Here is a 288358-nt window from a genome sequence, read left to right as displayed (position 1 = left end):
ACACGAATTCCCGTGTTTCTGGGTAGGTGCCTTTAGGCCTGTGCAAAAAACTTGAATGTAATGAACTATGATGTCTTCATTTATACATATGAGTGTTTGGGGACCACTGTTCTTTCATTTTTTTCTTATACCCAGGTTCCCAGTTGAAATAACTGTGAGCCAAGTTGTATTCCTCTTTTTCAAAATTCAAATTATTCCTAAATCTTGGATAAGTCCGTCTTCCCTTTCTATTCCCTTTAAATGCAGTTATCCGAGGCCTCTGAAGTAGTTGTCAAAGGCCAAACTGGTTTGAACTGGTCAAGCTGATTTTGTACATTTCAAGCCAGCCCTAGCCAAACACAGGTCCCAGTTACTAGGTGACCAACAGCCTCAGGTATGCAGGGTTAGTTTATCTGAAGCATGGATAGACTTACTCTACAGAAAAGAATGGCTTCCTTCTCAAAAGGTTGAACTTGTTATTGGTCTCAGTGCAGAAGCAGGTCATTTGTCAGGCCATGCATTAAACAAAGGCAAAATTTCCCTAAAGACGTCCATTTTCTCTAGCCCTGCACATGGACTCCTAATGGGTATCGCCAGTGACCCGGGCATGAAATACACATGCAACCTTGATACATACATAGATCTTCTCTGTGTTATCTGAACTTTCTTACAAAGACCACACATCAGAAGAGTTATACCTTAATGGCCATTTCTTCTTAAAAGACGGTTAATGGCTTCGTGGGTCCTGGACTAGATTGGGATTAAATGGTTTGATTCCGCTGCTACTGGTGTTTTCTCTAAGCAAAGCTGTGTTCAGATATCCATGTGTCAACTTGCTCCATTCCTCTAGTTGGATAAATGTAATATTGTCAGTATTTTTTTCAAACTTTCAGGGGGAAGAATAATGGAATCCAAAAAGAAGTTTTTTGAGTGGTGGGTAATTAGTATATACTTGGAGAAGGAAGATTGGGTAGGGTGCTTAACTGATGGCATCAAATCTCATTTAATGTAGTAATATGTAACCAAGCAGATAGTCAGATAGGATATGCGTGATATCCAATGGATGGGCTGCTGACTGACTGACGAGTCTCCCAACTGTTTTCCATTTTAAGAGTTTGAAATGGATAGAAACGGTTGACATGACTTTAATTTAGGTTTAACAATCATAGCAGATTTCACCAATTACCAGCGTGTTTGTCAAGACATCTGAAGTGAACTTGTAGCACACTGACTCTTCTTTTGTCCTTTTCTGAGATGTTCTATGCCAGCAAATGCTTTTTAATGTTGTACGTGTACGGTGCAGTGGACCTAGGTTTGTGACCGGTTTCTCACATTCCAAGACCATCACATCCTGGCATGTGTTCTAGCATCTCTTGCAACAACTTTACCTTTACATCTCCTCATGTCTGCTGAGGTAATAGCCTTTGCTTACTAATCTCCGGAAGATCCCTACTTTCCTGCTGTGGACCGCGAGCAATGGCCTGGCAGTCCTTCCTTGCTTCCATCTTACTTGGTTGCCTACCTATACAGCTGCTGTTTCCACACCTTGTCAATCCCCTTGCATCCAAAGTGGGAACTGTAATCTTCCTGCCCACCAAATTACCAGTTGCAATACCTTTCATGTGAGGCATAGATCAAAGGATAAAGGGCTTTCAAACATTTATTGGCGCATTTTTCTTCCTTTTCTCCTCTTTTTGTTCTTGTCTTTTGACTTGTGGTGTGTTCATTTGATTTTTTGTTTCCAAGTAGGTCCTACTCGTGGGACTTAATTTTTAATTTTCTTTTCCATCTATTTTCATTGTTAGCCTTCCAAATGTATTGTTGTAGTGGTTCTTTAATTGTGGATTTAAATGTACACATTTGATCATGTTGTACCCTATGTATTTGTTTCCTTGTCTTCACTAAAATCAAGACAACACAATTGAAAGTGAGACCGTTGTGCTAATGCCAGATATTGCTGCGACCATTGCTGCTTAGCTTTACGTCTGACGGCGTCATATTATAAGAGTGCTGATGTTTCTTCTTTTTGCAGGTCCCAATGCCAGATGCCTCTAGAGTGCAGGCCACAGAGCTATCACTTCACCTCCTCTCACTGATAGTGCTTCAACTGCAAGCCCTTCCACTACAGTAGGTACCACTTTTTCAGTGAGAGTAATTACTGCAGAATGTGGGATTGTATGTCTGCCTTCAAAACCTTGGGCGTATCTGTGCGTTAGTGAGTCAATGTACATGTGGCTATGTGTATGGGCAAGGTAGCTGTTGAGCCCATTGGTTTCCAAGGCTGAGGTCCTGTGAATGAATTCTAAGCACTACGTGTTCTAAAGGCCTTGAGAACAGAATTGTGGGGTCCATGCGTCTAGCTGTATGGTGGGTGCTGGGCATGGTTCATGCCCTGGTAATCGGTGATTGAGATGATTGATGCTTGGAAGCTGATTTTAAAAAGGCAATCTTAGAAGATTCAGAGAAGCCAGCTATCAAAACATTCTTTCCTAACAGAATAAACTCGATTAAGTTTTCCGTGAAGGATATTCCAGGTGTATATTCTTGTTTTGAATCAGATGATTGCCCCGCTTCTTCGGTATTTATTTTTTGGTTGGGGATTACTTGCGGGGTTTCTACTACACTTTGATGTTGGGTTGGAACTCTTGAGACCTGAGTTAGTTTTTCCAGAAATGTTCTAGCCTTGATTTTTAAGCTCAAAGAATTCCCCACCACAGGGCCAGACTCCGGAACCGAATAAAATGTTTGACCCCAGGCTAAAAGGACAGAGCAAGAAGCAAATCCCTTGTGTCAGTTTTCCCCACTCTGCCAGAGCAGAATTGTTTCAAACAATTGTTCAACCTTAAATCTTTTCATATGCAAGAGTTGTTTCAATCAGTATCATGCTTTGAAAGAGGATAGGGGTTTCTTCCAAAAATATCTTTCTTTTGTAAGCGTGTATGCAAATGGATGGGGTGTCTGTGCTGCCTGCCACTGGATTATGATACTGTGCCTGCTGACATTGTAAGGAGTTTAAAGCCAAAGCTGTACAGGATCCCTAGTCGAAGATGTTGCCAGCTTACATGAGGTATGCAGAACTACAATCTTGTCATGATAGGCCATGTAGTGCTTGATGCTTGGCCCAGTATACTTTTTCACCCCAGAAATGGTTTTTGGAGTTAACCCTGTCCTAGTCCTCAGACAATCCAGTTGTAACTGTAACACAACTCTAAGGCAGGTCTATAACCCATACTCACTTTCTCTCTCTTTCGTCACAGCTCGCCATGAAAGGTGTGGACATAGATAGTTCTTGGTGACTGAAAGCTCTGCTCTTACAGGATGCTTGCATCCCAGAAGTTTATTATCCCACAGACACTACAGTTGGGGTTTCTGCCTTTGTCAGCACAGAGGGCTATTCAATGTAGCTCACAACAAAGAAAGGGGTGCACTTTGAGTGCACACATCTCCCCCATCTCCTCCACTCCCCCAACCAGTGAAGCCTAGGCTTTACAGGTAAATGTCAGAACAAAATCATGGATGCTAGTCATGGAGCACCTTGAGTGGACTGACAGATTAGAAAGTCCTCTGAAGGACAAATATAAACATAAGACAGGACTATACTCTGGAGTAGAACGAGGTAATACAGCTTTTCCAAGCCATGCAAGAACTTCGGTCTCTACATTGAGCCATCTGAATGTGTCCACTGTCAAAGCATGTTACATAATTTACAGGACTGGGGCAACATCAAAAAGGTTGTAGAATATCTTGCATTAGAAGCACGTACAGAATTTCTCTCCTGTATTTAAGAAACCAAACAAGCAGTTCTAGAGCAGCTGACCTTTCTGAGAAACTTGGCCCTTAAACACATATGGATTGCCTCAAGGTAGGCTATTTATTATGCTTTTTTGCAAGCAGGGCTATCCTGATGCATCTTTTAATAAAGATACGTGTCTTAGCCAATATTTTTTGTACTTCTAGTTCCCTCTCCCCTCTGCATTTTTTTGGTTCTGTACTCAGACTCCAAATCAGTTTGAAAAGAGGCAGATCAGAATGAGATTATGGAATGTACAGTAAGCATATCTTGTATTTTATATGTTGGTAACACACGTATGCACCTAGCATTGAAAAATCCAGTGGGTCTGGCCTTGGCAAACCTGACCTTTTCAAACATGTTCACACAAGCATGCATTACTCCAAAAACAAAACATTTTTAAATGACTAAAATCTACAAATATTAGCATGGCATACCAGCCCAGACTTATTACCACTGGCACTGAAGTGCGCTCCGTTGCAGGCAGCTGTGAACTTATGAACAGGAAAATGCCATAAATCAGTGCAGGACTGTCTATTTATGAAAAGTGAGTTGACCCACTTCACCGTGCTGTTGTGGGTGGAATCAAAATGTGAATGAATGACAGTTAAACAGACAATGGATGAAGAAGGCTCCCTCAAAGATATATATATATATATATATATATATATATATATATATATATATATATATATATATATATATATATATATATATATATATATATATATATATATATATATATATATATATATATATATATATATATATATATATATATATATATATATATATATATATACCTGTATGCGGGACCTCGTGGACTGCAACTTCCATCATGCAGTGTTCCTGGGAGTCGCAGCGCAATGAACACACGTGCCTGTGGGAGGGGGAGTCGAGAGACTGCTATTAAGAGAGTCGTCTCTGGAGCCCACGAAATTTCACTAGCCTGTGGGACCGGCACTGATGACGGCCATTCCGGCCAGAAACGCGTCTGCCACAGCATTTCACGGACTAGAGGATTGCATTTGTAATTAGCCAAATAAATCCTTCGTTTGTGCCCGGAGCATGTGTCCCGCTGATTTCTTATTGAGGTCAGCATTGGTGGGAGATATTTATATATATTTATATATATTTTCCAACAAAACCCCTCCGGTAAAGAAGTTAAGAGGCCACATCAGGGGAAGTTCAGAAGACCTTTATTAGGCAGAATCGGGCATGATGCATTTCGGCTGAGTTGCCTTCTTCAGATGCCGCTGCTAACAGGGTCGTGTCTCCACCTCCACCTTTTAAATTGACTCCAACACTCCTATTGGCAGGAGTCCGTTTCACCAAACTTCACATAGCCATGTGACCGCTGCATCTAGGTGGAAACTACAGCTCCCAGAAGCACTTATTCCCTGGTAAGTATTCAGTTTGGGAAAGCGTAGAGTCTAAATGCACGATAGTAAAATTGTAGCATTTAAAGGCACGAAGTGTCCAAAGTGGATTGTCCTGTTTGTTTCTGTGCCTGATGGCTTCCTTCAGTCCCCTTTGACGTTCGAGCCTCGATTACAGGGGTCCGCCGAGCTGTGAGGCAATGTTGCAGTGAACCTGCCTCCTCGTGAAGTCACGAACTGCGTGGCAGCAGCTCATGGCGTTGCCTGGCTTCGAGGCGGGCTGGAGGCATTCCAATCACTTGGACAAAAGAAAGCTTGAAAAGCAGATACCAGCGTTGCTCCAGTCACTTGCAGAACGGGGCCTCTTATCACGCAACTGGCATGCGTGAATAAAATTTTCCAACAAAACCCCTCCGGTAAAGAAGTTAAGAGGCCACATCAGGGGAAGTTCAGAAGACCTTTATTAGGCAGAATCGGGCATGATGCATTTCGGCTGAGTTGCCTTCTTCAGATGCCGCTGCTAACAGGGTCGTGTCTCCACCTCCACCTTTTAAATTGACTCCAACACTCCTATTGGCAGGAGTCCGTTTCACCAAACTTCACATAGCCATGTGACCGCTGCATCTAGGTGGAAACTACAGCTCCCAGAAGCACTTATTCCCTGGTAAGTATTCAGTTTGGGAAAGCGTAGAGTCTAAATGCACGATAGTAAAATTGTAGCATTTAAAGGCACGAAGTGTCCAAAGTGGATTGTCCTGTTTGTTTCTGTGCCTGATGGCTTCCTTCAGTCCCCTTTGACGTTCGAGCCTCGATTACAGGGGTCCGCCGAGCTGTGAGGCAATGTTGCAGTGAACCTGCCTCCTCGTGAAGTCACGAACTGCGTGGCAGCAGCTCATGGCGTTGCCTGGCTTCGAGGCGGGCTGGAGGCATTCCAATCACTTGGACAAAAGAAAGCTTGAAAAGCAGATACCAGCGTTGCTCCAGTCACTTGCAGACGGGGCCTCTTATCACGCCACTGGCATGCGTGAATAACATTTTCCAACAAAACCCCTCCGGTAAAGAAGTTAAGAGGCCACATCAGGGGAAGTTCAGAAGACCTTTATTAGGCAGAATCGGGCATGATGCATTTCGGCTGAGTTGCCTTCTTCAGATGCCGCTGCTAACAGGGTCGTGTCTCCACCTCCACCTTTTAAATTGACTCCAACACTCCTATTGGCAGGAGTCCGTTTCACCAAACTTCACATAGCCATGTGACCGCTGCATCTAGGTGGAAACTACAGCTCCCAGAAGCACTTATTCCCTGGTAAGTATTCAGTTTGGGAAAGCGTAGAGTCTAAATGCACGATAGTAAAATTGTAGCATTTAAAGGCACGAAGTGTCCAAAGTGGATTGTCCTGTTTGTTTCTGTGCCTGATGGCTTCCTTCAGTCCCCTTTGACGTTCGAGCCTCGATTACAGGGGTCCGCCGAGCTGTGAGGCAATGTTGCAGTGAACCTGCCTCCTCGTGAAGTCACGAACTGCGTGGCAGCAGCTCATGGCGTTGCCTGGCTTCGAGGCGGGCTGGAGGCATTCCAATCACTTGGACAAAAGAAAGCTTGAAAAGCAGATACCAGCGTTGCTCCAGTCACTTGCAGAACGGGGCCTCTTATCACGCCACTGGCATGCGTGAATAAAATTTTCCAACAAAACCCCTCCGGTAAAGAAGTTAAGAGGCCACATCAGGGGAAGTTCAGAAGACCTTTATTAGGCAGAATCGGGCATGATGCATTTCGGCTGAGTTGCCTTCTTCAGATGCCGCTGCTAACAGGGTCGTGTCTCCACCTCCACCTTTTAAATTGACTCCAACACTCCTATTGGCAGGAGTCCGTTTCACCAAACTTCACATAGCCATGTGACCGCTGCATCTAGGTGGAAACTACAGCTCCCAGAAGCACTTATTCCCTGGTAAGTATTCAGTTTGGGAAAGCGTAGAGTCTAAATGCACGATAGTAAAATTGTAGCATTTAAAGGCACGAAGTGTCCAAAGTGGATTGTCCTGTTTGTTTCTGTGCCTGATGGCTTCCTTCAGTCCCCTTTGACGTTCGAGCCTCGATTACAGGGGTCCGCCGAGCTGTGAGGCAATGTTGCAGTGAACCTGCCTCCTCGTGAAGTCACATAATTTACAGGACTGGGGCAACATCAAAAAGGTTGTAGAATATCTTGCATTAGAAGCACGTACAGAATTTCTCTCCTGTATTTAAGAAACCAAACAAGCAGTTCTAGAGCAGCTGACCTTTCTGAGAAACTTGGCCCTTAAACACATATGGATTGCCTCAAGGTAGGCTATTTATTATGCTTTTTTGCAAGCAGGGCTATCCTGATGCATCTTTTAATAAAGATACGTGTCTTAGCCAATATTTTTTGTACTTCTAGTTCCCTCTCCTCTCTGCATTTTTTTGGTTCTGTACTCAGACTCCAAATCAGTTTGAAAAGAGGCAGATCAGAATGAGATTATGGAATGTACAGTAAGCATATCTTGTATTTTATATGTTGGTAACACACGTATGCACCTAGCATTGAAAAATCCAGTGGGTCTGGCCTTGGCAAACCTGACCTTTTCAAACATGTTCACACAAGCATGCATTACTCCAAAAACAAAACATTTTTAAATGACTAAAATCTACAAATATTAGCATGGCATACCAGCCCAGACTTATTACCACTGGCACTGAAGTGCGCTCCGTTGCAGGCAGCTGTGAACTTATGAACAGGAAAATGCCATAAATCAGTGCAGGACTGTCTATTTATGAAAAGTGAGTTGACCCACTTCACCGTGCTGTTGTGGGTGGAATCAAAATGTGAATGAATGACAGTTAAACAGACAATGGATGAAGAAGGCTCCCTCAAAGATATATATATATATATATATATATATATATATATATATATATATATATATATATACCTGTATGCGGGACCTCGTGGACTGCAACTTCCATCATGCAGTGTTCCTGGGAGTCGCAGCGCAATGAACACACGTGCCTGTGGGAGGGGGAGTCGAGAGACTGCTATTAAGAGAGTCGTCTCTGGAGCCCACGAAATTTCACTAGCCTGTGGGACCGGCACTGATGACGGCCATTCCGGCCAGAAACGCGTCTGCCACAGCATTTCACGGACTAGAGGATTGCATTTGTAATTAGCCAAATAAATCCTTCGTTTGTGCCCGGAGCATGTGTCCCGCTGATTTCTTATTGAGGTCAGCATTGGTGGGAGATATTTATATATATTTATATATATATATATATATATATATATATCAGAGGCTGCAAGGACAGCCAACTCGTTATTTATTCAGCAAGCACTGCAAATGAATAAGGATTTTCCATATATATCTCGAGTGCAGGCTTCTTCTTGATTTAGAAGAGGAGTGTTTTGTGTGTGTGTGTATATATATATATATATATATGTGTGTGTGTGTATATATAAATATATCTATAATGTTTTTTTTTTTGTTTTTTTTTAAATAATGAGGGTGGTGAGACAATTCTCTGAGAGACCATAAGGTGTCTCTCAGCCGGACCTAAAAGGGCTGATGAGGTTGATGATGTACCAGAAGAGGGTGTTATCAAAATGGACTGATGACACTGTGAATCTATATCACAGTTTCTATGTGAGGGCCTACTTTTGAAGAGGTTTTTGCAGTTGCAGGCATTTATCAGTCAATTGGTATGGAACAGCGAGAACTACGAGTTCTGTAATTACTGGGAATGCAATGTTTCTTTTTTACTATCAAGAAGAAATGAAGAACTAGCTCTGAATTCCTGATTTAATTAAAATAAAAAATATAACAATACTTGCTCTTCATTTGAAGGGGAAGAAGACATGGTAGTGGCAATAACAAAACACTATACTTATATCTTACTCCTTGGTCTATAAGGCCTTGCTCAGTGACCGATTTTCTGTTCTAACTTTTAAACATATATACCAATTAGTGGAAGAGATTTTCCTGTGGCTGATGGAATACATTACCAGCAAAGATAAGAAGTACTACTGAAATTATTAGTCTCAGGAAAGCTCAGAAAACCTGGCTATTACCTAGATACATTTAAAGACTACTTCTGGTTTCCATTTCTCATCCTTAGCTATTCTTGATCTCAAAGTTCAGCTCCCAGATACCTGTTGGTGATATGCACGCTACAGAAATTCATATCAATAAATACAATTAATAAATATATTTTATTTACCAGAAAGCCATTTCTCAAAATACAATTTGATCACATTCCTGACTAAATTTGTAAATTATATGTAGTCCGCTACGGGCCAAAGATGGGGGAGGGAAAAGTGTGTGTGTCTGTCTGTCACAGAAGCTTGTTGGGGAATTGTAGGACCCTTTCTGTGGGATCTCCGTGGACAGTTTGCGGGACATGTGGTTTTTACATGTCCAGGACTGCAGAACCCTGTGTGGTGTGAGGATGGATGTTGCAGGCCTGTATGTGGTTGATATTTGGCCCACTTGTGTAAGGTTACAGTGCCTCGTGTAGGTCCATCTGAGGGTCTTGAATGTGGTGGAAACTGAAGGCCCTCTGTGCATGGTCTGTAGGCCACTTTAGTCATCATGCCCAGGGCCTTATGAGCATGACATCAGTGCCCCTTCTGCGGGTGTCCAGGGATTGAAAGGCCTAGTTGGAAGAGAAGTGCAAGGGGGAGTGCCATGTGGACAGTTGCTAGATCCTTCTGTGTTTTTTTATGACCACTTTATGTCCAAGTGTAAATGATTGGCTGGTCCACATGATATGTGTAGCATGGAAGGGTAAAGATCCATGCACCAGATGAAAAGAAAACACCATGGCCTGTGTCACCACATTTCTGGTAATCCTACCTAACTCACAAGATCTGGTATTTCCTTTAGGCTGGAACAAGTGACCCCGGTGGTGACCTGTCTATTCATCGAGTCCTCCGTTGTCTCTCTTGTGGTGAGTTTTATCTGCCCATCTCCAAACTATCTCTTCAACCTTCAGCTGTTTCGAACACCTCAGGACCACTTGCTGTCTGCTGGTTGGTCCTCCGTGATCTCACCACTTCTGTCGCTGCTATTCTTTCCTTTGACAACCTGTACTGTTTATGATGTTTGAGCTCCCTTGAGCACCTTCTGCTTCAATCCGTGCTCTGGGCTGTTGCAGTTGTTGCCATCTTTCCTGAGGCTTTTGCCATGTCTTGAGTCTCCTTTGATAACCAAGCTCCTCTTCCCTGATGCTCATGACTATAGCCCTTCAATGATAATGTATTCACTCACGTAGTACCCTGTCTTCTAAGCCCCTCATCATCTCTTAGATTTTTGATATCTGAAGTAATATACCTATTACTTTCTCCCATGTGCTACTGTAGTTGAATCCCGCTTCACTGAGCCACTCACTGTCTGCCATGGTTCTGAGGACTCCTGCAGTTCATACATTCTAGTTCATGAAACTAAATTCTCTTCGCCTTTCTCCATTCCCATAGTGTGCTGCAGGCCTTCTTCTGGTTCAGCTTCTACAAAATGGAGCCGAACTGCTGCTCAAAATCCCTGATGTACTAGAAGCTGTCAAGAATGTATTTAACTCACCAGCTGAGGTAAGGCCGACAGAGGTAAGCACATGACAGATTTGTTGACATTCTTGTTTACCTCTTGTCCATAATCCTAGTCTGTCCTTTCTGTAAACCTGGATGGAACAGGGATTGCAAAACGGTAGGTTTTGCCAATATAATACACACTCCTTTCCTCAGCTGTGGATAATTCAGGTTTTATTGATCCTTTCTAAATCACTCTTAATACCAGACATACTGAAGATTTAGTTATTAAAGCAGTTTTATCTACAAAACGCCATAATAACACAACACAATTGTTTTAAAAAAATTAGTAGAAAAATTAAGAAAGAGATAAAATGCTTCAGGTCAAGTGCATGCTGAGCCAGCTTCTATTCCAGGGTGCCGCACAAGTGAAAAGTTCACGAGATGGGGCAGGAGTTTGGTGCTTCAGCAGCAATCTTACACCACCTTTAGGAGATGAGACCGCTCCTTTTTCAATAAGGTGGTCTTCATCTTTACCAATAGTAGCATGTGTGCTTGCTGTTTCATTAGTCCAACGCCGGGTTGCGGCTCACTCACCGACTGTCACTACTGCCCAGCCAGCACCCCTCGCCCTTGCCTCCGCTTGCCACCGGCTCCAGTGCAGCAGGCGGACCCCGCACAACTTCCAACACCCAAACCGGCCTGCCAGAGTCGGCCTACGGTGGCCCGGATGGACCGGGCCCTGCCCACTCGGCGATCTGCTAAAAATAGGGTGACGCCATCTTACTGAAGGCGACAGTTACAAGTGGCAAGCCTGGAGATTAGAATGAGCAGCTATAGCAACGGATGCAAACTCTTTTCAAATGAGAAAGAACACGGGTTGTATGCGTCGCAAACGCAGCTTTTAAGCCTTGAAGTAAACAGCTGTCGGTTACAAAGGGCCATCAACATAAACAAGGGACTGAAACTGTTGGTACCCTTCTTTAGCGTGTAAATGTAGTGGCCATGGTAGAACAAATGTATTTTCCGATGTGTGCCGCAGTGATATTATTTCAAACAAGAGCTCGCGTAGATTTTTGTTTCTGCCGTTCCACTTGGACGGACTTCGCCTGACTTACGTGTGTGGTAAAAGGTTTATTATTTTCTTTATGGGGCCATCTGTTTCGCCCCATAAAGAAGATAAGCAACCTTTTACCACACACGTAAGTCAAGTAACCCAGTCCAAGTGGGACAGCTCTAAAAGAGAAAAGAGTACGTCACTGTAACCACTTTTCCAATGGCTGGCCACCGTTTAGCATGAACAGTGACGCCAGCCAATGGAAAAGAGGGGCAGGGCTTAACCCCGCTAGTTAAACGTACTCTAAAAACATAAAATCTCGCCAGCAAGACTGCACATGTGCGCTGCCTACGCTAGCAGAGACCTAAAAATCAAAGACAATAGAAATAGGTGCTCGGGTTACCTCCAGAATCCAAAGTGCCTTGCACCAGCCCAATAAGTTCTTTTTTACACTTTTGCAGGGGAGATCCTGATACAGTGAAATTCATTTGCCTCAAAACCGGGGGCTGTCTAATACCTGAACTCATTTTATGCTGAAAACATAGAGCTCACTCTACTATGGGGAAAAACGCAACAGCTGTTGGTTTGTGATATGTTCCTTTTTCAAAACTTTGTCCCACTGATACATGGATATAGAGTTTGTAACTTTAACCAAAAACGACTTCTTAGTCTGTGATGACAAAATCAAATCTTACGTAGAGTAGGCTGACTTTAAGAATTTATTCAATTAAGCTATGTATTTTTCATCTGCCCATCCTTGGATAGTAACTGATGGCACATACAATTTCGCCTTACAAGTATGCTTCAGAATTCAACGGGTACCAAGGGAATTCTTCCGCCTCTGAAGAGAACATTCTGTAGGTTTGAACTGAAAAACCTGTACACCTTACCTGGGGGTCCAGCTTGCAACAGGTACTTGGAAACATAAAAGCATTTCTTCCCCTGCTTTTGTGCAGTCTACCCTTTTCATGCATAAGGGCAGCTTTGGTTGTAGATGCAGGTTTTCAGCTGTGCTGGAAAATTCACCTACTTCCATCTAAAGCATGGGTACTCAAAACTTTTCCTCGGAGGCCAAAAATAAAGTCTGGTTTGTGACCCAGGGCTGCATCGATGGGCCAGAAGGTGGGGGCGGGGTTAGGTGAGGCTGGGTCAGTGGGTGCGGGACTACTAAAGTAAAAAAAAAAAATCCCCACTGTTTCAAAACATTACTTGACAGTGCTGTATTTCAAAAGCAGATGTAACTATAAAGCTACAAGGAGGAGGGAATAGGGTTGGTCAAGTCTGTACTGTAGCATCATTTTGCACTGGTATTTGAGGCGGTTCAGGTTTTTTTACACTTAATTCCCACTGCCAGGGGCTGCATCTTCCCTTTTATGCATTTTAAGATATATACATATTATAATAGAATGGGCAGCAGGCACGCAATGCCCATAGGCATAGGGCGAAAAGGGCTTTAGGATCTCCCCTCCCCCCCTCCCCCCGTCTTGTGTCTCAGCCCGGGCTGGGCAGTGTCTGCAGTCTTATCTCCGGGAAGCCCGAGTCGTTCACAGGTCTTCAAAGACCATTTACTTACCTTTGTGAACTGGTTATAGAGGCTTAGTTTTTTTTCTGGTTCCAGTACTCCCTGACCCCTCACTCTGCCTTACATTTGTATTTTACATTTACTGCTGTAGTGTGCAAATGCATCGCATGAAAAGGAAAAAACAAGGAGGGTTGCGAAAACGAAAAATGCCGCGATATGTCTACAAAGACCTTGTCTTGACATAAATAGGGTTATAAATAAAAAAGTATGTATTCATTTGTAATGTGACTTTTCTGTCTTTATTCCCTTTAATTATCAGTCATGGATCATTCGGGCAGCCCTAGAACACAATTAAAAGTGCTTTCTATTTATATTTGCTGTTAAAAGTATGCACAGATAAGTGCTGAAAATACAGCTTAAGGTGACTGCTTATTTTTGGTCCGTCTGGGACATCAAAATAATGAGCTGGAAACCCAAATCATAAGACTGGAATTTTGTTGCAGGATCAGCACATTATTTATGTCCTCCACCCTCGATCCCTGATTAATGCCATAATAGCAACCGTTTTACTTATATCTTAAACCCTACATTGCCATCAATAGCATGCTGAGTTACTCTAAGTGTCTGGGAATCAATCAATCAATCAATCAATCATACCATTTGTATAGCACACTACTCACCCGGGAGGGTCTCAAGGCGCTTGGGGGGAGGGGTATGCTACTGCTCGAACAGCCAGGTCTTGAGTTGTTTCCTGAAGGCGAGATGGTCCTGGGTCAGCCGAAGGTGGATGGGGAGGGAGTTCCATGTCTTGGCAGCCAGGTAAGAGAAGGGTCTTCCTCCGGCGGTGGCTCTTCGGATGCGGGGTACGGCTGCGAGGGCGAGGCTGGTGGACCGTAGCTGGCGGGTGGGCGTGTGGAAGGTCAGGCGGTCGTTGAGGTACTTGGGGCCCAGGTCGTGGAGAGACTTGTGTGCGTGGGTGAGGAGCCGGAACGTGATCCTCTTGTCGACGGGGAGCCAGTGCAGGTTCCTCAGGTGGCTGGAGATGTGGCTGCGTCGGGGGACATCCAGGATGAGTCGGGCGGAGGCGTTCTGGATGCGCTGGAGTCTTTTCTGTAGCTTGGCTGTGGTTCCGGCGTAGAGGGCATTTCCGTAGTCCAGTCGGCTGGTGACGAGTGCCTGGGTGACAGTCTTCCTGGTCTCGGTCGGGATCCAGCGGAAGATCTTGCGAAGCATACGCAGGGTGTTGAAGCACGATGAGGAGACGGCGTTGACTTGTCTGGTCATCGAGAGGGAGGAGTCCAGGATGAAGCCCAGGTTGCGTGCGTGGTCGGTTGGCTTGGGTGCGGTGCCCAGGGCTGGGGGCCACCAGGAGTCGTCCCAGGCGGAGGGCGAAGATCCCAGGATGAGGACTTCCGTCTTGTCCGAGTTCAGTTTCAGGCGGCTGTCCTTCATCCACTCGGCGACGTCTTTCATCCCTTCGTGTAGGCAGGTTCTGGCGGTGTCGGGGTCTCTGGTGAGGGAGAGGATCAGCTGGGTGTCGTCGGCGTAAGAGATGATGTTGAGGTTGTGCTGGCGTGCGATGGCTGCGAGAGGTTTCATGTAGACGTTGAAGAGGGTGGGGCTGAGTGAAGATCCTTGCGGGACGCCGCAGATGACTTCGGTGGCCTCGGAGCGAAACGGGCGGAGGCGGACTCTTTGTGTTCTTCCGGTGAGGAACGAGATGATCCACTCCAGTGCCTTCTCTTGGATACCGATGTTGCTGAGGCGCTGGACTAGGGTGCGGTGGCAGACCGTGTCGAACGCGGCGGAGAGGTCCAGGAGGATGAGGGCCACTGTTTCCCCTTTGTCGAGCAGGGTCCGGATGTCGTCGGTTGCTGCGATGAGGGCGGTCTCGGTGCTGTGGTTGGCTCTGAAGCCGGACTGCGAGGGGTCGAGGGATCCGTTCGTCTCGAGGAAGGCGGTCAGCTGTCTGTTGACGATCTTCTCGGTGACTTTAGCAGGAAAGGGGAGGAGCGAGATGGGGCGGAAGTTTTTGAGGTCGGTGGGGTCCGCTGTAGGTTTCTTCAGCAGGGCGCTGAGCTCGGCGTGCTTCCAGCTCTCCGGGAAGGTGGCGGTGTTGAAGGAGGCATTGATGATGTTCCGGAGTTGGGGTGCGATGGTGGAGTCGGCTTTGTTGAAGACGTGGTGTGGGCAGGGGTCGGTCGGTGATCCGGAGTGGATGGTGTTCATCGTGCGGGCTGTGTCTTCGGTGGTCACCGTGGTCCAGGTGCAAAGGGTGGCGGTGGGGGGCGTTGGTTCGACGGTTGGGTGCGTGGGTGGTGTGCCGAAGCTGTTGTGGATGTCGGCGATCTTGCGGTGGAAGAACGAGGCGAGGGAGTCGCAGAGGTCTTGTGACGGAGTGATGTCGTTGGTGCCGGTGCTGGGGTTGGAGAACTCCTTGACGATGGTGAAGAGCTCTTTGCTGTCGTGGGCGTTATTGTCCAGTCGTTCCTTCAGGGATTTCTTCTTCGTGGTGCGGATGAGCTGGTGGTGCTTGCGGGTAGCGTGTTTGAGGGCGGTCATGTTGTCGGTGGTCCGGTCGAGGAGCCAGGCTTTCTCAAGGGTGCGGCAGGTCTTCTTTGAGTCCTTGAGTTCGTTGGTGAACCACGATGCCTTCTTGCTTCTGGGTCTGCTGGGAGGGTTCTTTAGTGGCGCGAGGTCGTCGGCGCAGGCGGTCAGCCACTGTGTGAAGTTGCGGGCTGCTTCGTTGGGGTCCGTTGTGTTAGCCGGTGGGCTCTGGCTGAGGGAGGTGGTGAGCTGGTCCGCGGTGATCTTGCTCCAATTCCTGTGAGGTACCTGTTGCGGGTGGTGGTGGGTCGTGGATCTTTTGAAGCTGAAGTGGACGCAGCTGTGGTCGGTCCAGTGGAGTCCGGTGGCGTGGCTGAAGGTGATGTACTTGCTGGAGGAGAAGACGGGATCAAGCGTGTGGCCGGCGTAGTGGGTGGGGGTGTTGGCCAGTTGCTTGAGTCCGAGGTTGGCGAGGTTTTCCAGCAGGGCGGCGGTGTTGCGGTCCTTGTTGTTCTCCAGGTGGAAGTTGAGGTCCCCTAGGACCTAGAATGCACCCTGCATTCAGACATAGGTCCGCGGGCTGCCTAGGAAGGTCTGATGGGCCGCTGGCCATACTATGAGTACCACGGATCTAGAGTAAAGCTGTGGAATACTTACATTATTGTTCACAAAATAATGTAAGGTACAATTGAGAAATAAAAGAATTATTTGAGATTGCATGAATCCTACGTATTAATCATATTGTCATCAGCCCCACTCCCTCCGTCTTCCCTTGTATGGATTTATTATCTCTTCTCTTGCCATTCATTCACCTTTCCTCACTAACCCCTCTCTATCCCCTTCTCATTACCATTTTTCTTGATATTCTTTTCTCTTTCTACATCGCTCCCTCTCGCCCTTTTTTTCTATATACCTCTCACTTTCATCTCATGCCTTTATTGTACTCCTCTCTTTTTTTACCCTCTCCTGCTCTAAATCTTTTTCCTTCTCTTGCTTGTTCACGTTCTTACTTTCCTGATCTTAGATACCCTTTTCTCTTTTAACTTCACCCCATTACTTGTTTTCAGGTGCAGTCCTCACCACCAATGGGCACTGGACTTTTTGATGGCATTGTTCTGCTCTTGCTGCAGCTACTTGGCGAGGTATGGTTAGCAGAAAACATATACATGTTTATAGGGCGTCTCAACATTTTCTTTGTGTGTTTCTCTCTGTTCTCTGTCTTTCTGTTGTATCTTTTATTCCCTAATGTATCAATTGAGTCTTTTTATGTTGGATCTCTTTATTGTGACTCTTCTCTCTTGCTTTGCAGTGACTGTCATTCATGTTGCTTTTAGTTGGATCTACTTCTCTCAAGGTGTTTGTTTTGTGTCTCATCTCCTGAATATCTCTTGGGCAGGTGACTTTCGCTCTGTCTCCAAGTTGGCTCTCTTACCTCTGTCTTTTGTATTGGCATCTTTCTCCATTTATTTTCAATGTATTTGTGTGTGTGTTGGGAGGGCCAGGAATGTTGGCTAGGAATATCCTTCAAAGAGTCCTTTACCGCTTTATAACATCTGTATTTTTTTGTAGACAGTCGGACTTGGTTTTCTTTTATCAAGTCTTCTCTCCATCTATTTGCGAAATATTTTGTCTGCTTGAGGTGGAAATATGGTTTGTCTTTTTGAACTCCCTGTCAGGATGTCACTGTGGAACCACGGTTGTAGACCATGCGAAAGGTCTGATCTTCACCTTTTTGCCATCTGTCTTCAACCTTCCACAAAGTATCTGCAACTGGTAGTGATTCCTCATGGAGCACACTGCATTCTTTCATCAATTTCTACTTCTGTGACTTTTTATGTCCAGTTATATAGCTGTTCTTAGGTGTTACCATGATAAAACCTACATCAGAAATGATTTAGCCACACTTCCAAAAAGCATACACTTGAGTGTATGAGTTTTTCTGTCTGGGGCCGCTGATACTACTCTTGCTCTACCAGATTTTCCCTTTGACTTCCACTCTGCTCAATGCTTAGCGTCAGGGGCCAGTGGTAGGATATTTTCATATGGCATCCCCCACCACATGTGGTTATGTCCCGTTCTTTGTGACCATCATTCCACCCCCTTCATGTTCTATTTGTGCTGCCTTTATTACTATGATATGGAGATCTCCATTTTTGTTCTAAGATGGTGTTTTTACCCAATTATGTGAGCGTTCATTTTCTCTTCTGTGATTGCACTACAACAACATTTCTGGAGTATAACCACATTACAAGTCCAGAGCATGCACTGTCTTGCTGTTTTGGTACACTCATGTGTACAACTGTTCCTGTTTCAGCAGATCGTAATCTTAGAAGGACCTATCCTTTGCCCACGGTGACACCTGTGTTCTTAAGACCACTTGTTCCTTCTTGCACTCCGGCTGTCTGCAGCTACCATGTTATTTGGGAGTTCCCCTCTCTTGTCCCCCTTTACTCAGACTACTTATCTGCCAAAGTCTTGACAGACCAAACCAAGATGTTGCTATGCGCATCTTGTAGCCAACTTTGGAAATATCATCCAAAGTTGGCCCCATCCATAAGCAAAGGCGAAGTTACCTGTCATCGCCCTTGCACAATCATTGTTTGTAGTTGGATGCTGGCGTTCCCAGACTTATCAACAGGTTTCTTTAGCTTCCTTTATAGATAGTTCCTATGTGTGACATGCACTCTGTTCAAATTGTGAACATTGACATAGGCTCTAACAGCTTGCTTCCTGGCCTGACTGATACCTGACCCAGGTCTTCTCATTTTCTGGAGCATTTCTTCATGTGTCATCTAAATCCATTTTCATTTGCCTTTAAATTAGGCTACACAAAGGTGCCACCTGTGGCCCCAGCTCCCTTCCCTGTCTTTGATTGACCACAGAATTATGCTTATCCTCTCAAATTTGCCTAGAAACTTAGGAACCCATGTAAGCTACTGCTGATTTAGCACAGATTGCAGAGTCCAATGTATACACTTAATACTCTTTGTTGCTGTTCATTCTTGGAACTCGTGGGCATGTTTTTGTCTTCTCCTTGTGATCAACCATATTTATAGTGAACCACAAAAGCATGATAGAAATTCTTCAGTTGGTTAATTTAAACCTTTCAGAAATCTGTGCCTGTTTATGTAACACAAACGTAGTTGAATTACAACCTTATTGAATTTCTTCTGCGAATGCTTCTATTAGAACAATCCGCTCGCACATATTGAATTTTAGTATCTAAGTGGTAGATTTTGTAAAAGTTCAGCAAAAAGAAAGTTTATTGAGATCATTGTTTGATGAACAGAACCAACACAGACCTTATCATACATTAGATGTTTGATAGAGTTGCATGTTTTTTGAAAAACTGGTGGTAAAATTGCGGTTGTAGCATGGCTCACATCTATCATTGTGTACCACAAATGGTTCCTCTGGAGTAATAGCCTTAAGGAGAATGTGATGGAAAAAATGCTTTTCTGGTCCACCAATGTCCTCCTTTCCTGTTGGGCTGTAATCTGTGGGGGGCTTGGTAGTGCAGGCAGCTGAATCTACTAAAACTGGCTACTCCACAATGTTTAGGTGAGACTACCTTCCTCATTGAGGAGAGGTCTTTCTCAGGGACCATGACGGTGTGGACAGATTTGCCAAACCTATTCACAAATGGCTCCCTGAACAGTAACTCCCCTCTAATGAGGCCAGCAGAGATATGCAAGTCCCCTGTTAGGCATAATTAGAAACAAGCTTCTCATTTCTAGTACCTTTTAATATAGGGGTGTGTTTCTAAAGATCTATTCTCATATAAATCTTGGTACATAAGTATAGTCACTTTTTTGTTTCAAAATAAGCGAGGATATAGATATATTTGTGTGTGCTTGTGTGGCTTATGATGTAAGCATGTGAATCGATCATGAACCCACAACCTTCATAACGTAAAGAGTATTCCTGAAACCTGAGTTTTGTTACTTTACCAAGATGACAAGTCTAAATGTTAAAGCCTGCAAAAATGAGGGGCCTGTCAGGTCTAGCACTTTATCTTGACAGAATTTTTATTTCCTGTTGATAACCTTTTTCAGGGCCTCATACAGATTTCCTCTTTGGTTTCTGCTTCTTGGGGTTGTACATCTAAAATACCTTCTTCCTATCCAGGGGGACCCAACTTTTATCAGAGAATTCACTGCTTCGGAGCTCTGGAAGATTCTGTGGCATCGTTTGGCTTCTGTACTCCATCTGTCCGGGGATCGACCAATCATGGAAGGGGAGACGCCGCGCCCAGGCCAGCCCACACCAGAACCTGATTGGAGTCTCATCTCATCTCAAGGTATGCTGTACTTAGTCATACACTTTCTGTAACTATCACAGATTATTAAAAGTCCCGCAGCCTTACAATATCTCCCAGAATATCCCTGATTATGGAGCCAATGTATTTTAGATACTAAAATAAAGTTCCCCTGAAACAAGGATTTATGCCTTTGTTGTATCTACTGCAGAACAACATCTGCTTTCATATTGCCGCAGCACCTCGGTGTCAATATTTCTGCTTCAACACTCAAACTTCTGCAATCACCATCAGATACAGTTCCATCCAACCCTGCTAGCTCCATAACAGCTGGACTCAAGCTGCCACCATATACAGAGCTACAGCTTTCGCAGTTACTGTCACAAGAGGACTTCAGCTCTCATCACCTCACACAATTCCTTTCAAACAAGGACTCCCATACTTTTTCTGACACAGACGTGCAGTGCTTGCATTACCATGACCACAAACTTCTTCTTTCTTGTTTTGAAACATATTTATAACTAGCACATATTCTTTCAAATATGCATGCCTCCTGCTCATCTGGAAGGGAAATGCAGCTTCCACAGTCCCCTACACCACAGGGCTTCTGCTCTTCTTATCAGTCACAGAACCTCAGCTCCTACAATTCCTATTGGGCACTATCCCTGCTGTTGTCCTCTGATACAGTCATACTACTACTGCTGTCCCTGCCTTGTACAACTAGAGATAACTTGCACAGCTCTATCACCACAGGGTTCTCTTCTCATTATCTAGAGCAGAACGTAAACATTCACGATATATTTGCCCAAAGAATCCTGTTATTGAGCTATGAATGTTTGAGATTCCAATCTAGAGCTGTAGGAAAGTGGCTCTATATATACTGGACCAAAGTAAGGTACAGTGTGTATAGAGTCCCCAATACCCAAAGGTATAACAGAGGTTAAAGTCAGATATGACCTTACTCTCTAAAGTGGTAGCTTGGTCGAGCAGTAAGGCAGTATCAGAGGACAGTGTAAAGCATTTGTTGTACACACTCAGTCAGCAAAAGGTTTCACACACGCAAGAACTGAACTCTAGGCCAATTGTTTTTATATCATAAGATATAGTTGTTTTATTTTAGAACCAACAGGTATCAAAATATACTTTTCTCAATATGAGTGACTTCAGGTAGTTACTTTGCAGAAAGGCAATAGAATTTGTAAGTACAATAGCTACAGTGGTTGCAATGGGTAACACAATCCTAAACACAATTTAACATTGAGCTCAATGGGTTTTTCTACATAAATGCAGTTGAGTACTTTAAGGATTACTTTTCTAATCACAGGACTGTATCCTGGATTCAGTCCCGTGACCTAAGCTGTAAACAGTTAAGTAAAAGCGTTTTGGTTACAGTTGTGATTTTTAAAGAATATAAATGTATTTTCAAAGTTGACACTTAGAAACTTTTCAGTGAAAAACTAGCAATGTTATCCTATGGGAGGAAATTCAAGTCACAGGTAAAGTAGGTTCTCGTTACTTTTGTAATCCAGTACTGGACTCCTAGGTTCAGCACTGGGACCTCTACCTAAGACAGATAAGTAATTACATTTTAGTATTTGGTACGATTTTTAAAGAATATTTGCAGTTTGCAAAAATCGACACAGAAGAAATTTCACAGAAAAACAGTCAATGGTTTCCTAAGGAAGAAAATGCAAGTTACTGGTAAGTACAGTTAGGATTACTTTTGTGGTTCAGTACTGGGCTAAAAGGTACAGTACTGGCTTCTCTCCTGATCACAGGTGAGTATTTCGGAATTCGTTATTCGGCTGATTTTAGATAAATATTGTAAAGTTTCAAAACTCGACACCTAGAAGATATTTCAGTGAAAACCAGTCAATGTTAGCCTATGGAAGGAAAGTGAGTTATCGGCTTTTAGGTAAGTACTCGACTGGTGGAGTTAAGGTTCTGGGCATAGACTCAGGGGTCTGCCAGGGTCGGAAAGGTACAGTAGTTACACCCTCAGCGGCACAGGGGCAGCTGGGTGCAGAGAGAGTAGGCCCAATGCAATCCAATGGAGGGTAGGGGGCCTTCGATTTGGTGGCTGCAAGCAAGCAGGCCACGCGGCTGTGGGAGCTGGGCTCCAGGTCACTTACTCAGGGCAAGTGGGGAAGTAGAGTAGGGACGGCTGGGTGCAGGGTGCTTTTGAGCCATCGGGCGCTCAATGTTGTCCAATGGGAAAGTTAAAAAGTGAACAAAGGCTGCAGGCTCGGGGACGGAGACTCTTCAGGTGCGAGCACCACTTCGAGAGGTAAGTTGGAATCTTGGAGAAGAGGTAGGTACCCCAAAGGAGGGCACAGGGGGCCGCAGGGCACCGGGTACAGGGGTGTCTTTTGGTGTCGGGAAGTCTTACCCTCTGCTGGTTGGGGTTGGCCGGGTCCCTTGTTCTGAGGCTGCAGGCGGCGTCTAGTTCGTCAAGGAGGGTCTTTGGGCACTGGACTTCGGGTCCCAGTCGCTGGAGGGACGTCCTCATGGTCTTGGGTCACTCAGGCACAGGCCAGGCTTGGCGGATGCAGAGTGGGCTGGATTTGCGGTTCCTGGCTGGCACCAGGGGTATTGCTGTTGGAGCAGAACCACTGCTCATGGGAGTCCCAGCCTTTTGGAAGGTTCAAGGCAGTCAGGTCCTCCGGGGTTGTCGAGGTTACTGTCCGCAGGAGACGCTGGAGTTTCACAGGAGCAGGTTTAAGGGTCAAAAGGCATGTAGGGTTCTGGGGCCAAGTCAGTGGGCGTCGTCCTTTTGTTAGCAGCTGCGCGGCAGGTCTTCTTGTTTCTTGGTCTTCTTGTTATTGCAATCGGGATCTGAGGAAGGAAGGTTCAGGGTGCCCCTAAATACTAAATTTAGGGGTGTTACAGGTAGGGAAAGGGCAGGGACCATTCGGTCCCTGTACTGGGGTGGGTACACCCCTAGTCTGCTCCTCTCCTGTGGGAGGGGGGCAGGAGCCTAGCTGTGATTGGAGAGGGCTCCCCATCTTCAAGATGGCCGGAGCCCCGAGTCGTGCTTCACCTCGCCTCTCCCACCTGAGGGGTGGAGTTGGCACAGGCTGGCACACCCCCCTCCCTGACTTAGGGTTTCCTGCCAGTCTTTCCGCCAGAGTGGGGGTTAGTACTAGTAGGGGCCAGTTGCTGAGTACAGCAAATGGTCGAGAGTAGCTCACAAAGGCGGAATGCCTTTGGAGCTTCCCCTGCCCATCCTGGGGGAGGAGACTTGGCACCTCGTCCCAGGATGTGCATTGTTGCAGGCCCAGGAGAACGGAGGCTCTCCACCCAGAGGTCCAGCAACATGTCTGCTGTGTGCTAGCCTAGGCAGCTTCTCAGACAAGACGTGGGTTGTAGGTTAGGTTTCAGGGGGCATCTCTAAGATGCCCTCTGTAGTGCATTTTACATTAAATCCCACACTGGCATCAGTGTGGGTTTAATGTGCTGAGAGGTTTGATATCAAACTTGTCCTTCTTCAATGTAACCATTATGGTGCTGTGGAGTTCGTAATGACAACCTCCCAGCACCATATACTATTAATGGCATCACTGCACTTACAGTTCCCAGGAATGGCCCTGGGTACTGTAGGGGAGGAGGGCTCATGCCCCTGTGCCCACACCACTGACATAGGGCACCCAGCTAGAGGAGTGGCTGATGTATGCCAGGGCAGTGGGTTGGTGGGCATGGCACACAGGGATGTGTGCCATGTCGAATCTCTGTTTGGTTCCGTACCTAGACACTCAGACTGCCAAGGGAGTGTGTGGGTGCCAAGGTACAGGGCCCTGGGGTACCATTTACATGGGGCTGACGGGTGGCCAGAGGTGCCAATTGGGTTTTAGTTTCAACACAGTTTTAGGGAAGAAACACAGGCCCTGGGCACCTGGTTGGCAGGCGCCCAGGGCACACTCAGGCAAAGCACATCAGCAATTCACCAAGAAGTGGGGGCATACCAATGCAAGAAAGATGTTTTTTTCTCACAAGAGCTGAGATATTGACTGAAGTAATTAAGAAGAGTGGTGGGGTCTTCAGGATCAGTAGATCGGTTCTGAGACTTTCTCAATATCGAGCTTGCGTCACTTTCTCTTATAGGTCAATGGGAAAAAGGTTTAACAAGAGTCGAATAAGTAAGTAATCCAACCAAATAATGTGATTGACTACTAGATGAAGCCAAAAACGAGGTCCAGTATGTGACCTGCTGTGTGTGTTGTCGAAGTAATAACCTGAGAAAACGATAATCATGCAACGTTAGCAGTAAGCACTACATAATGAGAATCAGTGCTATCATCTGCATGGAAGTTGAAGTCTTCTAGTACAGTGCCGGGTGCTTAATAGATAACCTCATAGGGTCCCTCATTAAGCTAGTGGGAGTGGTATATACTCTACTTAATAGATAATCTCATATAGTTCCTCAATATGATATTGGGCGAGGTATACACCCTGCTTAATAGATAACCTCATAGAGTTCCTCAATATGCTAGTGGGAGAGGTATACACCCTGCTAAGACACTATAAATGCCCCTAAATGCACTAACTCAAATCATTGTTGGATCTGGTGCCAGTTGTAGTGTACCATGAGTTGAGTAGGCATGGCTTTCTGCCTTTTTCCTCATGTCATCTCCTAATGCATCCTGTATTTCCTTTTTTTGTACTATAATCGCTAAGCTTATATCCAGTATCATGTCTTATGGATATTATTCCAGTTAATCAATTTAACTGCCTTTGGTTTGATCCATTCTTGTTCCTTGCTTTCTAATGTTGTGCTTCTGATCTGTTTAGGAATGGTGGTGTTTCTCAGCTTGGCTCTCTTCATATTCACCAGAGAGCCACACCAGTGCCTGCCTCTCCTGGCTCACCCCAAAAGTGTCATCATGGCTACATTGAACAAGCTCCTGACTCCTGACTTCCTGGATCATTTGACTGATAAGTAAGAGTCAGCCTTTCATCTTGTGCATAGGAAATGCACTGTCCCCATTCGCTAAATACACTACGGGCTTCAACCATCAGAGTTTTTAACACTGAAATCTTTGTACTGTAGGTAGGGGTGATTAAGGTATATAGTAGGCTGTACGTGGTTTTTGGGTTTAGTATGCATGTGAATAGATGTTTGGTGCAGTAGAAATCATTTGTTTGTTGTGTACAGCATAGTTGTGGATCAATGGTGAGTATACTGGAGTTACAGGTGCATAGATGATGGGCACTGCATATATCTGTGTCCAAGCCTTTTTCCTTTTTTTGCAGCACAAAACACAACAGTAAGGGTATTAAAATGCTCCAGACTGTGACACCCTGCAGCAAGAGAGTGGTACAGGTTTACTTTTTATGTAACTTATTGTAGGAAGCTGGCTCTTTATATAGTATGCCAAAAAGAGGTATGCTGTGTATAGAGTCTAGGTATCCCCTATGAGTGGACAAGGGCTTGCTCTAGCAATCCTAAGGTGCTCTATCTAGGGTAGTGTGGTCAAGCAGCCTTAGGCTTATCAGAGAGGAGTGTTAGACATCTGATGTCCACACTCAAAAAGGACATCCACACCAATTTAGAAAAATAACACTTCTTTTTCAAAATAGTTAACACCAACAACTTCGTAATTGGGTAAGTACTTTGTTTTGCGATATCACTGTTGGAAGTATAAAGGAATGCACTTGCTTTTGGTGAGTTATCATGTTTTTTCATTATACCGAAATACATTGGTATTTGTATCGGTAAAGCAGTAATGTTATCCTATGGGAACTAAACAGTTACTGCATGCCAGTACTTAGCAGCGACTTACAGGCCTGTCCTTCTGGATTTAAGGTTAGCATGGGGCAAGGTCCAAGGCAGTACCAACAGATCACCTCAGGCGGCTCTTGGACGTCTGGGTGGAGAGATGCTTTTAGCATAGAGTGCTCCTTTTAAATCAATGGTGAATGGTCCGGTCAGTAATAGGCTGAAGTATGGACTGGGGGGCTAGTCCCGCCGGACCCACAGGGGGGCTCAGTCGTTTAGGGTACTGGGCACACGGAGACACTGTTGGCCCACTCGAACTCGGGCTGGGGGGCTTGTGTGCAAAGATGCTTTCTCCAGCCGGTTAGAGTTTTTGGTGGCCTGCAAAACCAGGCTGCAGGCAGGGACTGGGGGACCAGTCTGGCCAAACCCATAGGAGGTTCAGCTGTGGAGGGTTTCGGGACCCCGTGGGCCCCGTTGGTCCACTTCTCTCCAGGCTGTGGGCCTCGGGTGCAGTGGTGCTTTCAGGTGTCTGGTCACAACAGTCCAAAGGCTTTCACGGTTCCTGCTTTCCTGCAGAAAGAGGCTCTAGGAGGAGACTAGGGGGTCCAGTCCAGCAAAACCTAAGTGGGTCTCCGCTCTTGAGGGTCTCTGTGCCTCAGGGACACAGTCGGTTCCCTGAAACTTGGGCTGGGGGGCACGCATGCAGTGCAGCTTTGTCCGCCGGGGTCGCGCCGCAGATGCTCTCTGCTCTGTCCTTTTGGTGCCTGCAAACGTACAGGAAAGCAGTTTCTCTGCTTCAAGAGAGATGTTGATGGCCAGTTGAAGTTGTGGGTCACTCTTCCACAGCTTTGGGAGGTGACACCGCTTTCTGCACAAGCTGGTTCCGGCAACTGTCAGGGACAGCAGTCAAGCCAGCAGGGTTGGAGCCATGTCAGTTGCTGCTCCTTAGTTCTCATGTTGTGGGCTCTTCTTTGTCCTTCTTTGTTCTTCAGGCAGATAAATCTTGTTTTCTGGTGTTAGGGAGACACTTAACTACTCAATTTAGGGACATTAAGGTAAGTGAAGGGCAGTAGCCAATGAACCATTAACCAATGAGCTCTTGAATCAGTCGACACTGGATGTCTCTAGGAAACTTCCTATCTTTGAAAGAAAAGATTCCGGGGTAAAAAGTGAATGCAATAGAGTGGCTAAGCTGCTTATGTTAGATTTCAAGTCCCATTTTCTAATCACAGGTGCAACAAGGTGGCAACAAGGTGGCATCCTGGGCAAATATCTTAACTTTCCTGTGCCTCAGAATGCTCAGATGAGAAGGAATCCCAGTATAAAGATCTGCAAATACGTTAATTGTTTTTAGCTTGGATAAATCAGTTTCAACAGGGAGGTGATGCTTTCCAGAAATGGACCCAGCTCTGTTGTCTGGCGCAGCAGGACCAGCACAACCTGAGAATTACATTCAGCTACATTACTCCAACTGCTAACAAATGACACAACCACCGTATGAGTTTTGATTCATAAGCCAAGGGTCTCCATAAAGTAGCAAGTTGACTTAAAGACTTATGAACAAGAAAAACCTTAGAGGACAACTATAAGCCAGTAAAATCAGACTATTCGCCAACCAACCTTCTAATAGGTAGATTTAGCAGTCAATTTAGATAAAGGCTTAGAAAACCCTCTGGCAGTTTATAGTCTTGAACATGGAAAATGTGGAATGCTCCAAAACAAATCCACCCTGTTTCCTGATCCTAATACGGGGTCACTACAGATTATTTTGCAACAGTTGTTCAAATATAATTTCAATAAATTCAACCAAATCCCAGACCCCAAAATTCCAGTCGTCCTCTTGAGGCAGAAATGTCACCAAGTCACAAGGGAACTTGACACCCAGAAATAAAGAAGCTAATGTAATGTATAAAAGCAAGCTTTGATAATGAAGGTAGTGTTGGCTTGGGTGAGGTGAAATTATTTTAGTGTTTTGGATCTTTTGCAGATTTCCAGGTTATATTCTCTGAAGTGAAGCAGGGATTCCTCAGTACAGTAACAGCAAATTTGTATTAAGTACAAAAGTGTAATGTTGGAAACTGTAATCTATCCATATCATTTGGGATCTTCTTTGTTCTTTTAGCCAAGGAGTGGGTGGACTTTATTCACTTTGCCATGGAGACCTTTCATTATTTTTCACCATACGCTAAATGATGAAGTCCTCTTTTAAGCTATTCATCAAAGCTCACATTTTGGACGCAGAAAGTATATTTTTTTAAAGCATTACATTTTTCAGTCAAGGACCTTTGGAGAACCTTCTGTTTATTTGAACTGAATATAACTAAATGAATGAAGATTGTGTACCATCTTCATAAGCACTACCAAAGGGACCAGCTCAGAAATGTTTATGTTGAAGATCACCACGCTGAAAAATCTACTGTCTTTTCCCGAAAGTTGATGTTGATACCTATGTGTTGGTTAAAACATTCTTCTCTCATACCCTAAAAGCTTGCAGAAGAAAGATCATATTTGTGGCGTTGTGACGTAGTAACCTGTCCGACAAGATCTAAATCAGGTCCTTAGTCTCTGAAATGGAAGTCAGAAATCGTCAGCTAGGCAATGCATCATATGAAGCAATTGTTTTTTCAAGGGAAAGCTCCAAACAGGAGAAATTTCGAATTTGTGTCCAAGGAATGTCCCTCGTCAATAGGACACTTATGGCGCCTTCACCAAGTGAAGATTTCTACATTCGTACTTATTCTCTTTTTTGGAGCTCAGATTCATCCAGTGGGGCAAAGCGAACAGCTGTGGCTGAACAGGGTGCCTAGAGACCGTATACCTTCGCTCCAATATTCTGCAGAAAGAGGTTTGTTGCTTTAGAAAAGCTCAGAAAGGGATTTACTGGAATCTTTGGCCCAACAGCATTTGGAGTCAAAAGGTTTTTAAGTCCCAAGGTTTTTCAGGATGTTAGGACGAGTACTCTGCGATCCAGCCAAAGGTCCCAGAATCCTAGGAACAGCACTTGTGGCTCAAGACTCAATCCAGCGGAAGCCACTTGCTAGATCCAGAGCAAGTCAGTTGGAACTGGTCAGCTGGGCTCTTCAGGAAAAATATTTCTCGCAGCTTGTTGTGTCACTGTAATTACCAGGTGATGAGCGAATTTACCCTTGCAGTATACTTCTTTGTCTGAGGTACAAGTAAGAGCAGGTTACGTCTTCCAGGTCTTCTCAAAGGTCTCAACAGTAGGTGCAATCATTCTTCTCTCTCCCACAAGTCCAGTAATATTATAAAGAAGGTTCCCAGTGGTGCCACATTTATGTCTGACTATCTTGTGGTTGTGGTTGACTTCTGGCCCAATCCTAACCAAAAGGGAAAAAACTTCCAGGCGTAACCTTATCCACTTTTGAAGCAGTTCCTGTGTACCCTACTGCAAACAATCCCACAGTGCCCCTCTGTTCCTAAAAACAATATGGCTTAACCTTTCTTCCTCTGTGTAGAGCTCCTGTGCCAACACTAGTGTGTGGCCAAGGAAATGAGCAATTCCTCCTCTGTGGTCACTCAAAACCGGTTATGGGGCCAACTCTTCTTCCCACTGGGTTTGGTGCGTGACTGACTAGAGGGACAAACAAGGGGGCAGGCCCATGTGTTAGCTACATCTACCTGTGACCGGGTAGGCCTCTTTGAATTTAATTAAGTTCTATGACATGCTAGATGGCCAGCCTGTCAGACAAACAGAACACCTCCCCACAACGAAGGCCTTTGTGTCAGCTCTGGGAGCAAGTTGACACCACATCATGTGGCCAATTCAGCTCCTGGGTAACAATGGGGCAGTTCATGTAGATGGGCTTCTAGAGGATTTAGGCAGGGAACGGGTGATTTTCTAAAAATACCTATTGCTAAATATTTATTGCAAATATAATTTTACCAGTGAATAGGCCTCGTAATAAATAGTTTTAAAACTCCAAGAATGCATTGCACGGCAGTGCAGGAGTACTGGGTGAGAATACATGATACGCTGCGGGAAGTCCTGGGGGTGGAATTGCGGCAGGAAGCCCGCAGATGTCTTTTAAACGTCTGGGAGCCTACAGATTTGAATGCACACAGGAGACAATGGGTTACGTTGGCGTGTATGTTAGCCAAGCGTAATATTTCTCAACTGTGGGGTGCCGGCCTGCCGCCCCGGGTCCGGAAATGGGAGGAAGACTTGGACTGGTGTATGTTCAGGGAGAAGTTGGTGTACGTGACACGGGTTGTCCTGAGAAATGGGGTAAGGTCTGGGGAGATTGGAATCACTACCGTGGAGACATATGTACACCCCCGATGCGTGTGGCGGAAGTGGAAGTGCATGAATCCCCTTGATCCATTATCTATATATGTGCTTGTTATTTTTGAATGATTTGGAATTGTAATCATGATAATTAAGAAAGTGGTTAAGTGTCACCTGATGTCTTGTATTGTTGGTTGTTAATAAAAAGATTTCTAAAAAAAAACAAACTCCAAGAATGAACTTTCTAGCTGTTTCCTAGGCAGAGATAATCTTATTAAATTTTATATTGCATTCTAATGCTTTCCTATGGAACCGCTAACCCTGATAAACTGGAAATAGCTTTTGGGACCGTGTCCCTGTAAGGACATGTTTAACATTAAACTTTTATATGTTCTGCTGTGCAATACCACACATCCTGCCTTATGGGCATTGAGGCCTACTTAGAGGTGACTATTTATTGTTTAAAAGGAGGGTTTAGGCCTGTCAAAAGGAGTTACTTTGACAGGTTGAATTTGCAGTTTTAATACTGCACAGACAGACTTTAGAGACAGGCCGGTCCCAGGATGCTTGTTTCCAGTTCAGGGAAGACCTGGCTCTGCAGTTCGGGCTGAACTGTTCCCATAAGGCACAGGGTCAAGACTGATTTGCATATAGCTAGGTCTGAACTGAGGTGGCGAAGTGAGGTAAAGAATGATGATGGATTCAACCTAGATCTGTGACTGGGGGTGTGTGTCTGAAAGGTTTCAGCGCTTCCTCTACTTGTGTTTGGTTTATAGAGATAGACCTGCAGTCATGTTTGCACTGTCACTAGTAGGTGCACAATCGGTGCTGCATGTCTAATTAGTGACATTTTACTTACATGCCCTGGGTAAACTTTGTACCATATGCTAGGGATATATAGGTAAGTTAAATATGCCAATTGAGAGTATAACCAGCTTCAAAATGTTTTAGGGGTTAGCGCATGCGCCATGAGGCCTAGTTAGCAGAGTCCCAGTGGACAAAGTAAAATAAAAAGCATAAAATCCACCAAAAAGTGGGGGTGACCATGCAAAAATGAGCTTTTTCCTACAAACAGTATCTAAATAAATTACTTTCTGCTCTTTAATTTAATGCATGCAAGTTAATGAAGCCATTAACCAGTAATTTGCACTAGAGGATGGTTCCCAGCAATATGCACCTAAGTGCAATGTGGAAAAGGTGGTTTCTGGATCTTATATCTTTGCTGTGAGCGTGACTGTCCAGTTCTGTCTTCCTTCAGTGGCTTTTCTCTTGAATAGTCGTATTCTAGCCACCCTTCTCCTGGCCGTTCATGCCTTTGTCTTCCTGCCCTTGAAATTGTCTCTTTTGCCTTTTGCTGACGGTGCTCGAGGGTCCACCGACATTGAGACTCTATAAGTGAAAGAGTTTTCCCCATGTCAATTCACTTTTAACACTAAGACTTTCACTCACAACCATGTGTACGTCAAACCACAAAAACACAACCTACAATACTAGTGGGCTGATGTATGGTATTAGGTGTCCTTGCAAACCCATCTCAGACCACTAAAATAAAATGAACCTGCAACAACGCTAACAGCCCAGTGGTGACTTTGGATATCTGCAACCTGTAGTTTGAGTTAATTTTTGGGGAAATGAATCATTCGGATACGATTTACAATAACAAGTGATTGAAGTGCTTACTACCCGACCAAGAGTAAAAGCACTGTCTCTGATTCTTAATACCCATGCATGGAAATCGATTAACCACCTTGACTCTATCTATAACTGCTTAAATAGTACGGAAGAGTGGAATTCTGTGATCACACCCACGAAAACATATAATGTGTGTATAAATAATTGCAAAATGTCGTGTACCTGCGTTTATCATGTCATATTTTTGACATGTATGTTTTTTTTAAATTTTGTTTATCCAAGAAATTTACTGATATTTTACAACACTCAAAATTTGCAGACCATTACCCAAAGCCTCATGTTTATGCAGCTAACCTGTTAGGACCAAGGGATTCTGCATGGCATATACATTTCTCCTTCCATGCTATGGTAGTTGTGTAAGGTGGTTTCTGACTAGCCCTGTACATTTCTGCCACTGAACTCAACAATCATACAGGACCACCGGAGTTGCTTATGTTTTTTCCTTACTGTGCATTGTCAGAACTGTGCGTTATTTTCTGGGATATCTCAGTTCTGAGTTAGAATGGTTGATGCCCTTCAATCTGTACTATGTGGGGACTTGTGCTTATGGTCGTAGAATAGTAGTCCAGCAAGCATAGACCTTTGTACCGGTATTCCTGTGTCAAGAATGCCTACTGACTTTGTATAGTTAAGTCTGTCTGTGTTCCATTGTCGCGAGTGGTCATGTGGTTTCATTGTGTGTTGAAGTTGTATGTGTCTGTCAGATTATTAGGCAAGGGGTACATTTATTTTTAACTTTACTGCTGTGGGGCTGTTACTGACTTGCCCCATGTAAGTTTGCCCAGTCCCTAAAAGTGGGGTTCCTTGCCATCTTAATGTGTGGGCCATGTTTGGAAGCTATATGTGAGTTGTATGTGTGGTTTACAGTGACAAATACTGAATGGTATGATCCAGTTGGACCATCTGTGTGTGCCTCATAAGATGGTGGCTCTCCTTTATACAAGTTGGTTTTGTCCAGTTTGAACATGCCAGTGCATGTGTACTCTCAGGACCCCATACCTATAATACTTTCTACCTGGTGGGTGGAGAGTGACTGCCAGTCTATTCCCTTTGTTTAGAGTAGGTTCTTCCCGCTTCAGTAACACCCATGCAGCCTCCTGTGGGTTATTGGTGGTTTCTGAGATAATGAAGGTCTGTGTTTTGTTTTTGTGACCAGGAATCTACAAAATCATCTAGAACTGTCCAACCTTCTTACACCTTCCAAACTGGGGGAAAGTATTGATAGAGCGCGCGGGTCACCCGACCAATAATTTCGCCACTTCTGGCTTCGGGCCCATATATTTCAAATCACCGTATACATTGATCAGATGACCTCATGCTCTGCTATCAGATATTTGTGAGTTCCTTTCGTTATTCTTCAGTGTACCCGACTTACCATCCACCGACACGGGTACCTATGACCACAATGGATCAGGGAGCTAGCTGTAAAAGGAAAGGCAGCAAAATACAAACCCAACAACTAACATTCAATACCTTTTGTAAAATGACCACGGACAACTGGAAGTTTTAAAGTCTTTATCTAATTTAGTAAAATTCAGATAGCATCAAATTCACAATAATTAAGCAATCGATAATCAGAATAACAGAAAGTACATAGCTGAATAGGAAATAAGTCAGTGCAACCATTTATAATCTAATGGAACCAGGACACATTCAAAAATGAAGGATCAGGAATTAGAACGTTTAAGATGAATCACTAAAGAGGGGATAGGCTTTGATTAGAACTAGTATTCTAGAATTATTTCAAGGGAATGAGACAGGAGTTCGGGACATTTATATAACTATAGGAGAGTCTAGAGAGAGGGAGACGCTATGCTTTAAGGCAAAAGTGCTTTAGACAATTTAAGTAGGGAGGTTCTAGACCATATCAGGAAATGACAAACTGCAATGCAAAATATAATTTCTAACAGATAGGGTGACATAGGAACACGTTATAAATGCAAATGACTTTATAATTCAATGGTTGCGGAAAAGCATGGAAAATTAACATATGCAAAAGTATGTCTTTATTAAAGCAAAAGACAGAAATATAGAAAGGTGCAGTTTCAGGAGATTCTGAGTAATATTTACCTAGACTGGTGTGAAAACCAAACCCTGGCCACGGGTCAGTTAAGGACAGGAAACCCTCAAGGAAGGATACCCCTCAGTAGACAGCAGGTGCAGAAAGGACACCCAGGACAGGACAGGAAACCCTCAGATTAGGAATCAGGACAGGACCTCTCGGACAGGACCCTCAGGACAGGACCAGCACCCGCAGTTTGGAAGCAACGCCTGCGCTCCACCCTCTCTGCAGCTATCGATCAAGACCCCGATTGGGTCAGCGAACTCCCAGCAAAGTGCTCCGCCAGCACTTTAAGGTTTAGTAAAACCTTAGTCTATGGTCAATTTCGGACAGAGTGCTCCGCAGTACTCTGTATCTTCAGTCACCTATTGAGTGCGTTGGGTCAGTGACAGGTCAGCTAAACCAGACAAGTCGGACGACTTCCCTAGGTGAACCCAGGGTAGTTATACTGTTTGGGGACGGTGTACCAACCCCCAATGTTGCAAAGTGTCAGAATCCCTCAATTTGGATTGGTCCTAAGGTAGGCTTTGGGTAACACACCAATCAGAATAGACTATTTGGAGGCCTAATTTACATCTCTGGGTACCGCCTAGCAAGATTGGGGTTCCCATGAGAAACTGCACGGCAAACAGTAGCTCAACACACAATGTATCATATAAGGAGCAACTTTCTCCATTCTCGTAGGGCAGAGGTGGCTTTCCAATGAGCATCTTGACGGTGGCTGCCAGCTGGCTGAGTTCCACTGTCCAATGTTGCCACCTTTCAGTGCACCACGAGTCTGCGCAGAAGAGACCCTCAATATGGCTCCCAACCGGTTCGGACCCCCATTTCCCGCAGTACATGAAAAGTAAGCGAGAACAAATTAATACATGGAAATAAATGTATGTAAACACATCATTGGTCTTGTACTTCAAACTTATCATTATAAAAATATACTATGCAGTTTAAATGTTAGCAACATATACACACTCACAAGAGCATTACCACGTTATCCACGAAAGCTGTGTATTACGCATGCGCACCCTTTCCCTCCAAAACTATAACTACGTCAGGTCACGTGAGTGTGACTGACGCATGCGCAGAAGCACTTTTCAAGCGGCGGCCATGTTTTAGAGACAGTTTTTAGTTGTATTAGAAATACACGTACGCAAGCTTCCTCTACCTTGTTCGAATATGAAAATAAAAGATTAGTAAGACGTACAATTTTTTTTTAATTTATTACACACGGGCGAGGTTCTTGACTCGAGCAAGTCGCGATGCGAAGCTTGCTCTATCAATCCCCTCTTTGATGATATTTACTATCATCACAAAAATAATGGAACCAGATGCCAACTTCTTCACACTTTATACAACTCTATCTCTTCCAACAATCGATCCAGCTTCTCTTTTTCATTTTTGGTAGGGTGAGAATTTTTCACCTTTTTGTATATCTGATTATTCATTTCTTCTAATTCAAGCTCATCCACACTTCGTTTCACTCCTCTGGCATTCACTTGATGCTTTCCGGTGTGTTTACGACACTTGCAACAGACAAATATGAAAAATAGGATAAGACCTATAATTCCAATTGGCATCAGTACCTTAAACAATAAGCTTTTACCTAAGCTAGCAAACCAATGACCTACATTTGAGAGACCATCTACCAGTCTCTTCCAGGCACTGTCAACCTCGAGTGGTTTGAGTTCCCTTTCCAAATTAGTAATGTTTTTCACATATCTTTTGAGCTGCACACTTTTGTCCGGAATATAAGTGCAACAATGTTGCGCCTTCAACATCCGGCAGACTCCGCCCTCTTTTGCTAATAAGGTGTCAAGAGCAAGTCTGTTCTGCAAAACCATTGATCTGATCGCAACCATTTCGGTATTGACCAGCAGAAATCCATGAGCTGTGTCAGTAGACAACACATCCACTATAGTGGACAATTTGCAAATTCTGTGAGTGTTCAGAACCACTCCCACTCCAGGTATCAGTGCACTGAAAATACTACCCATTATTTCACCTACGCTTTCTCTTTTACTACGCACTAAGCCATTAGTATTTTCACTGCTTCCAGCAACTTTGTTCACATGGTATATTTTCGGGAAGACAATGCCAAAATAGCAGCTTCCATACCAGTGATCCGGCAATTTGAAATAAGCCTTGTCCCCACATATATAATAAATTCCAGGAAACACAGGCTCTGACCCATTTTTGAAACCCCATCCTCCAATTACTTTGTAATTATGTTCACATTCACTGGAACCAATGAAAATGTTATTATAGTAGCTAGTCTTCTCGCGGTGAAGACATAGTTTTCCTTTCTTTTCAAAATCCAGCAACAGAGCAGGACCCGCCCCACCATTTGAGGTGCCTTCCATGTTCTCAGACCATTTTGGCGTTTTCTGTTTCTCGTCATCTGCCTTTCTTTTTATTTTTATTCTCCTCTTCTCTGCCATGTTCAGGAACATCTTTTCCTGCTCACGCAAAGAACAGGTCAAGTTATCTCTGTGTGCGTCACCTATGTCTATATTACCTATAGTCAGGAAGTATTCGCCCATATAGCGAGTAACGTCACTTTTGGTATGTACAGGATTCAAGTTCCCACGTATAGGGAGTTCAGAAAAGATCACGTCATTGTTAGAGTAATAGTACTGTAACGGTCCTCTTTTGTAAAATAAGCTTGCTAAAATGCTACAGGAGATTCCATAGGTCAAGGGCAGGTGATGGTATGTCACGCCTTCAGCCACAGAGGTAGGTAGCTTCATGCAGACATAGCAATCTTCAATTTCCATAGTTTCTACATAGTGTATTAACAAGTTTGCGAAAACATTTAAATGCGTTTTATTCTTTACTCCATGATAATGTAGTCCTCCCTCATCTGATGCTTCTAGGTCTTGTTTTGTTTGTCTGAGTGCTCGCTCATGTTTTGCTACACTTTGTGTTGTTAGTTCTTCAGTCTCAGTATTTACAATCTCAGTAGGGTCAATATTAGTATGTTTGCTCACCGCAAAAGGAATGAAAACTGTTAGTCCTATTCAAATTAATATCAGTATAACTATACTACATACACATACCTTGCAGCATGTTTTGCAACGACTGCAACTAGGTCTACCATTCACGTTTGAATCAGGCATTTTGGCTCAGAAGAAGTTTCTCGACCCCTCTTTGTGTCTTTACACCAGTAGCTTACTTTGTGCAAATTCACGGTGGCTCGTCTTCTTCTTCGGCAGAGTACTCAGCGACTGGTTCTCCGTCGCTCTCGTCAGTTATATCAAGGTCTTCAAATTCCTCCAAAACGAGCGTCCATTCAGGAGACTTGTACTTTTTGTTTTGTCTTTTTATTCGATCGCTCCTTCTTTTGGAAGTGTCTTCTGGTTGTTCTGCTATGCGAGCACTTCTCCTTTCTTCTGCACGTTTTTCTTCTACCGTTTTTATTCTTAGTCTCAATTTCCTTATGTATCCAGGCTCAATGTGCTTTCTTTTCTTAAGTCTTTTAGTTGGTACTGAGACCTCGTTCTCTTCTCTTGCCCTTTTATTTTCATTAGTTTGTGGCAATTCTGCTTCTTCTATTTCCCTTCCTATCTCACTAGTTCCAGGACTTGCATCTATTTCTTCTGCCTGGTTACTAATCTGGCCTTGTTCAGGAGAATTTTGTTTTTGCTTTTCAAATGTCTCTGTTTCCTGAACACTTTCTCCTAATCCTGTCTGATCCTGTTCGAGCACTTCGTTCTCTTGATTTTCTTCCGCTCGAATCTCTTTACTAGGTCTAATCTGTCCCTTTTCGATATCAGGAGTCAGTGGAGGAGTATCGATCACTTGTTCTGTCCCTGTCTGACCTTCTCCTTCCTCAGTTTTGATGTGAATCTCAATACCCTGAGGTTCTTCGCCTGTGCCTTGCTTTTCCTCTCTATTCCACTCTCTACCTTTCAAAATTCGTTCGCTTGTTCTGATGGGGTCTTCGGTAAGGTCAATCAATGGTATCCACTCATCTGGCCATATGCTTGACAGGTCCTCATCAGCTACTTCTGGACCAACCTTTGGGAACCCTTCAGCAGTCTGGACTCTTGGTAGCTCGTCATCAACTACTCCTGGACCAACGTCTGCGGACCCCTCAGCTTGACTGGTACTGGGTTGTACGTCGCCAGTTACTTCTGGTCTTGTTTCTGCAGGCCCCTCTGCTGGACCGTCTTCTTCTCCAGGCTCTTTGTCGGGTTGTACCTTCTGGGTGTGGCTGGCGTGGATCCAATGGGGAACACCTGCACACTTCACTGCTGTGGTCGTTACCAGGATCACTTGACGCTTCTCTCCCCACCTCGGCTCCAGGCAGCTCGACCGAGTATGCTTCTTTATTTTTACCCAGTCTCCGGGAACCAGTTTGTGGAGAGGAGTCGTTGGATTGGCGACGGCGTCTACTCCGATCTGGCGAGAGATATAACGCACTTGGTCACCTAATCTCTTGCAGTATTCAAGCACCAAATCATCAGTAATACTCAACAGTTTGCTTCCTGGTACCCATGCTTGTCTCATTACTCTTCCCATCAAGATTTCATGAGGGCTCAGGCCTGTCTTTCGGTCTGGAATACTTCGGAGTCCCATCAGAACCAGAGGCAGGGCCTTCACCCAGGTCATGCCAGATGCATCACACAATTTCGCTAATCTTGTTTTGATAGTCCCGTTTATTTGTTCCACTACTCCAGATGCCTCTGGTCGATATGCACAGTGGAGTTTTTGCGAGATCCCAAATGCCTTACAGAGTTGGTCGATTACCTCATTCTGAAAATGTCGGCCTTTATCTGATTCAATAGTGACTGGAACCCCGAATCTAGGTATCAGTTCTTTCAGTAAACACTTTGCTACTGTCAGTGCGTCACTTTGGGGAGTAGGGTAAGCTTCCACCCATTTTGAGAATAGGCAGACAATGACAAGGACATAACGCTTCCCTTCACAACGTGGCATGGTGATGAAATCAACTTGTACTCTTACAAAGGGACCCGCCGACCTCCCAATTTTCCCTAGTTCCACTATTGTTCTCTTGCCTGGGTTCATCTTTTGACACGACAGGCACCTCTGGCAGAGGGACTCTGCTACTTTCCTGAACTTTTTACTATACCAAGTCTGTTGGAATACCAGAATCATGGCGTCCCTACCAATGTGTGATCCCTCATGTATCAATCTCGCCATTGTGCCAAGCAAGTGTCTGGGTAACACAGGCATACCATTTGGGCCCAAGATGACACCATCCTCACGTCTTGGTCTACACCCGTCTTCCTTCCACTTCTCTCTCACTTGCCAGGGTGCCGCCTGCTGCCATTCTCTCACTTCATCCCATGTAGGCACTTCTTCAAACACTCGAAGTTGGCAGCTGGTTCCAGGCCCCCCCCCCCCCCGTTTTGGATTTATGATATATCGATCCCTGGCGCATAATTTTGCCACTCGATCAGCAAAATCATTTCCCAAAGATACAGGGTCAAAGTCCTTCTTATGGGCAACACACTTGACCACTGCCAGTTCCTTTGGTAACTGGATTGCCTCTAAAAGGTCTTGAACAACTTTTCCATTTCGAATAGGGGTACCTGATGAAGTCAGGAACTCTCTTTGTAGCCATAATTGGCCAAAGTCATGCACAACCCCAAAACAGTACTGACTGTCAGTATACACTGTTAGGCGTACGCTTTTCCCCAATTTGCAAGCCTTTATCATAGCGATCAATTCGGCTACTTGTGCAGACTTTACTTCAAATAAATAACCTGCTTGTACAATTTTCGTTAAGGAGACTACCGCATAGGCAGCACTCAGGCCTCCTTGTTCATGTCTTAGGCATGAACCATCCACAAACAATTCCATGTCATGTTTAGGCAAAGGTGTTTCTTTAATGTCTGGGCGTGGCTTTGTGCAAAACTCTGTTAAATCAATGCAGTTGTGCTCCTCTTCCTCCCCATTTTCCATATTCATTGAGTCGGGAAGCAGAGTGGCGGGGTTCAGAATGTTGCACCTGACAATTGTTATATTTGCAGCACCCACGAGAATCCTCTCGTATTTAGTCAGCCGACTAGGGGTGAGATACTGAGTTTTCGTTCTTGTTAACAAAATTACCACTCCATGTGGAACATACACAGTTACGGGATGTCCCATGACAATGGATTCACTCTGCTCTAAACTTGTGCAAGTAGCAGCTACTACTTTCAGACATCCTGGTAATCCAGCAGCCACTGGATCCAGGGTGGCAGAGAAATATGCCACTGGCCTTCTGGTTGTGCCATGTTCTTGGGTTAAGACTGACAACGCGCAATTATCGCGAGTGTCACAGAACAGGGCAAATTCCTTGGAATAGTCTGGCATTCCCAACGCAGGGGCTGTACACAGACAATCTCGCAATTTTGTGAAGGCTGTTAAGCTTTCATCATCCCATTCTACGATATCCGGTGTTCCTCTCTTGGTCATTTTTATCAAAGGCCTAGCTAGGACTGCAAATCCCACAATCCATTGCCTGCAGTATCCTATCACTCCAAGGAACATTCCGATTTCTTTCTGAGTACGGGGTAACTGCATCTTTTGAATTATCCTCACTCTTTCTGATGTTACTTTCCTGATGCCTTTCTCTATCTGGTGCCCCAGATATTTCACTGATTTTGTACAGAACTGTAATTTTTCAGGGGCCACTTTATGTCCCTTCTCACTCAGGTGATTCAGTAGGGCAATGGTGTCAATCACACAGTCCCTATGACTTTTGGACGCCACCAAGAGGTCGTCAATGTATTGCACCAAGACAGAATTTCCAGGTAAGACCAAAGTTTCCAAGCATTTTTTCAAGATCTGATTAAAGATAGAGGGGCTCTCTGTGTACCCTTGGGGGACCCTGTTCCAGACATACACGTGACTGTTGAAGGCAAATGAGAAAAGAAATTTGCTGTCTGGATGCAAGGGAATGGAAAAGAATGCATGACACAGGTCTATCACAGTGAACCACTCAGCATCCCAGGGAATCTGGTACAGAATCACTGCTGGGTTCGGGACAATAGGGCAGCAAGGAATCACTATCTTGTTTACCTTTCTCAGGTCCTGCACTACTCTGTACTTGCCACTAGGCTTTTTGATGCCCATAATCGGTGAGTTGCATGGGCTACTCATTACTTCCTGTATGATGTTTCCTTCTAGCAATTTTTGTATTTCCAGTGCCACACCAGCTCTCACTTCGGCATTCATTCTGTAGGGTTTAGTATTAGGATATACTGCATTGTCCTTGATGGCTATCTGTATGGGGTCTACGTTTTTCATTAATCCTACATCTTTTCCGGTAAAGTCCCATACCTCCGGCTTCACTGTTTCTTGGAGTTCTTTGGGCAAATCCTGCATAGTCATTCGTTTAATTTCTGAGTCTGGTCTGATTAACATTAATTTATAAATGCCATCTTCATCTGGGGTCTGAATTTCAACACCCTTTGGTGTGCAAAAGATGGTACAGTTCATTTTGCACAGCAAATCACGTCCCAGTAAGTTCACTGGACTGGTGTCACAAACGACAAATCTATGCATTTCTTTAAAGTTTCCAATTGAGATCTCCATGGGCTCGGTAACAGGAGTACTAATTAATTGATTAGATACACCCACTACTTGGATGGCTTCTCCCGAGAGGGGTAGGTTTGGAACGTCCACTGTTCTCACAGTAGAACGGGTAGCGCCAGTGTCCAACAGAAAAGTGACATCATTTCCGTCAACCTTTCCTTCAATGTATGGTCCGGACTGGTCTACCGGCAAGGAGGCGCCAAGTACGCACTCCTCGTCCTCCCCTCTCAGGCCCCGTCAGTACTGGTCATCACAAAGGAAGGTATCGTTTAGTAAATACTGCGAAGTTGCTGTATTTCTGTTCTCATTGCTTTCCCAGACCTCTACGTCATCACCCTGCGTGGACTTTCCCTTAAATACTTGCTTTGGTGCTCGGGGCAACTGAATCGTTTTTACCTGTGGTTGGGTCTTTCTTGGTCTTTCTTTCTGCGTCTGTGGAGTTAAATCAGGTGTTTGGGAGTTATCATCCTGCAAATAGGGACACTCGACTCGCCAGTGTCCAATTTCTCCGCACTGATGGCAGGGAAATTTCTTCTTAGCCTCCTCCCTGCTCATTTTGGGCCGGGGCTTGCCTCCTCCCCCACCCCCAGGACCTTGGTTCTGAGTAGTTTTGGCCATTTTACTCAATTGTTTTTTCTGCTGTTCTGCGAGCTTCACTTGAGCCCACATAACCTTCTCCTTGATAGCCTTTTTCTTTTCTGCCATCTCGTCCTCGCAGTACTTTGCGTACCGCAGGACCTCATCCATCTTTTTAGTATGCCAACAGATTTTGTTATCTTTTATCCACTGACAAATTTCGGGTCTTAAACCATTTACAAACCTGTAAATAAAATGTGTCATATCCTTCATCTCGATGTTGTCTATACCGCTGTATGTTTTGAACACCTGCAACAGCCTTTCATAAAAGGAGTGCACTGTCTCGTCTCTTTCCTGTGTTGTTCTATCTATCTTGGTCCAATCAGTTTCCTTTGCTGGCACTTTTACTTTCAAATGCTGTATTACTTGTTCATATTTTTTCATCACTTCTTTCGATGGTTCCCCTGTGTTGCCATCTCTCGGGTATTCCTCACTAGGCCAAGCTATGGCTATTTTACACTCGGTCCACAGATCTACCGGGACCACAATGTCGAAAAACCCATCCAGGTCTTTCCACAGGCATTTTTGCACCTTTACGAACCTTTCCACCTGCCTGTACCAGTCTACTGGTTTTTCGCGCAATTTGGGGAAATCGTTGGTAAAGGACACAATATCCTGTCTGGACCATGGAACGTGCACATACTTCCCACCGGGTACTTCGCGCATAGGGCATAACTGCTCTGGTTTTTCAGCTTCTTTTAGCAAAAATTCGGGAGTTGCCTGCCTAGACCTGGCCTCGTCCTTTTTCTTGGCCCATCTGGCTTTCCACCTTTCCACATCTCCCCATTTTTGCAATACAGTCAATAGTTCTTTGACCTGTGCTTTCTTTCCTGAAGCATTCAAGTTTTCTAAATCTTTGTCTGAGAAATCTGCTCTATATGGTTTTTGCAGCGGTTTTGATCTTGAAATATCTATACCCATGCTAGCAGCAGTGTCTGTCAGTTTTTCATGAAGTACTCGGGTATTTCGGGTGAGACTTTTGCAGATAAACAGCATTTCGTCTTCGGAGTAGGTATTTAATCTGTCTAATCCTACGTTTCCTGCCATCAATTCCTCTATTTCTATTCTCAGCTTGTAAAGATCTAAAGGTTTCGTTGGGGACGTTTGCTTTTCCAATTCCTGACTCCATCTTTCGATTTCTTCAGGAGTCACCAATGTGACACTCCTAGTACCCGAGGTCGATTCCATCTGAATTGCCCTCGTACTAAACGTGTGCGGCTTCGGGATCCCTTTCTCAGTCTTTCTAATGGGCAGATCTAGCAGCGAGACCTCCGACTCGCACTCACTGGTCTGATCATCTATAATTAAGGGTTCTGGTCTGGTCGGTGCAATGACAGGGGTAATTACGGGAGTTTTTGGAGTCCCTTGACGGTCCCCGTACAGCGGAACCACCGGTCCGATCGTTACTGGGATCGTCAAGGCTTCAGGACTTGCATTTAGCTGTGACATTTTCCGTATTATTTCAGCTCGCTGATTCCCCAGCGCTTCTCGCTCTTTCTCTTCTAATAACCTGTCCAAGGAGTTTCCATGTAACACCTGCGGGGTCAGAATGGGAGCATAACTCGGGGCAGTAGGATGAGTCTCACTCGGCCCTCCGCCATAATTAGGTTTCTGAAACAGACTTCCTGTGCCTAGAATTCTCTGATCTTCCTCATCCCGGGACTGTAATCGTGGCATTCCTGAACTCAAGGACCTCACCTCACCTCCGTAGGGGGGGTGAGAGCAAAAATCTCCTTCCCGTGAATATCTTGTCTCCTCACCCACGGGTCTCCTGGGGTATATACTTCTGGTTTCTATGGGTCCCAGATTCTCAGTATAAGGAGGAACTATATAATCCCCTCCTACACTTGCGGACCTGGCCTCTTCCCTTTGTAGGGGTCTCCGGGGAATATCTCCTGCACTCGAAGGTCGGTGTCCCTCATTATAAGGAGGCGGACTTCTCATGCACATGTCATCTAACAATTCGTCATCTGACTCTCCCAGGGGCCCCCAATGTTTAGTCTTTTCTGTTCTTTTTCCCCCCCCAGGAGGATCTTCTGCTGGCATCATGGGAAACAGTCCCTCAACAATCATGCTCTGTCTCCATTGTTTCATTTTTTTATCTCGGGATTCTTGTCTCAGCTTTGGGTAATACTTTGTCAGCCCTTTGTCCATTCGGGGCTTCTCTCTTTGGAAAGCCTCAATCTCCCATTCTTCTAATGCCTCATACTGCGTTAGTCTCGGTCTGGGATGTAATTCATTCATTCGGGTTCTTAAGTTGAACAAGATCCTACCATTAAAGGTACCTTCTAACGGAAAGGCCATTATTCCGTCGTCTTCTGTGTACTTCACCCAATTTTCTAACCACACACACGTATTGTACCCTCTGTCAAACATCATGAAAGAGGCGGGAGTATTTGGTGGTGGAATAACAATGCCCTCTCTAGTTTTAATCGGCTTGTCCTTTTTGAAGTAATTCTTTACCTTATTTACAAGGGACATTTTTCGCTTATTTCCGTACATAATATCGTATCTATTAGCTTTCCACTGATCCCTCTCAAACCCTTGGTTTCTTGGATCGGGTCTAGTCTGGAGAATACGAGTGCCACATACGATTTCTACGCTTAACTTTGTTTACAAATTACCTCCAATCAGAATGCGTCTTGGAATTCCGTGCGACCAATTGGTGCACGCGTTAAAATATTTTCGGCCAATGGGTGCGCGGCCTTTTCGCGAGACAGTTCTCACGCTTCGGCGCTCACCCCTCCTTCACAATTCCAGCCCCGCTACCCGCCCGCTGTATCTACCAATCCCAGCGCGGCACGGAGTGACGTCAGAGACGCTTCGCGACTGACTCCCTCCCTTCACAAGGTAACGGAAACTTTCTTTCTTTCTAAAGTGCTTAGTGCTTGGTTATTTTACAACGAATACACATTCGCCACAGTGCTCAAGTGTCTAGACAGGAAAGATTTCTTTTACTGCAAGTAAACTACTTCCATTTACTTTTCACACGCTGCGGGTAGATCTCTTCCGCCTACCCTTCACTCTAGCATCAGTGAACCTGTTACTTCCCTAGACCCATCCACTCTTTTCCGGGATATATCCGAGTCTAAGGTTTCCCAGCGGACCCCTTTGCTTTCACTCAAGCTCCGATGAACCTGCTACTCTTCCGATGTGACCCTTGCTAGGTTACGCCACTATTGGAATTTTGCCAATGAACCTCGTCACTAACATTTATTCGCATATGTATTCAGAAAAACCCTAGTTAGTGCTTCTGGTTTTCTACTTAACCTGCACCTAACTTTCCTTGAGCCTGCGACCTCAAGGCAATGGATTCTATTCACCACTTGCCTATTCAATTCCCCGGGGAGTTCTGACAACACTTAACAATACGTTTTACATACGCTTGGATTAATACATATAACAATATAAGAGCAAGAATAACAATTTTAAAACAATTCATAAATTTTCAAAAGCAGCGCATTCTCAAGAGATTGATCAGGTCCCTCGAAATAGCCGCTCTTATAGCAGCATCAATATACTAGCAGCTACCGACTTGACTTAGCCTAACTAGTCCTACCTAACCTTTAACTATTCCCTAACCATCCTCTGCTTACCAGAAAATACTGATAGAGCGCGCGGGTCACCCGACCAATAATTTCGCCACTTCTGGCTTCGGGCCCATATATTTCAAATCACCGTATACATTGATCAGATGACCTCATGCTCTGCTATCAGATATTTGTGAGTTCCTTTCGTTATTCTTCAGTGTACCCGACTTACCATCCACCGACACGGGTACCTATGACCACAATGGATCAGGGAGCTAGCTGTAAAAGGAAAGGCAGCAAAATACAAACCCAACAACTAACATTCAATACCTTTTGTAAAATGACCACGGACAACTGGAAGTTTTAAAGTCTTTATCTAATTTAGTAAAATTCAGATAGCATCAAATTCACAATAATTAAGCAATCGATAATCAGAATAACAGAAAGTACATAGCTGAATAGGAAATAAGTCAGTGCAACCATTTATAATCTAATGGAACCAGGACACATTCAAAAATGAAGGATCAGGAATTAGAACGTTTAAGATGAATCACTAAAGAGGGGATAGGCTTTGATTAGAACTAGTATTCTAGAATTATTTCAAGGGAATGAGACAGGAGTTCGGGACATTTATATAACTATAGGAGAGTCTAGAGAGAGGGAGACGCTATGCTTTAAGGCAAAAGTGCTTTAGACAATTTAAGTAGGGAGGTTCTAGACCATATCAGGAAATGACAAACTGCAATGCAAAATATAATTTCTAACAGATAGGGTGACATAGGAACACGTTATAAATGCAAATGACTTTATAATTCAATGGTTGCGGAAAAGCATGGAAAATTAACATATGCAAAAGTATGTCTTTATTAAAGCAAAAGACAGAAATATAGAAAGGTGCAGTTTCAGGAGATTCTGAGTAATATTTACCTAGACTGGTGTGAAAACCAAACCCTGGCCACGGGTCAGTTAAGGACAGGAAACCCTCAAGGAAGGATACCCCTCAGTAGACAGCAGGTGCAGAAAGGACACCCAGGACAGGACAGGAAACCCTCAGATTAGGAATCAGGACAGGACCTCTCGGACAGGACCCTCAGGACAGGACCAGCACCCGCAGTTTGGAAGCAACGCCTGCGCTCCACCCTCTCTGCAGCTATCGATCAAGACCCCGATTGGGTCAGCGAACTCCCAGCAAAGTGCTCCGCCAGCACTTTAAGGTTTAGTAAAACCTTAGTCTATGGTCAATTTCGGACAGAGTGCTCCGCAGTACTCTGTATCTTCAGTCACCTATTGAGTGCGTTGGGTCAGTGACAGGTCAGCTAAACCAGACAAGTCGGACGACTTCCCTAGGTGAACCCAGGGTAGTTATACTGTTTGGGGACGGTGTACCAACCCCCAATGTTGCAAAGTGTCAGAATCCCTCAATTTGGATTGGTCCTAAGGTAGGCTTTGGGTAACACACCAATCAGAATAGACTATTTGGAGGCCTAATTTACATCTCTGGGTACCGCCTAGCAAGATTGGGGTTCCCATGAGAAACTGCACGGCAAACAGTAGCTCAACACACAATGTATCATATAAGGAGCAACTTTCTCCATTCTCGTAGGGCAGAGGTGGCTTTCCCATGAGCATCTTGACGGTGGCTGCCAGCTGGCTGAGTTCCACTGTCCAATGTTGCCACCTTTCAGTGCACCACGAGTCTGCGCAGAAGAGACCCTCAATATGGCTCCCAACCGGTTCGGACCCCCATTTCCCGCAGTACATGAAAAGTAAGCGAGAACAAATTAATACATGGAAATAAATGTATGTAAACACATCATTGGTCTTGTACTTCAAACTTATCATTATAAAAATATACTATGCAGTTTAAATGTTAGCAACATATACACACTCACAAGAGCATTACCACGTTATCCACGAAAGCTGTGTATTACGCATGCGCACCCTTTCCCTCCAAAACTTATAACTATGTCAGGTCACGTGAGTGTGACTGACGCATGCGCAGAAGCACTTTTCAAGCGGCGGCCATGTTTTAGAGACAGTTTTTAGTTGTATTAGAAATACACGTACGCAAGCTCCCTCTACCTTGTTCGAATATGAAAATAAAAGATTAGTAAGACGTACAATTTTTTTTTAATTTATTACACACGGGCGAGGTTCTTGACTCGAGCAAGTTGCGATGCGAAGCTTGCTCTATCAGTATGAACATTTCAAAAAGTCAGCATTCCACCGAAGCTACTAAAGTAGTATACTTGTTTGAGCCTGTGCACTGCAAACATGCTGCCATAAGGTGAACGTCTTCCGTATTGCTGCTCTCCCTCTTGATAGAACCTTAGTCTGGACTCCTAGTTGAAGCCTTGCCTGCTTTGACCTAAGGACAAAGAGCTTATCTGCATGTACAAGAAACTGGACGTCGCCTATTCGACCTACCTGCATATAGATGTACCTGACTGGAGAATATGCCTGAAAGACATCTCAAAGGTCCAAAATTGCTAAGGTCCCCTCATCCAAGTTGGGCATGAGAAGAGAGTAACCAAAACTAACATTATCTGGGTTGCAGCGCTGCAACATATGTTCATAGAAGTGCTCAGCCTGCACCTTTCCTGACCCGAACATCCATGTAGGATGCCCATATCACTCCTTACCCAATCTCAGAGGGATCAGAAGATCATCTGACTTCACACCCCTCTTGTGGTCTCAAGACCTGTTGGGTTGGGAGGTCATCCTGATTCTGCAAATATCTGAATATTCTTTCTAGCCTTTACATTACTGAGATCTTGACATTTAAAACCTCTGTTGAGCCCTAATGCCATCTGGGGTTTTCTCAAAGCTATTGGTTTCAGTATGTGTCCAGGTTTATTCTCTGGGTACCACTGGAAAGTCTCAATTGTGACCTGTAGATTTTGAGTAGTACGATGCCTCTGGGGCACGACTACGTGGGTGCTTGAGTACCACTATACATGTTTCCATTAAAACATTGAATCAAAACCAGTTTAAATTGTTTTTACTCCAATGAACAATAGCCAGATCCCAACTCACTGTTGCCTTTGACCACCAAATTTAATTTCTGAAGATTTGAACAGCACCTGTGACTTCTTTTGATGGGACTCTTGTTTGGATGGTGGGTTTTTGGTCCCGGGGATTTAGAACTACTTTTTGTGCTGGAAGCTCCACAGCAGAGCCTATAGCCCACTGAGTTGTCCAGGCCTTGATCAGGAGTGGGACCAGTACAAGGACTTGGTCAAAAAGTAGTGCGTCTGTATGAATGACATAAAACTTAACCCCTTGCAGGTAAGTGTCTTTGCCTAAAGACAGAGACCAGATTGACTTCTGAAATTCCCCGAATCGACCTCTGGGCAGTCCCGCTGCATTAAAGTGCCTAAAATGACATTTGGGGGTGTTTCTTGGCCCTAGAAGATGCTTCCAACTTCTAGTCCTTTGTGTGTATCCTGTATTTAACTGTTCTATTTACCTATTTGAATATAAAGTCATATCCTTCATTATTATTATTTGAAGTTACACTATATCAATGACTCCACATATATGTTATTTAATAGGTCACACTTTATCTAAGTTTCTAATCTCTTGCATACCTATTCAAAGCCTTGATTGCTTCCTGTCAATACTCAAGTCCTTAAAGGGAATACGTTGGTTATTTATTGAAGTGATACCATCCTAGGATACCAAGAGAATGCATCTCATAGCCCTACATACAAATTCTCTTTTGTTCTATAGCTGTACCCAGGCAGGCAGAGTGGACAGACGTGAGACGGTACCTTCAGTCATCTTGCAGACCTGCCAGCTGCTCTGCTTTCCCTTCGCCATCGACTTGGAGCATGAGGTTTTCTCAGACATACTGACTGGAATGCAAGAACTGGAAACCCCAGTACATCTGCTGCAGGTATCGAGCCCAAGCCTTTGTCCTTCGTTTGTTAGAATAGTGCTCTATCTATTTCTCTCTACTAGGCATGCAGCCACCAACTCCCCGCTCACCCTTCCATTGTCTCTCTCCGTTTTCTTCTTACCTCTTTGAATATTTGAAATTGAGTGGTATGCTTTGCAGCTAGCTTAATCTAATTTCCCTATCCTTACCTACTCTGCCCTCGCTTGTTTCTTTCTTCAATACTTTGTATATTTTAATTTAGTGTTACGCATACAGGCCTACCACTATCGCCACAGACTCCGTTCTATCACTGGTTCCTTCACCTCCCTTCTTCCATGTCCTCTCTTGTTTTTTGTTTTTTTTGTGCTTTTTAGCAACTTTCCTATTTTTCTGCGGCAGTTATAGGGTAATGAACATACAATGAATTGTTTTGGTTACACCTTTAGGTATATCTTCTTAATGTTTTTCACATCTTACAGGTCTGCCTGTAGCCTTCTTTAGTTTGTTCCTTGCAAAGTTTGCTTTGAGTCCATCAGGCATTCTGAAATTCATGTTGATGTTAACCATCTTCTTCCTTGCTATCTGAGTAAGTAGTTATTTCACATAATAAAAAGTGGTGCTGTTCATTGGAGATAGTTGTTCCCCCACCCCACACACGCACTCCCCAAAAAAACGCAAATGTAATCATTCTTTTGCGTATAATGGCAGATCATTTCTCCATGACATATATTTCCCTACCATATGTGTATTTGTGAAGTAGCCTGGAGCCTTCCAGATGTGCTTTTGCCAGTCTGACTGCCAACAGCAGATGGAGGATTAGTTTGCCTACTGTCGTAGTCAGTGGGTAGCTGTTATTCTTACATGGGTTGCCGACGCCAAACAATAATGTTAGGGATTAGAGGGGAAGGATGCCCCCCTTTATGGCTCCAATATTAGACAGGGATTCTCTTCATTATGGTTGTTGTAATTGCAAGACCACCGCCTGTAGAACGGTGTGCCCTGCCCCTCTCTCCATAATGTTTCCAACATGCATCTCTACTTCCTAACATTGCTTTCAGCTTTCTTGGGGATGAAGATCATGCTGGTCATGAGTTGATATGAATTTTCATTATTGTTTAGAAAGGGATGAATTAGCCGTATTAGCCCAAATTGTGGACCATGTTTCTTCCAGTGTTGGCCTCTTGATCCCTTTCCCTGTTAGTCATGTAATTTTGATTCTGTACTGGCTGTAGGTGGCATATGTGATGATAGAGCAATGTGATACCTTCACACGTTTGCCTGTTTGAGAACATTATCTCCATTTGGTTTTTTTTCTTTGTCTGACAGATTTCACATCCAGTGGTTGTTTGCTCAGTGTAATTGTTTAATTAGTCGAAATGTATCCTCTTGGGTTAGACTAGGTTGTCATCAATCTCCTTCCTTGCATTAAGTTCCCTTTCCGAAAATAGGTCACCCAGCAGGGGTGGGTTGTATTGCTTTCTTCTCTGAAACTTTATCCAAAATCCTGTGTTTAAAGACAGCGTTGTGCATTATTGCCATCTTTTTTTTTTATTACGATCTGCTGCCAATACTTTGAGATTTGTTTATGATATTGATTTCCCAGCTTGTCTTGGCAGGAGCTACAGTAGTTAGCGTAAGGATATTGAGGAATATATTACACCTGTATCCATGGTTTGTCTCACAGGTTGTGACTTAAGTCAAACACTGGATGTCTTTGTGGTGCTTCAATATGAAGGCTTTTATGTTTGGGAATCCCAATCCTTTCTCCCCTGTGTTGCTGTAGACTGTGTTCTTAGTGACTCTCGGGGTTCTGTCTTTCCATACGAAGGATAGTAGTTCCTTCAGAATGTGATCCAACACAGTCTTGGGGAATTCGTTTGGTAATGACTGGGCTGTAATAGCAGAACAAAGTTCATTGCAGCCTCGCTAGTAGCAGTTCCAGCTGTCTGTCGGGGATAAAGCGTTGCATACCATACTACACAGAGCCAATCCTTGCTCAAGATTGGATTGCTTGTGTGTCATTCACAATCACAGTTGCCTTGCTCATGGTTGATGCTTTCCCCCCTTTCTGTGCTTGACCTGCCCACAAGAGCTTTTGAGTGTTGCTGTCTGTAGATTCATCATTTGCCCTCCCCAAGCGCAGCTTTATAAGCAGAGCTATTTTTAAACACCAGTTTGCTGCCCATCTAGATCTGGTTTCTAAACAGCAGGGTTTTGAGCTGCCTTCTAAATTTTAGATGTTCTGAACATTGTCTGAGAGACAGAGGGAGCTTGTTCCACAGTGATGGTCCGGTTACAGATAGAGCTTTACCTCCGTGTCTGGCCTTTCTTGCACGGGGCACCACCAAGAGAAGGTGGTTGCTGGATCTGAGAGATCGGATAGGGACATATGGAATGAATTTGTTTTCCAGGTAGACGGGCCCTTGTCCGTTTAAGCTTTTATGTATTAAACAGCATATTTTAAACTTTGTTCTCTGCCAGATTGAGAGCCAGTGTAATTGGTCCAGAAGAGGTTTGGACGCAGTTCTCGGAGGGACATTCAGGACCAGGAGGGCCGCCGTGTTCTGAATTACTTGGAGCTTGGCCAGCACTCCCTCGTTTGCAGAGAGTAGCAAGCCGTTACAGTAGTCGATCCGACTTAGAACAAGAGCCTGTACCAGAGTTCTCCTGAAGGAATCTGGGAGCAGGTGAAAAACTTTGCACAACAGGCTGATAGTGTGGAAACATGAGCCTATGACATAGTTGCTGTGCTGTTTCAGCGAAAGTTCTTGATCTAAACGGATCCCCAGATTTTTAACGACCTGCTTTGGTTCAGGAACTGCTCCCAGGTCGTGTGGCCACCAATCAGGAGTCCATAGCATTTTAGCCTCCCCGAACAGCATGACTTCTGTTTTGCTGACATTGCACTGAAGGCAGTTAGAGGACATCCATTGTGCTACAGCCTTCATGCCTAATGAGAAGGAGTTCTTTACTTCAGTAGAGAGAGTTTTGAAAGGAAAGAGGAGCTGCGTGTCATCCGCATATGACACTGGAATGAAGCCATACGTGCGCATCACTCTTGCCAGGGGTGCCACGTAGATGTTAAAGAGGGTTGGGCTCAAACAAGAGCCCTGTGGCACCCCTTTCGAAATCTCTACCTCCACTGAGCGATATGCACCCATGGTGACACTCTGGGTGCGATTGGATAAGAAACCCCTTAGCCAGGCAAGGGCTTTGTCCTTTAGTCCAATGTTCGCCAACCGGTCAGTCAGGATGGTATGTGACACGGTGTCGAACGCTGCCGACAGATCTAATAGTACCAGGATCACAGCGTAGCCCTTATCCTGATACATATGCAAGTCGTCTGTGACTGACAGAAGGGTTGACTCCGTGCTGTGCTTCGGCCTGAACCCTGATTGAGAATAGTCCAACCACCCTGCATGTTCAATGTAGTTTGACAGATGACGATTGACATGTTTTTTGGTCAGTTTCCCTAAGAATGGTAGCAGGGATATGGGCCTAAGATTGGATAATTCGGTCCATGGTATGGCGGTATTTTTCCTGATCGGTCTTACCAAGGCCCGTTTCCATCCCCTGGGGACATCACCTGAGCTTAGTGAGAGATTCACGAGCCTCTGGATCACAGGGCATAATTCTTCAGCAAGCATGGGCATTATTCTAGCTGGAATTGTGTTATCCGGACTTCCACTCTTTATCTGTGAGGTTAAAGATAATACCTCCTCTGCGGTGATAGCGGGGAACATGTCAAGGGTGTGGGTGATGGAATTAGGTTCGTCCTTAATCTGAGGGAGTGATTTGTCTGTACTAAATGCCATATTAGAATTAACAATTTTCTCATAAATTGTGTCTATTTTATTAGTGAAGAACTGGGAAATTTCATCACATAGCTGCTGTGATGCCAACTCAGAACTTTCACACCCTACAGGTTTAACAAAAGATTGTAGGATTTGGTACAAAACCCTAGGAGAATTTCCTGCCGCTGTGATTTGGGACACGATGTGTGTTTTGCGTGCTGTGCGAATGTCTTTGTGATAAATTGATAGGGAGTCCCGGTAGCGGTTCTTGTCATCCGCCAAATGGGACGTTCTCCACCTCTTTTCAAGTTTTCTGGCGGCTTGTTTCAGTGTCCTTAAATGCTCTGAGAACCAGACTTCTTGTTTATGGGCTGGGCGTGGTTTGAACAGTTTCAGAGGGGCTATATCATTTATAGCTGCCTTAGTTGCCCCTTCGAATTTCTTTAGAGCTGTTTCGATATTCTCTAAAGGAGTGATAGCGGGTTCTACAAACCTTTCTTTGAATGAAACTTGATTAATTTTGTGCCACTGTCTTCGTTTGCTGGGCAAAGGGACCGGGCCTGAGGGGGTAGGTTTAATGTGGGGAGTATGAAATTCAATGATAAAGTGGTCAGTCCAATTTACTTGCATTGGGGGAAGGCAAGTGACCAAAGGAGAATTGGATAGGATCAAATCCAGGGTGGGGCCTGCCTGATGTGTGGGCCCGCAATTTCTTTGTATTAAGCCCAGTAGGGATAGGTCCATCAGCAAAGATTGTGCCTCACTGCAATCTCCTAATTCACTGTGCACATTAAAATCCCCTACTAGTAAAAAGTCACTGTCATTATTCATATATGAGGCAAGTATTTCAACCAGTGTGTTAGAGAAGTTTGTGCATGGTCCAGGAGGGCGGTACACCAAAGCTCCCATTCGGCTTCCCTTGGGTGTGAAGCTAATTTTAAAGATCAGCAATTCTAGTTCTGGTGTGCTTAGTTCCTCTAATGTGGAAATATCAATTTCCTGTTTGTGAACAACCGCAATCCCTCCCACTATCTTGGTGGGGCGATCTAATCTAACTATTTTGTACCCAGTCGGGATTCCTAAGGTTATGGCAGGAACCGAGTGGGGTTTTAGCCATGTTTCTGTAAGGAAGCACAAATCAGATTCTTTCGAGGAGATTAGATCCCATACCTTGGCTGTGTGTTTCGATAAGTATCTAACGTTACAGAGCAGATTCTTGATCCCTAAAGAAGCACTATCATTTTCATTACTGATAGCGTTAGGGTGGTACCTATCAATGCGACCAGTAAGGCCACCTTCCTCCTTAAGCGTGTTAAACTGGGTTCGGCAATGGCGGCAGGAAAAAGGCCCTTCTAGAAGAAAGTTTTCTCCGCCTATACATCCCTGTAACGCTTTCCCCCGTAATTTTGTAAGTAGCTGAGGGGAATAGAATATCTGACTGGTAGAGTGAGCTCCCAGATTTACAGATGTAGCCCCCATAGCCCCTGGCCCCGTCCAGTCGCGGACGGGCGCAGACGGGCTGGTCTTTGGCTCGTCTTAGGTCGCAAGCTTAGGTGCCCCACTGCACGCAACCGCTGCGCGCTAGTGCCGACGAGTGGCTAAATAGCCCTTTGAGCTGTAAGACTAGAGCGCTAACCGCTCGACTGTCTGGGAGTGTCTGGGCGTGTCTGGCTCTTACCTGTCCCGCCCTCCGCTCTACGGTATTGGATACCGAGTCGGACCAGGGAGGGCAGGCTGAAACACCGAGCACAGACTTCGGAAATGAGCCCCAATGCCCCTGGCAGCTCCAGGAATGAGCGTGGGTACACGGTGGGTGAGTGGTTTAAAATTATTCATCAATTTTAACACAGCGTGAGTGGATTAAAAATCGTAGTCAATTTTTACACAGCGTGAGTGAATTAAAATTAGTAATCAATTTTAAAAGAGTAACATTTAAGTTTTGCAACAAGATCCACAATACCATACAGAGTGTTCCGCTCTGAAAATATTAACTGGCGCCAAGCGGGGTTTGGCGCTTCTTTAAAGAAGCTTTGGCAATTACAGTCGGTCTCACTTGTATGTTAAGATAAGCAAGATCAATTGGCATTGCCAGTGTTTGTTTATACTTGTGATTCTTCCCATCTAATTTATTTTTAAGCATCCCCCTCGGTAAAAGTGTTTGTAAACCTTTTCGTTAAATGGGGAAATATTGCTTTGGTAGCTTTTGATGCCTCCTGGGTTACATTTATATCTAGGAATTCGATGGGTTCCTCTGACCATCTGAAGCCATTGTTTGAAAGTGGCATTTGACTTTCGATATTAGGGACTTGAATACAGAGACCTTAGCAAAGAGCATTAGTGTCTCCATTGAGGCTGAAAGGGATTCGTCTTGATCTGTGGGTAAAGACGCTATCGTCTGCAAAAAGTGACTGCTTATGTTCTTTTTTGCCTTTGTTCAGACCTTTTATGTTTGTGTTTCTAGGGATTCTTTGGACAAATGACAAATATCAAAGTGTTATTTTTCAGTGTCTTTTTAGTTATGGCTTTCTGCTACCATCCACTCCCTTTCCCTTTTTCTTTCTGTCAATCAATAAGAGTTTTATAAAGCACAACTACCCACCTGTGAGGGTCGCAAGGCGCTGTGTATCATTTCTCTTTTTCCCTTTCTGTTCATCAACTCCTACTTTGTTTCTTGTCCTGAAGTGTTGCCCATCTGCTCACACTATACCTTTTAATTTACTTTCTAGTTTCTCTTCTCCTTCCTTTCCTCCCTTCCATTTAGTGGTCTGTTCCTTCTCTATTCTAGGTATGCTGCCATCATCTCCCTCTAGCTCTGACGGAAGTGCCCATGAGTCTTTTGTGCCGCCTGATTCTCAGCTACGAGACTTTTGTGGATCAGTTTTCAGAGGCTGCCTCCTCTGCAGAGGCAGCTGTGGGCTTCTTGTCCTCTGTCCTGCTGTCGAATCACAGCCTGCTCACGTCTGACCTTCTATCGCTGTTAACGCACGTGGCTCGAGCATCACCTGCCCACCTTCCCCTGTTACAGAGAATCCTCGGAGGACCTGACGCCACATACGAACCACTCCGACATCTTCTGCAGGTCCAGGAGGACCCTGTACGAGCCAAAGCATGTGGCTTGGTCGGGAACATGCTTCGGCATGGCCAGGACTTGAACCAGAAACTGCTAACACAGCCAGGCCTTTTGGAGAAGCTACTAGAGTGCTTGTCAGATGAGGATAGCAGGGTACGCCGCTCAGCCAGCTTTGCTGTGGGGAATGCAGCCTACCAGGGTGGCTTGTTAGCACAGTCTCTAGCTGGAGCTGTGCCAGGTATTGTCCGGCTTTTGGGGGACTCGCAGGCCAAAACCCGTGGAAATGCAGCATCTGCACTGGGAAATTTAGGAATGCACTCTGAGGCATTGGGCGATGTGTTGATCCAGAACCGTGCTCCCCACCTGCTTCTAGAGGCTGCCTGCCATGACCCCGTTCCTGCTGTGCACGAGGCTTCACTGATCGCGTTACGCACACTTGGACAGCGACCAAAGATCCACCAGGTGAGCCTTTCCTGACTCCAGCTATTCCCCCCAGTTCAACTGTGTACTTGCTTCCCTGACTCCTGTGTTTAGAGTTTGACCATTTTGCTTACAACCATGCAGCTAAGACTGACTCAACTCCTACCTTCTCCATTGTGCCCTCCATCAAACTCACCATCCAATGAATTTTGCCAACTATACTCCTTAATTAGCTCTCATTCTGCAGAACTAATGATGCAGTAATAGCACACCTTTGAAAATCTGAAAGCCACGTCATAGATAGTTCCCTATGCAGTATTACCACATACGTTTGTCAGAGCCCTAAGATGAGCACCTTAGTCCATCTGTCCTGCTTCTTAAACAGCTCCACACTGTCTTTTATATCCCTTATTAATGCTCTCTGTTGACCTAACCTATAACCAACTCCAACTTTTCTCACTATCCTCCCTAAACATTGTGCCATCCTTCTGCCCTCTTCAAAGGTTTTTCCATGATTTTGCAATATTACCAACAGAGTCTTGCCTTAGTCATACCACACAACATTCCCCTTGTGTCATTCTGTTGACTATATAGACTGATTGATTTTCTTTTTGTGATTATTCCAGGTTTTGGTGTCCCTCAAAGCCAGCGAAAAACTGTCGGAAATATTTCAGCATACACCAGTAATGCGGTCACATGGAAGTCCAAGGCTGTCCTCTGCTCATCACTGTAAGAAGCTCATCCGCCTTCTGAGACCCTCACAGAGCGCCTGAGAGAGAGTGGGAGGAAGCGAGAGAACCAGAAAAAGAGGGAGAGACTGACATGAATGGGATGGAGAAAGGGCGAGACTTAATACAAGAAGGGAAAATGAAAAGAGAATTTGAGGAGATAGGCTAATGACAGAGGTGTTTGAGACCAGTTGAGGAATGGGAATAGACTGTTCTTGGAGGCTAGGAGACTCAGTGAGAAACTCTAGATTGGGTGTACAGTGAAGGTGGACAAATAGTATGGATTAGGAAGAGAACTTGAGAGGAGGGATAGGAGCTGAAGAGGGAGAACGAGTCGGGAATACTTTAAACGGAAGGTATTACTGACTAGCATTTGGTAGAAAGGCATTGGTGGATGGGATGGGGCAAGAAAGGCTGCTGTATGAGCTATAGAGACTAAGAAGAGCCCAAAAGCCGTTCTGGGGGTGAACAAGCAAGCAGAAGGCTAGAGGGAGAGCATGCAAGGCAAGGGTGACTACTGATGTCTCGAAGAGAAAGACTTCAAATTTCTAATCTCAACATGGAGCGTTTAAAAGAAAGACAAAGAAAACAGAGAACTAGAAAGAGAACCAGGCCTTATAGGATAGTGGGGATGAAACTAGAACAGAGGGATAGAGCAAGATGTGCTGACAGTGTTAGACCTGAAATGAGAGAAAGAAGAAAAAGTTACATAAGAGAGTGAAGAAGGCAAGAACAGATAATAAAAGAAAAACAAAACTAGAGACAGCATGGATGTTAAAGACATTACGGACAACAGTGAGCGCCCCCCTCTTGCCCTGATTACCAAAGGCATGAAGAGGCCGGTGCTTTTTTACCATGTTTGCATCCTCAGGAATTTGTGTGCACTTTTTTTATAGAATTTATTTTGTAAACTGTTTTTAACCACTAACCTATTTATGATGTGAATAAACCACATATTATGGATATTGGCAGTTCTAAACAGATCATTTGTCGAACATACACTGGCTTCTCTAAGGGTCCATCTTAGCTTTCTCTGCACTTTTATTCCATATTCGCAACTGTGGGTCTTCTCTCTTAGCCATCCAGGGCAGAGGAATGCTAGATCCACCTACATTTCTTAAAATAGGAACTTTACGCTTGGATGTGGGATAAGCGGTATACTCGCATTCTGTCTAGGTTATTAATTGAACCAGAGGTTCTCGTGTAATAAGGGCACAATGGTTCAATTTTCAGGAAGACGGTTTGCGTCTTCCTGAGAATTGAATCTGTCAGATAATGATTTTGATAATCTTGTAGTACACATCTCCAATGTCTAGGGACTTGTCAGATTTCATGGAAAGACATAAGTCGCACATTATGCATAACTTCCTTTATTTACTGCTCTTTGAAGAAATCACAAGAACCTTACAACCTCATATGAGCACACTGTAACAGAACACTCCAGTCCCATATAAACAATCTGTCCTCCTTTTTCTTCCTCTGTTGGTTGCTGCTATGTGGCAGAGAAGTATTCTATGCTGTTCTCAATTAGTGGTTTTTCAAGTTAAGTGTGTGTATCAGGTTTGTTTTTCTATAATGGTTTGTTTTCTTTTTTTATTGTTAGCCTTCAGTTTATGGAGGCAAATTTGATTTTATTTATGAACATTCTGGTGATTTATTGTAGTTTAATTACTTTTTGAGGTTGTTTCAGTAGAAGAAATCATTTTATGAAAAAGCATTTGCATAGCCAATAGGTCTCGCTTTTGGGACCCTATAAGTATTTAGGTATGCAGCACAATATCCTTAGTGCAACAACACCAGCAGTTGCATGGCTAAACACTTATAAGGTCCCAAAGACGAGAACTATTGGCTATGCCAATGCTTGAGCTCGTTGATCCTGTATGGCTTAGTGAGCTAAACACTTCCAGCTGGCACCTACTGTGGTCAGAAGTTTGAAAACCAGAACATACAATGCCACTGGGCCAGGAAGTGCTTATATACCGTTTTGCTCCAATTGGGACAGAGAATCAAAAGCCATATTCCTACCTATGTGGTCCAAAACGGATGGAATATAATGCTACCCTTCCAGCAAAACCCTTCTTGTGAAGGGTAAGCATCTCAGCTAGTAAAATCCAACGGCATTAAGCGCATCGATGCGGCTTGAATTTCAATGTGGTGAAGAATTCAAGATTTTTTTTTTACATAAACATTAGAAAGGGTATATAAAAAGGATATATCTGTGGGCTGAGTTTCAATTATGTGTCATCCAGAAGTCGAGTAGTTCCATGGTGAGGAAGGACTACGGGATTTTATGCTAATGAGACCTAGATATAAGTGAATATCGTCATTATACTGGTGGCACTCCACAGAGTGCAGAAGAACACTTGGTCAAAAGAGGGATTTGCCCCCCTTCCCCCAAGATGCCTTGGAGGCGACCCAAAGATATAGCGTGTATGTTTGATCCAACTGCCTTGGAGACCATTGGACACTGTCAAATACGGGTCCTAAATGATTGCAAGTACATTTGTAGGTCAGTGACAATGTAATTTCATTACAAAGCAGAATAGGTTTGTCAATCAATGCACTTGCACATCTGCATAAGCCAGGAGTCCCACACTAACATCTGTCAAGCAGGCAGCTGTCTATTGAGAGACACTTTGTGTGGTGTCAGATTTACTTGTGCTGGGCTGTCCCTGCTAACAGTTGCCATGACTGCTTGTGTCTGAGTTGTGGCAGGGGGCTGGGCTGGAAATTGCTTGTACTGTCTCCACGCAAGGAAGCTAGAGATGTGCAGGGACGACTGTTGTGCCATAAAGGTTCTTGTGTTTGTGTGTGTCACAGAAGGACCCCCCAGCAGATAAATCACGGATGGCAGTGACATAGCGTGTGACAGTAAGTAAACAAAAACGAAAGAGACCATATTGAGTTCCACTAAACTGAAAGATTTGGAAATGCATGCAGTCCCCTAGACAGCGTCTACACAAAGCAATTCCAGTTGTGGAAAGAGGCGCTGTGCTGCCTTGTGTGCAGGGAGTGGGAGAAAAGAACCTTCTATGCAGAGCAATCAAGGAGGGCATGTGAGCTGTGTAGTTTAGCAGGGATTTAGAAATATATTGTATTAACTGCTCCATGTGGTCCACGTGTTTCTTGTCTTCCTCTGTCAACACCTAAGCAAACAAATGTATCACTGATTGAGTAATGTAATGGTGTGATGGAAGTCTCCTAAGAGAACAGTATATACTGTAATGTAAACTGCCCAGGGTTCCCTGTTTTTTGCATAATGTATGCAGCATTCCAGGCTTGCAGGCGTTTGGTTTTCATGCATATTACAAGATCACTTGTTTAATGTGACAGAACTACAGAACCTCTCACCGCAATCTATCAATAAGCAACCTGTTTCCTCCACATAATTTGCTTCAGCAAACTGCAGTTAAAAGGCACTCAAAACAATGGGTATCACTTTTCGCCCCACTGAGTGGTACTCATTGTATCGGCCTTGGGAAGATGAAAAGCTGAGTGTTTGCCGTTGGACTGCATTCCTGTTGGTTCGGGCTGCACAAAGACTCCAGCAGCAGACGGCCAGTAAACTGAACTATACTATCGGCTACTTATAGACACTCAAAAGTAGACAAGTTGAGACAAGCTCGTGACATTGTAGTTGGTGACTCCTCCAAATGGCCCTGTGTCGCCTATTACTCTGTACATCCATGGCGAACTAAAATGAGGAAAAGGATAGCACACCTGCCCTTCGGAGACCCTCACCTCCTTATTAGCCCCTAGCATCCTACCAGTTTCTTATTAACAGTGACAAGTGCTTGTGCAAGGGCGTGGAGCCTCCAGCCATGTGCAGAGGGCAACGGGTCAGTGACACCTTGTTTCCCTGAGCTGAAGAACGCTCTTATCTCACCACTTAAGTGAGTCACCTCTCGCTGCCTCTTAGGCTGGCTGGCTAGACGCCGTTTACTTGCAGGAGGAACCGAGGCGCTACATAGCTTCTTAGCACTCAAATCTGCACACTGCGTAGGCGAGACCTAAACAGTCGGTGGTAGCAGCTAACGCAAAATTGAAGCCTGCCCGACAGACTGGCTCACAATGGAAGCGATGCCAGATGTATTCGTCGGTAATAGAATGAAGCCGTTTGATGTCACGTCCCTTCGCCGCTCATAGTGATTGAAAAGAAAAACATCAAGGAAGCTGAAGAATGCAATGCCACAAATGAATAACATCTGCTATTCATTCAGAGCATGCGAAGGAACGGAGCAGAGAAGGCAAAAACCTGTGCCTTGGGAGTAGCACCAGGACAAAGCAAGGCAGGCCTGATAGGGTGAACTTCACCTGAACAGAAGATGAAATGACATAGGAAACCATGTCACCGTCCTGATGAGAATTACCAAGAGTGCACTGCTGATGGTGGGGCTGTGTCTCTTTCTTTGCTCTGCTGTGGTCCTCAGTTGTTTGTTGCATTCCTGCATTTTAACAAGCATTGTCTGCGCGGCCGGGCCACTAAATGAAATCATAAATAATTTTAAAAAACACAAGTTGTGCGCACGCGCACGACGAAAACAAGTGCTGTGCACGTCGGGCGCGCGCTTGTGTGTGTGAGGGTAAGCTGATAGCCACTTTGTAAGCATTTTCAAAAGCGGCTTACTAAATATCTCGCTAGACCAGCACATGTGCTGGGCTCTAGCGAGACCTTAAAAGGTGAAAAATGGATTTAACAGGTCGGTGATCTTACCCATCTCATCTGCGCAGATCAGCGGTTCCAGTCTTCCACTAGCTCGACGACTGTTGAAGGAGGGCTCACCCAAGACTGTCATCTCCCACCTCCAGACTACAGCCGACCTCCTGCATTCGCTGGGGTTCTCCATCAATGTGCCGAAGTCACACTTGAAGCTCCTCTTTATCTGAGCAGTTCTGGACATGATGCGGTTTCAGGTCTATCCTCCCGAATAGCGAGTCAGGGATATTCTGACTATGATTCCGATCTTTCAGCATCTATACCGGGTTTCTGTCAGGATGACCCTGAGGATGCTGGACCTCATGGCCTCCTGCATCCTGCTGGTCGTTCATTCTAGATGGCATATGGCCGGCTCTGCAGTGAGACCTGAAGTTCCAGTGGGCGAGCATCAGGGGAACCTGTCCGAATGTGTCTAGCTCTCGGAGGGCACTGCATGACAATTGCAGTGGTGGCTCACGAACCAGAATTGGGTCAACGGCAGATCCCTCTCCCTTCCCCAACCAGAGCACTCAGTGGTCACAGACGCATCCCTTCTGGGATGGGGCGGTCACATGGGAGAGGCAGAGATCAGAGGCCTCTGATCTCCGGCGGAGTCCGGGCTCCACATCAACCTTCTGGAGCTACGGGTGATTCATCTTGCTCTGAAGGCATTCCTTCCCTAGGTCCGGGTAAGAGTAGTGCAAGTGTTAATGGACAACACCACCACCATGTGGTACTGCAACAAACGGGCCGGGTCGTGGACCCTATGTCAAGAGGCCCCTGGACATGGCTGGAACATCAGGGCATATCCCTGGTGGTTCAACACCAGGCAGGTTCCCTGAATGCCAGGGCGGACAAACTCAGCCACAGGTGCATGATGGATCATGAATGGCGTCTTCACTGGTGCAAGGTCTCTTTCAGAAGTGGGGAGAGTCTTGGTTAGATCTGTTTGCCACCGAAGAGAATGAGCAATGTCAGCAATTCTACGCGTTGGAGTTTCCAAGACGGCACACGCTAGGCAACGCTTTTCGTCGCGAGTGGAGTTGCGGTCTGTTGTACACCTTTCCGCCTATACCACTTCTGCCCAGAGTGCTGAAGAAGATCAGGCGCGAGCGGGCCCAAGTCATTCTTGTGGCTCCGGATTGCGCACGAAGAGTCTGGTATCCCGAGCTGCTCAACATGGCCATCGATCCTCCAAACCGACTGCCTCTTCGGGAGGATCTTCTGTCACAGCCTCAGGGGGCGGTCCTCCATTCAAACCTGTCCACCCTCCACCTCCTTGAGTGGAGATTGCGCTGAGGCAGTTGATGTCATTTGACTTACCTCCCAAAGTTTGTGATGTAATCTTGGCAGCCAGGCTTCCCTCCACTAAGACGGTGTACGCCTGCTGGTGGAACAAATTTGTGGCATGGTGCACAGCAAAGGCTGTGGATGCCCTCTCTGCCCCTCTTTCTGAGGTTCTCTTGTTCCTCAATTCTTTGGCCCAGCAGGGCTCTGTTCTGGGCACTATCAAGGGCTATCTCTCTGCCATCTCTGACTTCCTTCGGATTCCAGATCAGCTTTCTCTTTTCAAGTCCCTTATTGTAAATCGTTTCTTAAAAGGCATAACTCATCTCTTTCCTCCTATTCCTTTCATTATGCCTCCGTGGGACTTGAATCTAGTCTTGACTTATTAATGTGCGCTCCCTTTGAGCCACTTCACTACTGTCCTTTGAGACTTCTGACGCTTAAAACTGTATTCCTGGTTGCCATTACATCTGCATGGAGAGTGTGAACTTCAGGCTCTTTCATCTCAGCCTCCTTTCCTTTCTGTCCATCCGGACAAGGTAGGTCTCAGGACTCGTCCATCCTTCCTACCCATGGTTGTCACTGCCTTTCACATCGGGCAGACCATCACTTTGCCTGCCTTCTTTCTGCCTCCGCATCCTTCGAAAGAGGAATAGAGGCTCCACTATCTGGACCCAAAACGTGCGCTTTCCTTTTATCTGGATCGCACCAAACAGTTCCGGGTGGATGTCCAGCTCTTTGTTGGGTATGTGAGCGCCAAGAAAGGTCAGGCCATACACAAGCGGTCTATCTCCCGATGGGTTGTTTTGTGTATCAAAGCCTGCTATTCAATGGTGAAGAAGGAGCCTCCAGTGGGGCTGCGCGCACATTCCACCATGGCGGCGACAGCAACTACTGCTCTGGGATGAGGCATTCCTCTGCATGACATCTGTCAGGCAGCTACCATGGCGGCGGCAACAACTACTGCTCTGGAATGAGGCGTTCCTCTGCATGACATCTGTCAGGCAGCTACGTGAGCTTTGTTGCACACTTTTACGAAACACTACTGCCTTGACAGTCAAGTCCAGAGAGACGGCTTCCTTGGCCTTTCTGTTGTCCAGGACTTTCTGGTGTGATCTTGGTTTGCAGAAGCCACCTCCGGGGTTGGTATTGCTGGGGTATCTGTTCTAAGGTAAGGAATCTATAACTAACATGTTTCTTTCAGATAAACAAGTTACTTACCTTCGGTAACGATTTATCTGTAAGAAACATTAGTTAGTTATAGATTCCTTACCGCCCCATCCATCCTCCCCGTTCTGCGAACTGATTTCTAGGGTTAAGGATATCCTATCAGGGCCCTAGTTCTGTGCACCAGTGGTCAGTGTTTGCATGGCTCTGCGTTTCTGGCGCGGAAAGTCGTGTACAGAACTGACATCAGTGTGCGAGGGCAGCATCTAAGTAGCTACGCGACGTCATCCTGGCGACACGATGCCAACAACGAACGCGGAGCTGACCGCCGCCACCTTCCGACGCGCAGAGGTTCTGCTGACGAAAAACTTTCCGGATATATCGTTACCGAAGGTAAGTAACTTGTTCATTAGGCATCCTAGGAGTTCAGAATGGTGGCCTCTTGAACGTGTGGCAGAAGAACTGCATTAGATAGGGATGAGAGACTAGTAATCAGGGCTAAATACTCTTGTCCTGTAGTTGGGGGCAATAAATGCTTGATGCCGAATTTGGATCCCTAATTAATAAAATATTTGTTTAAGCTAGATAGGGACCCCCAGGAAGCATTTAGGGCATTTTCTAAAGTAGTGTCAGGATAAGCTCCTGGATGTATTGGGTCCACTCGCTCACATATTCGATACAGTAGAAGAGGCTTTCCTGAAATGAGAGGAGGTGGATTTAATTCTCTTAAAGGGGTACTGCCAGCTAGTTACTATTAAGATACGCAAAGCAAGTTTAATGAAAATCAGACCAAAATTGGAGTGATTCAATCATTAGGAAACTCTGTGTCAACAGTTATCGCATTGGATAAAGCTCAGTCATTTATGAAGAGAGTTTTTGGATGAGATTTACATGGCTGATCCTGGAGGAGAGGGCAAACTATCAGCTGTGATTTCTTTAGGCCCCAATATGAGTAAGGAAGAAGCTCTTACTCTGGTGTGCAAAACTTCTCAGGATTGCTTTCCTCGGACCCACAGAGGGAATGAATATACACCAAGGGGTAGATGTCAACAAGCACTTACATTCCAGGGTGAGTACTGCAAATGCTTCTAGTTCTTCCCTTGGAAAGATGAGAGGCAGGTCGAAGTTGTTCCTAGAGAACCGGTTGGAGATTGCAAGGAGCACATGAATTCTGGGTTACTGATCAGAGTTTATGGAAAGTCGAAATCAAATAAATGACCCAAGAGAATTAGTGTGTCAGGAAGAGTTAGGGGGTACAAGAGATGTCAAGGTAGAGCTAATGTAAAAAAAGGGGGCAATTATGAAAATATGAGGCCAACAGGCAGGTTATATGAGTACTTTGCTTCTGGTAAATAAAGACATGGGTTGGTGCCCGGTAATAAATTTAAGCCAACAGAAATATTTCATAGTTTACAAACATTCAAAAATAGAAGGAATTCACTTTGAGAGATATACTACAAGGAGGTGATTCATTGGTGAAACTGGATCTAAAAGATGCTTAATTTATTATCCCAGTTCTACAGGATAGCCGGAGATCTCTTAAATTTAGGTGGAAGGGTCAATTGTACCTGTTCAAATGGTTGTGGTTTCGCCTCCCATCAGCGATGTGGTGTTTAATCAAGGCGATGAGGCCAGTAGCTCGTTACCTAAGAAAAAGGGGTGTGCATTTGACATTTGACTGGGGTAACTGGTAGGTACTCACCAGATAAGCCCACTATTCTCATCATTGGCGGTCATTTTGTCCCAAAGAAAAAGTGTCCACACAAACATAAAAATGTGTAAGTGCAGAAGAGTGACAGACAATAGCACTCCACGATTGTGACACGGAGCGTGGCAGGAGGAGACGCCACGCTCCGTGAGGCCCCAGCCGATTGACGTAACGACTGAAGGGCCAATCAGAAAGAGGACTCACAAGAGGAGTTTTGTTCTTCGTTCTTTACCTCACAAGTTGGTATGAGAGACATAAGCTGAGTGAGGTCGACTAGAATGGTGTGTCCAACACTGGTGCTGTGATGAAGTGTCTGGCCCTGAAGAATTTGCCAAACATTTCATGGCAAAGAAACATGTTGGCATGTAGCATTGGTATGCATGGTTAGCAACCAGTTCATTTTTAATTTGACAGTACACACTTATTAACTAATAAAGTAATTGTAATACAAGTGTGGCTGCCAATTTTAATCACTTTTTGTCACAATCGTGGAGTGCTATTGCCTGTCACTTACACATTTTTATGTTTGTTTGGAGACTTTTTCTTTGGGACAAAATGACTGCCAGTGATGAGAATAGTGGGCTTATCTGGTGAGTCCCTACCAGTTACCCCAGTGGTGGTGCACCCGTGAGGGGTCATTTTGTCCTCCACACATTTTTTCCATATGTAGTTGGTGGTTTTTGGTGAACTGAATGTATTGAGAATTACATAAAAGTCATATTTCAGTCACTATTTACCTTCTTGGGGACTGTCTATTGAGAAAGGTCTTTTAAAAGTAGGCAAAAAAGTGTTACAAAACCACCGTATAAGAAAATGAGAATTGTGGGTTTTGTACAGTAAGATTTTGTAAGGATACATACACTACACAGAGTAGAAAAACCATAGCGATATACACACTCCATTTACAAATTAAATTGCCTCAGAGACCGGGTTTTTTGTGTATTCGTGGATAGTAGTTCAACCAAGTGATAATGTCAAAATTCTTGTTAGGTCCAGTAAAGGTTTTAGTAACTTAAATTTAAACTCAACCTCTGGTAGGTTTTGCACATTCAATTTTTCACACATTTTCTTAGAAATGCCAAAACAATTAAAGTTGAAAACACAACTCAATAAACATCCCACTTAAAAAAAAATTAAGACTAATTTAATGAACAAAATTATCTGAAAACAACAAAAATCCAATAAGGCGGACAGGAGATATGAATTTTTAAAGTTTTAAAAATAAAAATAACATTGAAAACAGTTAAGCACCAGCCACTGTCATCAGTTTGCATAGGACTAGGACTAAGGCACTATTTGAAGCCAACTAGGATGGAATGCAGTGTCAGACACAGAAACCAAGTTCGAGCCCAGTTGGAAGTTTTACCTTCTGACTTAGGAAATGGAAGTAAAAAATCCTCAGTGGGGCAGAATAGCGGCCCGTGGCCGAGAAGAGCTTCAGGAGGCCAGAGAGCCATTCAACGTGATCCCGGTAAAGCCGCCTTGGCAGAAAAGCTCAGAGCGGGAGAAATCCAAAATTCACGCCCAAGGACGGTCTTATGCTGCCCAGATACTTTTGTCACCTTTGCCCGATGAAGATTTATACATTCGATCTAAGTCACTTTTTTATAGCTCAGATTCCTCCAGCAGGGCAAGACTGCAAGCTGTAGCTGAACATGTCTCTACAGGGCGGATACCCCCTCCGCGATCTCCCTTAGAAACAGATTTGATGCTGCAGAAGTACACTTTGACACAGCCAAGGGCCCCAGCACCTCAGGAACAGCCCTTGGAACTAGTAGCCAGAATGGCTCTTCAGGAAAGGAGGTTCTAGTAGCTTGGTATGGCACTGTAGCTTAACAGGCAGTTAGTTATCTGACCCTTGGAGTCCACTTCTCTCTTCTGGGCACATGTGGGAGCAGGTCCCGCCTTTCAGGTCTCTTCATAGGTCTCAACAGCAGGTGCAGTCATTCTGTTTTTCACAGGTCCGGTAGTGTACTGAAGAGGGTTCCCAAGGTGACATAATTATGCCTGGCAATAACCGGTGGGTGGGGTTGACTCTTGGCTCCTCCGTAACCAATAGGGGAAAAGTTTCAAAGGCTTTGCAGCATTTTTGCAGCAGTTCCAGTGTGCCCTACTGCAAACAACCCAACAATTCCCCTGACTACCTAAAACCTAGAGTAGCTGAACCTTTGTGCTACTGTTGTCCTCCCCAGAGGTGTGACCAGGGAAATGAGCAACCCCTCTGTGGTCACTTCACGCTAGTTCTGGGGACAGCTCCTCTTCCACCGGGATTGGTACCTGTCTAACTAGATGGATAGAAAAGTACCCTGCTCAGTTGTCAGCTAATATTTGCCATCAGTGGGGCTATTCAACTTCTGAGTAACACTTTAAAGCTCATGCAAATGGGGTTTTCGAGACTTCTGAAGGGAAAAGGGAATTTTCTAGAAGCGCCTTTTCTAAAATATCTATGATGCATCCAACCTTACCAGTGGATTTGACTTGTAATAAATATTTTAAGAAGTGCAAGATTAAACTTTTTAGTTAGTTCCTAGACAGAGATAACCTGATTAAATTTAATATTGTTTCCCAATTTTTTCCTATGGAACAGCTAACCCTGGTACAGTGAAAATAGCTTTTGGGGCTTTGTCACCATAAGTACATGTTTAACATTAAATGTTTACATGTCCTACATTTAAATACCATACATTCTGCCTTGTGGGTATTAAGGGCTACCTAGGTGTGACTTTTTAATATTTAAAAGGACTGTTTAGGCCTGTCAAAGTAGACTAGTTTGACAGGTCGAATTTGCGTTTTTTTAAACTGCCCAGACAGGCTTTAGTGGTAGGCCTGCAGTCATTTTTGCACTTTCACTGTAGTGAGTGGCACAAGGGGTTCTGCAGTCCACTCCTGACATTTAACTTACAGTCCCTGGGCAAACTTTGTATCATATACTAGGGGCTTATAGGCAAGTTAAATACACCAATAAGGAGTATAACTAATTTGGATATGTTTTGTATGGTCAGAGCACATGTGCTGGGCCTGGTTAGCAGAGTCCCAGAGCGCAGAGTCAAAAAAACTTGAACATTGATCCAACAAATGGGGATGATCATGCTAAAATAGGGATTTTTCCACATGGCTCCCTCCGGATTATAGGTGAGGAGCAAGTCTGCCTTTCTTTTGCCAGTTCTCATCATCTAGGTGGAAGAACCTGGAAATGCCATCTGCATTGGCATTGTCAGTTCTAGGTCCTAACTCCATTGTAAAGTCTATACCATGTAGAGAGATGGACCACCTCAGCAGTTTGGGGTTTTTCCCTCTTATCTGCTTGAGCTATCTGAGAGGCCTGTGGTCAGTTTGAACCTAGAAGTGAGCCGTAAATAAGTTACCTCTCCCCTTATTTAGTGACAAAACCACAGCCATCGTTTCCCTCTCTATATGGCACATCAATACTGCTCTCTGGAGAGTAGCGACTTGTGATTAAGCCAACTGGTTGATCCTGGCCCTCATCATTTAGCTGTGAAAACACTGCCCCAATCCCATGTCCGAAGCATTTGTTATGACCACAAACTACTTGCTGAATGAGGTGTCTTGAGTGCAGGTGCTGTACAAAGTACCTCATTCAGGTTGTCAAAGCCCTTCTCATACTCCTCAGTCCATATGACCTTCTTCGGCTGCTTCTTCTGCTTTGTGTGGGGGCTACAATGGTACCATTCCCCTTCACAAACCTTCTGTAATAACTTCACAGCAAAGCTGGAGCACTGTGTACTCACAAGAACACGGGTAATTAAGTACATATTAGAAAATGTTCTGCCTGGAATTACTTAAAACAATATTGCTTTCAATGGGTTTGTCACAACACATAAAGAAAAAAGACAATAATCAACATAAATGATGGTGTTTGATTTGTATTTCAACAATCAAACGCAAGGTTATACACTGATCATCCAATCAAATCAAAATGTAGGTGCTCTAAGTGCCTTTTTTATGTATTGTGACTGAACCATTGTCATAATGTTTTAAGTAATTCCTGTTAGGACATTTTCTTATATCTTCTGTAGTAACTTGTCAGACCCAGGAAAGCTCTATATCAAGTGTGGGTTTTAGAAGGTTCCCAAGCCGTGATTGTCTGGATTTTGAGTTGAAGAGGCTGCACGCGTCCCCCACCAGTTTGATGGCCCAGGTACACTAAAGACCCTTGCCCTATCTCCCACTTGCTAGTCTTGATAGTGAGCCCTGTCTGTTGCAGAAGCACTACCCTGAAGGTGGTCAGGTATTTCTACCAGGTAGAGCTAAAGACAGCGACATCATCTGGCTATGCTTGTCAGATCCACGTTTGCTTCCTGGATTCGGTATGATGCACAAAGGGGTCCACCTCCCGACGTCCCCAACTCTGGATGGAACTCAGAGTAATGAGGCAATCAGGTGAGGGAAAAAAGAAGAGAAGGTATGGGCCGGAACCGCTGGAAAGGGGAAGCCTGTAAGAAAGAACACAGTATAAATACCCAGCATAACAGTCTACTCTCGTAATGTCTCACTAGGGCTGAACTAATACCTGTGGTCTAGCTGCCGAAGCCTTTTGGTCCTCAAGACACCAACTAAAGATCACCAACAGAGATACTTCTCTCCAAGACCACGAAACGACAATTCTACAACAGATAAGACAGGAAACATTATTCTCACTATCATAACGTATGTCAGCCAAAAACACTCGATGTACTCTCATACATACCAATAAGATGACCTTAGATGCTGCAAGAAATGGTCTACTCATAAACAGAAAATAACCCCCACTGTATGTAGGGGCTGCAGCAAGAGGTATCAGGCAGGGGATGCAGCGCATAAGTATCAGTGCAGGAATAGGTCCAGATAGTTTTCCAGCGGTAAAAAACAAAACAATAAACTCAGAGTCATTAGAAACCCCCCAGGAGGAATACTCCCAGCGCCCGTCAACAGCGCGAGTATACCCCGGGTCCTTTACTCCCCACGCCAAACAATAGCGTGTATAAGCAAGTTGATGTATTTCCAGCGCTTCTACACAGCGCAAGTAACCAGAAAGAATAAGGAGATTACCTGAGCTCGACTCCGCTCAGTAATCCACGAACCTCGCCGCTTACGTCAGCGGGAGGAAACAAGGAATCCACAGTCAGTTTAAATGTTAGGACAAAAGGCCCCGAGTTCTGTTCGACTCTCTAACGCCTACGTCAGCGTGTAAGGAACATAAGGGGGTCCGAAAGCAACACTACAAATACGCGGCTCAAACGTGAGTCCTAGCGTTTGTATATGTAAGAACCCAGCGTGACTCTGCTGGGAGCTGCTTCTTCCCGCAGTGCGACTTTCCAACCAGACAATGGATCCGGGCAAGAACAGGAACAAACAACACCGTGAGGCGATAAGGCTTCCTGAAACACCAACAGAAGGGTCCCGAAGACAAACAAGCTTGTTTGTCTCCAAAGTAGAACAGAATTACACGCACTTCCTGTGCGTTCTGGCTGACCTATATCGAGTACGCTCCTCCCTTGACTAAGAGCATGCTGGGAGATGTAGTCCGGGATATTATGTAGGCGCAATTATCGACTCCTGACAGTGCTACACTAAATGGCTCTAGCCCAGGCAGTACCCTGTAAACTAGGATCTGGAAGGTGGAAGGGGCATTCTTCAATCTAAAGGGCATTACCTTAAATTTGAAGTGACCCTTCGGAGTAGGGAATGCTGAGCTATCCTTTGCTCCCTCAGTCAGGGAAATCTGTCAGTACCCACAAATCCAATCAAATATGCCGAGATACTTAGCACATACCAACCGGTCAATAAGCTCATCAGCTCTGTGAATTGTTTGTGCGTCAGTCTTTGTGATGGCATTCAGTCCTCTATAGTCCATGCAGACCCTAAGTACTGTGGTACCCCCTTTCAAGTTTGCCTTAGGCATCTGCACCACAGGGTGGCCCAGGGGCAACTAGAGGGCACAATCACCCCCTGGTATGACATTTTGAAAACTGTTGGCCCTTACTTTTTCCAACCTTCTATATGTTTTATTTTGACAGTTAAGCTGTCATCAGTTTCAATATAATGAACACCACTGGGTCAGTCCAGGTGGCTGTATAGCAAACTGCGCCAAACGTTGCTGCCATTCTTTCTACTCCTGCTCTATCATTGTAAGGAAGAAGCACTACTCCCTCTACTGTACCATCCGTGTCATTGTGGGATAGAAGGTCTCAGAGAGTCTCACTCGCCTCTTGACACCAGATAGGTGACCTCAGCCTTATTCTCCAGTACTGTGTATTGTGAAGGACCCAATCCATTTCTTCTAGAGGGCCCTGTGAGCCTCTGACTTCACAGACTACACTTTTTTACTTAGCTGGTATTCCACCAAGGCTGCTTTTTTGTCATACCTGTGCCTAATAAGCTCCTGGCTGACCTCCCCAAGTTTTTGTTAACCCTTTTCATGTATTCAGCCATGTGGGAACGCAAGCTCAGCATATAGTCCATAATGTCCTGTTTGGGTTCCTGGAGAGGTTTATCCAACCCATCTCGGACAAGTCTAAAGGAACTTCTGCATTGGTGCCCTTATAAAAGTTCAAAGGGGTTGAAGCCCACTCCCTTTTATGGTATCTCCTACAGCGTTTCTCATAATCATACATTTTAGGGTCTTGTTGAAACTCTCCACATGCCCATTTGTTTGAGGTGATAATGTGGGGTGAACACACTCATTCCACATAGTCTTCAAGTAGGCACACTTATTGTTTGGCCCCTTATCTGAGATTACCCTTTTAGGGAACCCTAAAAAATACCAAGCACAGCACTGGCCACCACGGGTGCAGTAACCATCTTCAGAGGTATGTCTTCAATGTACCACCACTACTAAGATGAAGCTGTTTTAGGGTCTAGAGGCCTGACCATGTCCATTCCCACCCTCTCAAAAGGTGTTCCCACCATAAGTAGTGAGATCATGGGAGCTTTGGGTTTCCCTTCTGTCTTTCCACTGGATTGTCAGGTGGTGCAGAAGTGGCAGACCTCCCTCACCTTCTCAGACATACATCTGTGGCCAGTAAAAGTGGATGACTAACCTGTCAGAGGTTTTGATCTGCCCCAAATGTCCACCAAGGGGATAGCATAAGCTACATTCAAGGGGCATGCCCTGTACTGGTGGGGGAGCACTAGTCTGCTGGTTGCTCCAGATTATGGGCAACTAGACTCAGTGTACAAGCCACCATCTTCCCAGTAGACCCAGTGGGTTCCACTGGTATCCCCCTGCTTCTGGACTTCAGCCTGATGCTAAAAGCCATCAGGGGTTGGCAGTCTCTCTGTGCTTTGCAGAATTCCTTCCTGGAGGGTTCTCCTGCCCCAGGCAACTCAGAATTCAGGCATGCCTCTCATGGTAGGCTCATCTTCATCTATAGTTCCCAGATTTCCCTGAGTCAAATTCCTTCTGGGCCATGGGACATTTTGAGGATGGTTTTGCTTGCCCTTCCTCTTAGTTGTGAAAACCTCTGATTTTGCAGCGTGAATCTTTCTGGATTCACTATGCTGTGCATTATTCCGTGGTCTAGTGGTTGGGTCCGGAATCGTAGTCTTTTCTTTCTTTTTTTTTTTCTTTCATCGCCCAGGTGGGCGTCGATGTCACACCTTTTGGTGTACTTCCTGTGACGTCGGCACGCTTCCTGCGGAAGCTCCCACCTTTGGGCACCATCTTCAGATTCTTTTTTCCGCCATTGGGTCTGCATCGTTCCCGAGGGCCTCCAGAGTTTTGGAGGAAAGAAAACGCAGAACAGTCGATTTTTGCATGGGAAAGACTGAGAAGACGACGAGGAACAACACCATCGAGCCGGGACGACGAAGGAGCAGGAGAACTTCGAGAACTTTGATGTCGAACGTAGAATGCGCAAACAAGGGGCCCCCTGAGCTCAAGAAATGGACAAGACACCTTTTAAATTCTGCCGTAACTGCCACCACAAATACGCGCAGCAGGACCAGCACCCGGTTTGTAACCTCTGCCTACCGGTCGACCACGAGAGCAAGGACTGCAACGCCTGCTCCGCCTTCACACCGAAACTCTCCGGGTTAGAAAGTGAGAAAGAAGAGCCAATTACAACATGCAAGGCAAGGGACAACCACCGTCCCTTCGAGACCTGGGGCTCTCGAGCGATGAGGAGGACCATGTCTCCGGAGATGTCGACGACTTTACAGTCGTAGAGAACGTTAAGAAGTCTTCTAAAGAGGTAGGAGAGTCGACGACCCCATAGCCCCCGACAGACCCTCGAAAGTTTGAGTCAGACTCTCGAAAAACAGAGTCTAAGTCCTCGAAGGGAGCACTGGCGCCGAAAATCTTGACGGACGCAGCTGCATCCAGGGACAAACAGCCCAGCGGATCCTTCGAAAAGGACTCCCAGGTGGCGAAGATCGGCGAAAATCCAAGGTCGTCGAAGCACGTCCCCGGAAAGGAACGTTCGACTTCAAAAGAAAAGGACCCGAAGGTCGCTTCGGCATCGATTAAGGACCCGAAGCCCATTTCGACGTCCACGTATACGTCGAAGAGATCAGCCGAACCGCTCGACGCCGAACAGGCCGCCGAAATGGAGAGAAAGAAAAGACGGCTTGAGGCCGAAATGGATAACATCCTACAAAGAAAGAAGGAGTTCGACGAAAAATTGAAGAGGTTCGCGATTCCGTCGAAGCCAAAGACGGTGATCGTCGAAGTAGAAGAGGAGGAGGACTTCGAGGCCGAAGAGCCGCCGAAAAGTCCCGAGACCCAGGACCATCTAGAGGAAGAAGCCATCCACTACGAGGAGGAGGGCGACGACAATCAGGGGACGATCCTCGGCTCAACGTCCTCGGGGACACAGGACCTGGAGTGGCAGGACCTTGACACCAAAAGCCCTGAAGAGGCCATGGACACATACCCTTTGAGGCCTTCGCCGCCAGATGACATTGGGGCCTAGAATATGGTCATCAAGAACGCGGCAACAGCTTTTGGAGTCAAGCTAGATGAGGAAAAACCGAAAGCAGACTTCCTCTTGGAGACCCTGCTCCCCACACAAACTAGGAGCCAGTACCTCCCCATGCTTGAGAGCGTCATGGCCCAGGGGAAAGAGGCATTCAAGGAACCGGCAACATGCCGGTAAGTGACGCCGAGGACGGAAAAGAAGTATAAACACTCCTCTAAGGATCCTCCCTACATCCGAGGATCAGTTACTGCGGACTCCATTATTGCGGCAACCGCCAGGAAAAGGGCAAATGTGCCAACAACATCAGGGCCACCACCAGACAAGGAAAGCAGGAGGATGGACCTAACGGGGAGGAAGATAGAAAGAAATGCAGCCATGCACAGGCGCATGGCAAACTCTAACGCCCTGCTGAACAGGCACCATACTTGGAGGTGAAGACAAGCAGACACCAGAACCCCCATATTAAAAAGAGCCACATCAAAATGAAGATTATTCGCCTGACAAGATCGCCAATATAGAATATTGCTTTACGAGATACATATAAGTCTTTTAGAGTAAGAAAGAAACAGACGGGTCTCCCTGGTGGCGGGAAAAGGGAGGATTAAGAAAGAAAAAAAGATGTTTTAATAAAAGAACAAATCCCCTGCTATTGAATCAAGGCCGATATACAGTGGTTAAACTAGGAAGAATCCTCAGTGAATTTACCTAGATGAACACTTTATTCTCCTTATAACGCGGACATTCACCAGCTACAGGGAACTTTAAAAGAATGCGATCAGTCTAAAAGAGTCGTTGCCATCAGAGAATTTCAGTTTTCTTCGGGGAACACATAAACTAAGCGTACTACCAGACACCTTGGATGTTTCTGTTGCACATCACTATGTTTGTAATTTACGAATGACGGGCACCTGACGAAGGCCTTTTGGCCGAAACGCGCGTAGTTCCATTCCACCGCATTGCCTTCCTCCAATTTTCCATCGACTGATTATATCGTATAGCACTTTAATGTATTGTCATGTTTAATGTTTTTCTCTTTGCACTGTTACTTTGAATATGTGTAATATATGTAATTGAATGTTAACTTATGTGAATAATATATGTCTTTTACCAAAAAAATGCGATAAAAAGGATAAATAATATTTAAAAAAAGCAAAGACAACAATAGAAATAAAATGAAAATTTGATACATCATTTTGTCTCAGCAAATAATCATTTGATGTCGTACAATACTAGAAATATGTGTGTTATAAGGGCGGTATAACTATAACTGGTTTGCTATATATTCACTTTACCTAAACTTGAACAGGCACCAGTGCCAAATTCTGGACGAGATCGGACAGCTGCTCAAGCACCTCCCAGACGAGTACCAACAAAGAGCTTCACACCTTGTGGAAGAAGGGAAAAATGTGGCAAATTCTTGCCTCAAAACAGCCCTGGACGGAGCTGACACATCCAGCAGGCTGATGATGTTGGGAATCACGTAGAGAAGGCAGGCCTGGCTCAGGATCTCAGGCTTCAAACCAGAGGTGCAGCACACGATTCTAAACACCCCGTTCAATGGGGAGATACTTTTTGGGGCGCCGTGGATGAAAAACTCACCCAGCTCAAAAAAGAAAACGAAACTGCAAGGTCCATGGGGGCCTTACAATTCGGGGGGACGAAAAGGGGTACTCCGTCGCAGAGACCGAATGGAAGAGGGGGGAAACCAGCCAGGAACGTCACACCAGACTTTCCAACAGTCCCACCAGGGAGACAGCCAAACACAAGGACATCAAAAACAAACCTGGCACTACTAGCAATGGGGCCAGTCCTTTCGCGGGAGGGCGTACGGACGTGACAAAATAAAAGAGGGGGCCAACAACCCACCTCTAAGTGACTCCGTCACACAATACGTGCCCAGCCACAAAACTCCTCCCAGGGTGGAGCACAACAAGACCAACACAGGGTTACACAGCCAGAACATCAACGACCATGTAACACCAGTAGGAGGCAGGCTAAGTCATTTCTTCCGGGAGTGGAAGAAGATAACCACAGACAAATGGATACTCAACATCATACAGTTCGGATACTGCATAGAACTGGAAAAGACACCGCCAAACAGGAAACCAAAATGAAGGGCGCTGTCAGGAAATGAGCTAGAGCTACTAAAAGGAAGCAAAGGAACTCCTCTAAAAGGAGGCCATCGAACCAGTACCATACAGAGAAAGGAACAAGGGAGTGTACTCAACCTACTTCCTGGTAGCAAAGGTGGACGAAACACTGAGACCCATCCTGGACCTAAGGTTCCTAAACAAGTACATAAGGACACAAAAGTTCAAGATGACGTCCCTACAAGAGTTCATTCCTCAGATAGGAGACGGAGACTTCATGGCCACCATAGAGTTCAAAGATGCCTACCTGCACATCCCAATGAACAGGCAGCACAAAGATCACTACCAGTTCACAGCCCTAGCATTCGGACTAAAATCCGCACCAAGGGTCTTCACAAAGTACCTCGCAGCAGTGGCAGCGCACCTAAGGAGGGAAGGGATACATGTATGCCCTTACCTGGACGACTGGCTAATAAAGGCAAGTTCACACACGACATGCAAAGAACACGCACAACGCGTGACAAGTACACTGGTGGACCTGGGATTCTCCATTTACTGGGGGAAATCCTCAATGGAACCATAGCAAGTAAAAATCTTCCTAGGAGCACAGATCGACACCATCCAGAGCAGTGTGTTCCCCAGCGACAAGAGAACAATGGCCCTGCTGAAGGAGACGCGCCTCTACCATAAGAGGCGAGCTCTGACAGTGAGGATAGCGAGCAAGATCATGGGCATGATGGCCTCCTGCTTACATCTGGTCCCAAATGTACGGCTCCACATGAGACCATTCCAGGAATGGCGGCAAGAAAAATGGTCACAAGCTACAGGAAGTTGGGAAGATCTAGTGGTTGTAACGCACGCAGTGCAGGAGGAGATGTCGTGGTGGAACAAGGAGAACATAACGGAAGAGAAGCCTTTAACACCACCGACCCCAACGGTGACCATCACCACAGACGCATCCCAGAAGGGATGGGGAGCTCACATGAGCAAGCTCAGGGTGAGGGGTTTGTGGACTCCAGTGGATGCGGTCAAACACATCAACTACGTGGAACTAAAGACAGTGTTCCTCGCCCTGAAGGCCTTCCAGACAAAACTGTACAACCAAAGAGTGTTGATCCAGACAGACAACACGACAACGATGTTCTACATCAACAAGCAGGGAGGAACACAATCAGCCCCGCTATTGAACCTAGCACAGGAGATATGGAGATGGGCCATCCCACTAAAAATAGACCTGCTAGCCATACACCTACCAGGGAAGGACAATGTGGAAGCAGACTGGCTCAGCAGACAGACATCGGCCTCCCACGAGCGGGAGCTCAATACACAGGAAACGTAAAGGCTATTCAGAAGGTGGGGAACACCGACAATAGACCTATTTGCAACACGTATCAGAATGCAAAATGCCAAAACTTCGCATCCAGGCAACCAGGGGAAGGGTCCCTGGGGAATGCCCTATGGATAAGCTGGTCGAAAACATTTGCTTATGCTTTTTCCCCGATACCTCTGATACACAGAGTACTCAACAAGTGCAGAACCAGCAACATGACTCTGATCCTGGTGGCACCCCAGTGGGCCAGGCAGACCTGGTACTCACAGATAATTGAAATGGCACAGGGTGCACCCCACAAGTTCAGGAAAAGGAAAGACTTACTCTCCATGCAAAACGGAGAAGTACTACACCCAGAGCCAGAGAGCCTCAGCCAAGCAGCATGGCTCCTGAAGACATAGAGTTTGCACACCTGAAGTTACCTGAAAGCACCTTGCGGGTACTACGAGAGGCAAGGAGACCTAGCACATGAAGGTGCTATGTGGCAAAATGGAAGAGGTTTACACAATGGTGCAGCAAGAAAAATCTACACAAGAAGATGACAAGGGAATCAACGGTGCCAAGATATCTCACACATCTACTGAAGCCAAAACTAAGTTCATCCTCGCTAAGAGTACACCTAGTAGCGATAGTAGCCTACACAAGAGGAGAAACAGGGAGGAGCTTCTTTACTTCACAGATAGTAAAAAGATTCCTGGAAGGGGCAAAGAGGATCGCACCACCAAAGAGGATGCCACCACCGGCACGGAACCTCAATTTAGTCCTAACAGAGCTCATGAAAGCGCTCTTTGAACCCATTCATAAGGCCACCCTACAAATGCTAACATTGAAAACAGCCTTCTTGGTGGCAATCACCTCGCTGCGCAGGGTGAGCGAACTACAGGCGCTAACGCTACAAGAACCCTACATCCAAATACACAACGATAGGGTGGTAATGAGAACTGACCCACACTTTATGCCAAAGGTGGTGTCAAGGTTCCACATCAACCAGACAGTACAAATACCAAGCTTCTTTCAGAAACCGACCACAAGCGCAGAGAGGGCACTGCACACTCTGGACGCTAGAAAGGCAGTAATGCACTACATAGAAAGAACCAAGGAACACAGGAAGACAAAACAGTTCTTTGTGTCCTCGCAAGCAGTTTCATGGGTAGACCAGTACCAAAGGGAACCATCGCACGATGGATCGCACAAACTATACACTTCTGCCACAGACAGGCAGACCAAGAACTAGCAGAGGGGCCACGGGCCCACTCTACCAGGAAAAATGGGGCAACGGTAGCCTTCCAGGGTAAAAACACCCATTCAAGATTATGCCTGGCGGCAACATGGGCTTCATTCCACACGTTCACTAAGCACTACTGTGTGGATATACAAATGAACAAGGAAGCACAAGTAGGACAGAAAGTGTTTCAACATATATTCAACAATCAACGCTCATCTTCCACCCAGCCGCCACAAACATAACAAACCGCTACAAAGTCTATGCACAGCATAGTGAATCCAGAAAGATTCACGCTGCAAAACGAATAGTTTACCTGTCGGTGTAGTTTTGCAGCTTGAAGATCTTTCTGGATTCAGTAGCGAACCCATCCACCTCCGCCAGAAAGATGAGGCTGGAGAAGCAGCTGGTAATACAAGGACAATACAGAAACCGACACCATGAAGGACAAAGTGAATAAATCTCTTACTTGAAAAGAAATACTGAACATTGCCAAAGGATTCGCAAACAACAACACAAAACAAGAAAAAAGAATCCAAAGATGGCGCCCAAAGGTGGGAGCTTCCGCAGGAAGCATGCCAACGTCATAGGAAGTACACCAAAATGTGGGACGTCGACGCGCACCTGGGTGACTAAAAAGAAAGAAAAGACTACGATTCCGGACCCAACCACTAGACCGCGGAATAATGCACAGCATAGTAAATCCAGAAAGATCTTCAAGCTGCAAAACTACACCGACAGGTAAGAAACTATTCGTTCTTCCAGACTCCAGGCTCTCTTGACTTTCCTGATGTGCTGTCTGGGCTCTTGTTACCAAACACACTCACTCATGCAGACCCAACATCTCTGCATTAGTCTTCTTTTTCCATCTCAGCCCAAGGAGAGGGGTCTAGGCCCTCAAATAAACTCGATGTGGTGGGGCCTTAGGATTTGACCTAATCAATCATGGGGGCCTAATGGAAGTCTTTTGAATTATAATGTTCACTTTTGAATATTCCAAAATGTATAGCACAACTGTTTGGATACTTAACATATAGTGTTGGTTTTGAATCCCAACCTAGTAGTTTAGGGTTTATGCTACTGTTGGTCCTGAAACAATTCCTCCGTCCATGGGGTGACTAGGGCATTATCAATCAATCAATCAATCAATCAAGTCATTTGTATAGCGCACTACTCACCCGTAGGGTCTCAAGGCGCTGGGAGGGGGGGGGGGTGCCGTTACTGCTCGAACAGCCAGGTCTTGAGCTTCTTCCTGAATGAGAGGTGGTCTTGGGTCAGGCGCAGGTCGGACGGGAGTGAGTTCCAGGTCTTGGCAGCCAGGTGGGAGAAGGACCTTCCTCCTGTTGTCGCTCTTCGGATGCGGGGGACGGCGGCGAGGGCGTGGCTGGTTGATCTGAGGAGGCGCGTGGGAGTGTAGAAGTTGATCCTGTTGTTGAGGTAGCTCGGGCCTTGGTCGTGTAGGGCTTTGTGCGCGTGGGTGAGGAGGCGGAAGGTGATCCTCTTGTTGACCGGGAGCCAGTGCAGGTCTCTCAGGTGTCCGGAGATGTGGCTGTTTCGTGGGATGTCGAGGATGAGTCTGGCTGAGGCGTTCTGGATCCGCTGGAGTCTCTTCTGGAGCTTGGCGGTGGTTCCGGCGTAGAGGGCGTTGCCGTAGTCCAGTCGGCTAGTGACGAGGGCCTGAGTGACAGTCTTCCTGGTCTCGGTGGGGATCCACCGGAAGATCTTCCGTAGCATGCGCAGGATGTTGAAGCATGACGAGGAGACGGCGTTGACTTGTCTGGTCATGGAGAGGGAGGAGTCCAGGATGAAGCCCAGGTTGCGTGCGTGGTCCGTCGGTATGGGTGCGGTGCCCAGGGCGGGGGGCCACCAGGAGTCGTCCCAGGCGGAGGGCGAGGAGCCCAGGATGAGGACCTCCGTCTTGTCTGCGTTCAGTTTCAGGCGGCTGGTCGTCATCCATTCGGCTACCTCTCTCATCCCTTCGTGCAGGTTGGCTCTGGCGGCGTCGGGGTCGTTGGTCAGGGAGAGGATCAGCTGGGTGTCATCGGCGTAGGAGATGATGTTCAGGTTGTGTTGGCGTGCGATGGTCGCGAGGGGGCTCATGTAGACGTTGAAGAGGGTTGGGCTCAGCGAGGATCCCTGGGGTACGCCGCAGATGACTTCGGTGGCCTCTGACTTGTACGGTGGTAGACGGACTCTCTGTGTTCTTCCGTCGAGGAAGGAGGTGATCCATTCCAGTGCCTTGTCCTAGATTCCGATGTTGCCGAGGCGCTGTACTAGGGTGCGGTGGCAGACAGTGTCGAAAGCCGCGGAGAGGTCCAGGAGGATGAGGGCCGCTGTTTCCCCGTTGTCCATCAGAGTTCGAAGGTCATCGGTGGCGGCGATGAGGGCGGTCTCGGTGCTGTGGTTCGCTCGGAAGCCAGACTGTGAGGGGTCGAGGGATCCATTCGTCTCGAGGAAGGCGGCCAGTTGTTTGTTGACGGTCTTCTCGATGACTTTGGCCGGGAACGGGAGGAGCGAGATGGGACGGTAGTTCTTGAGGTCGGTGGGGTCTGCTGTGGGTTTCTTGAGAAGGGCGCTGAGTTCGGCGTGCTTCCAGCTCTCCGGGAAGGTGGCGGTGCTGAAGGAGGTGTTGATGATGTCCCGCAGGTGGGGTGCGATGACAGCGTCGGCCTTGTTGAAGACGTGGTGAGGGCAGGGGTCGGTCGGAGATCCGGAGTGGATGGAGTTCATTGTGCGGATGGTGTCTTCGGTGCTGATCGGAGTCCAGGTGCGGAGGGTGGTGGTGGGTGGCGTTGTTGCGGTTGTGGCTTCCGTTGGACCTTTGGACCACATGGTGGTGAAACCAAGGGCACATCACTATGCCGACTAGATTCACATTTTGTTTTTAACCTTGGCACTAAGAAATGCCAGAAATAAAACTTAGGAAAGAGGGGTGGCCCGTAGCCAACTTTTTCTGCACCATCACTGAATCTACCACTTCCCCTGCAACCCACATCCAGAGGCAGTTACCTGTGCATCTGCAAATACCAGGCTCGGATTCAATGAAAAAAGATCTCCAACAAAGATACTCAGCTGTTGTGGCTCGCTCGTTATTGCAGTGCCCACCCGGCGAGGAGCTAGCCCAATGAAGTATGCCAGCTAAGTGGGTGAGGGCTATTACATCCCATTCACTGGACTTTCCATGATTAAAGGGGACATTGACTCCATCGGTTTGAGTTGAAATACAGTAGAACAGCACGCTCTACTGACATATGAATTCCTCTCTTGGGAGGCTCTTTTCTGGACCACATTAAATATTTCCTATTCTTCCCCTCTGGTTATTTAGAGGATGCATTAAGACAGGATTGGACAGGTTTGAACAGTTATGCGTTTTCCCATTTGCTAACATACAGAAATCGTTAGTGTTGGTGAGGAGATATGGGTGTCTTATTATAGTTCCAGTAACTCCTTTTTGGAACACTCAGGCTTGGCTTCCAACAGTCTTAGAGTTTGCAATGGAGAAGCTGCTTGTGATTCCAGCATCCAGAAGACAGTGGTAGGAAAAGAAGGGAAAGTACAGTCAGGTGTTCTCGACATCCTTTTTGGAGGATTTCAGGGAAACAGGAGGATACAAGAATCTTTTTGGCGAGGCTGCAGAGCTCCTCAATGATTCTTGGACACCAAGTACATGAAGAAGATATAGGAGAGCATGGAATGTGTGGTCTTCATGGTGCTTTAAGATGGGTTTGCATCCTGTAGAAGTGGATAAGATTATCAACTGAATAGAGTATTCTGAAGTTCTGGTGTAGGACAAAACATTGTTAAACTAAATTTTTTATTCGAGTTTTGATGACCATCTAAAGTTATGAGTTGTGAGGTGTATGAAGGAATATAAACATTGATTAAAGAAGAAAAGAGGTACAGGAGTAGATCTGTTACTGATTTCCTATATAAGGCATTTTAGAGCTGTGATTACTGCTACGATTACTAAATGAATTAAGGCAGTCCTGCAGGAATAAGATGTGATTATGTCTATTTTTAAGGTTTATTCCGTGAGATGATGTTGGAAATTTGCCCTTTCTGCAGGATTGCTGTTAATTCACTTTTAGTTTTGCCTTTTTGCTGAACCCTATTTTTACTGGCTATAGAACTCTGTGCACCTTACCCCTGCTTACCAGTATGATGCAATTGGTATACTCCTAATTGGCAAATTTAACTTACATTTAGGTACCTAGTATATGGTACCAAGGTGTACCTAGGGCCTGTAAGTTAAATTTCACAAGAAAACTGCAGCACCCATTGTGCCATCTACTACAGTGTCAATGTGAGCATGACTGCAAGCCTGGCTGTGCAGGTTCAAAATGCAAATTCGACCTTTTAAAATAACCCTTTTTGACATGCCTAAAACCCTCCTTTTAAATATGAATAACACACCCCTGGGTAAGCAGCATTGCCAGGGGCGGATCCTCCACGTGGGCAGAGGAGCATCACCCCACTGCTTTCTCGCTGTGCGAGAAGCAGAAACATAAAATGGCATAAATACAATTATATAATTCTGCTTCTCGCACTGCGTGGAAGCAGAAGAAGGGTTTTGATGGTTGGTGGCGGGCGGGTCGGTGAGGAGTGGGTAGCCCAAGGTTATGGCCACTGACAGTTTTTTCGGCCCCAGGACCGACCAAACCAGTTATGAACACTCTCCTGTTTTCTCCATGTAGCCTGCATGTAGCCTGCATGGAGAAAACGGCCTCCCCATAGACTCCTGTACGTATGTTGTCCTAGCCAATCACAACTCTGTCATTGCATCATTTTGATTGGCTTAGGGGAGGAAAGGGAGGCTGCCTGCTTCTGCTTCCTGTGAGCAGAGAGAGAGCAGGAGACGCGACGTGGGACCGGAGGCTAAGGTACGGTTTTTTATTTTATTAAATTAAACCACCCTCCCCGTGCAAAGCCCCCTGCACCCCCACACCCCCCGGCACCCCCACACCCCCCTGCACCCTCATACCCCACACATTCCTGCACCCCCACACCCCTGCAGCCCAACATACCCCCTGCAGCCCCACTTCCCCCTGCAGCCCCACACACCATGTGGGGAACTCCGCCCCGGTCCCTGGTCGTATGAAGGTAAGAGCGAGTCGTAGGGTAGGGTTTAAAAGCTTTATTAACTCTTTTCTGGCTTAAATGCTCGGTTTTATCCATGTACTGGGTAGCATCCGAGATACAGACCGGAAGGTATTGAGTCACAGTTTGCCAATAAAATGGGGTGAAAGAATAGTCCAACAAAGGGGAACCGGAGAATCACGCTTCTTAGGGAATACTCCTGGTAGGTGGCGTTTAAATGTAGCTTCGGCTTGCTTCTTCCTGGAATGTTCTAGTCCCACGTTACTTCGCGTCGGAGTAGACTTTAGCTGGCCTCCAGCAGGGGGGCAGAAGGGAAAAGAAAACAGACAAAAACAAGTGTCAGGGCTTCCGTACACAAGTATAGTAGGGAAGGGGAGACGTGTCCATCACACACCGGTCCCTAACAGTGAGGTGCCTAAGTGGGGGGGGGGGGGGCAAAGTGCTATCGGCGCTGTGAAGTGCTCAGGCGGCCTGCCCACCACCTTTTAAATGAAAACCCAGTCTCCCCCGTCACTTGCCTGTTGCCACGGTCCCTGGTGACCGTGGTTTGGTTAGATCCCGCCTCCTCTGGTTCCCTCAGGGGGCCGGTCTCGCTCGCATTGTCGGGTGTCTTTTTGGCGCCTTCCTCTCCCGGGCGATTCGCGGTGCTGGTCGCGTCCTCCTCATTGTGTTCGCTCTCTGCTTCCGGGTCCTCGTAACTGGATTCCGGCTCCGGCATACACCACTCCTTCCCAGCGTAACCGGCCATTTGAATGCAAGGGCCGGATGGAGTCGTGGTCGGTGTTCCCTGGAAACCTGTCACGCTAACCTCACTTCCGGTGTGGTCCCGTACGGCGGCCATCTTAGGTTGGGTCGGGTTGGTGAATCCCTCACACTGCCTTCCCTCCGAGAATGGACGGTCGGGCCATTCGGATGAAGGACATCTCGACAGGTAATCCACAATGGTCTGCATGGTCCCCGGTATGTGGAACGTGCTGTAGGAGAAGGGCTGCAGGGCAAGAAACCACCGAAGAACTTTAGGGTTAGTGTCTTTATGCAGGGCCAGCCAGGTCAAAGGCACATGATCAGTTAATAGAATGAAATGTCGGCCCAAAAGGTAATACTGCAATGCTTCCACCGCCCACTTAATGGCCAAGCATTCCTTTTCTATAGTCGCATAGGCTGTCTCTCTAGGGAAGAGTTTTCAGCTTATATACAGTACCGGGTGGAGCACCCCTTACTCATCGGGTTGTGATAATATGGCTCCTAAGCCCCTGTCCGAGGCATCAGTCTGCAGAACAAAGTTTTTCTGGAAATTGGGGCAGTTTAGGACCGGGTCGGTGCAAAGGGCTGTTTTCAGGGTGTTAAAACTTTGTTCCTGGGAAGAGGTCCATGGCATTGTGTCTCTTTTTAGCGGTTTAGTGAGTAGGTCTGTTAGAGGGCTGGCTAATGAAGAAAAGTGGGGAACAAACCGCCGATAATATCCCACCAAACCTAAAAAGGATCGTACCTCCTTTCTGGTAGTAGGGTGTGGAATGTGGGAGATGGCCTTTATTTTGTTCACCTGGGGACGGATTTGCCCATCCCAGCTATCATACCCCAGGTAGTCTATGTGGTCGGCTCCCAAGGTGGTCTTCCGGGGATTGATGGTTAAGCCTGCGTCCTGTAGGGATCTAAAGATTTGTTGTAAATGCACCAAGTGGGTCTCCCAATCTGGGCTATACACCACTACGTCGTCCAGATATGCCCTTGCGAAATCTCTATGGGGCACCAGGACTACATCCATGAGACGCTGAAACGTCGCTGGGGCTCCGTGGAGACCGAAGGGCATCACCTTGAACTGGAAGAGACCCATATGTGTCGTAAAAGCTGTCTTGTCTCTGCTCTCTGGTTGTAACGGGATCTGCCAGTATCCTTTAGTCAGATCTATACAGGACATGATTTTTGCTTGACCTAGTGTTTCTATTAGTTCGTCTACCCTAGGCATAGGGTAGGCGTCCAAGTGTGACACTGCGTTCAGTTTTCGGAAGTTGATACAGAAGCGAATGCTTCCGTCCGGCTTTGGCACTAACACGATGGGAGAGGACCAGGGACGTTTTGAGGGTTCAATAATCCCTGCCTCCAACATCATTTTAATTTCCCCTTCTATTGCTGTTCGCCTGGCTGCTGGGATACGGTAGGGTGCTTGTTTAATGGGTTGTGAATGAACAGTGGTGATAGCGTGTTCCACTAGGGTTGTTTTTCCAGGTTTTCCTGATACAACTGTGGGGAATGAAGCACAGAGGGTTTCTAATTGTCTCTTTTGTTCCTCAGTGGTCTGGGAGCCCCAGGTTGGATTTTCTGTGTCCTCTTGGGTGTAATGGACTACCTCTAGGGGTTTGGTGGTAACGACCAACATTGTGTTGGGTTTGGAGCAAGAGGGTACTGGTATAGGTTCTTCCCAGGCTTTCAGGAGGTTTATGTGGTATATCTGTGACGCCTTATTGTGGTGGGGGACTGCCACCCGATAAGTGACAGGGGTAACTTTGGCTAATACAGAAAAAGGTCCCTGCCAGGACGCTAAAAGCTTCTTTTCAGAGGAAGGCAAAAGGATAAGGACTGTGTCCCCTACAGCCAACTCTCTTATCTGGGTTTGTCGATCATAGAGACGTTTTTGTTGCGTTTGGGCGTGTTCTAATTGAGTGTGTGCTTCTTCCCAAACCGACGCCAAGGTGTCCCTAAGGTTTTCGCTGTACTGAAGCAGGGGATTTCCTTCTTCTTCAGTTTCCACCCACTGTTCTGCTGCCATATCTAGCAAGGTACGGGGTCTCCGCCCAAACACAAGTTCGAAGGGAGAGAACCCCGTAGACCTCTGTTCATGGGTGCGAATTGCGTAAACGACCTGGGGTAGCTGGCGATCCCAATCCCTTACGGTGTTATCGATGTGTTTTCTCAACAGGGTTTTTATGGTCTTATTGTACCACTCCACCAGACCATCGGTCTGGGGATGGTACACTGATGTCCTTATCTGTTTAATCTGGAGAATGTCACAAACTTGTTTGATAAGTCGCGACATGAAGGGAGTCCCCTGGTTGCTGAGAATTTCCTTGGGGAAACCCATCCTTGAAAATAGGGTTACCATGGCCTGAGCAACTGCTTTGGAGTTCGCTGTGGTTAGGGGAAAAGCCTCGGGATACCGAGTGGCATAATCCACGATAACCAAAATAAAGCGGTGACCCCGGGCAGAGGGGATTAGAGGTCCCACTAGATCCATCCCCACCCGACTAAAGGGGACGTCTATAATGGGCAAGGGTTAAAGGGGAGCTCTAGGTAGGGTGGGGTTATTGATGAGCTGACAACGTACACAAGCAGCACAAAATCTGGCAACCTCGTGATAAACCCCCGGCCAATAGAACCGTTCTAATAAATAATCCAGGGTTTTTTCCTTTCCGCAATGGCCACCTCCGGCTTGGCTATGGGCCAAGAGCAGGACCTGGGGACGAAATGGGCTGGGCACTAGTAGTTGTTCCCTTTTTCCTCTAGCGGTCTGAGTAAGGCGATACAACAAACCCCTTTTTACCACGAAATAGGGACCTACCTTCCCTTCTTGTTCCTCCTCGGCCTGTGTCCATGCGTTCTGTAGGGAGATGTCTTCCCGTTGGTCTGCCCTGAAGCTACGACTGGTACCCGAAGATGGCTCTGGGGAGGAAAGAACAGTCACTGAGGGGGAATACTTCTGTGTGGAGAAGAGAACCCTTTCCTGCCTCTTTTCTTTTCTACTTTTTATTTTGCGCTCTGGTGGTTGATCTATGGGGATTTTCGCAAAGGGGGCGTCAGTCAACCACTCGGATGATGTCGTAGACCCGGTTAACGACTGCAAGTAATCGGGAAAACGTGGGAGAGCAGTCCCGAGGAGGACCCGCTCGGGTAGTCCTGGGATAACCCCTACTTTCCTTAGCTGTATTTCCTTTAATATTTGTAGTGTTACTTCTGCCAGTGGATAAAGTTTGTGTTCTCCATGTACACATGTCACCTGAACCTGGGTGTCTGGAATCAAAAGGGCCTTTGGTACTAAGTCAGCAGCCACCACCGTTTGTTGGCAGCCTGTGTCAAGTACTGCTTCTACCGGTTTCCCGTTTACATGAATTTTCAGGTTGTATGGGCTGGTTGTGTTTCCCGTGCTATAGATTTTTTCCTTGGTATACCCTACATCCATGGGTTTGGGGGCAGGGGATCTGGCTGGAAAATTACGTGCAATATGCCCCCACTCTGCGCAGTGAAAACACTGGGGACCCTGATGTGGTGTTATGGCAGGCTGAAACCTCTGGGGTGTTTTGACTGAGGAAGGGGTACTTCGGGGATCGACTAGAGGGGTTGTTGGCCATAGAGGAAGACGACAGGGGTCGTGTTGGGGCGGTGTGCTATGGGGCGGAAATCCGAGGAGCGATGGAAGGCACAGGCTAAATCAACTGCTAAAGTTGCTGACACATGAGGATGTTGGCGTATCCAGCTCCGGGTGTTTCCTGGCAGTGCTTCTATATATTGTTCGAGGACCACTTTCTCTGTCAAATCGCCTACTGATGTGGTGGTGGGCTGGAGCCAACGACACCCTAGATCACGAACACGATAGTATAGAGTTCTAGGGTTGTCGCCTGTCGAACATCTTTCTTTTCGGAGGCGTGTTCTATAATATTCGGTTTCATATCCTAGTCTCTATAGGATGGTGCTCTTTATATCTGAATAGGGGGTGTTTCCATCATGATTAGCGGCCTGGTAGGCTGCCTGTAACTCTCCCGATAATAAGGGGGCGACATATTGACCCCAACGCTCGGGAGGCCACGCGGCAGTGGTGGCCACTCTCTCAAAGTTTACAAAGAAAAAGTCAGGGTCATCGCCTGTTTGGTACTTTTGTAATACATCACTGGGCACGTTGGGATGAACCCTGGTGTTGGCTACGACGTCAGACAATCGTAATATGGCCGTGTCTTGCACCTGTCGGTTGTTGACCAGGATAGCAGCCTGATCCCTGAGAGCTGTGTGTAGCTCCTCTCTATCCTTCTGGGCTTGTTTTCCTTGTTCCTCTACCATCAGTTGTAAATGGCGTTGCCCCTCCACCAACTGAGTTACGATGTTTTCCATGTTTGTGGGGTCCGACTGCAAGACAGCGGTCGAAATCCCACTTCTGACACCACTGTGGGGAACTCTGCCGCTGTCCCTGGTCGTATGAAGGTAAGAGCGAGTCGTAGGGTAGGGTTTAAAGGCTTTATTAACTCTTTTCGAGGTTAAATGCTCGGTTTTATCCATGTACTGGGTAGCATCCCAGATACAGACCAGAAGGTATTGAGTCACAGGTTGCCAAGAAAATAGGGTGAAAGAATAGTCCAAAAAAGGGGAACCGGAGAATCACGCTTCTTAGGGAATATTCCTGGTAGGTGGCGTTTAAATGTAGCTTCGGCTTGCTTCTTCCTGGAGTGTTCTAGTCTCACGTTACTTCACGTCGAAGTAGACTTTAGCCGGCCTCCAGCAGGGGGCAGAAGGGAAAAGAAAACACACAAAAACAAGTGTCAGGGCTTCCATACACAAGTATAGTAGGGTAGGGGAGACGTGCCCATCCCACACTGGTCCCTAACAGTGAGGTGCCTAAGTGGGGGGGGGGGGGCAAAGTGCTATCGGCGCTGTGAAGTGCTCAGGCGGCCTGCCCACCACCTTTTAAATGAAAACCCAGTCTCCCCGTCACTTGCCTGTTGCCACGGTCCCTGGTGACCGTGGCTTAGTGAGATCCCGCCTCCTCTGGTTCCCTCAGGGGGCCGGTCTCGCTCGCGTTGTCGGGTGTCTTTTTGGCGCCTTCCTCTACCGGGCAATTCGCAGTGCTGGTCGCGTCCTCCTCGTTGTGTTCGCTCTCTGCTTCCGGGTCCTCGTAACTGGATTCCGGCTCCGGCATACACCACTCCTTCCCCGCGTAACCGGCCATTTGAATGCGAGGGCCGGATGGAGTCGTGGTCGGTGTTCCCTGGAAACCTGTCACGCTAACCTCACTTCCGGTGTGGTCCCGTACGGCGGCCATCTTAGGTTGGGTCGGGTTGGTGAATCCCTCACACTGCCTTCCCTCCGAGAATGGACGGTCGGGGCATTCGGATGAAGGACATCTCGACAGGTAATCCACATTGGTCTGCATGGTCCCCGGTAAGTGGAACGTGCTGTAGGAGAAGGGCTGCAGGGCAAGAAACCACCGAAGAACTTTAGGGTTAGTGTCTTTATGCAGGGCCAGCCAGGTCAAAGGCACATGATCAGTTAATAGAATGAAATGTCGGCCCAAAAGGTAATACTGCAATGCTTCCACCGCCCACTTAATGGCCAAGCATTCCTTTTCTATAGTCGCATAGGCTGCTAATTGCCTATTAAATCATAGTGCTTGGTATTTAAAAGTAGGACATGTAATGGATAATGTTAAACATGTGCTTACAGTGATTAGCACCTCGTAGCTATTTTCACTGTAACTGGGTTGGCTGTTCCATAGGCAAGCTTTGGGGAAATATACTAAGTTTAATAAATGTTGTCTCAGCCTAGGAAACAGCTACAAAGTACAGTTTTGAATTTTCTGAAATATTTATCGCAAGCCCAATTCAAAGGTGAAGTCAGATTTGTAATAAATATTTTTCACAATCAAATGTAGCTAACACCCAAGCCCGTGCCCTTCTTTTGTCTTCCCAGTCAGACCGGCTTCCCATTACAGTGAACCTCTAGTTGACCTCAGTTTCAGATCCTGCTGGAGTATCAAGACTCCTGTGACACCGGTTTTGGTTTTTCATATGGCAGTAGGAATGTACTTCAAAGGAGGGAAACACAATGCCAAACAGTTTGTGTGTGTCCACTGTCTGGTTGCTGAAAGCTCAGCTTTGTCCTACCAGACTTCTGTCTCTGAGTTTGTTGGGGGTACCAGAACTGCCTTCAACTGAGTTTTAGTGTTGGATGAGAGGACATTAGAATTACCATAGAAAACTCTCTACAAATAACCCCAGCCTTCAGAACCCAAGTATAGTGTGGCCAAAGACATTAATTGTCTTGAAAATGTTCAAAATAGGTTGGCTAAGCACCAGGAACCTTTAATCCATTGGTCCGGGTGCCCCCAGGGTTTACCCCATTGGTTAGAGTGCCCACAGGGTTCATTCCCACCCACTATCTTGTGCCAGACATAAACGTGGCATATCCAGGCACCCAGTAGGCCACTCTCCCTTTTCCACCCAGAACTGACAGAGGTGATGGATGCATCAATGCTGGGTTTGGGGAAGAGGGGTCATCCGTGGGAAATAAGTCCTCTGGTCACCAATGGAGGGCCTGTACCACATCAATCTTTTAGATCTTCAGGCTATTCGTCTGGACCTGAAGGTCTTCCTGCCGCCCATCATGGGAAGACTGGTGTGGGGTCTCATTGACAACACCACCACAACGCAGTACTGCAAAAAGCAGTCCAGCATTGGGTCCTGTGCCAGGAGGCTTTGCATCTCTGGAGGTGGCTTGAACACCAAGGCATGTTCCTGTTCGCCAACCACCTGGCGGGGGTCCCTCAATATTAAAGCAATCAAGCTGAGCAGATGTTGCTTAGCAGATCACATGTGGTGTCTACCTCCCGATGTTTCTTATGATGTCTTTCGCCAGTTGAGATAGCCATGGCTAGATATTTTTGGCACTGTGGAGAACACTGAGTGTCGCCAAATTTTTGTGTTGTAGTTTCCGCAAGAGTACCAAGTAGTCTTGTTTGGGCTTGAATGGAATAAGGGACTTCTATACGTCTTTTCACCACTCCTGCCCGGAGTTATAAATGAGATAAAGAACAGCTGGGCCAAAGTCATACTAGTGGCCTGGGATTGGGCTAGGACAGCATGGTACCACCTGAGCAAGAGCATCTGTCCTCCGATCAGGCTGTCACTTTGGAAGAAGCAGCAGGCAGGGTCCTCCACCTACATCTATGCAACTTACACCTCATTTGTGGAGATGGAGTGGTGGCATTTGATTGGGTTTGATTTACAATCTGAAGTGGTTGTCATCCTTGTCACCAAACGCCCTTGTACAAAACCCATTTTTGCCAGGTACTGCTACAAATTTATAACTTGGTGTGGTGCCTGGGACACTAACCCCCTTGCAGGCAAAGCTGTCAGACTTCTTTCATCTTTAGCTTAACAAGGCCCAGCAGTGGGCTCTGTAAAAGGTTATTTTAGGCCTTCTCTGCCTTTTTGCATTTGCCAGACCAACTGTCCTTGTTTAAATCACCTGTTGAAAAAAGGTTTATTAAGGGTTTTACACTGATATTTCATTCCCAACCATTTGTGATGCCACAGTAGGTCCTGAACTGGGTCTTGACATTTGTGTCACACCTTTTTGTACACCATTGTAGCCTATGCCTATCTATCTATGTGTGTGTGCGTGTGTGTGTGTACATGGTACTTTCATAGAGCGAGTTTAGCCAAAGACTACGGAGCACTGCAATTGGTCAAAGTCAATCATAAACTCAATGAGTATTAAGAAAGGAAGCCGGGTTATGAATGATTAATGCGTTTTGACGTAGTGCTCTTTAAAGAGCTGAGCCTTAATTCTTTCCTAAATTGGTGCAGCGTTGGGTTGGTCCTGATGGATACTAGTCTGTTATTCCAGACCCTGGGTGCATAAATTGAAAAGGTTTGCTGTATTGTTGTGGCTTTTTATATATATATATATACTTCTTAGTCTGCAGTCAGATGGTGTATTGGCATCAGGTGTGTCAAAAACCACCACAGATGGTGAGCGTGTCTGCATGATAAACTGGGATGCTGGTTGTGATAGCTTTGTAAATGATGATGCTGCTGGTTTTGAAGATGGTGTAGCCAGCCAAGAAAGCCAATTAATTTCCATCAAAATGGGGGTAATCTTATTTCTCCATGCTCTGGATGATATGTGCTGCTGCATGCAGGATGCCCCTAAGCGGTGCCAGTGTGGACTCTGGGAGCCATGCAGGAGGGCATTCCCACCATCCTGATGAGTATGAGGACTTCAACAGCAGTTCTGATGTCATTTCCTGAAGACACTCTTTGAATTTCTTTCAAAGGCCATCTTGGGTTCTATTTTTTGGTAGTGTTTTTCTTCAGGGTGAGGTTGGTGTCCCGGGTGAATCCAAGGGACTTGGCATTCAGTGAAAGTTAGAGTTCGAAGCCATCAAGGTTCATGTCATTGAGACAGATTTGTATCATGTCTTTTTTGTTGCATCTTCTAACCTTGAAGACTGTCTGTCTTCCTGATTGCAATTATGTCAGCTTGTTGCATGATTAAACCAAAGTTACTTTCAGTGCACACACCCTACACTACCTTTTTCCCGGACAAATTGTTGCTAGAATCCAGGAGGCCTTCTTACACAAAGTTGTCACGCCTTTCCTTGTCAGGCAATCAATCACTCAAACAGCTTTCTTTGCTCCCTCTCGTCCCTCGAAAGAGGAGAGGCTCCATCAGTTGGACCACAAAAGAGCTTAGAGGTTTTACTTGATCATAAAGAAAGTCCTTTGAGTAGATGATTAACTTTTTGTCTGCTTTTCTCGAGCAAAGAAAGGCAAAACTATGCAGTAGAGGGCCCTATTGAGGTTGAGAGCCCTCTGCATTAACATCTGCTCCACAGTAGCAAAGAAGCAGCCCCGAAAAGGTCTTTGAGCCCCTTCCAGCAGTGATAGTGCCACTAGTGTTAGTGAGCGGAGTGCCAGGCTGTCACATATGCATTGGTGGATACGTTCATGAAGCACTACTATTTTGACAGCCAGATCCAGCTTTGTCTGCTCATTTCTGAAATACTTTTTGGTCTGAGCTCACGCCACGGCTCCACAAACCCTCCACTTTAGGGAGGTGGTACTTTGGTGTCTGTTTTAAGTTGAGTAATCTGCAGTTAGAAGTGGCAATAAGAAGAACAAGTTACTTACCTTCGGTAACACTCTTTCTGTTTGATACTCTAAATGCAGGTTCCTCACTGCCCTCACGCCTCCGCGTTCTGTGGAGTGGCCTCTTTTTAAAACCTTAAAAGGTCCCAAGTGACCACTCTGCACACTGTCCCAACACGTGCTTTAAATGGGCCGGTACTGTCCAGTACTGAGTCCCAGCACTTTTTCATTTTGAAATGGAAAGTACCTGCACTTTTCAAGATTTACATAATAATTTTAATTGGAGATTACCTGCACTTCTTAGAAACAAGCAGGTACTGTGGTACAAGGTACCTGCACTTCTATTTTTCCAATTCAAGCACTGTTCCCAGCAACTGTTCAAGCGCCGTGTCTGAGAGCTTAGGAGGGTAAAAAAAAAACGAAACTGACCTCATTGCTCCATATTGCCACTTACATACGGCTCCTACATGTTTTTTACAGGATGGTGTGGAGTCAGCATGGCTCTCACACAACTCCACCTACAGCCGTATGGCAGCTCTACCACAAAATCCTCAGGCTCCCCTCTGGCCCCGGGGGAATATTTCAAGGTGGTTAGTGTGCGGTTGAGTAGAGTATCTACCAGGAAGAGCGTTACCGAAGATAAGTAAGTTGTTCGTTTGTGGCAACCCTCCAAACTTCAAGCACCACACCAAAACACTACCCATATAGACTACAGTATCTTCACACAAATGCAGACTCAGAAGCAATTGTAAGCAAATCTTACCCCTCACAATACTCCCTGTGTAAGAGCAGCTCCAGGCTCACTGCAGTATGTTTGAAGCTACCCCTCACGCAGGACACCAAAGGTTTTCTGGCCTAGGCCACCCTATAAACCCACTCTCTTTCCAGCCAAAGACGGAAGCGCCTCTTGCTCGCTTAGCTGAAAGCATGCGGCGCTGCACAAATGATACAAATCTCGGCCTCTCTCCCAGATGCCTATTCCTACCCTCTGTGTGCCGACGAATATATATTCCAAGTGTGTTTATTTGCGGTCATTCAATGGAAGAAAAAAATCGACATTCTCGAGCTCAACAAGTGGTACTTTGCACCATTTGGCCAGTAACCGGCAAACACAGTTTCCAAACGGGGCCCCTAGTGCCATGCTGCTTGCTCGAAGATCACGTGCGCATCCAGCTCTCGCGAGTTCGCCCTCTCACGCTGAAAGTCCATGGTTCAAGCAGGTTTCTGCCAAATCAGGGCCATAGTTGGTAAATCAGTGCTCACATGGATAATTACTGATGTGTAAACAGCTATAATTAGTCTTGAGGTCTTGCAGTCAAACGGAACAGTGTACTTTATGTCTTAAGACGCTGCAGTTTTTGTTTAACACCACCTCATGCTCGGCTGAGTGTGTGATTGCAGCATAGGTTATCTACATAATTGGCATTCTTACAGCGAAACCCACCTTGGACGTTAGCCTGCTGTGCAATCTTCATATTAAGTAACTAGGGATTAAACAAGCACTGCACAACCAATAGTTCTGACTTAATGTGCCAACGCATGTTGCACAGACATTCACAAATGCTCTTTAGATGTGACACATGCAGGAATCCAGTTTATGCCTTTAAAAGCTGCCCTTCTGGCTTTGCCAGTGCTGTGGAAAAAGTATCAAACATTAATTGCATTCTAGATCGAATGCATATAGAAGATTGAAGTTGAATGTGACAGCGTGACAACGGAGTGTGCTTTTGAGGTGTAAAATAGTCCCTCAAGCATTCCAAGAGAATCACTTCCTGAAACGTGGAATGGTGAATCAAATTCCATCAGGTGAAAGGGCAATGCTAATCGGAGTGAAGCCAAAGCACACTTAATGTACATTTTAACAAACTGGTGACTTCAAGTGTCTGAGACAACTGTGTTGTCAAGGCAGACCTAAAAATGTTCGGTTCTACAGTCACTGGAGTAATGTCGACATCAAAAGCCCCTTAAGCGAAAAGGTGAGTCTTTCAGCAAGCTTAGAGAAGCTGTGGCTTACTGTATATCTCGGGTAGTTTGAGGGCGAGTTCCATGATTATAGGAACACCCTGGAGCATGTGTGTTCTTACAGTATTGAGTGTATTATCCTTATCTACTTAAACACGTATCTTCTTAGGATCAGAGCCTCTGGGCACATGCCCCCGCTGCACTAGTCAAGGATGGAAATACTAAGCTGTGCAGCCCATTATCTACTACCTAAGTAATGTAGTAATTCTAGGATTTCTAGTATTGGCAAGTTACTTGAAACAAAAAGAGGATGTGACAGAGAACAAGTTAGTCGAGAGTTGTAAGTGATGCATTTGGGGGGCTTCTGTGCATGGCCGTTGTCTTCTCAATACCTTACTGTAGAAAAGCGGATGGTGGATTTGTGTCTCGCAGACACTCGCCCTGCAGCCTCAGTGGTGCAGTGGCTAGAGTTGAGATGCTATCATTCTCTTACGTCAGACTTGGACCACATGTGGATGATACAGTGCTTACCATGTCTTCAAGGTGTCACCCGCATGATTTTAACAAGGTACCTAGGTCTCAGACTGGACTTTGCTGCTCCCAAATCACATTGAAATCGAAGCCCATTATCGATTGTAAGTAAATAGTTTATTGTGTGGTTAATTAAAACTATTACAATATTCCAAGACATAAAATATATTACCTTCACAAGCTATAAAAAAGATCAATTGTAAACAATTAATATCAAGTTAAAAAAATATTTTGCATTATCGATTGACCTCCCATCAAATCCCACTCCAATGCAACCGTCACCAGGACTGATGATCATTGTACCATAGACCCGTTCAACACTGTTGCAGCTGGGTCGAAACACTGTGACCTAAGAAGCGAGCAGCCACCATGACGGTAGCTCCATTGTCGGATGCCAGGGGATTGTGTCACCTTCAGTAGACCAGGTTCCATACTGGTTTGGGTATAGTTGGAAGGGCTTCTTGCAAACTATCCTGTCACAGCCCGACATAATTCCCAGGAATTCCATCCAGGTCACGACAATGCACATATTGGGAACTGGGCATTATCCACCAGTCCAAAAGCCCTTGAACTGTCCCCATAGTGTTTATACAAAACAGTAAGGATGGGGGAGACTTTGTACAGATTACTTCTGACAGAGTATGGTAACTGCATATGTTGAACAACCACTTCTCTGAAATGAGGAACCTCTGGATCAGCCGTGAACCGCCACCAGCCTCTCTCATTTGGATCTCACCAGAGGATGCTGGCAGCTGCTCCAACTTGCCTAGTTTAGAAATGTATCTGTTATACATTCATACTGGCAAACTTCAAATGTACTTCCCTTTGCATAAAAATAGCCCTGGAACTCGTTTATGCCGTATTAACCAAGTATTTCGTGGAAATGAGTCCTCCTGCTTGTCATACCTGGTTATTTGGCCACATTACGTTTCACCTTGCATTTATGTCATCTGGTGTTAGAGAATTCCCAAGACTGACATTACAAGCAAGTGGAGCGGGTGAAGTAATTAAGACACGTGGGGGCCAAGACAAGCCTATGCAGTCAGACTGAGGTCCTAAATACTTGGCATTTACCCCAACAAATATGAAGCCTCGTGGTACAGAATGTGTGTGCCAAGTTATACGTTAACTGTAGCTTTTAAATCTGGCCCGCTGTAAGGCTTTCCCACTGAGCCCGGTACTTTGCATAGTGTGTGTCGTATTTACACCTTATCCAAACTGACATTGCACAAAGATTGTTGTGATGCATGCAATTGATGTGTGGTATGGTAGATAGCAAGCTTGTGGATTCTCAGGGTTCTGAACACCCATAAGGCCTTCCTCACCTGGATACTACTGAAGTTTGAGAGCTGCTATGCTTGCTTCTGGAGTGGGCGGTTCTGGCTTATATGGGCATTCTGCATACTTTAAGCATATGTGAACATATTTCAGGCCTAGGCCAAATAATGTACTGGGGCGGTTAAGCGCTTCGACATCAATATTCCAGAAACTTTTCACTTGGAGGTGGTCCTTTGTCTATGAAGTCTGGACCACAGTATTTGTGGGTTTTTGCCTGTATGTAGTTATAAAGTAGCTTTGACCAAGTTTTGTGTGATAGCCTTTGCCACTCAATACAGTTTAGAGAAGGGTTTTGTTTAGAATACCAAGAGGAATGAGAACTTTTCTGTTGGGGGAAACATGAAATCTCACCCATTTCTGTACCCACTTCTGTCATTGTACTGAACCTTTGTGAACTATGTTTAACTGTGTTCAATATGATTGGTTTCCATAGCAATAAAAGTTACTGGCATCCTGTTATTCAGATTCCAGTCTGTTCTCCCTGAAACCAGTTGTGCTCCTCTTCATTCCTTTTTGCATCTCTCCCTTTCTGTCAGGCCAGTTCTCAATGGTCTATGGACCTTAAGTGCAACTAGACAAAATATGTGACAAATATTGCTCTCGTCCCTGGAGACACAGATACCAACTACTACTGTAACCTCAATGAATTGCTAATTACTTCCTATTTAGGCCTTTCATGATCAGGCATAGTGAGGTAGAATGGACATAGCTGACTCCTGAAAGTTGATGTGGGTTAGAAAGTTACGTTCGAATATGGCATCTGTCACTCCCAATAAATAAATACCCAGACAGTGTTATCTAAGCAGGCCTAGCCTTGCCCCCGTCTGTGCCCTTACTTGCGCCCAGCCTTCCGACTAGGCCTAGCACTTTTGGGCCCAGCTGCAGTGCTGTTTTGAGGCTCCTGTCTTGACCTCCTGTTGCTTTCTCTGGATCTTCTACTCTTTCTCCTGTATCCCTGGTCATGCTGTCATTTCTCCTCTTTCTCTGCTCATTCTTGTAATACCACTTTCCCTCTTGCTTTCTACCTCTTTTTCTGCCTTCTCATGCTCTCTTGACCCGCTTGTGCCTTTTCACTCTCTTTTTGCCTCTTCTGGCCTGCACACTCGCTCTGTGCTTCTCTAAACTTTCTCTCCTATTCTTTTTCCCTTTTTATTCCCTTCTCTGTGAAATTTCTAATCTGATAAATACTTCTAACCGTAAATTCCTTACCTTAGAATTATCCCCAAGCGGCAGACTGGATCCTGATGTTTTTCATAAGCAGTACCCCTCACGCCGGTAGCTGGCATAGCGGCGTCAACGCCAGAAGTGACGTGTGTGGTCTTATATAGGCATCACGCCAGCACACTGACGTATATTCTTTTCACGCCAGTCAGCACAGATCTGGAGAGAGCTACCCTCCAGTCAATTTTGACTGACTTTTTTCAACTTTTTTTTGTTAGTCTTTTGAGATTTTTCTCCGCATGTGGCAGAATGTCAAATAGGAAGGTGGCTTCAGGCCCTGCAGCACCTGTTATTGGCAGATGTCGGCGATGGACCCACACCTTGTTTTCCTCTGTTGTCTCGAGTGTGACCACGACGTGATAATCTGTGTCGACTGCTGCACCATGCACCCAAAGGCCTTGAGGGAGCGCTGCCTCAAGCTCCTTGTTGCCTGACCTACAATGTCACAATGGTCGGGTTCCCAGTCGAGGGGAAGGTCCCAGGATCAGTCGCGGAGCCCAAGATCCTCATCGCACTCCAAGTCGTCTTCGGAAAAAGTGCTAGAACAGTAAGAAGTCGAAGAGGTCTTCCACTTCCCTCCATTCATCGAAGTTTGACGAGAAAAGGGAGCGTCACCATTCGAGGCCTGGCTCTTCCGTTGAGCCTGCAACTGGATTGGCTCCGTGTCTCCCCAAGTTTCCAGGATTTGGCTGTGTAAATGCTTATTTTGTATGTAATGTATGCTGTTCGATTCTCCTTAGTTGTTTATCCTCAAAGGTTAACAAATTCAATATTTTTTTTAAAACTATAGACCAAGCCAATAGCAGCATCGCTCACTGGTTAAGACTGTTATTCAGCATATTTACCACTGTGATAAATTCATTATAATGCCAGAAGACCATTAATTATCTATCTAACAATGGTCCTCATTTAAGTCACTTCGAATGAACTACCTAGTAAGATGACCCATTGGCAGGGTAGAAGTTAAATGGCAAGCACTCTTCAAATCGGGCCAAAATGTTCAAGGGTGTGATGGTCCGTCTCTGGCCTGTTTTCCCTCAGCTTGTGTCCTTCTGCCTTGGCACTTGGGCCAATCCCCTCTACCCCATTCTTGATGCATTGCTACACCTCTGCCACTGCCTTGAGCCCCTCCTCCATTTGCCCACTGCCCTGAGCCCATTTAACTCTCTCTCCGTGGTCGTCCAGCCCAGGCATCCAGGTAAAGGGCGGGGAGGTTAAATTGTCTCCCTGCGGCATTCCACCTTTTGGGCCTATTAGGGCTTGCAAAGGACCTTGGGCTGCACCTGTGCCTTCCTCCTCTTGCTTCTCTTACTTCTGGTTTCCGCAAATGTGTAGCCGCTCAGTTGCTCATGGGTAACCTCCATTTAACACTCCCTTGTTGGTTGAACTTCGCCTCCAGTGGATGAGCCCTTCAGCGCTCCTGAGCGAACTCCACATAGGGTTCAACCTAGTCAGGGGTATGAAGCACTATAAACATATATCCAATGGCACCATCCAGAAAGCACTATAGGCCTTGCAAGGAGTATGGAAAGTGCTATTTAAATACCAGTTCTGTATAGTAAGCTTGTGGAATCTGAGAGTTTCTAGTCTCCCTGCTTCCCAACTCTATATTGTTGCACTCCTTGCATTTCTAATCCAGCAGTTGCACCCACAGGCACCTTAATAAAAAAAATGTGGCTTTGAAATCAGGCAAAAAATAAGGAACCCTCAAATTAGTAATATGTGTGAGTGGTGATAAAGAGCAGAAATGTCTTGAAGATGGCAGGATGGATACAGGCCACCTCCTGCAGATGAAGGTAAATCCTCCAATCCCTTCCTTTCAAAGTTGTTAGGATGTGTGCCAAGGATTCTGTTTTGAGGTTTATTTTTTCATATATTTGTTTAAAGACAGAAATTGGGCCTCAATTTTCATTTTTGTTTTAGAAAGTTTACCAAGTAACACCCGAATGTCACTCTGTCCTTGTTCCTTTCATGGCGAGCTTTTGTAACTCTAGGTGGGCGGTTAACAGATGTTTTTCTTGGGAGTTCCTGGCCTTGGATTTTTAGGTGGCGGTAAATCTGCGGGTAGTCACTTACAATTGGAACTATACTCATTTTTAGGTCTCGCCTGAGCCAGCCCATGCGCTGCACTGGCAAGACTTTAAGTGTACTTCAGAAAATGCTACCACTGTGCCATGAGCTTGCTGTTACGCGCGCGGGCGTGCGCTTACGAGCAGAAGCGCCATTTGGCTTTCCTCTCTCGTCATGGGTCATCAGCTTTCAAGATAAGAGAGCTTTCTTACACATTCCTGTAGTCGATAGCTTCCTTGTCATTTGCATTACTAAGTGATCCTGGGCAGAGCCAACTGTTAAATTAAATGAATCAGGTTATTATTGTTTACAAGAATCCTCTGAGAAACGCGGCAAAACTTTCAAACAACTCTATGGTTTGAAAGTTTCGCCGTGTTTCTCAGGAGATGCTTGTAATCAGCTTTCAAGATAGGAGACCTTTCTTTCACATTCCTGAAGTCGACAGCTTCTTTTTCATTTGCCTATATATCCCTACCTCTCTTCTACCGCTCTACCTCTACTCTACTACTCTTCTACCCCTCTACCTCTACTCTACCTTTCTTCTATCCCTCTACCTCTCTTCTACCTCTCTTTTACTCTCCTACTCCTCTACCTCTCTTCTACTCTTCTACCCCTCTACCTCTCTTCTACCCCTCTACCTCTCTCCTACCCCTCTACCTCTCTTCTACTCATCTACCCCTCTTCTACCCCTCTACCCCTCTACCCCTCTCTCACATTCCTCAAGTCGACCGCTTCCTTTTCATTTGCCTATATATCCTTACCTCTCTTTTACCCCTCTACCTCTACTCTACCTCTATTCTATCCCTCGGCCTCTCTCCTACCACTCTTCTACCCCTCTACACCTCTCCTTCCCCTCTACCTCTCTCCTACTCCTCTACCCCTCTTCTACCTTTCTTCTACCTCTCTATCAACGCTCTAACCCTCTTCTACTCCTCTACCTCTCTACTACCCCTCTACTCCCCCTCTATCCCTCTTCTACCCCTCTACCCCTCTACTACCCCTCTACCCCTCTTCTACCCCTCTACACCTCTACCACTCTTCTACCCCTCTACTACCCCTCTAACCTACTACCCCTCTACCTCCCCTCTACCTCTCTTCTACCCCTCTACCTCTCGTCTACCCCTCTACCTCTCTTCTACCTCTCTTCTACTCTTCTATCCCTCTACCTCTCTTCTGCTCCTCTACCCCTCTACCTATCTTCTACCCCTCTACCCCCTCTACTATCCCCCCTTCTACTACCCCTCTACTGCCCCTCTACCCCTCTTCTACCACTCTACCCCTCTGCCACCCCTCTACTACCCTTCTACCCCTCTTACCCTCTTCTACCCCCTTCTACCCCTCTCCTACCCCTTTACCCCTCTTATTCCCCTTTACCCCTCTTCTACCCCACTACCCCTCTTCTATCCCTCTTCTACTCCTCTACCCCTCTTCTATCCATCTACCCCTCAACTACCCCTCTACCCCTCTTCTACCCCTTTTCTATCCCTCTACTACCACTCTACCCCTCTACCTCTCTTCTACCTCACTACCTCTATGCTACCTCTCTTCTACCCCTCTACCTCTCTTCTACCCCTCTACCTCTACTCTACCTCACTTCTACCCCTCTACCCCTCTTCTACCTCTCTACCTCTCTTCTACCCCCCTTCCCTTCTTCTACCCCTCTTCTACCCCTCTTCTACCCTTCTACCCCTCGTCTACCACTAAACCCCTCTACCACCCCTCTACTACCCCTTTACCCCTCTACTACCCCTTTACCCCTCTACTACCCCTCTTCTACCGCTCTACCCCTCTTCTATCCATCCCCTACCCCTCTACCCCTTCTAATCCTCTACCCCACTACTACCCCTCTACCCCACTACTACCCCTCTACCCCACTACTACCCCTCTACCCCCTTCTACCCCTCCTTCTTCCCCTTCACCCTACTACCCCTCTTCTACCTCTACCCCTCTTCTACCCCACTACCGCTCTACTACCCCTCAACCCCTCTACTACCCCTCTATCCCTCCTCTACCCCTCTACCACCCCTCTTTTACCCCTCTACTACCCCTCTTCTAACCATCTACACATCGACCCCTCTACTACCTCTCTACTACCCCCTACCCCTCTTCTACCCCTCTTTCACACCTCTACCCCTCTTCTACCCATCTACCCTTCTACTACCCCTCTTCTACCCCTCTCATACACCTTTTCTACCCCTATACTACCCCTCTACCCCTGTACTTCTCGTTTACCCCACTACCTCTACACTACCTCTCTTCTACCCCTCTACCTCTCTTTTACCCCTCTAACTCTCTTCTACCCCTCTACCTCTACTCTACCTCACTCCTACCCCTCTTCTACCCCTCTACCTCTCTAATACCCCTCTTCTACCCCTCTACCTCTCTTATACCCCTCTTCTACCCCTCTACCCCTCGTCTACCCCTCAACCTCTCTACTACATGGATCATCAGCTTTCAAGATACGAGAGCTTTCTTTTATATTCCTGAAGTCGATAGCTTCCTTGTCATTTGCGTTACTAAGCAATCCTGGGCGGAGCCAACTGCTAACTTAAATAAATCAGGTTATTCGTGTTTACAAGTATCTCCTGAGAAACGCGGCAAAACTTTCAAACGACTCCGTGGTTTGAAAGTGGGTCGCGTTTCTCAGGAGATGCTTGTAATCAGCTTTCAAAATAGGAGAGCTTTCTTTCACATTCCTGAAGTCTACAGCTTCCTTTTCATTTGACTTTATATCCCTACCTCTCTTCTACCCCTCTACCTCTACGCTACCTCTACCTCTCTTCTACCCCTCTACCTCTCTTCTACTCTCCTACCCTTCTACACCTCTTCTACCCTTCTACCTCTCTTCAACCCTCTACCCCTCTATCTCCCTTCTACCCCTCTACCTCTCTCCTACCCTCTACCTCTCTTCTACTCCTCTACCCCTCTATTACCCCTCTACACATCTTCTACCCCTCTTCCCCTCTATCCATCTAAATCTCTACCCCTCTACTAACCCTCTACTCCCACTCTACCCCTCTACTCCCCCTCTACCCCTCTTCTACCCCTCTACTACACTTCTACCCCTCTTCTACCCCTCCACTACCCCTGTAACCTACTCCCCCTCTACCCCTCTTCGACCCCTCTACTACACTTCTACCCCTCTTCTACCCCTCCACTACCCCTGTAACCTACTACCCCTCTAATTCCCCTCTACATCCCCTCTACATCTCTTCTACCCCTCTACCTCTACTATACCTCTCCTCTACCCCTCTACCCCTCTACCTCTACTCTACCTTTCTTCTACCCCCTACCTCACTTCTACCCCTCTACCTCTCTTCTACCTCTCTTCTACTCTTCTACCCCTCTTCTACTCTTCTACCCCTCTACCTCTCTTCTACCCCTCTACCCCTCTACTACCCTTTTACCCTTCTACTACCCCTCTACCCTTCAACTACCCTTCAACTACCCTTCAACTACCCCTCTACTACCCCTCTACCCTTCTACCCCTCTTCTACTCTACTACCATCTACCCCTCTTCTATTCCTCTTCTACCCCTCAACCCCACTTCTACCCCTCTTTTATCCCTCTACCCCTCTACTACCCCTCTACCTTTCTTCTACCTCTCTACCACCCCTCTAATACCCTTCTACCCCTCTACCGCTCTTCTACCCCCTTCTACCCCTCTTCTACCCCTCTTCTACCCCTCGACCCCTCTTCTGCCCCTCTACCACTCTTCTACCTCTCTACCACTCTTCTACCTCTCTTCTACCCCTCTACCCCTTTTCTACCCCTTTTCTACCCCTCTTCTACCCCTCTTCTACTCCCTTCTACCCCTCTTCTACACCTCTACCCTCTACCTCTCTACCCCTACACTACCTCTCTTCTACCCCTCTACCCCTACTCTATCTCACTTCTACCCCTCTACCCCTCATCTACCCCTCTAGCTCTCTTCTACCCCTCTTCCCTTCTTCTAACCCTCTTCTACCCCTCCACCCCTCGTCTACCCCTCTACCCCTTGTCTACCCCTCAACCCCTCTACTACATGGGTCATCAGCTTTCAAGATACGAGAGCTTTCTTTCGCATTTCTGAAGTCGATAGTTTCCTTGTCATTTGCGTTACTAAGCAATCCTGGGCGGAGCCAACTAGTACTTTAAATGAATAGGGTTATTCGTGTTTACAAGCATCTCCTGAGAAACGCGGCGAAACTTTCAAACGACTCCGTGGTTTACTTTCAAACGACTCCGTGGTTTGAAAGTTTCGCCGCGTTTCTCAGGAGATGCTTGTAATCAGCTTTCAAGATAGGAGAGCTTTCTTTCACAATCTTGAAGTCGACAGCTTCCTTTTCATTTGCCTATATATCCCCACCTCTATTCTACCCCTCTACCTCTACTCTACTACTCTTCTACCCCTCTACCTCTACTTTACCTCTCTTCTATCCCTCTACATCTCTTCTACCCTCCACCTCTCTTCTACTCTCCTACCCCCTCTACTTCTCTTCTACTCTTCTACCCCTCTACCTCTCTCCTACCCCTCTACCTCTCTTCTACTCCTCTACCCCTCTTCTACCTCTCTACCACCCCTCTACCCTTCTTCTACCCCTCTACACCTCTACACCTCTACTACCCCTCTACCCCCTCAACCCCTTTACCCCTCTCCTACCCCTCTACCCCTCCTCTACACCTCTACCCCTCCTCTACCCATCTTCTACCCCTCTACTACCCCTCTAACATAGTACCCCTCTACTACCCCTCTACCTCCCCTCTACCTCCCTTCTACCACTCTTCTACCCCTCTACCTCTACTCTACCTCTCTTCTAACCCTCTATCTCTCTTCTACCCCTCTACCTCTCTTCTACCTCTCTTCTACTCCTCTACCTCAGGTCTACTCTTCTACCCCTCTACCTCTCTTCTACCCCTCTACTACCCCTCTACCCTTCGTCTACCCCTCTACCCTTCTACTACCCCTCTTCTGCCCCTCTACCCCTCTTCTAGCCCTCTTGTACCCCTCTACCCCTCTTCTACCCCTCTACTATCCCTCTACCCCTTTTCTACCCTCTTCTACCCCCTACCCCCCTCTACCCCTCTACCACCCCTCTACTGCCCTCCTACCCCTCTACCCCTCTTCTACACCTTCTATCACTCTTCTACCGCTCTTCTACCACTCTACCCCTCTTCTACCCCTCAAACCCTCTTCTACCCCTTTACCTCTCTTCTACCCCTCCCCCCTCTACTACCCCTCTACCCCTCTTTTGCCCCTTTTCTATCCCTCTACCCCTACAACCCCTCTACCCCTCTTCTACCCCACTACCTCTACACTACCTCTACACTACCTCTCTTGTACCCTCTACCCCTCTTCTACCCCTCTACCTCTCTTCTACCCCTCTTCCCTTCTTCTACTCCTCTTCTACCCCTCTACCCCTCTTCTACCCATCATCTACCCCTCAACCCCTCTACTACCCCTCTACTACTACTCTACTACCCCTCTACCCCACAACTACCCCTCTACCCCTCTTCTACCCCTCTACACCTCTACCCCTCTACTTCCCCTTTACCCTACTACCCCAATACCCTCTTCTACCCACCCCTCTTTTACCCCTCTACTACCCTCAACCCTCAACTAACCCTCTACTACCCCTCTACTACCCCTCTACCCTCTTCTACCCTCTACCCCTCAACCCCTCTTCTATCCCCACCCCTCTACTACCCCTCTAACCCTCTTCTACCGCTCTACCCCAACCCCTCTTCTACCCCCACCCCTCTACTACCCCTCTGCCCTCTTTTACACCTCTACCCCTCTTTTACCCCTCTACCCCTCTACTGCTCTTCTACCCCTCTATCCCTCTTCTACACCTCTATCCCTCTTCTACCCCTCTACTACTCCTCTACCCTTCTACGCCTCTACCCCTCTTCTACCCTTCTACCACCCTCTACCCCACTTCTACTCTTCTACCCCTCTACTAACCCTCTACCCCTCTACCACCCCTCTACCCCTCTACTACCCCTCTACCCTTCTACAACTCTTCTCCTACCCCTCTAACCCCTCTTCTACCCTTCTACCACCCTTCTACCCCTCTACCCCTCTTCTACCCTTTCCCTCTACTACCCCTCTTCTACCCCTCTACCACCCCTCTACCACCCCTCTACTACCCCTCTACCCTACTACCCCTCTACTACCCCTCTACCACTCTACTACCCCTCTATCCCTCCTTTACTTATCTACCTCTCTACCCCTCTGCTACCCTTCTACCCCTGTTCTACCCTTCTATCCCTCTTCTACCCCTCTATCCCTCTTCAACCCCTCTACTACCCCTCTACCCCTCTTCTACACCTCTACTACCTCTATCCCTTTTCTACCCCTCTACCCCTCCTCTACCGCTCCTCTATCCCTCCTCTACCCATCTTCTACCCCTCTACTGCCCCTCTACTACCCCTATTCTATCCCTCTTCTACACCTCTACCCCTCTTCTACCCCTCCACCCCTCTTCTACCCCTCTACCACCACTCTACCCCTCTTCTACCCCTCTACTGCCCTCTACCCCTCTACTGCCCCTCTTCTACCCCTACCCCCTTCTACTCCTCTTCTACCCCTCTACCTCTCTTCTACCACTCTACCTCTACACTACCTCTCTTCTACCCCTCTACCTCTCTTCTCTCCCTCTAACTCTAACTCTCTTCTACCACTCTACCTCTCTTCTACCCCTCTACCCCTCTTCTACCCCTCTACCACCACTCTACCCCTCTTCTACCCCTCTACTGCCCTCTACCCCTCTACTGCCCCTCTTCTACCCCTACCCCCTTCTACTCCTCTTCTACCACTCTACCTCTCTTCTACCCCTCTACCTCTACTCTACCCCTCTTCTACCCCTATTCTACTCATCTACCCCTCTTATATGTAGAACACTTACCTCTACCTCCCTTCTACCACTCTTCTACCCCTCTACCTCTACTCTACCTCTCTTCTAACCCTCTACCTCTCTTCGACCCCTCTACCTCTCTTCTACCTCTCTTCTACTCCTCTACCTCTGGTCTACTCTTCTACCCCTCTACCTCTCTTCTACCCCTCTACTACCCCTCTACGCTTCGTCTACCCCTCTACCCTTCTACTACCCCTCTTCAGCCCCTCTACCCCTCTTCTAGCCCTCTTGTACCCCTCTACCACCCCTCTACTGCCCTTCTACCCCTCTACCCCTCTTCTATACCTTCTATCACTTGTCTACCGCTCTTCTACCCCTCTACCCCTCTTCTACCCCTCAAACCCTCTTCTACCCCTTTACCCCTCTTCTATCCCTCTTCTACCCCTCTCCCCTCTACTACCCCTCTACTACCCCTCTACCCCTCTTTCTCCCCTTTTATATCCCTCTACCCCCTTACAACCCCTCTACCCCTCTTCTACCCCACTACCTCTACACTACCTCTCTTGTACCCCTCTACCTCTCTTCTACCCCACTCTACCTCTACTCTACCTCACTTCTACCCCTCTTCTACCCCTCTACCTCTCTTCTACCCCTCTTCCCTTCTTCTACTCCTCTTCTACCCCTCTTCTACCCATTGTCTACCCCTCAACCCCTACTACCCTCTACTACTACTCTACTACCCTCTACTACCCTACTACCCCTCTACTACTCCTCTTCTACCCTCTACTACCCCTCTACCACCCTTCTACCTCTCTTCTACCGCTCTACCCCTCAACCCCTCTTCTACCCCTCTACTTCCCCTTTACCCTACTACCCCTCTACCACCTCTTCTACCCCACCCCTCTTTTTACCCCTCTACTACCCTCAACCCCTCAACTACCCCTCTACTACCGCTCTACTACCCCTCTACTACCCATCTAACCCTCTTCTACCCCTCTTCCCCTCAACCCCTCTTCTACCCCATCCCTCTACTACCCCTCTGCCCTCTTTTACACCTCTACCCCTCTTTTACCCCTCTACCCCTCTTTTACCCCCTCTACCGCTCTTCTGCCCCTCTATCCCTCTTCTACACCTCTATCACTCTTCTACCCCTCTACTACTCCTCTACCCTTCTACGCCCCTACCCCTCTTCTACCCCTCTACCACCCTTCTACCCCGCTTCTACTCTTCTACCCCTCTACTAACCCTCTACCCCTCTACCACCCCTCTACCCCTCTACTACCCCTCTACCCTTCTACAACACTTCTCCTACCCCTCTACCCCTCTTCTACCCTTCTACCACCCTTCTACCACTCTACCCCTTTTCTACCCTTTCCCTCTACTACCCCTCTTCTACCCCTCTACCACCCCTCTACCACCCCTCTACCCTACTTCCCCTCTACTACCCCTCTACCACTCTACTACCCCTCTATCCCTCTTCTACTCATCTACCCCTCTGCTACTCTTCTACCCCTGTTCTACCCGTCTATCCCTCTTCTACCCCTCTATCCCTCTTCAACCCCTTTACTACCCCTCTTCCACCCCTCTACCCCTCTTCTACCCCTCTACTACCCTCTATCCCTTTTCTACCCCTCTACCCCTCGTATACCCCTCCTCTACCCATCTTCTACCCCTCTACTACCCCTATTCTACCCCTCGTCTACCCCTCTTCTACCCATCCACCCCTCTTCTACCCCTCTACAACCACTCTACCCCCTTCTACCCCTCTTCTACCCCTCTACTGCCCTCTACCCCTCTACTACCCCTCTTCTACCCCTACCCCCTTCTACTCCTCTTCTACCCCTCTACCACCACTCTACCTCAACACTACCTCTCTTCTCCCCCTCTAACTCTAACTCTCTTCTACCACTCTACCTCTCTTCTACTCCTGTACCTCTACTCTACCCCTCTTCTACCCCTATTCTACTCATCTACCCCTCTTATATGTAGAACATTTACATTACATTATGGACTTGGGTGATGCGTTATATACAGACATGCATTCTATGAATAAAGAACAACTTATGCATTCAGGCGATTTGCCAAATTTTATACAACACAATAATACCATCTATTCTATTATTTTATTTATTTATTTATTTATAAAGTTTTATATAGCGCGGACATGACCCACGGGGGTATCAAAGCGCTTTACAGTACCTGATTATCACAAGTTATACGTACAATCGTGAATCGCATATATTACAATACAAATGAGGTAGACATTGCTATTTGATTAAAAGCAGAGGCAAAGCGCAGACAAAGCCCGTGGGGCTGTCAGGGCGCTTTACAGGACATAATTATCACAAGTTGTACATACAATCGGGAATCGGATATAATACAATATAGGTGAGGTAGACATTGCTGTTTGAATACAAGCATAGGCAAGTAGGCTTCTAGGAGTTAAAGGTTTAGGATGACAATTTGTTCATGAGAAACATTTTCGCTTCCTTTTTTAAAGTGGTAAAAGAAGGGATTTGCGTAAATCTGGGGGAAGGTTGTTCCAGATCTTCGGTGCGATACCTGAGAAAGCTCTGCATCCAGTTCTCTTTTTGTGGAAGGATTGAGGTTTTAGGAGAAGTGAGCTTGCGCTTAGCAATTGTCTGCCACCTCCCGACCGTTCTAGCTTTTGTGCTAAATAGCTGGGAGTGTTGCTGTGTAAGGCTTTATGTGTCATGCAGACGATCTTTAGTTGTATCCTCGACTCGTAAGGTAGCCAGTTCAAATCCTTAAGGGCCGGGGTGATGTGGTTATTTCTTTTTATTCCGGAGACCAGCCTGGCCGCCGCATTAAGTGATGCCCTGAGCGGTGCTAGTTTGTATTTATGAAGACCGCAAAGATTGGTGCTTCCGTGGTCCAGTCTTGGTAGTACTATTGCTTGGACCGCAATTTTTAGATCAGACTGTGGGAGGAAGGGTTTAAGTTTCCTTAAGATACTCAGCTGAAAGTTGGCTCCTTTAGTAGTATTTTAGATTTGTTCCTGCATATTTAAATGTTTGTCGATGGTGACTCCCAGGGATTTTGCGGAGTCAATGATGTGAGGGGCGCAATCAAAGGAAGTAAGATGCTTCAGCCATGAGACTATCTTGGGTGCATGATTGGGAGGGGAGATGAGGAGGAACTCAGTTTTTTTGGTATTAAGCATGAGGGGGTTGCCATTGAGCCAACTTTGGGTATTATGAAGAATGGCGTTGAGGGAGATGAAGTCTTCTGGTGAAGAGATTTTCAAATAGAGTTGAGTGTCGTCCGCGTATAGATGATATATAATGTTTGCAGAGCTAAGTGCACTAGCAAGGGGTTCCATGAGAAGACTAAAGAGGATAGGTGATAAAGCTGATCCCTGTGGGACTCCTAGTGTGACCAAGGAAGGTTGAGAGAATGATTGCTTCAACTTGATTCTTTGGGTTCTGTTGCTTAGGAAGGAGGTAAACCATTGTAACACTGGACCGGTTAGGCCCATCCTTCGTTCCAGTAAAGACAGTAGATTGCCGTGTTTAACCGTGTCGAAGGCAGAGGATAGGTCAAGAAGTATCAATAGGCACGATTCATTGTGATCCAGCATTTTTAAGATGTCATCCATTATGTGGGTGAGGGCTGATTCAGTACTGTGACCTTGACGGAAACCGGATTGGTGATTATCTAGGAGGTTGAAGTTCTCGATGTGGTGGCAGAGTTGAATTTGTACACATTTTTTCCATTAACTTTGCCAGTGTGGGGATGCTGGATATAGGTCGATAGTTGTTGAGGTCTGTGGGGAGGGAGTTGGCTTTCTTTAGTATAGGTGTGACCTGCCCTATTTTCAGACAGTTCGGTAAGGAACCTTGCCTAAGAGAGGCGTTGACAATTTTTTCCCATAGAGGTAGAATGGAGGACTTTATCATTTTGAATACAGATGGGGGTAGGGAATCTGAGAAATGATTGGCAGGGTTGATTGCTAGCAGGGTGCTATAGATTTCTTGTTCAGTGATGGGCGAGAATGAGTGCCAGTTGGCATTGTTCTTTGGTACTCCGGTCGGCAGGTAGAAAAGGTCCTTGATCTGTGAGTAGAAAATTTTTTCTTGGTCAGTAGATAGTTGTGATTCTTTCTTGGATTGAATGTCGTTTTCAATGGTTCTAGTCTTTTCTAGGAAGAATTTGCCCAGCTCGTCGCAGTTGGGGATAGCCAGGTTGCTGAGCTCCACTACATTTGCAGAGTTGTACGATTGTTGTTTTACGATTTCAAATAGCTTTTTAGGACAGTTTATGGCTTGGTTCAGCTGAGTTTTGAAGAAGTCTGCTTTAGCTTTTTTGATTTTTCTGTTGTACGTGTTTCTCAGTGCCCTAAGTTGGTGTAGATGATCAGCGGAAGGTCTTGCTTTCCATGCTTGCTCAGCTAGTCTTAATTTGCGTCGGTCCGAGTTAAGATTCTCATTGAACCATGGTTTGGAGATTTTGGTGGAGACATTTTTCTCTTGAAGGGGCGCTGTGGTATCCAGGATTTCAAGCATAGTGGCGTTGTAGAAATCCGTGAGATCTTGGACGTCTGCCATATATGCTGATGGTGTCAGGGCGGAATTGCAATGGGGCATCAGGGCAGTAGCATCGATATTCCTTATATTCCTTTTCCATTGTTTAGTTTTTGTAGGTTGGATTCGTTTTGGTGTTACCTCACTGTTGATGGAGAAGAGGATACTGTAATGATCAGTCCAGTCACATGGGGAGATAGATTCTAGCGATATGATGTTTCTTTTTGCTATGATGAGGTCTAAAGTCTCCCCCTTGTTATGGGTTGGGCTGTCACAGAATTGCGATCATTCCTGATCTGCCAGAAAGGATTTGAGGCCACTTACATCGTGATCGCCGGTATTGCTCCAATGGAGATTGAAATCTCCCAGAAAGATCTGCGGCACTTGTGAGTTGGCATTGACTGTAATGACTTCCATTAGCTCATAGATGAACTTCGGATTGTCACCAGGGGGGTGGTATATTATGTGAAGTTGGCAGATGATGCCCTTGTCATCCGAGATGTTGGTGCAAAGATATTCCGAAGAGGATAAGGAGATGGTGTCTGCTTTTTTAACTGTGATGGTGTTTCGATGGATGCAGGCAATCCCCCCTCCGGGTTTCTCTGTTCTATCCCTGCGAAATATATCATGACTAGGGGGGACCAGTAGGTCCAGGATGGGAGCAGAGGAACTCTTTATCCATGTCTCTGTAAGGAAGATGATGTCCAGGTCATTCGCAAGAATTAGGTCATAAATGACCGTAGCATGTTTGTTAGCCGATCTGCAGTTGATTAGAGCACACTTTAATTTGCTAATCGGGTGAGTGACGGTTGATTGAGTTAAATTAACCTTTGTGAGGTTTTCCCTAATTATGGATCTGTGGTTGTGAATGGGTTCTCTAAGTGGGTTGGGTCGGATGGCTTGGATGGTGCAGTCTAGGGACTTGCTATTGCCAGTATGACTTGTGTATGAGGCGAGAAGGTCGTGTAAGTCATTGTCAGAAAGACCATCCATAGATCTCATTGGACGATCCGGGTCATAAAGGAAAGGTATTTTACTCTGTGTTATAATGACTGGATGTGGAGTCGTGGATAGGTATCTGCTGGTGTGCTGTCTAGTTTGGTTCACTGTGTCGTTAGTGGCTTTAATAAAGTTTAGGAGTTCATTAGTGATTGAAGATAGATTTGTCATCTCATCCTTGAGCTGGGATAGGCCTAGGGTTAGCTCGTTGAATCGAGCGGTCCACTCATGGTTAGGGCACCCAATTAGGTGTGTGGGCGAGTGCTCCCCCGTATTGGTAGTTCCTCCATTGTAGTCTGATAGCGTGGAGAGCTGAGTATCGGATTGGGTGGGGATATCTTTGTTAGTATTTGATGGGGTTGGATGAGCAGGGAGGGTAGAAGGTGGGTCAGGGTGGGGGATGATCTTAAGAGGAGCTGCCATGGGAGGGGGTGCTGCATGTGGAGGGGGTATAAGCACTGTATGTAGAGTTTGGGAGAGCGGGTAGGGCATCGGGGTGTTAGGAGTTGGCCATGGATCAAAGTAAGTGTCGGGTCAGGGGGGGGGGGGTTAGCAGATGGCTCATCTGCTAGTTGGGTAGTAGGAGTGTCAGGGAACTCAATATGGAGGTCGTTATCATCGCTTATGGCTGTCCGAATTGAGCCCGAGGGCCATGGAGAGGTAGAGTAGGCTGAGAGGGACGTGTGGGGAGCATTGGGGGTGTGGTGCATCTTGTCAATGACTGAGATTGTCCTAATTGTGTCCGGGGGCCCTGGTGTGGTTGAGACAATAGTGGGGGACGTGTAGGTATCAGAGGGTGTGTGGTGCTCATTATCTATGCTTATGGCTGTCCGAGCTATACCTGTGGTCCCTGGTGTGATAGGGTCAGTTGGAGGGGGCGTGTGGGAATCGTTGAGGAGGGTAAGGCGATGGGTAGGGTTCCTTGGAGTAGTTAGTGGATTAGGTTGTGAAGATTGTATGTCTTCTGAGAAAATGGGAGGAGCTGAGTCATGTACTGAATTTCTCTTGCTGTTTGCTGCTCTTTTAAGAATAGGAAAGATCTCGTCTATGAGAGCTAGGTTACTATCGGAGGCTTGTATGAGGATGATGCAATTTTTATATATGGATATGGTAGCATTCGCCTTGCAGACGTCTGAGGCTATAACCGTCAATTTGATGGCATGAGGGGTTTTCCTAGTATTTGAGATTCGAAACAAGGAGTAAAAGGTATTCCTCCACTGTGCACATTTTTGTGTGTGGAAGATGAGGTCATTTGAGAGTCTGCCCTTGATTGGGGAGGAAAAGGGATCTGATATCAGTGTCTCCAGATGCGATTTAAGGATTCTGTGTTTGTAATTCTTGGCAGCGTTTTTAGATAACTTGGGGGGGTATGAGATGATGAAGGCATGGCAGCCTGATGGCTGTAAGCTTAGATCCATTATATTTAATAATTATTCTTTTCCCTCTCTCTTCTTGATCTCACTTATCTTCCTTGACTTCCTTGTTTTCTTTATCCTAACACTTATATTCTTATTTCTTGATTTTACTACGTCTTCATTAAGCTTAAAGAACCTTATTATGGAGACATATTAAAACCTTTTGATCCATTTTTTCCAAATATGCAAACAGCATTAAAAGCTGCCCTAAATTTGCATTCAGGCTTATGCTTTTGCATGAATATTATTATTATTATTATTATTATTATGCGTTCTTATATAGCGCTCGATTACCCGTAGGCATCTCGGCGCTTGCTTTGGGAACCCGTCCTGGCTTCCCCAAGGTGAAAGCCAGGCATCCCGCCGCGGGGGGGCCGTAGTGGAGATTAAGCAGGCTAATGCCCAGAGCTGCAGAGTGTGAACCCGTGATTCGAGTAGGCACCGAAACGAGAATTATCGAGTCCGTGGATATTTGGGCTCAAGACCCTGCCGTGTCGGGAATTGAACCCTGGTCCCGGGTCTGACCTCTGCTTCAGGGTCTGCCTCCTCTAACCAGTGAGCCACACTTCTCCACTGTATATGTATGTTATATCCATTATAAAGCATAACAATTCATACTTTGTATTTGACTCACATAGCCGTGATAATACAGGAATGCCTCACCCAAATGAAACATGTATTACTATACAAATAACCTTTGAAAAACTTATAGAGTGCATTACAAATCTTGCATATAGTCTAAAGCGACCAAATACTAATTGCGTAGCATATGAATTAACCCCTATAGATATAAATACAATTAAAAAACAATCACTGCATAAGGCATTGCTAATTACTGAAAAAAATGCTACTGCTGTACCAAGGAAAACCATTTATGTGCATACTACTGAAGCATGTACGGATTTTTTTACACACAGATTCCAAACTCGTATAGAAACAGCAAAAAATATAATTAGAAAATCAAATACCAGTAGTTTTTTTGATGCAGAACACCCATATACATTGTTATATAATACCCAGAGTACTGAAACATATCCAAATACACTTTTACCTACAACAATAAATACACCTGAAAAACTGTATACAACTAATAGCAATAGCATAAGTACACCACAATATACTAATACTACTGACACATATGTGAGTATAGTTAAGAAAACACTTAAGCGCAACACAGAAACATACAACAAAATACCACAAAATAGTAACAGCGTAAACATAAATGTACAACAACCAACTACATCAACAGGCAATTTACATACAAACACATATACAGATAGTTTCCATCATACATACATACCTATTACTGAAAGGAATACAATGATAGTTCCACAAAGTACCACAAATAGCATATTGCCCAAAAGGCAACATATAACAGAGAATACCAAAATAGACCAACAATTTTTAGCACCAGCACAACAAGAAATAGTTTTTTTAAATCACACACATAAACATCAAGAGGAAACCAATATTGGAGAGACATCAAAATGTGCACAATGTCTACCAAATAGTATATTTGCTACTCTACATAACTACTGTAAACCAGCATATACTTGGGATAGCCAAGATTTACATTATATTATGGATCTAGGAGATGCTTTACATACAGAAATGCACTCCATTAATAAAGAAATAATTATGCAACCACAATATTTGCCAAATTACATAGAGCACCTTAACATCATATATTCTAATAAGCTCCCAAAATCCTTTATAAAAGAGATAATAAAACCAGCGCAACCTTTGAATGCTAACATTATAACAACATTAACTTCTACAATTGATTTACAGACTGGTGTATTAATCTGTATGGATACATATGTAATTTCAGTATTTAAGACTATCCATGCATACTTTATATTTGATTCACATAGCCAAGATGAAGAAGTAATACCTCATCCTAATGGAACGTGTATTGCTATAAAAATCAACTCTTATAATAAAGTTATAGAATACATCATAAAGCTAGCTGATAAAGTAAAGTTAACAAATTCGGATAGTATTACTTTACAATTACCTCCAGTGAAAATAAACACAATTAGCAAAACGTCACTTAAAGTAACACAAATAAATCACAGCCCAAAAAAAGTTAAAACTATAAAGGACATATATGTCCATACTACAAAAATAGCTAAAAATGCATTAACACATATTCCATCAACTACCTTACAAGTAGAAGATACAATTACACAAAACCCAAACAGCAATAGCCAAGCAGATAAAGAACAACCTTATACAACCTAAATTAATTTGCCTTCTACCTTAACTATTAGCAATACCAATGTACTAATAAACACATTTATACCTAATGCTGAATTACAGACTCAAACACTAGCTAGGATACAGGTTCTAGAAAAACACAATAACAGAAAAAGAAAGCGTACACAAGAAGACAGAGAAAATGCAGTTAACAGTAATACAAATATAACCTTACAAACAACCAATTAGATAATTAGTAGCTTTCATGCACAAATAGCATATGGCCCAGAGTACGCTTGCACTATTTGCCATCAATTATGACATAAACAAAGTTTGCAAAAAACACACAATATTAAAAAAATGGGCACAATTTATAGAATGTAACATTAGCAAATACCAAACAGATGATATACGCAAACATGTTACACAAATATTTGTAAGGACAAAATACTACCTTGTTCTTTTTATAATGGTATGACATTCCCCGATATACCAGCAGAATTACACTTGCTTAATTTAGAAGAAAGATTAGTATCACCAAGAATACCCTTTTTACAAATTAGAATACTACCACGTGGGTTCCAAAAATCCCTCTCAGGTACAGTAGTTAATGTGCCTGCAGATGTTATGACAACAGTTACTGTATTACCCAGGCAAATTAATGATAACATGACAATTCCCATAAAATTAAAAAGAAAATTAAGTTAAAAATCCTATACACATTTTGAGAATGTTAGACCAAATAAAGTAAAACGTGCAGCTCTATATTTATCAACTACTAGCAGTATGTTCCAGGAATATGAAGTCACCATTAATCCAGATTGGAAATATACGCCAGCAAATATACCACCTTGTAATGAAACTTCTGATACAAACAATACATCTGATTCCTCAGACAACATTGCAGCAGGGAACTTAGATACTATGTTAACTAATGAAACTATTACTACAGAAAACAATAATATCTCAAGTTTAGCACCTGCAGAATATAACACACCAAGAGGTCTATATGAAGATAAAGATTCTGAATATTTAGCTTTCCCTACAATATTTTGTGGAAAGCGAAGGCCAACCAATAAAGATAGGCATATACCAATACATTACAGCACAATCTGTCAATAAGAAATAAGAAGTTATGATCGAAGAGTAGCAAAGTCTATAACAAATGTATTCTTTAAATTAAAAATATTACACATTAAACAAATACAAAGCAAAATATACATCTCACTTAGAAAATGCTTTACTAATGGCAACATTATAACTGCAAAAGACATCAAACAAAAATTAGACAGCATTTTGCAATTTAATGAGGGGTACAAAATACGTAAAACTATACGTAGTTCGCCACCATATTGGGAGTATTGCAAAAAAAAAACTTTTTGCTAAGATTAGACAATTAGGAATACCAACCTTTTTTTAACATCAGCTGCAGAAACGAAATGGCATCATTTAATTAACATATTATTGCGTAGTGAAAATGCAAAGCATGTACAAAAGAAGAATTTGAAAATATGTCATGGGAAACAAAATGCACATTGATACAACAAAATCTTATTACATGTGCAAGACATTTTGACTTCCAAGTTAGAAAATGATTTAATTGTATTTTATTACATGAAAGTAACCCAATTGGAAAGATTATAGAATACTTTTGTAGAGTTGAATTTCAATGGGGATCACCACATACATGCTTTAATATGGATAGAAAATGCTCCACAATATTAAACATCAGAACTCAATGAAGTTATTACTTTTATAAATAAGTATGTAACGTGCAAAAACACAAGATCCATATATAGAGGCTTTAATACCCCTACAAAGACACGGATATACAAAAAATTGCCGCCTCAAACCAAAAAGAACATGCAAATATCAGTACACAAAATATCCAATGCCTGAAAGTTTTATACTAGAACCATTACCACTAGACAAAACAGATAAGGAGCTTCTACAGCAAATTGAACTAATACATCAAACCGGTGTCTCAGGGAGGCGTGAGCGTCAGCAGCGGGTAGAGTGAACGGGTCCGAGGGCAGGAGGAGGACCAGCGGCCTGCAGAGGAGGAGGACCCGGCAGCAGACCCCTGAGGAAGGGTCCCATATTTAATTTAATTTAATTTTAAGACTTTTATATAGCGCTGCTAGACCCGGAGGTATCAGAGCGCTTTACATGAGGAATTTGGCATTTAGCATATTACAAATGATACAAAATTTACATGAAAGATCGTTGCGAGGAAGAGGAAAAACAAGGTTATACAAATACATCTAATGATTAGATCATTACAAAAACAGAAGATATTAAGGAGCAATGGGAGCGAGGGAAAAGAGGGAGAAGGGAAACGTGGGAGAAGGGAAACGTGGGAATGAGTGGGAGCAGAGAGAAAGGAACTGACAAAGGACGGAACGAGATGGCAGATCAGGATCAGAGGAGAGGGTGAGAAGGAAGATGGGGACAAGAAAAGGGGTTCAGGGAGAGGAGGTCATCGGAGGAAGATATAAAGAGACAGCAGCGAAAGGACGAGGAGTGCAATGCACCAATGTCCGGCTGGGTAGGTGACGGCCGCAGGCGCCAGACTCCTCTATAGCCGAACCAAGCGGCTCCACCGGGCATCGGCCATGTCGTCTCAACGTCTTTACATAAGTTTCCACAAAATTATAGAATTACACCAGTTACAAGTTACATGAGGAATTTAGCATATTACAAACGTTACAAAATTTACATGAAAGATCGTTGCGAGGAAGAGGAAAAACAAGGTTATACAGATACATCATTACAAAAACAAAAGATATTAAGGTGCAATGGGAGCGAGGGAAAATAGGGGTCAGGGAAAAGGGGGAGAAGAGAAGGGAAACGTGGGAATGAGTGGGAGCAGGAAGAAAGGAACGGACAAAGGACGGAACAAGATGGCAGGTCAGGATCAGAGGAGAGGGTGAGAAGGAAGATGGGGACAAGAAAATGGATTCTGAGAGAGGGAGAGGAGGTCCTCGAAGGAAGATATAAAGAGACAGCAGCGAAAGGACGAGGAGTGCCATGCACCAATGTCCATATGATCCGAAATGCATTGGGTCAATTAAGGATTGGACATGTTTATTATTTGAATTACACTGGTGCCAGGAAGAGCATCGAATTATGATTAATAAACCATCATTGAAGTAAAAGATTGTGGAGACTTTAATGAATAATTTGGGATGTGAAATATTAATCAATTTTGGATCAAAAGAAGATTAGAAACTGCTCAGTTTCTAGATAATAGTGCACACACCTCAGGGAAGGGTGTTCCCAACCCACACTGGTTTTTCCCTCGATATATATTACATATTGCATTAAAATTAAGATATGATTTAACTTGCAATATAAATGTTAATGATGGCTTAACAAATGGTGCTACAGGTATAGTTGAATTTGTTGAAATTATCAATAACACCCCTAATGTAATATGGATTAATTTTGATAATGAAAACGTTGGTAAATTAACAAGGCAACAAAATAGACACATATATCACACAAAGATTTTGCCTCATTGGACACCAATTCATGCTATATCACGACATTTTCAATTTACCCAAAAATGTATAACAATTATACGCAAACAATTTCCCCTACGCCAATCATCTGCACGTACTATACATAGGACACAAGGAGAAACTATTGAAACACTTTATATCCACTTTAACAATAGCAAAATACATAATTCGCATTATGTAGCTTTAAGCAGAGCAAAGTCATTAGCCAACATTTATATTAAAAACTTTAATCAAGACAAAATAGTTGTACATCCAAAAGTAGATGAAGAAATGACACAATTAAGGACAAATATGCAATTGCAAATATCAATACCACAAATATGTAACTATAGCCAACATTGTAATATTATTGCACATAACATACGATCACTACAAAAAAATTACAAAGCTATAAAAACAGACAAAAATATCATGAATACAAATATTCTATGCCTCACTGAAATAAATACAACTAGGAAAGCAGATGCCACTAATTTATTTGACCAATACCATCTATTAATATTTGATCACTTCCACAATCAGCAAACAAAGCATGGAATAGCAATTTATTACAAAAATGTTTTTTTTCTTATTGCCAATATATGAAACACACCACAAAATTGACATTTTACTCAGCATCTTAATTTTTGCAACTACTTATTTGTAATACTATACAAGCCACCACATGTACATATACAAACACTATTAAAAGTATTAACAAACATATTTAACTTTTATCCTGATTATAAATATATTATCATGGGCGACTTCAACATAGATTTAACACAAGTGTCGCAAAACACAACACTACTATTACAAAATATGCACAACCAATTTCAACGTAACCAAAAAATACAAGACTACACAACAGACTACAATTCTATACTAGATCATATCTATACTAATGTAGATTTAACGCACTATGGTATATTAGAGTCATATTACAGTGATCACAAAGCCTTATGGATAACAGTTTAATATGCAAAATGTATCATTTAATATGTTTTTTATTTCAGAAATTTCGTATGTTTGCAAATTTTATGTACAGAATGTATACTCACATTTTTTTCTCATTTCAGATGATTTCTATACAAGAAATTAAACAAACTAAACAAGAAGAAAGCAAACCTTATCAAAAGGTAATAAGAGCTAACATAATTACATGTTCTACCAAAACACACTACGGGAATGCTAAGCAAGAAAACAACATTTTATATCATCTTGCTCTAGCAGATGAAAGTGGATTGATAAAAGGAACTTGCTACAATGATGATTTTTACAACCAAACAAAGGAAAGGAATGGAATTATCATTAGAAATTTTCTTATCAAGAACAATGTTGTAATCTTAACTAAGCAGACAAAAATATCAAGAATGCCACCGTTGACAATTCCACAGGCAATTATGCAAGCAGCAGAATACATTCTGCAACCACCTGCTCCACCACTTTCGCCAATAAAAACAATAAGAGAAGCAAACTTAAAATCGCTAATGAGCATATCTGGGACAATATCGGAGGTACATTGCTTGAAAAGTAATTATGCATTTAAAAGTATTCGCTATTGAATTTAAGTAATTCAAATCAGTTTACAAAGGTAAAAACAATCCCTTTAAAAGCATATTTTAATATTTATATGTAGATATGCATGCATATATATGTATGTATATATGCACATATAAACACATATATATACTGCTCTTACCTTCTCATCTTGTTATTGTTTAATATCAGCGAAATTATTACTTCCTTTATTCAGTACTTATACCCCAGCGTCCCAACCAAAAACCCCCCACTCTTTTTAAGTATCTTCCACAAAATAATACAAACAAATCCTGCTCCACTGTAATCGGGTATTGAAGCACACCTAAGTTGCATTCGGCTACTTAGGTGGGACCCCAATGATGAAGCATGTCACCAACTAGGTTAGTGAGTGAGGGGACTTTTAATAAAACTGTATTTCCTTAATTGTACACTTACCATCGCATTCTCAATTACACACAATCTATTACTCTACTACTCACTCTCTTCACGCTCTACTACACACACACTACTGCACACTCTACTACACAGACTCTACCTCACACTCTACTACATACTCTACTACACACTCTACTACACACTCTCTACTACACACACTCTATTGTACAATTTCCATACCACATTCTATACTACACACTTAGTACTCGTTACTACATACTCTCTACTACACACTCTACTACACACTCTACTACACACTCTACTACACACTCTACTACATACTCCATATTACACACTCTCTACTACACACTATTTACACTCTACTACACAGCCTCTATGACACACTCTATACTATTATTCTACAATACTCACTCTATAGTACACAATAACTTCTCTCTACTACTCTCTTTCTACGACTCACTCTCTACTACTTACTGTCTACTACACACTCTCTACTACGCACTATACTGTTCACTCTCTTCACTCTCTTTTCCATACTTTTCTATTACGAGTTGGCAGTTGCTAATGATGAAAACAAAAGTGTGCAGGTGAGAACCAATCTCAATACTCCAATGGTGTACTTCCTTGAAGCACTGTCAACATTTCACACCACTTTTTGCTTCTTATTTCTCTTCAGCCACACCACTACTACACTCTACTACTCTACTACACATACTCTACTACTCTCTACTATACACTCTGCTACACACTCTGAACTACATACTCTCTAATATTCTCTACTACACAACATCAACTACACACTCACTACTCTACTATTCTCTACTACTCCTCTATACTATACAATCACTACTCTCCACTACACACTCTCTACAACACACTCTACTACACACTCTACAACACACTCTACTACAAACTCTACTACATACTCTCTACTACACACTCTCTACTACACACTCTACTCTACTATTCTCTAACACTCAATACTACACAGTCACTACTCTCTACTACACACTTACTATTTACTCTCCACACTCTTTTAATTACTTTTCAACACTTTTCTGTTACAAGTTAGCAGTTGCTGATGATGACAACATAAATGTGCAAGTTAGAACAAATCTTAAAAATCCATGGTGTTACTTCCATGAGATACTGTTACCCTTTTTCACTAATTTTTCGTCTTATTTTTTCAGTCACTACTCTCTACTACACACTTACTATTTACTTTCCATACTCTTTTCATTACTTTTCAACACTTTTCTGTTACAAGTTAGCAGTTGCTGATGATGACAACATAAATGTGCATGTTAGAACAAATCTTAAAAATCCATGGTGTTACTTCCATGAGGCACCGTCCCCCTTTTTCACAAATTTTTTCTTTTTTATCTTCAACTACACCACTACTACACTACTACACACTCTCTAGTATACACTCAGCTACACATTCTCTACTACACACTCTTGACTACAAACTCTATACTACACACTCTCTACTACACACTCTCTACTACACACTCTCTACTACACACTCTCTACTACACACTCACTACTACACACTCTCTATTACACACTCTACTACACACTCAACTCTACTGTTTTTATTAATTACTCTTTACTACACACTCTCTACTACTCACTTTACTATTCACTCTCCTCACTCTCTTTTCCTTACTTTTCTATTATGGATTAGCAGTTGCTGATGATGAGAACATGTGGGCAGGTGAGAACCAATCTTCATACTCCAATGGTGTACTTCCGTGAGCCACTGTCAACTTTTTTCACCACTTTTTTCTTCTTATTTCTCTTCAATCACACCACTACTACACTCTACTACTCTACTACACATACTCTACTACTCTCTACTATACGTTCTGCTACACACTCTGTACTAAACACTCTCTAATACTCTCTACTACACACCCTCTACTACCGCTCTCTACTACACACTCTCTACTACACTCTCTACTACACATTCTACTACACACTCTACTACACACTCTAAAACACACACTGTACTACACAATCTCTACTACACACACTCTACTACACACTCTACTACACACTCTACTACACACTCTACTACACACTCTCTACTACACACTCTCTACCACTCACTCTCTACTACTCACTTTACTACTTACTCTCTACTACAGACTTTCTACTAATATCTAATATTCTCTACTACTCACTCTATACTACACAATCTACTAATCTCTATTCTCTACTACTAACTCTCTACTACACACGCTCGACTATACACTCTCTACAACACATTCTCTACTACTCTCTACTACACACGAACTACTCTACAATACTCAACTAAAATTTTCTTTTTAGGGTTCCTCAACAAACTATTAAAGAATCCTGCTCCACTGTAAACAATGTATAAAAAAGTACTACAAATACATATTTTTATATTTTACAGGAAGAAGCAACTAAAACGATATTTATAGGAGGCCAAGAAACCAAACTCAAATCGATAAGAGTGAATGATACAACTGACTCTGTTAAAATTACACTATGGAGAGAAGCAACAGACGTCCCTATACAACTTGGGACGTACATTAAAATAACTAATTTGACTGTAAATGAGTTTAATGGCCAGAAAATGTTAAATTTGACTCGGAATACACAATTTCAAGTAAGTACAAAGTGCAAAACAATATTTATAGCTACATTACATGCATACTCTCAAAGTTTATCTCAAGGAAAAATGTGCTATGTGCTTAATGAGCTCGACTACAGCAGTGAAAATTAAACAAATATTAAAAGGAAGCAAGAAAAAGGGTACACCCGTAAGAGAAATATCAGTACTAAAAAAATAGCAAAGCTACAAAGGTGCAATAAACTGTGGTCATAAAAAATGCCCCTACTGTAGGCACATACGTCCACTAAGCCACCAAACACACCACATGGATCTCTTTATCCTCCTATCTAACTCAACTCCATCTCTCACTCTCTCTCTTCTCCCCACATTTTCCAATCTTGCTCTCTCTCTCTCCCACACTGCCTGTCTCACTCTGTATAGATCCCTTTACCTGCTACCATATGCATAACTCCCTATACCTGCCTCCCTCTCTCCCTCTGTTTCTCTCTCCCTCACTCAATCTCTCCTTCTCTATCTCTCATTCTTTCCATTTCTTCTATCTCCCTCTCTCTTACCATCTCCCTCACAACATCCATATCCCTATCTCTCCCTAACTATATATCTTCCTATCTCACACCAGTCAACCATTCCCTCTCCATATCATTCCCTCTGTCTACTTAACTCAATCACCCTCCTCTACCTTGCTCACTATGCCTAACTCCCTCCCTCTGCCTCTCTCCCTCTATCTCACTCTGTTTGTCACTCTTCCACTCAGTCTCCCTACCTCTCAGTCTACCTACCTCTAGCCTCACTCCCTACAACTCCCCACATCTCCCTACATCTCCTTCACTCCCCCCAAATAAATTCCCTCTCCATATCTCTCTGTATCTATTCCCCTCTCTGTCTTTATCACTGTCTATCTCTGCCCATATCTCTATCTACCTCTCTCTCCTTCTATCTGCCTCTGCCTTTAAATATCTTGATCTATTTATGTCCCTATCTATGTCTGTCACCTTTCTCTTTATCACATAAAAACTTCCCAAAATGCCCATTACAAGCAAAGTGTAAATGCTTTCTAAATACCTTTATTAACACATTTGTTTTACTTCACAGGTAATAGCTCCCTATACCTGCCTCCCTTGATATCTCTCCCTGTGTTTCACTCTCCCTCACTCTCTCATTCTATCACTCTCTATCTCTTATTCTTTCCATTTCTTCTATCTCCCTCTCTCTTATCATCTCCCTCCCAACAACCATATCCCTATCTCTCCCTAACTATATATCTTTCTATCTCACACCAGTCAACAATTCCCTCTCCATATTATTGCCTGTCTGCTTAACTCAATCACCCTCCTCTACCTTCCTCACTCTAACTCCCTCCCTCTGCCTCTCTCCCTCTATCTCACTCTGTTTGTCTCTCTTCCACTCAGTCTACCTACCTCTATCTCTCTCACCCTCTCTTTAACTACTTATGTCTCTCTCTCTCTTCCTCCCACCCTACAACTCCCTACATCTCCTTCACTCCCCCAAAAAAATTCCCTCTCTATATTTCTCTGTATCTATTCCCCTCTCTGTCTTTATCACTGAATATCTCTGCCCATATCTCTATCTACCTCTCCCTCTCCTTCTATGTGCCTCTGCCTTTAAATATCTCTATCTAGTTCTGTCCCTATCTATGTCACTTTTCTCTTTATCACACAAACAACTTCCCAAAATGCCCATTACAAGCAAAATGTGAATGCACTCTAAATAACTTTAATAACACATTTTTTTTACTTCACAGGTCATAGAACCACTTCAAGAAAAGCTAACAATGACAATCTATGGACTTGAAAATACATCCCAGGAGAAAAAAATACTATAACAGTACAAGTACAAGACACAGAACATTTTAAATCTTCGGACATAAGCAATACCATTCTAATGGACTTTCTAAATATAGGAGCAGACATTGACGACTTTGGAGATGCTCTAATGCCATACTTGCCAAAAACATAAAATGTCATCTTTTCCAATGGCTGCATAATAGAAATAATTGAAGATTCTTAACTTATACGTTAAGCAAGCATCATAAAAGTGCACAAAACAAACAAAATGTACCCAAAAATGTTTTATACTTGTGAACTTAATGAAAAAAACATGTCAAACCCATTTGCTTACTGGTTATTAATATGCAATCAATATTAATTAGCATATACACACACATGCATGCATCACGCTACAAACATATTACTAAGTATGCACATATATATGCATATATATATATTCCTACAAATATGCTGCATATATATGTACATATATATAAATACATATTTATCAATATGTATCACCATACTTGCTCATATGTACTACTCAATATACTCTACTACTCACTCTAGTACTCACTCTACCACTCAAACTCTACTACTCACTCTTTACTACTCACTCTTTAATAATCACTACTACTCACTCTCTAATACTGTCACTACTCACTCTACTACTGTACTACTTACTCTACAACACTCTAATACACACTAGTAAATATCTACGACTCTGATACTCACACTACTACTCTACTCACTCTCTACTACTACTCAATGTAGTACTCTCTACTAACTAGTACTCGCTCTACCGCTCACTCCAATACTCGCTCTACTAACACTCTAATAACATTACTAACACTCTACTACTCCACTACTCACTCTTTACAAATCACTTTGCTGATCACTCTTTACTACTCATGCATCACTACTCACTCTTTACTACTCCCTCTCTAATACGCTACTACTCAGTCTACTACTCTACTAATTAGTCCACAAGTCTATAATAATCCCTTCTCGCTTACTATTCACACTCTACTACTCTCTTTTCACTCACTACTACTATCAATACTCACTACTACTCTTTACAACTCTAATACACTACTACTCTACTTAATAACTATTACTCTCTACTACTAATTCTACTACTCAACTACACACTCTCTACTCCTCTACTACTCACTGTCAACTACTTACTCTCTACAAACTAACTCTTTACTACTACTCTCTGCTACTCACACTCAACTCCTCTCTACTCACTCTCTAGTACTCTCTACTATCTATTCACTCTCTGCTACTCACTCTCTACTACACACTCTAAGTACTCTCTACTAACTTGTGTGTGGCTCTGTGTGTGGCTGTGTGTGTGGGGGGTGAGGGGGGCTCACAGTGTGTGTGGGGGCAAATCCAATAGCTACTACTCTCACTACTTACTCTACTACTCACTGTACAACTCTCTAATACTCCCTACTCAGTCTTATACTTACACTCTACTACTCTACTCACTCTCTACTACTAACTATACTCACTACTACTCACTCTAGTACTCTCAAAAACTCTATTACTCACTACTTACTCACTCTCTATTAATAACTATTACTCTCTAGTACTCACTCTACTACTCTGCTGCACACTCTCTACTCCTCTAATATGCACTCTCTACTACTCACTCACTATTACTCACTCTACTACTCACACTCTACTACTTACTCTACTACTCACTTTCTACTACTCTACTCACACTTTACTAATCACTATCTACTATCTACTACTCACTCTCTACAACTCTACTAACTCTATACTACTCACTATAATACTCTCTAATACTCTACTCACTACTACTCTCTACTACTCTAATCACTACTACACATTCTCTACTACTCACTCTCTACTACTCTCTACTCTCAAATAACTATACTACTCACTCTCTACTACTAACTCTACTACAACTCTATACTACTCACTATATACTACTCACTCATTACTACTCACTCTTATACTCTCTATTACTCACTCTCTACTACACTTTACTAACTACTACTCACCCTCTACTAATACTCTCTGCTACTCACACTCTACTCCTCTCTCCTCTCTACTATTCTCTAGTACTCTCTATTCACTCTCTAGTACTCACTCTCTACTAGAAGAAAGAAAAAAATTACTTTTATTTGATTTGGTTAAATCATAGAAGAGCGGCTTACCGCTAAAACACATAAAATCCATAACCAAGATACAAATTAATTAGTGAGTTCTCGTTAAAATATATGATAACACTTTTTTCTCTAAAAACAGGGTACAACTGGATACTTCGGTCTTGTAATAGTGAGACAGGCAATCAGACTACATTGATCTTATATAAGCTACAGGCTAATTAACTACAATTTGTCACTTTGTGTGCTTAGCCGATTCATATTCTATGTCTCTCTTTTCTAGTTCGTTAGCAGCTAGAGTCAAAAACTGTGTTGCTTTGCATGCCAATTGTACTGTTGAGCCTCCCAAACATTTTATTACGGCAGATCTCCAGGTCCTTATTTGTTGTCTTATCATTATTGGCCGTAAAAAGTTCTTTCCGTGTGGTTAGTAATGCCGGACAAATGCAAAGTAGGTGGAACAATGATTTGTCTCCTTGTCCGCAGAGGCGGCAGTCCATTGATGCCCAAGTGTGTTTCCATTTTGGGGTTAGGTCATTGGTTGAATAAACTCCCAGTCTCAGTAATGTCAGTTGCTGCTTCATGCGAATTGCAAAATGTTCTGACAAATATGGTTGAGGCTTTAACTTTTTGTATGTCGGCAGCACAATCCATGCATTGGTTTTCGTAGACAATATGGCTTTATCTTTTTCTTGAGATATTTGATTGGTCTTTATATTGACCATTCGTTTGAATTCTGGGTAGGATAATGTTGTGTGCCAAGCTTCCTCTAGGTTTAAATCCTCCATAGATTGCTTTAAAAATGTGTAAACTGAGTTGCTCCACCTGGATTGCCTTTCAACCTCTAGCCAACAGCAATGTGCCAGGGACTCTTCCACTGCTGCCCGCATTCTCCAATAATATTTTAACAGCGCTCCTTGTCTTGACGGAATCTGTTTTTTTAACCCAAATTCTAGTCTGATCCGGGCTTGAGAAATTTGGCGCAGAATTTTAAATAGGCTTTTGAAGAGGCTAGTTTGGGCGATGTTCAGACTTGTGGCACCCTTTGTGTTTAAAAGTTCTGAGCCATACGTGATTGAAGGTAGATATTTTGCTGCCACAACCTTTAATAGATGGGTCGTCGAACTGTCACTGAGTTTTTTTTGTAAGATTTTAAATGCAAATAATAACTGTTTTGCTTTTGTTTTCCGCTGTTCTATGTGTTGCTTATAGTTAAGATGATGATCCAAAACTACTCCCAGGTATTTATATGTTCCCACCTGGTCCAAGCGGTTACTATTAATCGTCCAAGTTCATTTTGGTATTTTTTTTGTGGACTAGAAAAACAGATAACCTTTGTTTTTTTTAAATTTATGTCTAGTTGATTTGAGGCTGTATATTCCGCTAATTGGTTTATCAGTCGTTGGAGGCCGCGGGGGGTTTGAGATAGTAGCACAATGTCGTCGGCGTATTGCAGGCTTACTATTCTCACGTTTCCCAGTTTTGGGGGGTCGCCTAGTGTTGAATGTAGGTTGTCGTCTAAGTCAGCTGTATATATATTGAATAGACAGGGGCTAAAACGCACCCCTGTTTTAGTCCATTAGTTGTGGTGATTTCGTTTGTTACGGTTCGACCATCTCCCATTTTTATTTGAACCCATGTTTTTGAGTAGAGGTTAATGATTGCATTTAATAGGTCAGTTGGGACTCCCCAAGATTCCATTTTTGCCCACAGGGCTTGTCTGGGGACCTTGTCGAATGCGGCTTTGAGGTCCACAAAACACGCATACAGAACTTTAGAGTTTGCGATGGCTTGATTAGCCAAAAACGTAACGGCAGAAATGTTTGTTAATGTGCCCATTCCAGCTCGGAAGCCTGTTTGTGTGTTGGGGATCAGTTTAGAACTGTCAACCCAGTGCTCTAGGTCTTTCAGCAAATTTGCGGCATAGATTTGTGCCTCAACGTCGATAAGGGCTATGAGCCTATAGTTTATGGGATTTGAGCGAGCTCCTGATTTAAATATTGGATGCAATATACTTCCTCGCCAGGAATCTGGGATTGTGTGAGATTCCAAAATATGAATAAACAGTAATGATAGATGTTTCGACCAAAATACTGGGTCTTTTTTAAATAGGGCGTTGGGCAAGCCACTCTACTACCCTCTATTACTATCTAGTACTCTTCATTACTCTCTACTACTCACTCTCTACTACTCGCTATCTCCCTACACACTGTCTCCTACTCACTGTCTACTACTCTCTACTAATCTATACTACTCACTCTCTATTACTGCCTACAACTCACAACTACTCTACTCTCTACAACTCTACTCTCTATTACTCTACTACTCACTCTACAAATTACTACTCACTACCACTACTCTCTACTACTCTCTACTGCTCAGCGATTGCCATTGTAAATGACAATGCCATTTATTTATCTATTTTCAAAACCAACACATAAATAAAAAATGCGTCATTTGCAATGCCAATAGCCCTAACTTTTGCAAAGGCGAGACCGTTGCATTGTAAATGCTTGTTTTACATTTGTTCCTTTACTTCTCCTGTAGGATCTGCATTTCGGCCATCTGGCCAGAGCAGATAACATAGGGAGAGGTTTTATGGGATGTTAGGAGGATCCTGGACACTCACGGAATATCCCTGGTAGGCACTGGTTGAAGAGGGGCCCAAGAGTTTTTTTCCCAAGGCAAATGAGGACATAAAATATAAGAATTTTTTTAAAGTGTGGAATTCGGGGTCCGTAAGTCCCCACTCACATCTACATTTTTGTAAATGAACCTTGCTTCTGGGTACGTGTAAGTACTACACTGTAATGAAAGCTCTGGTTTGAGAGGGGTAGAGTTTTACCTCCACTTACAGACAAGGGGCGGTGGGAAGAGAGGTAAAGAAACACTAATCGCCAGTGTGAGACAGAAGGAGCAATGAGGCCCAAACACTCTCCTTCCCTGTGAGACACACGCAGCTGTGGGGTGAAAAGGAAAGATCAAGTCACATCCAGTGTCTGACAGAGGGAGCTCACTGATGAGAAGGAAAGAGACAGCCACATCCAGTGTCAGACGGAGGGAGCTCACTGATGAGAAGGAAAGAGACAGCCACATCCAGTGTCTGACAGAGGGAGCTCACTGATGAGAAGGAGACAGCCACATACAGTGTCTGACAGAGGGAGCTCACTGATGAGAAGGAAAGAGACAGCCACATCCAGTGTCAGACGGAGGGAGCTCACTGATGAGAAGGAAAGAGACAGACACATCCAGTGTCAGACAGAGGGAGCGCTGCTATGGGAAGGAAAGTGACAGCCACATCCAGTGTCTGACAGAGGGAGCTCGCTGATGAGAAGGAAAGAGACAGCCACATCCAGTGTCTGACAGAGGGAGCTCACTGATGAGAAGGAAAGAGACAGCCACATCCAGTGTCTGACAGAGGGAGCTCACTGATGAGAAGGAAAGAGACAGCCACATCCAATGTCTGACAGAGGGAGCTCACTGATGAGAAGGAAAGAGACAGCCACATCCAATGTCTGACAGAGGGAGCTCACTGATGAGAAGGAAAGAGACAGCCACATCCAGTGTCTGACAGAGGGAGCTCACTGATGAGAAGGAAAGAGACAGCCACATCCAATGTCTGACAGAGGGAGCTCACTGATGAGAAGGAAAGAGACAGCCACATCCAGTGTCTGACAGAGGGAGCTCACTGATGAGAAGGAAAGAGACAGCCACATCCAGTGTCTGACAGAGGGAGCTCACTGATGAGAAGGAAAGAGACAGCCACGTCCAGTGTCTGACAGAGGGAGCTCACTGATGAGAAGGAAAGAGACAGCCACATCCAATGTCTGACAGAGGGAGCTCACTGATGAGAAGGAAAGAGACAGCCACGTCCAGTGTCTAACAGAGGGAGCTCACTGATGAAAGGAAAGAGACAGCCACATCCAATGTCTGACAGAGGGAGCTCACTGATGAGAAGGAAAGAGACAGCCACGTCCAGTGTCTAACAGAGGGAGCTCACTGATGAGAAGGAAAGAGACAGCCACATCCAGTGTCTGACAGAGGGAGCTCACTGATGAGAAGGAAAGAGACAGCCACATCCAGTGTCAGGCAGAGGGAACGCTGCTATGGGAAGGAAAGAGACAGCCACGTCCAGTGTCTAACAGCGGGAGCTCACTGATGAGAAGGAAAGAGACAGCCACGTCCAGTGTCTGACAGAGGGAGCTCACTGATGAGAAGGAAAGAGACAGCCACATCCAATGTCTGACAGAGGGAGCTCACTGATGAGAAGGAAAGAGACAGCCACATCCAGTGTCTGACAGAGGGAGCTCATTGATGAGAAGGAAAGAGACAGGCACATCCAGTGTCTGACAGAGGGAGCTCACTGATGAGAAGGAAAGAGACAGCCACATCCAGTGTCTGACAGAGGGAGCTCACTGATGAGAAGGAAAGAGACAGCCACATCCAGTGTCAGGCAGAGGGAACGCTGCTATGGGAAGGAAAGAGACAGCCACGTCCAGTGTCTAACAGAGGGAGCTCACTGATGAGAAGGAAAGAGACAGCCACGTCCAGTGTCTAACAGAGGGAGCTCACTGATGAGAAGGAAAGAGACAGCCATATCCAATGTCTGACAGAGGGAGCTCACTGATGAGAAGGAAAGAGACAGCCACGTCCAGTGTCTAACAGAGGGAGCTCACTGATGAGAAGGAAAGAGACAGCCACATCCAATGTCTGACAGAGGGAGCTCACTGATGAGAAGGAAAGAGACAGCCACGTCCAGTGTCTAACAGAGGGAGCTCACTGATGAGAAGGAAAGAGACAGCCACATCCAATGTCTGACAGAGGGAGCTCACTGATGAGAAGGAAAGAGACAGCCACGTCCAGTGTCTAACAGAGGGAGCTCACTGATGAGAAGGAAAGAGACAGCCACATCCAGTGTCTAACAGAGGGAGCTCACTGATGAGAAGGAAAGAGACAGCCACATCCAGTGTCTGACAGAGGGAGCTCACTGATGAGAAGGAAAGAGACAGCCACATCCAGTGTCAGGCAGAGGGAGCTCACTGATGAGAAGGAAAGAGACAGCCACATCCAGTGTCTGACAGGGGGAGCTCACTGATGAGAAGGAAAGAGACAGCCACATCCAGTGTCTAACAGAGGGAGCTCACTGATGAGAAGGAAAGAGACAGCCACGTCCAGTGTCTGACAGAGGGAGCTCACTGATGAGAAGGAAAGAGACAGCCACGTCCAGTGTCTAACAGAGGGAGCTCACTGATGAGAAGGAAAGAGACAGCCACGTCCAGTGTCTAACAGAGGGAGCTCACTGATGAGAAGGAAAGAGACAGCCACGTCCAGTGTCTAACAGAGGGAGCTCACTGATGAGAAGGAAAGAGACAGCCACACCCAATGTCTGACAGAGGGAGCTCACTGATGAGAAGGAAAGAGACAGCCACGTCCAGTGTCTAACAGAGGGAGCTCACTGATGAGAAGGAAAGAGACAGCCACGTCCAGTGTCTAACAGAGGGAGCTCACTGATGAGAAGGAAAGAGACAGCCACATCCAATGTCTGACAGAGGGAGCTCACTGATGAGAAGGAAAGAGACAGCCACATCCAATGTCTGACAGAGGGAGCTCACTGATGAGAAGGAAAGAGACAGCCACATCCAGTGTCTAACAGGGGGAGCTCACTGATGAGAAGGAAAGAGACAGCCACATCCAGTGTCAGGCAGAGGGAACGCTGCTATGGGAAGGAAAGAGACAGCCACGTCCAGTGTCTAACAGAGGGAGCTCACTGATGAGAAGGAAAGAGACAGCCACATCCAATGTCTGACAGAGGGAGCTCACTGATGAGAAGGAAAGAGACAGCCACGTCCAGTGTCTAACAGAGGGAGCTCACTGATGAAAAGGAAAGAGACAGCCACATCCAATGTCTGACAGAGGGAGCTCATTGATGAGAAGGAAAGAGACAGCCACATCCAGTGTCTGACAGAGGGAGCTCACTGATGAGAAGGAAAGAGACAGCCACATCCAATGTCTGACAGAGGGAGCTCACTGATGAGAAGGAAAGAGACAGCCACGTCCAGTGTCTAACAGAGGGAGCTCACTGATGAGAAGGAAAGAGACAGCCACATCCAGTGTCTGACAGAGGGAGCTCACTGATGAGAAGGAAAGAGACAGCCACATCCAGTGTCAGGCAGAGGGAACGCTGCTATGGGAAGGAAAGAGACAGCCACGTCCAGTGTCTAACAGAGGGAGCTCACTGATGAGAAGGAAAGAGACAGCCACGTCCAGTGTCTGACAGAGGGAGCTCACTGATGAGAAGGAAAGAGACAGCCACATCCAATGTCTGACAGAGGGAGCTCACTGATGAGAAGGAAAGAGACAGCCACATCCAGTGTCTGACAGAGGGAGCTCATTGATGAGAAGGAAAGAGACAGCCACATCCAGTGTCTGACAGAGGGAGCTCACTGATGAGAAGGAAAGAGACAGCCACATCCAGTGTCTGACAGAGGGAGCTCACTGATGAGAAGGAAAGAGACAGCCACATCCAGTGTCAGGCAGAGGGAACGCTGCTATGGGAAGGAAAGAGACAGCCACGTCCAGTGTCTAACAGAGGGAGCTCATTGATGAGAAGGAAAGAGACAGCCACATCCAATGTCTGACAGAGGGAGCTCACTGATGAGAAGGAAAGAGACAGCCACGTCCAGTGTCTAACAGAGGGAGCTCACTGATGAGAAGGAAAGAGACAGCCACATCCAATGTCTGACAGAGGGAGCTCACTGATGAGAAGGAAAGAGACAGCCACGTCCAATGTCTAACAGAGGGAGCTCACTGATGAAAAGGAAAGAGACAGCCACATCCAATGTCTGACAGAGGGAGCTCACTGATGAGAAGGAAAGAGACAGCCACGTCCAGTGTCTAACAGAGGGAGCTCACTGATGAGAAGGAAAGAGACAGCCACATCCAGTGTCTAACAGAGGGAGCTCACTGATGAGAAGGAAAGAGACAGCCACATCCAGTGTCTGACAGAGGGAGCTCACTGATGAGAAGGAAAGAGACAGCCACATCCAGTGTCAGGCAGAGGGAGCTCACTGATGAGAAGGAAAGAGACAGCCACATCCAGTGTCTGACAGGGGGAGCTCACTGATGAGAAGGAAAGAGACAGCCACATCCAGTGTCTAACAGAGGGAGCTCACTGATGAGAAGGAAAGAGACAGCCACGTCCAGAGTCTGACAGAGGGAGCTCACTGATGAGAAGGAAAGAGACAGCCACGTCCAGTGTCTAACAGAGGGAGCTCACTGATGAGAAGGAAAGAGACAGCCACGTCCAGTGTCTAACAGAGGGAGCTCACTGATGAGAAGGAAAGAGACAGCCACGTCCAGTGTCTAACAGAGGGAGCTCACTGATGAGAAGGAAAGAGACAGCCACACCCAATGTCTGACAGAGGGAGCTCACTGATGAGAAGGAAAGAGACAGCCACGTCCAGTGTCTAACAGAGGGAGCTCACTGATGAGAAGGAAAGAGACAGCCACATCCAATGTCTGACAGAGGGAGCTCACTGATGAGAAGGAAAGAGACAGCCACATCCAATGTCTGACAGAGGGAGCTCACTGATGAGAAGGAAAGAGACAGCCACGTCCAGTGTCTAACAGAGGGAGCTCACTGATGAGAAGGAAAGAGACAGCCACGTCCAGTGTCTAACAGAGGGAGCTCACTGATGAGAAGGAAAGAGACAGCCACATCCAATGTCTGACAGAGGGAGCTCACTGATGAGAAGGAAAGAGACAGCCACGTCCAGTGTCTAACAGAGGGAGCTCACTGATGAGAAGGAAAGAGACAGCCACATCCAATGTCTGACAGAGGGAGCTCACTGATGAGAAGGAAAGAGACAGCCACATCCAGTGTCTGACGGAGGGAGCTCACTGATGAGAAGGAAAGAGACAGCCACATCTAGTGTCAAACAAAGGAAGCTCTGAGGTGCGAAGGAGAGAGATCGCCGCATCCAGTGTCAGACATAGGGAACTCTCTGATTAGAAGGAAAGAAACCACTACATCCAATGTCAGACAGAGGGAGCTTTGTGATAAGAAGGAAAGAGACCACCACCTCTGGTGACAGACAGAGGATGCTGTGTGATGAGAAGGAAAGAGACAACCACCTCCAGTATCCAACAGAGGGAGCTCTGTGATAAGACCACCACCTCTAATGTCAGACAGAGAGAGCTCAATGATTAGATGGAAATAGACAGCCAAGTCCATTGTCAGAGAATGAGTGGTCACTGATGAGATGGAAAGAGACATGCACGTTCAGTGTCAGACCGAGAGTGCTCCCTGATGAAATGGTAAGAGACAGCCACGTTCAGTGTCAGACCGAGAGCGCTCACTGATGAGATGGAAAGAGACCGTCACGTCTAGTGTCAGACAGATGCAATTCACCCATGAGAAGAAAGAGAAGGCCTCCTCCAGTTTCAGCCAGAGAGCGCCCTGTGATGAGTGGAATATAGACAGCCACCTCCAATGGAGAAGAGGAAGGTGTGAGTGCGTAGATACTTCTCGCGGTCTATTATGAAATAGAAGAAACTATAGTATTTGGGACTGCCACAACAGGAGGGGACGTTCTTTGTAAGGTGGCTCTCAGGATAGACACCCGATAGAACAGTAACTCTGCTGAGATTTTTCGAAGTTAGTTTTTAAGTTTCACCTGCCCCTCAGCCTCCTCCCATCAACTCAAACCCACTTCAGTCTGGCTGGATACTGGGAAATACTCTGTAGCATCTCCAGGCAAAACTGCTTGTCCCTGACTCAGAACTGCTGACCAGGTCAGTTAATAATACTGGATAGTTAATAATGGAACTGGCTCTGTCCCCCATGGTTTTTTCCATTAATTACAATGGAAAATTAATACTAGATCCAGCCTCTCCTCCCACGGCTTTACCATTAACCTGAATGTCTTCCAGAGGGAGCTGGGATTTGAAGCAGGTGACAGCCACTGGATGCTCAGGAGTGACATCTCATGCAAAGTCCAGACCCCATGAGATGTGAGACTCCTACAGATTTGAGACTGCTGAGAAGATAAGGCCGTAGAAGAATCAAAGCCCTCTGGAAGCCGTGACTGGGTCAAAGCCCACAGAAACCGATTCCTAGACCCTGATATTCAAACCCCTGAGGAAGGACTTGCTACGGTCAGGACAACCATTCCAAGACCACACCCGAAGAGCTGTGCAGGGATCCGCAAGTGAACATGACGAATGGAACTGATCATGTGCCGCAGGCCTCCATCAAAAACGTAGCGGACATCAGCGTCATTGTGGTCTACTTCCTCGTGGTCATTGGGGTTGGAATCTGGGTGAGTCTTCTTTTGCACTGGGGGCAGATGAACTGCCTATGAGGGTGATGTGTCCTTGGTAATGGTTTGAATTGGACCAGGTCTAGTGAAAATATACTCTGATAAGTCAAACCTGGGCAATAATGAATTTCTTTCATAGAATTTAAAGGATGTGTGCATCCAATGGATCAAGGGAACATATGACCTTGGTGTGTAGTCCATATGCATGGCACTAGACGATGGATAACACCCACATATGCACATGCTTTGTAAATGTTCATCTCTTTTAGAAATATTTTGCAATCTATACCCCCTAACTTTCTGACCTATGACCATGCTCTGATTATAGGTTCAGAATATCCCTAACATCCATCTGACAAATCCCACCCCTGCACTTAGTGGCCCTGCAAGGGCATCTCTGATACATAGCGCTGCTTGACCAATGATATGGGGTTACTTTACATAGCACTAAATAAACTCCCAACAATTGGTCACTGATTGTACATTGACAGTTGATCACATAATGTGGCGCTTGGACGCCCCAGGGCAGCAATCGCGCTCTATAAATTGTCTTTTCATTTCATTTCATTCATTTCATTCATTTCATTTCATAATGTTCATAAAAGATGGTCAATAACTCTGCACTGACTTGTAACAGATCATACACTGACTATCAAGCACAATGTTCTGTGGTTTCAGTAAATGTTAAAGTTCTGGCACCCTCCACCATCCTTTACAAGAATAATGACTGGATGGGAGAGCTTGAAGCTGGACGAATAGTCATCGTCATTTAGTAAAGCCTTGGTCTTGTACCACTGAAGTGGATTGGGGACGATGGTCGGGTAGGGTCCCAGTAGGTTACCAGAAACGGGAATCAAGATCCTGATGCCAAGACCTGATAGAGGGTGCCAGTAGACTTAGCGGCCTCGACATGCTTCTCCAGGGAGTCAAAATGCATTAGTAAAGTGATGTGTTAATGAGTTGGACATAGTGGCCCATGAGGTCCCGTCCATTAACACTGTGATGCATGAGAGTGAGGACCAGGAGGTCATTGGTGCTGGGAAATTAGCATTGTGATGCGATAGCGGGTCGGAGAAGGTAATTCAGGAAGTCAGAGTGTAATAACATAGAGATCCATGAGACAATTAGACCGGGTGGGACATGTGATATTAGAACAGTACTATACCAGTGCATACACGGTGGGCCTATAGATGCATGAGCGAGGTGAGCATTGTGGTGCACGAGATCCTAGTACAGCACTGTATCAATGCATAGATGGTGGGCATATACATGCACGAGTGAGGTGAACATTGTGGTACACGTGATTCTAGAACAGTACTGTACCACTGCATTCACGGTGTGCATATAGATGCAAGAGGGAGGTGAGCATTGTGGTGCATGTGATCCTAGTACAGTACTGTTCCAATGCATACACGGTATGCCTATAGATGCAAGAGGGAGGTGAGCATTGTAGCACATGTGATCACACATGATCCTAGTACAGTACTGTACCACTTCTTAAGCGGTGGACCTATAGATGCATGAGCGAGGTGAACATTGTGGTGCATGTGATCCAAGTACAGTACTGTTCCAATGCATACACGGTATGCCTATAGATGCAAGAGGGAGGTGAGCATTGTAGCACATGTGATCACACATGATCCTAGTACAGTACTGTACCACTTCTTAAGCGGTGGACCTATAGATGCATGAGCGAGGTGAACATTGTGGTGCATGTGATCCAAGTACAGTACTGTTCCAATGCATACACGGTATGCCTATAGATGCAAGAGGGAGGTGAGCATTGTAGCACATGTGATCACACATGATCCTAGTACAGTACTGTACCACTTCTTAAGCGGTGGACCTATAGATGCATGAGCGAGGTGAACATTGTGGTGCATGTGATCCAAGTACAGTACTGTTCCAATGCATACACGGTATGCCTATAGATGCAAGAGGGAGGTGAGCATTGTAGCACATGTGATCACACATGATCCTAGTACAGTACTGTACCACTTCTTAAGCGGTGGACCTATAGATGCATGAGCGAGGTGAACATTGTGGTGCATGTGATCCAAGTACAGTACTGTACCAATGCATACACGGTGGACATATTGATGCATGAGTGAGGTGAACATTGTGGTGTATGTGATACTAGTACAGTACTGTTCAAATGCATACACAGTGGGCATATAGATGCATGAGCGAGGTGAGCATTGTGGCGGATGTGATCACACGTGATGCTAGTACAGTACTGTACCACTGCACACGTGGTGTGCATATGGATGCATGAGCGAGATGAGCATTGTGGTGCATGTGATCCTAGTACAGTACTGTACCAAGGCATACACAGTGGACATATAGATGCAAGATCGAGGTGAACATTGTGGTGCACGTGATCCTAGTACAGTACTGTTCCAATACATGTACCGATGCATACACGTGCAGCCTTCTGTCGTCCCAGCGAGTACGCTTTGCTGAGACAACGGAAGGCTGCGCGAGCAAACACTCAGAAGGTTTTAAAACGGATGACAACAAATAATAATGGATAATACTGATACCTTTGGGAGAGAAAAACTAACAAATACAAAGAATTATTTGGGGAAACTGTAACGGAATTACAACCGGTTAAAAGACCCTAACCATACCGACGAACCAGCTCTGAGGAAGACGCGGCCACTTGCCATGGCTTCGAAACACGTGTTGGCTAAAAAGAGGCTAAAAAAAAGAACTAAACAAGAATATATGACAATAAACCTAACAAATACAAAGAAAGACTAGAATTGTTGATATCTGTTATTTATGTAATACATGTTGACATTAGCGTGTGCTAGGTAAACCAATTTTTTTGTACAAACTGGGCGATTTTGGTCATCCACCTGGGGAGTGGGTGATCTCTCCACCTCAAAGCACGGCATATAAATAAGTTCATGACAACTTTCAAGTGTACTTCTGTAGAGTACCACAAACCTCACTCATTCTAGCATATTTTAGTAAGAACTCGGGACAAGACCACCATTTTTAGAGCCCGTGGCTACCCTCGAGCCTCTCGTCCACCCCATTCCCTCCACCGACATTCAGCACTGTGACAGAATTCGGTTCTTAGAAAACATGAGTTTTATTTTCTGAGACTTTTTGTTTCTGTGACTCTTTGGACCATGTACACAGCAGGTTGCCAGAAGAGTGTGAGATGGAGAGAGAGGAAGATGAAGCAGAGAGATGGTGATAGGTAGATTGAGGTGGCAAAGGGGGGGGGGAGTGTGAGGAAGACAGAGAGTAAGAGAGAGAGGACATTGAGGAGGGTGAGTCAGAAACACATACGAAGGTAAGGCGAAGAATGAGGGGAGGACGAGGCAGAGATAAAGGTGAGCCAGAAAGAGAAGAGTGAGTTGGAGACAGAAGGGTGAGGTATAAAGAGGGCATTGATGCAGGAAGAGAGGCAGGTGCGGTGATAGAAAGATGAGGATGAGGTGGAGGGAGATAGAAGTGATCACAGAAGAGGGATGGGTGTGTGAGATAGAGAGAGTGAGAAGAGTGGGGTACAGAAAGAGAAAGGTTAAGTAGAGAGAACAGGGTAAGCAGTAGGAAGCTGCTGGTGTCGGTGAGGTAAGCAGGTGAGCAGGGTTAAGGCAAAGAGAGCTGAAGATGTAAGGCACATAGATGGGGAACATTCTTTTCAACGCAACTTTTACCACCCAGTGCTTTTACAACGCAGGCTTTACCACGAAAACCATTACAACGCATTGCACTGGGGGGCGCTCTAGGATAAGTAATAGTTTAATTTACTATCCAACACCTTCCCTACTATCCACGGGGACTGGAGTTGGAATAGTAAATTAAACTATTCACTATCCAGCACCCCACAAAGCAATGCGTTGTAATGGCTTGCGTGGTAAAACTTGCGTTGTAACAGCATGCTTGGTAAAAGCATGTTTTGTAACAACGTACATCCCACTTAGACACAACAGCCCCCACCCCGAATGAAAGTTAAAATAATAGGCACAGAACCCGGTTGAAGCTAGAGTACGCAGCTTGCCACTCTATAAGACCATCCAGAGCCATGTCTCTGCAGGCAACTCCACTCACCTGCAGGGCCCATCCAGACCCGTCTCTGGGTCCGGGCCTGCTTGTACTTTTTGCTGAGTCTGCCTGCCTCCCGGGTGACCTTACCATGACTTTTATGAATGTTCTGGTTCAGGGTCGCTGCCCTGAGGACATCCTGCTCCCTGTGTTTCACGCGCTCGTTTACGAAATCATCCTCCAGGTTGTAATTTTCACAGATTCCCTGGTTGAGACACTGGCGGGGGCTGTCTGTGAGTCCACTGATCAAACACAAGCCAATAGCGAATGTGGAAGAGTTGTGGCGCTGCGGCTAGGGCGACTGACTCCGGAATCTGGGGATCACGGTTCGATCCTCGGCACCCCAGCACCATGTGACTCGGGGCAATAGCTTGCTTAATCTTCCCGATGCCCTTGCGGGTGATTGTGCGCTTTACAAATGTGGATTTATTATTATTCTTATAGCCAAAATAACAGTTAAAATAATTGTTGGAGGCTCTCAACCGTGTGAGATAGTCACTGAAGGAGAATGGACGCCATAAGACAGTGTCCCCCTAGCCCCTGATGTACGGTTTAAATATTCAGCAGGGGTGGTAACTGTTGGGATGGCATGTCCGGCGGGCACTAGAAACTGGCACAGGGCAGAAGAGGAGGGGACTGGACATGGGAAGTGCGACGGGTGATCAGGCCCATAGAAAACGATCTAAATTACATACATTACAGGAAAATAACGCCTCTGTGGCTGCAAGCAAATGGCATGGTGAAAGGTTCACGAGCAACATAAAAGAGGCCATCCATTGAGTAAAACTGGTGCAGATCTCAGTGGGCCAAAGACATGCCAAATACTTCAGGACTAGCCCAACACCCCACACAGCTCTACGGCTTGATGCCCGGCAGAACCGGTACTGGGGAGAACCAGCAGGACCTGCCTGCCTCAGCTGGAAGCCAAAGCACCACCTAAACACAGTGGCATTGCCACACAAGACCAAGAGGAAGATGAAGCAATATGCCCATACACGTCGTCATGCCACAGCATCTGAACTAAAGCAAGGAGATCTAGTACTCGTGTGCCGACAACAAACAAGGAAGTTAGACAGTCTCTTCTCGAGCCAGCCACTAACGATAACAAACGTGAAAGGGCCCATGATCACAGCAGCGGCAGGGTCCTACTCCATCACTAGAAATAACTCCCACTTCACAGAATTCAGAATATCATATGATGATGAAGGAGAGGCACTGCCAAGCAACAGACAGACAACTTAGAGCGACCACACTAAGGAGTGTGCAGACGGAGACCCTCACAGCAGCGAAGGGCCTCTCCTGGCTGTAGCTGTGGGAGAAGAACATGGCCAGGGAATAGAAAGGTCCTTCCAAAAAGAGTAAGCCGAAAACCGAGTAGGCTCATTGAAGAACAATAATGATGGGTCGAAGAACATTAATGTCGGAGACACAGCCACAAAGTATATATCGCTTTCTTTTTTTTCTATCTTCTTGTTTTCGCTCACATTTTATTATCTTTTGGCTACTCATTTTCTACAAAGGCAGGCGAGGAGAAAGTGTTTATTTGTCAACAAAAGGGGGAGATGTCGGAACATGTGCAGGCGGGCACTATGACCTGGCACAGGGCAGATGGGGAGGGGACTGAACACTGGACACCACTTTTGGTCAGGGAGCGGGGACAGGAATAAAGATACTGATACCCAGGAGGTGGTAAGAAGTGCCTGTGTGCACTGCGCTGCCAAGAAGAATATAGAACCATACATACACTCACCAGTCTCTGCATGTTGTCCTGTGGGGCGGGGGCTCAGGAGACATGGCAGTAACATATGATTGTCACTCGTGAGAACATTAGCCTGCTTCTTAGGGCGGAATGCAGCCCCCCCCCCTTAAAATATACTGCCTAGTCTGTCACTTTTGCTTTTTTTTAGCACCAGCAAGTTTTTAATACCTACCAAAAGATTTCTGTTCGCTTTTTGCAGGCATTATGGGCCCGATTCACAGAACTAACTTAAGACAAAATCCTAAACGTACTACTTTTGGTATTCACAGAAGTTAGGATTTTGTCTTAAATTTATCTTAAGACAGACTTAAGACAAAATCCTAACTTCTGTGAATGCAAAAAAAGTTATACGTTTAGGATTTAGACCCGATCTTTTCCAACCTTACCAATTTGAATGTAAAATCACCCATTCCCATGACTTGGACAGATCACTATTTAGTGACCATGGAACTATCCACTGCAGGCGACTTATACACCAACCCTGCTCAGCAGGTTAGGAAAAGACCATGGAAAAAGCTTTGTCTCGAGGAATTCCACGCCCTTCTCAGAGCAAATCCCCCCATGTTTAATGAGGATCCTAACTTAGGGTATGACAGTCTTTGTGACTGGATTAATAAAGCTTTAGATACGCTGATCCCAGCAAAATGGACCAAGCCACGATCCCATGAATCCAGCCCATGGTTTAACAACGAGCTTGTTCTACAAAGAAAGGAGTTAAAAGTAGCAGAACGAAGATGGAGAAGGGACTACGATCCCACGTCCAAGACCCTGTATGTACAGCTACAAAAAAGCTACCACCGCAATATATGTAGAACTAGAGCTGCATATTATGCTACTGAAATCCATAACAGCCAGAACGCTTCTAAAACTATCTTTAGAATTCTGAAAGAACTCAGTGCTAAAAAGACTATAACTAACCCTAACATCTCTCCTGCACTATGTGATAACCTGGCCACCTTTTTTATGGACAAAATCCGGAAAATCTACAACTCCTTTTCGATCTCATCCCTACCCATTTCCATAGCAGACCCCGACAGACCCAAACTTTCCGTCATCCCGGCAACTAGTCATGAAAACTTTCTGACACTATGTAACAAAATTAAATCTGGCTCCCCTGCAGATCCCCTGAAACCTGAACTTTTCAGAGAAGCCGGCGAAACCATACTAGGCCCACTCAGAGACATTATCAACTCCTCTTTTCTCACAGCCAACATTCCCGCCACCTGGAAGCAAGCATGGGTCTCCCCTATTATAAAGAACCCCTCACTTGACCCTAACTTACCTGAAAACTTCAGGCCAATTTCTCTGCTTCCTTGGCCAGCCAAAGTGGTGGAAGCTCATGTTAACTCCACCTTGACCAACTTTCTGGTGTCTAATTCCATTCTAGACAGGTCTCAACATGGCTTCCGGGCTGGGCACAGCACCGAAACCGCCCTCCTGAGTGTTACTGAACATCTCCGGACTATACTTGACTCAGGAGGAACGGCAGCACTGATTCTTTTAGATCTCAGTGCTGCCTTAGATACGGTTTCCCATAAGGTGCTATTGTCCAGACTAGAGGAAGTAGGGGTTGTTGGTCAGGCACTTAGCTGGTTCAGGGCCTTCCTGTCAGACAGATCTTTTAGAGTCTCTATCCCACCGTATCTCGCCAAGGAATGTCCCGTTGAACAGGGAGTACCCCAGGGGTCCGCCCTCAGCCCCACCCTGTTCAATGTTATGCCCTTCCTCTGGCAGAGGTAGCCAGGAAGCATGGACTCTCACTGGTGTCCTACGCTGATGACACCCAGCTGGTGGTAGCACTAAAAGACGAGAGCGGCCTGAGTGCGCTGAACTTTAAACAGACTCTCGCAGATATCACCAGCTGGATGTCATCAAACTATCTCCAACTTAATGCCGGCAAGACGGAGGTCTTGCTGCTAGGCAAAAATACTATGGCCTGGGGAAATGACTGGTGGCCCGAAACTATGGATCAACCACCTGTGCCCAAGAATGTGGTAACAAACCTAGGAGTATGGGTGGATTCTGCCTTGAACTTTACCCACCATACTAAAAAAGTGGCTGCCACATGTTTTGGAATTTTACGAAACCTACAGCCCGTGTCTAAAATATTTTGACCACCATACCCGCCAATTGGTAGTACAATCAGCAATTCTCTCATGGTTAGACTACGCTAGCTCCTTGCTGTTGGGAACTAACGTTGCAGAGAAAGCCAGATTACAGCGAGTCCAAAATGCTGCCGCAAGAGGGTCTTCCCCGGCACAAATCTGTCACATCTACCATCAAAAGTCTACATTGGCTCCCTGTAGAAAAGAGGATTCATTTTAAAACCTTATGCCTTGCTTTTAAAATTTTGAAATTTGCCCCCCCCCCCCATGCTATGTCCACTCCTCTCATCCTACACTCCTCGACGCACTCTACGGTCGGAGGGAAAGAACCTGGCCACTATTCCCCTCATTAAATTAAGTCGAATGGGCGGCCGCTCATTTAGATACCTGGCGGCCAGGCTCTGGAATGGACTCCCAGCCCAGATTCGTGAGATGGAGGACCTTCTATCCTTCAGAAAAGCCAATAAAACTCACCTCTTCGGTTAGCTATGTTGTGTTCACTTACAGTTTACATCTTCTGCAATCTCCTTTGGACAAAGGCAGCTAGCGCGGGACGCCCCTTGGCTGGGGCAGCCGTGCGCTATACAAACACCTATAACATAACATAACATAACATAACATAACATAACATAACATAACATTTTGTCTTAAATTAGTTCTGTGAATCGGGACCATTTTCTTTACATTTTACATTGGTGGCTACATCCAGCTAACCAATGATAATAAGTTCCCGGGCAAAGTGGGAGCAGGCACATTTTGCAGAATGATAGAGCCCCCGCCCCTCCCTGCAGAAGGTGATGAAGGGTTCCTGACTCTCTCATATTTCACAGATATTTATTTGCAGTGGACTGAATGGGGTCCTCTGAAGAGTTGGGGGTCCTCTGAAGAGTTTGAAGCCCCCTGCACCGGAAGGGCCCTGACTAGTGCTCACACGTATGTATGTTTTGGTATTTCTAAAGCACAAACCAAGCTGGCTCGCACCAGAGTCCTGTGTGTGGGGAACCCCAATGGGGATGGGGAGAGGCAGAGGCAGAAAAGGAAGATAGAGCTAGAAGAAGGCGGGATAGGTCAGCCTGTTTGAGGTAGTGGGGCATGAAGATGTGAGTTTTCAGTTTCTTACTCAATTGCAGGAGGGATACTACTGTTCTGGGGTGATACTGCTCCAGATCCTGGGGGCGTAGGCCGAGAAATGTTTTTTTGTACTTAAATGCTGTTGGCTGCAGCGGTCGCACTATCGCACAGGTTTAAACTACCCTGTATTTCAACATGACTGAGATACAAGAACACACTGACTTCAGAAGTGGTTAGAGAATTATTTATTAAGTGCATTGGGTCAAACGCGGGAATGTATAACTGCTCACCAATGAGTATGCGACTCCATAAATCTCTCTCTTGAACACAGTTGGGTTCTGACCTGTTGCCAGTGTCTAGTGTCCTAAGGAGAGGATGCTTGCAATGCAGATTTGTGCAGGACACCACTGCAGCCTCTTGAGGCACTTTGTAGGTGTAGAGGTCTTAAGTCCTTTGGAGGCTGCCATCCAGTCCTAGCAGTGCCAGGCTTGGATCACTGACAGAATATCGACAGTCAAAATATCGACTTGCCAAAATATCGAGGTAAAAATATAGAATGCCAGAATATCGACTTCCTATCTACAAACAGGTAAGTACAAAAATATCGACTCCAAAATATCGATAGGAAAAAATATAGACAGTCAAAATATCGATTTTTTTAAATATCTTAAAAGTAATTTTAAAGTAATAAACTAAGAAATATAATTAATTTAAACATACTTAAAAAACTTAAATAAACTTAAAATTAATAAATAATTAATGTAACTTAAAAAAAAAGAATGTTAAAACATATATATATATATATATATATTACCTACTGGCAGTCGCCAGTAGGTATATATAGTTAGGATTTTTTCCCTATGGGATTTTTGAAAATTCTATGTCTAATAACTTTGGCGTTTGTGGACGGAATTGGCTGAAATTTTCAGGAAAATGGAACATTTTGTTTCTGAGCAGCCCCTGGAAATTTGGGGGGGTTTCGTCAAGGGGGGGCCGAGAAAAAAGGGGGGTCCCAAAACGTGTTTTTAACATTGAGTTTTCCATAGGGCGGTTGGCCTCACTTTTAGCCCGAACGGCTGAATGGATTTGCATGAAACTTGGCAAAATTGTAGGGACTGGTAGCCCGATGTGCCTTTTCTATGTCTCAATATATGTGCTCCAGTGGATTTTGAGAAATTAACGTTTAAAAAAAGATATATATCTGTAAGCGCGCTCCGGGCAGCGCTCCGGTCCGCGGACCTTAAGCGTACCGGAACTTCGCGTAGCTAGGCTGATTGGCTCTCCGGTGTCTGTCAACATTCTAAACAGTCCGGAGCGGCCGCCATCTTGTCTCTCGGTAGGATTGAGAGACAAGAGGAGGCCAAAACAAAAGCGAAAATGACCATAAGGGGGCATACTAGATCCTCCCTGACCCCCTAGGTTTAATGTGGAGGTTTTAAAAGGGCCCCGCGGGGCAAAAAAAACAAAAAAAAAATGTTTTTTTTTTTTGCGTGGGGAGCGCCCGGTCCGCGAACCGGGAAGCGTTCTGGGCAGCGTACTGCAATGAAAAATGAATGATAGACTTTTCAAATGCTGTATGTTAATTGATTGTTGTTTTTGTTGATTATTTTTTATTTTTTTTATTTTTTAAGCATTTTTTTTATAGTGATTGTGTTTTATAATTTTTTTAACTTTCTAACATTTCATTGTCAGAAATTTCATAATTATCATGGAATATACATTGTAGTCTCTGAGGGTGTAAAATGTCCTCATTTGCAAGGAGGTTATCTACTGCTTGTACACATTGCAGTAGTTCATTGTCCCAAGTTTCATCGAAAAATTCAATGTCAATTTGATCAATTGTATCAATCAATTCTTGGCTGCTCTCTTGCAGGTCCATTTCAAAAGAAACTTGGTTTTCGCCTTCCATTTTGCCTGAAATTTGGATTAAAAAAATATATATTAGTAGAGATAGGGCAATGTTGGGAATAATTTTAAATAGGCATTTTTTATCAGTGAATTTATCTTTGGGCAGTGTATAGTATCAGAGTGGAAGTAGGAATATAAAAAAGTGTATGTGATTTAACGTAAGTAAATTCATAATTATACAAGAGAAGCCTAACTCCATCCATAACTATAACAGAGAAGTCTCTCTAAATCTATAACTACTACAGAGGGATAGTATATATCTATCAGAAAAGGTTTACCATATTAACTTATAGTGCACAATATACTTCAGTTTTAAAAATAAAAACTTACCTTTAGAAAGAAGTTGAAGGAATTAGTGAAAATACTATTGAAATGTACAGCAAGAAGTAGTAGTCAAAATGGCTGTGTTTTCTTCTCTTCCTTTATATATATTCAGGTACATAACCAATGAAATGTCAGGTAAAAAAAGTAGAAAATGAAAGTAACATTTTCATTGGTTTTCAATTCCAACACTTCAGATGTGTTTTGTGAAGTAATTTACCTCAGGGTATTTAGAGAGGTCTACAGGCTAAATGACTAAATGGAATTCCAATCACATTTGTGAAAATGGTAGGGATTGGTATGTAGTATGAGCTAATCTACATTTGGTGAAATTGTCTCCAGTGGCTTTTCTGTGAACTACTTTCCCACCTTTTTTGATGGTGCGCTTCCCAGGGAGCGACCCGGTACGCCTACCGTTGAGCGCCCCGGTTCGCGAACCTTAAGCGTTCCGGGAGTCCACCATTTTGTGTTTCGGTCGAATTGAGATACAAGATGGAGGGCAAATAATGTTCAGAATGGGTAGAAGGGGGCACGGTAGAGTTATCTTGACCCCCTAGGTTTTCTGAGGGTGGCTGAGGAGGCTTATATGTGCGAAAAAAAAACATTTTAAAAAAAAATTTCGCGAGGTTAGCTCCCGGTTCGCGTACCGGGTAGCGCCCCAGGGAGCGTACTTTGTTGGAAATTAGTGAAAAATGTTAGAGTAAAATAATAATTGTGAGTGATCAGATGTAGGGTAGCTCTGAGAAGAGCTTTTGGGTTTATGGTACATTTAGGTACTTATAAGTAGGTACCAATGCACATTCTTAAATTCAGAGTGAAAACTCTGTTGCCCTCATCTGAGAAGTGAACTCCATCTCCTCTGTAGATATCTTGCATGTAGTAACGCAAGTTATTGTTGTACAGGGAGCCCATTCCATGGTCTCTCATGTAAGCTGAAACAGATTTGTTTACATGCTTCCTCGACTTCTCAATTTGTGGACAAAATTGGTTTGACCACCTCCATTTCTGTCTTTGGCATATATTTGAATATACCAAGGCAGTCTGAGGAAAAAGTGCCATTAATTGCTCAAAGGTGTCCTTTAAAAGCATTTCCAGACCTACACCAGTCAAAGTGCCCAAGTCATTACCTCCACAGTGCACAATTAACAGGTCAGGTTTGGGCAAATGCATAAAGGTTTTCACCAATGGTATCAATTGGTGACATTTTAATCCTCTGTGGCCAAACCACTTAATTTCCACATCTTGTAAATTGAGGTTAGGTAATTTCCTGTTTTCAACGTACCTTTGAGCCCAGTGAATATAACTATGTCCAACAATCCAGACAGAAAACATGGCGAGAGAAGGTTCTCCTGCAGTCAGATGAAGTGTGGCAATGAAATGGCAGTTGAAAAAATGAGAGTTTAAAATGAAAAAAACTGTGGAGTTTCTGTGTTCATGAAGCAGTAACAGTAATTGGTGGATTTTGATTGCTGAAAACAGAAAGTTAGGGTGCACGGATGTGTTCTTTGAAAGATGTATTTTGAATGGTCAATAAAAAATCATTAAATGAAAGAATGCACTGGATATGCAGGTGCACTGAGAGTTCAGAGTTCAATTGCAACAAAGTTGTGTGAACTTGCAAACACCAGAAGTCTTCCAAGAGGTGGTTGCCATGCAGAAAAGGCAGAAAGGGCAGAGGGGGGAAGGGTTTTCATTTGAAAAAAAGTGAGGGAAGAGTTTTGATTGGGTGACATGAGAGATATGTGTGAAGAATTACAGCATTTCTGTGCTTTTGATAGCTGCAGACTCTGGAGTGCATACCTTTTGCTCTGCTGAAGACAAATTGGTGTGTTTCTGAGACTGTTTTCAAACTCAAAGTATTTGCTAAGGTGAGAAAATATTTCTTTAATTTAGATAGAGAATAGTGTGCTTTTAGGAGAAAATTATGAATTATGTGGCGCAAATTGCTTGTAAATATGCTCCCACATGTGCATGGAAAATTTAGATTTTGAATGTTTGTGTTACATAGCCATGTTAAAAGTGATACAAACATGCTGCAAAGGCAATCAAAAAACGCTTTTATGTGTCTTAAGGACATTTTAAGTAATTTTCCCATGTGCAGTGTTTTGAAATTATGATTTGAAAATCGTTTTTGGGGAAAAGGAATTGTTTTTAAATTTATGACAAGGACATAATGGTGTATGCTTCTTTATACGGCAATTGACTGTCCCTGATGTTATTTTTCCCATTTTAATGTAAGACCTTTCTCTGTGGCGCAAGTTGCTTGTAAATATGCTCCGACCTGTGCATGGGAAATTTAGATTTTAAATGTTTGTGTTACATAGCCATGTTAAAAGTGACCCAACCATGCTGGAAAGGCAATATAAAAAACACTTTCATGTGTCTTAAGGACATTTTAAGTAATTTCCCTGTGGGCAGTGTTTTCAAATTATGAATTGAAAATCGTTTTTGAGGTAAAGGAATGTTGTTAAAATTTATGTGTGCCATATGTCCACAAATTTCGTTTTCAGGGGTGCAGCAGGGTGTTCTTGAGACACCCCTGCACCTTTGGAAAAATTCCTAATTTGCGATGAGCTAATTGCTAATCGCAAATTGCACCTTCATTCTTATGGGCCTCCTGCTCCATGGAAATGAATGGGTAATTTGCAATTAGCAATTTGCTCATCGCAAATTAGGAATGGTAAAGAATTGCTATTTATTCCTTAAAATTCGCTATTTTGGAAATGCAAAATAGTTATATGATACATATGGCGGTTGATGTCTAACAAGATAAGAAGCTTAGGGATACATTTATGATGACTGGCGCAATGAAGTGGACATCACTTACTTCATTGGTAGAGCTTTACATGTATTATGTCCTCTGTATTCTTCATCAAGAGTAACTTTAATCTGCAATCCTGAGTAGGCCTCACCTTAAACAAACCTCTGGATAGGCCACACCTTATCGTCATCCTGAATTAATCATTTAAAATGCTAGGGACAGATTTATGATAGGTGTATGCCTCTTTTGCGCCACTTACAAAACACTGTCCACGGGGAAATGACTTAAAATGTCCTTAAGACACATGAATGTGTTTTTTTAAAGCGTTTGCAATTTTTTGGGGTGACTTTTAACATGGCTATGTGACTCAAACAGTCAAAATCTAAATTCACCATGCACAGGTGGGAGCATATTTACAAGGAATGTGCTCCATGGGGAAAGGTCTTATAATGTAATATGGGAAAAATGACATCAGAGACACTGAAATGCCTTATAGAGAAGCATACACCATTATGTCCTTGTCATAAATTTGCAAACCATTACTTTTCCCCAAAAACGATTTTCAAATCATAATTTGAAAACACTGCACATGTGGAAATTACTTAAAATGTCCTTAATTCAAAATTTGCTATTCCTTATTTTGCGATTGCACTGAAGGATTTGCAAATTTTGCGATTCCTTAAATGCAATGTATCAAACAAAAAATATGTAAAAAATGATATTAAGGATTTGGAAACTACCACCAACTTCTAGTTTGTGGTAATTTGCGAATTCTTTTCAAAAAGCATTTTTTTCCAAAAAACAAAAGGTGCCATATGACGCCTATACATGTCCTTAGGGCATGTATGTGTGCCATATGCTCCCAAATTTCTTTTTCAGGGGTGTAGCAGGGTGTTCTTGAGATACCCCTGCACGCTTGAAAAAATTCCTATTTTGTGATGAGCTAATTGCTAATCGCAAATTGCAACCTTCATTCCTATGAGCCTCCTAGCCCATGGAAGTGAATGGGTAACTTGCAATTAGCAATTTGCTCATTGCAAATTAGGAATGGTAAAGAATTGCTATTTATTCCTTAAAATTTGCTATTTAGGAAATGCAAAATAGTTTGATGGTACATATGGTGGTTCATCTGTAACAAGATAAGAAGCTTAGGGATACATTTATGATGACTGGCGCAATAAAGTGGACATTACTTACTTCATTGGTAGGCCTTTACATGTATTATCTCCTCTGTATTCTTCATCAAGCGTAACTTTAATCTGCAATCCTGAGTAGGCCTCACCTTAAACAAACCTTTGGATAGGCCACACCTTATTGTCATCCTGGATTAATCATTTAAAATGCTAGGGACAGATTTATGATAGGTGTATGCCTCTTTTGTGCCACTGTGCGTCACTTTTATGATGCAGCGGCGGTGCTAATTTGCAATTAGCAATTTGCTCATTGCAAATTAGGAATGGTAAAGAATTGCTATTTATTCCTTAAAATTTGCTATTTAGGAAATGCAAAATAGTTTGATGGTACATATGGTGGTTCATCTGTAACAAGATAAGAAGATTAGGGATACATTTATGATGACTGGCGCAATAAAGTGCACATTACTTACTTCATTGGTAGGCCTTTACATGTATTATCTCCTCTGTATTCTTCATCAAGCGTAACTTTAATCTGCAATCCTGAGTAGGCCTCACCTTAAACAAACCTCTGGATAGGCCACACCTTATCGTCATCCTGGATTAATCTTTTAAAATGCTAGGGACAGATTTATGATAGGTGTATGCCTCTTTTGTGCCACTGTGCGTCACTTTTATGATGCAGCGGCGGTGCAAAAGATTTGCTATGAGGCAACAACATTACACATTGATGCATTTAGGCAGATATGTCATGGTGTAAAAAAAACGTACCACATGAAACCGATGCAGCAGTGATGCAAAAGATGCACCATGTCGCAAGACAGGCCTCACTTGGGGCCATATGTATTAAGCTAATTAGCATTCGCAAAGATCAAAATTCTACGAATTTCGGCCTTTGCAAATGTTAATTAGACAAATGGTATGTATCAAACAAGTTTGATGCAAAATAAGGAGTAGCAAAATTTGCTATTCCTTATTTTGCAATTGCACTGAAGGATTTGCAAATTTTGTGACTACTTAAATGCAATGTATCAAACAAAAAATATGTAAAAAATGACATTAAGTATTTGGAAACTATTGTGGTAAATTGGTGGTAATTTGTGAATTCTTTTCAAAAAGCTTTTTTTCAAAAAAACAAAAGGTGCCATATGACGCCAACACATGCCCTTAGGGCATGTATGTGTGCCATATGCCCCCAAATTTCTTTTTCAGGGGTGCAGCAGGGTGTTCTTGAGACACCCCTGCACCCTTGGAAAAATTCCTAATTTGTGATGAGCAAATTGCTAATCGCAAATTAAACCTTCATTCCTATGAGCCTCCTAGCCCATGGAAATGAATGGGTAACTTGAAATTAGCAATTTGCTCATTGCAAATTAGGAATGGTAAAGAATTGCTATTTATTCCTTAAAATTCGCTATTTAGGAAATGCAAAATAGTTTCATGCTACATATGGCGGTTCATCTGTAACAAGATAAGAAGCTTAGGGATAGATTTATGATGACTGGTGCATCACCAGGGATGTGTCAGTCATCCTGCGCCGCTGTTCCGCCACCCATGGTGTGCTGCATTTAGAATACGGGGCATCATGGGGCAAAAATGGCACAGATGCGTGACGTATCTGTGCTGTAAAGGTAGTGATTGCTGGAGTTGTATCGCAAGTGCGATGCAGCTCAAGCAAGGCTCAGGGGTGCCCCATCTCCACAATGTTGCGTCAAGACATATGCCTGCTTAAAGCAGGCGCAGGGTTTTGACGAAGCTTTCTCCTATCTGATTGTAAATACGGCACACCATGGGTGGCAGAGTAGTGGTGCACGTTAACTGGTGCATGCCTGGGGATGTGCCATTTAACATATATCTGCCCCTTTACATTTAAGTATGTGCAGGACACACAGAGTCGGTGAGGCTTATCCAAGGTTAAGAAGAGATGAGTCTTGTTCACTGAAAATTTAGACATAGTCTTCACCTGCTCAGCATTGCTGGACATGGCTAAATAATAGCTGCAAAATATTACTCTTGTTAAACAATTTTACTATTATAATCTCTGAGATTTGTCTCTTACTCTGCAACATCTCATTGTTGTTATCTTTCTTTAAATATAAAGACAACCTCAACATGAGCGACAATCTGCAATCAGTTGATTTTGACCTCATCATTGAACTTGTAATTGAAACATCAGTGGATGTTGATCCCTTGGATGATTTAAATCCTGAGGATGAAGAAGAGCGTGATGAGGATGCAGATTTGTCCGAATTATATGACATAGGATGGGAAGCTGACCTGCTTGAGCCTATGGAAATATAAACATTTATTTTTAAAATTTATAGTTAATAAAAAGTAAAAAGGTAAACCGTTTAATTTAAAAATAGACACCTTCAAAAGCAGGTTATGTGTAGTGTCTTCAATAAAATATTAAAATATGCTCATAAAATTAGATCAGATTCACATATAAAATAGCACAGGTAACATAAATATAAATGTCATTTCTTTTCTGCTATTTCTGTATTGTAAATTTGCAAGGACTAAAAAATCTTCTATTTAAAATGTCAAGTAGTGTGTTAAGTTTTTGATCACTGTTATTGTTTTACTGTTTGGTAATAATGGTTAATAACATTTTTTATTATATTTTACCACAGATTCAACTGCAGATCATTTCAAGATTTCACCATGCCAACAATAGAAAGACAGAGAAAGGCTGCAAAACGTCAAAGACAGCAGGTGAAAGAAAATAAGCAGCAGTCCTCTAACAAAAAGATTTGTCAAGTCACGAAGAAAGCACCGGGTAAGAGCACAAAATATTTCATAAGAAATATGTGTAGTAAAAAAAATATTACTACAGAAAATGTTTCAGTCCATAAAACGAGAAGGAATTCAAATGGAAAGGAAAGGCCAATTAAAAATGTTACTGCTAGAGCAAGAGATAACTCTGTGCATGATAGTAGAAGGAAACAACAGTTTAGGGAGATTCGTAAACGAATGTTCCGCAACAGGATAATTGGCAATTTGTTAAAAAATATTAAGAAAGGTCAACAGAAACTGTTTTTTTATAAGAGAAAAAAAAAGTTGAGAAAGTTATTGATCAGGCATTTGAAATTAAACGTAAGTTATTTATTTTGATAATCAATAGAATTAGGAAGCTAAACAAGGCAATTTATGATTTCAAAAGAAATAGTAGATGGAAGAGAATAGTTAATCGTAAAAATTTTTGTGAAGTTTTTTCTGGAGAATGGATGCATAGTTCAAGCTGTGAGGCATTTTTTAATGAGGAGAGTTATTTCCAGGATAATGATTTGGTGCATGCAGTTGACACCAGTGGTCGTGCTTATGAAGTGAAAGATGGTTGTCCAGTTGAAAAAGAAAAACTTGTGACAACAGAGGCAGAAGAGGTGTTAGGTAATGAGGTTTTAGGAAGATGTGCTAAGGGTCCTGTGTACACCTGGAAGTGTAGTAGTATTTGCAGTGTGCGACAGGATTCCATCAATTTGCTTTGTGATTTTGTACGGTCATTTAATAAGAAAAGTTTGAAGCAGAAAATAAGGTTGTTGCAAGAATTAGATCCTTGCAGAGTAAGAGAAGTGACAGGTTTGCATGGTCATTCACTGGCTTGTCTTTCCAGGAGAGTATGCCAGAGTGTTTTTCATCATTTCAGGATGCTAGCAGTGCATCATAATAAAGTGAGGAAATTAGTTAGAATGTTGTATTATGCTAAGAGTCCAGCAATTATGCTTAAACAATTATGCGCTGCTCTTTTGCATGGTTCTGAAATAGATGTGAAGAATATATGTGAAGAAATTGAGTTTTGTTACTTTGGAAGTAAAGAGGAGAATGTTGAAATTGAGCAAGAAGAAGAGGGTCATGTGGAAGATAGTGTACAGGTTTCCAGTACAGATAATTTCCAGAGGGAAATTGCGACGTTTGAGGTGAAATCAAGTGAGAGGCCTAATTTCACTTGTGTGTGTTGTCGACGCACTTATTATAAGAATCAGACTAAGTTAGTGGATTTATATGCAAAAAGTGAAAGGGAAAATAATAGTGAATGGAAGGATTTCGCAACATACTTGATGGTAGAAAATTGTTTTGATTTGGGATTGGATCAACGTGTGTGTACTTATTGTTGTTGCAAATTAAATCAAAACCAGATGCCTGCTAGAGCAGTTCATAATAATCTGGAATTGGTTGAGATTCCTTCTGAATTGAAGGATTTAAATACTTATGAATCTATTTTGATTCAAAGTATCCATCCCTTTCAGGCTATTGTAAGAATGGAGCCAAAGACAGGGAAATTGCCTCCATCAGATTTACAGAGAGGATTAAAGGGAAGAGTTGTTTATTTGCCTCTAGATTTGAAGAAAAACATTAACACAATTGGAGTAGAAAAAGTGGAAGAGGAACCTCTGGTTATCTTAGTTAATGGGGTTCCGACAAAGAATAAGAAAATATGGCAAGATTTAGTAGATGTTAGGAAAGTTAAAAAGGCAACATTGTATTTGAAAAAAAATAATAAATACTATAAGAATGTATATGTTGCAGAAGAGGAAGTAAGTGAGGAAGAGGATAGCGATTTGTGTGCTGGTCAAATTGAGAAAGTAGAACCCTCTACTAGTGAAGAAATATATGAACATTAATTTGTTCATCCTTGCATTCCAAGGAAGTCATGGGGAATGCTATTGAGTTGTTTCAAATGAAACAAGCCAAAGGGAGTCCCATTAGTGTTTGGGAGGAAAGTTTGGAAGCTCGGTGTTTCCCACAGCTTTTTCCAACAGGTCAGGGAGGAAGATATGATGAGCGACCTCATCAAATTCCTGCTTCTGAATACCGGACTTTGCGATTGTATGCAGGAGATGCTAGGTTTCGACAATGCATTCCCTATTTGTTTCATCTCCTGTTTGAAAGCGATCTGTCTGGACTGTCATATGCAGTGAACCACATCTTGAAAAGTGGTATACACATGCAAAACATCTCGGCAAGTGACTTTATGGATAAAGTCAATGTCCAAGACAGTATTTTGGATTCTCACCTGATTAATCTCATGGCGTGTCAGCGTGGTACTAATGAGTACTGGTACCGTCGTCATGGTGATTTAAAATGTATGCTGAGGAACTTAGGTACTCCCACATGGTTCCTCACTCTGAGCTGTGCCGAGTATGGCTGGGAAGACTTACTTGAATTTCTACGAGAGGCAAATGCTAACGTAGATAACATCGAATTCAAGACACCCGGAGAACTGTGCTCTTTGGATCCAGTCAATGTATGTAGGTACTTCAATCATAGATTTGAAGCTATGATGTCTTTCATCATGAATTAGAAGAATCCACCTCTTGGAGAGGTGTTGGATTTCTTCTGGAGAAAGGAGTACCAAGCAAGAGGTGCTCCTCATATACATATGTTGCTGTGGATCAAGGATGCACCTAAATTTGGAACGGATCCAGAAGACTCAGTGATGAGTTTCATCCAACAGTATTCTACGTGTGCTGTTCCAAACGCAAAGGAGAAGAAAAGCCTAAGAGAAAAAGTTCTGCGTTTCCAAAGCCATCGATGTGGAAAGTACTGCCGTCGTAAATTCCGAAACAAGGACAAGTTCTACACCAAATGTCGTTTCGGTTTTCCACGACCGGTGATTTCTAAAGGAAGAGTAAACAGTTTGATGTCTTCGCTGCGACATAATGTCATGAAGAAATCACCTAAAAACACATACAATTTGAAGAGGAACGAAGAGTCCAAGTACATCAACGACTACAACCCGGTGATTTTGTCCATGTGGAATGCTAACATGGATATACAGTTTGTGGCTGATAACTGTATGGCTGTGGCTCGGTATGTGACGTCTTACATCACCAAAAAAGAGAAGACAGAATTGAAGGATATGTGGGAGGACATTTCCCATGAAAAGAGCCTCAGCAAGAAGTTGTACAGTTTCAGTCTGAAGATGTTGTCGCATCGAGAAATTGGAGCTTACGAATGCTCTGACCGGTTGTCTTCAGCAAGTCTCTATGCCAAGTCCAGGAGTATCGTTTGGGCGAGTCTTGGTCTTGCTGCAACGCGTAATCGAGTTCTCAAACCTGTGCGGGAAATTGAGTATTTGGCGGAAAAGGAGCCAAACAGTACCGACATTTTGAAGACCAACATGTTGGATACATATTATCCAAATAGAAGCAGTCACCTCGACAATGTTTGTCTGTATGAGGTTCTTCAAAATTACATATTCAAGAGGAACATCAAAGAAGATACTGAGAAAGGAGTGTATGCTGTAATAGGAAGTGAGGGATGTCTGGTCAAGCAAAGAAAATGCCACTTGGTAAACCATCGAAAATTGAGTGGCGAATCTCCTGAAAAAAAGGAGTTTTTCTATTTAGCACTTTTGCAACTTTTCAAGCCTTGGCGTGCAGAAGAGGAACTGCTTGGAGATTTCCTCTGTTACGAAGACTCTTTCAATGCCGCCAAGGAGACCATAGAATGTCCTGCTTTTCCCAAATATGTAGAAATGTTGAATGCGGAAATTGAGCAGGAAGCAACGATTGCAGCCGAGATTGCCAGAGACAGTTCTCAGGACAGTCAGAGTTCTGCTTCATTGAGTCAGGATCCACTAGGAGGACCTGTTATCGAAAATGAAGCTGCCACTGCCATGAATGAAGTGGAAAGAGCCATGGCACATGCTCAGGAGGATGCAGTTAACTTAGAAGAGTTGGAAAGACAACTCAACGTTGAGCAGAGGAAAATATATGACGAAGTTACCATGCAAATTGATCATGTATTAAGTCATGACAAGAAAGAATGCTCATGTACGTCGTTGAAGCCTGTCCGACTGTACGTGAGTGGAGAAGCGGGAACTGGAAAAAGTTTCCTCATTAAAGCAATTTCATGCTATTTGCAGGAAAGGACAGAGTCATCGCTGTCTTGTGTTGTCACCGCTCCAACTGGACTGGCAGCACATAACATTAAAGGGATTACTTTACATCGTTTACTGATGCTGCCAGTGGAGCATGACAACAAATTACAATATCACAAGCTATCTGGAGATGCTTGTTTTGAAGTTTCAAGAATCTTGAGGAAAATGAAACTTCTTATCATTGACGAAGTAAGCATGGTTTCCAATGTCATGCTTGCCTTTGTGCATTTGAGGATGCAAGAAGTTCTCAAAACAGAGTATGATGTGTTATTTGGTGGCAAACACATCATTGTTTTCGGAGATCTTCTGCAGCTGACACCAGTGAAAGGGCAACCTGTGTTCAAAATGCTCACGCATGAAGATACCAGGAAGTGCCTAGGCAGCATTGGCATCGTCAATATATGGTTAAACTTCAATTATGCTGAACTGCATGAAAATATGCGTCAGGCGAAGGATGAAGTTTACAAGACTATTCTACAAGATGTTAGAATTGGAAAAGTGACCGAGCATGGGAAAGAAGCTTTACATGCACGATTACTGTCAAATTTATATCCAGAACAAGATGTTGTGCCTGAGAATATTTTTCAGAAAATTACTGATAAGAAATCTGGAATATGTTTGATGCCAACTCTTGCAGAATGTGCCAAATTCAACAACAAAATGTTGCATTTAGAAAAGCAAGAGATTGTGAAACTGGAAGCTATTGACAGAGTAGAGCATATGGGATCAACAATTATTTTGTCTGAGAATCTGAAAACAAAATTGGATTCATTAGAGAAGAGTATATCTAAAACTGCAGGTTTTGAAAAGACTCTGAATGTGTGCTTGAACTGCCGTATAATTTTAAGAAGGAATTTACATGTTGAAAGAGGTCTGGTAAATGGATCAATGGGTAATGTTGTTGATTTTGTAAAATACAGAAATAGAGATGGAATTGAATTTTTAAAAATTAAATTTGATGGCATTGAGGAAGTACAGCTAATTGGTCGTTGCTCTGCTAGATTTTTGCTTGTAAAAGACTTATATGTTCGCCGTAAGCAGTTTCCTGTTTGCTTGGCATATGCGGTGACAATCCATAAATCGCAAGGTTTAAGTGTAGACTGTGCATTGGTGAATATTGGCAGTTCTGTGTTCAAGGAGGGTATGGCATACGTGGCATTGTCACGAGTTAGAACTTTATCGGGATTGTACTTGATTGAGTGTGATGTCACAAACATTTGTGCGGATCTAGATTGTGTTAAGGAATACAATAGGTTAAGAAGAGAGTATGCGTCACATTTGCCTCAGTATCCTTTGTTTGAGAAACGTGTGGTAGGCCGGAAACGAACAAATGTGACCAATACTGGGGAGGTTGTAGCAAAAAGACGAAAAGTCGATGAACCTAAAATTACAAGCAGAAACAAAAAGGATTCTGTTGAAGATGTTGTTGGTTTTCAATTTGAAAACAGTTCTGGTGTCAACTGCTATGCTAATGTAGTGGTTAATGTTTTGTTTTCTCTAGAAAATGTAAAAGAAGAGATTGTGGTCAATTCTGATCAAAGATTTTGCAGTTTGTTAAATTCTGTGTTAGAGAAATGTAGCACTGATAGAAGAAACATAGAAAGTGTGTCTGAAATTCGAAATCTGTTAGACAGATGTTCAGGCCAAACACAATTCTCTCAAAATATTCAGCAAGATTGTCAGGAGTTTTTAATGTATATGCTTGATGTATTGCATGCTGAAGGTGTAGATGTAGATCAGCTGTTTGGGCTTTCTTATCAATGGCAGCATGACTGCGAGAACTGTATGGTATCAAGTACTACTAGTGTAGACTCAGAAAGATTTATATATTTAACTTTGCCAGACAGTAAATCAGTCTCCTTTAATAAGCTAGTAAAAGCAGCTGATCACAACATGGAGTGTAGCCAATGTAAATCTGAAATGATGTCAACATTATTTATACGAACATATGGCCAGTATGTCATTTTAATGTTCCAACGATGTAGGCCTGATGGAACAAAATTGACAACTTTAATTAAAAATTTTGTAGCTTCGCAGTTGTCAATATCAGGAAGGACTTTTGTAACTGCAGCAATTATATATCATGACGGCCCTTCAATAACATCAGGACATTACACAGCTTATTTAAAGTCTAGAAATGGCTGGTCATTCTGCAACGATTCTGTTTTAATTTTTAAAAAAAAATTGCCGTATGACCTTAAAAACTCTTACCTGGTGTTTTTAAAACCAAAATTTTAGGGAAATAATCTTGGGATGTGCTCTGTGGAATTTCAAGAGGTTCTAATGGCTCCTACACGATTTGGCCTTGAGGATAAGTGTAGTACAGAGACATAACTTTTTACCATAACACTGGACGTCATGGAGAAATACATGCACTTTGAATGAGTTCAGAAAAACTATTTCTTTTTATAAGCTAATTGAAGCAGCCAATCAAAACATAGAGTAGAGGGAAGGTAAGTCTGCAACGCTGTCTACTGTTTTACATTGCTTTGTGATTGAAAGTGATGTAGAGAATTAAATAATTGTAGTAGTCATAGAGGTAGTGTAAGTCTGCTTCATAGTAAGCAGTATCAGTGTCATAGGAAATGTAGAACATGACTGAGCAAGAAGGGGAAGATATTACTATTCCAGGATTGTGAAAATGATCTTCAACATTTTAATTCTGAAAGTTGCGGAAATGCCAAATGACGGGATTGGCTTACAAGAAATCCAAGAGTTATAAATGGCTCTGACCAGATTTGGCCTTGTGGAAACTTGTGGTAGAGAGCAAGAAGTCATTTATTGCATGTAACGTGTTTTTAAAAACGATGGAGGTTTTCTTTCAGAAAGTGGCGGGCTGAAAGTAATAACAGCACAAAAGAGTGTAAGCTGTTCATAGGACATCCTTGGACGTCATGGAAAGTAAGTTAACTTTAAGGAGTTCTGAATTTTGATTTCTTATGTTGTATGGGTTTTTTAAACACAATCATTTTGATTGTGTTTTTTTTTCCCCGCTGTTATATGATGAATACCTTCAAGTCACTGTTTTTAGTGAATTTTGATACATTCTGAGAACAGCAAAAATAAACCATTTAACATGTATAATTAATTCTGTACTGTTTGCATTTATGATGTATATGTAGAACTGTGTAGGAGGCATGGAGAAGGTGAGGCTTCTGTAAGTGTCAAAGTTGTTGCATGCAGTGCTGCACTTCTGCGTATTCTTTCATATGCTGGACTACATCTGCACAATGAGATACCTAAGCAAAGGAAACACAAGTGATGTGATTGTGAAATGAGCAAAATAAATTGCACGTATTTCATTTACATCACCTGTGTTTCCTATCATTACGAATCACATTGTGCAGATCAAGTTTAGGTCTGTCCAGGGAAACATAGGAGGTTTGGACTTTGTTCAAGAGTGCAGTGGACATGACTCACTTCATTGGTAGACCTTCACATGTATTATCTCCTCTGTACTCTTCAACAAGTGTAAATCTCATCTGCAACCCTGAGTAGGCCTCACCTCAAACAAACCTCTGGATAGTAGACATCTTATTGGCATCCTGAAGCAATTATTTAAAATTTTAGTGTCTTGCGACACTTTTCTGAAACAACAGCAATGCAAAAGATGCACCATGTTTTAAGATAGGCCTCACTTCATCTGCATCAAGATACTGTTAGTTTAAAATGTATATCTTTAGGACTGTGTAGGGGGCCTGGAGAAGCAGAAGCTTCTGTAAGTGTCAAAGTTGTTGAAAAACTGTTTGTCCTTCAATCTTTTCCCTTGTCTTTTCTAATTTTTAAATACATGTTTTAATATTTTTCAAATGTTTGTTCTCTCTTTCACAGATTGAAAGTATAAAAACAAAAAGTGAGTAATTTAACGACAATTATAAGGTAAATGTTTTGTATTCTTTTCGTTACATTTCTATCACATTCACCTACTATTAGTTCCACAGCTTCATTTCTTTAAACCTCAGTTTCCTGCCTTTGCTACTTTCCTCATTCCTTTCTCTATTACCTACTTACTCAACTCCTTCCACTCTTTTCCTCAGTCCCTCTCTTCTCATAGTTCCTCACTCTTGTTCACTCACTCCGTCTCTATTACTCTTAGTGTCTTTGACTGATCACTCTATCACTACTTGTTCATAATGCTTTCTCTGTGTAGTTGAAGCACACTAAGGGGAATATTATGAACACAGCCAATAAAATTATTGCTCTTTTTATTGGCAGAAAACTGGTGCAAAAGTGGTTTTAGCGGCAGTTTTCTGCCACAAAAGCAGCTTTAGCGACACATTTCTGCCAATAAAAGCTGCAAAACTTTTATTGCCTATGTTGATGATATGGCTCTATGTTACTTACATTTCTTTTCTGTTTCAATTAATCTTTTTCTGTTATTTTTTGTTTTCTGTTTTCTATTTTTTCTCTCTGTTATTCCTCATGTTTTAATCTTATTTTGAACATTCACTCACATTCTCCAAGAAACTCTTCTTTGTTAATGTTATACTCTCTTTTTTTTTCTTTCACTTCGTTATCTATTTTGTTTTTCACAATTATACCCTCTTCTGTCTTTTCTTCGGTAAATAGATCTATTAAACAGTATCTCTTCTTTACTCCCTATAGCTGTCTTTCTTTTAACATCACTCTCTGTTTACTTTCCTTATACTTACACTTTTTTTTTTTTTTTTTTTTTTTGGTTAGCTCCCGGTCCGCGTACCGGGAAGCTAACCCGGGAGCGAACCAAAAGAAATAGAGCTTGCCAGAGTGCTAAACATTCTAGCAATTTTTTTTGAAAGGGAAGGTAGTTCTGAAAAGAACTTTTTTTTAAATATTTTTGTTGTTTTATATTTTTTTTTTATTTTTTGTTTTTTTTGTATTTTTTGAACGATTTTATATTTTTTTTGGTTTTTTTTGGGGGGGGGAAACAACAAAAAACAGGCGTTGAAAAGGGCTCAACAGGAGCAAAAAAAAATTACTGGGGGCGGTTAGGGCAATCATGGTGTTCATACGCCAGGTTGAGTGCATTGATGCTCATGTTGCCACAAGCTAATAATGCACGACAGTGCATACATAAGTGAATCATGTGCCCAAAATTTTCTTGAATATTTGGCACAGTTTCCCGTGCCTCTTCTGGTGTTAGAGAAATCGGTATTGTTGGTCTGGCCACAGGAGTTGGTCTTGGATTGTCAAGCATATCCCTTATTTCCGCCCGGCTGTAATTTAGTGGATGCTTCCTTGTCATGTGCCTGTGCATTGTGTGATTTCCATAGCTATATTTTTTGTCCGTCCCTCTGGACAATTGTTCTTTGCATATGCGGCAGGTGACATACCTCGCATTGACTTTTTTTTGGCCACGAGGGATCGAATAAAACTGCCAGATGAAACTGGCTTTCTTTCTGGAAACCCGGGGCACCTCTTCTAAGAACTGTGGTTCTTCTCCCTCCTCATCCATTTCTTCATCTTCCTCCTCAGTGTTGGTAATGACCTGGGGAGGTGGTCCTCTCTTCCCATGAGGAGGTGGAGGTGGTGGTGGGGGTCCACCAGCTGAAGCTACCAATGAAGCCATTTTCCAACAAGCAAAATAGGTCTTCCTCTCACAATGATGAAAGTCAGAGTGAGGAAAGAAGGAGGGGTTTTCATCATTTGGGAAAAACAATACTTCTCAACCAATGAAAAGTGTTATTTTTAGGTCACCTGACCTAGCCTTACATCATTATGAAACCAAAAGTGAAATGAACCAATGAAAAGTTTTATTAACAAGTCACATGACCTCTCACGCTCATGTTACGCGCTGCGGAACTCGCCCCGGTTAGCTTCCGGGTCGCTAAGCTTCGCGCCCCGGTCCGCGCCTCGGGACACTTCCGGGTGCGCTAACGCGGTACGTCACAAGACGCATTACGCGGCAACGCGATACGTCGCGTTTTCGCAAAGCGCCGCGGATCGCTTCTGGGGAGCTGCGTTTCGCGCCTCGGTCCGCGCCCCGGGGCACTTCCGGGTGCGCTAACGCAGTACGTCATAAGACGCATTACGCGGCAACGCGATACCGTCACTATGTTGATTTTTTACCGGTTCGCGGACCGGGTCGCGGCATCAAATTGAGCTAACGGGAAGCTTCCCGGTCCGCGGACCGGGAGCGAAACAAAAAAAATATTTAAAAAAAATTATTAATAAACATATAAAATATATTTTGGGATTTAAATAAGAATACATTTTACAGCTATAGATATTTGCTATTAAAAAACCATTGAAATTCACTGAAAAAACCATAGGTTATAAACCATATATAGTTAGGAATTAGCATTTACAAAACCTTGAAAATTCACTGAAAAAACCATAGGTTATACACCATATATAGTTAGGAATTAGCATTTAAAAAACCTTATTTTACTCACACAAAACCATTGAAATTCCATATATAGTTAGTTGTACTAACTATATATCGCGCACCCGCAATCCACTGCTGATGATGTCACATATTACATCATTCATGACATGGTCAGTGACATCACTGATGACATCACTGATGACATCTCAAATGACATCACTGATGACTCCACTGATGACATCTCATTTGACATCAATGACCACATCACTGATGATATAATTCATGTGACAATACAATGCATCTCCTCACATTTTAATATAACCTCTGTTTCACCCAGTGTTAAATACAGAGTATAATTTTTGAAACCATTGACACACCAATACTAGTTACTACATATGTACTCACTGATTCCTACGTCTACACACACATTCACTCATTCACCCATACAATCATTCATACATACAATCACTCATCTTTACAACACTATCATATGCACTCATACACCTATACAGACACTCACACTCTGCCACTCATCCATGGAGTTACTCACACACCTAGTCAGTCCTGTAAAGAATCAATCACACTTCCATTTTCTTGTCTATACAGTTAAACATAGAGCACCTTACATTTTCAAACATATACTAACACATACTTACCTTGTTATACAATCATTGATATAAGTACACATTGATCTGCACAGAGTCACACACCTCCCAGCCAGCCACACACACACTCAGTCTCCCATACAAATACTTGGACAATCAATCAATAACCCATATAGTTACTCATATAGCTACTGATCAACACATGCAGCAGTTTACAGAACAACAGACATAATGATGCACAAATTAAGACAGTTTAGTCACTAACCCATGAACTCAGTGAGATACATTTAATCACTCACTCATACAGTCAGTCATGCACCTACTAAATCCTTCATCCAGACACTTATACATCCACTCATTCTTCAATATGTAAGACATATTTAAACTTTACAGAAACACAAAATCACTGGATGTTGTTATCAGTGATGTCATCAGTGATGTCATTTGAGATGTCATCAGTGATGTCATCAGTGATGTCACTGACCATGTCATGAATGATGTAATATGTGACATCATCAGCAGTGGATTGCGGGTGCGCGATATATAGTTAGTACAACTAACTATATATGGAATTTCAATGGTTTTGTGTGAGTAAAATAAGGTTTTTTAAATGCTAATTCCTAACTATATATGGTGTATAACCTATGGTTTTTTCAGTGAATATATATATATATATATACATATATACATATTATTAACAAAACATACACAGTTTGTTTTCCGTAGGATAGCGAGAGGGTTAAATTTACTATTCACACTCCAAAGAGTGCAACAGTAGGGAAAGCGTTGGATAGCGTAGGGATAAAAATTACTATTCCCACTCCAGAGAGCGCAACAGTAGGGAAAGTGTTGGATAGCGTAAGGTTAAAAATTACTATTCCCACTCCAGTGAGCGCAACAGTAGGGAAAGCGTTGGATAGCGTAGGGGTAAAAATACTATTCCCACTCCAGTGAGTGCAACAGTAGGGAAAGCGTTGGATAGCGCAGGGGTAAAAATTACTATTTCAACTCCAGAGAGTGCAACAGTAAGGAAAGCGTTGGATAGTGAGAGAGTAAAAATTACTATTACCACTCCAGAGAGAGCAACAGTAGGGAAAACATTGGATAGCGTAGAGGTGAAAATTACTATTCCTACTCCAAAGAGTACAACAGTAGGCAAAGCATTGGATAGCGTAGAGATAAAAATTACTATTCCCACTCCAGTGAGTGCAACAGTAGGGAAAGAGTTGGATAGCGTAGGGGTAAAAATTACTATTCCAACTCCAGAGAGTGCAACAGTAGGGAAAGCGTTGGATAGCGTAGGGGTAAAAATTACTATTCCAACTCCAGAGAGTGCAACAGTAGGGAAAGCGTTGGATAGTGTAGGGGTAAAAATTACTATTCCAACTCCAGAGAGTGCAACAGTAGGTAAAGCGTTGGATAGCGTAGGGGTAAAAATTACTATTCCCACTCCAGTGAGTGCAACAGTAGGGAAAGCGTTGGATAGCGTTGGGGTAAAAATAACTATTCCTACTCCAGAGAGTGCAACAGTAGGGAAAGCGTTGGATAGCGTAGGTGTAAAAATTACTACTCCAACTCCAGAGAGTGCAACAGTAGGGAAAACGTTGGCTAGCGTAGGGGTAAAAATTACTATTCCCACTCCAGTGAGTGCAACAGTAGGGAAAGCGTTGAATAGCGTAGGGGTAAAAATTACTATTCCCACTCCAGTGAGTGCAACAGTAGGGAAAGCGTTGGATAGCGTAAGGGTAAAAATTACTATTCCCACTCCAGAGAGTGCAACAGTAGGGAAAACGTTGGATAGCCTAGGGGTAAAAATTACTATTCCCACTCCAGTGAGTGCAACAGTAGGGAAAGCGTTGGATAGCGTAGGGGTAAAAATTACTATTCCAACTCCAGAGAGTGCAACAGTAGGGAAAACGTTGGATAGCCTAGGGGTAAAAATTACTATTCCCACTCCAGTGAGTGCAACAGTAGGGAAAGCGTTGGATAGCGTAGGGGTACAAATTACTATTCCCACTCCAGTTAATCCAATAGTAGGGAAAGTAAATAATTCATATATAAATAACATAAATATTAATACCAATTACAAAATAATGAAAATAAATTTACATTTTAGAAAATATATTAATTCATCAATTAAAATTACAAATAAAAATTAACTAAGAATACACATTACCTACTAATACTAATTATTTACCAATTACCAATAAATTAATTTACAATATAAAAATAAATAAAAATTAGACACAAAAAAATATTTAAAAAATATTATTACTTACAATTAAATTACTTCCTAAGCTATTCCCCTATAAACCCACAACCTGCTACAGAAAATAAATTACTATAATTAACATATTTATCAATTAATAATTTAAAATTAATTACCAATTAAATTTTAATTAATTACCAATTAATTCTAAATACATACCAATAAATAAAATAACATATTTAATTAATTATAATTAAATTACTTCCCACCCTATTCCCCTATAAACCCACAACCCGCTACAGAAAATAAATTACTAAAATTAACATATTTATCAATTAAGCAATTAAAATTAATTAGCCCTTAAATTTTAATTAATTAATTAATCAATTAAAATTAATTACCAATTAAATTTTAATAATTACCAATTAATTCTAAATACATACCAATAAATAAAATAACATATTTTATAATTAAATTACTTCCCACCCTATTCCCCTATAAACCCACAACCCGCTACAGAAAATAAATTACTAAAATCAACATATTTATCAATTAATCAGTTAAAATTGATTACCAATTAATTCTAAATAAATAACAATAAATAAAATAACATATTTAATTAATTATAATTAAATTACTTCCCACCCTATTCCCCTATAAACCCACAACCCGCTACAGAAAATAAATTACTAAAAATAACATATTTATCAATTAATCAATTAAAATTAATTACCAATTATATTTTGATTAATTACCAAATAATAATTAATTAAAAATGTATTCTAAATAAATAATAAATAAAATAACATATTTAATTAATTATAATTGAATTACTTCGCACCCTATTCCCCTATAAACCCACAACCCGCTATATAATTATATTACACAAAAAATTTAAATTAATATTAACTTACCTTAAATTCGATTTTTTTTTTTGTCTATATTATGTCTAGTCGATATGTCCATTCTATATTTTTGATTCGATATTATGTCCATTCTATATTTTTGATTCGATATTATGTCCATTCTATTCGATATTAAAATTTTCTAGTCGGTATTTTGGTAGTCTATATTATGTCTAGTCGATATTATGTCCATTCTATATTTTTTACTCGATATTTTGTCTAGTCGGTATTAAAAACTCGATATTTAGACTCTACACCGCCAGGCTCTGTATTCCTGTGATTATCTCCTTAGCCTTCCAGGCAAGGGGTTTCACACCTTTCCACTCCCAATATAGCAGCCACATTTAAGGCTTTATGAAGGAACTGACATCAAATACCAAAACATGGTTTGATACACACTTTTATTCCAACATGGCGGCCATGCTTGGGGCTAGCTATTGTATACAGGCCTGGAAACTATGCTTACACTGGTAGCACAACTACACATTTTAGCCATACTGTTACTGGCTGATTTCTCCTTGACTTAGATGTTTCTGCCTTCAGAGTCGGTGGGCTGCTTCTGATATACAGGCTTTCAGGATTTTCAATTTCTGAGCTCGCTTCCCATCTCCGCAGCAGTTTCTTTTCTTAGCCTGTTTGTGATACACCGTCCAGTAGCACCCTGGGACATTCCTTAGGCAACTCAAATTCTTCAGGGGCCCAATTGGAATCACTAGATACCGTTGAAGCTTAAAGCTACTTTCAGCTAAAGTTTTGTTCGTAGTAGCAATGTTTTCAGGACGTCGAATTTGAGAGCATAGTTCACTACTTATTCTGCCCCATTTTTGCATTTTTTCGGGACAACATGTCCCTTGGGTTATGGATCTCTTTTTGGCCTAAAATTCCTTGTAGTTTTCATTGTACACTGGATTTAATTTTAAATTATTCTATTGTTATGAAGAACAATGCACCAAGCAGATCCATAATGCAATGACAAGTCCAAAAGCAGGCATCTGCGAATCCATTTAACATGGTTCAGTAAGTGTATCTACCTTTTCCTTAGTCCTATATCAGCACATTTTCCATCAAATTCACCTGTCTACTTCATTAAGTCACAGTAAACTATAAAAGTGGCACCAGTTGTTATTTGCTTTCCTGCAATAATCTACTGGAATGGTTATAAGATTAGAGAGTGGGAAGACAGACGTGGAATCGACCACTATTCTAGTACAAAGCAACTCTGATCTCACACCCTATAGGACGTTTTCCCTACATTGGCACCCGAATCAGATCCACGCCTCGAGCTAGCAGATCTAACACACATTGTAATCAAGAACACAAAGCATAAGCGTCACCAGTGGCGGGCGCCACTAACAACGGGTGGTGAGGCGAGTGGGGGAGCACTGGGGCGAAACACGTGGGGAGGTTGTGTTAATAATAATAAAAATAAGAACTTACCTGAATCCGCCGGCCGCCTCCCCTGTCGCCTCGCTCCTGCTGCCCTCTTCCTGTCCCAGCAGCCCCTGGGACAGACTCCTATCCAATCCCTGTCTTGCCAAGTAGCGTGGGGAATGGCCTGAGTGGGCTAGAAAGACGCTCTGCTCAGGTCATGGAGTCTGTGGGGTTTCTCCAGCCCAGCTGCTGAATGTAGCCGGGCTGAAGAAATCTAAGTGTGTATGTGTGTTTTGGTCAGCCTGAGATGACCTGCAAAACATACATGTGCACTTAGAAGTACACAAGCACTGCTCCTTACCCCTCCCATGCCCGCCCCTCCCGGTACAAGCAAGAACATTGTTTTATTTCTAATTTGCTGGCTCTGCCACCAGGCAGTGCGGCAACGCTCTTCCACCATTGCGGAGGAGCCGCAACTGACCCTTTGAGTTCTACCGGGCTTCTCCCTAAGTCCCTGCTTGCAAGTCCCCGGTTGCAGCCTTGCTTTCCACGGGTACTCCTTAAAAGACTTTAACGGATAGCATTCGAGGCTACGATCGTGACTAGCACCTCTGCAGCTGGACACACCAGGGCAGGTAAATCCAAACTGCTGCTGGTTCTTTGGGCCTTTGCCCCTAACCATCCTAAGTCCAGGAGAGTAACCCTGAGAATTGTTTGTAAGTGTACCTTTGCAGTGAATGTTTTTCCCATAGGATAACATTACCTCGTTTGAGGCTCATGCCTTAAATCTGACAGCTGTGATTTTCTACTGTTTTTCGTTAAAAATCTATTAAAGAATCTGTAAAGTCTAAAGTACTTTCCTGATTCCAATGATCTTGATGTCTAAAATTATATATAAATCTGTGGGGTTTTTATTAGTCCCAAGTTTCTTATTGACTGTGTATACAACAAATGCTTAACACTACCATCTGATAAGCCTAAACTGTTTGTTCACAATACCACAAATAGAGCACTTGGGATTATTAATTTAAGCCTTGAGAACCAACAAGGTTTGCCTGGACTATTTGCATGGTGTACCCCTCCATTAGTACACTACATAAATTGCCAGCTTCCTACACTTCTCACATAACCGCCTCTAATGATCACATCAAAGTCATGAATGTATCACACAGACACTGTAGTAAACGGATTGAATGGTTTGAGAGCACAAGGCTAATCACAATAACCATTAGCAGGACCCCTAACTTTGAACGGGCGATACTTCAGATTGTTTTATTTAAAATGTCTTTATTTCAGCAACCATGCCGGATCACCATTATCCATTATGGTGACATATAAATATATACATCTTCACATTGGTCAGTGAAATATCGGACCTGCATTTGGATATATTGGTGCCCTGAATAACATGTTTCTACTAAGTTGCTATCATTACTGAAATGAGATTTATGAGTATTAAGACACACTCACTTAGAGATCATAAATTAACTTTGCATGTCAAAATGGCAGACTGAGTAAATAGATAACTTTGAGCATAATGCAGTCCGTTTCTTCTTACCGCGCTTTTTCCTGTCCAATGAAGAGGACACAGTAGTGTTTTAAATTTGGTCAAATGGTTAATGTGAACACAATGGCAGTGAGAAAGGCATAATTGCTGAAATGCGTCTTCCAAATTAAAGTAAAGACTGTGAACCACAGAGTTTCTGTGATTTCCTGTAATGGGAATTTGGTGGCATAGATAGATGGATAGATGGATAGATGGATAGATGGATGGATGGATGGATGGATGGATGGATGGATGGATGGATGGATGGATGGATGGATGGATGGATGGATGGATGGATGGATGGATGGATGGATGGATGGATGGATGGATGGATGGATGGATGGATGGATGGATGGATGGATGGATGGATGGATGGATGGATAGATAGATAGATAGATAGATAGATAGATAGATAGATAGAATTTCAATTTATCATTGGAGCCGAATATTCTATCCCATGAATTGCATCATATATCCTAGACAGGAGCAGAAAGATGGTCATCAGTGTATGCATGTTTTAGGTAGATTTGCTACATATTCCAAGAGAGGCAACACCAACGAAATGTTGACTTCCAGGTCAACAATTTTCGAGATTTCCCCCATCACTTTCTCCCATGTGGTATATGTGTTTTTACACTGTCATGCTAGATGTTTAAAATCTGCCTGGGCTGTACTACTTTGCATGCAAGTATGTGCTATGGTCATGGTGGGGTGAGACCAGCGAGGGTAGGATCGACACAGTCAACTGGAAGCCTACTGACTATAAACAACAAAATGTAATTGGTCATAAAGGCTCCAGGTTAATTGTATATTTATGCTCTACTTTTGTAATTTGCTGCTTTAACCGAAATGTAATCTGAATGCTCGCCTTCATGGCACTCCTATACGAACTGTATGTTGAGCAATGTTTCAATAAAAAGAGTTAAAAAAATGTGCTATGGTTCAATCTAGTTTATGTAATGTGGCCAGACTATAATACAGCCTAAGAAGACATTAAACATGCAACAATTTGTGTCTATAATTCTTGAAAATTGTGTGTGTCTGTGACCAGCTTTGCTGTTGGACAAGTTTTCAGAAGTCCTATTAAGGTGGTAATGTATTTACCAAATCCTAACCTCGCCTATACATGTATTTTAAAAAGGCCGATCAATCATGTTGAATGCCTTTTTGGCATCCACAAATATTGCAAAGGCTGGTAGTTCAGGAATATATGTTGCATCATTAGAAACAGGGTCTTGCTATTAGGGGATGTTATCAATCAACATTTATAAAGTGCATCAAATCCTCTGTGAGGGTTTAGAGGCATTGAAGATGTTGGCTGCTGCATGGTGGATTTCATTTGAACATCCAGGTCTTGAGTACTTTCCTGAATTGCTGGAGCGATGGGGCAGTACCGAGGTGCAGGGGAAGGGTGTTCCATGTCCTGGTCGCCAGGTGCAAAGAAGAGCGTCCTCCATTGTTGGTTCCGTGGACCCAGGGGATGTCTGTGAGGAAGAGGTGACTGGCCAGTTGGTGCAAGGTCAGGCGTTTGTTGAAGTATACTGGTCCTTCTTTGTGAAGGGCTTTACAAGCGTGGCTCAGCATCTTGAACTGGCATCTCTTCTGTATCAGGAGCAAGTGTAGTTTCGTGAGGTGGGCATCCTTCTGGGGAGATCAGGGAAGAGTCTTGCTGCTGTGTTTTGCATTGTCTGAAGTCTCTTTAGGAGTGGTGCTGTGATTCCTACGTAGAGTGTGCTTCCGTAGTCAAGCCTGCTGGTGATGAGGCCCTGCATGACGGTCCTCCGATGTTATCTGGGAGTCACCTGAAGATCTTGCAAAGCATGAAGAGGCCGTGGAAGCAGGGGGAGAAGACTGTGTTGACCAGTTTTTTCATCAAGAGCTTGCTGTCCAGGATGATGCAGAGGTTGCAGGCATGGTCTGTTGGGGCTGGTGGTGGGCCGAGATTCGCCAGCCACCAAGCGTCGTTCCACGGTGAGGTGTTGTTCCCAAAGATGAGGACTTCCGTCATGTCTGTGTTGAGTTTGAGACCATTTTCTTATATCCATTTGGCAACGTTCAACATGCAGATGTGGAAGTTTGCACTGGTGATGGAGGGGTCTGCAGTCAGCGAGATGATGAGCTGGATGTCGTCAGCGTAGAAGATAGCGTTGAGTCCATGTGATCTGACAGTGTGTGCCAGGGAAGTCATGTATGTGCTGAAGGGGGTGGGGCTGATGCTTGGAGAACTCTGCAGACAATTTTCTTGGGCTCAGAGGTGAACGGTGGGAGACAGATCCTCTGGGTTCTTCTGGAGAGGAATGATGCAATCCATTTGAGGGTGTGTCCCTGGAATCCAATGTGGTTGTGTTTGTTGATCAGTGTGTGTTGGGAGACTGTGTCAAAAGCATCTGACAGGTCCAGGAGGATGAGGGCAGCCTTTTCGCCATGGTCCTGATGTCTGTGGCTGCTATCAGAGCTGTCTCGGGGCAGTGGCTGGATCGAAATCTGGACTGGGAGGGGTCCAGGAGGTTGTAGTGCTCTGCCTGATGGGTAAGTTGGCAACTGAATTTTCTCAAGGACCTTTGCTGGAAATGGGAGCAGAGAGATGGGCCAGTAGTTCTTAGGTTCAGCTGGGTTGCCGAATGTTTTTTTCAGGAGGGGTCTTACCTCAGCATGTTTCCAACTCTCAGGGAAGGAGGCCAGTGTGATGTAGGTGTTCAGGACCTTTCTGAGTTTGTTGCTGATTGTCTTACTTCCAGGGTGGAAGACGTGGTTGGCGGAGGGGTCTGTGGGTGCTCCCTGGTGCATGGAGTTCATTATGGAGATGGTGTCATGCGTGGTGAGGAAGTCCCAATGAGTGCAGAGATGTTTGGGGTTTGTGTTCGTGGGTGTGAGTTGGTTCACACTGTAGGCAGCAGAGGATTGAGGTTCAAAGTTTCCATAGATGGCTGAGATATCCTTTTCCATTCTTTTCGCGTGGAGCTGGGGGGCTTGGTGCAGGTGTTGGTGGGTCTTGAGATGGTGAATCGATTCTGTAGAAGTCAGTCCAGGTAAGATGTGTGGCGTGGCTGTATTTGACTCTGTTGCTGGTAGTGAAGAAGGGGTCGAGTGTATGTCCTGCAATGGGGGTAGGGCCGGTGACCATTTGTTTGAGCCCGATGTGGTTTATGTTCTCCAGGAGGTCGGCTGTGTTGGCGTTGCTAGGGTCGTCGAGGTGTAAGTTGAGATCCCCTAGGTAGATGTAGTGCTCGGAATCGATGGCGATAGGGGTTATGATGTCTGGGATGGTGTTGCAGAAGCTGAGGTGTGGTCCTGGTGGTATGTAGCCGAGGGTGCCTCTGATGGTGATTTTTCCACCTGTGTGTAGTTGAAAGTTGAGAAAATTGGGGTGAGGTCTTGCATCGGATTGTGTCCGTGAAGAAGATGGCAATTCAACCTCTGTATTTCTTGGTTCTGTTCGGTGTAATATTTTTTATCCTTCGAGGCTGGCGACGGTGATGTCTGATGTGGAGGCAGGGCTCACCCAGGTCCCCGTGAGAAAGATGACGTCCGGGGTGAGATTGTGTCCCAAATCTCTGTTGCATGTTTGCTGAGTGATTGTGTGTACAGTAGGATGCACTGGAGGTTGTCTGAGGTGGTCTTGGTCGATTTAGCATGCGTGGTCGTGTTTGCGGTGTCTCTGGTGTTGATGCAGCAGTGTCAGCAAAAGAACGATCCTCTGGTGGTGCGTGGGGATGTGCGGCAGCAGTGATTCTTGTGGTGTCTGGGATCCAGGGCTCGGAGGTCGTGGTGGTGTAGCTGCGCTGGATGGAAGAGCCATGGTACCTGGTGCTGGGCGTGGTCCTGGCACAGAGAGGCTTGTCTTTGGTGTCCCTGCGGCACAGTCGTGCAGCACCCTCCATAAGTATTTCTTGGAGGAGGGAGGGCAGGGTTCGGGAAACGAGGTGTGAAACGGCAACAACACAGACAGCAGAGATGGTCAAAATAAAAAACAAAATGACAATGTTGGCCTACAATGCGGGCACAATAAAAGGACAACAATGTGGGGAAACAACAATGCAGGAAAAACCGTCAGCTGAACAGCGAGTTTGAGGCGAGCTCGAGGACTGTGTCCGCATCAAAGTGTATCTAGGCTAATAGGAGCAGCAGCGGGGGAGCGGCGTGCTTGACCTAGTAAGTCAAAGGCTATCCTACCTTCCTACCTGGTCTGGGAGAACCAAGGCATGCATTAGCGGAGACAGCTGATTCTCACCCTCCATTCGAGCTGCTGTATCCATTAATTTAAACTTCAAACAGCCTACAAATTTGGAGAGAACAAATTAATCCTGGGCCCAAAGGAATCAGTCTTAGTATCAAGATGATGATTCTCAGGGCCATCTAGTGCTGCAGGTAAAGGCCTCTTTGTGCTTTGCCAATATCCTTACCAAATTGAGCCCCACGCATGACAGCAGTGTATTAGTAGTTCTGAGACCCTGTTCAGCCTTAAATACTGAAAAGCTGTTTATCCCTGCCTCATTCCCATGGTCCGATCTAGCTCTAGAGATATAGGCTGTTTTATTGTGGCAATTCGCTGGGCCCTCTAGCCATGGTAGTAGCATGCAGTTTTTTCTGTATCAATCCCAGGTGACACAGTGCCCTTGATATATGATGGTTTACATATCCTTTTGCAAATTCCCTAAAACATCCAGCCCCAGATTTACAAAACAAAATGTGCAACACCGCAAAGCAGCAAATAAAGTTGCGGTGCACCATATCTACTAAGATGTGGTGCTGTTCTGCTCTCTCCCTGAGCTGGTGCCCTTTAGGCTGCCATACACCAAAGCAGACATTCTTGCAAATCGCAGCTAAAGATTGTTTATGTTCAGGAAGGTGTCCCTTCCTGCACATAAACAATCGCCCCTGCAGCATGGCGCAAGGGTGCCTTCTGTGGCGCTAGGCAGCTTTTTTAGTGCCACGCTAGGGGGAAACGCAAGGGTGTGCCATATTTTTGTAAATACAGTGCATCCCTGCATTTAAAAAAATGTCAGAGCGCGGCGTTATCAATTTTGGAGTAACACCACGTGCTGACATTTTATTGTAAATATCCCCTGTTTTTCCAGCGTCTGGTGACTTTGATAGGGAATTGTTATTTGCTCCTCCTGTTGACACCAGTCATAACCATACTAAGAAAGAGCACTCGCCCTCGACTCCTCTTGGTTAATTGAATTTGAGAGTACCACATGTCTGCTACGAGTGAAGTAAGCAAAGGCAAACATTTGCAGTCCCACTATTAGGGAAACCTCTGTAAGAGAAAACTGAAGACCAAGATGTCTCTTAAAACTTTGCATATCCTTAACAGTAGACAAAAGAAACAAAATGATACCCAGGTAACATGGGTCAACACTTACACCCTCAGGTATGTCTCTGGTCCAGTGTCTGATCCGCCACTGTCTTCGGAGGCTTCACACTTTGGTCCTCCACAGCGAAGCTTAGCGTGTACAGCTCCTGGCTTGTCTCCTTCCCAACACATATTGGAAGGTGAGGCACGTGGTTGAGAACGTCTCCTATTTCCAGGCTTTGCCATCATGTGAGCATTTTCCCTCAACAGGCATCTTCCTTGCTGGAATCTTCTGTATGGTCCTCCTGCTATGAATAATCATCACCTTTGGTTATCATGTAGACCCAGATGGTCAAGTCCGCTGGGCAATGGAGAGAGGTTGCCAACATACTCTCCTCCATCCTAGTTTTGACACTTTGCTAGCAGGATAGGCAAAGCTCAAATATAGGAGCACATCTACTACAAGAGAGCAGCATCTACTACAAAGAAGCACTCAAACGGCAAGAGCAGCCCAACAGATCCATCCTTCAGGAGGGCTACCCCACCCCGCCCCCACACACCTACAACCCCTAAGAAAGTCATGCTCTAATCAGGACCCGTTAAACTAACTATTGTGTTTTTTCAGTATCATGTCTGTCCCCATTCCCCGAATGACTGAGCTGGTGTCTGGAATTCTGAGAGTGAAGGATGTAATAGATTGCTGGTGTGTGGTGAGGAGTGGAAGCTATCAGATAGGGATAGTTGGAGGGAGCCCTGACAAGACCTTCTTGCTGTTAATATAACCCAAGGGCCTAATATGAAATCAAGAACTTACCTCTTACAGGTGTGGCTCAGACTCTAGTACAAAGGCCCTCTCTCTAACTTCAACATTTAAGAGATGGGTTGTTAAGGACCTGTGTCGCAGGCTGCAAGACTCTGATGATAGTTGAGTGACATTTCTGGCAGAGGCGGAGGTCTGTCGTGAGAAGGAGCATAGCCCTGTAATCATGGAGGACTAGCCTGGGGCTGAATACTCTCAGATCCACTGGCAACTGGAGTCATCTCTAACTACTGGGCAGGGGGGGTCAATAGAAAAGGGTGGGCAAGGTCTGGCACAGACAAGGAACCAGCAGAGGGGGTGTTATGGAAACATTGTTATAAGGACTGCACCGTGGAGACAGTGAAAAGAGTCAGGAAATCGACATTATAGTAAGTATAGCTCTGAAATTACCTATGGAGCCTCAGGCAGTAATACATTTAGTGGTGATGAAGACGTGAGGAGGATTGTTGGTGAGTGCACAGTAGGATTTCTTATTTAAGGTGACTGTCACACAGGCTAGTCCATGCATTTTGAGGGTCTTTTGGGCTTGGTTGGTGTTAGTGCACTGCGAAAGCTGCACATCCTTGCATATCACTCTATCTGAATTCAAGCATCATGTGTGCTAGGTTCATATATCACTTACGAGCCCTGTCTCTGATCTGTAGAGAGGCCCAAACTCTGTCTATATCACTAGAAAGGCATGTGTTGTGTGGCAAGCTAGACCCTGGGCAGTGCATGAGGCCTGGCTGAGTTTGAGAAGGACAGTGGGTGATCTCTAACAGTGCTGGTTACAGACATTCTGCATAATTTATGACACCAACCATGGAGCGACCAGATGAGATGGCATAACTTCTGCTAGCGATGTAGGCTAAGCAATGGACAGAGGTCTTGTGACAATGCGCAGCACCAGGTAATTGGAACTTTTCTCCCTGGCGCGAGTCAGTCAGTGCTGGAAAAAGAGGGTGTAGTGTTTGGAGACGTAGCAACTCAACTTGCTCATGAGAGAGACTCACCAATGTCTTGGATTCAAGACCTGGGATTCTGAGTGGAGGCACTTACTATGTGGCTTTTGATATCATGAAGTGGGGTAATGTGCTGGTGTTGGATTAGAACAGATCTGGATATATTGAAGAAAGAATACACAAGGCCTATTGGATAATTTAAAAAGAGAAGTAGTACTATCTCCAAGAACATTAAACAAGGGGCGGCTGCTCCGCTAAGGCGGAGGAGCGTCGCCCCATTGCTCTTAGAGCAGGAAAAAGGAAAACTAAAATGATAACATTGTTATTATCGTTTTATTTTTCTTTGCTATGGGGCTAGGTTAGGGCGGGCTGAGGGTCACAGGTGGAGGAGTGGTGGGCATACTCTAAGTGCGCATAACTTGGGCCTTCAATCAGTCACACACACTTTGCATGTTCCCCACCAGGCTGTAACACAGACCCTGGTGGGGAGCATGCACAGGCATCCAGTCCCAGTATGAGCGCCGAACCGTGGTGCTCAGACCAATCACAACAATGCATTGCAACGTTGTGATTGGCTATGGGGAACCTGTGTGCTTCCTGCTTCTGGGACCAAAGCTGAGGAGAGACAGCGGCTGTGGAAAGGTAAGTGTTTATTTAAATTTGCATTTTTTGCCCCCCCCCACCCCCGTTCCCTGCCAGCCGCCAATGCATTAGACGTAGAATTGAGACTATGTTGCTAAGGGTATACACTGTATCCTGAAGTCATGGAAAGTCAAAACATTTCACACATGGCATTGGTCCACTATTATGTTAAAATATGACATTCAGTTAATTAATCAGCATGGTTATTTTGTTCACTTTAAACTGTGTATTTTTGTTAAGAAATATACCTTGTGAAATTCTTTAGATTAGGGAAAAGTTTCGTTGGTGATTTGTGCATACTGATATGTGCCATAGACACCTTATTTGTAATGCATGTGTTTACGTAAGTTTCTGTGTAAGTTAACTTCTTTTGTTCGGGAATTGAAGTTTACATAATGGTTGTGGTGTGCTGAAGGCTTAGTACTGTAATACAGTATGGTAAGTTTAAATTATTCACCTATTGTGGCAGTGCAGTGTAAGCCTATACTTTCGACTACATATGTTTTGGTATCTGTAGTCTGGTTAGAAGTTGGGGGACAATCGTGTAGTACCCATCTGTGTGTCATTTCTTAGAAAGATGTCGGTTGTGCATGTTCAAGTGTTGCAGTTGAGGGGAAGAGTAGTACTGGGACAGATATGGGTGTAGTGCACCTGTATACGTGTTTGTGAACTGAGGAAACAACAGTACCCTATTGCTAGAGGATGTGTGGGAAAGTATTGTTTGGTGTTCTAGGTTGGGCAAGAGTAGTACACTGTTGAAAGAAGTTGTATGGAGTAGCACCCCACTGGTGCGAAATGGGAGAGAAAAAGTACCATGCTGCAAGATGTTGCAACATACTCAAGGAGTGGAAATGTGGGAAAGTGTAGTGCCCTTTAGTATTGTGCGTGATCGCCACAAGTTTCACCTGAGGGTGCTCTGGAGCCAGTCGTCATTCTGTACAAATAGGAAGAGTTGATTTTTGATGTAGCTCTATTGTGTTGTAGGTGAGTACTTTTTACCTGCTGACATGGCCTGGTGTCATTGTTTGTACTACTGGGCTGCCCTAGTGTTTGATTGTTATGTCAATAATCTTTCAATATGCTTCTACTGGAGTGTGTCATCACTCTGTTTGGAAGGCGTCCTGACTTTTTCTGGTGCAGTTTCCAGAAGGTGTGGTAGGTACTGGGTGCATATTATGAGTTTTCTTCTGCCGGGCATATGTTTATGTTGGTTTCAACAGCTACTGTGATTGAGTGTGGTATGTCTAGGAATGCTTGGCTGTACTTTTGTGTGTGAGTGTATGGTAGAGTATGTGTTTCTTGTGAGTATGTGTGTTGGTTGTGGGAGATGGAGAAGGTGTGAACGTTTGTAATGCTGTGTAGTTTAACAAAGTGATTTGGATGTTTGGGGACATTGTGTTTGCGTGTATTTTTATTGGCAGACTATTGGTCAAAGGAATTTCGAATTGAGATGATGTGTGGTTAAACTTTCCATTTTGCTTTGTTTTGTGCCTTGAATGTTTAGATTTAGAGATGATAGGGAAACCCTTTGTTGAAGGAAGCCGGTAGGTTTAGTGTTTTAGCTATTACGTAACTGGGTATCCTTACCAACATGTCTTGCATGCATAAATGTTGTGTGGTGTCATTATGAGTGTGTAGACTTATGGTGGTAGGGACTCACGTCTTAGGAGGTCCCACAACTTGCATCTTGTAGGAAGGTAGGATCCTTCTGCATGGTTACCCCCACTTTTTGCCTGGTGCTAAGCTGTGTTTTGACTAGTCTGACTTGGATCATGCTAATCAGGACCCCAGTCTCTGCTTTCTCCCGAAATGGTTGAGTTCAGTACTTTGGTACATCCCCAAATTGGATACTGGGGTACCCTTATCAGTCCCTAGTATATGGTACTAAAGTACCCAGGGCATAGGTACCCCAGAGGTCTCCCATGGGTTGAAGCATGTATTATTCCACCCATAAGGGACCATTCAAAATGGAACTACATGCCTGCCATTGCAGCCTGAGTACGTTGGTGCTTACACCACGTACTAAAGATATAGGTTTACTATATCCTCGGTCACTGCACTTTAAACCTATAAGTCACCCCTATAGTAGGCCTTTGCAATCCTGAAGGCTGGGTGCTTGGTTCTAGGTGAGAGGGTGCCCCTGCATGAGCAGGACACCCCCTCAGCCTACGGAGTCCATTCTCCCAGATTGTCAGTGAAGCAGCCATATACTATATAGAGGGACACCACTTAATTACGCGATGACCATCTCAAAAACGGCTGCAACAAATCCTATCATATTTGGTATCAAACATGAGGTATGATTCCAAGCACTGGAAGAGACCTCCATTAAGCTCTCAGTGTTCCCGGTGCCAACCTTCTAGTTCCAAACAGCACAAAATGGTTGCTGCCAACCAGAGACACATTTCTGCCCTCCTGCTGCTGAGCCAAGCTCGAGAAGAGAAACGTAGAACAATAGGCATCCTGTCACAGGGAGGTGTAACCACTTCCCAGACAGGATTTAGTGTTTTTGGGACCGGGTGGGTGTGCATGCCGGTGCCTGAAAGTCTGCATGAGCGGCACATTAGGTGTCCCTGTGCATAGTCCAGTTCAAACCAGTTCTGGGAATCGTTGGCTCCTGCTCTGAAGCGAAACAGGACAAACGACATGGGAGTAACCTGCCCCCTGTCCGGACCCTCCCCTGGGAGGGTCCCCTGAATCTTCCCAACCCTTTCCCCAGGGTACTTAAGGGCTTGCCTGGGTGTAGGTCCCTAGATTCATCCTGGGATAAGATTCAGATCAGACACCACTGCACTTCTACCGTCTGGGCAACCTGGGCTTCGCTGGGCTTTGTTTGGGCCTGACTTCATCTCCCTTCCAGTCTGCTGCATCATCTGTGCCTGTGCATCATACAGGAACCTCCAAGGCCTGTGAAGCATTAAAGACACCTGAAGGAATCTCCCTTGGAGTGAAGGAGTCACTCCCCTGCATTTGCAGGCACCACAACTAAGTTGAACGGTCTGCAGATACTGAGCTCCTCTAGACTCTGTGGGCTCTGCAACACAGGTGGTGATTCCACAGCTCCCGAGGCCTGCTCTACTCTCTTACCAAGTTTTGGGCCAGTATTCCTCGTGGGGGTTGCAATAACCAAACCCCTGTGTACCACATTCCACTTGCAGTTGCAAAGGCTGGTTGGCTTCTTTGCAAGAAGATCTTCGGGCTCCAAGTAGCCCCAACCTCGAGCATCTCCTGTGACCAGAATCTTCAGCCACACTGCCTTGTGTGCACCGTGGCCTGCATCTTTTGATGAGCTGCGTGAGGTTCTCTTGTGACTGCAGTGCCTCGGGCCTGTGGGTCCACTTGAGGGTCAGTTCAGACATGGCCATATGCAAATCAGTCTTGACCCTGTGTCTCATGGGAACAGTCCAGCCCGAACTCCAGTGGCGATGTGAGTGATTTTACTGGGGTGGCTTGGTGAGCAAAATAACGATGGATTAAACCCAGATCTGTGACTGGGGGTGAATGTTTTGCCATTGTGCAACATTCCGTCCATCTTCTTGTTTGTTTTGCTATTCACCCTATGTGGGAAGGGTATGCCCAGACGTGGGTCCCATGCTCACTGCGCCACTGGAGTCAAGCTATCCTGGCTGAAGATAGCCGATAGCCAGAAACCGGTCCTAGGATGCTTGATTCCAGTCCAGGGAAGACATGGCTTGGCAGTTCGGGCTGGACTGTTCCCATGAGGCACAGGGTCAAGACTGATTTGCATATGGTCATGTCTGAACTGGGGTGGCTTGGTGAGCAAAATAAGGATGGATTAAACCCAGATCTGTGACTGGGGGTGAATGTTTTGCCATTGTGCAACATTCCGTCCATCAATTTGTTTGTTTCACTTACATTAGTAGACATCATATACAAGGCCAGCCTTTCACACGTCTTCGACCATCATACAATGGTAGTCAATAACCTAGTTGTTGTCTTGTTTTTTTGTTTGACATGAGATGTGGGAAGCCTCATGATTTGACCCTTTGCAGAGTTTCTGTGACAGTAATTCTTGTCTTTGTGAGTCTGCATGGATATTAGAAAGTTTAACAGGTTATTGTAGGATCAATTTGTATGCTAGACGTGCTGGAGTTTGAGTAATTGTGAATGATTGTTCCTGTACATTTTATGTAGGGCTCCCAGTTTTATGGTATATATTTTTGGGCCATTTCCGTCTGAGTTTATCCATATTTATTTTTTGGCCATTTTATCTGTATTTATCCATATTTATTTTGTGTTTGCGTATAATTGAAGTTGTAAAACTGTACATTTCCATTTCTATTTAACTTACAGACACGCACTCATACTTTGATGTCTGTCATGTTTTAGCTATTTAAGCTGCCAAATATTACACAATACATACACTGGTAGATATTAGCACTATACCATAAATATATGTTAACATATTTTGTTATTTAAAGGCATTTCATCCTGTTTTTTAATTTCCCATGCTGTCCATCTGCTCAGCTGCTGGCCTATAATTTATGAAAGAAAGCTCGGAGAGTCACTTAAAAGAAGCAAAATTTTCTGATTTATCCACTTTTAAAGATAAATGCAGACAGAAAACACATTGTTTTCTGTCTGTATTTATCTATAAAAATCCGTAAAAACGTAAAACTGGGAGCCTTAATCATATGTCAGGGGATGACTGTTTATTGTTTTGTTGTTTGTAAGAAAGGGAGGCGTGTATTGTGTGTTCCCATTCCCTGTAGGTCTAAGCGGATATCTGGAATGCTGACAGAGAATGTTGTTATAGACAGTTGGAGGGAGAATGGAACCCTAACATGAACTCCCTGCTGATTTGGGCAGGGCAGGCCGTCTGAAACAATGTAGGAGTGGGTGTGTCAGTGGCCTCGACCTCTTATACCGAGACCCAGCAACTCCAGTTGATTTTGTTATGAAAGGTGGACTGGGGTCTGTGGGAGGAGTCCAGCAGCTTCTTTCTAGGTTCTTCAACAGTGTGGGTTAATGGTTTGTGCCACTGCAGTCCAGTCACCAGGCCCGGGGAGAATAAGTACGTAGGTGATAGAGTTTTGTATGAAGTTTTGTTTTGGCCAGCTGCAGTTCACAATGCCTTCCCTCGTGTGTAACCCTCTTATTCTCAGTCCTACAGTAGCCGCACACATGGCATTAATCTGTAATCATAAAATGTGGAACTGAGGCCGAGGCTAGGGAGATGATATGGCATCTGTTAGAAATGGGGGTCTCTAGTTATCAGAGATAGCTACCTTTATCGATATAGGGACCCTTGCTTCTAGTCAGGGTAAGGGGGATACACACATTAGATAACCCGTGCTCTCCCCCTTGGTAGCTTGGCACAAGCAGGCAGGTTTATCCCAAAGGCAATGTGTAAAGTATTTGTACGAACACTCACAGTAACACAGTGATAACACCACAAATGGACACCACACCGGTTTCGAAAAATTAAGTATCTTTATCTAAATTTTAACAAGACCAAAATGACAAAAATCCACCATAAAAGTATTAAGAAAAATTACTTTCAAAAGGTTTTAGCAACTGAGTCCATAGAAAACTATGGATGTGTGATTTCTTACAGAGTACCTGTTGTTGCAACAAAATTCACCAAGCCAAACAGCCGCAGTGATGGGAAGCATCGAAAAACAAAGAGATGCGTCGATTCCTGAGACCTTCGTGGATGCGTTAGGACAGTTCCACTGGACACAGAGGAGCATTGCGTCGGGTCCGGCCTGTAAGGGGAAGCGATGAGTCGATTCTGAGACGACTCCGATCTGCAGGTGATGCATTGGGGAAAACTTGCTGCACAGGGACGATGCATGGAAATCCAGGATGTGTTGGCAAATGATGCGGTGGCGCCAATTTCTTCAGCTGCGATCCCTCAAAGAGCTGGTTCTTGCAGTGGCGACAGGCACTGTGTAGGTTTCAGCAGCGGCGCAGCGGCGCAGGAATATTCTTCTCGCACCACGGCGTTGCATCGGAAAAACTGTTGCAAGAAGAACGATGCGTCAATTTTCTTGTTGTTGCATTGCTTTCCAGCTCCCAGTAGCAGAAACAACCTTCAGAGGCCACAAACAGCCACAGGCACTCCTGACAGGTGAGAGCTCCCAGCAAGGTGGTTCAGGGGAACTGGGGGTGAAGTCTTTGTGTTCCTGAGACTTCAAAACAGGAGGCAAGCTCTACTCGAGCCCTTGGACACTTTCCTCAAGCAGGGGACACAACACACAGCAAAGTCCTTCTCCTTTCCTTGGCAGAAACTGCAACTGCAGACCAACTCCAGACACACAGCAAGGGCAGTACTTCTCCTCAGTTTCTCCAGCTCTTCTCCTTGGCAAAGGTTCCTCTTGATTCCAGGAGTAGTCTAAAGTTCAGGGGTTTAAGGTCTCATACTTATACCCCAAGATGACCTTGTTCTCTTTGTGCAAGGGCCTCTGAGCCCAGATCAAATCAGTTCTGGGGGGGGGGGGGGGCACTCTGCAAGTGCACACCAACATCCATTGTCAGTGTGAGCCTTGGCTCCAGACACACCACAGGAGGCCGGAGCCAGCATTGTGGAAAGCAGACACAACCCTGTTCAGGTACAGGTGCTACTCCTCACACCACTCCAAATGCAGATCAGGCCTATTCAACCTAGTGCTAACTCATTCAAGAAAGGTAGGACACACATCAACCCCCCCCCCCCCCCGGTGGCTGTCTAAGAGAATGTACCTCCCCGGCCCCTGTCATTCCAAAACCAGACAGTCAATACACAAACAGGCAGAGGAACACAGAATGATTAAACAAGAAAATGCCTACTTTCTAAAAGTTTCAAACACACAATTTAAAAACCGACCATTGTAAAAGATGTGTTATTAAATTCTGAGTTCAGAGACTCTAAACTTTATTTTTTCATCTTATCCCTATGGGAAGATATGTTTGTAAAATGTTACAAAGCATTCCCCATTCGGACCTATGGGGCAATATAGCCTTACAATAGTGAAAAACAAAATTGGCTGTATTTCACTATCAGAACATGTCACACACACCAGTAAATGTCCTACCTTCCACATACACTGCATCCTGCTCACAGGGGTACCTTGGGCCTACCATAGGGGTGTCCTATATGTAAGAAAAGGGAAGGTTAGGGCCTGGCAAGTGGGTGTACTTGCCAAGTGGACATAGCAGTTAACAACTGCGCACAGACACTGCAGTAACAGGTCTCAGTTATCGTTTCAGAACTACTCATGTGGGTGGCACAATCAGTGCTGCAGGCCCACTAGAAGTATTTGATTTACCAGCCCAGGCACACTCGGTGCACTTTAGTAGGGAGTGACCAGTAAATCAAATATGCCAATCAGGTACAACCAATCATAATAACAATTTACACAGAGAGCATATGCACTTTAGCACTGATCAGCAGTGGTAAAGTGCCCAGAGTCCTAAAACCAACAACAACAGGCCAGGAAAAAATAGGAGGAAGAAGCAAAAAGTTTGGGGATAACCCTGCAAAAAGGGCTAAGTCCAACAGCATTCTTTAGGGAGAGGATGTGGTGAAAGGGCCAGAGCTGCTGACTATGGAGCTGGTAAACCGGGTTCAGATTTTGGCATAGGCTTCACATCCTTGATTTTGGGAAAATATCTTAATTTCGCCGTGCCTACAAAAATAAATGTGTCCTTGTGTTGAGTAACTGGTGCTAATGTAAAGTGCTCCAATACCTTTGGGTGATGTTAACGCTATATAAAACTGCACCAAAAAAGTGACTGGTGCTCATTTAAAGCATTCAAATACCTTCGGGTGATGTTGGTGCTATATAAAACTGCACAGAATAAGTAACTGGTGCTAATGTAAAGTGCTCTGCTACCTTCGGGTGGTCTTGACTCTATATAACACAGCACCCAAAACAAAAAAAAAGCAGGGTTGGGGAGGAGGAGATGTGTGCAACAGAGTTCAATGGGGCAAGCAGCAACAGGTAGGAGGTGGACGGGCAACCAACAGCAAATGTGGGCTGGCACGTGGAGATTAAGTGATTTGGCCATAATCACAAAATGTGGAACAAAGGCCAATGCTAGGCAGATGGTATGGCGTTCTCTTGGTAGAGGATGTGGCACAAAAGCCACAGCGTCAGACTATGGAACTAGGAAACCATGGTTTGACTTTCGGCATCGTCTTAACATCCTTGTCTCTGGGCAAATCACTTAAGCTCCCCTTGCCTACAAAAATGAATGTGTCCTTGTGTAAAGGAACTGGTGCTAATTTAAGCACTCCAATACTTGCAGGTGGTCTTGACGCTATATAACACTGCACCCAAAAAAAAAAAAAGAAGTGTTGGGGAGGAGAAGATGTGTGCAATGGAGTTCAATGGGGCAAGCAGCAACAGGTAGGAGGTGAACGGACAACGAACAGCAAATGTGGGCTGCTACGAGGAGATTAAGTGATTTGGCTATAATCACAAATTGTGGAACTGAGGCCAACGCTAGGCAGACGTTCTGGCATTCTCTTGGGAGAGGATGTGGCATAACGGCCACAGATGCAGACTATGGAACTGGGAAACCCGGGTTTGACTTTCATCATCGGCTTAACATCCTTGATTCTGGGCAAATCACTTAAACTCCGGGTTCCTACAAAAATGAATGTGTCCTTGGGTAAATGAACTAGTGCTAATGTAAAGCGCTCCAATACTTTCAGGTGGTGTTGGCGCTATATATTAAACTGCACACAAAAAATGTGAAAAACAGAGTCGGGGAAGAGGGATTCTATGCAACGGAGTTCAACGGGGCAAGCAACGATGGCCGGGAGGTGGTTGGGCAACGAACAGCAAATGTGGGCTGCCACAGAGAGATTAAGTGATTTGGCCCTAATCACAAGATGTGGAACTGAGGCCGAGGCCCAAGCTAGTGAGATAATGTGGCATCCTCTTAGGAGAGGCTGTGGTGTAAGGGCCACAGTTGCTGACTATGGAGCTGGAAAACCGGGTCCGGCTCTCTACGTCAGCTTAACGTCCTTGATTCTGGGCAAATCACTTAATCTCCCCATGCCTACAAAAAATAATGTGTCATTGTGCAATGAACTGGTGCTAATGCAAACTCCTCCAATACCTTTGGGTGGTGTTGGCACTATATAAAACTGCACCCAAAAAAATGTGAAAAGCAGAGTCAGAGGAGGAGGGGATCTGTGCAATGGAGTTTAGTGGGGCAAGCAGCAACGGGCCAGAGATGGATGGACAATCAACAGCAAATGCAGGCTGGATTGGGCAATTTTTTTCTAGTTTCTAATGATTTCTTCACACTTGTGCTCTAAAATGCTATATCTGGATCCATTTTTTCAACAATTTGCAGTAAATATGAGATGCAAAATCCTCCATTTGAATGCATTTTTTTTAAAATTTTCTTGATATGAGTGAACAACCCCCCCCCCCCCTGCACTTCGGGGTTGCTCACTCCCTCATTATACTCAGGTAGAAAATTTCAGCCTCACCACTTTGAGAATCCACCAGCTGCCACCGCTCCTCTCGCCCCTATGCTGCTTCCATGCCAGATCAGACAAAAATGGCTTTTGGCTTACAAAGCACTAAGATGTATGTTGTGTTTTTCAGTCCATGCGACGCACCAACCGTGGAACAGTCGGTGGATACTTCTTGGCCGGGAGAAACATGGCGTGGTGGCCAGTAAGTATCTGACATAGCTGGGTGAGGGGGTTAAATGGATTTTTTTGAATCAAGCATTTATTACCAAGTGCTAAAGTGCCCTTGCTAGGAAGGCATAGCTGCTATAAAAATTACCATTATCATAACTTATGTATAAAGTATTTGAATGTCCTTCAAATGCAGTGAAATGAGGACCTGTACCAGACAACCACCAATTAGTCATGGGTGTCCTTCTTACCCTGTGCCTCTTCCCCCTCGCTGGAGGAGATGCTTGCCTTCATCTCTTTCACCTCAGGAGGATGGAAGGGAGTCCATTTGTGTTCTTTTTAATGCTTCACGTGTACCCGCAGTCTGCGATTTCTACCTCATTGACTCACCTGCATAATACCTAGCAGTTACTTTTTGGTGTGCATGTGACTGGACAGTAAAGATGAGGGGTGCAATTGGGTCTGTTATCCCTGGCCTGTGCTTCAGGCTCTGGAAGGGGTTTCCATTACAAGGAAAACCCAGACCTTCTCTGTTTATGTGGCAGTGAAAAGAAGCTGCTGTGACCCTTACAGCTACAATCAAGGCATTGAGTGCTATGGGTCTTGTTAGTGCTCAGACCCAGCAGGAACTAAAAATCTTCTTTTAAACGAGTCCCTGCCGAGCCCTATATTCATGTCCTTAACTCTACAAGTAAAAACACTAATCGCGTTCTCTACCATGACCAAAACCCTTAAAGAATTCAATATTAGCAATGCTGTTCTTTACCTTTCAAATATTTTACTTCATCTTGCCTAAGTGTATTTTTTTCTCCAGATGTTGGGTCTTCCTAGTTTTTTTCTAGCAACACATGAGTCTTGTGTAGGGCATACAGTGAACTGAGTCACCTGTATGTATCTGGTTGAGTTGAGGGTGTGTATGATTCTTCATTACAAGACACAATTGAGAGTTCTGGACTTGAGGAGGAGAGAAGCGACAAGTATCTCACAGTGCCTATTACAGGGTCATCAAGGTGTTCAGATTTCAAGCCCTTTTGCCAAACCCCATGTGGTGGGCACACAAGGCCAACTGGGCCCTAAACATGGGGCCTTATTTATGAAGGCCTTGCGCCGCCGGTGCGTCACTTTTGACATGGGAAAAAGTGACGCACCGGTGGCGCAAGGCCTTCATAAATAAGGCCCATGGTGCTTGAGGTCGTTTCTCTCTGACTTCCTGTGGTCTGTCCTACTGTGGCTCTGCAAACTGGGCCAAGCACACCCTGTCTGACGTTGGCTCTCATGGCAGCAAGAGCGAGCAGTCAAAAGCTTCTCAGGGTGGAAAAGTGAGTGGGCAAGGGGCCAGATGTGTGAATTATTTTACCGGTTGCAAATGGCCAATTGGGCCATTTGCGACCAGTAAAATGTATTTTGCCATTTATACAAGTCAAAATGTGACTCAGTACCTTGTTACCGAATTGCATTTTGCGATTCGGTATTAGGAAGGGGCGTGTTGAGGGCGTCCCTTCCTAATACCAAATAGCAGTGGTATGTATAAATGTTTCACAACCGTAATGCAGTTGCAAAACATTCATAATTTACTGACTCCGTAGAGGAGCCGGCAACCCATTTGCAAGCGGGAAGGGGTCCCCAAGGGATCCCTTCTCCTTTGTGAATGTGGGTGAAGCCATTCATGAGGAGTAGGCAGTGGTCTCGCGGATCACTTCCTTCTCTTACAAAATGTAAAGAAAACTTTTCATTTTTATGATGCAGACCCTTTTCCTTTAAGAAAAACGGGCTGCATCACAACAAAAAATATAGCTTTATTTAAAAAGCAATTACAGACATGGTGGTCTGCTGACCCAGTAGACCATCATCCCCGTGATTATAGCCATTCCCAATGGGATACAAATTGTGACCTGCCTCATGAATATTGATGAGGCAGGTCCGATTGCGACCCTTTGGGAAACGCAAACAGTGTCTGAGACACTGTTGTACATAGTTGTTTGCTATTTCCCAATTGTGAATCGTAAACATTTGCAGTTAGGAAATCTTAAGCTGAGTTTTTTGTACATCTCGCCAAAGACCTCTTAACTCAACAATCAACCAACACAAACAATAATGAATGGTCCAGTCCAGTGCTAAGCTTTTGAGTTAGTAGAAAGTCCATGTATGCATGATTGGCTCCATCCTTTTCACTCTTCATTTCCTAGTGTGAGGGGGAAGTCAATATCCATCTCAGCTCAGTTGAAGTCAATATCCATCTCAGCTCAGTTGAAGTCCATATCCATCTCAGCTCAGTTGCAGTGATTCTCTTCTGCTCAACCCCCAGAGAACCCTTATTCTAATTTGGAGTTGTTGCCTGTAGCCCTCACAGCAACAGCACTGGTAGAGTGCTGCCATATGCCCCAGATATGATGTGTCCTTTCCCAACCCAAACGATAGGGCCTCTCTGTTCTACAATGGCTTGCATTAGATTTATCCTTTTAGGCCTCCCTTAGTCTCAGACTGAAGGGTGTGCATCCTTTGCCTCACCACGTAATGAAATTAACAACACTTTCTCGTTTCACAGGTTGGTGCCTCGCTCTTTGCCAGTAACATCGGCAGCGGCCATTTTGTTGGCCTGGCAGGAACCGGTGCTGCAAGTGGACTGGCTGTTGCGGGATTTGAGTGGAATGTATGGAAGTATTCTAATGGTCTCTTATCCAGTCAACTCACTGTCAACCCAATTTACTCCATTAATTCTGTTTATAAGCCTTAGTTTCCAGCATTAACCTCTCCTTTGTCATTAATTGATGTTGTCGCTCAAGTATTCTTTGACTCTTGTTGTTAGTCCTTCATCCCTCTTCTAAATTCCTTGTACCGCTTTTCAAGCCCATTTCTCTCTTTTCTTCCTCTTGATTATGCCTGACTATAGACTACTAGTAATCCCTCCTGTCCCTCCCTCCAACAGGCACTGTTTGTGGTTCTGCTCCTTGGCTGGATCTTCGTCCCAGTTTACCTGACAGCTGGGGTAAGTCTTGGATATCACACTGGTGGGGGTCAATGGCCAAAAACGTGATGAGTGCAGTTCCCCTCTTTGCACACAGCTGTCCCCTACAGGGGGCATCCATCCACTCTGGTGGCTCTAAAGTATGGGGAGGGGAGAGCAGATAACTAAATGGTCCCTTATTTATAAGGTTTATTGAACCAGGGGCAGGCAGATGGCAGCCTGTTCCTGACCAAGGAAGACATCTATTTACGCAGAAGATAGGACAGATCATCCAATGACCTCCTCACTTCTGAAAATACTGTCCCTAGGATTGACCACGCATTACTGGGGCACCTCTTGCTGTATCCTACCTACGAAAGGATAGATTCTACAAGGCCTAAGCTGACTCTCACATCCACTCCCACAACTCTCAGGCACCTCCTATCAAAGCGTGCTGAGCTGGAAGAGTCCACCTGCAAGTCACCGCTGGGGAAGGGGGGGCGGCTATAGACTGGGGGCCCAGCAATTGGTGCAATGGAGGGACATGGCACGGGCTGGTTCCTGTTTGAGGATGCATTCGAACGTGCTCAGCTCCCTTTCATTATTTTGGTGACGTCACACCGTGTCACTGTGCATGATTGACTAGACCTTGTGTCAAATGGCCCACCACACAAACACTTCAAACGCTCCATGCAAGCATTCCGTTATGTGTTCCAACGCTCTCCAGTGGTAGATGCTGGGCACATTAATGTAGCCAAGAATTGTTCCAGGAATTTGAAGAAAGCATTGCCACACTAAGGAAACATAATGCCCTCTAGTGGCTTTAATGTGTCACAGTCAACCAACAGCAAACATCATGGTTGGTACATGTATGTTATATAATACAAGAGAGCCTGCAATCCCTTTATAAAAGACTCTCTATAATTTCCTTTATTGCAACTCTAGTCGCCTGTAATAAAGAAGTGATGTTGCTACTCAACTGTAACAAGTTATCACCTTGAGTTCTGGAGTCAAAAGGTCTACGGCCAGCTGAAGCGCGGTTCACAGACCATAATTACAGTGGCAGATTAAACAAGGAAAACTAGAAATGCTTTTCCTCCTTCTGATATCTTTTCTAAAAAGAAAATATGATCAGCAGAAAGGAGATGTTAATGGCAACGTGTTTATTGTTTTAACACGCTATAAGTAATTGTAGGAAAGATAGACGTTCTGCATGTTTTTAATCAACATAGTCTGATCCATATCTTTTTAAATCTGATTTACATTAAACTGATTCCAATATCTTTTTTTGCAAAAAATGTACAAAAAATTGCTAACTCTTTTTTTGCGTGTTTAATTTCACAGTACAGGTGCTGCTTTTATTTTTCTTGTCTGCAAGAACATGATAGAGTAAGACACAAAGGAGTTATGCAGCTTGTGGGAGCGGTGATGGCATGATCATGTATTATGAATAATAAAGTATCCTCTGCTGTACATTACGTTTGGGATAAAGTATCTCCTGCCATATATTATAAGGATATTGTAAGTCACCTAGGAGTTCCATGACCATATAGAGGAACAATGTCAAAGGCCAAGTTCCTTTATAAGGTAATGGAATTCCGAGGTAATTTACAATTTGATTATCAAGTACGGTAGGAGGGGATGTATGACGTTACAACGCATACTTTTACAACGCCTACCTTTACATCGCAAGTTTTACAACGCATACCAATTACAACGCATAATGCTTTTGGGCGCTGGAAAGTGAATAGTTTAATTTACTATTCCAACTCCAGTCCCCGTGGATAGTAGGGAAGGTGTTGGATAGTACATTAAACCTATTCCCTATCCTAGAGTGCCCCCCAGCGCTATGCGTTGTAATGGTTTGCGTTGTAAAAGTTGCGTTGTAATGGTAGTTCGTTGTAAAAGTTTCGTTGTAAAGGCTGTATACCGGTAGGAGGTACTTTATTCCTTATAATAACTGGTCACACCATCGCCTTTCCCACAAACCAGTTAAATCCTTGGTTGTTGCTCTTTCATATGAGAGAAAGACCATGAAATACATCCAAAAGGTGTTAGATATTTGTTACAAAAAGATATTACAATCAGTTTAATACAAGTCAGTTTTTTTTTATTTATTTAAAGGCACAGTAGCTCGGAATGTGTAAAAACATGCAGAAATAATCTAACTTTTCTATAATGACCTATGGATGTTGCCATAAATATCTCTTTTCTGCTTGTCACTATACAGCTAGAAAAACAGACCAAAAGTAAGAAAAGACAGGTTTTGTTTTTCTTCTTTAAACGGCTACTTTCATTATGGTCCATGACCTGTCTTTCTCTTCGGCTGCTGGCTGTGGCAGCTGGCATTGTGAGTCAAAACTCAACTGTAAAAACTTATAGTTGAGTAGCTACGTCATTTCTTTATAATAAGCGACTGGGTGCTTCACAAGTCAGCTATCATAAAAAAATTAGAAATGGGTTATATACAGACCTTGCAGAATCCCATGTACTGTAAGGATATTGTATGTCACTTCGGAGTTCCACGACCTATAAAGAAGCTGAGCCCCTGGCCTTGTTCCTCTTTGTGGTCATGGAACTCTTTGGTGAATTGCAATATCCTTATCATGTACGGCAGTGGGTACTTTATCCAGTAAATAAGGATAGCAGCATTTGTATAGCACACGTCTTACATTTGTAGGGTGCCGTTGAATTCAGACTATTGGGCACCTTGTAGGATTCTTACAGTGAGTAAGCAAGTAGGTCTGCTGCCACAGAGGTGATCTATAAGATAGACAATCTCAATAATCAATCAATCAATCAATTAATCTCTCTATTTTTTTTTAAACACCGTTTTTATTGCAGATCCAAATCTTACAGATATCATACTTTCATGAGCACTTTACATTACCATGAACAGTACCAATTATTAGCTCGGGTGATTCATCTACACAGCCTATGGGCCCACAACCCGGAGGTCGGGCGGTGTCAAACAGTTGTACACCCCTCTCATCGGCCCCTGAGCACTTTAAATCCTTGTGCTAATATGTCTGCAGTCTGCTTTTACATTTTTCGCCCCTCCCACTCCCTAAACCTCCCCTCTTCCCTTACTGCCCAACTCTCTTCTTCTCCCCAATGCCTACGCATACGCCTGGATTCGCGATTAGTGTATGTGTATGACCGCTGTCAAGAGGAACGTGTTATTCACAAAGAGTGTGCGCCTGGTGTGCCAGTGGGATCTTCAGTTTCTGAGTCAGTGTGTCCCTCTTCTTCCTCCTCCGTACCATCTCGGAGCGCTTGCACTTGTGCCTCCCATGCTGTCGCCCTTTCTAGCGCCCTTTCGTCAGCATTGCGTCGGGCTAGTTGATACCTAAGTGTGCTTTCGCTCGCCGCCCATTTAAGACATTCATTATACCACCGCTTATATGTGGGTCCTTTTTTTGATTTCCAATTCCTAGTAATTTCTCGTTTAGCCAGTATTAATCCCATATCTATAAACTTACTAGTTATCTTATTCTTGGGTGTGTGCGGAAACCAGTGCAGCACTCCTACCGCCTTAGTGTAGTGTAGCTCCCTATCCGTTGCGTAATTCAATGTCTCTCCAATCTTTTCCCCGGTGTAAGGTAGGCCCTATGGATGATATAGAAATGTATCAATTGAAATCGTGCATTTCTCGTGCTCTTCCTTGCTCGCTTCAGCAGTTGCGCCCAAGTAGTGTCAGGAATCTCCATCTGGAGATCCAGTTCCCACTTGGCCTTCAGTGTTAGTAGTGGCTTTAATGTTTCTCGTAGCATTCGAGAGTAAAGGCAGGTCACTGCTTTATAAGTGCCGGCCGCCATCATCGTGTATTGGCAGGCCATGGATGTGGCGGGCTCCTGCAACCCTTCTCCCCAATGCGCCTGCATGGCTCTGGTCACAGAAGCATGCATCAGATAGTCTCCTCTCGGCAGATCGAATCGATCCTGCAAGGTCTGGTATGGGAGTAGTATCCCGTCCTCATATAGGTCACCTAACATTTGTAACCCCGCATCTTCCCACCCCTGCAGTCGTGACCAGTCTCCTCCGTGAGGGAGTGCTGTCACCATACCCAACGGTATCTCTAGTGCGTAGATACGCCTTATCGATGCTCTCCGCCGTGCTCGATTCCAACAGAGCCAAAATGTCTGCTCCTCTATGGAGAGATGTCTGAGGAGGAGCCTCTGCTGCAGGGTTATGTAAGCAAGCACATGTCGGGGGGTACCCCCATCCCTTTCTAGTTCTGGACCCCGATACACCCTCGCCACCTCCTGTGTGAAGACCTGCAGCTGAGCCGCCAAATAATAGAGCTCAAAATCCGGCACTGCCATGCCTCCCTCGTCTTTGGGTCTAAGCAACGTGTCTAACGCTATTCTGCGTCTGCCTGTACCCCATAAGAATGATATCAGCAACGATCTCAACTGCCGAGAAAACGAGCCTGGAATCCACACCGGCAGCGTGCGGAAGTAGTAGAGGAGACGCGGTAGGGCTATCATTTTCATTAATGATATACGGCCCGTCACCGAGAGCGGAAGAGTGGCCCAGAAGGTCATGCTTCCCTTCAATGCCTTGATACAACGGCCCACATTGCCCTCTAGCATATCTGCCGCGGAATTATATACGTATACTCCCAGGTATTTCAGACAAGTAGGCTCCCACTGGAGTATCTGGAGAGGTGTGGCTCACTGGTTAGAGGCAGCAGACCTGTAAGCAGAGAACGGCCCGGGACCAGGGTTCAATTCCCGACGCGGCAGGGTCTTGGACCAGGGTCAACGGACTCGATAATTCTCACCTCAGTGCCTACTCTAACCAGGGAACACACTCGGTAACTCTGGGCATTAAGCTTGCCTCATCTCTACAACGGCCCCCCCACAGACGCCGGGGATGCCTGGTTTCACCCTGGAGATACCCAGAAAGGGACCATCTCACAGGGAAAACCAGGACGGGTTCCCCAGCGGTCTACAGCGCCAGGACACTCGGGTAGAGTAACAGTGCGCTTTACAAGTATCCCACATTTATCTGGAGATTCACAGGTCGCTCCTCCCCCTGACGTAGTGGGAATAAACAGGATTTGGCCCAATTAACCTTTAAGCCTGATAACGTACCAAAAAGTTCGAGAAGTCTTTCTGCCCCCTCCAGTTCCTCATCCGCATTCTCCAGAAATAGTAAGAGGTCATCCGCATACAGCGAGATAGCCTGCGGGTTCCCCCGGTAAACTAGGCCCTTGTAATAACGCCCCGCCCGTGCTTCCGCCGCAAAAGGCTCCATCGCCAGTGCAAATAGCAGAGGGGATAGCGAGCACCCCTGCCTAGTGCCACGGCCCACTTGATATTGGCTCGAAATTAAGGACCCTATCCTGACTCGTGCTTTCGCCGACGTGTACAACACTTTGGTTCAACCAATATACTTATCTCCCAGGCCGAAACGCTGCAAGACCCTGTAAAGGTATTCCCATTCCAAACTGTCAAACGCCTTCTCGATGTCAATTGATAATACCAAAGGCATGTTCGTCCCTGACAGTGGGTCCCCAAGTAGTCGTATCAGTCGACGTATATTGATAGTAGTGTTCCGCGCTGGGATGAAGCCTGATTGATCCCTGTGGATCAGCTCCGTCATGTGGCTCAATAATCTATTGGCCAGTATTTTGCTCAGGATTTTGTAGTCCGTCGTCAACATGGACAACGGACGGTAGGAGGAGAGTTTATTACTCTCTCTCCCCGGCTTCAGCAACGGGATCATTAGAGCTTCGCGCATGGATTGAGGTAGCCTCCCTCTCGACCTGGCTTCGTTGTATACCGCCTGGAGTGGCGGAGCTAAGTGCACCAGGTACCTACTGTAAAACTCTATGGGCAAGCCGTCCAACCCCGGGGTTTTGTTTCGAGCCATCTGCTTCACTGCACTCCCTATCTCCCCTAGTGTAATGTCCCTACCCAGATCGTCTGACTGTTCTTGTTCTAGCCGTGGCAATTGCAGTCCCTCCAAAAAGGTGTCAATCTCGCATTCCTGGCCTTCTGACCCACTCTCGTATAGCCTTTCATAGTACGCCCGGAATCTGTCCAATATCTCGGCTTGGGTATAGTAGGTGTTTCCCCCTTCTTCCTCAATGGCCAAGATCGGGTGGCTACGCCTAGTCGGGTTAGCCAGCCAGGCAAGCATCGTTCCCGCCTTGTCCCCCTGGCATGCGCCCTCGTCAGGTAGACCTTATGATCAAAGCTCCGTAGCCTTTCCATCTCAACCGCCACCGCCTCCTTGGCCTTGCCAACCACTTCTCGGAGCTCGGGATGGATAGGACGCGCCAACTCAACTGTCCGCAGCTCTCTCTCAGCCCTATCTAGGTCGTCCAAGACCGTCTTGCGGGCTCCCGCATATGTCCCTATACAATGGCCTCGAATGACAACCTTGAAGGCATACCACTCCATCGCCCTGGAGGTCGTGGTGTCTTTATTTTCTTCAAAGTAGTGAGTGATTCTCTCGCCTAGTGCTTCCCTGAACAGTAAGTTGTCTAGGGTATCGGGTCGTAGCTGCCAGGTCGGAACTCGAGAGATCTCAGTCATCCAGTTTAGTGTTAACAATAGGGGATTGTGGTCAGACAATGTGCGGGTCAAGTACTCGGCATTTGCCACATTAGAAGTTACGAGCGAGGAGCACAAAAACACGTCCAGTTGGACGTGAAGATCGTGTAGACTAGAGTAATATGAATAATCCCTCATTGTTGGGTGCAATGCCCTCCAAGCGGCCACTAATTCCCAACTCTCCTGCCATTATAATCTACGCTTCGCTAGCCTATGCACTGGTGATGCTCTCAGTGGTGGGTGGGATCTGTCTAATGCGGTGTCTGCCACTGAATTGAAATCTCCTCCCATGACAATAGGGCCTGCTAAGTAGCTCGCCAGTGTGCCTCAGAGTTTCACCAAAAAGGCTGACTGATCAATATTGGGCGTGCACACGCTGCATAGTACTATGTCTCGGCCTCTAAGTTTCCACTCTAAGGCCACAAATCTGCCTTCCGGGCCTATTGCTTGTCTAGTCACTTGGAAGGGAACCCCCGCCCGAATCCATATCAGCGCCCCCCTGGCGAATGCAGAGTATGTAGTGTTGTACAGTTGCCCTCTCCACCGTCGCTGTAGCGCTATGCCCTCCTGTTTCGTCAGGTGTGTCTCCTGTAATAGTGCAATCTGAACTCCTCTACGAACTAAATAAGCATGTACCTTGTGCCTTCTCGCCATAGTGTGTAGCCCCAGCACATTCCAGGTCACACATTTCAGTACCCCAGAACTAGCCATTGTCTCTCGCTAACCAATGCACAGTATCAACAGTTCGCTTCCAGGCGCGTATGGCGGTTTCCCACCACCCTACCCCCCCCCCATGCAACAGTTCCCCAAACCCCACATCCCTCGCCTCGAGCCCCCCCAACTACTCTCGGCATCCTCCCCCCCAGAACAGGACCCACCTTTACAAAAGCAGCTCCCATCCAAACTTCAACAAAAGGGTCAACTACCCCAATCGCTATCCCTTTACTCCGCAGTCTCCACTACGGTGGCAATTAATCTCTCTCATTAGATACACTGCTTGAATTAAAGGATATGACTGAAAAAGACAATAAATAGAAAAATAAAGCACGTATTCTGGGGTAACTGCACATGGTTCGTTCACATTGGACTGAGAGGCCTCAGCAGAGAATCAGGGCTTCTCTTCACAGTACACATGGGGTGACAGGCCTTTGTACACCAGTTCTGTTTGTCTCTTCTCTGCAGGTCATCACTATGCCTGAGTACCTCAAGAAGCGGTTCGGGGGCAGGCGGATCCGCCTGTATCTGACTGTCCTTTCTCTTTTCTTGTATATCTTCACCAAGATCTCGGTACGTCAACTCCTCCCTAACTTCCATCCAAACCCCTGCCAAGCATGCTGTGTGAAAGAACTAGGAAGGCTGTGAGCAGGAGGACTGGTGTAAGATCACGGAGGATTGGGGGCATACCAGGGTATGAGGTGGAACACTAATGGGGGCCCTCCTGAAAGGAGATGATACAAGAGCTCAGGATGGTGCACTTGTACTTATGATAGTGTGTAGGACTGCCAGAGAGAGGCGTAAGAGCAGTGGAGAGTAGTGTAGAGGCGTCGACGACTGGTTATGAAAAGCTGGGGCGTGGTGAAAGGAAACTACTGGATGGTGTAAGAATACTATTGGATGGTGTAAGAATACTATTGGATGGTGTAAGAATACTATTGGATGGTGAGAGTGTGGTATATAAATAAATAATACCGGATCTAGGTTTGACTAGGCATAGCAATAACAGATAGCTCAATAAATAAGAGTCAAGATTCGAGGTAGTAGGAGTTTGCAGGTTTATTACAGCATAAAGGACAGGAACAGGACAACCTGCACAGGAATAGGATGGCAGGGCCCGGCAGCTGCCGGGGCTGGATCTGGGATGAGCGCGCTAACATTTAATAACAATACTCGAACATATATACTAAAAACAGTTGCATTACAATACATACGATAGGCGGAGCAGTGGGTGTGGTCAATAGAAGTCGTGAAAGATAAGGGTGAAAGTAGGTGTAACAGAGGCGTATACATAGACATGTGATGTAAACGTAACGGAATATGTCATGAATGGGGTGGAGACATGGAGGGGGCTACCTAAGGAGCCGGGACCTCTAACCTGATGGTGCGCGCAAACTGGCAATGACGTGTTACTAGGAGAAGCTGGGGGCTACGAACTCTGTGCTAGGAGCAGAGACTGAAGTCTGGAGAGTCAGGGCGACATGTACCTAAGCAGTATCTAGTATCTGATGTTTAGAGAACATGTTGATAGAATCCGAAAGTTATCGGGGTAAAGGCTAACAGACTCTAAGACTGGTGCATGCATTATTCTACATGTAGTGCGTGATGAAGAATATTAAATGACCATAAATACAGTATTTCTCTTACATGGAGACGTAAGGGCTAGACAATGACGGAAACTATTGATGCGGTTCAGTAGCTTAGGAATGCAGAGAAGGAGGGCTGGACTGATAACTAGAATCATAACATACTCTTGGCAGACTCAGAGGCAGAGCCAGGCTGAACCGGGCACTGCGAGGCAGGAAGTAAGTGAAGGGTCAGGAACACAGGTGGGGGCTGTATCGCTCCTCAGCGAGGCTCAGGAGACAGAAGCTGAATCTGGTGTCCAGGCCCTTTTGAGGCCTAGAAACGGGAACTTTACAATGAAATAACGTGCACACTGGGAAACGTGGCAACGTAGCTTTACATAGGCCTGATATTCGTAGTATTCACGAGAACTGGAAACTGGCATACTAGAGATGGACACAACTGGAATTGCGTCTTTAATCGAACAGGGGGAATACATATGCATATTAATCATGCACACATAACATATGATGGAGGACGCGTAGGGACACAGAACATGGCAGAATTTACTTTTCCACATTCCCTCCTTGTCACTACGCTTCCATCAGGAAACATCAATATTCATGATACCATCTATTATTTCATACAGCATCATTTGCTCGTCTCGAATTTTCTTGGAACAGAATGTAGAATGGGACTGGGGACTAGGAATACAAGAGGTAGCACAGATGCCGCAAATCGCAGGGCCACATTGTATACAGAGGCAGCAGCTGAATATGATCGCTACTGCAATACCTAGAAAGGACAATACTTTCCATCCCCAGGCGGAAATTATATTCCAGAACCAACCGGACCATGTCCAGGTGCCTGGATCTTGGTGTAACAGATGGGCAATTTTATGAAGTCTGGTTATAGCTGAATAAACAGACGGCGCGTTATTAGGAATGAAAATGCAGCAACTAGATCCGATGACTCTACATGCCCCGCCCCTATCGGCCAGGATGACGTCAAGGACGAGACGATTTTGGAGCACGACAAATCTCATAGCAGATTGCTCTTCAGTTAAGTTACCTAGGGCAGAGGCAGTCTCATTCACTACGGCTTCAAGGGTTCTTGTTAACCTACGGATTAGTTTACTATTCTGGATAGGTCCTATAAAGAAGAAGAAACCTCTATTGAAATCTGTATACTGTTCTAGAGCAGTTTCAGTATAATCGACAATCGGGGACTCGATCTCCCTTCTATGTCTAAGGTGTACTAGATGTGTGTTTCTATGATAATCAGATGGGGCTAGGAAAACAGGTGGCAGTAGGAAGGCAATGTAACAGGTTCCCTCCCAATCGAGGGGCAGACGAACATATGCGGTCTGACCACAAATAAAATAAGAATGACGTGAAGCTTTGAAAATAGATTTCCCACTGTCACTATATTTGACAATAGTAGTACAATCACTATGTCCTACATGTACAGAACCATTACTTTGGACACATAATTCGCCTTTGACTGGTAATATTGAAATAGCAGGTAAGTCTGGAGCAGTATCAGACTGAACATTCAGGACCATGAAATTCGAAGAATAATTACCTAAATTGTAAACTTCGTTTTCTAGATCTAACCCTGTTCTGTGGGGAAGACCTTGCTTGTCTGGAAAACATGTACTGTTAAGAAAAGACATATCTGTTGAGGATGACGTTAACGTGGACCATGCTCCACACGAACCATTATGTGAAAAGGGATACGGAAAGAGTGGCAGAACTCCCTTCGGTGTCTGGAAAGGGGGGAGTCGACCACACACCCAACAATTAGTGGCATTGCTGGTCTGGTGTGAATAATGTAACATGCGGATAAAAGAATTGTTACGCATAGCGAGGCGATAAGAGAGTTCATGAGGAGGCAGATCACTAAACGTGTGCTCTACTGTAACATTAGAAGACATATTTACATGGGAAACTGGAAAATACAGATAAAATGCATAACTGGTGCAGGAAATCATAATGCTGAGAAATAATATGAAACTTAGAAAAACGATACATCGGATTGAGTTTTGACTAACTCTCTCACTATGGGGGTCTATTTTATACATGTCAGAAACCGGTCTAACCGTTTCACCTAGGGGAGGACTTAGACAATCAAACTGGCTGACTTATTTTACTAGACCTTAACTTTTTCTTATACTCCTGTTGCGGAGTTGTCTCTAACAGGGAGGGTGCAGTATCAGTGTCTTTTGCGGGACAGTCCTTAAGAATAGTACTTTGGCAGTCCTTTAAATGCTCGGAAATGTTCTTTGAAACGGGCTTCAATCCATAAAATTTTTTGATGTGCGAAAGATGCACCCAGCCTTTTCTTCCCTCCAACTTCACGGCTGTACGGGTGGCCAGGAGGACCTGTCGGGGCTCCTTCCAGCGAGGCTCCAGCGGACTTGAACGATCAAAGTTTCGCACTAGGACCATGGATCCGGGAACGATTTCATGCGGTGCCACCTCGGTATTGTCTGGAAATGCGGCGGCAACCTGTGAACGACAAGAGTTGAGGGCAGACATCAAGGAAGCTAGGTAATCTGTCAGCATATTACTTGAAACATCGGTAATACTTCGGGGTCTAGGTGTACCCCACATGTTAGGGGGGCGGCCGAATACGACCTCGTACGGGGACAGACCTGATCTGGAATGTGCGACCATGCGCATGTAAAACAAAGCAACTGGCAGAGCTACTAGCCAGTCTACACCTTTTTCTTGACATACTTTTGCAATTCGGATTTTCAGGGTCTGATTATGTCTCTCTACGAGACCGGCTGCTTCAGGATGGCGTACACAATGGAACTTCCACTGGTACCCTAACAACAGGGAAACATGTTTCATCAACTCAGATGAGAATGGCTGGCCGTTATCAGAATATACGACTCTAGGGAGTCCATAACGGGGGAAGAACTCACGAACCAACTGCTTGGCAGTAGTCGTGGCTGTGTAATCTGGGACTGGATATGCTTCTGTCCACCTGGACAAAGCGCATACAACTACGAGGACATACTTGAAACCTCGACATCGCTCCATCTGAATGTAATCCATCTGGAGGACTTCAAAAGGGTGGTCAGGGGGCTGGAATCCACCTTGTTCCACCGGCACACTTTTACCTGGATTAAACTGGCAACATATCATACAGGTACGGACTTTCTGCTTGGCTGCAGCTCGTAAATGCTTGTTGAACCAAATATTCTGGATACTGTCTAACATTGCTTTTTCTCCTAAATGTGCTGGACTATGTGCGGTATTAATAATAACTTGAACCATAGAGTCGGGGAGAAACCATGTGGCTCTACCCTTCGTCAACCATCCTTGATCTGTCTGGACCCCTCCTTGTTCGGACCATTTCTTAATTTCATCGGGAGTAGCATGTAACTGTATATCTATGACATCTTGAGTAGGGTCCTTAACTGTCATAAAGGTAGTCGGATCTGGAATATGTGTCTGTGTCGGGTTAGCTGAAATGTCTGGAGCCTGTGCTGTAAGCTTGGCTGTGCGATCTGCTAGATCATTACCCTGGGAAATAGTGTCAGTAACTTTCGTATGTGCTTTGCACTTCATGATAGCAATAGATGTCGGTAAATGTATGGCATCTAACAGAGTCTGAATAAGGAGACCATGCTGAATCTTGGTTCCATGAGAAGTCATGAAACCTCTCTCCTGCCAGAGCACTCCGACGTCGTGTACGACTCCAAATGCGTAACGTGAATCTGTGTAAATATTAACTTTCAGGTTCTTAGCGTGTATGCAGGCTTGAGTCAGAGCAACTAGCTCTGCTGCTTGAGCAGACAGGGTGTCAATACGGTGTGTTTCAATAACTTCAGTGTCAGTAGTCACTGCATACGCGGCTACTAGTTCTCCTGTACTTGTTCTCATGCATGAACCATCCACATAAAGTGTCAGGTCGGGATCTGGTAATGGAATATCTGTCAGATCTTGTCTTGGCTTTGTCATAATGTTAACTACTTCCACACAGTCGTGTGTGGCAGAATTTGAAGTAACTGACGGTAACAGTGTAGCAGGATTTAGAACGTTGCAGCGTCTGATCTCTATGTGTGGCTGGAACAGTGTCAATTCATAACCTGTTAAACGTGCAATTGTCAAGTGCTGAGTTTGTGTTCGGTTTAAAAGAACTTCCACGGAGTGTGGAACTTGTACTGTCAGGGAGTGTCCTAACACTATGGAATCACTTTGTCTGATAGCTAGTGCTGTGGCTGCAACTGACTTGAGGCACGCAGGCAGAGCCTGGGCTACAGGATCTAATGTGCTCGAAAAATAAGCACAAGGCTTGTATTGTCCTGCTTGATCTTGTGTGAGGACAGATAATGCTGTACCTTCGCGTTCTGTGACGAAAAGTGTAAAAGGCTTACTGTAGTTCGGTGTTGCTAGAACTGGAGCTTGACATAAAGCTTTCTTTAACTCATTGAAACTAAGTGTATGTTCAGATGTCCAAGGGAGGACAGTCGATACGGCTGCCTCTTGTGTCGTTAACTGTATCAGTGGTTTAGCTAGAAATGCATACTGAGGAATCCATTGTCTGCAATAAGAAGTAAGGCCGATAAAAGCACGTACCTCCTTCTGGGTCTTGGGCTGAGGAAGACTCGCTATTAACTGGATACGATCTGGTGTCAACTGCCTACCCCACTTGGACAGTAAGTGGCCTAAATAGATCACTTGCTGGACACAGAATTGAAGCTTAGAAGGGGACACCTTGTGCCCCATCTCGGCTAGGAAATACAAGACTGTAAGTGATGCTCGTTCGCAAGCATGTTCAGAACGGGCTGTGATCAGTAGATCATCGACATATTGGAGCAGGGCAGTGTCAGTTGGCATGTGAATGTTGTCTAGTTGTCTCTTGAGTGCTTGACTGTAAATACTAGGACTTTCTGTGAAACCTTGAGGAGCGCGTGTGAACATATAACTCCTTCCATTTAAACAAAATCCGAAAAGAAACTGGCTGTCTGGATGAATGGGGACACTGAAAAACGCGTTCTTGAGGTCTATGACTGTGAAAAATGAAGCTTCTGAATCAATGGCTGTCAATAGGGATGAGATATCTGGGACAACTGGGTACTGGGGAATAATACATTTATTGAGTTCTCGTAGGTCAATCACTAATCGATATACTGGAGGTGCATTTGGATCAGTACGTTTCATGACAGGAATGATCGGAGAATTACATACGTTGGAGTCAGTTTCTACAACTACTCCTTGAGCCATGAGCTCGTCAATAATTTTGGATAAGGCTGCTACAGCCTCAGGTGGCAATCTGTACTGTCTGATTCGTGGCAGGACTACACCTGGCTTGAGAGTCACACGATGGGGTGTGATTTGCATAAAGCCAACATCAGTTGGACCTTGCGCCCATAGATGCTGCGGAACATTAGACAACCTTGGATCAAAATCTCGTAATACATAGTGACCCTTGAAGTCACGTAGGAACAATCGTATTCCCTCGGGGGAACAGCATATAACTGCACCTAACTCTTTCAGTGTTTTAATGCCTAATAGATTCTCTGGACATGACTTCGTAAGTAACAGATCAGTAGTGCGGGACAATGGACCTACTTCTAGAGTAACTGGCTTTGATATTTCATTTACAATAGGCTTTCCCGAAAATCCAAGGGAAACATTTCTAGAGCCTGAGAGTGGAGCCCCTGGAACTTCGGCGTGGCTGATGGTGGTCCTACTTGCCCCTGTATCAATCAGAAACTTTCTATCTTTCCCTAATACTTGACTGTGAACATAGGGACCTTCTTGATCTACAGGTATCTCGATGAGAGGCAAGCCTACCTCCCTCTCTAGGCTGTTTCATGAATACGGTTGATACTCTGGATACTCTGACTGAGCATACTGGTACATCTGCTGTGTAACATGTTGTGTTGCAGCAATAGGTTGCGGTACTGTAACTGCCTGTTGTGCATTCTGTGGCTGAGGAGTCTGTGAAACCTGTTCTTGTCTAGGCGGACGTGGTCTTTCTTTAGTCTTACCGGTAGCTATGTTGTGTTTCAGAACTGCACATTAGTTTATAAAATGACCTGGCTGTTTACAATAATTGCAGTTTCCCTTAACGGGAGCTGCAGGATGACTGGCTTGATTCGGACCCCTCTTCTGACTGTCTTGAGGAACAGATTGTGCAACTAGTACTTTCATTTTCGTGTCTTTCATACGTTTTCTCTCGTGTTCTTGCTCTTCTCTGATTCTATTCTGGTGATATTGAAGCATCTGTAACATCTGGGACGGGGTACTAGCTTGCCAGGTACTTTCGACTTTCAAAACTCGGTTCTTAACTTGCGGACTTGAATTCTCGACTAATTTAGTAACAAAAAGATGAGGGTATGACTCGCTGCTTGTCTTAAGGCCACTGTTTATGGTAAAACATTTTTCAAATCTAGAGTAATAATCACTAGTATCTTCATCTTGTTTCTGTTTACAGGCTGAGATTGCATCCCAGTCTTCCTTTCTAGTAGCTAATAATCTGGGCAAAACTTGTATTAATAATTCTGGTAATTCTTTACATTTATCTCCAAGACCGGTACCTGGTACTCGTGCCTTATCTTCAGCTTCTAGAACTGCCCAATCGATCTTTTTCTCTCCCACCTCCCAATCTTTTTCCTTGAGTTTCTCATATACCCCTGCGGGCAACAAGACTTTTAACATTTTAATAATATCTGGATACGTGTATTCTCCCATACGGAGCATGTCTTTTAATTCTCGGTGGAACCCTGCTGGATCTTTATCATGACAGGGAATTAACTTTTTCAACTCTAGGAGTTCCATCTTTGTGATCGGGGTGTAAACAAACACTCGTTGCATTTCACCACCCTCTGTCTTAACTGGATGCACTTCTCGTAACGGATTTTGTCTGTCTATGTAAAAGGGTTTACTTTCTGGGGGTGAGACATGAACAAAATGCGGGTTCAAGAACGTTCTATATTTGTGGCGCTGTTCTAGAATGACACTAATTAAATCGGTACCTAAACCTTTCCATTTATACTGGAGTAACTCGTTCAGGACATCATGTAACGGACCTGGATCAGAATGTTGACCCTCATACAGAGTAATGAGGTGCTGAATCATATACATACCCGCCAGTCGCTGCTCGGCTGGGGGCAATTTCAGAAACATGTGTGCCACTATTTCGTCTGGAAAAGTGGTAGAATCAGTAATCCATCGGACTGCTGATCGGACTAGTTCTTGTTCATGCATAGTACTTAACTCGCTATAACCGATTCGTGATTTCAGAATGTGATCGGTAGCTTGAAACACTTGTTCTAGAGAACCTTGTTCTGGTGTTGGACGATGGAAAGTTGACTTGTGTTCTAGGCGTAAATGGCGATCTGGAAATCTAGATTTTCCTACATACGCTATTCTGGCGGGATTCTCATCCTCTACCTCTTCCGCAGAGTCATTTTCTTTCTCGCTTACTTGTGCTGCCTTACGTTGATCATGTAACCTTATTATTTCCTTACGAATTTTCTTGTACATACTCTCTATACTACTGATAGTCTTGTGCTTACCCTCGGCTATATTCTCACTCCACCTTGTCAGGGTTCTCATTTCGGCATGATCTTTGGTTGGATAATCTTGTTCTCTTATTAGACAATTAATCAGAAACTTTAATATCATGAGCTGGATCTCAACTTTCCTTTGAGACATGACTTCACTAATACTTTCTGGATCATCCCCTGTACGGATGAAACGATATATTCTGTCTAGATCTTCCTTCATATTCGGTAAAGTGACCAAGTACTCGGACACCTGCCTAACACGCACGGAAAATATAACCATACTATCTTCGCCTGGAACTGGATCATAACAGCATTCAGTAAGAGCTCGCCTGATTTCTGCAATGGACTGATATTTAGGCGTACGCTGTAACGCACGTTCATGTAACTCGACTGCTCCTGGACGTCTATTTGGCGGCGGGGTCTGAGGAGGACCTCCTCCTGCGGCCCCTAAACTGGAACCATCGACTGATGCTCTTCGTGCTGGCAGAGTGGAAAATTGAAATGCGGGCTGAACTTGTAGAACGGGCTGGACCGGGGGTGCCGTAGCAGGTACTGCGGTATCTGGAGGAGCGGGAAGTGCCTGATTTACAGGGACTGGTGGAGCGGGATTTGCATATTCTGGAACCGTGTCGTCCAAATAGGACGAGATGAAAATATCAGCTGCGGTCGGTTTGTGACGGAGCTTGGTCGGAACTAATGGTGGCGGAAAATTACTGGATGCCTCCGGGGTCGCTTTTGGCAAGCCCTCGGCAAGAAGAGGGTACATACCCTTAATAAGGGCGTTCCTCTGTCTGTCTGACTGTTCGGTTTTAACTCGTTCACCTATCTCGATTAATTCTTTTTCTTGGGCTCGCTCTAAGGATTCTCTACTTAATTCAGACTTTCTGATTTCCTTTTCGGTTCTTTTATGAGATTCTTTGCGCCATAACTCGATGGCATCTTTCTGTGACTGTCTGGCTTTCTTTTTCCATAATGCTTCTTCTACTCTCATGATGCACTCGGCATCCCACGTACCTGATACGGGCCATCTATACTTTTCCTCTAACTCTTTGGTATACTCTACCCATAAATCTAGATACAATATGGCGCTTATGCCATGCTTCTGATACATAAAATGACCTGGACTGTCCCTAGGCGGGACAGGAACTGCTGCTTCTAGCAGACCTTTTCTGGTTTTTAACTGACGTAGTTTCGAAAATAACGGCATAACTGAACTGTAATCTAGACACAATACAATACACAATAAACACGATAATTATTCCCCATTCATACCACGACATTAATATACATGAATGACATTTAAAATAACAGTTCGAACAGAATACTACCTGGAATACGGAAAACAGAATACATGAATTTTCTCGAGAACAGAACTGACTAGAACAGGAACTAGATGCACTGCTAAAACAGTACTAAACTTACCGGTCTCATAAAGAGACACGTCAGGACCCGCATCCACCGAAGTGGACACTTCGTTTGGGATCCGTGTACCACCAAACCCCACGGACCAGAGACAATTAGATTGACCCTGTCTAGATACTACCCCAGCAACGGTACTCACCGGGCAGCAAGAACGGAAGGCCTCGGACTGGACTGGACTGCTTCGACGCCGGACGGACGAACTTCGGACTTCTGTTACGGGTGGGCCTCCGGATACCTCGGACCTTGGACTCTCGGCTTGGGCTCTGGTCGGGACTCGCCGCGTTCCTCCACCGCCTCGTCTGGATGCTGGACCGCAACCTCCGTCTCCTCCGTGGCCTGAGGGATACTTGAAGCAGAAATATCTGCACGTGCACGGTATGGTTCCGTCACGGCTGCAGAGGATCAGGGGGCACGCGTGGCTTCACCGGCGCGTGGGGAAAGGGCAAGTCCCTATTCGGGCGCCATTATGTGGTATATAAATAAATAATACCGGATCTAGGTTTGACTAGGCATAGCAATAACAGATAGCTCAATAAATAAGAGTCAAGATTCGAGGTAGTAGGAGTTTGCAGGTTTATTACAGCATAAAGGACAGGAACAGGACAACCTGCACAGGAATAGGATGGCAGGGCCCGGCAGCTGCCGGGGCTGGATCTGGGATGAGCGCGCTAACATTTAATAACAATACTCGAACATATATACTAAAAACAGTTGCATTACAATACATACGATAGGCGGAGCAGTGGGTGTGGTCAATAGCAGTCGTGAAAGATAAGGGTGAAAGTAGGTGTAACAGAGGCGTATACATAGACATGTGATGTAAACGTAACGGAATATATCATGAATGGGGTGGAGACATGGAGGGGGCTACCTAAGGAGCCGGGACCTCTAACCTGATGGTGCGCGCAAACTGGCAATGACGTGTTACTAGGAGAAGCTGGGGGCTACGAACTCTGTGCTAGGAGCAGAGACTGAAGTCTGGAGAGTCAGGGCGACATGTACCTAAGCAGTATCTAGTATCTGATGTTTAGAGAACATGTTGATAGAATCCGAAAGTTATCGGGGTAAAGGCTAACAGACTCTAAGACTGGTGCATGCATTATTCTACATGTAGTGCGTGATGAAGAATATTAAATGACCATAAATACAGTATTTCTCTTACATGGAGACGTAAGGGCTAGACAATGACGGAAACTATTGATGCGGTTCAGTAGCTTAGGAATGCAGAGAAGGAGGGCTGGACTGATAACTAGAATCATAACATACTCTTGGCAGACTCAGAGGCAGAGCCAGGCTGAACCGGGCACTGCGAGGCAGGAAGTAAGTGAAGGGTCAGGAACACAGGTGGGGGCTGTATCGCTCCTCAGCGAGGCTCAGGAGACAGAAGCTGAATCTGGTGTCCAGGCCCTTTTGAGGCCTAGAAACGGGAACTTTACAATGAAATAACGTGCACACTGGGAAACGTGGCAACGTAGCTTTACATAGGCCTGATATTCGTAGTATTCACGAGAACTGGAAACTGGCATACTAGAGATGGACACAACTGTAATTGCGTCTTTAATCGAACAGGGGGAATACATATGCATATTAATCATGCACACATAACATATGATGGAGGACGCGTAGGGACACAGAACATGGCAGAATTTACTTTTCCACAAGAGAATACTATTGGATGGTGTGAGAATACTATTGGATGGTGAAAGAATACTATTGGATGGTGTAAGAATACTATTGGATGGTGAAAGAATACTATTGGATTGTGTAAGAAAGCTATTGGATGGTGTGAAAATACTATTGGATGGTGTAGGAATACTGTTGGATGGTGTAAGAATACAATTGGATGGTGTAAGAATACTAGGACATGGTCCAGGAGCTGAAAGGTTGGTGAATATGTGGTGGAAGAGGGATTACTAGCTCAGAAGACATTTTGCAAGTACTGGGGAGTGGTGTAAAGGTGGGAGTTAATGATTAAGACATTCTTGGTGATGGAGTAAGATAAGTGGAGGGTGTCATAGGAATGCTGGGTGGTGGTGCTGAAGTTCAGAGGATGATGGTGTATGTGTAATAGAGGTTGGAATAAGACCACTGAGGATAGTTTAGAAGGATTGTACAGGCCTTGTGGGGCATGCTGTAAGAATGATGGCAGACAGAGTAGGAGTGCTTGTGGATATCGTAGTTCAGGGGGGATGTTGTAGCTGTGCTTGTGGGCTTCAGGCGCGTTTGCTCTTGCTTTACTGTATCTTGCATGAGTCATTATAAAGCCACGTCCTCCTCTCTGGTTTCTCTTCCAGGTCGACATGTTCTCTGGTGCAATTTTTATCCGGGAGGCTCTGGGTTGGGATATCTACGTGTCTGTCATCGCTTTGCTGGGAATTACAACAATTTACACCGTGACAGGTATCAGATCAAGAGCCACCGTTGCCTTTGGACCTCACGTAGCTGGAATCACGGTAGATGTGGGAGTGTGTCTGTGACAAGCTAGTTGGACCCTGGATTCTCGGTGTCTGTAGGTAACATGACGAGAGGGACACCTTTGCGGATCCGGGGTACACTGTTTCTATAAGTGGCAAAGGGTTTCGGGATTCTGGATTAATTGTATCTGTGAGCACGACTGGGAGAGGCCTGGAGGATCCTGGATTCTTTCTATTGAGATCTGAGGGCATTTGGATTTGAGCAAAACCTATCAAATAGCCTGAGTAGTGTGCGCTTGAGTCTTATTCAGTCCTCAGCCATCTAACCTTGATGTGCTCCGGGGTGTTGCCCACTAGCCATGGTTGCTTATTCAAACCATGCTTCACACTCTGTACCAATCTGTACGGCGGAGCTGCATACAATGCCCATAAAGTTTCAAGTTTCTGTAGAATCTAATTTATTCCAAACATAGGAAATTCATTAGGAATTCCCTAATTGTTTTGGGCTATAATTGTATTCCTTTCTAATTCCAGTGTAGCATAGGGCACAAAACAATGTGCCAGACTCACTCATCCGTTCAAAGAAAAAAGGCCAGCCAACCATGGCAGAAATACTGTGACAACTTCTGCAGTCTCTAATAAAGAGCTTACAGGGTAGCCATTGAGGACTCCACACATGTCACTGTGGAATTCCTCCATTTAACATATTGCATTTACATTTAAATATTTATGATAAAACAAATGTACTTATTTGAAAAATGCACTTTTAAAACAGCCAATAAAAATGTAAAGTTATTTTAGATTAATTAAAAACATACATTTTACTTAAATGTACTGAATATTACAATCCTAGGAGGATTGTTGTTTTTTTTTAGCTGTGATTACCAAATAGTATTTATAAATTAAATTATTATAGTTGAACTATTAAGTGAACGTTTAATTTAATGAGTTGATGTGCTGTAATACTTCATTTCATTTGTTCTAGGCCAATAAAGCTTAATTCCATTTGATTTTTGTTTTACATTACAATATCACATTTTTTATCATTAACCCCTTAAGTGCTGCCGTCGGCCAACGGTCGTCACGGGCACTACCTCCCCAGTGCTGCGTGCGACCGCTGGACGTCCAGTTCAGCACCGGATAATGGACAGCGCAGCACTGGGGAGGTTTGTTTACTAGCTCCCAAGTGGTTAATAAAGATTTTTATTTTCCTATGCTTTACCATAGGGGGAGGTTCACACCGGTAGTGACAATCACCACCTATGAATGAAAAGTTACTAATAGTAACCTTACACTCACAAACTCATTCTGTTATGTCTCCCCCAGATGTATGACATTACAACGCATGCATTTACATCGCATGCCTTTACAACGCAAGTATTACAACGCAGTCCATTACAACGCATAGTGCTTTTGGGCGCTGGATAGTGAATAGTTTAATTTACTATTCCAACTCCAGTCCCCGTGGACACTAGGGAAGGTTATTGGATAGTAAATTAACCTATTACCTATCCTAGAGCGCCCCCCAGAGCAATGCGTTGTAATAGTTTGTGTTGTAATGGTTGCGTTGTAAAGGCTCTGCGATGTAAAAGTTGCGTTGTAAGTGTTGTTCACCGTCTTCACCCCCTCGTTCTACACTTCAGTGTAAATCACCACTTTGAAATGGTGGATAGCAAAAAAAAGGTAGATTTACATCTATGTGCAAGATTAAATTTACATAAGTAAATCTACATGTGTAAATTTACCTTCGTGAATAGCGCCCGTTATGCAACAACCACTCCCTTATTCTGTCATCCCTTTAAGACCATTCATTTTACTCTTTAACCCTCATGAGACTCACCAGTGGAAATCACAGAGAACAGAAAACAAGAAATGCCAACAAAAGTAGAACTGGATCTACTGATCAACATGTGGGCAACAATAGTTTGGTGAAGTGTCAATACTTAGCTACCAATCGAAAATTCTGACTTGAAGCCTATTCATGGAGGTGTTGGCCAGTAGGGTACCAAGGTAACCTTGGCGAGAGAGAAAAAATTAAGTAGCTCAGTGTTCTTCCGTCTTCAAGAACACCCAATCAGAAGGTGAGCCAACAGACACTAAAGCTCATTTCAATATAGGACAGAACACACATTCAGGCACTGCCTGAGACTCCAACAACCAACACCACTACACCAATGTCAACTCCTTACCCTTCTAGTCCACCCATGGGCATGTCAACAACAGGCCACATGATTGCCATCTGTTATCTGGTAGGCCCTACGTCAGGCAATAGGGACAACTGATACAGAATGCTGTTCTGGCAAGGCAGTGGTTCGGGTATGTTATGTTGCAGTTAATTGTGTAGCACATTGTTGCCACTGGTGTGGCCATGTAGTGCTTTACGAGCTAGACTAGAAAACCTAAATGTCAACCAAACTTAAAAAATTCCAAGTAACTGTCTCAAAATGATTGTTGGAATTGGAGTTCTTGGGAACTCTCTGGCACCTTCTGTTTGTTTCATTTTGAGTTTTAGAGGGATGTACACATACACAGACACACGCATGCACACACATGCATAAGCACACACAAGCACGCGCATGCATGCATGCACACTCTCTTTTTGCTCAGGTGATATAATTGTGACAATAACCTGGTGTACTCCAGTGTTCTGAAATTGATTGCAAGCTCACTCAGGAGCTTATTTACAAGCCCCTTGCTCAGCCAGTACGTCACTTTTTCCTATATTAAAAATGTCTGCTCAGCGGCTCCTCCAGGAAGTGACCTCACTTTGAATTACACCAAAGATTTGCTATGATCATGGCAGAATGGACTGGGCTTTGAGATGCAAGAACATAGCCCACTTGTGTGGGTTTATGGTGGAGCAGCATGAGAGTGTGTGTTTGTGAGTGGTACAGTGAGGTGCGGTGATGTGTCGGGTTGGGGTAACCATCCTCTTTGTCTCCGCAGGTGGTCTGGCTGCCCTGATGTACACAGACACAGTTCAAACCTTTGTCATCATCGCTGGAGCCTTCATCCTTATGGGCTTCTGTAAGTCTACTCCTCCCCCACACTCAGGACCCCTCATGCCTTATCCTTTCACTACTGAGTCCCCTGGTGGGATAATGCTTGCTCAGACTGGGATATAACTGAGCTTCCCATAGGTGTTAGAGTGGGAGGCGCCAATGCATGCGTGATGTGACTTCTACATAGGGCAATCTACATGTCTCATATCACAAACGCCCCATGAAGTCTTGGAGCAACAGAGTCGCCGAAACTGGCCTCCTCAAAACAAAACTACACACTTAAGCTCGACTATCTCTGGCTCCACAGAGAGCAGGGTGCACACCGGCATGTGTGATGTAAAGAGTGACTGGGGAACATTGCCACACAGAAATCAGCAACTTCCGACAGGCAGAGTACAGTGTCGTAAGTTGGCAAACACAGCAAATTGAGAAAGGGGGTTGGGTCCTTAAAACTACCCGAGGTTAGACCACTGATATACCATAAAATACAAGAATATATCTCTCGCGTGATAGTCATTGTTGCTATCACTCAATAATGACCGACATAAGTAATCTAATGATTTAAAAAAACTTTAATTTGCTTCAACAGGAAATTTGAGCATATTGTAGCAGCAAATTATTGATATCACACACATAATTAGATTATAACATTTACACAATACGAGTATTGACTCAACCACAAAATATTACACCATGCACAAGCTGTCCACAGTCACCGCCATTTTGTGAAAGCAATGGAAATGTAAAAAAAAAAAAATGAGAAAAGGTTTCTGATTCTAAAGTACATTTCCAGATTAGGATTTTAGAGATATAAAGTAAGGTAAGTGTCCGTAAAAGATACTTTCTTACACAGACACATACCGTACCACCAGGGCCGGCTCTAGGGCGGTGCTGTAGTGCAGCCGCATCTGAGGTAAGGCCCGGGGAGGTGGGGGGGGGGTCACTGCATTTAGAAATAACTTATGGCTTTAAGACCTCCCACTCATAAAGTAGTACAGAAGGTGAATATGCCTGCTGTCAAGAATGGGCACCGTGTAGATCAGAGAATGGTTATTTATTTTGGATAGCCCAGTGGGTTAATGCTTTTGTCACAGAGATTCTCTTGTTACTTGCAATTCATATGTTACAATTCTAATGTAGCACAGGGAGCTATGAACTGTCATCGAAGAGCTGCATGCCAATTGCAAGGCATAGGGTTGGAACCTTTTTCCCCACCACCCCCTACTCCGGTCTTTCATTGTCGTAATGCTGCTGAAAAGGGTTAGTTTGGGCAGAAATACACTCTCATTAGTGAATCCAACCCTGTCTACTGTGGTACGTTTTAAATCCGGTCGGAGCTTCTCCAGATCAAACGCACTTAATATACTGCCTACCAGTATGGATGACGTGATTCCTACACCTTGTAATCCTCGTTGTCTTATGTAGCAATTAGTAGAGACTGATTTACACACGCCTCATTGTCTCTGTGTGTTTATGTAATGTAAAGTGCTCTGACACCCTACACTTGTAGCGCTATAAAACAAATTAAATGTGTGTGAGAGAGGAGCTATGATGAGATGAAGGGCACTGTTGAAGGGTGGGAGTGGGGGAATCCATGGAGAAGGAGGTCATTGCGAAAGAGCATCAAAATACATTGTTGAGGTATATTCTACGGAGGTGTCGGCGTCAAAGAACGTTTCTTACTCTGACCTCTTTGTTTCTTCTCAGCATTCCACGAGGTGGGTGGATATAAAGGTCTGTTCGAGAAGTACATGAATGCAACTCCCACCATCACCACATCTCCGAATCTAACTCACATCATCCCCGCAGCCTGCTACAACCCTCGGGAGGACTCCTTCAGCCTGCTGCGAGACCCTGTGAGCGGGGACCTGCCCTGGCCTGCCCTACTGATAGGGCTAACCCTCGTCTCATGTTGGTACTGGTGTAGTGATCAGGTGAGGGGCGGCAGCTCTGGGTTGGTACTCACATCTGTGCATGGCTTTCTGTAACTTGTGTACCCCTCCCTAACCTGTGCACCTTTCTCCTGTGTATCTTGTGCACCCAGTGCTTAATTTGAGCCTGTGGTTTCCGGTTCTGGGCACATGCTCTTAATTGTCAACATCAGCATTAATGTCAGCTGCCACATGGTGATGCTGTTTGTTTTATTTAAAGATGAGCAGAACAGCAATTGATTATTAATTCAAGCATATAAAAAAACAACTAATACCAGCCACCCAAGGTATATTTTTAGGTTAGGAACCTGGAATAGTCTGAATTGTCACACTTGTAGCAGTATGTTGGTTAGTAGTTTTGTAGGTACTGTCACTGATAACGCCGGCAGTGGCAATTGGCGGTGTAAGCTGCATAGGCCTCCTAAAGAGAGCCATGGCACTTATTTCTTCACAAATTAAGCACGGTTTGCACCTTCCTATCAACCATCTATGTCTTCCTCATTCACCTCGTCTTCAACCTCTAACTTGTGCACTGCCCTACTCTGCACGTGCATTATGCCAGATTTATGTTGCGTGGCCCATACCTTAAATTTGCCAACAGACCGTTCACTTGGCCTTCCTATGGGGGATCTTTAGGCCCCCACTTCCGTAGATTCCTCACAACAAAAATGTCAGTTGCGGCTGCTGCCTGGAAGCAGCAGTGGGGCGGGGAGGGGGGAATCGCTTTTAAAAAAAATCACTTCTCTCCCGGCCGACCGCCTGGCCGGCCACCGACACCTCTCCCTTGTCCTCTTCCTGGCTCCTTGTCAGAAACAGGAAGCACCAGGGCTCCCATGCACCCCGCAGCCAATCACAACACTGTAATGCAGCATTGTGATTGGTCTGATCGCCGTGACACAGCACTCAGCAAGGGACTGAAGGGGTGGGCATGTTCTCCATGCAGGATGTAATGCAGCCTGCATGGAGAACGAGGGAAAGTGTGCATGACTGTTTTGGGTGGCCCGAGAGGGCCGACCAAACATTCATTGAGCATTTCAGGAGGGTTGTACCACTCCTCTCCTGCTCTTCAGCCCCGCCAGCCCCCTCACGCAAGCTGCCACAGCAGAAGGACAAAATGAAATGCTAATGATATTAGTTATTATCATTTATTTTTTCCTTTCTTTTGCTGCTTGGAGGCAGTGGGTTGATCCGTTTCTGCCTTAGCGGAGGAGCTGCTACTGAAAACTTTCACTCACACCGAGCAAGCCACAAAATGATCTACATTTAATCTACGGATTGAAATCGATTCTTTCCCTCCGTGGCCTGGAAACACACAGTCTCTGGCCCCGGCCTCCTGAAGCTATTAAGTATTAACTTTACGCCACGTGGGAGTCACAAAACTGGCAAAAATCCAGTGCAATCTGTAGAACTGGGATTTTCTTTTAAGCAGAAAATGTGTTTTGTGCTGGAAAGCAGCCCTATAGCAACACAAACTAGAGCAATGCACTATTTGTGTGCCAAGGGAGCATACCATGTGTGGTACATGGGCGTTCCCATTCAGCCACCCAAATGTTGTCATGCAAATCCCTATCTACTCACCTTGGTAGACAGGGATTGGCATCAAGAGTTTACACCTCCTTTAGGCAGGCATAACCTTGAAGACGTTTTCTACTCTCAAAACCTTCCCAAGTTTGCATGAGTGCTGTACTGCAGAGTACACATACAAACTTGGAAAGTATTAACACGTGTCTAAGAACAGAGGTGCTTAATTTGTAAAAGAATGAGTGCCTGTGTCCAAAGCTGGGCTCAGAAACCCATGGCCGCTGCTGCTAAATGCCAGCATGCTGACAACCAAGGCTGCTTAGTTTTCAATCTTACCAGACACTCCCTTTGCCTTTACCTCACTCTTGCAAGTTCCTCCTATCACCCTTTGGGACTGTTTTTCCATCTTTCTCTTCCTCCTTTACCCTTTGTGTGCTTTTCTTTCCCTTGCTCTTGGAAAATGTCTCATCAGGAAAAATAGGTGCCGGTCCCCAAAAATGAGTGCTGGTGGCCCCCACTGTCAACCACCAGCTAAAATTAAGCATTGAAGAATAGTATTTTATACTGAAAGGGTACCCTTCCAGTTCAAAGTCAATGCTAGACATCACACACACACACACACATCCCCCACTGCATTATAGTGCAAGGGTTTGTATGAGGTGCAAGGCAGCCAAAGGTATACCAGCACAGAAGGAAAGAGAAACTGCACCATATGTTTGCAGGTATGGCGCTGTTCCGCTCTCTCCCTTTCAAGCAACGTAGCAACTGCAGTTGCTACACTGCGTTGAGTCACTTCTTTGTCCCCCAGTTCTTTTGCCCCAGTAACCGCTAACGACTTCCTGGAGGCGATGCTGCAGATTCCGGTCTAAGTCAGTCCACTCCACAAAGGCAGGCCCTGCCTTCTGTTAACCCACCCCCACCAATGTAAGGGTACACCATTACTGAATGAAATGTTGAGAATAATGAGAGATATGCTAGTTACCCTACCCTGCCCAGCAACAGTACTTTCCACGGATGGACGCCATTTCTGGGTTGGATTCCGGGGACGTTAAAGGTCTTGAACGTTTTCCATATGATCCGGTTGATCATGAGGCGACAGATTATTTGCTTCCGCCTCATCATACAGATGATGGCCAAGACCTGGATGTACCAAATGGCAATGCCTTGGATACCTCTTCGGAGTTCACTCTGGATTCATCTTTAGGGGCTCCTATGGAGATAAGGGCCTCCTTTGTGGGTGAGGTTGGGAGGCCAGTGAGGTCCTGTGATTGCCAGTCCTACTGAAGAGACTCAGGCTAACTTCCTCACACCAAATTTGCCATCGACCTCTGAGCCCCTGTTGCCAAAAGATGCCCTGACTGACAAGGCCCTGGCTGCATGGTCGTCGGCCCAGACTATGAGTCATGCCATTGCGAGATGTCACAGGACCATGCCAGGTGATCCCAAATTTTTGATGCAACATCTAACCCTGAAGAATATTGTAGTGCCGGCCTCCACGAGCAACGTAAACCCAATTCCTTCCTACTTCTCTACTGGAAAGAGATTCTGAAAGTACTTAAGCTGTAGGAAAAAAAAGTCTTCTCACTTCTACTAGTATGGCATTATGCTCCCTGAATGCAGATTGCATCCTGGGCTGTTGTACTCGTGTCCTTTGGGATATGACGAACGGGCACTTACTTTCCTTCCAGAGAGGACACGCTACACGTTTGCTGATACAGTAAATGATGCACAAGATACTTTAAAGTGTTTTTCGTTCTGGATTGGACATGGCACATTTCATTGCCTGTGCTTAAGATGACCTGCCTGGATGCATTCCACTGTATTATTGGGGATGTCCAGGCTGCCCTAATGGTCATTTGATGGCTTTAGGGTGTTTGTTGAGAAGGTTGATACTGCCCTAAAGAGATGCAGAGACAGAAGGGCTATTGCCCACTGACTGGGGTGATTTGCTCCTGCTTGACAATACCATGAACAATACACACAGTTTAGAGGACAAGCAAGGGTTTGCTAGTGACAGTCCTAGTCTGTATAGCAATTCATGCAGACATACTATGGCTCGGAGGTAGGGGAAATTCCAAGGAACAAGGCCAACAAGAAAGCAGCACAACTCCTCATCCTCCTGTTTGCCTGGCACCTTCCCCAAACCTCTTTAGTTCGCCCTTCAATCTCACGTTTTGCCTAAAGATGGTGGCAGAATCGAACAGGGCATGCCTTAGTGGTACTCCGACACATTGGACCAGTTTGTCCTTCACGAAGTTGGTTACACCCTCCCATTGGTGGAAGCACCTTCACACATTCACCCAGTTTTCTATCAGATGACAGCAAATTATGCTTCAATTGTGTCAAAAGAAGCGAGGTTGCTTCTTGTCAAAGGAGCAATAGAGCTGATAGCAGACAGGCAGTGAGATGACTCGGGTATGACCCCTGGTAAATGCGGATCCCCAAATAGAGTGAGAAACTAAAACAGATTCTAGACTTCAGACTCCTGACCTCCATCCTCAAGAAGGAGAAGTTCAAAGTGATAATGCTTGCTTGGTACTGCAGGCTGTGGATCACAAGGACTGGATGGTGTACCTGGACCAGCAGAACAAATCACTTTCATGTACCAATCCTGCAGTTACACAAGAAGTACCTAGGGTTTGTAGTGGGGTCAGACACTTCCAATTAACTGTATTGCCGTTCAAGCTTATATCAGGCCCTGGGATCTTTATCAACTCCTGTAACTCAACAACTGACTGCAGAATGTGGGTTTGTGCAGTTGGATCAGACCACCTACAAAAAGTGGTGTCAATGCTGTCCACCCTGGGTCCCCTTCAATGAGTCCAAATGCATCATCAGCTGACAAAAAGGATACCCTTTAGTGCTCTCATTATGGACAAAGTTGCACTGAAGGTCTAACCGCCCCTGCAACAGGTCTGCGACATGGAGGCTATGAGCACAATGTTTCAGGTGAATGCTTCTGCTCCTGCTTTGATGGTTCTGAAGTTGCTTGGCATCATGCATCTTGCTGGTTTCTTACCATCATTGGCATAAGTGAGTCCTTCCATGGAATCTGTGGCTGCAGGTGGCCCAGCAATGGAGATGTCTTTTGGGCTCTATTCACCTCTCTGATGGAACAGCTCAGGACCTTTGGTGGTGGGTGATGAATGCCAATTTCACATGCCCTCTCCAGAATTCTTGTAGTGACAGATACATCACCTCTAGGCTCAGGAGGTCACTTAGATGAGTCGGAGATCAGAGGTTTCTGGTCCCAGGGGAGAAGTACCACCACATAAATCTTCTGAAGCTGCGAGCCATCGGACTGACAGTAAAGGCGTTTCTGGGGCAGGTCTATCCAGGTGTTGATCAGCCATGTAACCATAATATGGTATTTCAACAAGCTTGGTGGAGTTGAGTCTTGTGCCCTCTGTCATAAAACTGTGACGCCGTGGCAATGGCTAACACTTCACAGAGTTTCCCTGATGGTCAGTCATCTAGCGAGGTCCCTCAACACCAGGACAGAAAACCTCAGAAGGCATCATCCTGCCGATCACAAGTGACATCTGCCCTCGGAGGAGGCATTGGTTATTTTTCCCAGTGGGGCGTATCCTCATTAGACCTATTCGGTACCTTCGGAAATACTCTTTGTAGGAGGCTGGCTTAGTATATGGTTCTCATGTATGTAAGTGTAGCACCTTGCACTAATCCAAACAACCGTTATGGTGATTTTTAGTGGTCTTAGACAACCTGAGAAAGCCCTCTAAGTGGTAGCTGTGGAGAGCAGCCTTCAGGCTTAGTCCAGAAGGAGTGTAAAGCAGCTTGTTTTACCAGTACGTAACCTTATGGTGTACGTTAAGTGAGAAAGAACCACACAGTGTAGTTATAAATATGTGTATTTTATTATAAACACTCACTAACACATTGCAATATCTCCTACCTGGAGATAAACACAATACACACAAATACTGTGGAAATAAAACACACAAGTAGCACAAATACACAGTGGTCTCCAGGGGGAGACCAAACCATATACTAAAATAGTGGAATCAGAACCACGACTTAAGTAAAGACTGGACCCAGAAGACAAAGAAGAGTCAGAGACCCAAGAAACCACCCAAGGTGAGTATCTAGGAACTCCACGGAGGCCATGTGCAGAGTGGGAACACAACCGCTTACTAAATGTAAGGTAATGGGTAAGTCGCGGTTGCAAACTTAAATAAGAATGACCCTGAAGAAAACCCGTGGAAGATGAAATGTTGGAGAGTAACCCAAGCCGTTGATACCCCAGGAACCAGGATACCTACCCAGGGAAGCCGGATGCATAGGTGCGAAGAGACGTCAGAAACTGCCGTAGACTACAATGAAGGACTTCAGAAGAGATGCAGCTGGCAAAGAAGGTGAAAGTGTCCTGTGGAACCCAATGGTGGATTCAAGATGAGAGGTACCTGCAAGCAGAGGGGACAGTGTCTATGCCACTCAGGAGTGACCAGTAAGCACGGAAGAAGAATGCACACCGCTGTCTGAGATGCAGGAGATTTGACGGTGCCCTTGAAGTTTCAGATGTCTGGACCAGGTGATGCTGTGGAATACCAGGAGCCGTTCATTATCTGTCGCACATTGGATGTCAAGAGCCAAGGGTTCAGTGTCTGGCGGGGGCACCAACAGGCCTTGGCAACGGCAACCAACGTACTTGTAGAAAAAGGTGCAGTGTTGGGACCAGTGAGGTCCAAGTGACTCACCAGAAGCCGGTCAGTCAGAGCAGCCCGAGCAAGCAGAGGAGCTCACTGGAGCCAAAGAGGACCTTCAAGAGAACCCACAGGCCGGAGGCACAGGAGTCACGAGAGGACCTCGAGCAGCTCACCAAAGGATGAAGGCCCACGGTGCAGAGGATGCGGTGTAGGCGGAGATCTTGGCTGCAGGAGATGCTTGAGGCTGGAGCTTCTTGGAGCCCATAGATCTCTGGAGGAGAGATTCAACAAGTTTTGGCAACTACAAGTTGACGTGGTGCACAGGGGTACTGCTCCAGCGGTTCCATGGGATACTGACTTCAAATTTGCTGTGAAGACAAGGCAGGCCTCGCGGGAGTTGCAGAACCACCATCTGTGAGGCTGAATCTTTCAAGGTCCGTAGGAGCTCAGGAACAGCAGACTGGTCAACTTCATTGCGGTGCTTGCAGATGCAGGGGAGTGACTCCTTTACTCCAAGGGAGATTTCTTCGGGTGTCTTGGATGTCCACATGGCTTGTGAAGAACCTGTATGGAGCACAGGCACAGACGTTGCAGAAGACTTGCAGGACGACAAGTCCAGGAGCAGCAGGAGTCTTCCTAGTTGCAGTCTAGGTTCCCAAAGCGAAGTCCAGTGAAGTCCAAGGTGCCCAGATAGTTGAAGCAGAAGTGGTTTCGGATCTGAATCTTGTCCCACAACTAATCTAGGGACCCACCCACAGGTAAGACTTTAAGTACCCTAAGGAAAGGGTTACGACGATTCAGGGATTCCTCCCAGAGGAGGGGCTGGGCAGTGGGGAGGATACTCCAATGTCCTTTGTCCAGTTTAGCACCAGAGCAAAAGCCAACAACTCCCTGAACTGGTTTAAAATGGAGTATGCAAGGCGGGCAAGAAATGTGCAGAGCAGTCTAGTGGCGCTGGAAAGTGCCCCCACCCTGTCCAATTACACGAAGTTCATGCTGGGAAGTGCTCACACCTCCCTGTGACAGGAAAACTATTGTCCTGCCTTTCCCTCCTCGAGCTTGGCTCAGCAGCAGGAGGGCAGAATCATGTCTTTGGTCAGCAGCAGCCATAGTTTGCTGTCTGTGTCTAGAAGACTGGTACCGGGAGTACTGAGTTCCTCCCGGAGGAGCTTTACAGTGCATGTATTCATATGTGGGGATATGATTTCAACATGTTTGATACCAAACACAACAGGGTTTGTTACAGCCAGTTCAGAGATAGCCATCACTTCATGAAGCATGGCCACTCTATATCGTAATGGCTGATGCACTTACAACCCGGAATAATGGACTCTGAGAGTCATAGAGGTCTCCTGCTCATGCAGGGACACCCTCCCACTTATAACCGACCACCCTGTCTTCAGGATTGAAAGGCCTACTTTAGGGGTGACCTTAGATATAAGGAAACTTATATCTGTTGTAATTGGGCTAGCACTAACTTACACAGGCTGCAAAGGCAGGCCTGTAGACACAATTTGAGTGGTCTCTCATGGGTGGCATAATGCATGCTTCAGCCCATGGGAGACCCTGGCATACTTATGTCCAGGGTACCTTAGTACCATATATTAGGGACTTACAAGGGTACGTCAGTAGTCAATCTGGAGTGTACCTAAGTACTCACCATGTCCAATATAGGGAAGCACAGAGACTGGAGTCCATGTCAGCAAAACATAAGGACACCTCCAAAAAAGTGGAGGTGACCATGAAATCAGATCCTACTTTCTTACACTTTTTTTTTTTTTTTTTTTTGAAAACCTTTATTGACATCAAAAGAAGACAAGTCGAGGCCCACAACCAAGCCGGCCGGCCGCAGTGTACAAAACAATCAGGAGTCACCAGGCAAATATTACATAATCAATCAATACAAAGCAGAGGCCGTACAATCGCAATAGGAGAGAAGAGATACAGAAACTAAAGGGCTAAAACACAGGAGTAAATAAGGCTTAATTTTATAATATGGGGAGAGGACGTATGACAGGCTCACTTGCAATACGGAGGCATCCGACATCCCGTAACCAACCTCAACATTAAGAAGGGGGCATGGGGCAAAATATCAGGGGGACAACACAATACAGTCAAGAAATCAGGATATGTGAGACACAGTCAGCCCCTAAGCATTATCCTCGTAACACGCCCGCCACCCGAGACACTACCAAGCCAGAACAGAGGGATCGGAAGAACAATGCATCAAAGCCCGCCCGTCATAGTACCCTCTGGGACACAGGAAGGAAAAAAGGGGGGGGGACTAAGTAGGGAGGGGGGAGAGGAAGGGAAAGGAAAATGGAAGGGAGAAAAACAAAACAATAAAAAGGGAATAAGAAATTATGAAAAAAGAAAGGTAGAAGACACGCCGACACAGGCCCCCCGTGGCGGGAAGACAGGAGACAAAAGGATTAGCGGCCCAAGTGGGGGCATGGCGATCGGAAAGAAAGACAGCCGAAATATAGCAGGAGGAGTAACGACACCATACCCCCACCCGAAACACACCATAGGAGGTCGGGACAGACGCGGCCTCACGAAAAAGAGATACAAAAGGGCCATAGAACCAGAAGACAAAAAATAGAACCCAACCCACCCGTCCCACCCTGCACCCCTGTAGAAGGCTATGGCCTACCCTTCAAACAGCGTGCCTGTCGCCCTAAACCAGAACCCGAAATATAGCGAGAAGAAAGAAAGAAAAATGAGACAAAAAGGCAACAAAAGCGGAGAAAAGAAGACAGGAGGGAGGAGCAGAAGAACCATAATCCAAACGGTCGACCGCAGCCCTCCGCCCAATCGGACAAGCACAATCTAAAACAGACCAGGACAACACCCCATTACGCGCCACAAAATATTAGGAGAAGGGGACCTCCCACCTTCCTACGATCAGAAACAATTGTGCAACGAAATCGTATACCGGGAATCAAGCAGAAGTCGTACATTTCACCCCCAACCCTTTCGAGCGACAAACCCCACCCACCACATGGCGATGTATAACCACATACTAAATACGAAATCAGCATATAATCGAGTGGAATGGTGACTAGCATAGCTACGTGGGGGGTAGATGGATCCACAAGTGAGCAGTAGTCCAAACTGAAAGTATCGATGCATCAACAATCGAAGCACGAGCCATGAAAAACAGGAGTTCAGTTGCGCCACTGGAGCGGGCGAGGTGGTCCCAATTATAGACACAGGCAAAGTCATCGAAGCAGGCACAGGAGGAAGTCCACCCATAGTTTCAGGCAACATGTCGAACAGGGTCGCAGTATAGCATCCGAGTCCCCGGGGTCAGAACCTTGAAAAGCAGGGTGCCCCAAAGTCACCAGCACACTACACGATCCTCGATCAGTGGTGGAGACACTCAGGTCAATCGAGGGGGGTGAGGCAATGAAGACATCGAAACAAGAGGGCGACAAGAAGAAACGGCCGCCCAAAATGGCGGCAGATCGTGGCGGACCCACCGAGACGCCCAGGGCCAGGGAAGCGTGTAGGGATCTCAGGGCTTCCAGGATATCTCTGACTGTCGGCTCACGCCCACCAGATCCGATCCCCACACAATCAGGCAACTCGGGCCCGCCGCCACAGGGTGACTCTCGTTCCAGAGGGCCGGCCGCCATTTCGTGAATCAGCCCAATCGCCGCCCACTAGGACCCCCGGAAATAACAGTTCTCAAATGTAGGACTTTACAAGCGCCGGGGGTCCCAGCAAGGGCGGCCTCGATACCAAAAGGATGTCCGCCCAAAACGGGTCTCCGCCAGCACCAGCACCGGTGCCCCAAACAAGCGGAGTCCGGGCCCCGAGGACCAGGGCCGCCGGACAAAGCAGCGGCGGGGGGAGACCCCTTCTCAGAAGCAGGTCCCGGGGCTTCTCACCCACGTCGGCCGCGCGGCCTCCAAGGCAGGCCCGGGTCAGGATCGCCGGGATCTTCGCACATCGGCTCCCAACACTGGTTCTCGCTCTCGGCCGGGGCCGAGAGCCGTCGGATCCCACCGGCCAGGTCCCGGTCCAAGTCTCGCAGAGGCCCCGTTCTCTCGGAGGCCACAACTCCGGAGCCACTGCACGCCGAGACCCCGGGGTCAGATGGTAAGTACAAACAAGCCGTTATGTTTCCAAGTCCCCAAAAATGTGCCGTCCCGGGACAGGATAAAAGACAGGATAGGCAATCAGGATGGAGGGCTGCGGGAGCCGAGCTAAAGGGCGACCATTACGGCCGCGAGCTAGGCTCCTCCTCCTTTCTTACACTCTTAGTTCAGGGTGTTGTGCTCTGGAGTTTCCTCCTCAAGGACCTCTAGGAGAAGTTCACCTTCATTGGGAATCAACCTCCTATACACATTTTCTCCTCTGCCACTGATCCTGCAGGTCCTTAGAAAAGTTAGTAGTGACAGAGCACAGTTAATTCTGGTGGCACTCACTTGGTTCAGGTGGGTCTGGTACTCCAAACTGCAGACCATGAGCATCCACCCTCCATTTTGGCTTCCTCTGATACAGCAATGAAGGGTGCTTTACCCAAACCTCCACAATCTACACATTGTAGCTAGGGTTTGAATGGAATCAACTGAGAGGCTTTGAAATACAGTCATAGGAGGTTGATGTCATTTTGGCTGCTCGTCTAGTTAATTTGGGCTGCTGGACCAAGTTTTTCACCTCACCTAGTGTGAAGAAGCGCAGGTTGACCATTAGTTTTTGTTGTTTGTGTCATCCTGTGACCTAACAAGGCTTTGCCGTGAGCACTGTTGTCAAGATGCACAAAAAACTTTTAACATGGCTTAACACTGCCTTGTAAATAAAGCACCCTTCGATGCTATACTTAGCATGAAAGGGGAGGGCAATGGGTTTTGCAGTGGGGGTTCCATGTTGGACCCTGCTCAGCCCAAGCACTGCAGGAGCGTAGCATGCACCAGTCCCCTTCTCTTGTCCACCGAAGACCCACAGGAGAATTATACTGTGAGCATTCCAGTGGACCCGAAAAGAGGGTGGTATAACACGAGACACCAAGTCTCCCACCCTGTAGAACGTCAGGACACGGCTCCCTCCTTCACGCCTCTGCACCTAGAGTCAACAAGGGAAAGACAATCTTTCAATGTACATGAATCCTATATAGCCTCTATATCCATGACCATGTTCCACCCCAACATGCACCCCCTCCTTACCAGTGGTAAGCGCAGGCTTGGCTTCGTGTAGGAACTGGTATCTCCAAAAGGAAAAAGGCACTCCAAGGAGATGACAACCAGTCAGGGGCACTACAAAACACAGCGTCCTGAGTTCAGTGAAGGTGCAAAGCTAGGCACCATAAAAGGGGAAAAAAGAAAAGCTGGGAAAACGATACCGCTAACCCAAGCTAAAAAAAAAACCTTGTATAAGCAGAATAGGGCAAGGGACAAAAGAGAGACTAGCGACTCTCCTACTTCTAACGCGCCAGCGTTTGCAAACACAATGCCAGGAGCGGAATGACCCGAAACGTCACTTCCGCGAGCCAAACGATGTGGACAGGCGCTTACGTGAAAATGCCCGGATACAACAAACAGCGCGATAGATACCGCGCTGCGGACACCGCAACAAGAGGCAACAGGTGAGAACGGGAGCCCCCGCTCACACCACAAGCAAAAAACACAAACGCTGGCAACTAAAAAGGGGGGGAAACAAAAAAGGATCCTACAGGCAAAATGGGGAAGGGGGGACTAAACTTACTCTCTAACTCAGCGGGGAAGGACAAGGTAACCAACGAACAGAAATCCCCCACGAGCCCGTGGGAGACAAAAAGGAGTAAGAGGGCAACGGGATCTCTTCAGCAAAGCACAGGAAACGAAGGAGCCGGATACCAAGGTCACAACAATGGCGATATCGAGCGATGACAGAAAGGTAGGACACAGATTTATACCCATAACCCAGGTCATGTGATGGTGGCCCATGGTCACAGAAATAGGACTAACTGCCGTTTCCTAACAGTACCCCCCCCCCTTACAACCCTCCCCACGGGACGGGGCTTCAAGGGATGCTGCCTTTGGAACAATCGAACCAGTCGAGGGGCATGAACCCCACCAGCCGGCTCCCAAGTCCTGTCCTCCTGTTTATATCCCTTCCAGTCAATCAAGTAAAAAAGACGACCCCTAATCCGTTTAGAGTCGCAGATGGCATGTACCTCAAATTCTTCCTAACCATCAATTGTCAATGGAGGTGGTGGGGGCAACTCCTGTGCAGAGGGTATGTAAGGTTTCAACAATGAGGCATGAAACACAGGGTGTACCCCATAGTCCTGTGGCAACTCAAGCTTCATTGCAACCGGGTTAATAACCTGGACTATTGGAAAGGGACCTACGTACCGGGGTTGCAGTTTACGGGACCCTTGCAACCTCAAGTTACGGGATGCTAACCACACCAAATCACCCACCTTATATGAGGGAGCTGGGGCCCGATGTTTATCCGCTTGTGCCTTCATAGCAGCCTTGGCCTCCACCAGACTCTCCCGGGCCAAGCCCCAAATGTCGCTCAGTCGCCTACAAACCCCATCAATGGCTGGCATGCGTCCTGTGGGCTGAATAGCTACCGCCCTAGGGTGGTACCCAAGTGAACAATAGAATGGGGTCATGCCCAAAGCGGAGTGCAAGCTGTTGTTATATGCGAACTCAGCAATGGGCAGAGCCGTCACCCATTCACATGACAAGGAGGTAATCAGACATCTCAGGAACTGTTCCATTGTCTGATTGGTTCGCTCAGTCTGTCCATCAGACTGAGGATGGTATGCCGAGGACAAACGTATCTCTGTTTTCAGAACCAGACACAGTTCGGACCAAAAATGGGACACAAATTGTGCCCCCCGGTCAGATATAATCACCTCCGGCAACCCATGTAAACGTACTACTGAAGACATAAAGACCACAGACATTTCTTTTGCTGTAGGGATTTTGCAGAGTGGTATGAAATGTGCCATTTTGGTGAATAAATCCACCACCACCAATATAGCCGTATATCCAGAGGCTAACGGCAGATCAGTCACAAAATCCATACTTATGGTATGCCACGGGGACGGCGGTACCTCCAAGGGGCACAAAAGCCCTGAGGGCTTACAGTGCGATGGCTTGTTGATGGCACATACAGGGCATGACTTTACATATCCCTGAATGTCACTTATCATGGAGTCCCACCAAAACCACCTCTCACACAGTTCTCTTGTTTTCCTCATCCCTGGATGTGCCACCAGTGCAGATGAATGGCACCACTCCAGGACCTCATTCTGTAGCGAAGGAGGGATTACCATCCTGTCCCCATGATACAACAACCCTTCCTTCCTACTAACCTGGGGCACGGATAACAAAGGAGCCAAATCCAAAAGCTTCAATCGCTTTTTTACCAAACCAGGAAAATCATCCATACCCATGGCCCCCACTATCCGCTTACTCTCAATCATGGCCCTATTCTCCTTCACAGGACCTTCTCCTTTGGGTTCACCATGTATCCGGGAAAGGGCATCGGATTTAACCTGCTGGGCCGCCGGCCTGTAGGTGATGACAAAATCGTATTCATTAAAGAATAACACCCACCGCATCTGACGAGGTGTCAATGCCCTAGCGGAACGGAAGAATTCAAGGTTTTTGTGGTCTGTATAGATGGTGATAACATGTCTGGCACCCCACAAATAGTGTCGCTATTCCTCGAATGCCAATTTCACAGCTAGCAATTCCCGTTCGGCCACTGTATAATTCTGTTCGGCGGGCAACAAGGTCTTTGAGAAAAAGGCGATTGGATGCATATGACCGGTAGTTTCGTCACGCTGGGATAACACCCCACCCACAGCACACATTGATGCATCGGTTTCTACGAAGAACGGCAGGGCAGGATCAGGGTGCACCAATACAGGTGCTGAAGTGAAGTGCTCCAATAAAGACCGAAAGGCTTTCTGAGTCTCACTGGTCCACTCAAAGGGGACACCCTTCCTCAGCAGACGAGTCATCGGTGACACTACCTCAGAACAATGCGTAATGAATCGCCGATAGAAGTTGGCGAAACCCAGGAGTACCTGGATCTGTTTCACATAGGTAGGCACAGGCCAGGTCACAATGGCCTGTATTTTCCCCGGGTCCATTCGTATCCCCTTTGCTGAAATAATGAATCCAAGGAACTCTACCTCTTGGGTGACGAACTGGCATTTCTCTAGTTTGGCATAAAGATGGTGCTCCTGGAGTGTCCGCAACACCTGAAGTACATGATCTGTATGCTCTGCCCTTACTTCAGAAAACACAAGAATATCGTCTAGATAGACGATAACTGTGCGATCCAGATATTTACTAAGCACCTCATTTATGAAGAACTGGAATGCCGCCGGCGCATTACATAAGCCAAACGGCATTACGGTGTACTCATACAGACCATACTTGGTCCTAAAAGCCGTCTTCCACTCATCCCCGGGTCTCATCCTTATCAGGTGGTAGGCTCCCCGCAAATCCAGTTTTGTAAATACGGTAGCCCTGCGGAGCTGGTCTAACAACACGGAGATGAGTGGAAGAGGGTACCTGTTCTTCACTGTGGCCGCATTCAAAATCCTATAGTCCACACATGCCCTGAGGGTCCCTTCCTTCTTAGGAATGAAGAAAATAGCAGATGACACAGGGGAGGAAGACGGACGAATGAACCCTAGTCTTAACATCTCATCGATGTACTCCTTCAAGTGTTCTTCTTCTGGCTTTGACAATGCGTACACCCGGCTACAAGGTAAGGAGACCCCCGGTACCAGGTCGATCTTGCAATCATAAGCCCTGTTGGGGGGAAGTTCCTGGGCAATCGTCTTATCAAAGACGTCCTTAAACGCCAAGTACTGAGGAGGAACAGATCCCACATCCGTCACAGCGCAAACCAAGGGATCGATCTGTACCCCTGCGACGGCGTAACAATGCCTCAAACAATGCGCTGAATCTAACGTCACCAACCTCTGCACCCAATCAATCCTAGGATTATGCTTCTGCAGCCATGGTACCCCCAACACCAATCCAAATGAAGGGGCATCGATTAAATCGAAAACCACCATCTCGGAATGCCCATTCTCACATGATAGACCCAAAGGTGCAGTCCGATGGGTGATACACCCCGACGTCAGCTCAGTTCCATCAATAGCCCTTACTGGCTCAGGTCGTTCCTTCAGCTGCCAAGGAACCCCCAGCTTTTCTGCCATAGTGATATCCATAAAATTGCCAGTGGCACCTGAATCCAACAATACTGAAACAGAAACACAGTCCTGAGTCCGAAGCAATAACTGGGCGTTGATAACAAAATGTCTCGGTGCTTGGTCTATAGATCCGACAACCTCATACTGTTGGCCTTGTCCTCCGCCTACCCTACGATCTACCTGAACACAGGCCACCTTTTTACTGAATCCCGCACCAGAGGGCTTCACAGGATATTCCCTAGCGAAATGACCCCCCTGACCACAATATAAGCACAGATTGTTCTCCCTCCTTCTCTTCTTCTCCTCTGGCGCCAGAGGACCCCGTACCCCGCCTAGTTCCATGGGTTCGGGTGTCACCTTGTTGTCCCCTGCAGCCTTTATCTCAGCCTTTACGTAACTACCTCGGGATGCCTGAAACCGGCTACGTTCCCCTCGCCTCTCGGACACCCTGTGGTTCAATTTAACCACCAGATCTATGAATGCCGCACAATCTTCTGGTGGATCTACCACCTGTGATACGATGTCCTTTAGCTCTTCACAGAGACCCTGATAAAATATTGAAGTTCTCTTTTCAGTGGGCCAATGGGTCTCGGATACCAGTCTATTAAAAGAAGCGATATATGACAACAAATCCTGTCTGCCCTGCCGGAGCTTCATCAGTTCTGCGTCACTAGCCTGCATGAACGCATGCTTGGCAAACAGTCCCCGCATCAGTTCTTTAAATGCGCTGTAGTTGTATAACACACGATCGTCGCTATCCACCAAAGGTATAGCCCATTGAGCCGCGTTGCCAGCCAGGTAGGATATTGTGAAGGCTACTTTTGCGGAATCGTCAGGGAAGGCACTCGGTCTACACATGAAATGTAGCTGACACTGGGTCATAAACATCCCGAACTTCTCGCTATCTCCCGTAAACTCTCAGGAGGGGCTAACGGCACCGCTACCGGAGATGACACTGTCACATTAATGGGGTTACTGGAGTTACTACCTCCCATTGCACTTTGACCAACCCCTCCACTGTACTGGAAGGTTGCAGGGTGAATAACGGGAGTGGCCCCTCTTTGATGCAACTGTTCTCTGGCCCTGACAGCCACCAATTCCTGTTTCAACCCGGCGTTCTCCTGCTGTAACTCCTGAACCTGTGTCTGTAATGTCTGTACTGCCCCCATGATATCCTGCATTGAAGGACCTCCTGTGCCATCCCCCACTGCATTCCCATCCACGTCCATGCTCGCTCAGGCAGTGCTAAATACGTGGGCTCGATATTCTGTTGGACCCTGCTCAGCCCAAGCACTGCAGGAGCGTAGCATGCACCAGTCCCCTTCTCTTGTCCACCGAAGACCCACAGGAGAATTATACTGTGAGCATTCCAGTGGACCCGAAAAGAGGGTGGTATAACACGAGACACCAAGTCTCCCACCCTGTAGAACGTCAGGACACGGCTCCCTCCTTCACGCCTCTGCACCTAGAGTCAACAAGGGAAAGACAATCTTTCAATGTACATGAATTCTATATAGCCTCTATATCCATGACCATGTTCCACCCCAACATGCACCCCCTCCTTACCAGTGGTAAGCGCAGGCTTGGCTTCGTGTAGGAACTGGTATCTCCAAAAGGAAAAAGGCACTCCAAGGAGATGACAACCAGTCAGGGGCACTACAAAACACAGCGTCCTGAGTTCAGTGAAGGTGCAAAGCTAGGCACCATAAAAGGGGAAAAAAGAAAAGCTGGGAAAACGATACCGCTAACCCAAGCTAAAAAAAAACCCTTGTATAAGCAGAATAGGGCAAGGGACAAAAGAGAGACTAGCGACTCTCCTACTTCTAACGCGCCAGCGTTTGCAAACACAATGCCAGGAGCGGAATGACCCGAAACGTCACTTCCGCGCGCCAAACGATGTGGACAGGCGCTTACGTGAAAATGCCCGGATACAACAAACAGCGCGATAGATACCGCGCTGCGGACACCGCAACAAGAGGCAACAGGTGAGAACGGGAGCCCCCGCTCACACCACAAGCAAAAAACACAAACGCTGGCAACTAAAAAGGGGGGGGAACAAAAAAGGATCCTACAGGCAAAATGGGGAAGGGGGGACTAAACTTACTCTCTAACTCAGCGGGGAAGGACAAGGTAACCAACGAACAGAAATCCCCCACGAGCCCGTGGAGACAAAAAGGAGTAAGAGGGCAACGGGATCTCTTCAGCAAAGCACAGGAAACGAAGGAGCCGGATACCAAGGTCACAACAATGGCGATATCGAGCGATGACAGAAAGGTAGGACACAGATTTATACCCATAACCCAGGTCATGTGATGGTGGCCCATGGTCACAGAAATAGGACTAACTGCCGTTTCCTAACATTCCACTGCAACACCCATTGATTTTGACGCTGACCCATATTTATAAGAGTGGCCTGAATATGAGGCAGCACTAAAATTAAGACCAGGTAAAACCTAGTCTTACCCTGGTACAACGAGGAGAAATGTTTAATTTCTCCTCGTTTTTGTGGTTTCCATGTTGTGCAGCACACATGGAAATAGCAAAACGCAATTGATTTTTTATGTGCAGGAAGGTGTCCTTTCCTGCACATAAACAATCATTTAAAAAAAAAAAAAAAGGACATTTTGCAACTTCAACGTGTGCTGCATTACACATAGAAGTTACAAAACACCATTTAAAGATTGTTTATGTGCAGGAGGGTACACCTTTGCACTATGATGCAAGGGGGCCTACATTGGCACTAGGCAGCTAAATTTAGCACCATCGCAGGAGGAAACACAGGGCTGCACCATATTGTTGTAAATATGGTGCCGCCCTGTGTTTCAGATGAGGCGGAGCGCGGCGTTAAGCCAAGGAGGCTAACGCCACGCTTCGCCACTTCTATTGTAAATATGCCCCTTAGTATTGCTGTGGTACGTCTAGTATAGCTATTATACTCACTCACTAGGATATTTAACTTCTGATCTGAAATACAATACACCTTTTGACAATCTATGCAAATTTTATTCCATAGCTGAATGAAACTATATCATATATAACATATGTAAACAATACTCCAAGCTATTGTGCACTGTTTGCTAAAGAAAACTACAATCAGGGTTGTGCTCTTTTTTTAGGGGGGAGTATTATATAGCACATACTCAACCCACAGATATCAAAGCGCTTTACTTGAGCACCAGTTGTGTTACAGATGGACACATTCATTTTATTAGGCACAGGGATATTAAGTGATTTTCCAGAATCAAAGGATGTTGAGCATCCCTGCCGAGACTCGAACCCGGTTCCCCAGCTTTGAGGTGACCGCTCAGCCCTCCACAGGGCTTGGTCGCCCCACTCACTGCTGCCGCTCCTGCCTGCCTTTGCCGCCTCCTGCCTGCAGATTCCTTCGCTCGCTGCCCGCTGCTCCTGGGAATTTCCCGCTGCCCGCTGCTTCTTGGAATTTCCCGCCGGTGCCTCCCTGCGGCCCCGCCCCCCCTGTGATTCCATTCGCCGCCCCACTCCCGCCACCCAGCTGCTCCTCCCTCCCGGCTCCTTACTTATGACGCCCCCAGAGCGACCGTGCAGCGGACGCGCGCAGCGGGAGCACCGATTGAGGGCCGAAGGTGCGCTAAAGGTAAGCCCGTCTGCGCCCGTCCGCGCCTGGACCGCGCCCAGCGCCAGGACCCCTGGCCCTCCCTGCCGAGGCAAGACGGCCCGACTGACCTACGACGCTGCCACTCTCAACGCACTCAATGCCGGCCGGACCCACGCCTGCTGCCGAGCCACCCCGAGACGCACCCACGGACCCTTCACCTGCTGCACCTGCAAGTTCACCTGCCTCCGAACCTGCCCCGCACCCGCCAAGACAAACACCAGCAGCAACCACCTCAAGTGCATCCTGATCAACACCTGCTCCGTCCACAGACACTCCGTGGAACTCTGGAACCTCCTCGACGCTACATCACAGGACGTCGCCTTCCTCACGGAAACCTGGATGAACGCCTCCTCTGCACCCGACATCGCCATCGCCATCCCGGACGGGTACAAGATCATCAGGAGGGACCGCATCAACCAGACCGGAGGTGGCATCGCCATCGTCCACAGGAACACCATCCACATCACGACCGATGCCAACGACTCCTTCGCCGCAGCCGAACATCTCCACTTCCAGATTCACACCGACCCTAAGACGACCCTCAGAAGCACCCTTGTCTACAGACCCCCGGGACCACGCACACAATTCAGCGAAGACATCACAGACTTCATCAGCCCGCACGCCCTCCCCTCCACTGACTACATCCTCCTCGGGGACCTCAACTTCCACCTGGAGAACAACAAGGACCGCAACACCACCGCCCTGCTGGAAAACCTCGCCAACCTCGGACTCAAGCAACTGGTCAACACCCCCACCCACTACGCCGGCCACACGCTTGATCCAGTCTTCTCTTCCAGCAAGTACATCACCTTCAGCCACGCCACAGGACTCCACTGGACCGACCACAGCTGCGTCCACTTCAGCTTCAAAAGATCCACGACCCACCACCACCCGCAACAGGTACCTCACAGAAATTGGAGCAAGATCACCGCAGACCAGCTCACCACCTCCCTCAGCCAGAGCCCACCCGCCAACACAACGGACCCCAACGAAGCAGCCCGCAACTTCACACAGTGGCTGATCGCCTGCGCCGACGACCTCGCGCCACTAAAGAACCCTCCCAGCAGACCCAGAAGCAAGAAGGCATCCTGGTTCACCGACGACCTCAAGGACTCCAAGAAGACCTGCCGCACCCTCGAGAAAGCCTGGCTCCTCGACCGGACCACCGACAACATGACCGCCCTCAAACACGCTACCCGCAAGCACCACCAGCTCATCCGCACCACCAAGAAGAAATCCCTGAAGGAACGACTGGACAACAACGCCCACGACAGCAAAGAGCTCTTCACTATCGTCAAGGAGTTCTCCAACCCCAGCACCGGCACCAACGACATCACTCCGTCACAAGACCTCTGCGACTCCCTCGCCTCGTTCTTCCACCGCAAGATCGCCGACATCCACAACACCTTCGGCGCCCCACCCACGCACCCAACCGTCGAACCAACGCCCCCCACCGCCACCCTTCGCACCTGGACCACGGTGACCACCGAAGACACAGCCCGCATGATGAACACCATCCACTCCGGATCACCGACCGACCCCTGCCCACACCACGTCTTCAACAAGGCCGACTCCACCATCGCACCCCAACTCCGGAACATCATCAACGCCTCCTTCAACACCGCCACCTTCCCGGAGAGCTGGAAGCACGCCGAGATCAGCGCCCTCCTGAAGAAACCTACAGCCACCCCACCGATCTCAAAAACTTCCGCCCCATCTCGCTCCTCCCTTTTCCTGCTAAAGTCATCGAGAAGATCGTCAACAGACAGCTGACCGCCTTCCTCGAGACGAACGGATCCCTCGACCCCTCGCAGTCTGGCTTCAGAGCCAACCACAGCACCGAGACCGCCCTCATCGCAGCCACCGACGACATCCGGACCCTGCTCGACAAGGGGGAAACAGTGGCCCTCATCCTCCTGGACCTCTCCGCTGCGTTCGACACGGTCTGCCACCGCACCCTAGTCCAGCGCCTCAGCAACATCGGTATCCAAGAGAAGGCACTGGAGTGGATCACCTCGTTCCTCGCCGGAAGAACACAAAGAGTCTGCCTCCCCCCGTTTCGCTCCAAGGCCACCGAAGTCATCTGCGGCGTCCCGCAAGGATCTTCACTCAGCCCCACCCTCTTCAACATCTACATGAAACCTCTCGCAGCCATCGCACGCCAGCACAACCTCAACATCATCTCTTACGCCGACGACACCCAGCTGATCCTCTCCCTCACCAGAGACCCCGACACCGCCAGAACCTGCCTACACGAAGGGATGAAAGAAGTCGCTGAGTGGATGAAGGACAGCCGCCTGAAACTGAACTCGGACAAGATGGAAGTCCTCATCCTGGGATCTTCGCCCTCCGCCTGGGACGACTCCTGGTGGCCCCCAGCCCTGGGCACCGCACCCAAGCCAACCGACCACGCACGCAACCTGGGCTTCATCCTGGACCCCTCCCTCTCGATGACCAGACAAGTCAACGCCGTCTCCTCATCGTGCTTCAACACCCTGCGTATGCTTCGCAAGATCTTCCGCTGGATCCCGACCGAGACCAGGAAGACTGTCACCCAGGCACTCGTCACCAGCCGACTGGACTACGGAAACGCCCTCTACGCCGGAACCACAGCCAAGCTACAGAAAAGACTCCAGCGCATCCAGAACGCCTCCGCCCGACTGGATGTCCCCCGACGCAGCCACATCTCCAGCCACCTGAGGAACCTGCACTGGCTCCCCGTCGACAAGAGGATAACGTTCCGGCTCCTCACCCACGCACACAAGTCTCTCCACGACCTGGGCCCCAAGTACCTCAACGACCGCCTGACCTTCTACACGCCCACCCGCCAGCTACGGTCCACCAGCCTCGCCCTCGCAGCCGTACCACGCATCCGAAGAGCCACCGCCGGCAGATCCTTCTCTTACCTGGCTGCCAAGACTTGGAACTCCCTCCCCATCCACCTTCGGCTGACCCAGCACCATCTCGCCTTCAGGAAACAACTCAAGACCTGGCTGTTCGAGCAGTAGCATACCCCTCCCCCCAAGCGCCTTGAGACCCTCCCGGGTGAGTAGTGCGCTATACAAATGGCATGATTGATTGATTGATTGAACCGCTCTAGCCATCTAGACCGGAAGGTATCACAGCGCTTTACATGAGCACAAGTTGCATTACAGAAGAACACATTTATTTTGTTAGGCACGGGGAGATTACGTGAATTGCCCATAATCACAGGATGTTGAGGGTGCCTGCTTTGACTCAAACCCAGTTCCCTAGCTTCAAGGTCGACCGCTCTAGCCATCTAGGCATCTGATTCATTGACTGAAACATGCAACATGAAAAGTGTTCATTCATATCATAGAGGTCACCTAAACTGGTAATCATTTGTTCATCCAAAGGAATACCATCTAATACCAAAGGTCTTCTTAGAAAGATATTACAGTGCTTACGAGATGCAGTATCTATAGCTTCTCTTGTAAAAACAACAAAAGCAATATAGAGCTCATATCCCAAAGGAAGAGTATATAATCCTATTGAACTACTCTTCATTATATATTATTGTTATTTATAGTTTTTCTATAGCATTGCTGCAGCAATCAGTAGTAGAGTGCTTACAAGGGACAAGTGAAGAAGTATATGAACTTTTGTGCAGTAAAGCATAAAGTGTAGGTGGCCAAGATGGCGGTCGGGTGACACATGTCCCCGAGTCTCTCTGCTCCCTGGCGCAGGCCTACCACCCAGAACAGCACTAATCGTATGGGCAGATCACTGGAGAGCGCAGTCTCTCCTGCGGTACCGGAAGGGGGTCTCTTAGACCAGTGGTGTCGAGGGACGAGGACCACCCAGCCCCCTGAATCAGCCCATCAGAACCGACAGAACGGAGGCCGACAAGCAAACTACCGCAGTGGTTGCCTGACGCCCGAGGGCCATTGGCAGTGAGCTGGAGCACCTTGCGAGCCGGCTAGCCTCCTTCTCTCGGTGAGAGAGGGCAGGGGTGCTGTCGAGCGACGTCCGGACCTGGCTGTTGCTACCCCAAGCAGGAGGAACAGAATGGCGGACAGTGGGAGGAGCAGCTGCCCTACGCCGTCTGGGTCCAGAAGAAGAAGCAGTTGCAGTGCCTCCCGAAAGAAGCGCAGAAGCAGCACCTGGGGAGAACTCAGGACCTCGTGGAGTGACTGCGCTCCGGCCGTCTAAGCCCCACTGAGCGTAGCGTGACGAGTCCGTCTAGTGGTGAAGAAAAGAAGGTGGGCACAGTCGCTGGAGCGGGCCCAGAGAAGCTGCCGGGGCCTACCGAGGGACGGCCCCCTACTGGAAGAGTCGGTGAGCCTGTTTTGAGGGGGAGACTGTCGTAATGCTCCAGGGGATTGCGAGAGGCACCCGAGGTCGCTGAAAAGGCTCCTGGATCTCAACAAAGGCCAGGAAAGAGCTGGTCTGGACAGCCAGCATCCATTCTCTGGGGAGGAGGGAGGTCACAATACCCTCCTGCGAAAGGCCCCAGGGATATTTGACAGTTGACACAGTGGGAGCCAAAGCCCCCCTCCGGGACTTGGGAGCTCTCCACAAAGGTCTGCAGAGGTCCGAAAGCCCACACAAGCTCCTCCATAATACAGATTGGGCCGATAACTGTCGGACGGGGCCTGGAGACACACTGAGGAACGGGTGTGGCCCGGGGCCCCCAGCGGTGAGTCCTTTAGAGGTCCTATGTGCTTTGATCGCCCTACTGGCCCAGTGTGAATTTCCTATATTTGCGAGGACGCGGCGCAGTAACCCATGGGAGGACGAGCCTCACGGCACCCTGGAGTTCACAGAGGCCCGACTCCGGTGAGTACCGAGGCAGTCAGTCTCATCTGGGGCAGAGCAACCCAGGGAGGGAGGGTCCGAAGTGGACCCCACATACCTTATTTCCACAGTGCTGAGCACTGCAAACTCACCAACAAACGACTCAGAGAAAGCCAGCGACGGAATCGCCAGTGAGCAATACCTCAAGCAGAGCGGTGGAAACCGAGTGGGGGCCCCTCATTCATTCACTGGGCCGGCGGTCTTGTCTGGAAGGGAACCCTCAAGCCTTCCCCCTCACTTGCAGGGCTGGTCCCCTGGGGCACATCGTTCCTCTCAAATGGCATCTGCGAAAGGGAAGAAGGACCGCTCCCTTAAAGACATGCTTCTCAAAACAGTGGGGGCCTAGTCGGGCGATGCTTGGTGGGTCCTCCTGCAGAGAGGCCTGCCAGTGCGGGAGGGCCAGATGACCCAGTCACCCGCCCTTACCTGGAATCATTCTTCGCAGCACTGAGGTTTAGTCCTTCAAGAAATAATTCACCCAGGAGCTTAAAGAAACTCTGCAAGGTCTAGATGGGCTTGGGAAAAGGATTGCCACACTGGAAGATCATTATTCAAGCAGAGACGGGGAGATAGAACAATTACAGGAAGAGATCCTCCGCCTCAGGGACCAGCAACTGGACCTCCAGGCTCATGCAGAAGATTTAGAGAACAGATCACGCCCAAAAACACATGCATAAGGGGTGTGCCCTCTGGCGCGGACGGATCAGATATCTCCACTTTCATAATGGAACTTTTTAGATCTTTTCTGGAGGCCTCCCCGGGGAGATCATAAAACTTGATAGAACACACAGGGTGGGCCCTACATGTTCGTCTAAAGCTCCACCACTGAATATCCTCACCTGTGTACATAAATTCCCTCTGAAGGAAAGTATCCTCCAACGTGCAAGAGGGAAACATCCAGTGCAGTACTAGGGGTATCATCCAACACTTTATCAAGATCTAGCTTCCATTACTCTTCAAAAGCGCAAAGCCATCCGCAAAATCACTACGCATCTCCGGGCGGCGGGGGTACGATACAACTGGGGCCACTCCTTGCGCCTAATTTTCCATCACAAAGGGAATCTGCACCAAATTAGATCACTGTAGGAAGCCCGCAGCATTTTAGACCTGGCAGACCCGCCCCTAAACCCCCCACAGGAGGACACACAGGGCCAGGACACTGGGGCCACTCAAGGGCGGAGAAACACAAGAGCATTCCCTGCAGAACACAGACCAGGTGCTGAACCTGTTGCCAGAGAGAAGCAAGCTGTCACTGACTCTTTGTCCCAGAGCACTTCAAGACCGCCTCCCCCTGAAGACCTGAGATGTGCACCACAACTCAAAGTTATAAAGACCCAAGAGACATGATGGCCCTCTTTTACACCTGCCCTAGTCTTGTCACAATGGACTCTGTTTTGGTTGGGGTGGACCGGGCGGGGCGGAAGTAGGATTCCACAACCCCGAGTACATCCCATTGACCCACAGGGAATGGACTCTGATACTAAGATAGTTACTCTTATTCTATTATGACTTTCGCCATTATTTTTAATTTTTTGGGGCGATTTGTTATTTTTTGTTGTTGGTTGGACCCGGTACTGCCAGAACATCACTTCGATAGTGCTACTTCCAGCTCCATATCCTATATCATTCTTGCTCATACCCTCGCTGGAGGGCTCCAGAGTGACCTGAATAGCATTATACACATTATTACTCAATGTCAGACCGCCTACTAATCCTCACCTTGAATGTAAAAGGCCTCAACCACTCCTTGAAAAGGAGTGCTATTTTATCGTATTTGGAACGATCTGGGGCCCACATTTGCTTATTACAAGAAACCCCCCCAAAGACGAACATAGACTCCATTCCAAACATTTTCCCTATCATTACTTTTTGTCCCTCCTGAATAAAACCGCTGGAATGGCTCTCCTGATCTTCCGGCACTTCAGGGGCAAAGTCCTTAAATATGCGGGGATAAAGGGGAGGAGGTTAGCCTACTCACTACAAATTGGCCCAAACGTGGTCACTATAGCTACCATATATGCGCCTAACGAGGGACAGGAACCTTTCCTTCGGAGGGCCCTGACGGAGGTACTGGGTTCCCAGACTCGATCACTCATGATAGGGGGAGACCTTAACCTAGTCTTTGATAATGACCTGGACAGGTCAGGGCAAAGATAGGGCCATACCTAGGCCCTTTCTAAAGGGGAACTACAATGGTTTCAAAGGACGGGCCTCACAGACATCTGGAGACACACTCACCGTCAGACCTGCGACTACACATACTAGTCATATGCACACAAAACCTATGCTAGGTTGGACCACCTCCTGGTCACCCTAGACTTCATTGCCAGAGTGCAGGGAGTCACTATCGAACACAGATCTCATTCTGACCATGCGGCGGTACAAACTACATTGGAGATCCCAAAACACAACCCATACACTAGATCCTGGCATCTGTGAGATAACATCCTACAAAGCCCAGAAAATATTCTACAGATCTCCAACGCCATAGACAACTATTTAGCCATAAATTACACTTAGGGTATAGCCACCTCTACACTTTGGGATGCCCTAAAGGCGGTGATCAGGGGGGAATTGATTGGCATATCGGTGGCTGTTAGAAATGGGGGTCTCTAGTTGACAGCGGTAGGTACCTTTGTCCAAATAGGGATCCTTGCTTCGAGTCAGGGTAAGGGGGCTACACTCCTAAAATAACCCCTGCTAGCCCCCTTGGTAGCTTGGCACGAGCAGATAGGCTTATCTCAGAGGCAGTGTGTAAAGCATTTGTGAACACACAGTAATACAGTTAAACATTCTACAAATGGACACCACACCAGTTTAGAAAAATAAGTAATCTTTATCTAAACCAAACAAGACCAAAACGACAAAAATCCACAATACAGTAATAGAAATATGACTTTCAAATGGTAGAAATACTTCAGTTCAAAGAAAATTGCAGATGCAACACTTTTTACACAAAGTACCTTGGATGCGTCACGCACAAAACAAAAAGGGCCGCAGGGAAGGTGATGCGTTGGTTTCTTACTGCTTGTCAGGGGAGGTGATGCATCAGTTACTTACCGGAGAGGAGGTGATGCGTCGGTTTCTTACTGCATGGGGAGGTGATGCGTTGGTTTCTTACTGCATCCCCCAATGATGCGACAAACTTGGCGCCTCAATGCGATGCGACGATCCAGGATGATACGTGGATTCTTGCAGTCACACAGCAGGCCTTGCGCCGGAATCAGCACGGTGATCTCAGACTTCGGAGACTGGTGCACTCGATGCGTCATACGGCAATTTGTCGAGCCAAGGGCAGGTGCTGCGACAATTTCTTTGGCGGTGCGTCGGATACAGGTGCTGATATTTCACGCTTCTCGAAGTTATGTTACTTTTTCCTGCTCCCAGTGGCAAACAGCCTCCAGAGGTCCAAAACAAGAGTAGGCACCTCTTAGCAGGTCAGAACTCCCCGCAAGGAAGTTTAGGGGAACTGGTGGTGATGTATTGTCTATGGATGGGCCAAGGTATTTTACCGAGAGATTCGCAAAAAGGAGGCTACTTAGGGACGCTTTAGGAGGCAGATCACGCCTGCAAGTCTTTTATTCAGACTATTACAGGATCCCAAAGTAAAAAAAAAAACGTGAATCTTAAAGACACTCAAAAGTCGTCCTGGAAGGGGAGTAAGTCTGCTTAAAGGCCTCTAGTGCCGGTTGTCCCGGGGTTTCTTCTCTGAGATGTAGGAGTGGTATCGCCGTTCCAGGGAAGAGGAGAAAACACAAGAAAGAAACAAAGGTCAGGTCGCTGGCTGGACTTGTGATAAGGGTGCTACCTTCACCAGCTCATGTTGTCACCTCGGTGAGAGAGAAAGGGGGTGGGGAACTATTTACAACAGTGGCCCCCCTTTTTCCCACCCCCTCCCCTCTTCACTCAACCTTCCTTAAACCTCCCCGTCCCCTTAGCCTCTGTAGTATATTTGCCCAGTGCACTTGCCTGGGACCACGGTGCTCCTGGACCGTGGTAGTGGATATCGCGGCATCCTCTCCTCCTCTGGGACGTGCAGATACTTACGCGTTAGGGGGCTCTGGAAACGAGCTTCCGCTGTAGTCCGGTGTCCGGGGTCCTCCGACGCTGTGTAGATGATTCCCTCTCTGGTTCCCATGGTCCACGCCGTCCTCTCCCTGGAATCCTCGCCGTCTTCTGCTCTGAAATTGGCATCTGACGTCATCTGAGGGCTTCGTTCCTCTGCTAGACCGCTGACCTTGATCTGGAGGAGGAGCTTGTCGGTATCCATGATGGAGTTCCCGGTCGGTGGGGACTCCGTATTACAGGTGGTAAGCTCAGTTTCAAGCCCTTGGAGATCTTCCTCAAGCAGGGGACACAGCAAACAGCAAAGCCCTCTTTCCTTTCCTTGGCAGAAAGTAGCCACTGCAGGCGAACCTCAAACAGCAAACAGCACAGGGGCAGTATTCCTCCTCAGTTTCTCCAGCTCTTCTCCTTGGCACAGGTCCCTCTTGATTTCCCAGAAGTGATCTAAAAATCTGGGGTCTGGACCCCTCTTTTTATACAGTAAATCTCTTTGTTCTCTGTGAAAGAGAAGCTCTTTACCCAGCCAAAACCAGTTCTGTCCTCTCTGGTGTAGCTTCCTGAAAGGAGGTGGAGACAGCATTGTGGAAGGCAGACCAGGCCCATTCAGATGAAAGGAAATCTCCTCCTCCTACTCTAAATGCAGCCCAGGTCTATTCAGTCCAGCTCGGACTCATCCGGACTCTCTGGAGCCACTGCACCTCCCCAGCCCCTGTCACACCAATGCCATACAGTCAATACACAAACCCATCAGAGGCACACTGGATGACTAAGCAAGAAAATACCTACTTTCTAAAAGTGGTATTTTCAAACCCAGAAAGTAAAAATCACCCTTACTAAAAGATGCATCTCAACTGTCTGAGTTCATGCATATCAAACTTTATTTTCCTATCTTATTCCCAGGGAAAGGTATGTTTATAAAATGTTATAAGCATACTCCCCATTCTCCTATGGTAAGAGATAGCCTTGCAATAGTGAAAAACGAAACTGGCAGTAATTCACTATCAGGACATGCCACACACATCTGGGCATGTCCTACCTTTTACATACATTGCACCCTGCCCACAGGGGTACCTTGGCCCTACCTTAGGGATGACTGGCATGTAAGAAAAGGGAAGGTTAGGGCATGGCAAGAGGGTGCACTTGCCAAGTCGATATGGCAGTACTAAACTGCACCCAGGCTCTGCGATGGCAGGCCTGAGTTACATTTAAAGGCAGCTTATTTGGATGGCACAATCAGTGCTGCAAGCCCACCAGCAGCATTTGATTTACAGGCCCTGGGCACACACAGTTCACTGTACTAGGGACCTACAAGTAAATCAAATTATGAAAACACCAATCAGTAACAACAATTTACAAAGGGAGCATTTGCACTTTGGCACTGAACCGCAGTGGCAAAGTGCCCAAAGTATCTAGACCGGCAAAACAAAGTCCAACACACATGAGGTAAAGGCAAAATTGCAGGGGAGACCCACGCCAATGGTGCCAGGTCTAACAGCGGCTGAAAAGAAAACCAGCCGGGATAAGCGCCAACAGCTCTCCCTTCAAGTAGTAGAACTTGAACGCATTCACAAAAGGACAGGTGCCCCTAGAGTATGGAGACAGCGGGAGGCTGCTAGAGCTCAGCTGGCTGGGTTAGACACAGACAGAGCGGAATACACTGCAATCCGTCTTAATCATCGATACAATGTGGGTGGGGACAGGTGTGGGCACCTCCTAGCCAACAGATTGTGGGCCCAAAGACAGGAGCAACGAGTCCAGGAGGTCATGGACTCTAGGGGCTAGGTACAGAACGAGGGCCCCCATATAGCGGAGGCCTTTCGGGGATACTACAAATATCATTATACGGCTCAGTCCCTTCCATTAGAGAACATCCCGGCATACCTTTGGGACGTGCATACAACAGCCCTCACCCCAGACCAGAGGGATGATTTGTACTGCTCTATTCAAATTGAGGAAGTCATCTCCTGCATTGTTCGTCAAAAGGTATCCAAATCCCCTGGCCTCAGCGGGCCAAGGAATACGGCGGCTCAATTGAGGCTGACCTGCAGTAACGCTTGTGAATTACGTCTTGAGGAAGCCCCTTCTAGGACGAAACGCTTTGGCTGTACTGTTTCATCATTTCACGCCACGAGTGGCTCGAGAAGCCATTAAAGGATTAATTTTTGAAATCACTGAAGAGTCCGGATTGTTTCATGCTCTGTGCATTTGTGCTTTGAAACCTCTATGTCTCCTTTATCACCAAATCAGCACTGAAAGCCTGGGATAAACTAGCATCCCTGAGCGACCTCACCTTCTTCCCTTCCCCTTTGACCCTCATAGTAGCGAATCCGGATTTCCCACCGGCTCTGAACAATACAGCATTCCACAGATGAAACCAACCAGGATGTAGATCAGTCTGACATTTCTTTGACATGGACGGCCCCATCCATTCAAGTCCCTCCCCAGAAAACTAGGGCTCCCCGAAAATTAGCGTTGGCACTATAGGCAGATATGCCACTGGGTGATGCACCCAGAAGTTCATGCAGAGGCACAACGTCACCTCACACCCTTTGAACTCTGGCTGCTCTCAAACCCCCTGACCTCACGCTTAATCACACACTTATATAGATTTCTACACCCACGAGCACTCCTACCAAATCTTCAGGACAACTCAGTTGGGAGTCAGAGATCGGGTGGGATTTGAGGCCGAAAGAATGGGAAGACACGCACTACCGCGCTAGGCACACAGTTCGTAATATTACAGGGATCGAAACAGCGACAAAGATTATAACATATTGGAACCTTACCCCAATTAGACTCCACAAGTTTGCACCCTCCAAATCCCCAGACTCCTGGGGTCATTTTGGCTTCCCAGGCACTTTAACACACATGCTATGGGACTGCCTAAAATGTGTGCCATATTGGACAAGGGTCCCTAATGACGTTGAAACAGAACTTCCAAGATTCCTCGCCTACGTTATTTTGGGCCTACCCAATGCTCTCACTTTCCCACTAAAATCCCGTAGAGGTAGGCAAATCGAGCTCGCACTATTGGCGTCTTTGCAGAACATACTGTCTCATTGGGATACAGATCATATCCCGACATATCAAGGATGGCTGCACAGATTGTGGTACACTATGGGAATGGAACGGGTTACCCTAACACTGTTGAATCAAACTTCAGCTTTTCACAAGGTATGGATACCATTTCTGAATCTCCTGACATCAGAATTTCGTAAACTTACCTGCCCCAAGTGTCTACCCTTCTAACATCTCTCGGAGGCCCCCACGACTCCTTCTTCCAAGCCCTGAATAGGTACATAGCCGGGTGGGGGAATGCGACACAGTCGTTATCAGTCAGTTCAAGGTAGACCGGTTCCGAGGTTGGGAGGGAGGGAGGAGTTTTGGGGAGTTTAAAATAAATGCATGTAAAGCAGCCTGTGTTCACAGGCTATCTGGCTCATGTCACTTGTTATGATGGAATTTCAAAAAGAAATTTAAACCATAAAGCATGAAGTGTAAAAAGGAGTAGAGAGAACTGCAGGGAAGAGAAGGAGAATTTCCTGCAGGGCGGGGAAGTGGACGGGAAGAGAAGACCCATATGTTTATATTTAGGCTTTTATAGTGTGCGTCGCTACCCTACCAGGCCTTCCCACTGCTGATGTTGTAACAATCCCCACAATGATGCTGTCTTAAAATAAATTTTTTAAATATTTTTCCTTAACCTAAAGAGAGCTTCGCTGTTGCTAAGATAAAGCTAAAGCGAAAAAAGAGTTCCAGAGTTTGGAGTCAGATAGCGGACCTACCTACCTCCTGCTCTGGCTTTCCTAAATCTGGGCTGAATGGCTAAGTAAGACTTAGTTAACTGGAAAGCCCTAGATTGTACATAACACTGAATGAGGCCTCAGAGAAACCTGAGAAAAGGCCCTGGAGTCAACATATAATGCCTTTAAATTTAATCCACTTCTCCATGGGGAGTCAGTGGTGTAAGGACGGATGAGGGGACACTAGGTGATATATACGTATATGGTGTAGTTGCATCACACCAGCGTTTTGTATAGTCAGCAGTTGTTTGAGGGAGGACTGTAAGACCCCCAGATAAAGTACATTGTCATAGTCTAGGCAAGATACGATGTTGCCTGGACTATAGTCTTTTGCATGTGATCTGATAAAGACCACAAGATCTTTTTCAGGCTGCAGAGTAAGCCACATCAACACCCAGTTTCTTTGATCTGGAGGTCCAGCCTTCGCTCACTATTGAGCCAGAACCCCTGATCTTTTATTGCAGGTTTACATGAGGGGAAAGGGTCAAGCTCACCCAGCCACCACGCTGGAGACCAAAGTGCTTGCTGGCTGACCTCCATCCCCTCAACTAACTCTGCAGCTTTAACTCCTTTAAGCTGGAGACAATTCATACCCCTCCAGTTAGAAACAGCTGGGAGGTAGGATCTGAGGCACAGTATGCTGCATCCATGCTCGGGGGAAGCGAGAATGCTAATTGAGTGTCATCGCGTACGAGAATAGAGTACGGTCAAAAGACTCTACAGGTCCACCAAAGTACGCACGTAGATGTTAAGAGCCCGTGTTAAAAATCTAACTTCAAATCAGGCAGGTAAGGAGGCAGCGAAAAACTCCCATGCAGGTGCTGTGTGGCTGAACTAGTGGTGAAGAGTTCCCTGTTGAATGTGATTTCAACTTTGGGTCCTATTACTCGAATGTAGAACTTCAAAGCCTTTAGCCTTTACAGAACGGTAGGATGGCAAGGGATTTTCTTAGATAGGATGCCACGGAGTTCCAAGTAGTTACAGCAGATCCAGAAAAGGATTGCTTTCAGAGTGTAAGTCATGTGCCATTCGCAATTTCTGCGGTTTTAGATGAAGTGAGTTCTTGCTCCTGGGTTCTCTCAAGCCACCCAAAATGGCCAAAAAGGCTTGTTAGCTTGGTGTACCTGTTTTTAAGGCATGGAAAGTAACAGCTGATTTTGAACTTTATCTGAGCTTCTAAAGGGAGCCAGTGAAGGTACCCTACTATGGAGAGATGCGATTAAACACTTTTTACTTAACAATCAACCATTTGAAGAAAACATGTGTAAGTTAGTGTTCGTAATGCTAAAGGTTGACTCCTTGTGAAAACAAACAAATACAAAGTTAAGAGTTTGCGCTCCTTACTGAATATAAATGAATACATATGAAATATACATTTTAAGTGTGAGGTCTATATATTTAAACACAAGTGTTGTCATGGAATATTTTCCTGACTTCCAGTAATAGCAGAATGCCAGGTTTCCAAACTTCTGACAACAGAATCCTGGCTGCAGCAACTATGTAGCACAATTGCCTAGCAAAGACGCAATGGACCAAGAAGCACTTGTAGAGTAAACATTCAAGATGGCAGTCACCATATCCAAATTTTTCCAGAGTAATCTGGCTCCTTTGGTCCTGGAGTCTTTGTTTGCACTCATGCGTTCAGCATAGTTCATCCATCAGAGGTGCAGTGCGGCAAGGTCTGTGCTTCCTGCCGATCAGGATAACTGTTACTTGACTCAGAAGTCTATGTTTCTCTTTGCCATTACTTCTGCATGCCATGTAATCAAGCTGAAGGCCTTGTGAGTTCAGCCTCCACATACTTCAATTTTCTTGACAAAAGGAAGAATGCATTCTTTCTACCAAAAGTAGTCACACCTTTCCACATGGGCCAGGCCATAATGCGTTCTACGTTCTTTTCTCTGCCATGTCCATTTAAAGAGTAAAATCTACAGTGGTTGTATCCATAGTGTGCCCTTAGTTTCTACATTAATGGGACTAAAGATTATCAGGTGGACTGTCAGTTGATTCTTGGTTTTGCTCGTGCAAAGAAAGTACAGGCGGTGCAGGAACAGATCTTATCCTGAAGGGTTGTCGATACAACCTGTGTAATGTCCCAGCCAAAAAAGGATCCTCTAGAGCTTGAGACACTCCAATATTGAAAATCTGCCAAACAGCCACATGGGCATCTATCACACTTTCACCAGGAATTACTCCATCAATTTACAAGTCCACAGTGAGGTCATTTTGCCTGCTCAGTCCTGAAGGACTTTCTAATGTAAAGTTCTCTCCCCATAGCCACTTTCTTGTAGGGGACATTGCTGTGGCATTGATTTATAAGGAATTAGAAGTATCCACAAGAAGAATACGTTACATACCTTTAGTAACACTCTGGTGGACATGCAGAAAACTGGCATGGACAATGAGTTGGCAGATGATTTGCAGGTGTGGGTGCAATGCTCGCTGAGTTGCTAGAGCAGCCTCACGTAAAGCCAACGTGAAGGTCAGTCACGACTGCACCAGCATGGTACAGTTGTGATCTTTACAATGCCTATTCTGGTGGGAGTTGGGTGGATAGGAGATGGGTGGTTGGCATTGAGGGGAGTGTCTGGGAGACCAGGAGTTTTTGAAAGTCTATTGCACAAGGGTTCGCTCACAACAGAGTTCGGTGTCATCAATTGGCATAATATATCTTGTCCTGTGCTCATGTTAAAATGGAGCAATGGGGGCACGGGTATTTTATTGGAGTACGACCAATGTTGTAAATCTGTGTTCAAGATTATAACAAATGCCAATAAAAGTGTATACAAAAAAAACATTCTGGTGGATACTTTATCTAACTGTAGATTCCTCATCGCCCGCTTTCCTGTTCTTTAGAGTGGACTTGCAGGTATTAGATCACCACTCACTGACAATGAAAGATGAATGCTGTCAGCTACGCTTTGGGTGCAGAATGTCTAATGATTAAACTAAAGTCAGCTTGTAGGGGCGGCACATTTATGAGACAGTGTCTTAATGCCTGGAAGCGTGATAGTACCAAAATAGAGTTGGATAATCCCACCTGTTTGCATGCAGGTGTTTTTGCAATAGACTCTGGATGCAGTTTGGCGCCTGGGAAGATTTGCACGGTGAGGAATGTATGGTCAGACAGCGTGTTCATCAGAAAAAGCATTACCAAAGGGAAGTAACATTCTTTTATGTGAAGGCAAAAACGTCAGATACCGAAAAGAATTCCGGACATACTTCCATGACGGTTTGGAATTTAATCTGTTGCCATTCTACGTTTATCTAGCTTGCACCACAGAGCTTTTGTAGGGCTCAGATAGCGTCACCACCAGATAGGTACTTCAGCTTAAGATGGATCGATGGCATTCAACCTACTTCAAAACATACACAAAAACACCTTTACTGCACTAAAAAATATTGCAATTAATTTGCTAACTAGTCCTAGGTCTGTCTCTAACCAACCCCCTAGCCCTATAGCCTATACTCCAACACGAAGCCCCACCCTTAATCTATCCATTGACCCTAATCACTTTTTGATGCTTTACATTTCTTAAGCTTTACTGTAAGTTAATTTTGGTGGGATACATTTTCTATCCTGTTAAATTAGTTGCTTTGAAATATTTCAATACCAGTAAAAAGAACACTGATGGGAATTTGCAGGATGCAACCCAGAGACCCATCAGGCGCCAACCCAAATGTATTGTAGTTTCTAATATTCCAGAACTTAATCTGTATAAAAACGAGTGCTGGTGCCAAAAGCTTTGCTCAGAAGCAAGGGGCCAGTGCAATTAAATGTCAGCACACCAAATACCAAGACTGTGTAGTCTTGAATCCACCTCATACCTACTAAATTCACTACCAGACTCTCCCCGTCTCTTGTCCACTCTTGTTTTCTCCCTTCATGACAGTTTTTCCCTCTTTCTTCGCCTTCTATCTAATTAGTTTGTCCCCCTCATGCCCCTTTGTCTCTGCAAATGTCCAATGAGGAAAAATAAGTGCCAATCCCCAAAAATGAGTGCCGTTGGCCTTCACATGTGCTTTCTTTTAGCTACCCATCACAACAGGCACTGAAAACCATAATCAAGCGAAGTGTTCGGCTCTGCTCTTTTCACTCCGACAGGGCAAAACAATCCAGAAAGAAACACGCCTGAGCTGTTGTTTCCGATTACAAACCGGGGGTTGAGTCATCCTACCTATCAAGCACATACTTACTCTTTTGGAAGGTTAAGTTCATGGCCCTAAGGCTGGGCAAGTGGCCTTTTTAGGTCTCGCCGGGCGATGCAGCGCGAAAGCGCTGTCGCCAGCGAGATCTATTGTTATCGACTTGTCTGCGAAGTGGTACAGACCGGGGCAGGCGCAGGGCTTTGGCGATTGGGGTCTGTGGATGCGCTTGTGAAGACGCGCCGTGCGCACACACGCACCAGCCTCCCCCAGCCGCGCACACACCCAGCAGCCGCGCACACATGCACCAGCCACGCGCAGCCAGTGCACGCACAGCCGCGCACACACGCACCAGCAGCCTCCAGCTGCGCACACACGCACCAACCGCCCCCAGACAGTGCACGCGTACTCGATTATTCAATAACAAACACATGCACCAGCCCCCACGGTACAACCAAGCCCCACTCACTGGGCTCTTTTGTGGCTGCTACAGGCTCCGTCTCAGGACTCCCCTGGTGTCATCTCCTCCGCCTCCATTGACGTCGCACACGCGGGCATTCCCTCACTCATGGGAGCCCCGCACTTGCATCGACGGCCTCAGCCACCACTTGTAAGCCAGGGCTTCTCCTTACTTCTGCTGCTACCGCAGGGCTCTCCCTCAGGCATGGGAGCCCCGCGTCACCATTTTCATCTCGACCAGCCACTCCGTGGGCATGGGCTTCGGCGGAAGTCCCGCCCCACAACAGGCATGACGCTGCCGGACTTCCGGATTTCGCACCAGATCGGGCCGGCGGCTTGCCAGGAACTCAAGCTATTTCTAGGTACTTGTTTTCTCACTTCCCTGCATCCTGTGTGCACGCGCATGTCATCTCGCTGCGTCTCTTCCTCCAGCTATTGAAGGTGAAAATATTGAATTCCCCCCACGCCTGCATGAACAGTGGTGCGTGTCTTTTAATCGCTGAACCGCCCAGTCGAGCAGAAACGCAAATTGAGAGTGCGTTTGAGCACTCTGTGGCGCTGTGCGGCAGTAATTATTTTTAGTAGACCGACCATTTCACTGTATGCTCCATTGAACGCATTAGACTTTTCACAGTTCTTTTCGAAACGTGTTCCCCTCTTTTTGCATTTCTGAAAATACGTGCATTGCATTTCAAAGTTGTATTGCCAAAAGTGGCTTTGTTTTTATATCCCTTCAGGTCGACCTGTGGTTATGAATTCACGCGCAGCATGTGGCTTGTTAGACGGTGGCGAGAAATGTGTTGAGTCATGTGTCTGAGCTAGAGTCGTGACTCATATGTCTGACACTTCACTGCCTGAGACTGGGATTCTGGTATCTGTGTTCTGTCCTTATTAAAGAGACACAGTGCGTTTTCGTGCCGTTGAGAAACACCACGTCTGCATTTAATCTGTCTGTCTCAGAACGCAAGCTGATAGCAAAAATCCAGGTCTGTATTAAGGTGTCCAATATGACATGGGACTTCTGCACGTTAATCAATTTTTCATGTGAAATAAACAGTCACAGTTGAACTGGAGAGACCACTTAGACGGTCAGAGTTGTGGGGGAGATGACAGACGACCTTTCAAGTGCAGACACGCGTATTAACATTGCTAATGACAACACATTTACAATTATCTGGAACAAAGGGGCTTCACAACAAACATTAGTTCTGACCACAATTAGAGTTCCTTGGGCCATATAGGAAGAGCCACATGAATTATGCAGCAGGGAGGACCAAATCAGAAGGCAGAGTTGACTAAATTGTGAAGCAAGAAAAGGCAGATTTTGCAGTGTAATGTGGCATATTTTGTGACAGTATTGCTTCATTATTTTACCATTTATACACATTGTATTACTTTCTGGGCAAAGATGTGGCCCCATTAGCACCAGTTTAGCTACCAAATACAACAATAAACAACTGAAAGATGATGAGTGAACTTTTGTGAAGGACCCTCCATTGCTCTGGAACACGTCACCCAACTTTTAGTCACTTTTGAACCGATTGAGCTACAAACATTTTTTTCTCTTGTTAAAATCAGGATCTTATGCAGCAGATTATGTCTGACAGCCAGAGACTAAAACACGCCACTGTCTGTGCTGAACCTCAGACAAGCAACGCCTCCTCTTTTCATCAAGTCAATGCCTTATTTGACACATACAGTGGAAACATTATAACGTTCTGAATTCACAATTTCCTTGCATGCATTTGAAAATGTCTTAAGATAATGTTTTTCCTTTTTTTAAATGGTCAAATACACTTAAATAAATCCGTAAAATAACACCCATAAAGCTAAAAAATACATGTACACTATCACAATGCATATATCGCTTTGAATTACCTGCATGTGTAATACAATATTTTTAAAGGCCACCGATTTTTTACCATTTCAGAGCTATATTAATGTTAAGTGATTTAGTAGAAGTTCAGTTATAAACCTCAAAAGAATGAAATTCTGAGTAGTCCTTCCCAGTGTGACATTCAGCTCACACCAGATGTCCGCAAAAAACGTTTAATTGACTGAGACATCTTGCCTGCTACAACAAGCATTTGCCTTGCAATAGGTCTCGCATTTGCGAGAGTTGGAGCTATTAGCATTGTAAATGACAATGCCTTTTTATTCATTTGTTTTGAAAACATGCAAGCGGGGCATAAACACGCACTTTGTCCTTGCTTATGAGAAGCAAGGCTGTCAGTAAAAGAGACTGCCAGCTTTGCTTGTCATAAGTAAGGACTATAAGTACAAAGTGCTTGTTTACGCACAGCTTGCAGGTTTTCAAATGCATAAATGAAAGGCATTGTCATTTACAACGCCAATAGCTCAAATTCTCGCAAATGCGAGACCTATTGCATTGCAAATGCTTGTTTAAAGCATCTGACACATGGCGGCGCCCCAGTCTCAATATCGAATGCAGGAAATGTGGCTACCACTCCGAAAGCATGGAGCATATAGCCTGCACATGCCCAGCTCTGCTTAACGATAGAAGGACTTTATTGCAAGAGGAGTGGAACAAACTAGGTGCTCGCACATGTCGTCAGGCCATAATAGCAGCTATGAACGCAGAAAATATGAAGCTGAACATTCGGTTCACCAAATTTGTCATCAGAGCTGCTAAAATGCTGTGGAAAGACAAGGCAGCAAATCTTCAGCCGGTTGGCCGACCACCTCTTGGTAATACAATTTTAGCAGCCGCCGGCCCCTTCAGCTTGGCCTACCTGAACATGGTCTTCAGTTTTTTAATACTAGGTGTCACATTTACTTGTCCCTTTTTCAGACTTTCTTAAAACGACCCCGTGACTGTTATGTTATCCAAAGACCTTGAACCACATAGACAAACAAACATTCGGACAACTTTTAATTTTAACCCATTTTTATTGCAAGATTACTGCACTGTTTTTGCACTAACCTGGGTCCTTTTTTCTTTCTTCTAAAACTTTTGTATATGTACAGGAGTTACATGGTTTTAACATTTTGTTATGGTTTTAGTAATCAAACAATGAAATTTGAATTGAATTGAATAGCTGCCTATTCCACTTTAACTGCTTTTTTCCCCCGTCACCACCTTGGCCTCTCTACTTGATATTTCTTCTCCCTCTTCTTTCTCATTCTCTTCACTCTTTGTATGCCTTCCTTCTCTCTCTCTCTCCCAGTATTTGCTCTTCTTTTCTCTCTCATTCTCCAGACATCTCTGATCACTCTTTTTCTCTGCAGGTGATAGTGCAGCGATGCCTGGCAGGGAAGAACCTGACGCACGTGAAGGCGGGCTGCATCCTCTGTGGGTACCTCAAGTTCCTGCCCATGTTCCTCATGGTGATGCCTGGCATGATCAGCCGCATCCTTTACCCAGGTACAACCAGACATATCCCCTGGGAGCCTCGAAATGTAGCTGTCTATTTGGCCTGCTTGGGACACAGGAATACATAGCAGACGGGCATGCAGTGGCCCTTGTTCTTACTACCAAAGGATATTTATGTTGGCAACCCTCATAGAACCCCCAGGCACTGAGATAGTCTTCTGAACTTCTCATTGAGTAGAAAATGGCCGGCCTAAACCATGGTCAGACTCAGAGAGAAAATAGACCTAGGCACCAAAATAAAAGAGGCCCTCATTAGTGAATTAGATAGCTAAAAAGGAGGCCATGTTTGCAAATTGGGGCAAGTTTGAACTTGCAAACACAGGCTGTATAAGTGTTTTGCAAAGTATGGAGAACTGTGTGGATTTGAGTTTGCTACAGGCAATGTTTGTTTTAATATCAGGGAAATCAATTGTAAACACTGGCCACCAAACCATAAAACAGGCCCACAAACTGCCAAAAAATGGGCCACACACTGACCTGTCAGACCAGTCCTTCAAGCACTGCCTAATTGCTCTATAGGCCAGCCCGACTCTAGGCTGAACCCTTCATAGTAACTGTCCACTCTAGGTGTGAGACTTAATATGGATTATCCAATATCACGTCAGTGCCACAGAAACACCCAGGCATAAGGGTAATGTATAAGACTGTATAACTGATTGGGTTGGTGACATTATGTATGTCAAACAAAGCGAGGCTCTCAACAGTGCATAAGGGCAGTGTCAGTAAAGGCCAGCAGCAGTCTCACAACTGGTTCTCCCAGTGACGTAGCCAGTGTGTCAAGGGCTGTTATGCGTGGAAACAAATGGGACTCTTGGCTGCTGTTTGAACTGTGTAATACAGCAATAATCAATGTCAGTGGGCCCCTCAGGCCTGTGGGCACCGGTGCCAATGCACCTGCTGCACGAAGGAAGTTTTGCCCCAAGGTTCTCTGATTACTCTAAGGCTGGTCCTACAGTTTTTTGCAGCCCTATGTGAACATGATCAAATGCACACCATCAAACATCCCCCTCCCGTCATGTGCACACACAGGAAAAACACAAGCAAGTCCAATAACACATCCACCTATTATAAATCATACGTCGTTCCCACTGACTTATAAAGCTAACAGCTCACTCAAACTGAAAACATACAAAAACAAACTGAAAGTTCCCTTGGCACTTTTCACAGTCACTGAGTAAATAAAATGTTTTACTTGTATTTCTTTTTTGAACGGTAATACTTAGATGTGTTAAGTGTGAAGGGTGGCATGCACAACTGTTACATGAAAGCGTCAAGTCATAAGAATAGTGTGTTGATCACTTTTACATGTTCTTTGAGACATAGACACACTAGCAATAAAGCAATGATGCCGGGATTCCCTGGAGGAGAAGATTTTGCTGTCCCCTTTCTCCTGCGTCCTATACTTAAATACCTGTGAATGCTTGGCTGGACCGCTCACACTGTATCTTCTTTCAGATGAGGTGGCCTGTGTGGTGCCCAGTGAGTGCGAGCGCATCTGTGGGACTGCAGTGGGGTGCTCCAACATTGCCTACCCTAAACTGGTGGTGTCTATCATGCCCAGTGGTAAGATCCTGCTGCTACTGTACATTTTCACCATGCAACTCTCACCTCCCCTCTCTATTTTCATCCCTTTCTTGCTGCGTCTGTCTCCTCCTTTCTCTTACTCATTCAGTTTCTTTCTGAGGCCGAGGGCTCTGCAGTCACGTGCTCTCTCTTTTAGTCTGGACTACTTGGGTCTTGTGGTTTTTCATGGTGTCTCGCCACACTGCAGTCTTACGCTGTCTCTCATGCTTCCCTTTTCATTTTGCTTTCTTTTGATCTTTTCAGCTCATTCTTGTTTATGAATCATGTTTTCTTGTTTTCACTCAGCACTCGTCTCATTCTTACTTGCTCTGCTCCATGCCCTCCTGCTTACTCCCTCGGCTCACCAAGGTGTCGTGCTTTCTTTCACTTGCGTTCTCACTCTCAGCGGTCTGCAGTCTCAAGCTTTCTCTTTTCCAGGTCTCCGTGGCCTCATGCTTGCGGTTATGCTGGCTGCACTCATGAGCTCTCTGGCCTCCATCTTTAACAGCAGCAGCACCATCTTCACGATGGACATCTGGGCGCGAATGCGGCCTCGTGCTAAGGACCGGGAGCTCCTCATCGTTGGCCGGTAAGCGACAAAGGATAGGCCACAGGCTGATGTACTTGCTTTAGAACCCAGTGTCAACATAACTAAGTTTGGTCATTTGAGGCTTCCTCCCCCTATGTAATCTGTTGACAGGCCTTGAATTTTGAGTCCGCTCTTTGGCGTCCTGTAGGTCAGAATGGACACCATGACCTAGAATTGCAGCCAAGACAACTGCCCTCCTCTTCTGAGCTGGACAATGCAAGAGAGAGCGGTCTGAAGTGATATGGCTGGCTGCCCTGGAAATATTAGGATTGCACGGCTGGTTCCGCAGTAGGACCTTTCCGCCTCTTGCGTAAACGATCCATACATTAGGTGCGCACAAAGTTACAAAGCTACTTTCTTATGACCCTCACATGTCTCACGCCCTTCACTGCGAAGATCACCATCTCTGTCCATGGGATCTGCCATACTGGCTCCTACTCAGCCCCCAGGTGCCATCCTGCAACCTCAAAAATTTAGCCACCTCAGGACCACGGACCACCTCTTTCCTAAAGATGCTTTGCACAGCTGTGCACAGGAAGGCTAAAACCACAGGCAGAATTTTTGGCTGTCTTCCTTGGAGGAGTCTTTCTTGGGGAACGGAGTAGATAAACGACCATTGGCGGAGATATAAGCCTGGTCTTAAAACAGAGCCTGAGTCCAGTGCCCCTGGGCGCTGCAGCCCAACTCCTGCTCTATGAAAGAGGACAATGCTTTGCAATGAAAGTCTGACGCGAACGTCCGAGATTCAACGTGGCAGTGCTGTTTTGCCTCAGATCTAACTGGCTCCAACAGCCTCTCTGGCACGGCCCGCCAGCCCCACCCGGCTGCAGCCACCTCATTGTTTTTCATCACCATGGGCATCAGCTGGCAATAGGTCTCAGAACCCCCGCCTGCCACGTGCACCTGTTTGTCCTTCAGAAAAGCTGCGCGCGCCACCTCAGTACTGCGGACTCCAGAGCTGCACAGTACCCCTGGAAGAGAGGCCCCGCTGGGCTCCGGGGGTTAATCCTGGGTGTGCTCGGAATGTGCTTCCGCCTCAAGACCGAGACATATACTAGACAGTGACGTCGCACATTCATGGACCCGTAACTATTTCCCATGGTACAGCTCTACCATCCCTCAGAACTAATTATACATAAACTGCGATAGTACCTGGAAATATTGATTTATGCTAGAACGCTTCTTAAAGTTACTATGGATATACGAACATAAAGTCGTATCTTTTCATGAAATGAATAACTCTGCTTGGACAATATTTTATTGTGAGACACAAGTGCTGCATGAACTAAGCATTAAAGGCCCCCCCCCCAGAGTAAGCATTGGCTGTATTTCCTAGCCATCGCCACAGGGCCGGACTGGCCATAGCGGGCACCGGGCAATCCCCCGGTGCGCCGCTGAATGTCAAAGCCTAAAGAGGAGGCACTTGGCAATCCTTTGAACGCGCTGTACTATCTGGCTTACCTATTTCCAATGAAAGCAGCAATATTTGACTGAATGAATGACTGACAAACTGACCTAAAGTCACAGAGGCCTCAGAGGACTGACCTGGCCAACACCCATACTCCCCATGTGCACCGCAGAAACACTTCCCACACTGAACCAAAGGTTTCTACCTTCCTGACCTACAGCAAAGCAGTCTCAAGGACCACACCCATCTACTTGAAGAGCCACAAAGCTACTCATGCTTCGCTTCACTGGGATCTGTAGAATTGTGAGCTTTGATCCCATGCGAACAGGCGGTACTGCATTGAATGTATTGCTGGGTAGTTTCTCACTTGTCTCGACGTAATTCCCTACATGCACACACTAATAATTTATATGACTGCCATTGTTTTAAATGTTTCTCCATATATCGTATTTAGAGCATCCGTGGTTTAAATGCTTAAGAATTAATAAGCACTATTGGAATGTTGGGAGCGCCATTGAAAACAACGGAGTGCAATGTTGGGAGCGCCATTGAAAACAACGGAGTGCCCCGGGCTTCTAATGGCCGATAGAAGCCCGTAGTTTCAACATTCAGATGTTTAACAAATGCCTCGCGGAGCCTGAAGGGTTTTCAACCCCCTCAGGCTCGGTGAGCCCTTTATTTGACAAATTAGAACATTTGCCTTCCAGGGGTGGAATGTTCTAATAGCCTTAGCAGGCTCTACCGGCTATTAAAGGCCGCTCCCTTGTTAAAGGCCGTCGCCTTCAGCTTCGGCCTTTATCGCTGGAGCCTTTAATGGCAGGCTCTAGGACTATAATAAATTCTTATACAGAGACCTAAGGACAAGGTCATCTTGGAAAAGGACATCACAAGGTAGAGAAGCTATTTGGTAGGATCGCATGGAGGGAGGGACATCTGGAAGCAGGGAGACCTCCGAGCCTGGTCTTCATCAAATTAAGTACATCTTCTTCTCCTTTGTTCCTCAGGGTTTGGATCTTGTTCCTGGTGGGAGTCAGTATTGCCTGGATACCAGTGGTTCAAGCTGCGCAGGGTGGACAACTATTTGATTACATCCAGGCAGTTGCCAGCTTCCTTGCGCCACCAATTGCTGCAGTCTTCCTCCTCGCCATGTTTGTCAAGAGAGTCAATGAACCTGTGAGCAACAACCTCTTTTTCTTGCTAACACATTAATGCCCCAAGTGGAATGGATAGACAGGTCTAGGAAGAGTAGGAAAAATACAGTTCAAGAGGGATCCATGGGAGTTGAAGCATGGGGATTGAGGGGCCCAGAGGCTAAGCAAGAGCTACCAACAAAGCTTCCAATGTGTGTGCCCCATGCATTCCAAGTAGATCAAAAGTAGCTGAGCAAAGGCTTCCAGATGAACCTCTAGATGGAACAGGTAGTGAACTTAACTGGATTTACAGAGGAGAAGCCCTGTACAAAAGGTTGTATTTTTATGAGTAGTAGTTGCTACAAGCTACCTTCAATGAAGTACCACTGAGTGTTTGGAATAGATGGGCCACATTATGGGAAAATGTTGATTTGTATGCCATCCGTTGTTGGCAAAATAGAAATCACCCAGTCTATGTCTTTGCCTTTCTCATCGGAGAAGTTTGCCAAGTATCTGTTTCACATCTCTGAGTCTATCTTGTAGGTTATTGCAGCTTTGCACTTGGTCATGGGGACGTTTGCCAGATCATTGGTTTTTTACATCGGATATTGCGTCTTTTGCCTTGGTCACTGGATATTTGGCTTTGCCCTGCCCCAATTTGTATTAGGCCTTATTACTTGGGTGTTTAGAGCTTGCGTCATAGTCTTCTGCTTTGTTCATTGAGGTTTTAGGTTTAATCTTTGGTTTCGAGACTTGCCAATGTATGTTTACCATTGATCTTCGAGTCTTGATAATTATATCACTAAACTTAGTTGTGTGGCTTTGATTTTGGTCAGTGGACCTTAGTCATCCCTTCCTGGTTCCTAAGCCATTTGGTCTTTATGCATGATCACAGAATATTTAGCTTTCATTATTGGCTTAATGGATCTCTGGCATTATCATTTTCTGTTTAGGTTTTTTTAAAAAAAAAAAATTTTTTTGATTTGCTCAAGAGTGAAATAGAAAGTAAGAAGTAAGAAAAAGACAAAAGGGAGAGAAGAGTAATGGAACTGGCGACATACCGCCACATATCCCCACACAGGGGGTGCTGATAATATTGCTATAGAGACCCCAGTCATATACTATACATTGTGCTGGTCGCCGCCCATGTCTATGTTCGTGTGCGCCTACTAGCACCGATTTGGAGGGTGCGGCAAGTCCGTAGCAATTGTCCAAGGGTTTACAAAGAGGCGTCCCCAACCAGAAGCATATGTAGTCTGGAACGCCACTCAGGTCACTTCCACATGAAAGGTATGTCACAACTAAGAGTAAACGGCAACCCCATCCCAACACCCCGCAATCCCCCCACCCCACCCCACCCCCTCCCACCCTTCCCCTGGTGGTGGCGACCATCATCCATGCACACAACTTCACACACGGAATGGTTAAATTTGAAATAGGTGTAATGCACGAAGTGCTGGGGGACAAACCGCAGAGGGAAGACCTCGGGATAGGAATCTCACTAAGGGACCCCAGGTAAACATGAAATTTTTAAAGTTCCCCAGAAATATATCAGACATTCTCTCCATACTCAAGAGTCGCCACAGCCGCGCGTGCCATAACGAAATGGCCGGTGCAGATGGGTTCTTCCAGGCGGCCGCTAATGTCAACTATGCCGCCCCTAAACACAGCCATACCATGCGCTTATCAGCCCTAGTCTGATGTTCCAATAAGGGGTCCCTAAGTCCCAGCAGCACATATTCCATTGAATTCGGAACCGGATAGCCCAATACATCTTTAATATGGGACAGGATCTCGGACCAAAAGGGACAGATGGTGGGACAGTCCCACCAAATGTGGCGGAAGTCCCCTAACATACCGCAGCCCCGCCAACATCTATCTGAGGTAGTCGAAAAGATTCGATGCAGCTTAGAGGGGTATAAATACCAGTCAAACAAGAGTTTTAAGTGAGCCTCTCTAAGATCTATGGAATGGTTATGTGTCGGTACATCCCGCCAAAGGCTTCGCCACTCGCAGTCAGAAATGTCCCTACCCAGGGTAGCCTCCCAGTGGTCCATGTAACGAGGGCGGGGGGAAACCGCGGTATCCAATAACATCCTATATAGGAAGGAAATTGTGCCCTTCATCGTGGACGTGCGAAGAATAAAAGCCTCAAACTTCGTCAGTGGTCTAGTAGCGGCGTCCCCCACTGCAGTCGATGTTGCCCAGTGTAAGAGTTGAAGGTGACGGAAGCGTTCAATGGGTGGAACCCCATAGTCTCGCATACAGTTATGAAAGGTAAGAGGTGTCGCCCCATGAAACAGGTGGGTAAGAGCTCGGCATCCGCCCTCCCTCCAAACGTCAAATGATCCGTCAGACAATGCTGGAGGAAAAGCCGGGTTAAAATGAATAGGGGTAAAGGGAGATGGGAAGGTGGTCCATCGGTCGTCACCACTAAGTGTATCCCAAACCTTCAACACCGTGCTGGTAGGGGTGCTAATGTACGCATTCCTGGGCCGGTCGGCCTTGGGTTTCCAGGCCAGGTCCCAAATGGATCTGCCGGCCACACATCGATCCATATGGAGCCAATGCTTTTCTGAAAGTTGTTGTGACCATTCCACTAATATTCTCAATTGCGCCGCTTTATAATACAAGTGCATGTCCGGGAACCCCACCCCCCCTCCGTTCGTGGACGGCGAAGCACTGCATACGAGAGTCGCGCCCTGCCCCCTTGCCACACATATTTCAACATCAGAGTTTTAAGCCGACGGAAATAGTCTAACTCCACTGGTATGGGCAACGCCTGAAAGAGGTACAGAAGCTTCGGGAGGAGGACCATCTTGAGGGCATGAATCCTACCCAACCAAGAAATGTACTTCGGTTTCCACCTCTCAAGTTCAGCGCGAATCGTCGTCAACATTGGTGTAAAGTTGGCCGAGAATAAGGCGCCTAGAGTAGGTGTCAAACGCACTCCCAGATACAACAGAGACGAGGTCGACCACGGTAAGGGGGTAAGCGCTCGCAGTCTGAGTACCCCCTCAGGGGGAAGAGTCAAGTTCAGGATATAAGATTTGTCAAGGTTGACTCTGAAACCCGCCACCCTCTCAAAGTCAGAGAGCACCGTATGAACATATGGCAACGATAGTTCCGGATCTCTAAGCGAGAGCAGCACGTCGTCCGCAAATAGCGAGATCTTATGCTGTTCACCGGAGAAGGGGAGGCCCAGGATACGGTCGTCCTCCCAAATCGCAAGCGCCAAAGGCTCAATACTTAGAGCGAAGAGGAGTGGGGAGAGAGGACATCCCTGACGTGTCCCACGTGAGTGACGGAAGCGCCCGGACCTGTGGCCATTAACCAACACTCTCGACATAGGATTGCTGTAATTAGCCTCAATCATTCATATGAAGTGGGGTGAAAACCCAAAAGCCTCCAGGGTACGATGTAAAAAGCCCCAATCGACGCGGTCAAAGGCTTTCTCCGCGTCTAGGCCTACCAAAACCGCCGGGATACGAAATCTAGTAGCCTTTTCGATCAGGTGGACCACACGTCTCAAGTTGTCATGAGTTTGCCGTCCTTTGATAAAGCCGGACTGGTCCGGCTGCACCAGAGCCGGCATCAAGTCCTGCAACCGCCCCGCGAGTATAGAGGAGTACAGTTTAGCTTCTGTTTAGGTTTAAGCAACTGGTTTATGGCTATGGTCATTAGTCTTTAAAGCCTGAAAATGTAGTCTTATGTATTTGTCTTTGTGCATTATATCTTTGGCCAAGCTTGTTGTGTCTTGGAAAAGGATTTGCAGTATCAGACTGAGCTCATTCACCCTTTGGCAGCTGCTATTCAGCCTTGACACTCATTAAGGGGCTCATTTATGAAGCCCTTACACTGCCATTGCATCACTTTTTGTGATGCTGCAGCCACGTAAAAAATGTGCCACACTGCGCCATATTTACAAAGTGACGGATCAATGCAGATGAGCCACTTAGTAAACCCCTGGGCTACATTATACTTGCAACAGGTATAATATATGCAGGGTGGGCGTTCCGGCACAGAAAAGTCTCATAGAAGTAGCGCTGTGAAATCTATGAGACTTCACTCCGTCACTTCTACTGCGTCATTACATCAAATCCTTAAGGGGTGACGCAGGCATTTTCACACGGGGCTTGCACTATGTGAAATTACACATTGCTGGAGTTGCGTCTGTTTCCAGACACACTCCAGCAATGCAAACAGAAAGAGATGATGGACGGAGCGCTGAAACTTTTTAGACACTCACACTCAGTCACAGATATGGGTTGAATCCATCATTGCTCTTTAGCTCACTCCGCCACCCCTGTTCAGACCCAGCCATATGCAAATTAGTCTTGACCCTATTCCTCATGGGAATAGTCCAGCCCAAACTGCCAAGCCAGGTTTTCGCTGGACCGGGAACAAGCATCCTGTGACCAGTTTTGGGTTAACACCCCTGATCAGCCAGATTAGCTTGAATCCAGTGGCGAAGTGAGAAAGGGACCCACGCCTGGGCATACCCTGCCAACTTAGGGCGAACAACAAAAACACAAGGAGATGATGGACGGAGCACTGAAACTTTTCAGACACTCACCCCCAGTCACAGATCTGGGTTGAATCCATCATCGTTCTTTAGCTCACTTCGCCACCCCAGTTCAGACCCAGCCATATGCAAAGCAGTCTTGACCTTATTCCTCATGGGAATAGTCCAGCCCAACCTGCCAAGCAATGCACAATTTTTGTGCCGACAGACGCATCAGGATTCCAGATTTATCTGTATATCCTTGCGACATGGAGCACTGCCGCAAGGATGGCACACTGAAAAGTGTTGCATCGCTGTTTCAACCCAGCGATGTGACACTTTTCATGAATAAGGCCATATGTATTTTACCTGGGTTGTTTTGGTTTTAGATTGACAAATGGATCTGTAGCTTTTATTATTGGGTCTAATCTTGATCATTGGGTCTTGCTTATTAAGTTGTAGTCATTGATCATTGGCTCCAGCTGACTCTGGCCTTGATTATTAGGTCATCAGGCATTTGGCGCTAGATCTTTTCATTTTTGGTTGGTGAGTCTTGGCCCTACTTACCTGGGTCTTGACCTCTGGTCATTTGGAGTTTGAATTCAGTTACCTGATTTTGGTCCACAGTCACTGAATATCTGTGATATTAAACATTTGAGGGGTGGGCACTGGTTATTGGGTCTTAGCCCTCATCTCCAAGTTCTGCCCCTTCCTCAGTTGGCCTGTGACCTTTGAAATTGGGTTTTGGTCATGATAATCAGATCTTCAATACTGGTTAAGGAGATGTTGGTTTGGTCGTTGGGTTTCTTAAGCTTCATCATCGTGTCTTTTTACTTTGGTGTTTACCCATCATTATTTAGTATTGGGCATAGCTTATTGGAAGCTTTGCCTTTAATCTTTCAGTCCTCGGCCCTGATAACAGGATCTTTGAACCTGAATATGGCCATAGCATTTCAGTATTTAATCTTCGTTGTAGGGCTTTGGGTTTGGTCAATACACTTTTACCTGATTTATATTGGGTTTAGTCAGTGAGCCTCTAGGTATTGATAATTGGGGTTTTTACCCTGGTACTTAGGTCTTTTGCCATTGAGTCCCTTTCCTTGGTAATTTAGTGTTTGATTTTAATTGATGGGTTCTTGGCCTTGGCCAATGGGTTTTTGACCATGTTTTTGATCTTTTCCCTTCCTTCTTTGGTCTTGGGTCTTGCTAATTGGAACACTGGCATCGGAGTCTCCTGCCTTCATCATTGCATCCTTCCTTTGTCGTGGTGTCTGTTATTAGCCTTGCTTGATTTTCGGGACTTTAGCCTTGTTCTTTAGGTCTTTGGCCATGCTCATTGGGTCTTTGGTTATCAAGGTTTTGGTCATTGGATCTATAGTACTTGTCATTAGGTCTATGATATTGGTAATTAGGCTTATTGCCTTGACCAATTTGGCTTTGGATTGCTCATTGAATTTTGGCCTTTATCAAGGTTTGTGGTATCAGTATTGGGCACTTGCTCTTTTACACTGGTCACTGGGCTTGGTTTGCTCTTGATTAACAAATCTGTGGCTGTTGCCAGTGGGCCTTGGTACTGAATCTTTACCCTCTGTATTTGGGTTTATTCGTCCAGTTTTGGCCCTTCAACATATGTGTTCAAGGCCATTTGCTATGTTGGTTCTCATTTGGATGTTATTTGCAATGAGCTGGTTGGTCACTTAGTCTATGGACTTTGTCAAATTACGATTGCCACTGGTGGTTGCATCTTTGCCTTCAGTCACCGAACCTTTAGTCTTTGACATAGGTGTTTTGGTTTGTAATAACTGGGGATTTGTCTTTGGTCACTAATTGTGAAGCCACTGCACTTGGCCTTACAGCAATGAACCGAAGAATGGGAATCTGTCCCTTGTTAAAGGGTTTAGGTCAGACTTGTTTGCCTTGGTCTTGGGTCACAAGAAATGGGCATTGGTCACTGGGCATTATTAAGACTTTGGCCTTCGGCACTTATGTCTTTGGCCTTGGGCACTGCTGGGCTTATTTAGCCAATAGGAGTCTGTACTCCATTCCACCACAGCAAAAGTGTGATGTACTCTGATCCCCTGGTGGTCTTCAGTCTGACATATTTAGAGATCTCACCCTGCTAGGCATGGACCTCTGTGCTTTCAGTGGGGCCTTTGCCATGACAAACGCTCTAAAGGTACTGAAGCTTTGATGTGTGGCTCTAGGTTTACCGCCTACACAAAGCAAAGTTTTTTGTTTTTCAAAAACAAACTCCCAAAGAGAGAGTTTATTCTTGATAAACAATAAATGCCCCTGATATGCTGGGAATTTTCTCAAAGTCAAAGTGGAGGTCATTAATTGATTTTCTAGTTCAGGATCTCTATGCTTTCCCTGGCAGTTTCAAACAGGAAAAAAGTGTCAGAATATCCATCCTACATTCGTTAGATTGTATGAGGTTCTTGGTCCCATGGCTCAATGTCAGTCAAGCCATCTGGCTTTCACTGGTGGAGCCAGCAGAAGCTCCATCGGCATAAACATTACAGTTTACCCAAACTCTAAACAGAGCAGGCGAACTGAGAGTTTGGCAGACAGGGTGCTCTACCACATTTGTGGTAGAGTAAACTGTCTGTCAAACACTAAATTAGCCCCCCAGTCTTTGGTTGTTTGGGATTTGGTTTTAGTGACCTAGGTCTTGGCTCTTTGGGCATTAAGACACCTTTTCCCCCATACACTGACTGTTTCCTCTCTTCCTCAACTTTACAGGGAGCGTTTTGGGGCCTCATCGGTGGTCTTCTAATTGGACTTGCCCGTATGATTCCAGAATTCGCCTACGGCGCAGGAAGTTGCGTCTTCCCCAGCCGCTGCCCAAGAATCATCTGTGGAGTGCACTACCTCTATTTTGCAATTATACTCTTCTTCTGCAGCTGTGTCATGGTCCTTGCCATCTCCTACTGCACCCCGGCCATCGAGGAAAAACATGTAAGCATATTACCCATTGCCACTCTCTCCATGGCATTCACATTAACATTTTCCTCACTGCAGCCTCACTCTGCTATGTTTCTCACACTAACTTCACAATGCCAATACTTTTGCAGCCCTCAGCATCCTGAATCCCTCCCCGCCGCCACCCTACACCCCTCAACATCCAAGAATCTGCCTTGAGAGAACTTTCCAGATGTTGCGTTATTGAACCTTTCAGACCTTGCTTCACCTGCACCCATAAGTGCAGCCTCAAGGCACATGGATCATACACCTCACCCCAACCTTGCCCTAAATAAAATCAAAAGGCAGTGGAAAAATAACAAAGCAAACTGATTTCTGGAACTGTACCATTTACAGGAATACATAATGTAACCCTCATTCATGATACTACACCTGATCAGTGTCTTAAACTACAACAATCCTACACCACTCATTGACCCTCATGGTCTAGGATGCTTGGTCAAGGCACCCAAAACCCATTGGTCCCATTTCCATTGTGGCAGAACCACTTACCCATGACTATTGGTGAAAAGATATCGTGTGATTAAAGTATGGTTTGGGACATGTGTTGTAGGCCATGCTCTCTCGTGCCATCTAGTGTTAGGTGCAGGGTATTACAACAGTTTTCTTGTAATCTTTATTTCGGTTTTGAGCATGCATCAAATGATTTTGGCTCGAGTCAGGGACAGGCTAGACTTTGGTTTATGATTGCATGAAACATGAGAAGGTCTCCCTTGCTCCAACAACTCTGCTGAAGTGAATCACACCACTGGTGCAACAACATCTAATCAATATTCATGCACATCTACAACAATATATTTAATCAATAAAATACACATAATAAAATAAACAGGCAAGGACACAAAATGGTTCCTCTGTTAAGCACCATACAGTGTTATAGCTGCCACAAATTAAACTATACCAAGATGCTGAATAACCATGAGCTCAGGATAAGGGGAATCTGGATTAGGCTCAACAGTGGACGTAGTGCCAATTTCAGCTAAAGATGCAGAAATAGGTAGGGGTCTCTTGACTTGAGTCAGCCACACCTTACTCTATGCGGCCCACAACACTGGTGACCTGGCCAGAACTCCAGGTGAACCGAGGAGCAGAGCGAGAAGCTAGGATGTCCTCGCGTCATAATTGGGCCTCTTCCAGGGCTGAAATGAAAGGCAACAGAGGGAGTTCTCATAGTGGTGCATATTCCTCTGGCAAAATGTATATGTTCGGGAAAATCATGGAAAAAAACCCGCAATGGGATTGGCTACTATGGCAGTACAGCACTGGTCATCCAAATCTGAAGGGGAGCCTCAAACAATGGGGTAACCATGCATCTAAGTGGAGACATAGGGGCTTTGTGCGCTTTGCAGCAGCAAACTAGCAGGTAAAGAGAAAGGTGTCTATTGTGACCCAAACACAATCATTTAACATCAGAAAGCTTCCCTTTACTCGACAGAGTTTCTGCAGCTTGCATATGTAAGTGGCTACGGACACCGTGAAGAAACACACCTTTCTGTAAGGAGTTGGAATTCTTCTCCCATTCCTAAATATCCGCACCCTCCTTCAATTCTCCCGGCCTGCACTGTAAACATATCCGATTCTTATCTCACTCAGCCACTGACCCAGGGATCACCTTTTTGGAGAGATGCCTTCCGAGTTATTTGAGTGCATATCAATTCCAGAAAACAACAAGCATTGGCAAAGCCGAAAAGTCTCACTTTTTTGAGATTTAGAGCCGTTGGTGCTGTAAATGACAAGCAGGGCTCGAGTCGGGGTACCACGCGGGTGGACGGCGTCCCCCCACTTATTTTACCGGGTGGACGCCGTCCCCGCTGCCAAACAGCTGGACTTCACTCTTTGGCCTCTCTGGGACGAGATCGGAGCGCACCTTTTGTAACGTCACTTCCTGTCGTGACGTCACTTCCGGTGACAGCGTTCCCCCCACTTCTCTTTTTAGGACTCGTGCCCTGATGGCAAGGTCTTTTACCCATGTGTTATGGGGTGGAGTGGATGTATGTGGTATGTAGTGGAATTATGTGGGTTAGATTGGAATGGTTAGTTGTGGAATGGCGCTGCGAGGAATTGTGTGGTGTGGAGTGGATTTGTGTAGTGGAATTATGTGGCATGGTGCGCAGTGGAATTATGTGGATAGTAAATATGTGATATTGCGTGTAGTAGAATTATGTGAAGTGGGATTGTGTGTCATAGTGGAATTATGTGGAATGGTATGTAGTGGAGTTTAATTATGTGGAGTGCTGTTAAATTTTGTGGCAATATGTGGAATTTTGTGGTGTGGATTGGATGTATGTGGTGTGGTGTGTACTTGCGTTAATGAGTTGAATTATGTGGTTTGCTGTCGATTTATGGGGTGTGAAATGGAAATGTGTGGAGATGAATTGTGTGGTGTGGTGTGGTACTGTCTGGTACTGAGTGAAATTATGCAGGTTGGAATTAGGTGGCATGGTGTGGAGTGTATTTATGTGGTTTGTTGCTATGTGATAGAGTGGTGTTATGTGGTATTGAAACAACATGAATGTGACCATGTGTAAATGTAACTGGTGCTCATATAAGTATTAACAAATGCCACCTTCCTGAAGCCCCTGAAGGAAGGCAGTGTCAGAATCAGTAGTGTGATCCATGCATACCCTAAGCCGTGAGAGTCTTGTTGAATGCTACCTTCCATGAGAAAGGCGAGTGTTAAATAGCCCTTAATGCAGACAGCAGCAATGGGTTCTCGGTATTATCAGTTAATAGGAGTTACAGTTGGTATGGGACACTATCACCGGTCAGAACTTTCCACAGGTCCGCGGAACGTTGGTAAATGCCTGCTCCACGTTGGAAATATTGTGCCAAGAGTAATCTGGTCTGTTTGCAATTTCCAGGACGCCAATTCCACATGCACTGGATGGGATATTCATGCATGGACCTGGGAAACGTGAGAGAAGTGTATTTGTAGCCAAAAGTCAGTCCTGGTTTATTACCCAAGGTAACCAGATGGTACTGTGTTCCAGTCTTGGATTTCCTTTTAGAAATCTTTGTTTTGAGCGGTTTGTTCAGCTGGTTCACTTGCAATGAACCAAGACTAACTCCCAGAACGCGCCAATTAAACGAAAATCCCAGGCCTAGAACACGTTGTCCTTGACGACATGAAGCCATCTGGCAACTTTATTCGCACCTGCCACTCAACAAATGTCAGGTTTAACAATGCTCTCAAGTTCCTTGCGCCCTTGCCCAAGTATCCATTGATTTGCATACCATTCTGGGAATTGCAGTGCTATTTATTCCATTAGAACATCAGGGCTACAAGTCCTAGGAAGCCAAAAAATACAAAAAAACGGCTTGGATGAGCTAAAAAAAGAAAAAAACAGGCTTGGATGAGCTACTCTTGCCTGGACCACTTGGCAGTTCTGTGACCGCCCTGTGATTGTATTAAAAAAAATACAAAAATCACACTTTGCATTCTAAAACTTGGAATTTTCTCCTTTCCTATTATAAGTTTTGTTTTAAAAGTATGGGCATAAAAGTGTAGCTGACTAAAAAATGGCCAGTTCAGGCACAGAGATGCATGAGGGGTCCACCTCGAAAGCGGTGTGTGGTTTTTGTGACAATAATTTCACATACGTGACATCTTTAAAAAAATGTTTTTAAAGTAATTGGATTTAACGTTTATCGTGCTTTCGGATCGGACGTGAAATGAACAAGCAACTGAAATCTATTCTTCCAGTACCAGGCTGGAAGGTTGCGCAAGCTTTTAACAATAACCAGTTTAAAGTAGCCATCCTTAAACCAGGTCTGTGAAAGCCGGCGAGGCCCAGTCACTACCAGTGTGTTTTTAGGTCTTGCCTAGGCATCGCATGCAAGATACGCTGTATCTAGGAAAATGGCTCAAAAAAACACCCATCTTTTTCTATGGTTCTTCTTGCTGTCCTTTAGAAATGCTGGCTTTTTTATTGGTGAACACACTTAGTAGTCCCTCCTTTTCGAATTTTGTATCCTCCCATGAGGACTGCCCACGTTACATGCGTTTTTACTCTCCAGGCGTTTTATACTTTGAGATCACTCTTTTTTTGGTTGGCCCTCTTCTTTGCTCATGAAGTGTTCTGTTTAGATGTGCAATGAAACTTCGGTCCACTTCATGTGCTTGCTGTTCTTTAATTTCCCCATGCCTCCCCCTCTCACAACACGGCTCGCTGTTCCCCTCCACTCCTGCGAGTCCATTGCTAGTTTTACAAATGTTTTTGTTTGGTTAATTTACGCATGATTTGCAGTGCAGTGCCCTTCGTTTAATCGGCCTTTGCCGTCTCCGCCGCTCCCACCTCGGAGATCGCTGCACTGATTTCTTATCATTATTTCAAATTAGTAGCTTTCATTTATATAGCGCTGCTATCCAGTTGCTCGGGGGAAATTAAAGGATCAGCCCATAAACACAGGATACTGACCCAACACCAGACTCGGATCCCCCGATCCCTAGCCGGCAGCTCTCACCACGGCATCATATTCTTTTGCTATCCATGTTGCAGGGTGCAATGCCTTATGTGGCCAAAGGAGGTCCCAAGGGACACCTAGTGACAGCATGTGGTACTGCACTCTCACAACACTGCTTGTCCATCCCCACCTCCGAGATCACTGCATTAATTTCTTCTCGTTATTTTAAATTAGTAGCTTTCATTTATATAACCAGCTATCCAAGAGCTCCAGGGAAATGAAAGGATCAGCCCATAATCACAGGATGTTAAGCCGACAGCAGAAACACAGATCCCCAGTCGAGAAACTCTGGCTGACGCGCCATATACTTTTTGTAACCACGTTGCAGGGTGCAGTACCTTATGTGGACATAAGAAGTCCCAAGGGACACCTTGTGACAGCCTGCAGTACTGCACCCTTTCCATACTTCGTGCACAGCAGAACAATAAATGTTGCTGTACCCACAATAATGTGCTGCATAGCTAAATACTTATAAAGTCCTAAAGGCAAAACCGATTGCATTGCAAATGCTTGTCAGAAAGGGTTGCGCTGAAGACAGCCAGCACCTATAAGTTATTGTTATGAGACACACCCTGGTATGAGATTGAGACAAACACTGCACCCTCCTGCAAATGAAATTGTGCAATACTTTCCAATAGGATTTAATTTGTTTGACCAGTTAATAAGGCCAGTAAACCATATTCACTGCATTCAGAGTCTCCTTTATTGGCTTATTGAACTGAACCTCGCAGCTCCCCTCTTGATTCTTAGTCTCTCGCAGCCCCCCTCTTGATTCTTAGTATCTCGCTCACAATTACGAACCATGCTGCCAAGCATAGCAGGCCATCAACTGAATTGCGATGTTCACTCAGCCTCTATAAAACAGCCTTTGGACAGAGAATGCTCCCCCCCGTTCAGGTGCCAAAAGACAGCCAGGACAGCTGGTATGTATGGACTTCAGACAACCAGCATACACACAGTTTCTACACCATGACCGGTGCCCAGAACACTTAGTTAATAAGACATAAATATTCAAAACACTGAAAGCAGCTGCAAGTCCCTGGTTTAAAAATTCATAAATGACATCTGACTAACGTTGAATGAGAGGTGTTTGCCCTTACATAGAACAATGCATTATTTCCAATCTAAAGCCCAGGCCATAATTACAGATCATTTGAGTAACAAACACTTAGCGTCTCTATTGTTGGAAATACTTTGCTTTACTTCCTAGAATACATACAAATGCTCTGGGATTACAAGTGATAAAAAGTTTGCACATCATTGCAGCTACCACAGAGAGTCAACTCTGGTGGAGCAAAGAAAGAAGGCTGGCACAGAGACCATACCCATTGAAGAAGTTAAAAAAACGTACAGAATGCCGCCTAGTGACAACCAGAAGGAGGCTGGCCCAAAATGGCATCCAAACTACGACCCTTGCTTTCCTTCTCATACAGAATATGTTGAGTAAATGTGGATTCTAGTGGATCAGCAACTGGCACTAGTCTCGAGCGAGCTGAACACCACCCACAGTGTAACACAAGCAGGAAAGACATTTTAAAATAGTGCCCAAAAACAAATAACTAAAGTGTAAAGATACAGTAATTGGTCCCTGCTCCGCAGAAGAAATTGAAAGACAAAAAGGAGAGACAAAGAGGAAGGACTGACCACTAGCAACCAAGGATTTTTGAAGGACACTGAAACAAACAAATGAAAAGCAGTGAGTGGGCTGTAAGCCCACAAAGAAGTATATGCAAAGTATATACAACAGGTCTTGAAAGCTTGGCCTAAAAACGAGAACGGAACTTAGCTCAACACCAAAGTCGCTGAGGAAAACAGAGGGGAACCCAGTCTAGCCTTTTCGTCGCGGTGGACATTCCACCGAGGTGCGGTCGAATCCGACGCATGCGCAGATCGGGCTGCCCCCGGCCGTCCGACTCGCACACCCACCGTGAAGTCGGATGGCCGGGGGGCGTCCGACTCATCAAAAAGGCTAGATGACTCCAGCTGGATTGGGTTTGTGAAAAAATGAATGGGCCAGGTGCCACAACTTTGTAATGCATAGGCAATTCTGCACCCCTAAATTGCACACCCCAAAGAAAACATCATTGTGTGTTCTACATGAATCAAATTCAGTCATGCTACTGTGACTCAGTCACCCCTCAATCCTGAAAGCCCCAATGGCACTCGCTCCCAAGTCTTACCCTGTGCAATACCAATATCCTCCCATGGATACCATCCTGGGATAGTGTTGCCAACATTCCCCTTAACCCACACACGTCCAGTTTCATTCTCTTGTGCAGCACAGTGCTTAATTAGAAACATAAAAATATTAATAAGTGCACAGAACCTCGTCCGGAGCCTACTGCACATGCACCACTCTTTGCTCCAGCCAGCACTGTCAATGACCGTACCAATACCACTACTAACCATAACACTCATCAAAGTGTGACAGTTCAAACAATTCCAGACAAACAAAGATATAAGAATGGCTTTGCCCGCAGTTATTAGTCATTTTAATGTACAGTGAATTGATAAACAACTGTTGTACTCATCTCTAAATTAAACAAACATCGCCAACATGTGGCAGACCGTCATACCTACTGGTGCTGGCAATTAAGTACTGAGCACCTGAAATCACAGACTCAAATTAAGCACTGACTGCAGTCACACACTGGGTCAAAGTCCAAGTAGTTTATTGTGATGATTATTAAAATCTTACAACATTCCACACTAGAACAATTTAAAAGTTAAATTCCAGTTAAAATCATATAAAATGTCATTAATGACCTTACAATCCATTAAGTATTTGCAATAATTACGTCGCCAAGTTTCCTTTTAACTAACAGTAGGAACTTTACAAAAGAGGAGTTTAAAATGAAGTCATTTGGGATCATACATTTAATCACGGCCTGCCTGCATGACCGTATGCCACGTGACTTGAGATGAACTTTCAGCAATGTTTTTCTCTCTTGAAGGAGTACCGGGCAAATACACAGAAGGTGTTGAATGTTTTCCTCACCCCTATTGCGTAGTCTGCATAGCGTTTGGGTTTCTTGAAATTCCCATGGGGGAAGATGACATAGCCCTGGCATAGATCCAAATCTTGCTTTAAGGAGAACCTGCTTGTTTTTTTCCGTCCACGGGGTTATCAGATATTGTTGTATCTCCTTCTTCTTGTATCCATTTAGCACTATCCAAGCATGTTTCCTCTTGGTAAGGGTAGCCTTATCCTTTATGATGGATAGGTGGGCTGCGGTTTTATTAATGATATTCTTGAATGATGCCTTGGTTATATTCATTTCCCACATAGACATGACCCCAAACTCATTAATTGCATCTCTAAGATATAGGGCTGCAGAAGAATTGGTATCCTTATTTATTTCTCTCCATAAGAGCATCGATATCTCGTTTTTCTGGTCACTTTTTATTTGATTCCAGACTTTTATAAAATGGCCTTGCCTTGCAAACTGTTGATTGGTTAGGCCAAACTCCAGCCTTACTTGCGCCGGGGAAGCGTTCACTGGGAGATGAAATAACACTCGATATACTCTGGATATGATTTTGTTCAAAATATCAGTGTCTTTTCCCATTAAAGCTTCACTTCCATAAGCAATAGTGGGTAGGAGTTTTGCACCGACAATGCTCAGTAGAGGGCCATACGCCAGGGTGGGAAGCGACTTCTGCACAATTCTAAATGCAGCTGCTAGTGCTTTCGCTTTTCTTTGAGCTTCGCTCTTATGTGACTGGTAATTGCCCGTTGAATCAAATAGTACGCACAGGTATTTATAGACCTCGACTTGTTCAAGCTCTATGTTGTCCATGAACCATTGGCTTTTGTGTTTCAACTTAGCGTTTTTGGCAACTACCATAGTCTTGGTTTTGGTCTCATTTATAACCATCCCGTTCTCTTTAGAATAGATATAGGTCCTTCTCATTAAACGCTGTAAGCCCACTTTTGTGTGGCTCATAAGTATGACATCATCCGCGTACATCAAGCATGTGAGCCGCTTGTCAGCTAATTTCGGGGGATGCGCATTTTCCTCATCCAATATTCCTGGTAGGTCCGCAAGGAACAAGTTAAAAAGAAGGGGGGCTAAAACACAGCCTTGCTTAAGACCTTCATTAGCTGGGATCTCCCTGGTTAGTGTGTGACCATCCCCCATCCTCACACTCACCCATGTCTCTGAGTATAGGAGGCAGATTAACTTAAGTAGGGGGAATGGAATTTTCATTTTTTCTAATTTTTTCCAGAGTAATTTACGGTTAACACAGTCAAATGCGGATTTAAAGTCTATAAAACAAAGATACAAATGCTCCTCTGCTGGCAGTCTCCCCTACTCCTCCAAATAGAATTGTGCCTCAGTAATCCTACCTCACACTTCACCATGAAAAGTTATTTCACCTTCAACTAGTCACTTCAGAGTAGAGTCTTCCAATCCAACTCATTTCCTTGTCTACTCTCCACCATCTGGTCCTATAGTCTGACAACCACTCACCACATTCACATCCGTGCCTACCAGTTTTACTTCATTACATAATGCAATCTTGCTTCCTTTAGTGCTAGACACCATATTGGCCGTCATGGTGGGCACACACAATGGGTCCTATGTCATCACTCTTTGTTTGTACCCTTTCAACTATTGATTTTACTATCCATTTTGTGCCTATCGCTTGCTTACATCTCCCCCACCTTCTCCTCTCTCAAACGTGCCTGCCTCACACCCACACACTGGGTAACATTGGGTTGCTCTGACTCTTTCTGCAGCTCCATCGCTTGGTCTACAGTCTCAGATTCAGCACAGAGGAGCGTGTGGATCTCGACGCGGAGGACGAAAAGAGCGAGAACACCGAGACCACAGTAAAGAATGGCCCAACTGGACCCACGATGAAAATAGAAGGTGAAACAAGCATTAGCTAAGCCAAGAGGTCTCACGTTGGCGAACCAGTCTTATTGTTCTGGAAGCTGCATGGCTCACATTAATTCTAAAAAAACATTGGCTAAAGGCAAAAGTGTTTATCTGGTCCTCAAAAAAGTACACATTACCATGGTACACCCGACCGTGAAGGACCTAGCTTATGTGTGGATTTGGTCCTTGAGTAAGGGCAGCATGCCACTCTTAGTGAAGTCAGTCAATGGGTGAATTGGGCTAACATTGCCCCTTGATGCATGATGGAGTAGGTGTAAGAAACCTGTGACTAACACAGTCACAGACAAATGGATGAAGTCTATGTAAATATGTTACAAATACTTTGTGAAATTAAAATGTCTTGGCTAACACAGACCTGAGAAAGTTATTGGTCTAGAATTAGCTGCTAGTCTTGTGTTTGAGAAAGAAGGCAAGAAAGTAAGGAAGGCAGACAAAATGCGAAGAAAGAAGGGCAAAAAGAAGAAAGGAAAGAAGGGAGGGAGGGCAGAAAAAGAGTAGGAAGAAAGGCAAAAAGGAAGAAAGAAGGCAAAAAGAATAAATGAAAGAAAAGGGAAAGAAGAAAAAATGAAAGAAGGAAAGAGCAAAAAAAGGGAAGACAGAAGGAATGACGAATGTAGAGAAGGAAAAGAAAGAAGGAAAGAAAGGAGGCAACGAGAAGAGGATAGAAAGAAGAAAAAGGTAAAGACAGCAAGAAATAAAGATGCAAAAAGGAAAAAAGCAAAGGAGGCAAAAAGGGAAAAATAAGAAATAAGACAAAAGAGAAAGAAAGAAAGACAGAAAAGAAAGGAAGAAACAATAAAAGAAAAAGTAAAGAATGAATGAAAAAGCAAAGGAGGCAAAAAGAAAGAAGGAAAGAAAAGGAAGAAAGCCAAAAAGAAGGAAAGATGAGGAAAAGCTAAAAAAATTAAGAAAAGCAAAGATGAATGGAAGAAAAAAGGAAAGAAAGAAAGAATGCAAAAAGGAAAGAAAAATGAAACAAAGGAAAGAAAGAAGATGGAAAGAAGAAAGTAAAGAGGGTTCACAGTATAAAATATTGAATACTAAAAGCCAAATTACACCAAACCGATGTTTAAATAAAACTGTTACACGTTTGCTGCAAATTAAACATGATGAAGTTTGTATTTCTTCCTGGGCAAAGTTTATTAAATAACCATGAGCGAAATAGAGTTCAGGTACACAATAAGGAAGGTATACTGTGAAAGTTTGAATGTGCCCTGTGCTCACTTCAAATGCGTGCTACTATCACATCAGGCAAATCTAGCACTAAAGGGACATACATTGTGTGCGAATGTCCACCTTTTGAAAAAGCAAAACGCAGTCACTCAGTCAGGTTAACCAGAGGCTTAAGTAGGCTGACCCATTGCCCCACGTTGTAAGCTGTAGTAGGCAGAAGCAAAATGGGAATGAAACAACAGACCAATAGACGAAGAGAGGTGGCTGAAAGCTACTTTAAATAAGTATATTATACATATTACTTTAGTAAAATCAAAAGGTCTTGGCCAACGCTGACCTAAAAATCAAAAGGGCTTGGCTAACGCCAGACCTAAAACGTGTGTAGCAGAGGGTGAGACAATTCTCTCCAAGGGGCTCAAATAGTCGAGAAAAGGGATAAACAAAGCAAGACAAGTAGTGGAACTGGGTTTAACCTTGCAAAGGATGGGGTTAAGATTAGCGTAAGAACTGGTTTACTGTGGCATAATTAGGACTGGTCCCTGCAAATGAATCAGATCGACTGAAGCTAAAAGTGTATCAATGACTCAAAGTGAGCAACTCCGACTCAGAAAGTGGGGAAGATTGCAGTAATCGGTAAAATTGTTAAAGGAGAAAGAATGAAATCGATGTGTTGGTAGAGCAGATCTTACTGCACAGCAACTTGCAGAAAGACACTGTGATTTGAGTTTCTGCACAAGCAAGGATGATGTAGTTGATGCCAGTTACAACCTATGGAAAGGGGCACCCATAAGTGTTTTATTTTAGTAAGGCACACCTTATCTGCATGGACATTTCGTTTTGCTTAACACCACACTGATAATATGTGAACCTCGCAGCCCCTCAACTATTGCCTGCTGTCTTCTTACAGACCCAGTGGCAAGCGAGCAGACGTGCCCACGTCGCTGCTGTGATTCACTCTGTGGCCTTAGCTCTCAAGCCTCAGCAAGTGGGCAGGAGCCAACCAAAGAGGAGCTGGAGGAAGAGATGCGGCGGCTCACCGACATCTCCGAGGACCCCATCTGGAGCAAAGTGGTCAACATCAACGCAGTCATCATGATGAGCATCGCCATCTTTCTTTGGGCCTACTACGCCTAAGGCATGAAACCTGAAAACTCTGTGAAGACCACAAGCACTCAGCGTCTTCGCAAGGGACATAAACCTGGTTAGCACACGTCTCCCAAAAATACTTTAAAATGTTTTTTTTTAAATTCAAGAGAAGAACACGAAACAATAAGTCCTTCAAACACGGATCCCACGTTTCGGTTCTGCATGTGCCAAAAATTGAGTAATTTATGCCTTTTTGTGTACGGCTTTTGAAATGTAATGCAGTGGAAATGACTTCAAATGGAGGTAAATGATTTCAGTATTGATCCTGTTCAAATCTCTACTGACAAAAAAAGTGACACATAAACCTAACAGCAGACCCACTTCCTATCCATTTTAGAATTTTAGATTGATTTATTGCAACAAAGTCGAATTGCTGTACACCATCCCAATCATTTCTTCTCTGTGCAAACCCTAGAAATTGTAACTTTCCAACTGAAGCACAAGCTTGTTTGCATTAAGACAATGAGAATCACTAACCATGTCATTTTGAACAGCCGCTTACAAAAACATAAATTACTATTTCTCCACACATCTACTCCACATATGAAAAATCCTATTTACTAACATGACGTAGTCCAGCCTCCTCTTTACTACAATTGGACTACAAGCTTCAGTTCTACAAGAACTGCCTTATGAAATGGCACACATTGGGGCCGATTATGATAGAGGATTTTCCGCCTCCTCCGGGCCGGCGGAAGCCACCGCCGGCCCGGAGGAGGCGGAAAATCCTCTGCGGAGTCACCAAAGACCCACAGCCGCATTATGATGGCTGGTGGGTCTTGGATTCTGTCCGCTGCTTTTCCGCCGCGGTCGGATTACAACCGCGGCGGAAAAGCTCTCCTTTGGCTGGCAGTGTCTATCAGACACCGCCAGCCAAATTAGGAAGCATTAGTAAACATGCTTTTCCGCTGCGGTTTTTCCGCCGTGGAAAAGCATGTGTACTTTTGCTTTTGGGGGCCCGTTGCGGGCCCCCAGGGCGTAGGCGGGTGGGGGGTGCACATGGGGGGTACCTATGGTACCCCCCAGCATTTACATGCACAAAGCGGCAGGCACCGCGCGGTGCCTGCCGCTTTGTGCATGTAAATGTTACACATGCACTTTTAACATTTCGGCGGGTGCTGCTTGAAGCAGCACCCGCCGCAATGTTAAATATCCAGGATGTGACCGCCAGGGTGGCGGTCACATCCTGATTTGCATGGAGGGACCTCCGCAGTCCATGCGGACGGTCCCTCCACCTCTGGGATGGCGGACGGACGCAAGTCCGTCCGCCATCCTAATCTGCCCCATTATGTGGTTTTCAAAGTTGGCAAAAGAAAATAAAGGTTGGTAAAAAAACAATGTATTGTGTACGCAGGAATGCGTGTTTTGTTAAATAATAATAAAAAACGTTGACTAAAAGCAAATGTGTTTTATTGCAATGTACACTTCTTGCCAACCCTAGTCTCACTTGCATGCACTCTGGAGGTGAGGATAATCAAGAAACACACTATAAAGTGAAACATTAAACAGATGGACTAGCCATGATCACTCACGATTTGCCGTGTAGGCCTAACAATGGTTTCTTCTAAACATGGAGGTGTGGAGGCATGGAGGCAGAAGACGGGTCATTTCATCCCATGCAACTTTTCATGAGATTATAATGCACAATTGTTCTCCCTAATGCATCTGTCTGCAGACTGCGTGACAGCAGTTGACATACATGGACTTTCACCATCGCGGATACATAACATGCAGATTTAACCTCCATCTTTAATTTCAACATCAAACAAGCTCTGCCCAAAACGATCACTGTTTCCAGTGACCCGAAAGTTCAACAAAAAGGAAATGCAGGCGGACCGCTTTTCTAACGTCAGAAACAACCCTCTTCCCCCCGAACGATATGTGCCCGTCTCTACCAGCATGCCCCTTTCCTGGCCGCTTAAATGAAGCCACACAGACAAGCTGGGGGTTCTCATAAATCACTATTAGTGGTTGGGGCTCGCTCTAAACAACACCTGAACTGGTTTCCGGCAAATCTGTCGCACAGAGTTTCACTGTGGAGAGAATATTGCATTAAATGCAGTGTGTGCACAGTGCCTGTATAAAGCTTACTGGCTTCCTAGAAATGTGATCGGAGCTGCCTTCATTCAAAGTTTTTCAGCACTTTAGTGAGGGGGGAAGAAGTCTCTTGTAGGTTTATTTCCTTGGAGGGGTGCTGTCAGCTCTCTCTTTCAGTCTGATCAAAGCATGTCTAAGATTGTATAAGTAATGTCGTGATGTGGAGGAGCGGATGTTGCTCTGGTATTTGCTGGAGCCGGAATCCACTTTTGTGTGTAGTGTTTCTACTCAGTATTGACCTTCAAGCTGCTATCTCTGGATGACTACTGCACGCGCACTGACTGACAGGGCTCTACATAAAACATGACTGTTTCCAGTGACTCGAAAGTTGGAGTGATCGTGTACATTGCCTTTCCAGACAAGCTGAAAGACACGCCGTGCGCGTGCCCATGTGCTGGCCGCGCCCAAGCTGCTGCAGACGCCGTGAGCGTGCACATCAGCTGTCCAGTCCGGGCGGCGCATGTTTTGTCTCCCTTCCGTACCAAAGTCCCCAACTATAGTCTCGCCACAACAAAGGACTGCTACATCTACTCCCACACAGTCTGGGGGAAAAAAAAGACTTTGGCAGACGAACTGGCATTACAAATTCCACTTCCATTACAATCTTACATTTTTAAGATGAATTCATATACAGTTATTTGGCCAGCCAGCAGCCAAAACACAATCCTACCATAAATAGATTAGGATTTGAGTAGGAAAAGTAAAGATGTTGGAGTTGTGTGGGGGGACATAATTGTGTATGAGAAACAATTTCCATCTGAAATAAATAAAATACTGCTAACATACGAACTGAGTGAGCCTGAAATCAAAAACGGAAAGCGTTGCTACACGCTGAGCCGACAGGGGGAGGGAAAGTGACAGCACGTGACGCGATGCGCGTGCTGTGCCGCCGGTTTCTCTGCTGAAGGGAGACAGGAGTTGGCACGCATAGACAGGAGATGTGCACGCGTACGGAGTGCACATCTCCTGTCCGCGCGTGCCACCAAAATGCCTCAAGATGGCCGCCGGGTGGGAGCTCCTGATCAGAGCTCCGAGTGCGTGGGGTTCCAATTCTGGATTTAATCCCCGTTAGCACCCGCATCTTCGAGGATTCAACAAAGAGTAACTGGACCAAGTAACTGGATGCAAAAGCTAGTTATAATACCTGGTCTGGGGACGGCTGCTGCCCGGGCGCTGGACATCACACGAGCTGCCTCGAGATCGGCTGCTGAGAGGACGGCTGCTGCTCTGGCGCTGGACGTTGGAGGCGCTGGAGCTGGTCTCTGGAGGTGCTGGAGTCCGAGATCGCCCTGAGGTCGAAGGAAGGCGCCCGTTCTGCACCGGACCACTCTGAAGAGCTGCGCACCGCTGGACACCGTAGGAGCTGCCTTCATCAGGGATCTCTCTTGGATCTGTGAGCCCTGTGCTGCCTGCGGGAGGGCGCCTGCCTGCGGGGGTCTGCCTGCTACCACCGGAGCGGCTCCGCAGGATTCACGGCGGCACCGGGGGCCGAGAGACCCCCCCCCCTTCCCCCCACCGCCCGCTCCACGGCAGTGACGCGGTCAGGTACACTGGTGGCTGCCATCAGAGGAGCAGAGCCGCCGGCCCCGCAGCAGGGAGTCACGGCGTCATCGGAGTGCCGAGAGAGGCTGAGTGCTGGGGGCGATCTGAGGAGTGGGGCGCCGCCGTCCGAGGAGCTAGCGGAGAGGAGCTCTGTGGCTGGTGGGATCAGTGGGACGGAGGTCGGCTGGAGCCTGCCCTTGCCACGCCGGGAGCTGGAGCCATCAGCAAACATCGGCTTCGACACCCACTCTGGATGACGACGGGTGCATTCTGAGTCTGCAGGCGAGGGGAGCTGTAGCGGAGCCTGAGTGAGCACCGTCACACACGCCAGACTGACTGGGTGGTGGTAGACCCGGTGTCTGACTCACGACGGGAGTGATCTCCCTGCCCTGCCTGGCAAACTGTTTGCCTGGCTGTTCGACCCCTGCCTGCGGCCACCAGGACACCAGAGGAAGCTGACACCAGAGGAAGCTGACGCCTTGCTGTGGGGTGGATGGTCGTTCCCCCCCTCCCTCCCCCCCTTTGTATCCAACACCCAGCTGTATCAGGAACAGACAGACCGACTGGTCTGCAAACGCCAGCGAAGATCGTCTTTGCCGAAGCGACAGCTAAAAAAAAAAAAAAGGTCTTTGCTTTGCCCCACGCGTTTTATTGGAAATGTGCACATTCTGCCCCACTCGTTTCGTTTTCTTTTACAAAACCTCTGTTGCTCAAAATGGCGGGGGTCATAAACTTAGCACCTAATCCCCTCCTGTACCGCCTGAGCCCACGAGGCCCCTCAGCAGCCCCTCTTAAGATAATAAAAAACTGAGATAAGACTCCCCTTGGTATGCAAGTTCCTGCGCCGGCCGAATAGATTCTGAAACTACTCTTACCTGCTCGGATATCAGTAACAACCAAAAGAGGACTAATCGATCCTCTCTTCCTTGCTCCAAGCAGTAACAACAAAAAAGGACTAGCGTCTCCAGACCTATCTGGCGGCCATTTTAGACTGACCTCTCTCTCTACTCAGCGGCCATCATGGACTAGTCACTGCCTTTACTGCAGTTTCTATTTTATTTTATTTTATTTTATTATTACTGGCTTCCTACATTGTATGCATTGCTATCACATTACTATCGTATATTCTAGTGTTATATCTGTTATTGCTGCAATTTGTATGCACATTTATGGGATGCAGTAACTCGTTAGTAGTTTAGCCCTATTTTAGCCTGTATTCTATATGCGGCAAGCTGCACATATCTCACCGCTATCCCCATCATTCACTGTCCGCTACCGCATATATTTATTTGTTGGTTTTTCGATGTAAGCTACATCACGATATTGCACTGATTATTACTACCTCATTCAATTCGCTCTGTCATGTAAGCTGCACCCAGCCACTTTCTACGCCTAGACTACACTGCTGTTACCTCGTACATTCTAATATGTAACTTGGCTTCCACCTAATCGGTCCTACCTCTCATAGTTGGTTACACGGTGTAAGCCGACTGCTACCTCGTATATAGGATACATTTGGTAAGATGCACCTACGCACTGTCTGTTCGGGGATCACACCGACTTCTACTCCTTATATCTTTGATCACTCACTAGTGTCGTCCTAGGCCCTGTAACTAGCGGCTGACAGTTTGTACTATCGTCCTACTTCCTACACCTAACACCACAGCCTCTCCAAAAT

At 45.3% G+C, this 288358-nt stretch overlaps 2 protein-coding genes across 5 annotated transcripts in view; both read left to right on the top strand.

Annotated features, from left to right (window-relative positions):
- Positions 1-58344, top strand: part of STK36 (serine/threonine kinase 36) — a 272812-nt gene extending 214468 nt beyond the window's left edge. For 2 of the 4 annotated variants that reach the window (XM_078652681.1, XM_078652680.1), the window contains exons 18-26: positions 2012-2106; positions 10036-10099; positions 10626-10736; positions 16867-16941; positions 19928-20099; positions 24846-24993; positions 49214-49379; positions 55941-56687; positions 57272-58344. In XM_078652681.1, coding sequence (XP_078508807.1) covers positions 2012-2106; positions 10036-10099; positions 10626-10736; positions 16867-16941; positions 19928-20099; positions 24846-24993; positions 49214-49379; positions 55941-56687; positions 57272-57418 — 1725 coding nt within the window. In that variant the 3' untranslated portion in view covers positions 57419-58344. Of the gene's footprint in view, positions 1-2011; positions 2107-10035; positions 10100-10625; positions 10752-16866; positions 16942-19927; positions 20100-24845; positions 24994-49213; positions 49380-55940; positions 56688-57271 lie in introns of all 4 variants that reach the window. The other 2 variants (XM_078652678.1, XM_078652679.1) reach the window with 1 other exon arrangement.
- Positions 58345-138791: 80447 nt separating this feature from the next.
- SLC5A2 (solute carrier family 5 member 2) lies at positions 138792-283135 on the top strand. The gene is made up of 15 exons (XM_078650604.1): positions 138792-139148; positions 191363-191434; positions 193946-194050; positions 194327-194386; positions 202093-202197; positions 214438-214543; positions 217504-217584; positions 219267-219493; positions 259031-259166; positions 260631-260738; positions 261177-261327; positions 263740-263908; positions 271112-271327; positions 280560-280692; positions 282803-283135. Exons 1-15 carry the CDS (start codon positions 139044-139046, stop codon positions 283027-283029), a joined length of 2001 nt encoding a protein of 666 aa, XP_078506730.1. The 5' UTR covers positions 138792-139043; the 3' UTR covers positions 283030-283135.
- The last annotated feature ends 5223 nt before the right edge of the window (positions 283136-288358 follow it).

Source organism: Lissotriton helveticus, chromosome 7 (assembly GCF_964261635.1).
Source record: "Lissotriton helveticus chromosome 7, aLisHel1.1, whole genome shotgun sequence".
In the NCBI taxonomy this organism is placed as follows: Eukaryota; Metazoa; Chordata; class Amphibia; order Caudata; family Salamandridae; genus Lissotriton; species Lissotriton helveticus.
The sequence above is the reverse complement of the archived record's forward strand: the minus strand, read 5'-3'. Positions and strand labels throughout refer to the sequence as shown.

What these genes read in the sequence shown, in the direction of transcription:
- SLC5A2 (XM_078650604.1), top strand. Translation starts at nt 139,044, where the DNA reads ATGACGAATGGAACTGATCATGTGCCGCAGGCCTCCATCAAAAACGTA. An exon ending in ATATCTTCACCAAGATCTCG is followed by an intron (nt 202,198 to 214,437) that starts GTACGTCAACTC and finishes TTTCTCTTCCAG; the next exon opens with GTCGACATGTTCTCTGGTGC. An exon ending in GAGCTCCTCATCGTTGGCCG is followed by an intron (nt 261,328 to 263,739) that starts GTAAGCGACAAA and finishes TTTGTTCCTCAG; the next exon opens with GGTTTGGATCTTGTTCCTGG.